Raw genomic sequence first — 288,358 nt, 5'->3', positions numbered from 1 at the left:
GACAGTGAAACTAAACATGACGTGACATCTACATATTGTTCATTAATATTTTTCAGTACTTATTTGTGTATTTGTTACAGTGTAAGGACACATTGTCAAAGAACTTAGAATATAGAGCAATTTTTTTACAATAACGTTATCATGGTTGTTGCTTGTACATGTACATTCTGATTAGTTTTCACTCCGTTTCCTGTGTTTTGCTTGAGTTCCCTTAGTTTCCCTGGTTGTTAATTAGTTCCTGCACCTGTTCTGTTTTACTTTGATTACTCTCTCTGTGTATTTAAGGCCACAGTTCTTTCAGTTTAGTGTTCAGTCTCATCAGTGTTCAAGTGTAGTAGCTTAGTTTGGTCACACTTTAGATTAGGGTCCAACTCTCACTATGAACTACTGTATTAACCACAACTTTGCCTAAATAAACTCCTAAATTCTGCTATTAATAGTTAGTAAGGTAGTTGTTTAGTTTAAGTATTGGATTGGATTAAGGGATGTAGAATATGGTCATGAAGAATAAGGCATTAATATGTGCTTTATAAGTACTAATAAACAGTCAATATCCTTGCACTGCAAAAAATGCTTTTCATACTTGGTATTTTTGTCTTGTTTCCAGTCCAAATATCCAAACATTCTTAAGTAAAGATGCATTTACTAAAGTAGCAAAATGCCATAAGACATTATGTCTTGTTTTCTGGGGATATAAATCGAAATTAAGTAAATTTTTGCTTAAAAGAAGCAAAATGATCTGCCAATGGGGTAAGAAATATAATCTTGTTCTCTTTTATCATATCGTGTTCGAGATCCACCTATGGGAAAGGCATCCGTACCTGACCTCTGCAGAAGCATCCAATTGCACCAAGTCTGGCTGGACAGACAGAAGCACGCAGCCAATGCCTGGTAAGGCCCCGCCCCCTTACCTGAGGGCATATAATGCCTGCAAGCGCTGCTATTCTCCAGTTGACATTCGCTTCTCGCGATCTCTGCACGTACACAGTTCGGCTGAATTTACACTGCTCACTTGCGTGTCTTCAGGAGGACATATCGCCTGATCAGCCTCAGCCAGACTTGACAGTCGTTTCTCAGCCTATCAGCTGTGTTCTGCATCTGGAGCCGCCCACGCTCTTATCGTTCTCACCTACTCCTCCCTCCACGACTGTCCGCCACGGATTTTTCCAAGTTCCTCGTCGATATGTCACTGTCTAAACCTGCCGCTTCTCCGGGGAACAGCCTATCACAGGCCTGCCCGGCCACTTGTGGTGCTCTCATCACCGCTAAGGACCTGCACTCGTTCTGTGTCGTCTGCTTGGGTCTCAAACACGCTCAAGAAGCCTTGGAGATCCCAGAGAATTCCAGTCATTGCCTTATGCTGCCCAGCTTTTACGACGCTGTCTTAAAGTTGCCATGACCCAGTGTGCTGAGCTCGGCCTTTCTGACTCGGATGGGGGACACGGTGACGACGACGCGCTACCGGGGTACAACCGGGGCGCTACCTCACTTATTTAGGCTGACCAGCCCAATCCTGCATTCCCCGAAGAGGACATCTTCGCGGGCAACCTCACGCTCGTCGACGAACCGGCCGAGGGTGACGCGGCCCTTCTTGGGGTCTCAGAGGACGAGGAGGCCATCCCGCCCTCTGGCGTTCCACAGGCATTCGCCCACGCCCCTTGCCTCAGTCCATCCTCCTGGAGGTGTGTGAGCGAGCGGCCGCTCGCCTCAACATTGTGTGGCCGGCTCCACAGAGCGGCACTGACCAGGAGAGGGACATTTGCGATGGGAAAGTTCTGGGACCCCCTCCCGGTCCAAGGAAACAACTCTTCCCCGTCTTTCCAGCGTGCGTGAAGCACATGAGGCACAACTGGAGCGACCCGCTCGACTGCAAGCACGGTCTCACGGGCCTTGAGGTTAAGGATATGGCGACCCTTGGCATGGGTGACCCCCCGCATCATGAAGGAAACACAAAATATCAGGAACTGAGCACTGATAAGATGTGAGACCACGCGCAGGAACCCCTGGGCTGCTCGCTCCCCCTAAACCGGTCTTGCCCAACAAGATGGACCGTTTTTCTGCCTCAGTTCACCAGGCCGCATACAAGTCATCGGCCTTGGCTGTCAGGGCCCTGAACGTCTCTTCCCTCCTCTCTGATTACCAGGCAGAGATTTTGGCAATAGCCGGAAAAAGGAACACCTTCTCTGCCCTTGTGGATGGAGATCCTCACGGTGAACGACCTCGTCCTCCGTAACGCTCGGCAGGCCGTCCAAGCCTGCGAGTGCTCTATGGCGTTCTCTGTGGAGGGAGAGCCTGCGCTCTGGCTTAACCTGTCGGGTCTTCCTGACAGTGAGAAGAGGCGCATCGCGGGCGTGTCGGTGGAGCCCAGCCGGGCTTTCTTCGGCCCCGTCGTCGCATTGATGCAACAACGGTATGATGACAAAAAGGAGGACGAGGCCTTCAAGTTATGCCTTCCTAGGAAGTCGGCCCCACGCCAGGCGCCCCCTGTGCGTTTGCCTAACCCACCTGCCATGGGATGACATTTCCATCAGGGCAAGGAAAGGCCCCGCAACAAACCCCCGCCCCACGGCAGAATAACCCACCGCCTGCTAAGCACTAGGGAAATTCGACTCCCGCCGCGCCTGTGGCTGAAAGACCATCTAACACTACCCCCACCGACTCGAAACGCAAGCTCTACAGAATCTCTTCTTGTTCCAGAACCCCTGTCCAAAATAAGCAGGGTTTCCCGCGGATGGGTCGGTTCCCCCCCTCTCGAGGCTGCCCAGCCCAATTATTTAGTGGAAGTTGTGTGTTCACTACCACGTTCAGGGGGGCTATTGTGAGAAAAAGTGCAAAAGCAGTGTCACCACACCGCACAGACTCTTTTCCCCTCACCCAAGTATTAAAGGCTTCGGCCCCAGTGTTTCCCCAACACAAAACACACAAAAAACAAAGAAACACATCAAAACTAACAAATCATATGAATTCGTTACGGAGAGAGGATCTCTCTCCGCAGAGAGAATTCATCTCCCTGCAGAGAGAGAAAATCTCTCTGAACCCCTGCATGCCGCCCCTAATTTGTCCATAAAGGGGCACCATTGCATCACAAATGAACCAGCTGGGCTTACAAAGCTCCGCTGCGACTTGGGTGGGAACAATCGCCAGTCACGAATGGGCGTGGCAAGATGTTTCGGCTCCCGAGTGGGTGATGCGTACAATAATGCAGGGTTACAAACTTCAGTTTGCTATGAAACCCCTGCATTTCAACGGCGTTCTCTCTTCACACACAGAGCGCCTCACACATTCTGAAAGAGGAAATATCCTCCCTCCTAAACAAGGGAGTGATTCAGTTGGTGCCCCCCAATCTGATGAATCAGGGATTTTATTCTCGTTATTTCCTGGTCTCAAAGAAGGATGGCTCTCTCCGTCCAATCTTGGACCTCTGGGTGTTGAACAAACATTTGAGGAAATACAATTTCAGAATGGCTCAATCGTCCACGCCATAAAACAGCACGACTGGTTCACATCGGTCGATCTGAAAGATGCTTTCTTAAAGGCACATGTTACGAATTCACAGTTCAGCCATTTGGACTCGCCCTGAGTCCTCGTTGTTTTTGTGTGTTTGCAAAGGTGGGTTTAGCACCCATGAGAATGTCAGGTCTGAGGATTCTGACATACATAGACGATTGGCTCATTATAGCCGATTCGAAGGAGAAAGTGTTGCAGGACACCTGCCGTGTGCTCGCGCACATCACATCTCTCGGGTTCAGGCTGAATGTGAGCAAGAGCAATTTTATACCCAGTCAGAATGTCATTTTCTTGGGCTTGGAGTTGAACTCAGTCTCCTTACGAGCGCGTCTCCCTCAAGAGCGCGTTCTCTATCTCAGTCGCAGTTCAGAGAGGGGGCGAAAATACAATATCGCACATGCCTCAGGCTGCAGGGTCTTATGGCTTCATCCATCCAGGTTGTGCCGCTGGGACTCCTGAGAATGAGAGCGTTCATGAAATGGGTGTTGTCACTACATTTCAGCCTGATACGCAATCTTTACCGCTCTGTGACAGTGACGCGCGCCTGCGCCACTGGAAGAGCATAGACTTTTATGCACAAGGAACCCCTCTGGGGACGGTTATGATGCGGAAAGTTGTGACGACGGATGCGTCCTTAACTGGCTGGGGTGCCACCCAGGAGGGCAGAACGGTGAACGGTCTGTGGCCGAGCAGACTACATTCAGCGCACATAATTTATTTAGAGCTTATTACCATCTGTAAAGCTCTGAATCATTTTCTGCCTCTTCTGCAGGGACATCATGTGCTTGTACGCTGCGACAATACCACAGCAGTGGCTTATATCAACCGTCAGGGCGGCGTACGCTCATCGAAACTTCAAGCTCTAGCTTACAAGCTCTTGGTGTGGAGCAGACGGGTTTTCCTGTCGTTGCGCGCGACTCATGTTTCGGGTATTCTGAACAAAGGCGCGGAACTTCTATCGTGGGGAAACCCAATCTACGGAGATTGGTGCCTTCACCCGCAGATAGTAGATATATTATGGATGAGATTCGGACAGGCAACCGTAGATCTATTCTTCTCTCTAAAGGACGTGGACGCGCCCCTCGGGGTAGATGCACTGGCCCACCCATGGCCCAGAGTGCTGCTGTATGCTTTTCCTCCCCTGTACCTGATCATTCCCACACTTGCCAGGGTGAGAGAGCAGGGCCTGTCTCTCATTCTGATAGCACCCAGGTGGCCCAAAGCACCGTGGCTGGTGGAGATAATCCCTCTGTTACATGCCGAGCCATGGCGCCTCCCCCTCACATGGACCTATTGTCTCAAGCGAACAGGGAAATTTTTCACCCACACCTGAACAGGGTAGCTCTCTTGGCCTGGCCCGAGAGAGGACGAACCTAAGCGCACTGGGGCTTTCACCGCATGTTATTGCTACTATACAGAATGCCAGGGCCGTTTCTACATGGTCCTTATATGGCTGTAAGTAGCAAGTGTTCGAAGGGTGGTGTGATGGGCGTGGTCTCACATCTTATCAGTGCTCAGTTCCTGATATTTTGTGTTTCCTTCAAGACCTCATGGAAAAAGGGAGGTCTTTTTCCACAATCAAGGTCTACCTGGCTGCGATTTCGGCCTGTCATGTGGGTTTTGAGGGCTCAGCAGGGCAGGCAGACCCCGAACACGAAATGATGAAAGAGAACAATAGGTTACAATCGTAACCCCGGTTCTCTGAAACATAGAGTGAAGAGATCCACCAGCTTTGCCCCGCTTGCCTTACGAGAAGCGAATATACTTAGTGGAGAATAGCAGCGCTTGCAGGCGTTATATGCCCTCAGGTAAGGGCGTGGGGCCTTACCGGGCATTGTCTATGCGCTTCTGTCTGTCTAGCCAGACTTGGTGCAATTGGATGCTTCTGCAGAGGTCAGGTATGGATGCCCTTCCCATAGGTGGATCCCTCCACTCGATGCTTCAGAGAACCGGGGTTACGATAGTAGCCTATTGTTTCTGTTTGAATTAACATTATTTTTCTTACCCCATTGGCAGAGAATTTAGCTTTTTTTAAGCAACAAATCACTTAATTTTTACTTATATCCCCAGAAAACAAGACATAATATCGTATGGTATTTTGCTACTTTAGTAAAGACATCTTTATTTAAGAATGTTTAGATATTTGCACTGCATTTTTGCAGTGTGTAATATGCATGCTAATAAGCAACTAGTTAATAGTGAGAATTGAACCCTAAACTAAAGTGTTACCCCGTAACGTGACAAATATTAATCTGCAAGAATTCTCCTCTGCTTTACACTTTGACAAAGAATATTTTTTAACACAGAAGAAAAACAGCTTATCAGGGGTTTTGCAAAAAATGCCAAACTACGTTTTTAATTCATGAGATCTTGTTTGTGTTTTCTATTGCATAGCAACAGACTGAGAGTATATCAGCATGAGAGATAATTAAGAATTCTAACTTGATGTGACAATAATTTGGTTTTGTTTACAATTTAGTTCTTTAAAATGCTTTGGTTTTACAAAGGGATCTCTCTCTCTCGGTGTGGATTCCCAAAACTGAGGGATAATATCTGAAATAAAGCTGTTTTTTTTATCATATAATACCTATCACCAATGATTATCTAAAGAATGGCAGTAACATTCCTGGATGTTTCAGTTCTTTACACAGTAATGAAAGCCACTTTGAGAAAGACACTTCCCCTCACACCTCCCTACAGGTTCTCCGGATAAGCTTCATGCTGATTATCTTGTCGGATCCTGTTCATGTGCTAGGCGGCTTGATGCCAGCGTAGTCAGACTAACCTGCTAACCTGCCCAACGACAGTACACACATGACCAATGGCGTGCGGGGGAGCTGCTCGCTATTAATTAAGTCAAATGGTCGAATGTCAAAGCGGCAAAGGTCAGCGCTAATCTCTGCGACCTGTCTCTACTGCTCCATGCCAGAGACTGTCTCATGGCTGACCGTATCGAAAGATACCAATTGCTTTATCTTTTGATTATGAGTCACCCTTTATTCTAACCCTACAGAATTGATTATTTACAAGGTGTAATCTCCAGGGGAATAGGAAAGAGCAGAGAATAAAAATGAGCTTTGTAAAATATGGCTGTTCAGAACAGCTTGTGATGTAATCCAGGGTAATGTCTAACCATAAAGTGCCTTGACGTTTCCCTTTTTGCGACACAGTTTTGTCACATTTTCATCATCATCTTTTAAAGGGATAGTTCACCCCCCCCCCCCCCCCCCCCCAAAAAAAAATCGTGCCATTTGCAAAAATAAAATATACAGACTTTCACATGCTCACGAGAAACTTTTGCGTGCGCACAAGATACTTTTCTCGTGAGCACGTGAAAGTCTGTATATTTTTATTTTTGCAAAGGTCCCTTTAGGGGCTCCGTACATCCTTATGTTCTTTCAAATGCGTTTGATTTTTATTTCTTCTAAGGTTCACAAAACTAATTAACTTCAATGGTGAAAAACTTCTGGTTTCCTGAAGAAGGAACGAGACGCTGCGTCGAGACGCTGTGGGAATGTCTCTGCGTTATTTGACTGCAAAGCACTTATGAAATCAGTCAAATGGCGTGACGGAACATCATGTGACGTCACCGTTCAGGAACCTATAAAGCATACCTGGAACAAACAGTCACTAGCTTCTGATAGGCTGAAGCAAGTCGCTTACAGGCATGTATTGCAGGGCGACGCAGCATCTCGTTCCCTCTTCAGGGAACCAGGGTTACAGTCGTAACCCGAGACGTTCCCCTTCAAGGGAACTCGAGCTGCGTACCCACGACGCCATAGTAACAAGTGCCTGTCTGTGTGAAATCTCTGAGCACACCAAGACGAAAGCACCTGCGCCCCTGGAGTGGAGCCGAGGTCAAGGTAAAAAAACCTCACTAATGTGTGCGGCGAGGCAACATCCTGCCACATCACAAACATATTGGAGGGGACTCCTGCCATACTCCTAGTCTCTTGGTCACAGTGCCACAAAACTTAAGTTCCCTCCACTTAAAGGGATGTGGTAAACAGCTAAGGTCAACATGTACACCTTTAGTGTGGAGGGGGATAGACCTGCGGAGAAACGCTCCTGCAGGAACTCCTGCTCTGCAACCACTGGGCAGATAACTGGGTCCGGCTAGTGCTCTCCGCACCAGGAAGTGAAAAATATCCACTTCAAGGTGTAGAGTTTCCTCGTGGAGGGAGCTCTGGAGTGGAGAATGGTCTCAACAAGCTTAGTTGAGAGACATGAACTTATGAGCTGGGCCCCCAGCTCTTATGAGGTCAAGCCCAAAGTTTCCACAATTCTGGGCGGGGGTGAAGGATCAACCCGATTGCCTGACAGAAAAGGTCCCCTCTGAGCGGAATCTCCAGAGGAGAGCCGTCGAGGAGAGAATCAAGGTCTGAGAACCTTACATGGGCCTGCCAAAACGGGGCTATTAAAGCTATGAAAGGCTGAATACAGTGTATTAATATAGACTTCAAATCAGAAGAGAATTTAACATTTAATTCTGTCAAAATTAAATGCAGACAATTGAATACATGGTCTGAATGACAGGCTGAATATTCTGAATATTCATATTATAAACTCAAACAAAAAGAACCATAGTCTAAATAATAGTATGCAAACACTAGTTTGCACACAATCATAAGAGAAAGAGAGAAAGGGAATTCCCGTCTGCTCAGTTCCCTGCATATATATACATTGCGGAACCATTATCTACACGTTGCCTCGGCAAACGCGAGATGAGCCACTAGATTCTTATTGCAGAGATGCAGACCCAAAAGATATGTAGACCCATAATCTACGCACTGCCTCGGCAAACGCGAGATCTGAGTCACTAGATTTTTATTGCAAACCCGTAATCTACGCGCTGCCTCGGCAAACACGAGATCCGAGCCAAAGGATCTTTATTGACTTTCTTCCCTCGAGAAGAAAGGCAACAGGAGCAGAGCTAAAACTCTCGATAGTGCATATTGGGACACATAGGGAATTTATTAATGAACACTGTCAGCCCCCTTTTACTAGAGCTGACCGTGCATGCTCCACTCCCAAACAAACAACACATTCGCATGTGTCCCCACTCGTAATGAAGGGAGGGCAGGGAGGAACACACAATCCAAAAAGCTGTTTGCTCGCCATTGTACTCCTGTCTAGATATATACTTTATGCTTGTGGACAAACAACAATAAATAGACAGAGACAACCTCACACAGAGCGCTTGCTGAAGACACAGAAGCTAGTGACTGATTGTTCCAGGTATGCTTTATAGTTCCCTGGTCGATGACACAATAACGCAGAGGCGTTCCCACAGCGTCTCGACGCAGCTCGAGTTCCCTTGAAAGGGAACTTGCATACACTTCCTGCTATAGATGGTAGGCTATTTCAGTGTCCTCAGTCGATTTTTAACAGTGGGCTATCAAAAATAAATCATTAATTTCTGTGATTAATATTTTGTTTAATGCATTAAAAATATTTTAAGCAATTAACGATTAAAGCCAGTGTCACACTAGACTTTGAGCATACAAAATTCCTTCCAACACTGCAACGGTTGCGATATGTCGTCATCATTTTTTAAAACATGAATTCAACATAACAAATAGTAATACACTCAAAATGTAAGAAAATATACAATCTACTTGACTTAACTGGAAAATTATCATTCTATTAATTCAGCCAAGAGGTCACGCCAGGATGTATCGATCTTCTACTGGTCACACATCTTCACGTGATGCGAATTCGCAGCTCAGAGTTCACTAAACTATATATATTAGGGGTGTTTCGAGATCTCGCACCACGAGATCTCGCGAGACTAAAATGTGGCGAGATTTCACCGAAGAGTGAAAAGCTGTCTCGCGATATCGCCATGATGGAGCGTGAGAGTGAAATAAGCATAAAATATTCCACCGCTACACTCACATTCGCCTCCACTCGTTTTGCTGTTTTTATAAAAACAATAAAAACCATTATAAACTAATGTAAAAGTCTGCTCTGCTCATTCAGCACGAGAAGCCGTCAGTGCAGTAAGAATCACAGTTCACTGAACCACATCAAGATATTAGGTCTGGGATTTCACCATGGCATGCCTCAATCCGAGGGACGGGATAAACGGTTGTTTTTCAAATTCCCTCTGCACGCAATACGATGGCGCTACAATCAAACAGAGCAACGAACGGTTGTGGCTGAGTGAGTCCCATGCGTTTTCCCACCAGCAGAGCTAGTTGATATATTAAACTTTTGCCGTATCCGGTTGGCAAAACTCCGAACATATCTTAATTTTTTAAGAATGACTTAAGTGCCGTTCTTTGTTCTTTTCTCAAAGAAAAGCTTAACTCCAAGTCCTCACTTCAAAAGACCGCTGTTCGCCAGCAGCAGCGGTCATCTTCTTTGTTTTCAAGTAGCAGGGAATTCACGTGAATTCCACTCTGCCGTCATTATGTTAAGCCCGCCAAATCTATACACGATGTGATTGGCCTGACTAGAGTTTGGTTTTTCCAGCTCGAAAGCCAACATTGCAACACTACACTGGCTGCAAAATACATTTTGCTGCCACTAGGGTGCGTCTAGATTTCTAGGCTACGCGATCACAAATTTAAAAGTGAAAGTAAAATATTGCATATTGTTTTCTTTCAAGGCATTTGATAATTCATACTCATTAAGTAGACCTAAAATGACATGCATTAGAAGATTATTAGTTAAATGTTAAAACATTTCAAAATGCACCTGCAGAAAATTTTTCCAGTCATGATTTTTGTCATGGAGGATTTCTGAAATAAATCTTGTCTCGTCTCGTTCTCGTGAACCCAATCTCGTGTCTCGTCTCGTCTCGTCTCGTAAGATCGGTCGTCTCTGACCAGACCGATTGGTGGCTGACTTGAAGCAGTGCATGCCGGTTAAAAACTTTGTCCGACTTGATACAGCGCCGACACCAGGTGACTGTGACATATACCATCAAAGTACCACGAGAGCGATTCGAGAGTAGCCGGAGAACTCAGCTAGCGCAGCTTCTCAAGAGCGGCTGCATGAGCTGTGACGACACAGCTGTTCCACGATTGGCCGGATTCACCACATGACAACGATCACGTGCGTTTTGTGTTTGTTCTCACACCTTAAGTTCCACTAAAGCTCACAAATCAGTTTTTTATAACAGTAAACACTCTTTTCATGTAGTCGCGATGTTATATTGTATCATGTTTATCAAAATAAAACTGATTAAAAAACATTGACTGCACTTCGTTGATAGTAGCTGTAGGCTTATGTTGAACTTTATTCTTGTTCAACCAGACGCTGTATGTAGCAGTACATAAAGTATTGAATGAAAACGTCTCTAAAACATCTGTGTATTTGGCAAATATTGCATTTATTTCACTTCAGCTGTGGTAAAGTATGCAAACACCACTTGAGCGGTCACTACGGGAGCTAGAAAGTGTCCGACTTCTCGTCTCTGTTTGCAGCTCCTCCCTGTCTGCACAGGGCAACTCTCGCCGATCGGTTACATTCAGCCGCAGCCAATGTGAAACACACCTTTAAATGTGAATTTTGTACAAACGGGGTGCTTCTCAATTCTTATTTGTGCATCCTCGTTTCCTTTCCTCGCATCGCAGCTCCACCCCCTGTAAAATACAAGGGAAGGCTGCAAGGAAAGAAAAGGAGGACAAAGGAATCGAAGGAAAAATATAAGTTCAAATTGATGACCGATGTGAAGGGGGAGGAGAATATACATGCGTCACGTTTAATCAATAAAGCTCTTCCCCAAAGGATAAACCTGTGTATCCTCGCTCATAACTCCTCAGAAAGCTTCCTCACTCCTCGATCCTCGCGATGCAGTTAGAGAATTGAGATGTCCTTCTAGATGGCTGAGCTTGATCGGATTCCGGGTCATAGGATGGAGGAGCGAGGAGACGAGGAGGGATATTGAGAAGCACCCATGGTCAGATGTTCTTGCCTCCACTAAAGCTCAAGATGTTCTGTGGATTATTTTTTAAATTATCCTGGAGAACATGATCATGCGATTTTGAACAAACTTGTCCATTCAGCTTGAGTACTACTGTAGTTGTACACCAAAACTTTAACACAAATTATTATGCTAATGCTAACTATATAATTATTAATGATAAAGAATATGTGATTTGAATTCTGCTTAAACTTTATATAACTGACAAAATAAAAGATTTCCAATGTTTTCACTGACCAACTTAGTTGTATTTTGTATTACCAAATTTAGATTGTAATGTTCTGTTTATTTAGTTCCTGTTCACATTACCTTAAACTTTTATCACTGGCTCCAAGTGACCAAACAGCAGTAATTGCTCTTGCCAGAACCGGCAACAAATCAACAAGCAACCAGCAGCTGCTTCCAGGTCAATAATTTCCATTCAGGTCTAAATGAGCTTTTTCTTAACTTATCAGTATTCCTGTCCACCCAACCCCTCCCCACATCCTACTGGGGTCGATTGGCCAGTCAATCTCATGGGAAATCTGCATGTAATTGAGGGTTATGTAACATTTGCAGGACACCAAGCCTTATTTGATTCAGGTCTTTTGGGGCTTTCTTTAAATGCCAGTGGATGGCAGGGGCAGACATATGATGGCAGCGAGCTGGAGACGGGCAGAGTTGTTTTGTTCAGCTGCTTCATCACAGTCAAGTGCTATACAGCTTTGGCATATTGACAGTAGGCTACTATATTATGCATCAATGTGGTAAAAGATTACATTGTAAACTCAATTTACATTTCAATTACACTGATAAATAAAGTAATAAGCCACGAGAGGCTGTGCATTACAGTGATTTTACAAGACAAGATTACAGCGAAAAGCAATGCAGAATTTGATTGTGATGTTTTCCAACGTCAAAATAGTTCACCCTAAGGGTGCGTCCCAATTCGCATACTATCCGTTCCACATAGTATTCGAAAATAGAATTAGTAAATCCCAAATCGTAGTATGTTGAAATGAGTGTTCCAAAGATACCCGGATGGTCTACTATTTCCGGTCAGAATCCGAACTGCAGATCGATGCGCACACTAACGGCTTATATTGCCCACAACCCATCGTGTGTTGGACGAGGATTCGTTTAGAACTACAAACACGAGTGAAAAGTGTTAAAAAACTACAGACATGGAGGACACGCAAGTCCGCCAGTTAGCGAGTTTTAGAGAAAGGAGTTTGAGTGATTAATTATCAGTATCTAACCTGACGAAAATGTATTTATTCAATGTTGTCTACGATTAGATACGTTTAGCCATTAACCTATAAATGCATAATTAAATTCAAATTGCAAACACATGAGGAGAGTCTCCGCATGAAACACCCACGACTGGTTGATGAACGTGCTATTATTTCTCTCCGAAACGTAGGAAATTAAATGAGATTGAATGGAGGATTTTAACTGTGACAAGATGATTGACAAGACAGTTTACGGTGACAGGATGCAAGCAACAGATCTGTCCGGTAAAGATGACGAAGTAATATGTCCCAAAGCTTGCCTACTCTTTTGCTACACACTCAAAAGTAGTACACTCTTCACAAAAAGAGTACATACTTTTAGGGCGTAGTATAAGTACGCGAATTGGGACGCAGCATTAGTCTTTTCATATACTTTAGTACATGCCTGAATCATTGTCAGTAATAAATAATTACCATTACAAATTTAATTCGTAACATTTTACAATAAGGTTCAGTTATGTTGGAAAATTTTGAAGTATTACATATTAGAGGTTTCCACTGAGATTCCCAGTAACATACTAATGAGTGCTAATGATCACCTGTTAAACATTTACAATGCCTTAATCATTTGGTTCTGTAAAGCTTTACAAATGAAATCCCTGTCCCAAGGTCTAATTCCAGCCTATACTGCACAGACCCCCACAGGGTCAGTTTAAATTGCAATTGCATAAAACTAACTATTAATAGCATATTTGTTGGGTAAATCCCCAAATGAAGATCACCAACATAGGCCTAATAAAAAGTGTCTTTAGAAGTCAATATAGTGTTGGTTTTATTTCCAAATCATTGAACAAAGCCCGGTAACACTTTCTATGAAGCCCATGCTTATAATAAATTAGCTCCATTTGTACTTAATTATAAATAAGTAAGTAGGCTACTACTATTCTATAAATAAAGAAAAGGAAAAAAAAAATCAAGTACTTTAAAAAAAAAGAGTTATTAAGACCTATTGCATTATACGAACAGTTATAGTTACATTTATATTATTTTTATAATAATAATACTTATGAATCATGCATTTGCTTTTTCAATGCGCATGCTCATACTCCATTATACACTGATTTATAAGTATTAATTAGACAGTTGATTTCTATCTCATCTGGTGTAAATAAGGTTTATAGCAGGTGTTAACAGTGATTAACAACCATTAATAATGAAGGACGGGGTGAAGTGGGGATGCTATAAACCATTCATGCTTATTTGATTAGAGAGAATAATTACCCCGACCTGCTTTTGTCAATCACTGTGTCACACCCTCCACCACACAACACACCACAGCAGACCAATCATTTACGACTCTACACGCACCCCACAGACACACCCACAGCCCACCCAAGCCCAGAACAGGGGCAAGTACTACCGACTTCACCCCAGGCTGTGTGCACGTCAAAACGGGAGCCAGCCCATGCTGGTCAGCAGGTAAAGTGTTTGCATTTGATCATCCATCAAAGGTCAGCAGTAAAGACATTGGTTAATAAAGTGAATACATATCGGATATTTCTGTTATTTAACATTTAATTAATGCTGGTTTGTGTAATATTCTGAGTTTGCATTTCACTGTTTTTATTCATTTTGAGGAATACTGAATTTGTTTTTGTGCAAGTCACCTTCATTTATATAGAGCTTCTAACAATACAGATTGTTTCAAAGCAGCTCTACAGAGATAACAGGAAATTAAAGTAACAGAGATTATTTTGGCTTTACGGCAGCTCTAGTATAAAGTTATTGTCTAGCTAAAGTTAGTTTTGATTGATTCACTTCCGTCACAACGTTCATTAGTAATTAAGTTAGGGGCCACTAACACGACACCGTTCTAACAGAAACAATCCGGCGGCTCATTTGCACAAAACAGTGCCTGGTGGCTCGAGAACGCAAACCATAAAATAGTTTCAAAGGTACAAGCCTTGAAAGATTTATAATTCAGAAATTTGTATCGCTTCCACGTAGCCACGTGAACCGGAATTATACTGACAACGTTTTATCTGTACAGAGGTAAAGGGAAGGAGGCCTTCACAAAGGAGAGACTAGTTGAAACATCAGGACTGCGTTGTCGTCGTGTCCAGGTGCAGGTCCTTCATCAGATCCTGATACGGCGGACTGCGGTAAACCTCGGGATAAACAGAGAGATTAATATTAGCGTAGACACCATCCTTCTTATGATGTAAAAAGTACATCAGGATTTATGGTAAATGTTCCCGGTTCCGGCTGACCTAATCTATGCAGCCTAAAATTGAATTTTAGAAGTCTATAATGTGTTATGTGTATGCTAGGTCAAAGAGATGTGTTTTTAGTCTAGATTTGAACTAACAGAGTGTGTCTGCTTCCAAGACAATGTTAGGAAGACTGTTCCAAAGTTTTGGTGCTAAATAGGAAAAGGATCTACCGCCAGCAGTCGATTTTGATATTCTAGGTATTATCAACTGGACGGAATTTTGAGATTGCAATAGACGTGACGGACTATAATACGTTCAGAGTTCGCTCAAGTACTGGGGAGCATTTAGTGCTTTGTAAGTAATCAGCAATATTTAAAAATGTATACAATGTTTAATAGGGAGCCAATGCAGTGTTGACAGAACCGGGCTAATATGGTCATACTTCCTGGTTCTGGTATAACTCTAGCTGCTGAGTTTTGGACCAGATGTAGTTTGTTTATTAAGCATGCAGGGCAACCAACAATAATACTATTACAATAATCTAGCCTTGAGGTCATGAACGCATGAACTAACTGTTCCGCATTTTTCATTGAGAGCATATGGCGTAATTTAGATATATTTTTAAGATGTAAAAATGTGGTTTTACAGATACTATACACGTGTCTGTCAAATGAAAGATTGGTATCAAAGAGCACATCCAGGTTCCTAACCGACGACGAAGACTTGACAGAGCAGCCATCAAGTGTTAGACAGTATTCTAGGTGAGTATGTGAGGAAGTTTTTTGTCCAATATTTAGAATCTCTGTTTTTTCATAATTAAGTAGTAGGAAATTACAAGTCATCCAGTTTTTTATATCAGCATGCATTCTGTTACCTTTGTGAATTGGTAAGTTTCGTCAGGGCGTGAAGAAATATAATGCTGAGTATCATGTGCATAACAGTGAAACCTAAAGCCATGCTTCCTAATGATATCTCCTAAGGGTAGCATGTACAGAGTAAACAGCAACGGTCCTAGTACTGAGCCTTGTGGTACGCCATACTGAACTTTTGATTGACAAGACATCTCTTCATTTACTGCTACAAAATGATAACAGTCAGATAAGTATGATTTAAACCATGCTAATGCAATTCCAATAGTGGCAACATAATTTTCAAGTCTATTTAAGAGAATGTTGTGGTCAATGGTATCAAATGCAGAACTAAGATCAAGTACACTAATAGAGAGATACAACCACGATCGGATGATAAGAGCACATCATTTGTGACTCTGATGAGAGCTGTCGCAGTACTATGGATGGTACGGTCTAAATCCTGACTGGAAATCCTTGCAGATACCATGTCTTTCTAAAAAAGGAACATAGTTGTGAGGATACTGCCTTTTATCTGTTCTTTTATCCTAGTATCTTTGACATAAAAAGTAGATTCGAGATCGGTTGACACAGCGCACACAATGACTCTAAACCAAAAACCTCAACATGGGGACTGGTGAGGGGGAAGTCAACAAATAGGAAAACAAAGTAACTTGCATCACTTATTGAAAAACTAACTCAGATAAAGTAATGTGTTACTTTACTAGTTACTTCAAAAAAGTAATCTGATTACATTACTCGTCTTGCATTACTTGTAATGCCCCCAACATGTCGGCATAATACTAAGACATCAAGGAAGGTCAAATATTGAAAATATCTTTACTACATAATTTCTCCAAATTAATGGACTCAATTATTATTCAGTTTGAAAAATTTGCATTTGGTTTCATGCTCTTCACACCCTGGAGTTATCGAGTGGGTACACATATTGAGCTAAGTGGGTCATTGGGAGTTTATTTTTATTATAGAAGATTTTTTAAGATTTTTTAAAAATATATTTATGAAGGTTGTAATGACCAAAACTAAGTGATATCCGGGTAAAGCATTACAAGGTCAGATTAAAATTGTTTTCTAACATTTTTACCACATCTTAATCATTTATTTTTGATTTTATTGTTATCCAAAAATGTCTTTTGGCTGTGATGTTACTGCACAACAGCTTTTTGCCACCAATAGTTTTTGTCAAACATAAGCCAGCGAAGAGTAGGGGTGTCACGATTCTCCAAATCAATTCGATTAAATTTTCGATTCTAAGGTCACGGTTCAATTCGATTGTCGATTTGTACTTTTTTTTGAAAGCAAAGGTTGCTATGCAAGTTTTAGACTAGACTTTTATGCAATAGAGCTCGGGATCGTTTTGTCACGTCGCAATGCATTGTGGGAATCACGGTACGGAAGTAGATGTACTCTATAGTAGGCAGTACATAATTACCTTGGTCAGTAGATAATATTAGGTTTAATTTAGGTTATTTTTAGGAATTTTGTTTCAGTATTGCTGTATTGTGAACTGCTGTAATCAGTTTCACGATTGACAGGGCAAATGCCTCATAAATCATATAAGTGGTGGTCTTTTTGCTTTGCTTTGTAGTCAACTCCATTAGCGCTAACGGCTAACTGATAACTGATATTTTTATCACATGGTCAATAGATTTTCAGCTACCAGAGTTAACTAGCTAGCTACATTTACATTGAATCTATTCATTTAGCAGTTAACTAAAGTTTCGCTTCGGAGCCAAGAGTATTTCTTCACTCCACAGTCATCTCTAACTTCGCTCTACGAGACAAGCTTCTCTCTCCGGTGTTGGTGTGACGGCGATCTGCAGCGAGCTCACAGTGCCTGCTGATCTGTGCAGTGATCTGCCAGTGTGTGTGTGTGTGTCTCCCTGTGCGCTTCAACATCGCAGAGTTTTTTTCTCCTCTCATAAAAGAGCTCGCACGCGGCACGTCTTTTTATAGACGGCTCGCCCGTGCATTTCTGGTTGCAGCGGACTGGTATCGGACTCTGATGGGCACGAGCGCTGTCTAGTGTGTTTGGGATTTGATCATGCTTGAACAGCGCTCGTGGATGACTCATGTTCTCTCTGGGAACGTGATCATCGCGTCATATATAGGTCGAGACTCGGTGAACTCGCAAGAGTGAGAGTCTCCTCATCCACCCCCCGATCTTCGGCTGGTGGACAGGGTGACCTGAGGGTGTTGGTCTGGAACAAGGCACCGACTCTGTGTCCGCGACCCCAGCCCCCCTCTTTAATGACGGTGCCCGCTAGCGAACTGATGATTCCACGAGTCTACCCTCGGGTGGCCCGTGTGTTTTCATTTGAAGCTACAGAGGATGATGCTGTGTCTGTAGCAGCATCACTAGGTGGGCTTGATTCTTCTGGAAATGACGACTCGTCACAGCTGCCACCCTCTGGTGTGCATACGTGTGTGCCTGAGTCTGATCCGGAGATGATGGCCATGCTTTCCCAAGACGATTGATTTTTGGGTGAGGCCGCCGACCCGCGTCCACGGCAAACCCCAATATCTTTCCTCCCGGACGTGCATGATGAGATCACGGGTCCGCTCGTTGGTCTCATCCGCCTTTCCTCCCCTCAGGGGCCGCTGCCCATGGGTACACTGGGGTCCCCCCAGTTGAACGCTCTGTTGCCATGCTACTGTGTCCTCAGAGTGCTTCCCGGCGCAATCCTAAGCACCCGTCCAAAGCCTGTAGTTCTTTTCGTCTACACTAATCTGTAGCGAAATCCTATAGTGCCACAGGACAGGCAGGCGCCTCACTGCATCCCATGACCGTTCTGCTGGTCTACCTGACCCAGATGCTCATGGACATGCAGGAGGGCGGGACTGACCCGAGGCTCTTCAGTGAGCTGCGCGCCTCCACTGACCTTGCTCTCCGAGCGACGAAAGTGGCCGTACGCTCTCGGAGTCAGGTGATGTTCACCATTCTGGGGCTGACCGGTCTGATGTGCACTATGTCGGGCGGACCCGTCTGCTTGACACCCCCATCTCCCAGGTCGGCCTCTTCGGCGGTGCGGTCGAGTGCTTCTGCCCAACAGTTCTCAACCGCCCGTGAGCAGATTGAGGTATATTCTACCCGATGGCCCCCCGTCCGCTCAGATCCCTCAGTCTGCCCACCGCCGAAGGCGCCCTCCCACGGTTCCAACCCCGCCCGTTCACCCGGGCCTGGCTCTGGAATACCGTAGGGGGGATGCCACAGCCCTCTCCAGCCCCGCCCCCCACTAAACGCCGGGTTAAGCGGCACTTTTGTGATGAGCTGCTCAGAGATGAGACTCAGTTCTTTCCAGGAGTTGGTAGCAGGGCCACTCCTTTCCCCGGTGGAGGGCTGGGGAAGAATCCTTATTCAGAAAGAGCTGACTCTCTCGTCTCTGAGCATACAGAGTTCTCGGACGACACAGAGCGCCGCCCACAAGCCTTGCTCTCCTCGTCAACCTCTGTCCCAGAGGCGGTTGACACGGCGTGCCGTCCACGGACCGCTTCGCCCCTCTCCCCCTCTGTCACCAGACCCCTGACAGAGCAGACCCCCGTGGAACGCTGGTCCTTCCCTGGCCTCCTCTGTCAGGGTGCGGTTATGACCTTACCCCCACACCGGGTCGCTATGCCGTCCACGTCTGGGCCAGTCATTCCGCTTTGCTGCACCACCGGGGGGACGTCTGTGGTTCTTGATGCCGCTGGCACAGTTGGGAGCCTGCCTAGAGCTTCCCTATCTGTTCCGCTGGGTCGCGCGAACCATCGGCTCGGCTATGCGATTCAGTTCGCACGGCCTCCTCCCCGCTTCAGGGGAGTCCGCTCCAATTGGTCGATGGCTATGCCCCCATCATGAGAGCGGAGGTTGCTACCCTACTGGCGAAGGGTGCGATTGAGACTGTCCCTCCAACCAAAATGAGGTCCGGATTTACAGCCCCTACCCACCAAGTCTGGTGGGTTTCGGCCAATCCTGGACCTACGCATCTGAACCGCTCCCTTCACAGGCTGCCGTTCAAGATGCTCCTGGACAAACGCATTTCTGGATGTTTGTGCGGCCTCAGGATTGGTTTGCAGTGATCCACCTGAAGGACGCCTACTTTTATGTCTCCGTTCTCCTTCGACTCAGACCATACCTACGGTTTGCTGTCAGGGCGCGCGCATATCAGTACGCTGTTCTCCCATTCGGGGTAGCCCTGTCTCCTCGTGCCTTCAAAAGGTTGTTGAGGCAGCCTTTGTTCCTCCATGGGTACACGGGGTTCGCATCCTGAACTATCTCGGTGACTGGCTGTCTTAAGCTCTCTCCTGAGACCAGGCTTGCGAATACAAGGACCCAGTGCTCCGGCACCTAGCTCGTCTGGGCCTTCGGGTCAACTGGGAAAGGTGTAAACTTTGCCCCGTGCAGAGGAGCTCTTTTCTCGGTATGGACTTGGTCGTCTTCTCCACTCAGCCATTGCTGACTTGCCTGAGACTATTAAGCGCAAGAGTGCGGTTCCACTGAAGTATTTTCAGAGGCTCCTGGGGCATATGGCATCTGCAGCCGCGGTACGCCGCTCACATTGGTTCATATGAGACCGCTTCAGCTTTGGCTTCGTGACCGAGTCCCGAGGTGGGCATGGCAACACGGCACCCTCCGAGTACCAGTTACTCCGACCTGCCGTCAGTACTCACTCCGTGGTCGAACCTCAGTTTTCTACGGGTCCGAGTGCCCCTGGAACGAGCTTCCCGGCATTTTGTTGTCTCAACAGATGCCTCCACGGGCTGGGGCGACATGCGCAATGGACATGCTGTCACACTCTCATGTTGAGCAGAAATGCTCCTGAAAAATTCAGTGAGATTTATCACACCAGGTGTTGAGCAAGGTTGCTCCTGAAGCTCAGTGATTCTCGCATGTAGTGTTGAGCAGTATGGCTTGTCTATTGCCTCGAGTTGCTGGCAGTACGCCTTGCCCTGCACCGCTTCCGGGCGTTTCTCAGGGGTAAACACGTACTAGTCCGATCAGACAATACCGCCACAGTAGCATACATCAACCGTCAAGGTGGTCTACGCTGGCGCCGTATGTCGCAACTCGCCCGCCACCTCCTCTTATGGAGTCAGAAGCATCTGAGGTCGCTTCGAGCCATTTTCATTCCGGAGTCCTGAACCGTGCAGCCAACGAGCTCTCACGGCTTCAGCCCCTCCCTGGAGAATGGCGACTCCATCCCCAGTCGGTTCAGCTGATTTGGGACCAGTTCGGGGACGCACAGATAGATCTGTTTGCCTCTCACGACTCGACCCATTGACACCTGTATTAATCCCTGACCGAGGGCACGCTCGGCACGGATGCACTGGGGCACAGCTGGCCGTGGGGCCGCAAATATGCGTTCCCCAAGTGAGCCTTCTTGCGCAGGTTTTGCGCAAAGTCAAGGAGGTCGAGGAGCAGGTCCTTCTGGTTGCGCCCTACTGGCTCACCCAGAGCTGGTTCTCCGAACTCATACTCCTCGCGACAGCACCTCCTTGACCCATTCCTCTGAGGAAGGACCTCCTTTCTCAGGGACGGGGCACCCTATGGCACCCTCGTCCCGATCTTTGGAACCTCCACGTGTGGCTCCTGGACGGGACGAGGCAGGTTTGAGTACCCTACCACCAGCGGTGGCGGCTACCATCACTTCCGCTAGAGCGTCGTCCACTAGACACGTCTATGCGTTGAAATGGAACCTCTTCGTCAACTGGTGCTCTTCTCACCGAGAAGACCCCCGGAGATGTTCGATTAGTGTCGTGCTTTCCTTCCTTCAAGATGGGTTGGAGCGAAGGCTGTCTCCCTCCACCCTGAAAGTCTATGTTGCCGCTATTGCCGCACACCATGACCCGGTCGAAGGTAAGTCTGTTGGGAAGCACGACCTGATCATCAGGTTCCTGAGAGGAGCGAGGAGACTGAATCCACCTCGCCCTCCTCTCGTTCCCTCTTGGGACCTCTCAGTGGTTCTAACTGCCCTGCAGAGTGCTCCCTATGAGCCTTTGCAATCAGTGGAGCTTAAGTTCCTGTCTATGAAGACAGCGCTCCTGGTTGCATTGGCCTCCATCAAGAGGATAGGGGACCTGCACGTATTCTCCGTTGACGAAGCTTGCCTGGAATTCGGGCCGGCTTACTCTCACGTGATCCTGAGACCCCGGCTCGGATATGTGCCCAAGGTTCTTACCACTCCCTTCCGGGACCAGGTGGTGAACCTGCAAGCGCTGCCCCTGGAGGAGGCAGACCCAGCCTTGGCACTGCTCTATCCAGTACGCGCTCTCCGCGCCTATGTAGACCGGACGCAGTGTTTCAGGACCTCAGACCAGCTCTTTGTCTGTTATGGTGGGAAGCTGAAGGGAAAGGCTCTCTCCAAGCAAAGGTTGTCTCACTGGATAGTGGACGCCATTGCTTTGGCATACCAGCAGCAAGGTCGACCGTGCCCCCTTGGTGTGACTGCCCACTCCACCCGGAGTGTGGCGTCCTCTTGGGCTCTAGCGCATGGCGCCTCGCTAACAGACATCTGCAGAGCTGCAGGCTGGGCGACACCTAACACATCTGCCAGATTCTACAATCTCCGAGTGGAGCCAGTGTCCTCTCATGTACTCGCTTCAACCAGCTAGTACTGGACCCGCTCAGGTGTCTTCGCTTGCTCGCCATTCCACTCCACGGACTGGATACGTGCGATTTCTCCTCAGGTGAGCTTCTCCGAAAGCCCTGAATTCCTCCAGCACTCCTGACGTCGGCGCCAGTGTCTATTGCCTGCGCGTCGGCTAGGTGCCTCCCGTGTGCATGGTCCCTCCTCTGAGCGACCCCACATGTGTATTTCCACTGTAAGCCTCTCTGAGCATGTGTCTTTCCCTTGGCAAGCCACCTTGCCACCCCTGGGGTTGAAATATTCCACCTGCGGCTGGACACCTCAGTGTTCTCCATAAGCATCCCTCCGGGTCATATGTGTATTCTCCAAGTCCACCCCCAACCAAGGGATCGCCTGAGCTCAGTCTTGGCTCCTCAGCGAAGAAACATATCTGCATGTTGCCGGCTTCCTCCTTTTATACCCACGAGGTGGGGCAGAGTTACGCTATGCAAATTCCGCAGACCCATGGCATTTCTTTGCCATTGGCTCGTTTTGTAATACTCGAAGTCGATAGGTGTTCTAAGCGAAACCCCATTCGTCGTCATCCGACATAACGTCTCCGTTCCCTACTCAGGGAACGAGGGTTACATACGTAACCGAGACGTTCTGCTGTTCAGATCAACGTTAAAGCAGTAAGTACGTTGCTGTGTTTTGGGAGCAAGCTGTTATACTGATGTAGCTGCTGTTAGCCAAATCAGCATATCAATTCTCGATTAGCAATGTCACCTCGTTTATTCAACTAGATTTTGGTGGATAGACTAGGTTAGTGTAATATTGACAAGCTATGGCATAATTTGTACCTTACATTTCTAGAAAGCATCAGCCAATAGACACACAAATGTAGTTGTAATTTCTAGCTATAGTCTCCTCTGTACTGGACCTTAAATGGTATTCTGTTGCTGAAGCTGTAGCTCTTTAGCTTAAATGTTAAAATGCTTTATTATTACTAATAGCTTACATATTATTCCATTGCTGGAGCTCTGTAGTTTAATTGTTATTATTACATGGGCTGGCTGAATACTAATGTTGAATGCGGTCTGTTATTTCTTGATAACAGACCACTGCTAAGTATAACACACCGTTGCAATGAAAAACAGAGTGTTGCCAAGGACACAGTTCTGTTCATTCTTGAGCAATACAATCGTTTTTAAATCAATAAACTCCTTTATTTATCCGGCGATCGGCCTGGTTACGCTATTACCTTATTCCAAACCGGCCTTTGCGTTTCCTCTAAAATGGCCGCCGTTACCCACAATGCACCGTTCCATGACGTCTATGCCCGAGCTCTATATAATATATGACCTTTGTTCGCAATGTACCACACACTACATTGTCAAATTTAAAATATTTAATACTCCTAAGGCGCTTGTAATTGACCCTTCGCTAAGCCACGCCCAAAAACCGCCACTGGCCAATCATGTCTTAGCAACCGTAACTAGGCGCGGGAGGTCTGGCAAGCTTTTCGAGCGAGGGAAACATGTCGAAGCGTTGTGCGTATGGATTGTGCAAATCTGATACCCGGTATCCTAAAAGTTTGGACAGGGGAGTGGAATTTTTTTCCTTCCCGAAAATCTAAAAGCCAAGGGGAGAAATGATGTGCGTGGATCCAGCAGTGTGGGAGACCCCATTCACAACTACATGTCCACAGGATTAACAAAAACACCTATTATTGCTTGGAAATAATGACGGTTCTTTGTTCATAATGCACATGTTTTAACGTAAAATAAGACGTTTAAAGACAAGACGGAGGCTCACTGACATACTTTAAAACATATTTCAGCATTTTGTTTATCGACGGCCTACTGTTGGCCCTGACTGAGTAACTTTAACCCAATCCGATCGCGGCTCTCCCGGTGTTAGTGTTATTCCACAAGATTTATGGATAAACTGTTTGATTTATAATTATTAGATTATTTTCATATTTCACTTACCCTGCTGTGCACGAACATAGCTGTTCCTCAATTTGTGGACAAATGAAGACTTTGGACGCCTCAGATGTAAAGTTATGCGCTGTCAAAGTGACGTCAAAATGAATGGGTGTTAATGGAATGCTAACAGCAGGTGAAGGTCTGCTACAATGGCGGCCCCCGGGAGTCTTCGGTTTCCGGCTGATGGATTACCCCCTTGGGCAGTATCGACAATTCCATTTTTTAATTCGAGGTTCGAGATTGTGACTTAATTTCGGTGACACCCCTAGCGAAGAGCTTGAGATAAAATATGAAACATGAAAATGTGGCATGACTTGACTTTTGCTGTCTATGCTTGAGGTTGAGGATCATACACGAACAACCATTCAGAAAATAAATAGCACTCCGAAAGCAAGCATCTTTTGGACACATTTTCATGACTTCTGCATTACTTCATACCGTCTACGGTATGTTTTTTACGGTTTCTTAGGGAATCTTGAGGTATTTTTCATATAATTTAAACTTTTAAACGTCCATAGTCAGTCTCTGCTCGTTCTAAGTGTAGCCTACTTGGTGCGACACCACAGAAATAGACATCAAAGAAACCGACGCAATGTTGTTTTTTTATGTTTTTCCTTGGTGAAATTTGAGAGATTATGTAATGTAATATTCGTTTCCAAATTTCCTCAATCAGTCTCTTCTCATGTTTGATGATTATTGGTTAATGCTTCACCTGTTATCGGAAATTTCCTACTTCCTAGTCCTAAAGTCACTCAGGTTTTGAAATTATCTACGACTTGATATTCTTTCATTCTAACATTGCATCCACCATGTTTTCTCACTGACCCAACTTCCTAAGAAAATCCCTAGTTTCCCCAATTGTAATTCTGACTTTGTGGTGGCGTTCATGTGCATTTAACTTGTAAATATGATCTTTCTGACATGACTTGATTGCACAGTACTTACATTACAAGCTGTACTTTGGTCCAATGAAATGTCAGTGTAGGCAGTTTTACCAAACGCAATGCCACGGAAATATGAACTACGTGGCAGACAAAATACTAGGGTTGCTCTGATCAAGATTTTTGCAGCTGATACCGATTACAGATTTTTTGTCATCACGATCGGCCATACCATTCCCGATCATTCAAGCTTTATATAAGTGATAATTAAGCTCTCTGTTTAATGTCAGTGTTTTTTTACCAGATAAGTAATAACGTATATTGTTTTAATTGAATCAAATAAATAAACACAACAAATATAATTTTACAATTAACATTTTAATAGGCCTTTAAAAAGTAAAATACTATCCATATTAAGATACTCTGGCTTATTAAAAAGCCTACAAGACTTAGTGTCAAACTGAACATAATTACAACCCATGAAGTGTAATTAAACATTGTCCTATATGAGACTGAGGACAAAAACAAATAGAAACACGGCAACTCCTAAATGAACAAAGTGAGTAGTCTGATACAAAAATGATCAGGAATATTATCCAGCAAGTGAGTATTTGTGTCCTTCCTTCCTGCATCGTACTAAAGTATGTAAGGTAGGATTCTCTTTATAAATTCAAGCTTTTCTGTATTTTGAGGAAAAAATACAGCTTTACTGAATAGTCGCTGAATAGTCACCATCAACATGCGTTAAACATTAAGCAGAAATCGAAATACAACATGAATTGCAGAAAAGTAATCAAATGTAAAAAATAAAAAAGTGCATAATCTTCACCAAAGTTATTTAGTTATATGAGCAATTAGAGACTGTTTGATTAACATGAATGCAAGGACGGCAGCAGTTTTATTAGCCTGCTTTCACTTTAACACCGAAAGCAGTGTTTATGTTTCACTTAAGACAGAAACGATAAGTGTATGTATTTGACCGTCCAATCCCAGTAAGTTAAGTACTCAATATGAGCAGCAGCTTTATGTGCGTGTGCTGACTGGACCCATCTCTCAAACAGCGCGCACATGTCCATTGAGCACTGTTTCGTTGCTTACTGCGTGTGAGCGGTTTCAAATCACTTGTTCTTAAATCGCAAGACTTAAAAACGCATTGTTTCTGGAGACCGCGTAATAATCCACACTGGTGATGACATGACTGTGGCGCTAAAGTCTGACGTCATTAATTTTCAATCAGTTGGTGAGATCGACCTATTTTAGTTACTCCCCATGGAGTCATAGAATGTGATTATCGGCCGATACCAATCTGCGGTCAATCGATCGGATACGTTTGGGGTTGGTGAGGAAAAGAATAAAGGGATAAAAATATGACGAATATGGATTCCTTTTGTTTTATCATTACAAAATCTCTGTAATGACTCGAGATTGTATAAATTGCTTGTATAAAACGGCTGCAGTGGCACTATGGTAAAATAAGAATGTTCAATAAAGTGTTACATTTATTATTACTAATTATAAAAATTCCTGTAAATAAATGTAAACTATTTTTCAAAGTAGTCCATTATCCTTTTGGGACTATCCATTATATAAATGCAAACAATACACCAGACTGGTTTCAGTGATAATCATTTTCCAGGAAAGGTGTTTTGTATGTTTTTTAATGACATTGTCTTAATCAAACACTCCATGAGTTGTTGATAATAGAATATAGTGTCTGAGTATGTGTGAGGTAAAGGAACCGCAGCCAGCCACTCTGGGCCAAAAGCAACATGATCCCGATGTAATGAGAATGTGTCAACATCCCGTCAGCCACGGTCCAGCACACACATAGACACACGTAAAAAATACACTCACCACCGTGTGTGTATCTCATGCTGGAGTGTACGTCCAATCAAGAGCTCATGTTTTGCATGATTTCATGCACAGTCCCCCTGTCAGGCAGGGATTCAACTGGAGTTGGCCTTCTCCGCTGCAAATCAAATGGCCTGTAAGACTGTTGACTGTTGACTGCTGAATGATGTGGAGATGTACTGCTGTGCTGTCATGCATGCTGAATGCCACTGTCTGATGCTGGCGGCGGCCTACCAGACACAATATCGAGATGAGAGATTTGCAAGATTATGGGGTCCTTTTTGTTTAAAAGCCACTCAGTTCAGCATTACTGGATCAGATATAATTCAAACATTTAAAATATGAGATCCGAATGTGTGAACTTCCATTTAATCGTGCGTTTTACATGCAAAAATACTAATCACGGCTACATCAAAATGTCCTGATGAGTATTTTTATACAATACAACTACATCTAGTTAACATTATATCAACCCAGAATGACTTGCACACATGCTTGAACCAGACCGGTCTTAGCAGATGCCACTCTGAGCACTCATAACTTGCAATAATTTGCATGAGAGAGTAGCTAATTAGCATATCTGTGAGGGGGAGGGGTGGAGTGAAAGAGTGCCGCTCCCTTCTGATTGCTTCCAATCTGACAGGATGGGCCAATCCCGTGATCCGCTGGTGCGTGGGTGTTTGTTTTGCATCTCGAGCCACTGGCAGGTTTAGCCGTCTTGGCTAACCCTTATACTGTACTGCATATTATTAAACTGCTGACACCATTTAAATTTTATCAGTTGTCTACTTTTAGTCCAGGATGCGCAAAACTGCACTATTGGAGGAGAATGCTGTAGCTGTGAATGCAGATACGATTTCCAGGCAATCCATTTTCTCTTGCAGCACAATAAACGCTGAAGTTGGAAAAAGAAGTTTTTAAAAATAGATACTGATACAATGTATATTCTCAGTTAAATATACCATGCCAAATCAAACCTCTGAAAGAAGTCAGGCGTTTAGGAACAGGGAGAATAAACATTCAGTATGTATCGCACTATTGATTCAAAAGATATATGTTTCCTTAAACGAGAGCGAGTGAATTATAGGAAACGCTCGCCATGACCAAAACCACTCAGGAGAGGCCTGTTTTCAAAGCACATTCAGCTGAGATTCATGGCTGGATGCATAATGTTGTAAGAGAGAAAAGGTTGTGAGTGAGAAGCTTTATGCTTCCTCGACAGATACTTATCCTTTAATTCAGCTTGCCACCGATTAGCCTGAAAAAGAGCGATTATTGATAGTAGAGGTGTATTTGATTTACTTAACTGATATATTGACCCTCTGCTGTAAAGAACAGGGTAAATACAGAAGTGTGAAACACAGCAGTAATGCACATTTGCTGAGGAATTGTAAATCTGAGGTTCTTATGTGTTATAGCCCGAATGCAAAAGAAATGTTTATTCAGATTCATTTAATGTTTCTTAGGGGTTTTCACAGTTGATATGATCATTTATGATTGTTGATTGCATTATTGGCTCAAGAATTTAAATACAAAATACAATGAATTAAAGTAAAATTAATAAATAATATTCAAATTATATTATAAAACATAAATATATGTATTCTTTATAATTGACTTTGGTATTGACAAATATTTCCCATTATATTAAGCAATGTCAAAATTGTCAAAATTAGCATATAGCATAACGCGAAAGCAGCAGATTTTAATATGATTTTCCTGTCAAGTAGCCAGAGAAACCACATATTCTGAGCATAATGGTAACGATGGCTACAGTAATAAAATCAATCCAAAGGAGTGGCTCTGAAATATGTGAACTACTGCTGGACAAACCAACAGAGGGCAGTATGTAGTTGCAAAATGGGGTCAATCACTTCTTTGCCTTTGTCTAAGCTAAAAGCAGGATGTGCTTCATTATCTGAAATGTGTTTTTCAATGTAGTGATATAACTGGACTCCATTTAAGAAATATGCTAACTTTGTACTCTGATGTTAGGTAATTTTATAATTTTCCTGTAAAATCTTTCCATTTTTTAAATGTGTTTTGAATGTGAGAAAAACAGAAATATTGCACAAGATTTAATAACATTTACATATGTTTGGTGGTGGTGGTGTGGCCTAAACGGGCCCTTTATAAAAATTATTTTGGTCACTATGCTCATTCTGCAATAATTGAAAATGATCAATTCATGTTGTACATCTTTGGATTAAATAAGCAAATTATATATATATCTTATGTTATATTATTTAGTTGATAAAACAGTCATGACGAATTGACATATATGGAAAATGGAAAATAATTTAGATCTTCAATTATAGAACATTTGCAAGGTTTTTCAGTTTCTAATATGTAGTAAGTTTCATTAAAATATGATCACAAAAACGTTTAATATGATATCTTTCTCATTTTTATTTCACGTCTCTCTCTACAGCGAAGGACTCTCACAGTGAACTGAAGGGTTTGTGAGAAGCAGTGAAGTCATGCATACAGATGGCAGTGCCGGTGTTGGTGGAAATGATGCTTCCTGAACTGTTGTAACAGCAGTCCCAGAGGACTGAGCCACAGTCCAATAAGATGTCATGAAGACTAGACCGAGATGAGTGCGCATCAGATCTCCTTCAATTAATCCACCATTAGATGCCTGAGATTCATGGCTCACTGCCTTTGCTTACTGCGTTCGAGCTCAAATCTAATTAGACGCTCTCTCTCTCTTTCTCTCTCGGCTTCTCTTTCGCCGTGTCCATCCCTCCTTAGATCGAAAGATAGACGGATCTTTCCTCACTGAGTGCTGTGGTTGGGTATTTTAGGTGTTCCTCCCTCTCTCTCTCTCTCTCTCTCTCTCTCTCTCTCTCTCTCTCTCTCTCTCTCAGTATCTTATCCTTACAGCCACATACTCACTCGCAGCCTGTCCCTCTCTCTCTCCCACTCTTGCTTTCCCTCCCACTCTCTCTGTAACTCCTTCACTCCTCTCATCCTCCTGTGACTTAGTTTGCTGTGCGCAACAACTGGCAGACCTCTCTCTTCTTCCCGGGCGAGGTGGCAAGCGTGTCCTCGGGCAGGCAGGGATTCGACTCCCTCAGGGGATCCTGCACGTTTGGGCACATGGTCTTATGGCGACGATGGATCCACGGCACAACAACCTGAAAGAACGGAGGCACGGCAGCCTCAGCCTTCGCCGTCACTGCCGGCTCAAGGCAGCGGAGGATTGGGCGGCTTTGTGCTCAGAGGGTGCCGCTCTATAGAGATCTCTAGGGTAAGCCTGCTTCAGTGGAGTAAGGATTTGTGGCTGTTTTTTTTTTTTCTACCACTACTTTGCCTTTTGTTCCTTTTGTGACTCGTCACAATATCGTGGGGGAAAGAAAGATTTGTTGCCATGGGTATTGTGTGAGCTGATAGTCACTGTGCTGCAGATTTGTGTAATCGCGCTACTATCGGGGCGGTGGATATTTTTCTGCTGGATTTGTCAACTGTGTTTGCCGTATTAACATATTCATGGGATTCCTGCTCCTTCAATTAAATGGCAATCACTGGCAGGCAGCAGGAGCCCTGTGTCAGTGAGCCTCTGTAATGATGTGTGAGTGGAATGAAGAGGAGCTTCACGAGAGAGAAAAAAAAGAAAATCTTTTTTGTCCCCTTCTGTCCACGTTTTGTGTTCTCTTTTCTTTCGTTTGTCCTCTTTGTCCACCTCACGTCATGTTTCGTTGTTTTGTTGTTCTCAAAATCCCCAAAATGGAGGGAAAAGTCACAAAAGGATTGGGACAGTCACTGTGACTTCTCGTTCGTGCACCTGCTGCAGGAAAACACTTCTGGAGACGAGAGTGAAGACTATGTATTTTTGCTATTTAATTGTGCCTGGCCAGAGGAAGATGTTTTACCATGGGAACCTGGCTGTATGCATGCTTTGGGGGCACAGGAGGGTGGTCTTTTAGCTTTGACAGGGCTGTCCAAACAAGATAAGAAGAGAGTTTGTTTTTTGACAAGCCCGGTGTGCTGAACCAGTGGTTTTGCTGCTGTCACAATGTCTCCAATGTGTTGTTTCTCTTCTACGTGTCTTGTTTTGTGTGAATTCTGAGCAAAATGTTGTAAGCATCAGTGGATGGGTGTGTCTGTGTGTTTCGAGCATGTTAGGATTGCCACGGTCCATGTTTATGCCATGATTTTGAATGTATTATGTTGTGTTGTTGGCTTTACACTCCAATTGTCATTGGAATCACCATTGTTCAGTACTCATTCTCTTAATATTCGCATTTAAATGCTTTCCCCCCCTAATGGTCTGTGATAAATGTTTCATGAAAGCTGTTGTAAACACATATACATCCTCAATGATACCCAGCACAGAGAATCTTTGGAATTTTTCTTTGTTCGTGTTAATTTGTGGTTCCACGTGAGTCAGAAGTGTGAATGAATGAAATCCACAAAGCTGGAAAAATACATGTTCTGATGTCCATCTTTTTCCACTTCCATTTGGGAGCTGCTGCATCCCTCGGAAAATGAAAGCCATAATAACAGTCATTGTTCCCCGTTTCTGACAGCCATCATTGCATTCCCTTTTTTCCCCCCAAACGATCTGTAATTTGCTTCCCGCTGCTAATGGATTTTCTGTATGACTCCTCTTTCTCTCTCTCTCTTGCTCCCTCCCTGAATGTGTGTGATGAGCATGTGAGACTTTGAAGGTGACAGTGTTTGACTGTTAATGTGGTGTGCAATAGCGATGTTAAACCTATGGTGGAGAATTTATCAAGCCTGTGCACGTATCAACTTTTGTTTAATTCCTACCTTTTTAACATCGTTCCCAGATTTGGCCTGGATGTTTGCGAGCGCTTCCTCCCCCAGAGGCCGGGCTGGACCGAGGACAGGACGTGAGGTCCGTGAGCACCCTCTCCCAGGTAAGACGATCCCTCTCACCATCTGTCTCTCCACATAACTAGTTAAACCCAGGAAGGGAAGCATTTTTTACATGCAATATCCTCCCTCTCCTGCTACAAATGCAAAGTGTGTTCATTTCTGTCTGCAGATGCAACCTTTGACGGGGGCCTTGGCTTGTGGTAAAGGGCATCTTCAATCAATTCCCCTAGAGAGAAAACTCTGCTTTGGCCTATGCCACTGTGGATGGCTGAAAGTCAGGCGAAGCCCCCTTTTTCTAAGGCTCTCTTCGGTGACGGGTATTCTTGGGTGGATAATACGGCTCTCGTTGTTATTGCTTAAGAATACGCGTAGTTGAGGAGAGTCATTGTCGACTGTCTTCGGGGAGATAACCTCCACTGGTCCCAAAAACCTTCTGGCTTTGCACTGTGGCCGTTTATGTAGCAACTAGACAGCTAATCATTTTCACTGTGGTTTGTTTGATTTCTGCAACAGGAGACAGACAGCTCCTGCTCTCAGTGTAGTGTCTCCACCTACATTGGCAAATCGCCGCTTTATGTGCTATCCAACGAGCGGCGTTTTGCATTTCACACAACTTGTTTATTTTTTATCCTCTGAGTGTGCGTGCGAGGGGAGGTTCATGGGGAACGCGTTTATTTTTCCTCTCTTCGGGGAGTGTTTTAGTGTACACATGCCTGCTTGCCTGCCTGATAGGAATGCATTTACTGTTCTTTATTGTTAGTCCTGAGCACCAGCGGGAGCTACGGACTGCATGGGGTGTTCACACAGATTGATTTTGAGATGGCATTAGTCGTACAGTTTTCGCCATTCAGCTGACAGCGAAGAGAGGCAAAATGTCCATGGAATCAGGCTCTCCTATAAAAGGGGGAGGGACTTCAAGTCTAATTTTACCAAAATACAGCTAAGTAGAAGCAGCAAAACAGATTACATGATCATGTCTGCTGGGCTCATAGCATCAGCTGGTTCTGATTGTTGTACAGTTTCTCAGGACAAAAACAGATCGAATATCTTTTTTCTCCTAGATAAAGACACACATACACAAAATGTTATTTTCCAAACCGCTAATTACTTTTTAATGATGCGCTCAAATGTCTGAGCTAGCTTGTGCTGGGGAAAGCCAATGAGGTCCATGGCATATAAAGATGGTCAGTGTTTGTTAAAGCAGTCATATCTATATCCCAGATCTTATCATAAAAATATGTTGTTTGTTTAATATTTAAACAAATAACTTTAATTTAACTGACTAAACTATTTTAATGGCTTGTTTTTAAAAACATAGATTAAACTAAAGGACTGGCAATTTTAGATCTTCTCTGCTCATAAAATTTTTATTTTATTTATGAATAATACTGTGTGGGTTAATATTTAATTGATGTTAGGAACTGTTAAGAAACACTTGTTTTTAAATGCATAGCTTGCTTCTTTCATTCTCTGCTGTATGAAGGCTTGGAAGACATAGAGGCAAAATGCAAATTGGCTGCTACTTTAGTTATATTAGCCACAGAGTTTGTGAAAATAACTAGAGGCTTATTAGAAATGCTCATGAAAATCCCCCAGCCCCAGAAACAAAACATATTACTTATATTATTATGTACTACTATGTACTATGTATCTACTGATGTATTACTAATATTATACATATCACAGGGTTGAAATGTGAATGAACTACTTGCATACTCAAGGTATATTATATTATATAATTTTATATTATTGTCATGATTGTAATGTCATTCTTTGTTACTGATGCACATTCAAGATTGTTTTCAGTGTATTTGCATTTTACACACAATTAACATTTATTTAGTGATTTTACTCAACATTGAATTCGCATTTATCATTAAGTCATGGCAAATGTTGTATCCAATGACAATAAGAAGCCCTAAATAAACTCTCTATAAAACAGTCCGGAACATTGTTATGAATTTGTCATGGTTAGAGTGAGTTTACTCTTCCTTCCCCCTGTTTCCTCTCTCTGTGTTAATAGCTTTCATACACCTGTATCCATGCAGGTGTTTTCCTCTTTATGATTACCTCTCCCACCCACAGAGCTAATTTCAGGCTTGAAAAAAAAAAAAAAACGCTAAATAACCCATGGAAATTTCACTAGTTTACTAAATAACGACTTTTTCTGGTGCTTTCTCTTTTTCTTGTGTAGACTGCCACATTAGTGGAGCTGTTTAAGTATTGTGTAGCAGGCAAGCATTTCAAATCCATTGGAACTTTTTATCATGATGCATTCCCATTTTATGCTGCTATAAACAACAGCCAGGTACCCTCTGTCTCACTATAATGACAGTTTAAAAAACTAATCTATCTTTGGGTGTTTGTGACACACACCTTTAGTGAGAAAACTGGATCAAGCACTCCATTTCACCAGCGTTTTGGGGAGAAAATTGTGCTTTGAGGACAAAAAAAAAAAAAAACCCTGTTAAAATGCAACTCTTTGATCAAAATGCATGTTACAACCTATCTATATTTTTATGAGATGTATTGCCCACTTGATACCTGTGCTGGTTTGCTTTAAAGAAATTGTTAGAAATAAGCTGACAGATACTTGAATGCCAAATGATACCCAGAATTCTGTGTAGACAAACGTGATCTAGACTAAACAGACATTAGCCCACACTCCAAAGACTCTGCATACTTGGCTGAGCTTGAAGCTGAGCTATCAGCTCACCCATATGATACAAGAATACTGTTCATGGGTGCATGTCCCTGCTGAAAAATCCAGCATTAACAATCAAGAATTCCATGTTGGTCCAGCCAGTTTTTTGAGTAAGAGCTGGTATATTGGTTGTCTAGCGGCTGTACCAGCATAGTCATGCTGTTCTCAAACAAAACTGAGCTGGTGTAGCTAGCCCACCAGCACTCCTGCTTCCCATATTGGGGGCCAGCAAACCAGCAACCCATGCTGGATCCAGCATGCAAAACATACCTAATGCTGGTGACCAGCAATGCTGGATTTTTCAGCAGGGGTGAGCGAGCGCTCCTTGTTTTTATCCCCTTTGAAGGCAGAAATGCTGAATACCTTAAAAACCTGGGTGGTGCCATCCCCAAACCTCTCTTTGGGAGACCCTTGGCTTTTAGTTATGTATCAGATGGGTTGACGGAACAGCTGTAGTTCTAAAGGGTCAAAAGTGGCAAAACTATCTGAAGTTGAAAGGGGATACTATCTTACAATTGTTTGCTCAAGGCTATTAGTGCAACAAATGTGTTGTGGCGACTGAAAGCCCTCAACGAGGCCATTGCAGGCCTCATGGTCAAGTGGCTGCACTTAAAACATTTGAATACTCTGAATGGGCCTTGAAATTGTGTTTCGACCATCTCTAGCTCTCTGTCTTCGCCTCGCTCGCTCTCCCTTCCCCCTCCCTCTTTGCTCTCGTATAAGCTCTGACCTTTTGATACATAATCATCTCCTGGGGGCTGCATGCAGAGCCTTTGTTTACTCCATCATCAGGACCACCTTCAGACAAGACCCCCCTTCCTCCCACAGCCCTCCTCTTCCCTCTCCATGCAGGTCATATCTTTAATTATTCTGTGATAATTAGTCCAGCAGGGCATTTTCATCTGCATTGATATATGTGCGGTTCAGGGTAGGACGCTCACTTTGTGAGTTTAAGAGCGCGCGGAGGTGATCGGTATGCATGCCATCTGCCCTCCAATTGGCTTCGACAATTTTGCTGAGGAATAAATGGAGGTCTATCGGCACAAAACAAAATAAGCAAATCAATTATCTGCACCGCTGCAGCTTTTTTACCGAGCACTACGCATTTCGCATGTAGCGTGGGCTCTCAGTGAGAAACAATCTGTCGGGTCCTAGCAAGATCAACTCAATAATGCAGCACAACAATCGCTTTTTGGAAGTTTATGCACTTATTTGCTAATTAAATAGCCATGCGTCCAGCCGTGGCAGCTGGTTTAACCATGTCGTGTCAGGGCAAATTGCAATTGAGACATCAGACAGAATCAACTGCTATTTCAGAGGTAGATTTGAGTACTCTGTGCCTGATAAGTCAAAGTATGAAATAAAACCGTCTTGGAGAGGCAGTTCAGTCAGCCAGTTTTGTTTCATCCATGGAAAGATTGACACCGACGGGAATTCCAGATCAACAGTTGCCAGTTTTGTGTGCTTAGAGCTGACACATTGACACACATAGCAGTGCATCTTTCTGTTAAACAAATGGCTCGTTGAGCCGCGGCTGACTCTGAGATCAAATAAAAGCTTGCCTTAATCCTTTCAAGGAGGACAAACTCTGTTTCTGTCAGCAAGACGAGCGACTGTTGTATTCGCTGCTAATCAACTTTCACACTTCAAGCTCACTTCAAGAGCTAAGCGTGGAGCATGCACCCGAGCCCATCCATCGCTCTGAAAACCACAAGAGCACGTGTGTTGCTATCACAACATTTTCAGGCTGGGGCCTGGCCAGCTGTTGCGGGTCCAGATGTGCACGCCTTGTTCTTTTCTCACCTGTGCTTTATCACTCTGACTGCCAGAGAAGAAAGTTTCACAGTTTGGTGTCGAACAGAACGCCACGGCTTGGCTTGTGCGTAGATCAGTTTTCATGATACATCTAACTCTCACAGGATTGGCCAGAACCCTGCAGAGAGAGTCTGTGCTGCTACAGCCATCTGGCATGCATTGGTCAGCAATGCCTCCCTGCCCTCTGTTTTGGCCTCTATCTCAATCCTGCCCAGAGTTGTTTAACAGATATTTACAGTCCGCTTGCCAATTGCTCATCTTCATCATTTCTTCCCCCTGTTCTATATAACAGGTTAGGACTGCTTTTTGCGCTTGGAAGACTCTATGTGGTTTGAATTAGATAGTTGATTTAGCTAATTTGTCATTTAGCTGACATTTCTTTCCACTGCGATGTACAGTGTGCTTAATACAGTCCCACTGGAGCAACCAGGGGTTAAGTGTTTCGCTTGAAGGTGCAATGGTGATTTTTCATGGAGTCCATGATATGATGCAGGATATGAACAGTAGTGTTTGCATTAAAAGCTTCAAATGTACTGTACAAGTACAAATAGTGAACCTTTTAGGTTAATTACTTTTCTCAGTAGTGAGGTGGTAGCATTGCTAGTTTTTAAATCATGTAGTTTGTCTGGCCAAATCATGTATTTCCTGTTAGATACATCAGTGGTAAAAAGTAGTACGAAGTACACAAATGTCCTTGAGTTTAAGTACAGGTATCCTACTAAATTATTAGTTAAGTAAAAGTACTTATTTAACAACAGAGCAATGATAAATAAGCACTTTTGTACTACTAAAATAACATATTTGAAGGAAACAAAAAAAATAGCGTTGTTCGTATATATTTCATTTGAGTCATTTGTATGAAATCATTTTTTGAGTCGATTCCTTTCAATGTATTGGCCAAACAGGTTGGCAAAATGAACTAAATCATTTCACAATTCAATCTGAATCCTTCGCACAGTTCAGTAACGCACTGAATCAGCAGCTTTATAAATGAGTAAATTTGCAGTGGTTAGGTTTACTTTTAAAGCAGCACAATGTCATTTTTCAACCTTCATAATATATTTCCAAGACCCTTGAGATGGTACATCGACTTACAATAGTTTGAATGACAAGTCTGCCATAACCTGACAGTGTCTGTATCGCTTTTACTGGCACTATGTAACTTCGGGTTTCGGGTAGTAACCTGAGCACAAAAAAAAACTAACAACTAAAAGGAAGAAGGCAAAGGTTTTGTCAGAGAAGACTAAAAGAAGAAAAAGGGAGAGTGACAAATTAAAAGTCCGGACGAGGATCAACATTGGAGGGAGACAAAGACAGTTTGAAGACGGTGAGAGTGCGTGCGCGCGCGCGACCGACCGACCGTCTCTCTCTCTCTCTCTCTCTCTCTCTCTCTCTCTCTCTCTCTCTCTCTCTCTCTCTCTCTCTCTCTCTCTCAGTAACATGCACTCTGTCACAAGCGCAGCAGTCAGTCATCTATAAAGTGTTTATAAATTTATAAATAAATCAGGGAGTCAGGGAGCTGACTACCGCGCGAAATGTAAAAGACTGAATAACATGGCCTGGCCATGTTACGGAATCTATCTGGTCCTCCATTTATCTTCATGAATCAAGTAATGCTAGTAGAGTAGCGAATTATCAATCTGGTAGCTAGTAACGATAAACACTAACATCCTAGTTTACGATGGTTATAATAAATAATCTTTCAGGATAACTATCCTAATGTCTGCAGGCTGATAGTCATGTTTGTTTATTTATTTTTCTGGTGAAAGTGTCTTGCCTCAGGCTATAATGCAAATCGATTTTCAAATTTGCAGATTCATCAATGGTAGCTTGATATTATAATATTGACGATGTATGGCTATTACCTACCACACAAACATTGGATTGAATTAGCATATCCGCTATGTAAAACAGTAACCAATCTACTATAATGACGCTGTCTTGTAAACGTGAGCTACGCGATCTTTTGACGTTTGAAAAAAAATAAAACCCATGAAATTATATTCATATGACATGCTGAAATATATGCCAATGTACCTGGGATGAAGACATTTCACACGCAATGGTGTCAGTCTGCCCAAGACGTGAGAACTCAAGACGGTATTGGCTTGTCAACAAATGTAAGTGTCCTGGTGTAACCATGACAGGTTTTACGACAGTAGTAGAAGACAATACTGTTTCCCAACTGTAGGGGGACCCCGAGAGCAAAAACCGCAAAAACGACATAGTGTTGCTTTAAAGACTATCAAGAGTACCAGTACAAACTTTAAAACCACATTGTTTCCATGTGCAGGAATCCCTGTCAGTTTAGCTTGGAAAATATTTCTGTAAATTAGTTAATTTGCTAGGTTTTTTATATATTTAAGTATCCTTCCCAACACTGAGATTTGACCATCCTACCTTTCAATTAGACTTGTAATACTTCTTTAAGACAGCTTTTTAACAAATAAGCAACACCATATGTTACGCGTCACACCAGTTCATTCATATTTCCATCGCAGCAGATATTTCATATCACTTCTAGACTTTATGGTGGAACGTATCATGCTGCTCCTTGTCACATATACTTAAGCTGTTGCTCCAGCACTTGCTGATGGAAACCTGCAAGACCTCCAGTGAGTACGGGGATGAAGTGGAGAGGACTGCAAGGGCTGACGCTTTTCTTGTTAAAGTAACCCAAAGGTCAGCCACAGCCCGATCCTTCCAATCCAGTTAGAGCTGCCGGCAAAGCTGTCCAACACCTTGCTTTTACTCAGTGCCCTGAAATCCTTGACTGGCAGTCAAAACAGCCCTGAGCAGAATCAGAGGTGTAGTTGACTGCCTCTCGTCTGCGCTTTGCAAACCATCCCTTCAAGTCGCCTCTAATCCTCTGCTAGCCCGGCTGGCCGTGGCACCTTTAATCCCGATGCTTTCTGACAGAATTGAGCCCAGGCCTGAAGTTTAGGCTTTGCTTGCTTGGGAGAAATAAGGTGATGGTGAGAAGCATTTCAGAGCTAAGCCAAAGTATGTATGCATCTGATGACAAACAGACACGGCATGGATCTGCCTTATGGCTGACGGTTAGTGAGCCTGAACCTGCTCTGTTATCACTCAACACGCTTTTCTCTGCAGTCTTCCATCAGTGTCAGATGGAGGAAAGCAGAGATGACAACAAATAGTAGCTTCTAACCTCTGATGTTTAAAGAGATACAGCTGGTTAAAAATAGTACTTTGCCAAAAAATGTTTTTACGTTTTCACATGAAAATATCTAAACTGGAGAAAAATCATGAAAAATTAAAAATCATTTTACTGGAAACTGTGTGAGATAATAAGATAGAGAATATATTTTTTTCTATTAATATATTATAGTTGTTATATGTATTCTTAAAAAAGAAAAAGATTGCCAATATGGAATGAAAAATAATCTACATTCAAGATATATTATCTGAAAACTTCAATTTACTTAAAGCAAAATAATGAAATATTATCTTGTTATATTTACAATGTACTACCATTCAAAAGGTTTATGTTTTTATTAATGTTTTTGTTCAGCATGGATGCATTAAATTAATCAAGGCACAGTAAAGACATTTATAATGTTCCAAAATATTTCCATTTCAAATAAATACTGTTCTTTTGAACATTCTATTCATCAAAGAATCTTGAAAAAATGTATCACGGTGTCTACATAAAAATATTAAGCAGCAATAACGGTTTTCTACATTGAGAAATGTTTCTTGAGCAGCAAATCAGTATTTAAATGATTTCTAAAGGATCATGTGACACTAAAGACTGGAGTGATGATGCTGAAAATTCAGCTTTGATATAACAGGAATAAATTGCTTTTTAAATTATTTTAAAATAGAAAACAGTTATTTTAAATTATGTTTAGTCATGACAACTCTCAGAGTGGATACCAGCATATATTGCCATAAGCTTGATTTTGGTGGACGAGATCTGCTACGCTGCGGCTGAGCAAATGCAGCTTAGTTAAAATAACAAACAAAAAGGACAGAAAACAGAAGTTTTCATAATCGCGCAGCAGGGAGATCGCAGGCTAGGGTATGAGATATTTGGTTATGTGGATTAGGAAATACTGATTGGCTGATGCCACAGCGTTGGAAAAACCAATCAGCACTCGGTTAGAGTTTCATGCCTGAACTATGTATATATATATTTAATCAATATGTATATTTAATCAAAAATACAGCTTTGGTAAGAATGAAAGACTTATTTCAAAAACAATTTAACTGAATTCAAACTTTTGAATGGAATTGTGGTTTTAATTAATTCAAATGTTCTTTTGTTGTTTTTTTGCAGTGTGATTTTTGCATAATCCACACATTTAAGATTTGAAATTGACCAGTTATATATAATCTTGGTTGTGATAGTTTGTGTCTTCTCAGGCCTCTATGTTTTCAAATGATGTTCTTTTTCATGTCTCAACCAAAGATGAGCTGCTGGATTCAGGCCTCAGTGGAACACTGAAGGGAAAATGAAAGACTGTAAATGTTTAATGCTCCACCAAAAACAGAGAATAGGAAGTTAATATAAAATGTCATGCATTTTGAACCTCGACGTTTCATTCGATCGGAATTTTCACAGACCTGTCATTTATATGAATTACTGTATCAATTAATTGAAATGACTGGGAAGCTGCGTGGTTCCTCCTGGAACAATATTGCAGTATATTTCTCTGTTGTTTCATCATATCAGAAATAGTTATGGTTTTCAATATTCTTTTTGTTCTGGTTGTCTGCCAAGTTCTACACAGGCAATGTTGCCAGACGGCAGGCATTTTCAATCCAGAATGCTAAGACCCACTGTGGTTGGCAGAGAAGAAAAACATTCAAAGCTTGACATTTGTTAACGCTTTGTCCTAATCCAAGGAAGACATAAATGTAGAACAAAGAAATTAAACAGAAATGAATAGGAATTTTCTAATTCCGCTGTAAAGAATGCAGAATGTTGAGTTTGCAGGTGGAGCAAAGGAAGAAAAATCTCCTAAAATCACAGCAACAAAAGTCCAAGCTGAAAACTAATGAAAGAGCTGTAATTTTCCATGCATGCTGCAAATAGGACATTTCCACGTTTTACTCTTTTGAGAAACATCAAATGTTTTTTGTGACAGACATTATTTACAGAGGTTTTCTGCAGATCCCAACAAGAAAAAATGAAAGGAAAAGGGGAAAAAAAGAGAAAGTGAGAAGAAAAGTCTGTTTTTCTCTTCTCTGGCGCTGCCACTGTCACAGGAGGTAGCCTGTTAAACGCAGGAAACTGTTTGGTGTGTTTCTCTGTCTCTGACTGCCACACAACGCTGTTTGTCGTTCCCTTTTGAACCGTTGCCTACCGGATCAAAGCATGCATGAAAGTGTGCAGGTTAGTTAAAACCAGAGATGTGTTGAACCACATTCCATATGTATGCGCGCACTCTCACACACACACACACACACACACACACACACACACACACACACACACACACACACACACACACACACACACACACACACACACACACACACACACACACACACACACACACACACACACACACACACACACACACACACACACACACACACTCAGAGCTCAGTCACTAAGGATAGCTCCACTCTCGATGATGAAGCAATGTGCTTGTGCTTGCAAATGAAAGGGACCTATTGATGCTGAAAAAATCCGCTATTTCTGAACCCCTGAAAAAATAGCTTAAATGTTATAATAATAGATCTTTTTATTGATAGACAGATTGATCGTCTGCTATTTGGCCATTTTGAGATTATCTGTAAAATGCTTGGCTGTTATTTGTGTCATGTAACACTTCCGAAATCCACTGACAGTCTTGCCAATGGATGAATAGACAGATAGATGTTTTGTGTTCAAAATGTTAATTTGCTATCAATGTATTTTACACTACAGTTCAAAAGTTTAGGGTCAGTAGGATTTTTTTAATGGTTTTTATTTTGCTCACCAAAGCTGCATTTATTTAATGAAAAATACAGTAAAAACAATTTGTTTAATATTGTGCAGTATTATTGCAATTTAAAATGCTGTATTCAATTTTATCATATTAATTTATTCAAAGCTGAATTTTGACAGCATCATTACTCCAGTATTCAGTCACATGGTCCTTCACATATTTGCTGCTCAAGAAACATTTATTATTATCAATTTTGAAAATCTTGTGCTGATATATCCGAAATATAAATATTTTGTAATATTATAAATGTCTTTACTGAAACTTTTTATTCTATGCTTGGTGAATAAAAAGTATTAATTTCTTTAAAAAAAAAATGACCCCAAAATTCTAAACAGTAGGCTAGTAATTAAAACAATTATATAAATGAGTTTCTAATGATTGTGTGTATTTTAAGTATATTTGTTTATATGCACACAAATATACATATGCAGTGCAATTTAATGTTAGCAAAAGAATTAGAATGCACACTTTAAAAAAATCTATATATTATATATTCAAAATTCACTAAATGTAGTTTAATGTCTTTGTTCGGTTACACTTTATTTTAAGGTGTCATTGTTAAACTGCAGTCTGTAGTTTTACCTCTTTGTTGCCCTCTCTGTTCGAAATCTGCAATTGCAGTTATTCGCAGAATTTTCAACTTTAGGTGGGTTGTTGCCGCGGCACAGCGCGGATGAATACAATGTTTTGAGGAGAATGTGCGGTTGTCAGTCACCACGCCGGTGTGGATACTGTTATTCTGAATCACAGATTCTACTTTTTGGAAGTATGACAAACATAAGAATTTTCACTGGAAAATGTCATCTGAACAAGTAAGTAACATCCAATTTTGTTCTGACCTACTAAGGGAAAAAAGCATTGCAGTAAATCGGGCTGATTAAATCTAACGATCGCTTACGTCAAACCGTGCACATTATACTTTGTTCTCAAATTGTTAATGTTAACAACATCAGCATTGCGTGACTACATTTAATGCCCTTACGATATTTATCCTTGTTTTCGCATGGGCCCGGTTGCAGTCTCTTTTTTACTGTAGCCACTCCGAAGACTTCTGCATTTTACAACGGGTGAATCTCCAGTTGTCACTGGTGATTGTCGTTTGGACCTTTCTGGATCTGCCATCAAATTGATAAGTTTAATTATATCAAGTGCTGTGAGAAAAGGCTATTTCTCCACCTCCAACATCCTCACACGCATTCTAGCTGAGACACCTTCTTTATGTGTACAGATGTGACGTAATGACGCAAAGTGCTCGAATATCCCGCAGAAATCCACCAGTAGCTACCACTGGAATTGAAAACATTATTACAAGCTTACCGTTTGGAATCGAGCTAAGGCAAGCACATAGTTTTGAACACTGGCTGGCTATGTACTTGCTCAAACATTTATTTTGGATAATTTTTAACCCAAAAAAGTTACGGACTGCAGCTTTAAGTACTGAGTAATATTAAGCAACTACATGTACTTACTATAGGGTTAGGGTAGGATTAGGTTCAGGGTTAGCTGTATGTATGCATAATTTACTGTTATTACTATGGTAAGTACATGTAACATATGTAACAATAAGTATAATAAAATAAAGTGTTACCCTTTGTTCTTTTATTGGTCACCCTAAACATTAGTAGGCAGGCCTGTATACCAGCCATCCAACAACTCATATCGGTCGACCACTAATTCATAGTTTGATGATGTAACAGCAGAAGTACTTTTTGTTCAGTACATAGAATGTATGATAACCTACGTAACCTCTTCAAAACTGTTTAAAGGCTGTTAAGTATACAGCCGGCTGTTTTGTTTTACAGCAGGGCAGTGAAATATCCCAGTGTACTGACAGCAGCTCCGTTCACAAACGACTAATCAAGCCGCCTTCCTTCGCTTTGAAAATGAAAGGACACTTATCTGATGTCAGGTTTGTTACTGCCCAAGGACTGAGATCATTTCTCTTTCAGCACACAAACGCTGCGTGACGAGAATCAATCAAACGCTGATTCACCAAATTGGCCAACACGGAGGAGAGGAAAAATTCACGGGAGCCAAGTGTGTCATCTGTTGCCAGAGTCTGTATATGCGTGATGACAATGCTGTGGATTCTGATCCATGATAGCCTATATGCTAGAACACCAGTCTGCTGTACCACTACAGCTGCTTATAATTATATTCTGACCCCTGCTGATTCTAGAGGATCCACAATACCTCTGATCAGTAAGTTGCCTCAGGCTTATCACTATCAGCTCTCAGCATGAGGAGGCTGCTGTCCCGAACATAAATATTAGATTTGGAAAAAAATATATAGGGCGAATATGAATCTAAGCAAAATCAAGTGCTGTTTGAGACCTTGTTTTTGTTTTTAAATATTATTTCTGTGTTATTTGTGTTGTAACATTTAAATGAAAGATTTGTAGGCCTACTGAAAATTACATTCAAAGAGCACTAAACTCTGCATTTGTGTTCTGATGCTGTGATAAATGAGTGGCAAAAAATAATCGTCTTGAGAGGATGACTAACATTGCGTTCAAGGATTAATGAGTGACAAAAATAATTGTCTTGCCATAAAGCAAAACATTTCGTTGAAGGCAACATGCTGCAAAAAACACTTGAGGTGCAAACACGCAGCACGCACACACACATACCCGGAGGCGCGCGAGCGCGCACACACACACCAGTGAGAAGCTCAGCTCAGCTCCAGTGTTGCAGATTTGAAAAATAAAGCTCCTCAACAGTCGGCAGGTGTTTGAACATCAAGCCCTGCTCTGCTCACGTTTGGCCTGCTGCGTTGGGTTGGAGAGAAACCCGCTTTGACTGCAAAGACGAGAGATGCAAGCAGGCATGAGGAATACACACTAGTGAATGGAAGGTGAAGTGACCTATTTCTACGTGTGATGGCAGAGGTGTCTACATAAAAACACGAAAACATTTCTTCTTGTCTTAAGGCAAGGGAACTCCAAGTCATCCTGTTCATTCTGAATGGACTCAGCAAAATAGTATGATGAAAAATACATCTACTGAAAATACGTTTTATAATAAAGAAGAAATCTGTAAATGGCTTTGTGTGATGCTTTAGCCTACTGTGCTCTGACATTGTTTAGACACATATTCAGCTAAAATGTGCACTGATTTAAATTGGGTGAAAAAAGATGTATTAGCATAAGGTGGATCATCATAGATAAATCCCAACTATTTTCAGTCAAAAAAATTCATTTTTGATTACCAGCATTTCCATTTCCATATTTGATTTTCTAGGCTGTTAAAGTTAAAGTCCGTGTTTAAACAATGCCTCAACTATAACAACATGAGAGTACTATACTTGAATATTGCATAATACCACAGCAGAGACATGGTAACTAGGAGTCATCAGACTTTAAACCTCATGGTTTACTGGGGAACGAAAGAGGGGTAGGGGGTGACGCATATTGGATAAGCCACTCCCCTTACTGTGATACTGGCTCAAAATATTTAACCCCTCATTGCACTCTGAGACAGGCTGAATTAAACTTCCGAACGCCAAGTTATTTCAGTGTTCTTACCCCATAATGTATTTTAAAATACATACCCAAGCCACACGAAGTAAAATTATATAAACTTGCAAATTATAACAATTTTCAGATTAGATCTGAAAAATGGCAATATCACAAAATAAAAGAGAGGAGTGTGAATCACACACAATTGTACAATTTAAAATGTAAACATGTCAGTATACTGGTCTGACTATATTTAAATATGTATGTAAGCTTCATGGTTATTAATTACATTAATATTCCTATTTAAATGAACAATTAATATAAAACAATATAAAAATGCATATGAATTCATAAAAAGTAATACAAATGTGTACATGAAAATATAAAAACTATGCCAATATAAAATGGATGAATTATTTTACACTGGATAGATAGATAGATAGATAGATAGATAGATAGATAGATAGATAGATAGATAGATAGATAGATAAAGCCTACTAAAATTTAATATTGTAGGACTATATATTTATTTAAATATTGAAAATGGGGGTTAATAAAATCGTCACCGTGTGCACGTGCAGCCGAGCTTTCCCTTCAATGTAAACTTTGACCCTTTAAAGTTCGTCTGTAGACGGAATAAACCATTTCGCCTAGAACTATTACCACTTCGCCCTGTTCGTGTCAATTAAAAAAAAAACAATCGGTTAAAAAGAGATAATAGTTGTGAGTACCGTTGGTTTAAGTATAGCACTTTATCATGTCTGCGTCAATACAAAAGGTTCACAGCTGCTGCTGATGTGAAATGTGTGCGGTGTCATAATGGACTAGTCGCGTGTTTTAAGCGCGCTCACTAAAGTTCTGAGCGCATGCTTAGCTAGATCTACTCGTGTCAAGCGCTCGGATTGGAGATCGGATCACATACTACAGATTGGACATAATGGCTACAATGTTGAGCAAAGAATTGCCGGATATCGAGGTAAAGAGACACGCAGAGTGTTAGGCTACTGAGCTTTGTATTTTTCGGTAAGACGTTTTTACACACTTTGCTAGCTGCATGGGCACGTGTCCATGTTTGAAAGTCAGGTAAGGTGATTTGTGTGGGAGACTGCGAGACACAACTTTGAAAGTTGCACTGTTTGTGCAAAACACAGGCACATCGAGGATGAATTATAATAAATAAAAACATTGCTCAATTGATTTTAATAAAATAATATGCACTTAGTATGCACTTATATTATAGCCTACTTGTTCAGCATGGATAATTTCAACCTAAAAATAAGGTGATTTCAAAGCAGCATATTGATGGTAATTGTGGTATTATTATTATAAATTATGATTTTGTTTATTGGTCTTTAATTTCTGCACTTAATTTGCAGTTCTAAGTTACATGGAAAAAGCTACAAGGATTTTCGTCTCCAGTCTTTAATACTTAAAATTGAAGGACAGTTATCCCCCTAAATGTTTATTAAAAGGTGGAGATGAAAAAAGGCTCAATTGATTTTCTTTTCTTTTTTCCTTTTTTTTTTTTTTTTATACATGGCCTTGTGTGCTGCTAGGAAGAGATTTCAGGACCTTGGACAGGGACCCACTCAGTATATGAGATCACAGTTAGCTGTTCAGCACTGAAGGAGCTGTAATTGCTTAATGAAAATGTACAGTTCCAATTTAAGGATCATTTCCTCCAGTGTACAGCCACATAGTTTACGTTTCTTCTGATATGCAATGCACTTTAGAGACAACCAGCCTTTTGATTTGTGAGCGGTGCATGATGGCCTACATTGTATATGACTAGGATTATTTTTCCAAAGCAAGTTTACAGACATTAACATGTCAGGTGCTTTTCATTCCTTTCTTTTTATATAAGAAACGACTATTAAAACATGTTTTGTTTCTATCAAGTGCACTTAAGCAAGCAGGCTGCTAATTTAGTGGTTAAATTAGTCTAGAAAAACAGAGGCATTAAATGTTCTTTTTTTTATAAAAAGACTTCATGTCCCTGAATTAAAACCAATTAACTTAATCAAAACTTAATTGAATGTTTTAATTTTGTGCCTCTTAAAATGGTGGAGTATTTTAATTTAGGCCCGACAGACCCTTACTTAACGTCAGTGCCTCTGGGTGCATCTCAATCAGCTCCTAGCTTCGAGCTCATGAATCAGTATATCATGTACACAAATCCTTGCTCTGGTAAAGACCCTGGCTCAATACACATTGGGACAGGTATTACTCAATTTCCGGCGACATGACTACGTACAACGTCAACATAAAATGTTGTAGAATATCATCGCTGGTATTAATCAAACACAGACAGGACCTATCCTTTTAAAATTATTTTTTATGCTTTTTAAACACACTGTTCTGTTACATATCCTTAGAACATTTCAGCCAAATATCAATTATAAATGTTAACTAGATGCGTTTTCTACCTGTCTAGTGATGTGTGTTTAGGCTGACACATAATACGAAAACAGTTTGTCTTTTCATATTTTCTATCATGTGTCATATTTATTGAATTGACTCTTCGTGATTCAGAGATGTGACATTTACGGTAAGGGAGCAGCGAGCATCGATGATCACTGGTTTTTGCGGTGCATTGTGGGATTTTTCAGGGAGCGAACGTTCCAGTGCACTGAAAGTATTTTACGATTGAACCAGCCCTTAAAGTGGCAGACTCTGATCAGTGGCCTGACTACTGAACTAGGGAGCTGATTGAGACGCACCCTCTGTATTTCCAATATTAGTTCCAGCTGTCCGTAGCATTTGCCGTGTTTGATCTAGCATTAGCACATCTGATTTACATGAATCCTATCTGTTAGCGGTGAGCCTAAGAGAGCGTCTTGGTATGCACAGCACACGCCGGATGACATCTCTGCTCAGGTGAGATAAAGCTTTCTCTTTTAAGTTGAGCAGATATGGGCATTGACTTTCATAGAGAAAATAGAACTGTTACTGACGACTCTCATTAGCATTTCTATTCATGAGTGTTATGACTATGGCAACGTGACCTTGGCGTGCAGAGTGCACTTAAAACGGGCACTAAACGACTCCTGTCTGCCACTGAAAATACCTCACTAAATGTCATAATAATGGCTGTCCATGGGGCAATTAAATTGGCCATTCATTTTGGCAGTGCTGTCAGACGTCTCATTTTAATATCCTGCTTTTCCGAGAGCGCTAAACGTGTGCCTTTGTGTGTGCTCACGGATTCATTAAAAATCCTCCGGGATGGCCATCAGTGTTCGTTAAAAAACAGATTAATGTGGCCGCTTACACAAAGGGCTACGGCTTTTAATGGAAGGCCCCGAACCACGACAATGACCACTTCCTGATAACGAGTCAAGTACCATGATAGAAAATTGTCGACTTAAAAGCCAAAATTGCAATATGAACGTTATGAAAGCCCCATTAGCTGACAGACATCCATATCATGGATGTCAAAGTCAGATGCTGTAGTACCTGCTGGAGCTTTTATCCGCGCCTTAAAAAAGAAGTCTTGGGAAAATTTGGAAATATTTATAATCCAGTAATAGTCTGCGATTGTCACACGGTGGTTTCCTCAGGAACAGACTGAAGATTCCGATTATGCATACAACCCAAATAATATATAATAATATACAATAATTGCTATAATAATAGCAATCTGGAACAAGATTAACACATAAACACAACAGAGATCAGACAAGGACTGATAGAAAGGGTGCATCTTAAATAGCAAACAGAAACGAGATAATTAGTCATACACAGCCTGGACAAATGAACTTAATGATATTAACCATAGAAACAAAGGAGTGGCGGGAAAAGAACAAAGGAAAACAGGAACCAATCAAAACACAAACTGAAAGTCCAAACATGCACTGACACATGACAGCGATTAGATGGGGTGCTTACCAAGACGTTGACCTCATGAAAAATGCTACTGATGCAAATGCTTATATAAATGGTTACATAGAGGGTTAAATCGTAGTTGATCCTAGTTGATCCGGGATCCGTACGGACCGGCCCCCATGATTCAGCAGATTAATTGCAAAGTTTAACCATCATAGATTGAAAATTTATAATTTGCACATGTTTTGTCTTGCCAATTCACACATTCAAATACATTTAAAGGGATAGTTCACCCCAGAATGAACATTTTGTCATTACTTATTGACACTAAAGTTGCTCCAAACCTGTATGATTTGTTTTCTTCTGTTGAACACAAAAGAAGATATTTTAAAGAATGTTACCAGAGCAGTTAACAGTAGCCATTGACCTCCATTGTAGGAAATAATATAATATGAGGGTGAAGAACAACATGAGGTTTTTGGGTGAACTATTCCTTTAATGGGGTCATATGATACAATTTCTTGTTTTCCTTTTTCTTTAGTGTGTTATGTAGCTGTTTGTGCATGTATAAGATCTGCAGAGTTACAAAGCTCAAAGTCTCAAACCCAAAGAGATATTCTTTGTAAAAGTTAACGCTCAGCCACGCCTTCCTAAAACACTTAATTCAAACATGCCCCCACAAATCTACATCTAAGTCATTATAGTCAGTAATTATGTCCCCAATGAAATAAAACCTTACCAATCTGATATGTTCTGGTCCTGTTGTGCTAGCAAAGTTGATCAATCAGCTTGGACATCTGCATTTTCCGGATCAGATTCGGGCTCGAATTGATAAGGTAATACCCGACTTTATCACCTGTCATTATTGCTTTGGGAGCTGATGTTCCAAATATGGTAAGGGAGTTTGACATTTCCATCACACACTTAAGGTATTCGGGCCAATCACAATCCACTGAATCGACTGGCCAATCAGAGCACACCGCGCTTTTCAGAACAATGAGCTTTGTGAAAATCTACGCGTTTCAGATAGGCGGGGCATAGAATGAATAACTATAATGTACGTTATGTGTAAAATAATGACTTTTTTTAACCTAAAACCGTGTAGACACATTGCATTAAACCAAATACACAAAATAATTTTCTTTTTAGAACTGTCATATGACCCCTTTAAACCATTGCAGCACAAGAAGAGGCAATAGAGAACTCAATTCACTACTCGTGCTGCACAGCCGCACACAAAGAGAGGGGGTTTCAGATACTGCATGAACACATAATTGATTCCTCTTTCGCATATTCTTGTGCTTGAAAGGACACATACACACAATATTATGTTACAATACCCCTCTCGGCAAGCATTCTCGTGAACACAGTCGGCTATATAAGTGAATGTAAATAGTTGTGAAAGTAATTGGATGTGTATCATTATATTGGAACCTTGCATTCTGTCTTAAAGTGACAGCAGCCTATAAATACCGTCTATGTCATAAAAGTTAATCAAACAATAAAACACAGTTTTAACAAAGATGAATCTATTTAATTTAGACAGTAAACACTTTAGTGTTATTATTATATAACACTAAAGGCCTAATTATTATATTTATGTGCTCTATCTGATTTATTTGTAACTGTGTTAGTGTCATGGCGTGGGTTCCCTTTCAGTCGATAACGTCGGACGTAGTCGACGCGACTGAAATGGGATCACGCTAGGGAGCCTATCATCTTCGAGTACTATTGAACGAGCCAATGTAATTGGCGTGCGTGATTCGCATCACACACTCCGCCCCCGCGGCGCGGGTATAAATACGGAAGTGGATGCACGCACTAGTTGCCTTTCGCTTCGGAGCCGATCGTTTGATGTCTCTGAGAGTGCTGTTGTCTACAACGAGCGAGTGTGTCGGTGTTCTTCAGGAAGACTCTCCCAGTGCTGGTGTTCTACAGCGCGAGTGCAGCGGTGATCGCGAGCTTTGAGCTCTCAACTGCTGTTTTAACAGCAACAAATTTCTAAATGTTTGTGTGTGTTGATGGCTGGTTAGAGGGCGGAAAAGTGAGTGCTTCACTGTTTCAGTTCTCTGTTCAGTGTTGCCGCGGTCATTCCCCTGTGTGCTCCGGCACTGGTGACGGTCCTATTTTCTGAAAGAGCAACACGGGTGCGTTTGCGTCTTTTTCAAGATGTCATTCCGCCCGTGCGTTTCTGGGTGCGGTCGTTCCCTGTCTCTCTCTGATGGTCACAACTGTTGTGTCACGTGTTTGGCTTACAGCACGCTGAGACAGCTTTTGTGGACAGCTCATGTTTTCACTGTGGGAACATGACTGTCGCAGTGTTGAGGGCGAGACTCGCCTTCGTTCGCGGAGAGCGAGTCCCCATTACCATGCCCCACCCTCGGGTGCTGTGTGGGATGGGTGACCGGAGGATAGTGTTGGATGTCCCGCCCGGTAACCATTCCCTGTGGGCTCCTCACTCCTCCCTTCCACTGCAACCACTGGAGCCTCCTGTGTTGTCTGCTGGTCCATCTGTAATGGGTGGGCCAGCGGTTTCACTCGGGGCTCCCCTGGAGGACAGGACGCCGATTGCAGCATCGGAGGGTGAGCTGACTTCTAGAGATGATGACTCGGCTGCATTGTCTCCCTCCGGGAGTTCAATGTTGCCCGAGCCGGATCCAGAATTATCAGCTATGCTGTAACGGGCCGCCGAGGCTGCCGGGCTCGAGTGGAACCTCCACCGTGTCCCGTTCAGTCTCGGTTGGAATCTGGAGTTTGGTATCTTGGGGCGGGCCGCGCTGGTTCTCAGCTCGCCGCCCCAGTGCCTTTCTTTCCCGAAATGCATGGAGAGCTTATCAGGTGGTGAACAGCATCTTTCTCTGCCAGAAACTGCCTGAATAGCTTTTCCCCCTCATTACCCTTGATGGAGGAACGGTGAAGGGTTGCGAGGTGTCCCTCCATTGGAGCGGTCTGTCGACACAGGTGCACCTGTGTCCGGCAGCCGCTGCCTTTTGGGGGGATCCTCGTCTCCCCCCTAAGGCCTGTGAGTTTCGTCCGTTCCGACGGGCAGAGCTTACAAAGCCTGTGGGCAAGCCCCTTCCTCTTGCGTGCCATGGCGTTGCTGCAGGCTAGGGCACCCATGGCATGCACGAGGGTAATCCAGACCGTGCGCTCATAGGTGAGCACCGCACTGCATCCGACCTCACCCTCCGGGGTACGGGTGTCGTAGCGTGCGTGATCGGTCTGGCGATGTCCACCTTGGTGGTCCAGTAGCGCCTTCGTTGGCTCAGCCTGGTTGGTATGGCGGATGCGGACAAGGTTCGGTTCCTGGTCTCCCCAATTTCCCAGGTTGGGCTGGTCGGCGACGCGGTGGAGAACTGCATCAAACAGTTCTCTGCCGCTCAAGCGCAGACGGAGGTCATCCGGCACATCCTGCCCCGGTGGCCAGCTGCTGCCTCCACCCGCCGCCGGTGGCAGCTCCTCCGCCTGCTCGTCGCCGTGGGCGTTCTCCGGCCGCCGCTCCTGCTGGCCCTCCGCAGTAGCCTCCACCCAGGCCTCAGCAGGGAGCCGGCCGCAGTAGAGACGCCCAGCCCGCTCCAGGCGCTGCCAAGCCAGGTGGCAAGCGACAGCGAAAGCATTCCGGAGCGGGCCGCCCAGGAATGGATGAGATACTCTTGGAGTGGCACGATCACTCCCTCCCCCCGGGTGAGGGCCGGGTGGAGCCTTTGTTTGTGTGTGTGTCTGTTCCGCCGCTGGCTCCCTAAAAAAAAAAAAAAAAAGAAAAGCGGAGCAAGCGGTACCCACACTTCAAAGAGAGAGCAATTTCATCTGTTCCTGGGTCCCAAGAGGGCCAGTCTGGCGGGTGTGACCCTGTATAGCCTTACACCCCTCAGCTCCCCCTTGGTCGCCAGCAGGCAGCTTGGTGCGTTCGAGGACCCGGTCATCCGCCTTCTCACGCGCCCCCTGCCGCTTCTGGAGACAGGTAAGTGTTGCACAGCACACTAACACCACTCTCTCTACTTTGCTGCCCCACCTCAGGCTCGGCTACCCCGCTCAAGTCAGTGATAGTCATCACATTAGGTGTTGAGCAGACGTGCTCCTGAAAATTCAGTGATATTCATCACACCGAGTGTTGAGCAGTGCTCCTGACTTGTGCGTGCTTATCTTATCCTGCTGGCGAAGGATTTGATATAGCCGCTCCTCCAGCCGGTACGAAGGCCAGTTGTAAACTCGTTCTTCGTGCTACTAGGTGGTGGGTCGTGACCATCTTGGCCCAAGATTGGTCTGCAGCTTTGACCTGAAAGACATGTGCTTCAGATCTCTACCTCCCGCACCGCAGGCCATCCTGTGTGTTGCGTCTAAGGGTGGAGTATCGGTACAGTGTCCTTCCCCTCGAGTGCCCCAGAGCCCGTTGGGTCTTCAGGTCAACTGGAAGAGAGTAATCTCGCCCACGGGCTGAGTATCTCTTTTCTAGTTTTGGAGAGGTACTCGGTCCAACATGTCTCTCCAATGAGAATGTGTTCAGCTGGTGTTGAAGTGAGAAAGGGTCCCACTGAAAGAACTTTCAGAGGCTCCTGGGGTATATGGTAGTCGCAGCCTTTGGCTCCCTCCATATGTGACCGCTTCAGCGCTAGCTTCACGATCGAGTCCCGAGGTGACCGTGGCAGAGCAGCTCACCCTGTGTGACTATAGTTCATCCCGGTCTGCTGCCAAACCCTCTTCAACAGAGCGGCCATGTACAAAGGGCGTGTTTTAACGGGGGCCTGGGCGACCCCCGACTACACGGGCATTCGTGCCTCGAGTTGTTAGACATTGCGACCGTTGCGCAAGCTTCCCCTGCATGTCACAAACTCACCCGTCACCTCCTCCTTGGAGTCAGACGCTTCTGAGGGCGCCTTATTCCACTCCTCCCGCTTACTCAATCGTGCCGCCATCGAGCCTCACGACAGTTATAGCCAGGGCAAGTGGAGACTCCATCCCCTGGGTCCGGCTGGGTCATGACCATTCCGGGGCCGCTCAGTTGCCCCCCCGGTTTTATTTTTCCGCCAGTGTTTGGGTAAACCGAGCGGACTACCCTTGGACAAACACTGGGACTCAGCGGCCCCAGGGGCCCGCAGAAATGCGTTTAACCCCAGTGAGCCTTCTAAAAGTGACTGCGACTCATGGTCGCCTTGCGCCTGCAAGTCAGTGAAATCATCACTCTTCATGTTGAGTAGAATTGCTCCTGAAACTCAGTGAAGTTCATCGCACTCAGGTGTTGAGCAGCAATGCTCCTGTAGCTCAGTGAGTCCATCACAGGTAGCTCAGTGAATTCATCACACGCAGTGCTGAGCAGAAATGCTCCTGGTGCTCAGTGAAGTTCCTCGCACTCAAGTGTTGAGCAGAAATGCTCCTGAAGCTCAGTGAGTTTATCACACTCAGGTGTTGAGCAGTAATGCTCCTGAAGCTCAGTGAACTTGTCACACTCAAGTGCTGAGCAGAAATGCTCCTGTCGCTCAGTGAGGTTCTTCGTACTCAGGTGTTGAGCAGAAATGCTCCTGAAGCTCGGTGAGTTTATCACACTCAGGTGTTGAGCAGGAATGCTCCTGAAGCTCAGTGAACTTGTCACACCCAAGTGCTGAGCAGAAAATGCTCCTGAAGCCCAGTGATCTTCACATGTTGTGTTGAGCAATGCTCCTGTCTTTTGCGCCCGTCACTTGCACCTACGTGCCATGTCAGGAGAGGAACAGGTCTTCATAGTTGCCCCTTATTGGCCCAACTAGACCTGGTTCCCTTCAACAGCCTTCCTGACTTCCCCTGGAAACTCTTTCGGGGACGGGGCACGATGGCACACGCGTTCTTCCCCCGGAGATTCCGGGCGGTCTTACATCTGAACGCGGAGGTTCAGGTGGCTATCACAAGAACATGTGATAGTTACCATCACTTCTGCGAGCACCCCCTAGAATTGGGTAGCGTGCTTACGCCTTTAGAAGTGGAACCTAGTCGTTGAGTGCGTCTTCTCTCCAGAGGAGATCCTGAAAGCTTTCGATCACTTCAGTGCTCTCTTTCCTGCAAAATGGGTTGCAGTAGGCTGTTTTCCTTCACCCTCAAAATGATGTTGCCTCGGTGTTTAAACGACGCTCATCGTGTTGCAGAAGTATGCAGAAGCACGTTCTGGTCGTCAGGTTCCTGAGGAGCAAGGTCTTGTAAATCCTTGTGTCCCTCTTTATCCTCTTGGGCCTTGTCCCTGGTGCGACTGCACTGCAGAGACCGCCCCTGAGCCACTGCAGGCAGTGAGTTAAAAATTCTGTTATATCAGTTCTCCTGCTCGCGTGGTCTCTACTAGAGGGTAGGGACTTGCTCACTTTCGGTCAACGTATTGTGCCTGGAGTCTGGGCCGGCTAACTCTCACAAGCTGAGACCCCGGCTCGGATTGTGCCCAAGGTTCCTACCTCTCCCGTAATAGGAGCAGGTGGTGAGCCTGCAAGCGCTGCCCTGGAGGAGGCAGATCCAGCCCTGGCTTCTCTGTCCGTTCGCTTGGATGTGTACAGAATGCAAGTCATAGACCTCAGACCAGCTCTTCAAGTATCTGTTGGAATTCAGCAGAGAGGGAAGGCTGTTTCCATGCGAAGTTGCACTTAGTGCTTGCCTTCATTTCGGCAAAGATCCGAGATGCAACATGTCCACTTAGGTGTTGAGCTCCTCTATGATGAGTGTAAAGTGCTCCGCCTGGGCGTTGACGATATACTTTGCTAAACAGATTCTAGAGTTGGGGGCTGGACGACACCTAGTTGAACCGCTGCTTCCCGTGGGCTCCCTTCTCATGAAGCCAGTTTCACCGTGAGCCCGGTTCAAGTGTCGGCTTGCTGCGCCATTCCCCTCCTATGGACTGGATACGTGCGCCTTTCTACTCCAGTTGAGTTCCCTTAAAATTGAACCCTGTTGAGTTCCTCCACACCCCTCCGACGTCGGACGTGCGGAACGTCTGGTGTTAGGCCTACCACTCGTAAGCAGTGTGGAACCTGTGTTAGGCTGGGTCCATATGTTGCGGTCCCTTCGGTGACCCCATATGTGTATTCTTCCACGATACGGCTCCCTGCGGTGAGCCCGTGTCTTCCCTCGGCAGAGTCTCTCTGCCGTCACTGTCCGGTGTGTCTCCCCCCGTCTTAGGCTGGAGCCACCCCAGTGACATTCCATATGTTAGACTGCCCGGTTTCCGCCCAGTTCATATGTGTATTCTCCACATTTCCTCCCTCGGGTTGGATGTGGCTTCCGCAGCGTCCCTTCCTTCCAACGTACGGGGAACGCTTTCCCAGTGGTCCTGTAGGAACAGCAGTGACTTCCCTGGCCTAAGCCCTGTCCTTCCCCGCCTTAAGTTTGCGGGGGCATCAGGAGGCTTTGGTTTAGGCACTGGAAGGTGGCAGCGTTAGTGGCGTGTTCAATGGTTGATCCCATTTCAGTCGCGTCGACTACGTCCGACGTTATCGACTGAAAGGGAACGTCCTGGTTGCGTATGCAACCCACCGTTCCCTGAAGGAGGGAACGGAGGACGTAGTCCCCTTGCCACTACCGCTGGACCACCGCTGACCCCGGGTTACTCTCGGCTCCTCAGCGAAAAGCAACTAGTGCGTGCATCCACTTCCGTATTTATACCCGCGTCGCGGGGGCGGAGTGTGTGATGCGAATCACGCACGCCAATTACATTGGCTCGTTCAATAGTACTCGAAGATGATAGGCTCCCTAGCGTGATCCCATTTCAGTCGCGTCGACTACGTCCTCCGTTCCCTCCTTCAGGGAACGGTGGGTTGCATACGCAACCAGGACGTTTTGTGTCTTGTTCCTTGTTCTTGTCTGTCACGTGACTCCTGTCATGTGATCCTGCCATGTGTCTTGTCATTTGTTAATTGTCTGATCATTGTTCACAGGTGTTCCTTGTCTTGTAATTAGTCAGTGTATTTAAGCCCTCATGTTTGCCCTGTGTCTTTGTTGTGGATTGTATGTTTCTCATCTTGTATATTGCTATCATTGTTCTTGTTTTGTTACAGGCCTTGCCCTGCCTTTGTTTTGTGTTTGATTAATGTTTAAAATTAAAGTTTGCGTTTGGGTCCCCACCAGCTCGCCTCCAGTGAATTGTTTTGAAACAGTTAGATTGTATTTATTCATGCTTGTTGTAATTAGTGTATTTGTTCTTATTTTATTTTACTAACTGTACACATGTCTTTAACAATGATTGAACTTTATTAGTTAGGCTTGTAGTTTTTGCTGTGACAATGGTCCGGTCCGTGACTCAACATTAAAACCGTGAGTTTTGCGATCTGTTGAATAGGACACATGCAGTGAGATTGCACAAGGGAAGTACACCATTCTTTCTCTGTGAACAAAACAAAAGATTTTTAATCATTTTATGATGTATGTTTTATACATTTTTAGCAGAATCGTAGAATTTTGTAGATCTGAAGATACCAGAATTCAACAAAATAAAAACATTTAGTTTTTAAATTAAACATTTTTATGCTGTTGCATAAAAAATGTAAGTGTTTTAAAGGACATTGGTGAGCCAGCAACCCTTCAGCTTGGGTTATCATACTGTCATCCACTCAGCTGGTTCATGACCCTAAGTCAATGATTATCCTAGGCACTAGTGAGCGGTATTAAGAAATCTGTTCACAAACACCCTGTTCAGACCCTTTGGTCGGCATGGTTGGCCTCTTCTCTGGAATGCAGGATTTTGAAATTGTTCCACCCTGATACCTTTCCCTTAGTTTGAAATGATAAACATTAATAGATAGATTTTCTCAGTTTGGTCGTAGTATAGTCCAAGACTGTCTCTTAAGAACTAGTCTAACTAGCACTTAGCCAACCAGTCTTATATTTCAGACCAATATTTCTGACTGTAGTTATAATGACTAACTTGTAAGGCTAGTCTAATCAGTCACCTTTATTTATATAGTGCTCTTTACAATACAGATTGTTTCAAAGCAGCTTTACAGAGATAACAGGAAAATAATGTTGTAATAATGTTGTTAAATATAAAATTAATCAGTTTATGCAACCGTTTGGGCACAGTTCACACAAAAAAAAAAATTCTGTCGTTATTTTTGCACCCTCATGTTGTTCCAAACCGGTATGACTTTTTTTCCCCTCAGTGGAACACAAAATAAGTTTTTTTCTGTCCATATAACAATAGTCAATGTGGTCCAGTGTTGTATTGGACCCCATTGACTTTCATTTGTATGGACAAAAACATTCTTTAGTATTTCTTTAATGAATGTTTAATACCTTTTTAATCAAAATAATGTGAAGCATGTGTGAACATGGTTGGTTAAAAGAATATTAGCAGGCCTCCCATAGATGCCTAGCCAATGATCAGCCGTGCTTTTCTGCGTGAATAAACCCCCTTTTCAGTCTTTACATTTTCTGAAAATTGAATAGAAGCTTCAGGAGACCTTAAGCTGAGCAAGATGATGTTGATGCCAAATTATCTGTATTACTCTCTATAATTATGTTACAGGACTAAATGATATTCTGGGCTTGTGCTGAACATTGCTGGGCTGCTGGAGCGCTGTGGCTTCATTGCAGCTATGGAGTATCAATTCCTGTATTGATTTCAGGAAAAAGACTAGGCAAGAATCTCTGTAGATTGTGTTTAACTATTCCGCCTTAGGGAGGGAGGGGTTTGTGTTATGAAAGATAAAGTGTGCTTTGGAAAGGGGTCAAGTTGCCTACATTGAGATCATTGCATAAATGCTTTTAGTCATGAATTTGCCCCTTTCTGGATCTGGATGATGTTTCATTAGTATTAATTGTAGTGGAGAACACACAACCTCATTTAGACAGAGACAAAAGCTTACTTTTAGTGGACTCTATGTTCTGGGTTGCTGTGATTTATAATTTTAACATTTAAAAGTGCCATTTAAAGGTTCAACATTGAAACTCACATTGGGGATCAAAATCTAATTTAAAACTTAAGGTTTTAGTGCTTTAAAAAATGTAAAACAAAGAAATGTTATTAAATAAAAATTAATAAAATAAGATATATTTAAGATTTCTAGGTCAAACAATAAAAAGCAAATTTGTGACCATGCAAATCTTTGAACAGATGGTCATATATATGATGGGTGTAAAAAAATAAATCTGCATTGTTTTTATATTTTATAAAAAAAAATAGCAAAAATTTTACCTTTCATTGAAGTAAAATAATTGAAAGTGGGGGAAATCACATTATGAAGTAGGCTAAATGTTTTTCTCCAAAACACGTTGGGAACAAATTATTTGCCCCCTTTTATTAAATACTTTTTGCAACCTCCTTTTTCCAAGATAACAGCTCTGAGTCTTCTCCTATAATGCCTGATGAGTTTGGAGAACATCTGACAAGAGATCAGAGACCATTCCTCTATACAGAATCTCTCCAGATCCTTCAGATTGCCAGATCCATGTTGGTGTTTCTTCTCTTCAGTTCAGCCCACTCATTTTCTATAGGGTTCAGGTCTGGGGACTGGGATGGCCATTGCAGATGCTTGGTTTTGTGCTCAGTGACCCATTTTTGTTTTGATTTTGATGTTTGTATTTGGATCACTGTCCTGTTTGAAGATAAAAGATAGCATTAAAGAGACAGTATTTCATTTTATCCTTCTATGAACCAAAAGCATCTTAAGTGTTTGCTGCCAAAAAAGCTAATTTTTGTTTTGTTTTATCTGACTAAAGAAACCTGTCCCATTTGAAGTTCCAGTAGTGTCAGTTACTTTTCAAACGTTCTATGGACAGATGAAACAAAACAACAACAAAAAATAGCTTTTTGGCAGCAAACACTTAATATGGGTTTGGTTCATACAGGGATAAAAAAGTACCCCATGTGTAAAATGAAATACTCTGCAGTTCTCTTGGAAAAAGGAGGTTGCAAAACATATTTAATAAAAGGGGGCACATAATTGTTCCCAATGTGTTTTGGAGAAAAACTTCAATAAAAGATTAGATTTTAGCATTTAAAAAAAATTAAATATCAAAATGATAAAAAAGATTAATTTTTTACAGCCATCTTTTATCATATTTACCATGGGGGGTAAATAATTTCAAAATAAAAATAATTATTACTAATAACTAATTACTAAATTACTAATAATTATAAATACTTTACTAATTTTAAGTGGACTTAAATGGCATATATATATATATATTATATATATACATACAAGTATATGTATATGTATATATATATATATATATATATATATATATATATATATATATATATATATATATATATATATATATATATATGACTGAAATCAGATGACTTGATCATATTGATCAATAATTTGATCATATTCACTGTTCTTTTTCTGGATAGGGAGCAGATTTTGCTTGCTTTGGCAGGAAAAAGCCAGTATTGATTTGTTGTCTCAGTGGATCTCTATGACCAGCAGAGAGTGATAAAGCCAGTCTCCAGAGCTCTCCCTGTGGAAATGAAACACAGCACATCACATGTAGCTCAAAATGCATTCTCTCTCTAGCCAAAGCCTGTCTAGAAAGCCATGTATTAATGAAATGTATACACTTGCTCTTCAGTATGCGATTCTGCTGTGATTTCATTCTGTTGAATTTCTCTGCTTTTTTTTTCAACTCGATGCTGTGGTATTTTGATAGGAGATGCCTACCTCACAGATGAAACTCGAACCTTGCTGACATTTTAAAACAGGCTTTATTTCAAGCGACAAAGCGATATAGCCTCTTGTGAACTGAGTTCAATCTCATGAAGGCTTACTGTGTATATGGTAAAAGAAACCCATGAAATCTCACAATTACCTTACAACCTTTACAAGTGAATACACAAAAAGCAATAACTACGCATAGTAACCCTCATTTTGGTCATAAACGTGGAGCCACACTTTCATTTCCATCTTTGTTCCACTAAAAGCCTATTTGGCATGAAATAGACTGATTTCCATCTAGAGCTTGTTTAACTGTCACAGAGGGACTTTAGAAGAGATATTGATCTCTTCTTATATAGATCTTTTCTTCTTATAGATGTGTTTCCCCTTACACAATATTGATCTAATTGGTAAAGGTGCACCATGTTTTTCATTGCTTTCAAGAAACAGCCGTCACTCCAAAAACATTGCCATTCTAAACATACAAGGCATATTTCTGTACTTGCCTTTATTAAGTGTTCTTCATTTATCATTAAAACGTGTTTGTTTATGCCTTTCGGCTCTGTCTGGACTGTGTGCCACTTTGAGGTTGCCGTCCATTTTCAAATATGTTCATCTGCGACTGGTCAAACATGGCTTAACTCGCACATTATTACTTCTGCTTCTCAGACTGAGCCTATTACAGCAAATAAACAGTAGCTTGACTGACTCAGTTATCAGCAGTCCCAGCAAGGGAACAATACTGTGCAATCCTCATGTTTTTGTCATGTCTCTGAAATGAATGAAAACAAAGAATTTCCTTTAAGCAATACTATTTAAGATTATAAATTCCAACTAGTTCAAGCTGTGCTAAAAATAGCCAAAAATTGCTAACAAAGTCCCTTTCAAGGAAAGTTTGTTCACTTGGCGGCTATATTTGCAACACCTCTAGGCAGCTATTTTGGGCATCCAAGACCAAGTCCTGTCTATTTGAATAGGGTAATCCTGGAATCTCAAAAACTGCTTGCCGAGCTAACTATTAAATAACATATAATTTCAAATCAGCAACAACATCTGACATTATCTGACATCATAAATGTCATTTTCATCATACTGTTAAAAAAGCGTATTTTTCAGACTAGATGAGCCAATGCGCATGTTCAAACCTAAGCACGAATCTCAGGTTTCTATGGGAACTGGCTTCTAGAGGCAGCTGCGGCGGGATGCATTCCGCCATATGCGTTGCAGTTTCATAAAATAATGTTAACTTAAGTCAATATAAGTTAGCAATTCATCATCCAGCACTGGTGTTTTGTCGTGTGTATATCCAATTTATGCTCTATGCTTGCCATAGTTGTTACCCTATGTTTTGAGGTTAGAAAAAAAAATGTAGGAATACTTTCATGATCTATCATTGCTGTCATTTTCAAGTACTTGGGTGCCTTTGCTCATCCCTACTTGTAGAATAAAATTATAATAAAAAAATTAAAATATTAAAGTTTCCTGCAAGACCTACCTTTCCAGCTTAGTGCTCTTTACCTCCAAAAAAACAACAACAAAGAATGATTTACACATGCTACATATTAATAGTGTTATCAATAATCTTCAAAAATGCTTCTAAGAGTAAATGGAAACAACCTGGAAGGACTGTTTCCTCCCTCTCACTATATTTGTTGTCAAACATGTTTCTTCACAAGTCATTCGGAAAGTTTTGTTGCGTAAAATGGCAAAAACAACATTGAAATTTGTTTAGGGGATGAATGGTGCATGACTGTAAACTGAATTAATTGGACAAATATTCACACAGATAACGCACAGTCACCACAGCATCCAAATGTCATGTCAGGAATTTCTGTCAGTGTCCTCTTTTTGGGTGAAGGTTTTTCTGACACCTGGCTTACGGGCTAGAATGCCAAAGTAGCTTATTTCAATTTGCTCCTGGCCTGCTGTTTTGGCCTTTGTCAGATAGTGTTTTTAGCACAGTGAAATGACTGTGGACATGGTATTCTTTTACACTACGGCATGAAATTTGTATTAGTGTGATGGTAATGGTTGCTTTTCCCTCACTTGTTCTCCTCTCTCTCAGTAAACTTCCTGTTAATTGTGTTCCATTAAAAGATCCCACACTGGTGCCTGCCTTCAGCTTCTCGAGTGTGGTGGGGTGATTTGACTGGCAGGCGTGAAGGTGCCGTGCGGTGCGTATTTGAAATGAAGGTTGCTCCTGAATCAAATGATGATGGTCCCCATCATGGCTCTCATTTCACACTTTACTGTTTTAGTCGGACCCCGCTTTATTGGCCCCGCTGCACTGGCGTTCTAATCAGTGTTGTCACAGACGGCTTTGAAGGACCTTGGCTTGAATGTGCTTTGTAGTTCATATCAATGATTTAAAATGCTGTCATGTTTGTGGAACACAACTGCATGATTGTCTTTGCTTTTTCTTTATTCATGCTGTAAAACTAGTCATATTATTCAGTGTTGGAGAATGTTTCTTTAATATGTAATTTGTTCCAAAATTGAGTTACTCTGGGGGGGAAAAAAATGTCTCGGTTACTAATGTAACCCTCGTTCCCTGAAGGAGGGAACGGGAAACATAACGTTGCCGTCATGACGTAATTGGGATCGCCTTGAGAGACCAATCTACTTTGAGAGTATTAAATCGAGCCAATGCACATTGGCATGCGATAATTGCATCAGCTGCTCTGCTTGCTGCGCGAGCATATAATGAGCAGCAGGTGTGTCGCATATTGTTTTACGTTGGGGAGCCGAGACGTGTTCGGCCGTACAGCGATGGTCAGCAACCTGCCCGAAGGGAGGTAACATGTGGAGAATACAGATATGGACTGGCCAGATGGGGCAATGCAACATATGGAATGTCACTGGTAGGGTTGGGTACCGAAACGCGGTGCCAATAGGGAACCGGTTCTGACGTAAACGGTAGTAACCAGACTGAATAAGAACGAAAGTTTCGGTGCCTGATTTCGGTGCCTGACTCTCTGTGTCATGAGACGCACACACGCAAGCTCTCTCGCTCTCTCCCTCTCCGCCGTGCGCGCACTATACGGTTTGGAGCACAGTCTGTTCAGTCTCGCATGCGCGCTCTTGCTCGCTCGCTCTAGATTCCGGGAGATTTTAACTAATTTGCGGGCATCAGGGAGCCGTTATCAATATGCGGGAGACTCCCAGAACGTCTGCTGATAGCGAGGGGATAAATGAAGATGCCGAAGACAAAACGCTCCAAGGTTTGGCTGCATTTCACGTGTAAAATTACGCGTCAGAATGCCCTCTGGGTGTGCCGATTGTCTGAAGCCCATATAGAATCACGCCAATCCATTGGCTGATGGCGCGGGCACCGCCTCGTCATATTATATTAGCGCGTGCCTCCTCTGCTCCTCAGATTTCTCTGCCGAAAAAGGAAGCTTGTCGGCAGCGCGAGGAGCTTGGCAGCGAACGCAGCGTCTCGTTCCCTATTCAGAGAACATACAGTAACCAGAGACGTTCTCTTTCATAGGTTCACTCAAAGCTGCGTAGCTAAGACGCAGTGGGAACGAAATACCAAACTCGCCAAGCTAAGCGCTGCGTAATTTGTACAATGACCAGATAACATACATGACTGGTTCAAGCAGACAAAACATGGGAACCTGGAGCCATGTCGAGATTAGATTACCCTGGTAGTAATCTCTATTAATCTCCAGTATTAGTACATTGTTTGATACAATATTGTTTTATTTGATATTATGTAAATGTGAATTTTTATTTTATATTGGTCTATTTATTATTACCATATGTTACTTGTATTTATATTGTTTAAAGATTTAAGTTAATATTATCTCCAGTTTGGCCCTGTAAATAAAAGGGTATTATTTTTTGACAAAGTGTGTGCGGTTTCGTTTTCTTAAGTACCGTTTCAAGAACCGTTCAAGCACCGAAACCGTTTTAAAAATACAGAGTGGGTACTGGTATCGGATAAAACCCAACCGATACCCAACCCTAGTCACTGGGGTGGCTCCAGCCTGAGAAGGGGGAGCTACACCAGACAGTGACGGCAGGGTGGACTCTACCAAGGGAAAGACACGGGCTCACCGCAGGGAGTTGGTCGTGGAAGAATATGCATATGGGATCGCCGCAGGGATCACCATATATGGAACCCAGCCTAGCACAAGTTACACAAGCCTACGAGCACTAGGCCTGGCGTTGGACGCTCCGCAATATCCAGCTATCGAAGGGGTGCGGAGGAACTCTACAGGGTTCGCCTGGGTGGGGAACTCAACTGGAGCGAAAAAGCGCACATATCCGCTCCATGTGGAGGGGAGTGGCGCAGCAAGCCGACACTAGAGCGGGAACTTTGGTAGCGAGCACACAGGAAGAAACCAGCTCAACGCGTAGGCTATAAAACCTAGCGAACGTGTAAGGTGTCGCCCAGGCCGCAGCATTACAGATATCTGTCAGCGAGGCGCCGTGTGCCAGCGCCCAAGAAGAAGCGCCACTCCTAGTGGAGTGGGCTCTCAACCCGGGTGGGCAAGGCACGCCTTGGCCTTCGTAAGCCAAGGCGATGGCATCCACTATCCAGTGGGCCATCCCCTGCTTGGAGACAGCCTTTCCCTTCTGCTAGCATCCTTAACAGACGAAGAGCTGATCTGAGGTCCTGAGGCTTTGCGTTCTGTCCACGTAAAGGCGAAGACAGAGAAAAGCCAGGGCTGGGTCTGCCTCCACCGAAGGTAGCGCTTGTAGGTTCCTTGGGCACGTATCCAGGCTGGGTTCTCAGGATCACGTGAGAGTTAGCCGGGCCGAATTCTAGCCACGATTCGTTGACCGAAAATGCATGCAGATCCCCTAACCCTCTTGATGGAGGCCAATGCAACCAGGAGTACTGTTTTACAGTACAGACAGAATTTTAACTCAGCTGATTGAAAAGGCTCAAAGGGTGGTCTCTGAAGAGCTGAAAGGACCAGAGACAATCCCACGAGGGTACAGAGAGTGGGCGAGGCGGATATAGTCTCCTCGCCCCCCTCAGGAATCTGACGATCAGGTCTTGCTTTCCCAACGACTTGTCTTCAACTGCATCGTGATGTGCGGCGATAGCAGCTACATACACTTTAAGGGGGGAGGGAGACAGCCTTCACTCCAACCCATCTTGCAGGAAGGAAAGCACAGCTCTGATCGAGCGAGTTCGGGTGTTCTCCTTGTGAGAAGAACACCAGTCAACACATAGAGGCGCCTCGTAGAGGGGGCTCTAGCGGAAGTGATGGTGTCAACTACCGCTGGGGGTAGGTCACCTAGAACCTCTGCGTCCTGTCCAGGGACCAGACATGGAGTTTCCAGAGGTCTGGACGCAGGTGCCATAGGGTGCCCCCGTCTCTGAGAGAGCAGGTCCTCCCTCAGAGTAATGGGCCAAGGAGGGGACTGTCGCGAAGAACACCAGTTCCGGGAGGGCTGTCGCGAAGAGCCCCAGTTCCGGGAACCAGGTCTGGTTGGGTCAATACGGCGCAACTAACAAGACCTGCTCCTCATCCTCCCTGACCTTGCACAAGGTCTGTGCAGGTAGGCTCACTAGGGGAAAAGAATACTTGCGTAGGCCCCGGGGCCAGCTGTGTGCCAGAGCATCCGTGCCGAGGGTCCCCTCAGTCAGAAAATAGAACTGGCAGTGAAACGCGTCCGGGGCAGCAAACAGATCTACCTGTGCGGTCCTGAAGTGCCTGAAAATCAGCTGGACCACCTGGGGATGGAGTCGCCATTCTCCCGGAAGCAACTGCTGCCATGAGAGGTGGTCGTGTGCACGGTTGAGCAGGCCCGGAATATAAACGGCACGAAGCGACCTCAGATGCTTCTGACTCCAAAGGAGGAAATGGCGGGCGAGTTGTCACATGCGGCGGGAGCGTAGACCACCCTGGCGGTTGATGTACGCAACGGTCGCAGTGCTGTCCGTATGGACCAGTACATGCTTGCCTAGTAGCGGCGTTTTGAAGCGGCCCAATGCAAGATGTACTGCTAACAACTCGAGGCAGTTGATGTGCAAGTGCAGTTGAGGCCCCATCCACAGAACTGAAGCTGCATGCCCGTTGTACATGGCCCCCCAGCCTGTGGCATAGGCATCCGTGGAGTGCCTGGACACTTGTTCTAGAGAACACCTGCCCGCAGGAACGAACGGCCCGACCACAAGCTGAGAGTTTGGCGACAGTAGGGGGTTACTTGGAATAGGCCCGTGCCACTCTGCCACACCCATCTCGGGACTTGGTCTTGGAGCCAGTGTTGGAGCGGCCTCATATGAAGTAATCCAAGCATACCGTGGCTGCAGATGCTATATGCCCCAAGAGCCTCTGAAAAGTTTCAGTGGTGCCGTTGTTCTGCGTCTGCACACCACTACAAGGATTAGCCAGGGGGCTCTTCTGGACCACTAGGGTGGACATCATTTGGCTGAGGGCCAGCGCTGTGACTTTAAAGACGGTCAGTCACCAGGCGCAGCTCAACCCCGACTCAGAACTGCCCTTATGCATTATGACTGTTTTGGCCTTCCATAATTCTTTTTTCTTTTTTTTTTCTGGTTTGCTGTCACATGCAGGGAAGAGGTGGACTGCAGTAGCACTGCCGCCCCAGCATTTAGGGTAGTGAGAAAGAAAACTTTCTGCAGCTTTTGGCACGTTTGGCTTGCCATATTGGCACCAAAATGCTTCCATACTGCAAAAAGTTTTTCACACACATCTGGGAAGGCACGGGGGCGGGGCAAGGTGATTACGCGTCGCAGTGCACCCCCAGTGTAACCCGGGAAAGCAGCTTGACGGCACATGGCACGCTGATCACTTAAACCTTAATAAGAAAGGCAAGACGAACAACGAGCCGACGTGGTCATGCTCTCAGAGAGAACATAAACGACCCACGAGCACAGTTTCAGCACACTTAAACCCAGGCCTGTGAAACAGTGATCGTGGCCGTCACATGAGGATAGGCAACGACCGCATCCTGAAACACACGGCTTGAATAACGTCTTGAAAAAGACGCAGTGTCGAACTGTGTATGCTCTTTCAGGAAAAACTGCTCTATCTGGTGCTAAAGCACCCAGGGATGACCGTGGCTACACAAACAGGGTGATAGTGCAAGCCTGATGTGAGCACTCACAATCTCATTGAAGGCGCAACATTCTGAGCTGTGAAAACAGCTGTTTTTCCAGCTCTCTGTGAGATCGTGTCCAGCGATGTCTGCGCTGTAACACCAACGCCAGCTTTGAAGAGGCGTTCTCCTGAAGAGCAGACTCGTTTTCTTCTTTTGAAGTTTAACACTGTCAGAAGGTTGTAGAGCAGGAACCGTAGAACCGCTCGGCTCTGAAGTGAAAGACAATATGCGACGCACCTGCTGCTCGTTATATGCTCGCGCTGCAAGCAGAGCAGCTGATTCAATTATCGCATGCCAATGTGCATTGGCTTGTTTTAATAATCTCAAAGTAGATTAGACTCTCAAGGCGATCCCAATTACGTTGTCACGTCGACGTTACGTCGAATGTGAGTGACTGATAGGGAACATTTAAAATGTTTTAAAGAGTAACGTATTAAGTTACTTTTCCATTACATCTAACTGAATGAGAGTGGAGTTGCTTTGGAGATGTTCAGCTTGCAGGTATTTTTGAATACTGGAAGTGCTTTTTTTGCAATGTTTATCCCCAAAAATCATTTGCATGCCATGATTTATAGGGTATATCAGGTATATAAAAAAAATGGCTTAACTCTATTTACACAGAACTCACATGGAACAATGTACAAATGTTGCTATCTAAGGACAACTTTTATTCCAACGTCAGTAGGGGGAAAAATGAATGGCCACTTTCATTTGTGAAAAATAACTGGGCTATTATGGTGTAAATTACAAGTTAATTTACTAATAATATTCTGATCAATAATCGGTAACACTTTATTTTACGGTGTCCCTCATACACATTTTACATGTGCAGTAGTTTCTATAGTAATAACAGTAAATTATGCATAGTTACATGCAACTAACCCTAAACCAAACCTTAACCCTAACCCTAATTAGATAGTAAGTACATATAGTTAATTACTATTACTTAGTTCTTAATTGTATAATTGCACTGCAACAAGGACACCTTAAAATAAAATGTAACCCAATAATCTGATGAAAATGATGATCTGATTATTTAACATGCATCAATTGTAATAGCATAATTAATAACATAGAATGGTGCAATATTAATTGCATTCTAGAGACAGTAATTTAGAGCAGGGGTTCCCAAAGTAGGGGTCGCGACCCCCCAGGGGGTCGTGAGACAGCAAGGGGGGGTCGCGAGATGATTTCCAGAAGTGTAATTGACAGAATTACTAAAAAATATTTTGCTACCTAAAAGTTAAAGATTTTTAATAAAACTCAAGAGATGGTGGATGTGTGGAATTTCATGATTTATGAGTGTGGAATTTCATGATTTATGAGTGACGTTAGTCTAGTAGAATTTTCAAAAAAATATTTTGCTACCTAAAGGTTAAAGATTTTTTTGTGTCCTGTTTTCTAATGTCCGGACTCCTTTATTAACGGAGTAGGCCTATATAAACAGACGTTTCAATATATTTGTATGAAATGCATTTTCTGAGAATTTATATGACAAGTTTTTACTGCAAATGTCAAAATGCGCGCTCTTTGGTCCATCAGTGCTTGAGTCACCATATATCGGAAAAACATTTGGAATGGGTCAGACATAATTCTTACCACTTATTAAGTTTTGTTTTAAGTAAATTTCGTTTTGTATAAATTGTATCTTCATTTTGATCAATGTTTTCATCAACAAAATGACTGGATTAATAAATAAAAAGCAAAGTAGACAATATAATTAGGACACGGAGGCGCCGGCGCGTGAACTGGAGCGCGCCTCATAAATGAACCGAAAACTGACAGAAAACACTAGTTTATTAATAAACAATTCAAATGTTTAATGCACAATCCTTACTTTGGCCGGTTCTTTGTGGCAAGCTGTATGCGTGCGTTGAGATGCGGAATAGGCAATATAAAAATGCTGTCATTATAAAAGGTTTCTAGTGTCAATGTATTGCTTGTTTTTCTGTTTACATTTCATGTCACGTCAGAGCGACCAAAGCGTCAACAAGCTTCAATACGCTTCCCCGTACTTTTTGACAAGCGTCCTCGACAGGGTGGCCAGAGCTTCTTTGGCGCTCAAGTCGGCGGCGGTGTGAACGTACAGTTATGCTTCTTGCACGGACTTTTGAACTGGTGTCAAGGCGCAATGAATGAAATGAACAAATGGTAATTAAATAGAACCCCTAGGTGAAATGAACGAGGGAGAGGATCACAACATGTGAATTCATCCACTCCCGAAATACCCCTCCCCCCCCGTTCCAACATCTATGCACCCATCTCATTAGGTGATGTTGATATTTAATATAAAATAATATAATGGTTGTTTTGACTGTTGTGTTATTTCGTGTTGTAAGTATGCCTATTAGTGCGTGTGCACAGTTTCACGCAATGTTTGTATACTTTAACCACTTCCGAGGATACAGGCGTCGCGAATCACTCGCACCTTTATTTTGTGGGTCGTGGGCTGAAAAGTTTGGGAACCCCTGACTTAGAGTGTGTAGAACCATTACAGCAGTCATATGTTTACTTTAGCCTAAAGTTTATTTGTTCTGCATTCATTGATTTTTTTTTACACATCATACCATAATGATCTTGCATTGATTGGTCCTTTGAACTTATAATGATTTTATTTATATATAACTTTACTTCAGAGTATCCTTGCCTTGAACCCACGGGTGAAGACTTACGCAAATCTCCATTCCACTGCCTCTAAGAAGAATGAGAAGAAGCACTGGAAGAGAAACCCAGAGAGGAGCTGTGATGTGAGTATTGTTAAAATAAACAAATTAATGAAAAGACAAACTCTTCACATGGGCTGGTTGAAATAACTCACTTTTCCAAAAATCACATATACTGCTGCCTTTGAGTTTTACATTAAATATAAACAGCCAATGGGAAGAAAAGCCCTTGTCATGGCATTCCGAACTTGCATGTCTTTCATTGTTTGTGAAATGTTTACATGCTGATGTTTGTCAATGCGTTATGGTTATAAAGTACTTCTGAAAATTAGAGGTTAAAGAAAAACAACTATAAGCCATCGATATGTTAGGGCAGGTTCTCTGAATCTCCTGGAAGCTGTAGCCCTCATATTCTCTTCTGTGAGCAAACCTCGTCCCAGTTTACCTATGATAATGAGTACTCTGTGATGTAGTTTATGGTGTGGTGATTCATTGATTATGTCGGTGATGGCTGTGATGATATTACTCTGATGAGCAGTAATAGGGCCGAAGATTATAATTTTATAATTAGTTCCAGCAGCCTAGTTTGTCCAATTATTGTAGCGAATCAAATTTTGACTCTTTTTGCCCTTTTGCTTACAATTTGTCAGTGAGTAATTCTTTAGCACTCATCAGAAAACTGCAGCAAAAGCCTAAAGGGGACATTATAAAAATGCATCATAAGCAGATGCCCCCCTCCCCCCAAATCCCCTAAGTGGATTAAAAATTCCAAATTTCCTCTCAATTATTATCATATCCTGTGAGTCCTGTGAGTCGAGGCTCATAAGCATATTCAAATGTTCATTTTAAATGCCTTTTCACCATGTGGCGACTGTGTTGATGAAATACCAAATCTTGTTTCCAGAGCTTGCATATTAATTAGCTGTTAAATTATACTACCAATTCCCAGCACTAAGCATTTTGTCTAATTAATAATAATAAAGCCCCCAAGATGTTGGATTAGACTAATCCTTTGCAGGGGAAAATGCTACACATAATTTCAAGAGAAAATGTCAATGGTTATCCCAGACCCAACAATGCCTCAGTGTAATTGGAAATGTAATTATGTTTCATTTTACCACACATATGAGTTTTAATACCACACAGAAGCTTTGAGATTAGTCTCCTGTGACACAGGGTTGACCAAGGTCAAGTATTTTTGCATTTGGAATGACAACACAAAAAAAACACATTTGCTGACAACAGATACTTCTCATTCTTCGTCATACTAATATGATGATATGGTTGTTTGATCTGTTGACTAGATTAGACATCTAAGAGGAGACCGTTGCATGTATCTTTCCATATTATTTCCATATTTGAGAGGAACAGTTTATGTTTTTCTCTACGTATTTTTTTTTTGTCTTCTATGTCCATCCTCTCTACTGTTATTTTTCATTGAACATTTTATATTTTAATCTTTCTAATGATGGTTTGAAAATTCCATGTTTCTTTACTAATAGTTTGTTATTTTGTGAATTCTTGCTGGCTATTGATGGGTGATATACTGTTTTTATATCAAGGTAAATATTATCAATATTGTTATCGATAACAGTATGTCTATTAAATCGACAGTTATGATACTTGATCTGAAAAACTGCAAAAAGTACTTCAAGATTGCTCTATTGCTGACATGCAGTTGTATTATGGGCTGTTAACATATGTTATGCTCATGATGGAGCAGTGTCGGATCGATCGTGAAGGGAGTGAAAACATGCTTCAACTTTCAAAAAACACACGCCTCTATTCCAGCAAAACGACACAACTATGCCTATCCACACCTCTCAAATATTCTGATATCAAGTCAAAATTATATATAGTTAGATGTTTGAACGTGGTGAGGTTATTCTGTGTAATCTTTTGAGTGGTATCAATAACACCAGCAAATCCATCTCGTGGCAATCAAGGCATCAGATTGAGGCACCGTTTGAAAAATGTAAAATGTGCAATGTATAACAGACTGTATTCTGGATTTATCTCTTCTGAATCTGTAACTTGGCAGAGGTTTTTGCAACACAAGGTTGCCAGTGGAAGAAACGAATCCAGTGGAGGTTGAGGTTCATAAAAGAACTATATTAGAATATTAGATGGCTCACTGGATTGGTTTTTTATTCACCAACCATCTGTGTTATAATAAAACGTAGTAACTCTCTCTCATGGCATATATTAACTTAGTCTGTGAAATCGGGTTAGCCTCAATCTCAATCGTGTTGTGATTTTATTTTCTTGGCGCCTCAGCCGTATATATGTGCGGGGGAATTTTCTGGCTGCTCATCCCTTTGAATTTCATTAAATAGCTTAAGTCAGTTGTCACAATGGTTTCTGTGAAACTGTATTAGCTTATGGAATAAAGAAAACAGCTTAAGCAGCTTGAACTTTGCTTCCAAAAAAGGGAGGGGTGGGGGAATCCTCTTTAATGTTTCACTGATAATGTCAGCCATGTCATGTTATAGTGTTAAATGGCACCAATTAATCCTTCCGTTTTAAAGTAGAAACTCATAAATCTTTAAAAGCAGGATAATCTCTGAACAGTACTCAACGGCATAATCCTACAGTGTGGTCATATTTAAATCTACAGCATACAGAATCTTTGTGATTTAAGCATTCTCATATTTCTCCGCTTGTAACAGCAGTGGTCAATATAATCAGTATATTTGTCATATTTTATAAATAATTAATAATTCAGGGTGCAAATTACAAGGAGATTTTGGTCTGGCCCTCTATTTAATGAAGTCATATCGAGTCAAAACAAAAGGTTAATCTTAAAACACTAGACAGTTTTAATTATTCATATTTTATTAGAGACATTTCAGAGTCAGAATGCTTATTTTAAACTGCCACAAAACAGATAGAAGCTTGGCGCTTTCTCAAAACAGTATATATGTTATTATGGTAACACTTTATAATAAAGTTTCATTTGTTAAAATTAGTTGACTACATTATTTAACATGAACTAGCCACGAATACTGATTGCTGTTGTTGTAGATTATTGCTGCTCCTGCTGCTGCAAATCAAGTACAGGAACTTGCCACTGCCAATACAAACACCGATACGCTGCTGTAGCATGCAAGACATACTGCTGCTGCAGAAATAGCATATATAAAATTACCCGGAGCATATTTATACAGGTGGAACTGGGGAAGATGGAGGGTTTCAAAGGAACTCTGAAATTGCACTGCAAACTCCTATAGCAAACTCTAACAAGCTAATTAAGTGTTGAGCAGCAAGCTCATTGGCTGCAGATGCGACATGAACCAATCAGCTTGTGCCATGTAGTAAACGATGTAAATATCAATTGCGCCATCTAGGGCCCTATCATACAACCAGCGCAATGCAGCGCCAGGCGCGATGCAAGTGTTTTTTGCTAGTTTCAGCCTGACGCAGTTATCATTTTCACGTCCTGTTGCGCCACGTTGTTTAAATAGCAAATGCATTTGCACCCATTTGTGCGCCCATGGGCGTGCTTGTCTGAAAAAGAGTGTTCAAGCGCATTGATGGCGTGTTGCTATTTTGAGGCAAATGAAATAGACTGTGCAATTATAATTTTTTTGTTATTTAAAGAGCGCGTTAGTAATGTGCGCCTATAGGCGGGTCCACAACGTGCATACATTCTGCTTATTAACCCTCTGGGGACGGATTGGGCGGTACCGCCCAAAATTACATACTTTGGCAAATGTGTAATTATCTTAAACACTATTAATGCTAGAGAGGTGCTGTTTTTTTTACCGTCTTCCTCAGATTCGGCTGAAAACAGTGATAACAAACTTACCCGGCTTGTATACACACTTCCTTGTTGCGCAATACGACTTCGTCAAAGGCCAATGAAATCGATGTTGTTTGGCAGATTCACGAGCAACAACCAATGGAAAAATTGCCGATGGAGGAATATTTTTCTTACCGAATCAGAGGAAGGTTACCATGACGTATTCTAGCAAATCGGAGGACTCTGTAGCCTTGCAAGGGGTGGTACTATATACTATTACGCAAACAGCTTCTCGTGGCAGAGACAACAGAAAGGGAACGGACGCGCCCAGTATAAACAAGGCTTTACGGAGCGAGAGCGCACAGAGATATGAGAGAGAGACAGAATAATTATAATAAATATATACACATACAATTATAGCATTATTTATTGTTTTAGCACTTTTATGATGGCAAGCAGTAAACGATTTACGGTGGAACAAGCTCTGGAAGAATTACTGGAGAGTGACGAGGAGAAAGCATTGCTTAGAAAATTCTAAGCATTCCTAAGAGAAGCGCCTGGGACTATTTGTAAATAAAGTTAAATTTTTCATTGTTCTTTACACATTTTATTTAACAATTACACATGTCTGTCAAGCAAAGGCTTTGACAAATATATTTTTTGTTCAAAAACTGTTCACTATTGTTGTGTGATGTGTGATTTACAGATAAATAAATGCCAAAAATCAAATTTCCGTTTTTGAAATTCTCTAGTTTATGGTACATTTTCACTCATACTTCCTTTATAAACATATTACATATGTGCTTATGTTAGCTTAGGGTCTTCTGAATCCATAGATACCAAACACATAGTGTTCTATCTCCATTACATATAGTTTATAAGCCCAAATGTAAAAATAGAGAAAACGGACCAAAAAGAGCTTAGTCCCCAGAGGGTTAAACACACAGTGACTCGCAGCAGCACACAAACATGCCAAATATTAAAAACGAAAGGATTACAATGTAAAAGATTATTATTGTGTACATAAAGATATGGTGGAATCCGGCTTGTCCCGTAGATGGTCTTCTTGCATGCTTTAACCTAGGAGAAGTGTTCGGTCTTTCTACTATCAAATTCCGTCATATAAATAGTGAATCCGCCATGGCGCGAGCGCAATTGGTATTTAAAGGGAATGGGAGATGAGACTCTGATTGGTTTATTGCATGTAAAGCCCAAAACACACCCATTACTCATTAAGAGAATAGAGACCCTTTTAGACCAGGCACGCCAACCATTTTTCCCGTCATTAAACTAGTTACTAAACTGGATTCGGACACGCCCTAAGTGCACTTGCACCATGCGCTTTAGACCATGCGATTAGATCGTTAAAATAGGGCCCCTAGAGTTTCATGACAGAACTTGGTATTTTACCCAAAAATAAAAATCTCATTTTCTCACCCTCATATAGTTCCAAGTTTCAAAACGGTATGATTTTCTTTCTTCTGTGGAACATAGAAGATATTTTGAGAGAGTGCTTTTTTTCCCCAATGATCTCAAGCTGTTTTCTTTAAAATATCCAAATACCTTCTATTGTGTTCTACAGAAAAAAGTAAGTCATACAGATTTTGTAATGATGAAGATTTTAATTTATGGTCACCTAAACAAAGAGTAAAACAATCATAAATCGTTTCAATATTTATTGCATGAAATGTGTTTATTCGCAGATGTCCCTCATTCAATGGTAGCTATGAAATTAGCCTTAGCATTGCAAAAGTGCTCTTGAAAAGTACATAGTAAAGTTACTTTAATAATGTCAACCTCAATGTAATAAATTCACTGTATATTTGACACACTGACATAAATGTAGAAGTTTTTGTGTTCAGAACGCTTTGTCCCAACTCCCAACAATGTCTGTGTGTTTTTCACTCCCACAGTCTTGTGTGAATTTGGAGAACAACTTCGATGACATCAAGCACACGACTTTGAGCGAGCGTGGGGCACTTCGGGAAGCGCTGAGGTAAGCAGGTCTCCATGGCAACAGTCACAGTCAATGCATAGAGAAGTTTCGGGTGGGCAGCCGAAGGAACGTGTGTGCATGTGTGTGCCATTTCACGGGGTGAGGACGAGTATAGCGTCGTAAGTCATTCTTCATTATTGAGGGAATAGAGGAGTGTACATGCAGCACTTGGCTCTGCTTTTCTCAGGGATTAATTTGTCGGAGGAAAGCCTCCCTCTGGGATCTGCCTTGACTCGTCAACCCTGCAGTAGATGCTAAGGCTCAGTGCACAGTGAAAAATGTAAATGTTTAATTTTTTAGTTGAAAATGCTTTTGGGGATCCCAAGACAACATCCGAATACTTGATCATGAGGACCTCTGGTGTAGCTTTCAGTTTGCTGTCTTAAGCCTTATAAATAATCTTGATCTAAAATATATTAAGTATGACATTATTTTTTGCACCCATGTTAACAGGTTGCAGCAATATAGCATGTAGCATGCTGTGTAGCAGAAGTGTCATGCTGCAAGTAGTGTTTAGGCACTGAGCCTATTTTTTGCTCTAGAGATCTGTTTGTCAATATAAAGAATGAACTATTCATTCATGATTTTAAAACGGACATATTTTGGGTTTGTTCTGAATAAATTGCAGTGATTGAGTTATATATAATTTACAATTTTTGCCTTGGGTTTCATTCTGTGTAAATTAATTACTGTGTAATTAAGCCGTAATAAATTATGGCTGATATTAAAGGAAAGATATAAAGGAAACACTGAATGTGGCAACCCATATCACTTTATTTTCTGCATAGAGCCTATGTCTGAGTGATATAACGAATATTTACAATTCAGATTCAGATTCAACTTTATTGTCATTGTGCAGAGTAAAAGTACAGAGCCAATGAAACACAGTTAGCATCTGACCAGAAGTGCAAACAGTAAATATATATAAATTAATAAATCTAAACATAAATATAAAATAACATATTATAGGAGAGCAATATATAGGATACAGGTGCAGAGAGCAGCTCAATGCTGTTGTCTAAAAAAACTATAACTAGTGCAATATATTACATAATGCAGTACAAGGTGCAAATGTTAAGTATAAACACAGAAATGAAATGAAATGAAATGGTTCATTAATCATTTCATGGTTTTTACTGTGGTTTAGTAATGTAATGAATTTTCTTTGAATCTTTAATTGAAAAACACCTTTTTTAAACCACTTCACAGCACATACAAAAATATTGGGATCTTCTGTTTATGTAATATTTTAAAGTGTATATTTTAAATTTAGATATACACTACACTTCTAAAGTTTGGTGTCTAACATTTTTGATAAGTCTCTAATACTCACCAAGGCTGCATTTATTTGTTTAAAAATAAAGTAAAACCAGTTATATTATTGCATATGTAAAATAAAGCTTAAAATACAGAATGTAAAATAACGTCTCAGGTTACGTATGTAACCCTGGTTCCCTGATAGGGAACGAGACGCTGCGTTTGAGACGCGATGGGAACGCTCTGCGTGATTACGTCGTGAAGCACGTGTAAAATCAGTCCAATGGAAGCCCACTACGACATAGGTGACGTCATAGACCAGGAAACTATATAGCAGCCCTGAAATCAGACCGCGACAGCTTCTGAAAAACCTGAAGCAAGTCGATCAGGGCATGCAGGAAGTATGGCAGGCAAACGCAGCGTCTCGTTCCCTATCAGGGAACCAGGGTTACATACGTAACCTGAGACGTTCCCTTTCAAGGGAACTCGAGCTGCGTTTGAGACGCAATGGGAACCCCATACCCACTACGCCATAGTGACAAATGCCCGTTCTGTGTGAAGTCCTGCGCACACTAAGAAGCAAGCAACCTCGCCCCAGGAGTGGAGAGGTCAAGGTCATAAAACCTGACAAATGTATGCGGAGAGGACCATCCTGCCGCATTACACACGTCAAGAAGGGAAACTCACGAAATTAAAGCCATAGAGGCCGCCATACTCCGAGTAGAATGGGCCCGCACAGCCATAGGTGAAGGCTGTCCCGCCGCTTCATAAGCCAATGAGTAGCCTCGACTATCCATTTACTCATCACCTGTTTAGATGCAGGGCATCCTCTCTTGAGTGACCCAAAACAAACAAACAATTGCTCAGATTTACGCCACAGAGAAGCTCGGTGAATGTAGGCATCTAAAGCCCGGACTGGACATAACAGGTTAAGCTGTTCCTGATCTGGGGTATTAAAGGGAGGAGGATAAAAGGCCGGCCGCACTATTGGGCCCCCAACATTTAGTGGGACCTTAGGAATATAACCCGGTCTAGGGTAGAGGAATGCTTTCACCATACTAGGTGCAAATTCCAGACATGAAGGAGCAACCGACAGAGCATGTAAATCACCAATTCTCTTGATAGACGAAATAGCAAGGAGAAATATAATATTTAGAGTGAGGAATTTTTCTGAAACCTCCTCGATGGGCTCGAAGGGAGCCAAGGCCAGACGCTCAAGTACAATGGCCAAATCCAAGCCGGTGCTCTAGATTGCAGTGCAGGCCTGAGCCTCAATGTACCACGGAGAAAACAAATAATAAGAGGATCTCTCCCAAGAGAAGAAGCCCCGAGAGGGGTGATAAGCAGATATAGCCGCTACGAACACCTTTAAGGTGGAGGGAGATAATCCAGCAGAGAAACGGTCTTGAGGAAATCGAGAACTGTACCAACCGGGCAGTTAACAAGATTTAAAAAACGTTCTCCACGCCATGTAGAGAACAGTTTCCATTTCAATGTACATAGTTTTCTCGTGGAAGGAGCTCTGGATTGAAGGACGGTCTCAACGACCTCAGTCGAGAGACCGGATTCTATGAGCTGGGCCCCCTCAGAGGCCAAGCCCACCGTTTCCACAACTCCGTTTAACCCTTTTCTATTATGTGCAGGACCCATAGAGAAATATTTGGCAGAAGTTTCCACGCTGCCAGAAATTCCGATAAGGGAACCAGTCTCTCGAGACTGGCCTCTGGATTTGATTGAACAATCATTTCGGCGCCCTGAAGCGGGTAACCGGCAGGGAACAACCGAACTGACCGTTCTACAACCCTCCTCAGAGGATTGCACGGGGACGCTGACACCTCGGCGCCCTGAAGCGGCGAACCGGCAGGGAACAACCGAACTGGCAGCGCTGCGACCCTCCTCAGAGAGTCGCACCCCAGCAGAACTCCCGGGAGCATTGATAATGGGGGGAATGTGTACAGGTGCAGCCTCGGCCACACCTGCACCATAGCGTCCAGTCCGAGAGGAGCTGGATATGTGAGGGAAAACCATAGCGAAAAGATCGACCTGAGCTTGACCAAAGATTTCCCATAGGAGCTCCACCACCACGGGGTGAAGTCTCCATTCCCCGGGCCTCAGCCCCTGCCTCAACAGGATATCTGCTCTGATTTACGAGATCGTCAGTGTGTTGTCCGGACCCTCCGCCGAGCGACCACTCATGATCACTTCCGACTTGTGAGGGAAGCATCCGTCGATAGCATAATGCGTCGACAAGAAACCCCCAACACTGGGCCTGGGCGAGGAACCAAGGTTCTTCCACATGACCGAGGCACGTAGGCATCGCCGCGTGACCTTGATCATGTGAAAACGGATTTCCCCTCGGAGAAACCCCTTGGTCCTGAGCCACCACTGCAGGGGTCTCATGTACAGAAGGCCAAAAGTAATTACGTTGAACGCAGCTGACATGAGACCCACAGTCTGAAACTGTTTCACAGTGAGTGACTGGCCTAGATAAACCCATATTACACCTAGAAAAGTGTCACGGTGCATGGTGTGGAATAAATCCGTGGATTCAAGTGCAGAGTAAGAAGTATTTAATAAAGACAAAAACATAAAATAAACAAAAGAAAACTACAACGTACAAACTTAATCCAGAACAAACAAGGCAGGGCAGGAACAGAATTCAACACGACGAATAAACGTAACAAATACAACGAACGAGCACAGGACAGCAAACACAGGAAGACTAAATAGGGAGGCAAACAAAGGAGGGTAACGAGACAGACAGGTGGAGCAATTAAACCAATAATCAGATAACAAGGGGGAGGGATTAAACAATGACAAGAGCACATGGCTCAAAATAACAAAACACCCATGTGCATAACAAGACAGGACAGACATGTGACATAACCCCCTCCCTACGGAGCGGCTACCAGACGCTCCATCCGACCCGGGTGGTACAGGAGGGTCAGGCCAGGGGGGAAACAGGAGAGACACACCAGGGCAAAACACACAACACAAGAGTTCAGGAGGGAGGTGGAATGGTGGAGGATCAGGGGGAGGGATGGGGGGCCAGGTCCATGAAAGGGAACAGAAACAGGGGGTGATGGTTTAGCCGGGGGCCAGGGCGAAGCAGACAGTCCATCGGGCGGCCAGGGCGAAGCAGACAGTCCATCGGGCGGCCAGGGCGAAGCAGACGACCAGTCGGGCGGCCACGGCGAAGCAGACGACCCATCGGGCGGCCACGGCGAAGCAGACGACCAATCGGGCGGCCAGGGCGAAGCAGTCGACCCCTCGGGCGGCCAGGGCGGTGAAGATCCCTCGGGTGGCCAGGGCGGTGAAGACCCCCCGGGCGGCCAGGGCGGTGAAGACCCCTCGGGCGGCCAGGGCGGTGAAGACCCCTCGGGCGGCCAGGGCGGTGAAGACCCCTCGGGCGGCCAGGGCGGTGAAGACCCCTCGGGCGGCCAGGGCGGTGACGACCAGGGCGAGGGCGACCATGGCACAGGAACAGCAACAGACACCGGCTCATGAACAGACCCCGGCTCATGCACTGGAACAGGCACTGGCTTTGGAACAGACATTGGCTCCGGCTCTGGAACAGACACTGGCTCTGCCTCCGGCTCTGGAACAGACACCGGCTCAGGAACAGACAACAAAACTGTAACAGCCACAAGAACAGACACAAACACAGAAACAAACACTGGCTCTGGCGCTGGAACAGGCACTGGCTCTGGAACAGACAATGGCTCCAGCTCTGGAACGGGCACTGGCTCGGCCTCCGGCTCTGGAACGGGCACTGGCTCGGCCTCCGGCTCTGGAACGGGCACTGGCTCGGCCTCCGGCTCTGGAACGGGCACTGGCTCGGCCTCCTGCTCTGGAACGGGCACTGGCTCGGCCTCCGGCTCAGGAACGGGCACTGGCTCGGCCTCCGGCTCAGGAACGGGCACTGGCTCGGCCTCCGGCGCTCAGGAACGGGCACTGGCTCTGCCTCCGGCTCAGGAACGGGCACTGGCTCTGCCTCCGGCTCTGCCTCCGGCTCAGGAACGGGCACTGGCTCTGCCTCCGGCTCAGGAACGGGCACTGGCTCTGCCTCCGGCTCTGGAACAGCAGACACAGGCATGTCCAGGATCCGAGCCAGACGCTCCAGATAGTCCGTAACTGCCTTGGCGGCCACACAAATGGGCATTTCCGGATCTATTTCAGACTGGGCAGACTGGACGTGCTCAGTCTCAGACTGGGCAGACTGGACGTGCTCAGTCTCACGCTGGGCAGACGGGGCGTGAACAGTCTCTCGCTGGGCAGACGGGGCATGAACAGTCTCTCGCTGGGCAGACGTGACGTGAACAGTCTCTCGCTGGGCAGACGTGACGTGAACAGTCTCTCGCTGGGCAGACGGGACGTGAACAGTCTCTCGCTGGGCAGACGGGACGTGAACAGTCTCTCGCTGGGCAGACGGGACGTGAACAGTCTCTCGCTGGGCAGACGGGACGTGAACAATCTCTGACTGGGCAGACGGGACGTGAACAGTCTCTGACTGGGCAGACCTGACTGGGCAGACGGGACGTGAACAGTCTCTGACTGGGCAGACGGGACGTGAACAGTCTCCGAATGGACAGGCGCAGGTCTCCTCCTCCTCCTCCGTCCCTTCTGACGGATATGCGCAGACTGGCTAAAACCATCGACAGGGCTGGCTAAAACCATCGACGGAGTACCAACACTGGACGGATCCAGTGACGATGATTCTCTTCCCGAAGAGACCAGTGGAGAAGACTCTGCTGCCCTCCTCTCCTCATTCCTTTGAGCGCAGAGGGAGAAATATTTTAAAAGAGAAATCCCATTCTCCCTTTCTGCAAGTTCGCTCCGCTGAATCCACATAATGGCTCGTTCGTTCTGTCACGGTGCGTGGTGTGGAATAAATCCGTGGATTCAAGTGCAGAGTAAGAAGTATTTAATAAAGACAAAAACATAAAATAAACAAAAGAAAACTACAACGTACAAACTTAATCCAGAACAAACAAGGCAGGGCAGGAACAGAACTCAACACGACGAATACACGTAACAAATACAACGAACGAGCACAGGACAGCAAACACAGGAAGACTAAATAGGGAGGCAAACAAAGGAGGGTAACGAGACAGACAGGTGGAGCAATTAAACCAATAATCAGATAACAAGGGGGAGGGATTAAACAATGACAAGAGCACATGGCTCAAAATAACAAAACACCCATGTGCATAACAAGACAGGACAGACATGTGACAAAAAGTGGTCCTCTGAGCTGAGAGGATCACACTCTTCTGGCGTTGAGTGGCAACCCCAACATCTTTAAATGAGACAGAACGACATCTCGATGCCGAACTGCCATATGCTCAAATTGAGCTAGGATCAACCAATCGTCGATATAATACAATACGCGAATGCCCTGGAATCTCAAAGGAGCCAGAGCTGCATCCACACATTTTGTAAAGGTGCGGGGTGATAAACCTAGGCCAAATGGAAGAACCCGATACTGGTATGCTTCGCCCCCATTTTTAAAGCGAACCTCAGGAACTTCCTGTGATGAATAGATACTTGGAAGTACGCGTCCTTCAAGTCTATTGTGACAAACAAGTCCTCGGACTGAATCTGTGATACAATCTGTTTGAGTGTAAGCACTTCCTGCTCCATAACCAGAGCCTGCTGTGAGTCCACTACCGTAGGGAGGACCCCCTGAAATCTGGGCGGACAAGAACCGCTGTAACCCTTTTCTATTATGTGCAGGACCCATAGAGAAATATTTGGCAGAAGTTTCCACGCTGCCAGAAATTCAGATAAAGGGAACCAGTCTCTCGAGACTGGCCTCTGGATTTGCTTGAACAATCATTTCGGTGCCCTGAAGCGGCGAACCGGCAGGGAACAACCGAACCGACCGTTCTACAACCCTCCTCGGAGGATTGCACAGGGACGCTGACACCTCGGCGCCCTGAAGCGGCGAACGGCAGGGAACACCCGAACTGGCAGCGCTGCAACCCTCCTCAGAGAGTCACACCCCAGTGGGAGCCGAGGAGAAACGATTTCTCAAAACCGTCCCTCCTTTTATTTTTTCGACAGGACTTCTTGTCTAAGCTTTATTAGAGATGACGACAGTCCTCTTTTTATTTAGATCTTGCCTACCTCTAACAGCTTAGTTCCTACGACCCTCCTCGGAGGATCGTAGGAAAAAGCAGGCACCTCGGCACCCTGATACGGCGAACCAGCAGGGAGACCGAACTGACTGCTCTACGACCCTCCTCGGAGGATCGTATGGGGACGCTGACACCTCGGTGCCCTGAACGGCGAACCGGCAGGGAACAACCGAACTGGCAGCGCTGCGACCCTCCTCAGAGAGTCGCACCCCAGAGGGCGCAGAGGAGAAACGATTTCTCAAAACCGTCCCTACCCCGGAGGGGACCACCCTTAGAAGCCTGATAGCCTCAGCATCAGGTCTTCTTCTTTGCACTCTATGCCAGTTTAAGGAACATAGATTGGTGAGGAAGAAACCTCTGGAACGCCGCTGAAAGGTTTAGTTTTCTTGAAAGCGGAGCGTCCAAAAGAACAGACATTTTTCTTTTTCTTTTTCTTTATTTTTATATCAGAACAACGTATACATATAAACATATATATATATATATATATATATATATATATATATTCTCGAATATATTCTCGAATAGAGTCGATGCTGACATCCTCACATTCATCTATGTCCTTAAATACTTTACCCACCAGTACTGCCTCATAAAATTTATTTATTATTAAAGATGGCTGGTGGGTAACGTCGGGGTTAAAAATGATGACGCCGACTCGGGAGAGAGAAAGCTCGCAAGCGTCTCTATAATCCAAGGCACTGTCATACCATGATACTTAATACCCATAACATTACTCTAGTTAAGACGTTTGGGTATTAAACATATAAAATAGAAACCGGTTTATTCCATGATCTCAACACCTCAGTGTGAAGATAGGGAAAAACCAGTAGTCCCCGACGAGGAGGCTGAGATACAGAGTTTTCCTGTTTTTTTAGATACATTTCATCTAATAAACTCTTTTTATTTTCACTCTCATAATGTTCAGCTGTCCAGTAAATATTTAACTAGCAACAGCATTAGAAAAACCTCCTTTAAAAAGCTCATCTTTACTCAACAGAGTTATGAGCTGCCCATTTATTGAAAAATCAAACATCTGCCTTTTTCTTAATACTTTTATTTGTTTTGTTCACTTTTTCTTAACAAAACACTAACGATACCAATTCCTCGGAACTGGAAATCACAGCACACTGGATCTGCAAGTGAAAGCTGAGATAGGGCGGAGCCCGTCCCAACCCACGCTGTCAGATCCGTTTGCGAACCCCAAAATGCGAGTCGCCGCCGTGTCTAGGCAACAGCGGGACCCGCGCGGGTAGTGCGAACCGAACCGAACCATTCTCCTCAAAGAACGATCGGCGAGAGCGGAGCGTCTTCATAGATAGACTCATACAATGCACACAATCAGCCCCCTCGAGGAGTGACTGGGCATGCTCCACTCGCAAACAAGCAACACAAAGCTGATGTGTGTCCCCACCCGTAATATAACGAGGGCAGGGAACAACACACCGTCTATAATCTTGCTTGCTCGCCATAATAATGATAGATTGGCCTTGACAGACAACAATAAATAGACAAGGACAGATATACAGAGAGCGCTTGCTGAAGGTACAGAAGCTGTCGCGGTCTGATTTCAGGGCTGCTATATAGTTTCCTGGTCTATGACGTCACCTATGTCGTAGTGGACTGATTTTACACGTGCTTCACGACGTAATCACGCAGAGCGTTCCCATCGCGTCTCAAACGCAGCTCGAGTTCCCTTGAAAGGGAACTGTTTTTTTATTTGAATGTAATTTATTCCTGTAATGGCAAAGCTGAATTTTCAGCAGTCATTACTCCAGTTACAACATTACAACATTTCTTCTTATTAAATAATGTTGAAAACATTATTAAAACTGCTTAATATTTTTTGTATAAACCATGATAAATTTTCTTTCAAGGATTCTTTGATAAATATAATTTTTCAAAAGCATTTAATTTAAATGTAACTGTTTTTTTTGCAACTATTTATTTTACTGTCACCTGTGATGCAATTCAATGCATCCTTACTGAATAAATGTATTAATTTCTTAATTTCATCTTACTGATCATAAACTTTTGAACAGTAGAGTTAGTGTATTTTGATAGAGCCCCCAATAGAGCCACAGTTCGATTAGATGTGAAACACGAGTCTGCTGTTGAAGTTATGCTGATGTAACACTTATGTACTGGTTATTTGTGTGGTGTAAAACAGGACTTAGTTCAGAAACATTTAGTTGTTTTTAGCAAAATGAAAGTGCTAAAAGCAGTGTGTTGACTTTAGATGAGCCTTTCTCAGTCAAACAAAGGATACTAGCACTGCCGACACAACCGTTAAAGACAGTCAGATCCTTTACCTTGTATCAGTTCTAATCACATCTGTTTTTTGGACATCTGTCTTCCCAACATAATGACCTATTCAAAACTATACTGAAATAGCACCACGTAATAACTTAATTTGAATAATATGTCGTAATTCTGTATGCCATCGAATATGCATGAGCACGGCATTACATCTGCTGATCACGAATAAAAAACAAGACACGAACAAAAAAACGACAGCGGAAACCCAGAGTTGGGAGAAGAAAGAGAGCTAGAGTGAAATTGGAGACATTAATACACACTTTTGTCCTGCAGAAGTTTGATTTTAATCCTTCTGTAAACGAGACACCCCTGCAGTGACTGTCTGCAGATTTGATGAAAGATTTAGGTTTTATAACTGCTAATAATGCTGGACATGAAAGTCTGAGCGGCGTGCACTGTTCTGGTGCTCATCACAGGAGGCAGCTGGCTTATTTGGCCTGTTTGTTGGGCGCGGAGGAAGCCCCAGGTCTGGATCCCTAGTGTCATGAAACAGCCAGGAAGTTGACTCCTCATTAAGGACCACAGATTTTTTCACGTAGTGAGGCGAAAGTTACTGAAATAGTACTTTCATACCTCAATTCTTATCAAAGATGCTGCATTTTAGCTCAAATAACTATATTTTGATGAGTTATCTTCATGCCAGTGAAACTCCAAGACCTCGCAGCATGAATTCAGTTTCATTTCAGAATAAATCAGATAATGACTAAGGAAAATCATGATGTTTCATCCAGAGGTATTTCTTGATGATTATGTGGTAAGACAGTTTAGTTTTCATATTGAATTGTTTATAGGGCCTACTTTGATATGGCAAGACATTTCTATTAAAACTCTAGTTTTAAAAAGCTAGTGCCTGGCACGTTCCTGACATATTCAATTAATGGAGATAGGTGGATCAATGGATATTTATTTAGTTCTAACTTAAATGCTTAAATAATCATACAAATTTATTTTATTAATTCTTATTTGACTCGCATGAGGCAGTTGTTTTCTAGGGAATCAAACACAGACTTAACCATGACTAACTACACTACACGTAGTCTTACGTCGACTGAATGGGGATCGCGTCAGAGAGCCAATGTTCTTCGAGTACTATTGAACGAGCCAATGGAATTGGAGTGCGTGATTCGCATCACACACTCCGCCCCCGTGGCTCGGGTATAAATACGGAAGTGGATGAACGCACTAGTTGCCTTTCGCTTCGGAGCCGATCGTTTGATATCTCTGAAGAGTGCTCTCAACTGCTGTTTTAACAGCAACAAATTCGACAAAATGTTTGTGTGTGTTGACGGCTGGTTAGAGCGCGGAAAAGTGAGTGCTTCACTGTTTCAGTTCACTGTTAAGTGTTGCCGTGGTCATTCCGGCACTGTGATGGGTCCTATTTCCTGAAAGAGCAACACAGGTGCGTTTGCGTCTTTTTCAAGATGTCATTCCACCTGTGCGTTTCTGGATGCGGTCGTTCCCTTTTCCTCTCTGACGGTCACAATTGTTGCACCACATGTTTGTGCTATATATTTATGTGTATATGTATATATATATATATATATATATATATATATATATATATATATTAGGGTAAAAATATCGATTCATCAATGCATTGCAATTATTTGTTTCTCAATTCAATATCGATTCATCAAATCCTATTAATCGATTCAGCCAACCGGCCAGTGGCGGCGCTGTGGGCAACACTCTAGTAAGAGCGTTCAGCGTTGTACAAGACGCACTTTAAACAGCAAGATCGCGGCAGCAGCTGCACTCCGTTCAAGCCTGCACCACCAACCAGGGACATCGTTAGGCCTATTTTAGGTGGGCTGAAGCTACCCAAAAAAATTGTTCCTAAGCCCCCTAAATGATAATAAGAACAACAATAAGTCTTCGGGAGTCTCCCGCATATTGATAGCGGCTCCCTGATGTCCGCAAATTAGTTCAAATCTCCCGAAATCTAGAGCTCGCGAGCTCCAAACCGCGTAGCGCGTGCACGACAGAGAGGAAATGCAAATGTGCAAATGTGCGCGCGTGTGCCTCACGAAGCACATTTTTTTTATGAGTATTCACATTTTGGGTTTCTGTTTACATTTCTTTTATAACTTGAATGTATAGGAAGAAAGAAATATACTTTCTATTACAGTTACATTCACTTTAGAGGTGTTAATAAAGCACCTGTTTGTTACAGTTGGGGTTTGTATTCAACACATGTACAATACTGTGCAGTTTGTTCTGCTAAATAAACCATGACAGGAAACATGCTGGGTTCAATTTGTTCTTAAACATTGGTAATACTGCACACATTATTTAAAAATATACTCAGGTGCTTAATTACTTGTGTATTTACTAATTATTGAATCGATATCGAGGCTAATAAATCAATATCGAATAGAATCGAAATCGAATCGAATCGAAGCCTCAAGAATCGAAATCGAATGGAATTGTGAAATTCCTAACAATACCAGGCCCTAATATATACAGGTCCTTCTAAAAAAATTAGCATATTGTGATAAAGTTCATTATTTTCCATAATGTAATGATAACAATTAAACTTTCATATATTTTAGATTCATTGCACACCAACTGAAATATTTCAGGTCTTTTATTGTTTTAATACTGATGATTTTGGCATACAACTCATGAAAACGTCTACGGTTACGTATGTAACCCTCGTTCCCTGAGTAGGGAACGGAGACGTTACGTCGGATGACGACGAATGGGGTTTCGCTTAGAAAGCCTATCAACTTCGAGTATTACAAAACGAGCCAATGGCAAAGAAATGCCATGGGTCTGCGGAATTTGCATGGCGTAACTCCGCCCCACCTCGTGGGTATAAAAGGAGGAAGCCGGCAGCAAGCAGATATGTTTCTTCGCTGAGGAGCCAAGACTGAGCTCAGGCGATCCCCGCGGTACAGCGGAAAGTGGCAGGCAGACGTAACGTCTCCGTTCCCTACTCAGGGAACGAGGGTTACATACGTAACCGTAGACGTTCCCTTTCGTTGTCACTCCGAGTTACGTCGGATGACGACGAATGGGGTTACCAGTCTAATCACGCCACCTTCTCAGCTGTCTTCCAGTGCCCTGCGTAAATCGAGATCCCTGTCAGCCTGGACAAAGGACTCCATATAACACAGGAATACCAAGGTACACTGGGAAGCATATCCCAAGCTAGGGGAAGTATGCAATTAATGCCAGCCCGGAGGGGGGGGACTTAGAGAATACACATATGACCCGAAGGAAGCATATGGGAAACACTGGGGTGTCCAGCCGCAGGTGGAATATTTCAACCCCAGGGGTGGCAAGGTGGCTTGCCAAGGGAAAGACACACGCTCAGAGAGGCTACAGTGGAAATACACATGTGGGGGTCGCTCAGAGGAGGGACCATGCACACGGGAGGCACCTAGCCGACGCACAGGCAATAGACACTGGCGCCGACGTCAGGAGTGCTGGAGGAGCTCAGGGCTTTCGGAGAAGCTCACCTGAGAAAAATATCGCACGTATCCAGTCCGTGGAGTGGAATGGCGAGCAAGCGAAGACACCTGAGCGGGTCCGGTACTAGCTGGTTGAAGCGAGTACACGAGAGGACACAGGCTCCACTCGGAGATTATAGAATCTGGCGAATGTGTTAGGTGTCGCCCAGCCTGCAGCTCTGCAGATGTCTGTTAGCGAGGCGCCATGCGCTAGAGCCCAAGAGGACGCCACACTCCGGGTGGAGTGGGCAGTCACACCAAGGGGGCACGGTCGACCTTGCTGCTGGTAAGCCAAGGCAATGGTGTCCACTATCCAGTGAGACAACCTTTGCTTGGAGAGAGCCTTTCCCTTCAGCTTCCCACCATAACAGACAAAGAGCTGGTCTGAGGTCCTGAAACACTGCGTTCTGTCTACATAGGCGCGGAGAGCGCGTACTGGACAGAGCAGTGCCAAGGCTGGGTCTGCCTCCTCCGAGGGCAGCGCTTGCAGGTTCACCACCTGGTCCCGGAAGGGAGTGGTAGGAACCTTGGGCACATATCCAGGCCGGGGTCTCAGGATCACGTGAGAGTAAGCCGGCCCAAATTCCAGGCACGCTTCGTCAACGGAGAATGCGTGCAGGTCCCCAACCCTCTTGATGGAGGCCAGTGCAACCAGGAGCGCTGTCTTCATAGACAGGAACTTAAGCTCAACTGATTGCAGGGGCTCAAAGGGAGCACTCTTCAGGGCAGTTAGAACCACTGAGAGGTCCCAAGAGGGAACGAGAGGAGGACGAGGAGGATTCAGTCTCCTCGCTCCTCTCAGGAACCTGATGATCAGGTCGTGCTTCCCCACCGACTTACCTTCGATGAGGTCATGATGTGCGGCAATGGCGGCAACATAGACCTTCAGGGTGGAGGGAGACAGCCTTCGCTCCAGCCCCTGTTGAAGGAAGGAAAGCAAAACACTGATCGAGCATCTCCGGGGGTCTTCTCGGAGAGAAGAGCACCAGTTGACGAAGAGGTTCCACTTCAACGCATAGACGTGTCTCGTGGACGACGCTCTAGCGGAAGTGATGGTAGCCACCACCGCTGGTGGTAGGGTACTCAAACCTGCCTCGTCCCATCCAGGAGCCACACGTGGAGGTTCCAAAGATCGGGACGAGGGTGCCATAGGGTGCCCCGTCCCTGAGAAAGAAGGTTCTTCCTCAGAGGGATCGGCCAGGGAGGTGCTGTCGCGAGGAGTACTAGTTCGGGGAACCAGGTCCGGTTGGGCCAGTAAGGGGCAACCAGAATGACCTGCTCCTCGTCCTCCCTGACCTTGCGCAAAGTGTGCGCAAGAAGGCTCACTGGGGGAAACGCATACTTGCGGCCCTGCGGCCAGCTGTGCGCCAGAGCATCCGTGCCGAGCGTGCCCTCGGTCAGGGAATAGAACTGGGCGCAATGGGTCGAGTCGTGAGAGGCAAACAGATCTATCTGCGCGTCCCCGAACTGGTCCCAAATCAGCTGAACCGACTGGGGATGGAGTCGCCATTCTCCAGGGAGGGGCTGAAGCCGTGAGAGCTCGTCGGCTGCACAGTTCAGCGCTCCGGGAATGAAGATGGCTCGAAGCGACCTCAGATGCTTCTGACTCCATAGGAGGAGGTGGCGAGCGAGTTGTGACATACGGCGGGAGCGTAGACCACCTTGATGGTTGATGTACGCTACAGTGGCGGTATTGTCTGAGCGGACTAGTACGTGTTGACCCCTGAGCAACGCCCGGAAGCGGTGCAGGGCAAGGCGTACTGCCAACAACTCGAGGCAATTGACATGCCACAGCCGCTGGGGTCCTGTCCAGGAGCCCGCAGCAGCATGTCCATTGCACATGGCGCCCCAGCCCGTGGTGGAGGCATCTGTTGAGACAACAACATGCCGGGAAGCTCGAGCCAGGGGGACACCGGCCCTGAGAAAATCGAGGTTCGACCACGGGGTGAAGAACTGACGGCAGGTCGGAGTAACTGGTACTCGGAACGTGCCGTGTTGCCATGCCCACCTCGGGACTCGGTCGCGAAGCCAAAGCTGAAGCGGTCTCATATGAAGCATATGAGCGGCGTGACCGCGGCTGCAGATGCCATATGCCCCAGGAGCCTCTGAAAAAGTTTCAGTGGAACCGCACTCTTGCCCTCGAATTGTCTTAGGCAAGTCAGCAGTGACTGCGCGCGCTCGCTCGTAAGCTGCGCGGACATGGCGACCGAGTCGATGTCCATACCGAGAAAAGAGATCCTCTGCACGGGGCAAAGTTTGCTCTTCTCCCAGTTGACCCGAAGGCCCAGACGGGCTAGGTGCCGGAGCACTAGGTCCCTGTGTTCGCAAACCTGATCTCGAGAGTGAGCTAGGATCAGCCAGTCGTCGATATAACTCAGGATGCGAACCCCTTGCTCTCGAAGGGGAACAAGGGCCGCCTCGACGACCTTCGTGAAGATGCGAGGAGACAGGGCTAGCCCGAAAGGGAGAACCGCGTACTGGTATGCCTGCCCCTCGAAAGCAAACCGGAGGAACGGTCTGTGTCGAGGAAGAATGGAGACATGAAAGTAGGCGTCCTTCAGGTCGATCGCTGCAAACCAATCCTGGGGCCGTATGCATTCGAAAACGCGTTTGGCGGTGAGCATCTTGAACGGCATCCGGTGAAGGGAGCGGTTCAGCACGCGCAAGTCCAGGATTGGCCGTAACCCACCGGTTTTCTTGGGGACAATGAAGTAGGGGCTGTAGAAGCCGGACCTCATCTCGGCTGGAGGGACAGTCTCGATTGCACCCTTCGCCAGCAGGGTGGCAATCTCTGCTCTCATGATAGGGGCATTGCCACCGACCAAAGTGGAGCGGACTCCCCTGAAGCGGGGAGGAGACCGTGCGAACTGAATCGCATAGCCGAGCCTGACGGTACGCGCGATCCAGTGGGACAGACGGGGAAGCTCTAGCCAGGCTCCCAGGAACTGAACCAACGGGATCATGCGAGCCACAGGCGTCCCCCCGGAGGGGCAGCGAGGCGGAGTAACTGGCCCAGAAGTGGACGGCATAGCGGCCCGGAGAGGGGGCACAGTTAGCAACCGCACCCTGGCAGAGGGGGCCAGGGGAGGACCAGGCTGGTCGTCCCGCGGGGGCCTGCTCTGCCAGGGGTCTGGCGACAGAGGGGGACAGGGGCGAAGCGGTCCGTGGACGGCACGCCGTGTCAACCGCCTCTGGGACAGAGGGGGGCGAGGAGAGCACGGCTTGTGGGCGGCGCTCTGTGTCGCCCGAGAACTCTGTGAGCTCAGGGAAGAGGGGATTGTTTCTGTCTTTAACCACATTAGGGTGCTGCCCACCCGTGGGTGAGCAGCGGGGAGTGGAGAACAAAAGATTCTCCCCCGGCCCTCCACCGGGGGAAGGAGTGGTCCTGCTACCACCTCCTGAGAAACAATCATCATCCCTGAGCAGCCCGTCTCAGGAGCGCCGCTTGGCCCGGCGTTTAGCGGGGGGCGGGGCAGGAGAGGGCTGTGGCGCCTTCTTACGGCTTCCTCCGCGACCGGCCCTGGGTGGAGGCTGCTGCGTGGTCCGGGCGGGAGGGGCGGGAGCCGCAGGAGGGCGCCCTCGGCGGGAAACAGGTCGAGGCGTCTGCCCGGCCGGCAAGGTGGAGGCAGCAGCGGGCCGGCGGGGCAGAATGTGTTTGATGGCCTCGGTCTGTTTCTGGGCAGTTGAAAACTGTTGGGCAAAGTCTTCAACTGCACCGCCGAAGAGGCCGGCCTGGGACAAGGGGGCGTTAAGCAGACGGGTCCGCTCAGCGTCCCGCATGTCAGCCAGGTTCAGCCACAGATGTCGCTCCTGGACCACAGCTGTGGACATCACCAAACCCAGGGAGCGCGCGGTAACCTTCGTCGCCCGGAGAGCAAGGTCGGTCGCGGCGCGCAGCTCATCAAAGAGCCCTGGGTTTGTCCTACCCTCGTGCATGTCTCTGAGCATCTGGGCCTGGTAGACCTGCAGAGTGGCCATAGCATGCAGTGAAGCAGCCGCCTGTCCCGCCGCTCTGTAAGACTTCGCCACCAGGGTCGACGAAAATCTACAGGCTTTGGATGGGTGCTTAGGCTCGCCCCGAGAAGAAGCACTCTGAGGACATAGTTGCATGGCAACAGAGCGTTCAACCGGGGGAAGCCCAGTGTACCCACGGGCAGCTGCCTCATCGAGGGGAGGAAAGGCGGATGAGACCAGCGAGCGGTCCCGAGAAGACAGGGGGGTCTTCCAGGACTTCGAGATCTCATCATGCACATCCGGGAAGAAAGGTATTGGGGTTTGCCGAGGACGAGGGTCGGCGGCCTTACCCAAAAACCAATCGTCCAGCCGCGAGCGCTCAGGACAGGGTGGAGGCCTCCACTCAAGTCCGATGCTCGCGGCTGCCCGGGAAAGCATGGCCGTCATCTCCGGATCAGACTCGAGCACAGCCGTATGCACACCGGAAGGTGGCAGCTGTGACGAGCCCTCACTTCCAGAAGAGTCAAACCCGCCTAGTGATGCTGCAACAGACATGGCATCTTCCTCTGTAGCTTCAACTGAAGCCCGCGGGCCACCAGAAGGTAGACCCGCGGGAATCAGCAGTTCACTAGCGGGCACCGTCATTGAAGAGGGGGGCTGGGGTCGCGGACACATAGTCGGCGCCTTGTTCCAGACCGTAACCCTCAGATCACCCTGGCCACCAGCCGCAGGACGGGGGGTGGATGAGGGGACTCTCACTCTTGCGAGTTCACGGAGTCTCGACCGTAATGACGCGATGGTCATGTTCCCACAGAGAGAACATGAGTCATCCACGAGCGCTGCTCTAGCATGATCAATGCCCAAACATACTATGCAACGCTCGTGCCCATCAGAGTCCGATACCAATCTGCCGCAACCAGAAGTACACGGGCGAGACATCTTTAAAAAGACGTGCCACGTGTAAGCTCTTTTAGTGAGAGAAAACTCAAGTGTTGAAGCACCCGGGGAGAAACGCACCGACTGGCAGACCACTGCAACAGATCAGCAGGAAGCACGCTCTCGCCGTAGATCGCCGTCACACCAACACTCGAGGTACTCGTTTGTAAAGCTGACAATTCAGAGATGGCTTGTGGAGAGAAGAATACACTTGGCTCCGAAGCGAAAACATATCTGCTTGCTGCCGGCTTCCTCCTTTTATACCCACGAGGTGGGGCGGAGTTACGCCATGCAAATTCCGCAGACCCATGGCATTTCTTTGCCATTGGCTCGTTTTGTAATACTCGAAGTTGATAGGCTTTCTAAGCGAAACCCCATTCGTCGTCATCCGACGTAACTCGGAGTGACAACGAAAGGGAACCCAAAATTCCTATCTCAAAAAATTAGCATATTTCATACGACCAATAAAAAAAGTGTTTTTAATACAAAAAAAGTCAACCTTCAAATAATTATGTTCAGTTATGCTATCAATACTTGGTCGGGAATCCTTTTGCAGAAATGACTGCTTCAATGCGGCGTGGCATGGAGGCAATCAGCCTGTGGCACTGCTGAGGTGTTATGGAGGCCCAGGATGCTTCGATAGCGGCCTTAAGCTCATCCAGAGTGTTGGGTCTTGCGTCTCTCAACTTTCTCTTCACAATATCCCAAAGATTCTCTATTGGGTTCAGGTCAGGAGAGTTGGCAGGCCAATTGAGCACAGTAATACCATAGTCATTAAACCATTTACCAGTGGTTTTGGCACTGTGAGCAGGTGCCAGGTCGTGCTGAAAAATGAAATCTTCATCTCCATAAAGCTTTTCAGCAGATGGAAGCATGAAGTGCTCCAAAATCTCCTGATAGCTAGCTGCATTGACCCTGCCCTTGTTTAAACACAGTGGACCAACACCAGCAGCTGACATGGCACCCCAGACCATCACTGACTGTGGGTACTTGACACTGGACTTCAGGCATTTTGGCATTTCCTTCTCCCCAGTCTTCCTCCAGACTCTGGCACCTTGATTTCCCAATGACATGCAAAATTTGCTTTCATCCGAAAAAAGTACTTTGGACCACTGAGCAACAGTCCAGTGCTGCTTCTCTGTAGCCCAGGTCAGGCGCTTCTGCCGCTGTTTCTGGTTCAAAAGTGGCTTGACCTGGGGAATGCGGCACCTGTAGCCCATTTCCTGCACACGCCTGTCCACGGTGGCTCTGGATGTTTCTACTCCAGACTCAGTCCACTGGTTCCGCAGGTCCCCCAAGGTCTGGAATCGGTCCTTCTCCACAATCTTCCTCAGGGTCCGGTCACCTCTTCTCGTTGTGCAGCGTTTTTTGCCACACTTTTTCCTTCCCACAGACTTCCCACTGAGGTGCCTTGATACAGCACTCTGGGAACAGCCTATTTGTTCAGAAATTTCTTTCTGTGTCTTACCCTCTTGCTTGAGGGTATCAATGATGGCCTTCTGGACAGCAGTCAGGTCGGCAGTCTTACCCATGAATGCGGTTTTGAGTAATGAAACAGGCTGGGAGTTTTTAAAAGCCTCAGGAATCTTTTGCAGGTGTTAAGAGTTAATTAGTTGATTCAGATGATTAGGTTAATAGCTCGTTTAGAGACTCTTTTCATGATATGCAAATCTTTTGAGATAGGAATTTTGGATTTTCATGAGCTGTATGCCAAAATCATCAGTATTAAAACAATAAAAGACCTGAAATATTTCAGTTGGTGTGCTTGTTGACATTACAACCATTGCGTAAGCTTCCCTTGCATGTCGTAAGTCACCCGTCACCTCCTCCTTGGAGTCAGAAGCCTCTGAGGACGCTTCTTTCCACTATTTTCCTAGCCTACTCAATCGTGCCGCCAATGAGCCTCACGACAGTTGTGAACAGGGTGAGTGGAGACTCCATCTCCTGGCGGTCCAGCTGGGTCAAAACCACTCTGGGGCCGCACAGTTATTCTGTTGCCTCTCCGGATTCGTCCCCTTGCCAGTTGCGTAGATTCGGTCCGAGCAGACAACCCTTGGACAGACACTGGCTCTCAGCTGCCCCCGGGGGCCAGCAGAAATGCATTCCCCAGTGAGCCTTCTAAAAAGCGATTATGCGATTCATTGTCACCTGGTGCCTGTTCAAGTTCAGTGATTTCATCACACTCACGTGTTGAGCAGAAATGCTCCTGTAGCTCAGTGAATTTTATTACACTCAGGTGTTGAGCAGAAATGCTCCTGAACCTCAGTGAAGTTCATCGCACCCAGGTGTTGAGCAAAAATGCTCCTGAAGCTCAGTGATTTCATCACACTCAAGTGTTGAGCAGGAATGCTCCTGTAGCTCAGTGATCTTCACGCGTAGTGTTGAGCAGTGCTCCTGTCTTTTTTGCTCCTGTCGCTTGCACCTATTGTGCCAGGTCAGGAGGGAGTCAAGTCAAGTCAAGTCATCCTCATTTATATAGCGCTTTTAACAATGTAGATTGTTTCAAAGCAGCTTTTCAGAGATAAACAAAAAAATTAAGGTAACAGAGATTGGTTTGGTTTTATAGTGGTTCTTGAAAAATGTTTTTTTCCAGCTAAAGTTAGTTTTGATTGATTCACTTCCGTCTAAATGATCATTTGTTATTAAATTGGGGGCCGCTAAGACGACACCGTTCTCTCTAAACAGACTTTAAACGTGAACCTGTGATAGACGCTGATGGCGTTCACACGCGCATTAAGAATTGATTCTATAGTTATGTGCGTTTGAATATATGTGCGCAGGTTTGTAATTCCTTACAAACCATGCCTAAACAAACTACTTGTCTTGTCTATAAATTTTGATGCAGAATTTTATTTTATCTTATCACTTTGGGTAGGTACGCGAACCGAAAAATTCCACAACGCTTTATCTGTAGAGTGGTATAGGGATCCTCCATAGGGAGAGGCTAGTTGGCACTTCAGCACTGCATTGTCATCAGGTCCAGGCGAAAGTCCTTCGTCAGATCTGGAAACGGCCTGGATCCGGCAGGCTGCGGGAAAACCTCGGGATAAACAAAGACACTAAAATTAGCGTAGACGCCATTCTTCTTATGATCTAACGAGTACATCAGGATTTAAGGGAAGTGTTCCCAGTTCCGGCTGACCTAATCTAAGCAGCCTAATATTGAATTATAGAAGTCTATAGAGTGTTATGTGAATGCTAGGTCAAAGAGATGTGTTTTTAGTCTAGCTTTGAACTGACAGACTGTGTCTGCTTCCCGGAGAATATTAGGAAGATTGTTCCAAAGTTTTGGTGCTAAATAGGAAAAGGATCTACCGCCAGCAGTCAATTTAGATATTCTAGGTGAACTTTGAGATCGCAATAGACGTGAAGGACTATAATGCGTTAAGAGCTCGCTCAAGTACTGGGGAGCTAAACCATTTAGTGCTTTGTAAGTAATCAGCAATATTTTAAAATTTACACGATGTTTAATAGGGAGCCAATGCAGTGATGACAGAACCGGGCTAATATGGTCGTACTTTCTGGTTCTGGTAAGAACTCTAGCGGCTGCGTTTTGAACTAGCTGTAGTTTGTTTATTAAGCGTGCAGGGCAACCACCCAGTAGAGCATTACAATAATCTAGCCTTGATGTCATGAACGCATGAACTAGTTGTTCCGCATTTGTCAATGAGAGCATATGACGTAATTTAGATATATTTTTAAGATGGAAAAATGCGGTTTTACAGACACTAGACACGTGACTTTCAAATGAAAGATTGGTATCAAAGAGCACACCCAGGTTCCTAACTGACGACGAAGACTTAACAGAGCAGCCATCAAGTGTTAGACGGTATTCTAGGTTATTACGTGTGGAAGTTTTTTGTCCAATAATTAGAATCTCTGTTTTTTCAGAATTTAGTAGTAGGAAATTAGTAGTCATCCAATTTTTGATATCAACTATGCATTCCGATAATTTTGTGAATTGGTGAGTTTCGTTAGGTTTGGAAGAAATATAGAGCTGAGTATCATCAGCATAACAGTGAAAGCTAATTCCATGTTTCCTAATGATATCTACTAAAGGTAGCATGTACAGAGTGAACAGCAGCGGTCCTAGTACTGAGCCTTGTGGTACGCCATACTGAACTTGTGATCGATAAGACATCTCTTCATTTACTGCTACAAACTGATAGCGGTCAGATAAATATGATTTAAACCATGCTAATGCAATTCCACTAATGCCAACATAGTTTTCTAGTCTATTTAAGAGAATGTTGTGGTCAATGGTGTCAAATGCAGCACTAAGATCAAGTAACACTAATAGAGAGATACAACCACGATCGGATGATAAGAGCAAATCATTTGTGACTAGTGGTGGGGGAAAAAATCGATTCTGTTCAGTATCGCGATATTTTGCGCACGCAATTATATCGATACAGTAGCGCAAAGTATTGCGATATTTAATTATAAAATTATCTGTTTTACTTTCCGGTTTTCTCAGAGTTTACTCTGATCATTTACATTTGCGTATTACATCCACAAGGTGGTGCTTGTTGCGGTGCTTTGTTGTCATACATTCGACAGCAAATTCAAATGAAAATGGCTTCAGTATTACGGTTGTACACGACGCTCCGCATCTTTCAAATCGAAAGTGTGGGTAAATTTCGGTTTTATGATTATTCTCAGGTTTATGTTACTCTATTATGTCTGCTTTATGTTACTCTATTGTATTTAAATAATTTTAAGTTATGTGCTGGGAGCTCAGTGAGTTTTGTTTGTTTCATATTAAATATTACCTGCTCGGTCTTGTCTGTCAGCGCGTTGTCATTGTCCTCTATTTTTCACTGCTTGAGAACATGGGTTGAAATCGCCCTCTAAACCCTCATTCACTAAGTTAGGCCTATTCCCTAAGTTAACGTTAGTCCACTAATACTGTTCACTTGAAGGAGTGAATGAAAACGAGTAAGCGACAGGCGTTGAGCGTACATAAGCTGTACATTCGTTAATGCAGTGCAATGTGGGACAGAGACGCGATCTGACACGCGTCCCATTTTCTCACAAATCTCTACGTTTATTTAAATAATTCAAGATTGCTCTTATGAGAACACTCGACAAAACTGACATTTTGGCATAATTTGTGTGTGTTATGGTTTGTTCAAGCCCGAAAGAGAACTTGATACTGACGCGCGTCTTTTCTGTGGGTCGTGTGTGTGTGTGTGTGTGTGTGTGTGTAATACAGGCAGGATTTAACGGATACTGCGTAATTGCGTTAAACATTTTTAACGCTTTAAACTTTTTTTTAGTTTTTGTTGCGGTGCCGCGGTGGGCAAGTGATGAAACCAGTGTTGCAATGTGTCCCGAATGTTCAAGAAGAAGTTTTTCAGTTTTTGCACTTCAGTTAATGTGTAGAAGATAATGTTTACAGAATTAAATGTGACATTTAAAGTGAGGTGAGCGGTCTTATTTTCCTAATTTTTTGTAATGCCTTTGAATAATATGGGGGACGTGAATCGCAATATCGCAGAATCGAATCGCAATACTTCCAGTATCGCAATATATTGAGAATCGCAATAATATTGAAACATGGCCCAAATATCGCAATACTATCGAATCGTCACATTTTTGCCAATTCCCACCCCTATTTGTGACTCTAATGAGAGCTGTCTCAGTGCTATGGTGCGGTCTAAATCCTGACTGGAAATCCTCGCAGATACCATTTCTTTCAAGAAAGGAACAGAGTTGTGAGGATACTGCCTTTTCTAGTATCTTTGACAGAAAAGGTAGATTTGAGATCGGCCTGTAATTGACTAATTCTGTAGGATCAAGTTGCGTTTTTTTAACAAGCGGTTTAAACATAGCCAGCTTAAAAGTTTTTGGTACGTATCCTAGAGACAAAGACGAATTAATGATGTTAAGAAGAGGATCTATGACTTCTGGAAGCATCTCTTTCAGTAGTTTAGTCGGTATAGGGTCTAACATACATGTTGTCGATTTAGATGAATTAACGAGTTTGCAAAATTCTTCCTCTCCTATGGCAACAAATGAATCAAATTTTACCTCAGGGAGACTATAATGCACTCCCTGATGCGATGCTGTAGTAGACGGTTGCATAGTTATAATTTTGTCCCTAATATTATCAATCTTATAAGTGAAGAAGTTCATAAAGTCATTACTGCTGTGTTTCTTGGAAACTTCTGGGCTTGAAGCTTTCTTTTTTGTTAGTGTAGCCACTTTTTCAAATAAATACCTTGGATTATGTGTATTTTCTTTTAATAGGGTTGAAAAATAAGCAGATCTAGCAGCTTTTACAGCCTCTCTGTAAGCAATCGAGCTCTCCTTCCATGAAATCCGAAATACCTCTAGTTTTGTTTTCTTCCAGTTGCGCTCCATTTTTCTGGCTGCTCTCTTAAGGGCCCGGGTGTGCTCGTTGTACCACGGCGTTGGACTATTTTCTTTAATCTTCTTTAAGCGCAATGGAGCAACTGTGTCTAAAGTGCTGGAAAGGAGAGAGTTAAAAGTTTCATTTGCAATATCAAGTTCTTCTAAGCTATCTGGGATGCTGAGACGATGAAACTGATTAGGAAGATTATTGATAAAGCAATCTTTAGTGGCAGAAGTGATAGGTCTAACATACTTGTAACACGGAGTTGGCTTTGCAGCCTTGGCTAAATGTAATTTACATGAGACTAATTTACAGGAGCAGGTCTTGATATTTGCCCCTTATTGGCCCAACCAGACTTAGCTCCCCTCGACGGCCTTCCTGACTTCCCCTGAACATATTTTCAGGGACGGGGCACGATGGCACCCGCGTTCTGACCCCTGGAGATTTCGGGCCGGTCCTACACTAGACACAGAGGTTCAGGTGACTATCACAGGAATATGTGGTAGTTACCATCACTTCTGCGAGCACCCCCTGAAAAGAGGTAGTGTGCTTACGCTTAATAGAAGTAGAACCTACTTGTTGGTGAGTCTTCTCTCCGTGAGGAGATCCTGAGAGCGTTCGGTCATTTCAGTGCTCTCTTTCCTGCAAGATGGGTTGGAGTAGGCTGTTTTCCTCCACCCTCAAAATGATGTTGCCTCTTTTTCCATTAAACGCACATCATGATGCAGAAGCATGGAAAGCACGTCCTGATCGTCAGGTTCCTGAGGGAGCAAAGGTGAAATCCTTCTGCCCCTCTTTATCCTCTTGGGCCTTATCTCTGGTGCAGCTGCACTGCAGAGACCGCAGAGAGGGAAGGCAGTTTCCAAGCGAGGTTGGCCCACTGAATGATGTCTGCCTTCATCTTAATGAAAATTCCGAGATGTACCTTTCCAATTACGTGGTGAGCTCCTCTAAATGAGTGTGTGCCACCCTCCTAGGTGTTGACAAGGTGCTTCGCTGACAGATATTCTAGAGTTGGGGGCTGGCCGACACCCTTACTTGAACCGCTGCTTCCCGTGGTCTCCCTTTTCATGAAGCCAGTTTCACCTTGAGCCCGGTTTAAAGTGTCGACTTGCTGCGCCGTTCCCCTCCTATGGATTGGATACGTGCACCATTTCTACTCCAGTGAGTTTCCCTTTCCGAACCCTGTTGAGTTTTTCCGTTCCCCTCTGACATCAGACGTGGCGGAACGTCTGGTGTTAGGCCTACCACTCGTAAGCAGTGTGGAACCTGTGTTAGGCTGGGTCCATATGTTGCGATCCCTACGGTGATCCCAAATCTGTATTCTTCCACGGGACGGCCCCCTATGGCGAGCCTGTGTCTTCCCTCGGCAGAGTCTCTCCTGTCACTGTCAGCTGAGTCTCCCCCCTTCTTCGGCTGGAGCCACCCCAGTGACTTCCATATGTTGTACTGCCCGGTCTTCGCCCAGTTCATTTGTGTATTCTCCACTTTTCCCTTCGGGTATTTTTGGCTTCCGCAGCGTCCCTTCCTTCCATGTCAGGAATCGCTTTCCCAGTGGTCCTGTGGAACAGCAGTGACTTTTCCGGCCTAAGCCCTGTCCTTCCCCGCCTGAAAAGAGCAGGGGCAACAGGAGGCTTTTGTCTAGGCACTTTAAAAGGTTGGTCCCCATTCAGTCGTCGTAAGACTACGTTCTCCGTTCCCTCCTTCAGGGAACAGTGGGTTGCATACGCATCCAGGACGTTTTGTTGATATGACTACATGTAGTTAAAGATACACATTATGTGTTTTGTCAGAGATATTTTATAAAAATTACTGAAATACACCACCATTTCAAAAGTTGGTAAAGACTTGGGGTTGGTAAGTTTTTTGTAAGATTTTGAAGGAAGTCTCTTCTTACCAAGGCTGCATTTATTTGATTAAAAATATAATAAAAACTAATATTGTGAAATATTATGGTAATTTAAAATAACAGCTGCTAATGTAACGGCAATGGCATTCAGGCGGTCTATGATGCATGCGTGACATTAACTGTTAATACATGACAGATCATTTTTTTTATGTTTTGTGTATTTAATTGTTTTTTATGCAACTTTTTTTTAGATAAGTAATTTTTTAAATAAGTAAATATTTTATGGTTATGTGCCATTTTAATTGGATCTGTATAACATTTAATGCCAAAAGCAACCCTTCTCTTTCTTAAACCCTTCTCTCTTTTTAAAGGATTTAAAATGATAAATGAAAATTTGTTAAATGATTAAATGATCCATTAAGCCATCCTCTTTATTGTTGCTTAGTGATTTTTTACGTTCTTTGACTACGGCAGTTAACTGTTTACTTCCAGTGGCCGTTGCCATTCCATCATCAGCTGTTGCCTAAAGCCCCTATTATCAATGTTGAAAACGGTTACTTTATACGTTTTTAGAAACTATGACACTTTTTAAGGATTCTATTATGAATAGAATGTTCAAAAGAGTAGCATTCATTTTAAACAACTTTTAAACCTTATTGTCAGTTTTGATCAATTTAATACATACTTGCTAAATAAAAGTATTAGAGCCAGATTTACTATACGTGGCAAATTAACGTGAAGGCACAATTGTCATAAGTCTAGTCTGTGTTTCTGTCTTGTTTCATGTTTAGCAGTTCCCCGTTATGTTTATTAGTCTTCCCAGGTATTTCTTATTTGTTATCTTGTTTATCTTGTTTGCCCTTGTATTTAGGCCTGTGTGTCTAGTTCAGTCTTTGTCAGTCCTTAATGTTGTATGCTGGTTCTGAGTTTGAGTTTGTATAAATAAAGAAATGCAAATGGATCCTACTTCCTCGTCTACTTCAACCACCCGTGACAACAATCCCATAAAAGTGCCAATGGGAGTGGAAAGTTCTGCGCGTGATCTACTGATGACTCGCAAACTAAAGAACACAGATGCAGCCAGATAATTTCCATAATGACCAACGCAATCTACCAAGAGCAGCGCAAATTAGTGTCTGGTTTAAAACATGCTTTTTTTGGCCAGTAAATAATGGTGCAAATACCAGTAAATTGACGAGCGCAAAACTTAGTAAATAACTTTTGCTACGTCCCAATTCACATCCTAAATAGTATTCAAAATTAGAATTAGTGTGTCCCAAATCGTAGCATTTTGGTATATTGAAGTATTCCAAAGATACCTGGATGATATTCTTTTTACGGTACAGATCCGTGGCCACTCTAATATTGCCCACAACTCATTGTATGCTGGACAAGGATTCAGTTAGAACTACGAACACAATTAAAACGTAAATGGAATAAAACGTAAAAAATAAATAAATACAAAAATGCCGGATGTACGAGACCGGCGGTTAAGTAGAGAGGTTTAGATAAAGGGGTTTGAATGATTAATAATCAGTATCTTACATGACAAAAATATATTTATGCAATGTTATCAAAATTATATTTCATTTGCAATAGAATTTTGGACTTTTATAAAGATATGTTTGGTCATTAACCTTTAAAGGCATCATTATGCAAACACATGAGGAGAGTCTCCGCATGAAAGACCCACGACATTAAATTGAATGTGGACTATTTTAACTGTGACAAGATGATTGACAGGGTAGTTAATATGGTGACAGGATGCACGTAACTAAGCGACAGAGCGGTCCGTTAGACATAATTATGACGTAGTAATATGTCCCAAAACTTGCCTATTATTCTGCTACACATTCAAAAGTATGTACTTTTTCTTCACAAAACAGTACATACTTTTAGGGAATAGTATAAGTAGGTGAATTGGGATGCAGCACTTGCATGATTCATTTAAATATTCTCCACTCATACATTTTGTGTCCGAAAGGAAAACTCCTACAAATGCATATGCAATAAGGTCAGTAGTTTTTTAACGCCGAAAGTGGGTTTTTGCTGGCACAAACTGTTAGCAAATCTGGCCCTCAAAATCGTACTGACCCCATACTTTTGAACGGTATACTGTAAGAATTGTTTTATTTAAGTTATTATTAAAATTATCTTTATTAATGAAATTACATTAGACACGTATTTATTATTGAAATTATCTCATCATTTGTCAATGGAATTGCATTTCTTTTCATTAATATTTATTCCTTAAAATAACTTTTAAGTTTTGTTAGGGAAATGGAACAGAATCACTAAATTCTTAACGATTTCCATCCCTAGTTACAGTATAAGAGTTTTTACTAGACTTGTACTAATGGTCTGAAAGGTGAATTTGGCTTTATATGATATATTCCTGCACGAAAGCGAGGATCTCAAAGCCGACAGCTGCCTTTAGTGTCTGTTGTCAAACCAATTTCACAGATGTTAGATGAATCAAGTCAAGTAACATGTTGTGTTGTTAAAATGATGAGCTCTAATGAGGAATAACTCCTCTTATTATTCTCTGCTCCACCACACCCCTGACAGAAGCCCTTTTCCTCTCCCTGTATATTCTTTGACACAGGAGCCACAGTATATAAAGGTGGATTGATCATTAAAACTGTTCTCTCATCCCTGCTGTCCCTCTACCTAGTCTGAAAGGAGGCCCCTTTGATTTAGAGCCAGGCTTAATTGGTCGTATCTAAAATGGGTTTAAGTAATTAAGATGACAGAGCCGGTCTGCGAGAGGACACTTTCCTCATGTCCTCTCCGAGAGGTCTGGCACCTCTCTAGGGTCCTCATTATGATTCTGTCCCCACAAGTTACATGTCCTCACAAGTGAGGATTTTGAGGGGTATCTCTCCAAGTTGACCTCCCACACACACGATAAATTCATCATCTCTACAGAAGAGCGTTTGGGATTAAGTTGGAAGTAGTGGGAGGCAGGAGGTGATTTGACAGTGTTCGCTAATGCCCACGTTGGTTTTTAAATGAGCTAACATTGTATCATGTTTTGTTGCACTGAGTAATACATGAGCTAGTGTGCTAGAGAGAGACCACAATGAAAACCTGGGTTTTAACATCTAATTTAATCCTCAATTTACAATACCTCAAAACTAATGTTATTCATATTAATTAAATCCAAATTAATAAGAACTATTTTAGATTCTGCACTTTTAGGTCACTAATCAAGTAAATTTGTGGCATTGCTCATGTATAGATGGATGTTCTTCTAAGATGATCTTTGGATAATTCTTAAATCATACGGGCGGAATCAGGTCTTCATCAGGTTTTAAAGGGGTCATAACATTATTTTAATATGTTCCTTGAGGTTCACTTATCATTTTAATAAAGTTCAGTCATGACAGCTCTGTGGATAGGTTGTAAAACATTGTATTAATGTAAATGGATTATGGAATGTAAATAGGTTTGGTTTTGGCGAACTACACCTGCTGGTGCTGCTGCTACTTGAGCTTTGGTTGCTGCTACTACTGTAGACCAAGTACCTCTTGAATCTGCTAAATGCTCAGAAGATAAAATAAAAAAAATGCTGCTGTTACTGCTAGAGAGAGGGAGACCCTAATCCTAACCTCCAACCTGCCCCAATGTAGCAGGTGGTGCTGGGGTAGGTGGAGGGCTTGAAAAATAATTTTCATTACGAACAGAGATAGTGTATTCGTGTGGATGTGTCATGGTTATATAGGGAAATGGCACTGAATATGGAAAATTGATAGAGAACCTTACATTGAACAAACCAATCAGAACGTGAATATGAGTTCAGAATTACAATATGAGTTTTATGACTGAACTTTTAATTTTTTTGCACACACACACAAAAAAAAAACATATGTGGAAAAATTTTTTCATCCTTATTCTGAGACTGTCTGAAGTAATCAATTTTTAAGGGCCGTCAATATTGTCAACGTCAATATTAAATCAAAATTTTATTTTTTATGGAATATTATTTATTGAAAATAATTTATGTGATCATCATTATTTATAATGAGGAGGACGTTTTGAGTTATGAAACTTGTTTTAATGGTACAAAGACCTCTTATATGTCAAAAGATTGAGGAAACTGTCATGAAACTGTCAGAATCATACTAAATTAGAAAATAGTTTAATAGAAGTATTTTCATTAGTGGTCCCGTGGACTATATTTTATCTGGGAAATTTTATAGGATCAGTGGTGCAACAAGAGCTCACTTGTTGTTGTTGTTGTTGTTGTTGTTGTTGTTGTTGTTGTTGTTGTTGTTGTTGTTGTTGTTATGAAATTTGCTGTGCTCTGTTGATTTACAGTTTATTCCACAATTGAAATGAGTGAGACATATATGTGTGTGTGTGCTGCTGAATGAATCGGTTGTCAGTGCATTTCGCTGTTCAAAATAACAAACTAAAGCTCATCGACTGCCCATAACATAAGTAACTACTAGAGCCCGACCGATATATCGGCGGGCCGATAGTATCGGCCGATTTTAGGCATTTTCCTAACTATCGGTATCGGCATTTATAATGGCCGATAAATGAATATTTTAAAAAATGCGGTGTGGTGATTCATGTAAGGGTGCGCTGCCAATAAAGCACCTAAAAGCTGTCACAAGAACTGGCAAAAGTAATGATTGTGAATACAACAAATATAGCAAGGAGACATTTTAATTGTTTATTAATAAACTAGTGTTTTCAGTCAGTGTCAGCCAAAGATGAAGTTGACGATGCTGACTCGCGATCTTCAGTGAACGCGCGAAAGAGAGAAATGCACATTTCATACGATTACATGAGTCTGTCTGTCTTTCGTTTTGAATTGTTCTGTTTAAAAGAAGACATTTCAATATAGATATATTTCAATTCTCAGGTCTATACGCTGAGTTTCGGTTCATGAGACGAGCTCCAGTTCACCCGCAGGCGCCTCCGTGTCGAGATTGTCTATCGTCTGCTATATTTACTTCTTATAAATTAAATGCAGGCAAATGGTTGATGAAACATTGATTAAAATTAAGATACAATTAATACAAAACGAAATTCACTTTGAAACGAAAGGTTTTGTGCTTTCTGTTTGATGTCTATGTGAAAGTTTCAAAGCATATTTTAGTGCCGCTTTCAGAGCGCTCACGTCCGTAGTGCTGAACTGTCGCGTCTGTAACATTGTTTTTTCCTCATAAATGCGAACACGAAAAATAAAATAAAATAAAATAAAATGAATATTTTATGTAGCCTGTGGAGACTGAGAGCCAACCCTTCTTCATCCGGTGGGTAGTAGCCTACTTGTGATTTGCGCAGTGTAATTCACAGAATTGATTTCTATGCTACAAGCCTCTGTCACGTATTGTGTGAGCTTGTGACTATTGCAAGTGCGCAGCTGAGAAGTCCTGATTATATTGTCTGCTATATTTAGGCCTACTTCTTATTTATTAAGGCAATTGGTTGATGAAACATTGATTAAAATGCGTGGCGCGAGCGATCTCCGACAGTAAACTGATTCTGCTTTGTCTCGGGTAAACGGCTGTTGCGACGCGATCAATAACGGCCATGTAGACACCGTGTTAAAGCTCATTCTGCCTGATAACGCTACGTTACAACATCAAGCAATATTCCAAAAATTTATATAATTATAACACTTTATATAGGGCCATTTTGCATTAAGAGTAGCCTAGTTTCACGTTTAGTACATTTTGCTTACTAATTATTTAAAATAGTATAAAAGTACTGTACATGTAATTAAAAACGTTTTCATTATGATATTATTAATTTTACTTTAGTAAAAAGATCATAGTTCTTCCTCCACTGGTAGAGATTAGAGGAATTAAGAGTAAAAATAGAAGATAATAAGGTTTTGTCAGTGACACTTTTTATTTATTTATTGATACAAGTTATGACTAAATTAAAAGACAAAGTCGTTAGTGAAGATTATGCAACAGTATTTAGAATATAATAGAATATAATATAATATAACATGCAATGCAAACTAGTTTGGTTACAGCTCAGCTGTATAATTCTCATTCTATCATTCCCCCTGCCTCCATTACATATCTGTCACACAAGTGTATGATTACCACATTTGAGTGATCATTGCAAAACTTGTTTATAAAATATATTTATTCTGTTTATAGCTCATGTGTAAAGTACCCATCAAAAGTTTGTACACACCAATAGGAAAGTGTCCAAACTTTTGACTGGTATACTGTACTATAATACACAAATAATATTGCTACTGTATTATAATATACACATAAATAATATCGGCCGATATATATCGGTATCGGGCTTTTTTTACTCTCTAATATCGGTATCGGCATCGGCCCCCAAAAATCCATATCGGTCGGGCTCTAGTAACTACACTGAACTGGTATAAAATGGATCTAAATTAAATCAATAATAATGTTCATTATCTAAATAAGTGGGTTTGTCCAATGCCTTAAATAGAAATTGTCAACTGCTCAGTTTAATTGCCTTCTGTTCAGTGAGTTTATTATTTTTTTAACCTTAAAAAAATGTATTCACCACTGTATTTATTTATTTATATTTTTTCCACAAGTATATGCAATAACTAGCACTTAATTATGGTTTTATTTTATGAGTTAATTAGGATGTCTTTAATTTAAAATTAAAAACTGACATTTCTGACAACTACACTGTCTCGGTCAGAGATATCTGAAATAAAAACAGTCCCTTGTCATTTCTATGTATATTGTATATTCCTTCCAGCTGTGCTAAGTGCAGACAACTCTACTTAATCAGGTTCATTAGGATTATTGATGGGGTTCTCTGATAATTAACAGCAAGAGATTCCCAAGTGCACTTCACTCTACATGAGCGGATGCCTTGAACATATATTTCCTCAACATCAGTCAGATATGACCTCTGTCAAATGAAATGAGTGTACAACGCTTTGACACTGTAGTGACATGAGGTATTACCACTGACACAGTGCTGGAGCGGAGTGCGTATTCCAGAGGTCATGTTTAGTCTGACCTCCCATTGTGGCTCATTTACCAGCTGGTGCTAAGACCAGGCAACACACGCAAATAAATAATGGAACAAGGTGCTGAATTTAAGAGTGCAGGGGTCAGAGCTTATCACTTCTGCTGCGTTCACATAACAGAAAACATTTCAATTTCCAATTAAAAAAATATGAATGTGCCTCCAGCGCAGCACTGTGTGCAATGCTAAGGATGTATGTACTGCAAATAAGCCAAGAAAACGGAATTGTGACATTATTAGACACAAGCAAATATTTAGAGGCATAAATGTTGTGAGATAATGTCATAACTGCTATAATTGAGAATCCCAGCGGCCTCCATTCTTAAACAAGGGAAAACTCCCAGTAGCAACAACACGCAGCATATCTATCAGAGATTTCAGTCGCTGCCCACAGGGAGAGCTGACTCCGTTAATGATCATACTGGAATTATTCTGCCCTTGAAAGCGAACTTCAAATGCATATTTATTTGACTGAATTACATTTAAGGCCTAAGCTTTTCATTTCTCAAGCAGTACAGCATTGACTCTATGTTTGCCCTTGAAGTCCCTTGCTACAGAATACGATAAAATTTATTGCTTTAAGTTTATTCCATGCTTTCTTTATTAAGTATGATTTTGTGAGACATGAGACTTTGGAAATGTGCTTTTCTGTCTTGTAAATATAGTTGGGAGCCGAGAAAAAACAACAACATTTGAATGACGTTCCAGGGCAGCAACACCACTGAACAGATTATTTTTAGAGAATCCAAAATTCAGTGCAACCAGTGTTATTTCTAAAAAATAAAATAAAAAACTCTAAGAACAGATTATATTACAAGAGTCAAAAGCAGCTAGTTTAGTTAAATTCTTAAATTAATGAATCTAATGAGTCAACCATTTTTTAGTAAATTAAAAATGAATAGTTCAGCCACGAATTAGTGTTCTGATTGGTTGTTTCAATGTAACTTCCACAGAAAATAAATTTTACATATCCATTATTACTTTCCTTCATAAGTAGTAAATAATTGTAAATAACAAGTATGCAAATAATTTATTCTAGCCCTCTGTCTACTTGACTTGACTTGACCTAGATTTGTTATGGGGGGTCTCCCTCTCTCTACCACCTGCTGCATGTTTCAATTGATTTTATGTTCTGAGTATTTATCAGAAGCAAGTCGTACTTGCTCTGCAGCAGCCATAGCTTAAGTAGCAGCAGCGTAGCAGATCTAGTCCGTCAAGACCAAACTTATGTACATTCCATTTAAATAAAATGTTTTAGAAACTATCCCGAGAGTTGTCATGACTGAAATATAGAAAACGGATGAGACTTAAATCAGTGTAGTTACTGACTGGTTGGTTCATATGACAAAATTGAGTGTTGTCAGTAGTACAGAATTTTATTAAAACAATATATACGAAATTAGCACATTTTTATTTTATATTGTTATTTAATATGTAGTTAAGACCAATTATTAGATCGGATTTTTTTCACTTTTAAAAATACTGCATTTCTTTTTGTTCTTGTAAGGTATACATATTTGGAAAAATAATGGTGAATGCAAGCATGAGCTGGAATCAGTAAAAGGAATCTTTTCAAAATTCTTAACAATTCCCATCACTTCGCTTAATCCACATTGATTGTCCGCAGATTTTAGCCAGAATTTTGATGTGATCCTTTTATTATGGATGCATGCAGCCCCTCAATTTCCCAATGACATTTGTCCGAATGTGTTTGCTCTCAATCAGTCAGGAATGCTAAAAAAAAGTGGCAGGTTACTATGAGTCAAAACATTTTAAAAGATGTATGTGAAACTGACCAAAAATCAGGTAACTGAACTCTGATTATCGCACACTTGTTGTATGTCTTGTCAAAACCATGATATTTCAGCTTTAGGTTTCAACTGGAATTTCACGCTCACAGGGACCTAGTCGAGCCTTACCTATATCCAGAGCCGTTCCGCTCGTTTGCTCTGATGGAATGTGCTGCATGCATTTTGTTCCGCGTTGAATATTTAATTGGCTTATCCCATGTATAATTTAAAGCAGGCATGTTGTTGTCTACCAAAATGGAGTTCCCTGGTCATTATGAAGTCAGCAGTATTTATAAGAGGTATCAGTCTTCACCACAGTCAGTGCAGAGACATGTCTAAGATAAAACAAGCATCAGCCATTTGTTTCTCAGCTCTCCTTTTCGAACCACACAAAGGGCAAACCATTATCTACGGCTGCACACCATCAGCAGTGCCAGTAGCTTATTTGACTTGAGTTTTTTTTTTGCTTTACCCTTTTTGTGTTTGTCTGTATAAATCTTTTTTTTTTTATAACTCTGAAGATTTCAAAATAAAAAAATTATTGTTTTTCTTAGATGCCTGAAATGTGCAGATGCTCCTTGTCAGAAAAGCTGCCCCACCAATTTGGATATCAAGTCTTTCATCACCAGCATTTCCAACAAGGTAACACTTATTACAGTGCTTGAACTTGCTCACTCAGCAGTTACGCCGAACAGAGTTTATTGATGTTGGCTTAAGTGATAATCTTATAATCCTTTGCGTATTATATTTCTCAGTTAGTTAAGCATAAGCACTTACATGGCTTTAGTCGGCCAGGTAAAATCTCCAAAGCGCTGCTTGAGTCCATGTTTATCATTGGCTCTATTGTGTGTCTTCTAGAACTACTATGGTGCTGCCAAGGCAATACTGTCCGATAACCCTCTGGGTTTGACCTGTGGCATGGTGTGTCCCACCTCTGATCTGTGTGTGGGGGGCTGTAACCTCTATGCCTCTGAGGAAGGTCCTATCAATATTGGTGGGCTGCAGCAGTTTGCTACTGAGGTAAGGAGCTCTTCTAGTGCAACAGCTAAAACTACTGATTTTTTACTGAAGTCAAAGGTCTCTTGTGGACTATAGGGGTGCAAATAATGTTCAGATAATCGTTCAACTGAATTCAAAGCTAAAAAAGTAAGGCAGAAAAAATATTGTCTGGAAGTCCAAATCTTATTTTTTAGACTTTAATGGTGATTTAATGTAATTATTCCTTCAGTGCTATCCTCTTTTCTTTCTGCTGTCTTGTACTAAGTCTTGTACTTTCACTTCCTCACTCACATCCCTATAACAATCGCCAGGCTCTTTTTAGTTCCTTTGAGAAAAGTCAGTGGAAAAGTCTTTTTCTCTGATGGAATGGACTTTTTCTTCAAAGGTATAAATCAAGAACAAGCTCCGGGAGAAAGAGAAAGTTAGCCTTTGCTCTCTTGTTTTTTCTTTAGTTCTTAATCTTTTTGAGGAAAAGTAGAACACAAGGACTTTAGAATTGAGTTTTTTTTTTATGTTGCCTGCCTAGTATCCCACTACTTTGCACTGTCCTGTTTATTTAGCTTATATGGGCTTATTTGTTGGTAAATTCTTATTGTATTTATTGTCTCTGCTATGATTGACTTATGACTTAGCTGGGTCATTATACAAACTGGTTTTAAACATTCTATTAGACAAATAATGCATTTTAGTATACACCTATTTCAATGCATGTTATTGAATATGCCAATGTTAATGTATTTGGTCTTGGCGGACTAGATCTATGCTGCTGTTGATTATTGCTGCTCTTGCAGGTGCAGTGCAAGTATAGACTTGCTACTGCTAATAGATACACATGCTGCTGTGAGCCTGAAAGCTATGATGCTGCTGCATAAATAGACATAATTCCCTTAGCAGATCTAAGCAGGTGGAGTTAGGAGAGATGGAGGGTTTCAGAGGAATTTTGTTAGCGCACTGCAAGACTAGCTTATATCAAACAATGAACCAGACTATTTAAATGTTGAGCAGGCAATCTCATTGGCTGTACGATCTGCAGAGGCTTGTGCCATGCGGTAATGATGTGATTGCTTGCAGATTGTATGTAAAGTACCTATCATCCTGCGCCCTCCAGAGTTTCATGATATCAATCAAAATTTGGGGGTCTGTAAGATTTGTTTTTAATGTTTTTTAAAGAAGTCACTTATGCTCACCAAAGCTGCATTTTATATGATCAAAAATACAGCAAAACCAGTAATATTGTTAAATATTATTAACATTTAAAAACAGTTTTATATGTTAATATATTTTAAAGTGTAATTTATTAATGGGGATTAATTTCAATAGCCATTACTCCAGTCTTTAGTATCACAGGATCCTTCAGAAATATATATTTTTTACTGCTCAAGTAACATTTCTTTTTAATTATTATAAATGTTAAAAGCAGTGCTGCTTTCGTGCTGCTTAATATTTTTTGTGGAAACCATGACATTTTTTTCAGAATTCTGTGATAAATAGAAAGTTACAAAAAAAACATTTATTTGTAATAGTGTTTATTTGTAACATTATAAAGGTATTTACTGTGACTTTTTATCAATTAAAGCCATCCTTACTGATTTTTATTTATTTATTAATTTCTTAAAATCTTCCTGACCCCAAACTTTTAACGATTGCTTTGTCATGATCTCTGGGCCGTGTTGGTTGCAGAAGAGATGAAACAGGATCTAAGTGCAGCAGTCTTTATTTAGAAATAAACTCAAATCTTCACAAAACAGAATCTCAGGAACAGGGACAAAATCAGGAACAGAACGACCAATGTTTAGACCAATGACATAGAAATAGACAGCAAACAAGAGGGTCGAATTAACTAAACACACCTGAACAGAACTAAACCAATCAGTAACCATGGAGACATACAGGCAGGAAGGAAGACTGAACTAATTAACAACCTAGAAAAACCAACCTAGCAACACAGACAAATAAACTTAAAGCATGACAGCTGCATCCGAAACCGCATACTTCCCTACTATATAGAAGGCCAAAAACAGTATGTGACAAAAGAAGTATGTCCAAATTCACATACACATACAAGAGTAGGCAAAAAGTACCCGGATGACCTCAGGGCTCAACGCTAAGGTTTTTTTTTCTACAGGCCTGGGGCCTCATTTATATCCATTGCCTACACACAAAACAGGCCCTTAAAGAGGCGTGCACCACTTCTGACGCATAAGTTTGGCGACACCGATGGTGAGCTGGAGTTAAATGTCTTTTTGGTCACTTTTAGACAGAAAATCTAAAGAAAATTATACATATACAGAAAGATAATGAAAATATAATTTCACTCACCAAGCCTATCACTTGAAGCAAATATCCATCCCTTCTTAAATGTCTGCACCAGCGAGCGCGTTGGGCCAATTAGTGAAACTGGCGCATATCTAACGGCAAATGAAGTCAAACCGTAAATCTTCATTATGAGTCCTAATCATAAATACAGTGCATGTTCACAATAACAGTTTCTGTTAAGCTTCAGCAGGACGAGGACACAGAATCGTTCTTTGTTTAAGTAGTTCAAAGTTACTATTAGAATGTTATTACCTTGACAAACTGTACATCATTAAAAAGATATAAGACTCAAATTTCAGTATTTGACAACTATTTTATTCTTAGAAACTTAAAGTGACAGTTATGTCTTAATTTGTGTCAGTAGTTATTTAATAAAAAAATTGGCCGATACCTTTAAGATGAATAATGAGCGTCTGCCGCTCCCATTCAGAAAAAAAAACGCCTGTGAGGTCGTCATGAAAGCGCTTGACAAAACAACGTCCCTCGGGGCTTTTAGCTCAAAAATGTGCAGATTTGGGGAAATATTGATAGATTTCATAGGTTTATGTCAGATCTCTATAGAGATGAATAATATTTATTGAAATTATACCCAAATGTGCCAATGTAATCATTACGAGCGCTGGATACTCAGATGTACTGTGTTTTCAATCCATAGGCCGTGTGTCAACCAAAGCGTTTTTAGCTGGCTGAAAACACTAGGCGCTCTGCTGAAAACGCCTAGCTGTGGGCGCTTGAGAGCGTTTTGGCAGCGCTGCGATTTTTCAGTTGAGACGATTCGTTGCTATGATACAGAATATCCGCAGCACAGTTTACTTGTAACTGATTTCGTAGATAATTTGTTTCATACTAAAAAGTTATTTTTCATCCATTTTGTTCAGTTAGCTCTGCTGGTTGACGTCGTTGTACAGAAAGAATGCTGTGACAGTTAGTCGTGTGGTATTTGTCCCGCCCCTGTTTTCCGGCTGTGTAAAAAGTGACAGTGATGAGCGCAGCATTTTTACCAAAGTTGAACATTTTTCAACTCTCGGCGACCAGTAAAAAATGCCGGGCGCTCAGCGCTTGAGCGTTAAATACACGCTCAGCGCCTCGTCACGCTCATGGCGTTTAAAAAACGCAGCGCTCCCATTTAAAACAATTGGAATTATACGCCAGCTGCGTGAAAAAACACTTTGGTGGACACACGGCCATACTGGCAGCCTGAGGGCGCCCTGTGCACATTTAGTCCATATATGGCACACATGAAGAAGAGCCAGATCATGTGACATCCCAGGAACTCCCTGACATAAACAAAGCTTCCAGAGATCGCTGTAACATGTAGATAAAGATGTTTTGGAGACAATAAACATAATTGCTACGATATATGATTTATCTGTGTTCTTCGAGCCATGTCAGGTACTTTTATAATAATAAATTATATTTATAATGTAGGCTAATGCTAATCGATGTAACGTTAGACTTTATCATTGTGCAGAATACTATAAAATAATATATTTTCTGTCTGATTTTTTTTTATCCGAAGCCAAATCAGATCACAGAAGGTTATTTAAAACACTCGACTTGCGGTATAAAGTAAATTTGGAGCAAAAACATGCTTTAATTTCACAAATTCTCTTGTATTGATGGTGTGCAAAGCTAACATGCTACATAGCTGTTATTTTTATGAAAAATTTAAAATAGGAATGCTTAATGAAATGTTTATTTTTTCAAGAAGGGCATTTGATACAGTTTCAAATGTGAAGTAAGAACTTTGAAAAAGAAATTAGGGACTGAAACAGCGTGAATAGCCAGTCGTTAGTAATTATAATGAAGACAAAAGAAATTTTTTTCATTATGACAATAATTCATTCTAAATTTACAATAAACTGCCAAGTGTCAGCTTTCAAATGAGACCATACTTGTGCTTTTAGTGCAAAGGGTTCATGAACTGTATCTGTTTTAGTTTGAGTATGCCATTTCTGGGGATTTTTCAAAAGTGGGGTTGCAGCCTAACATGTTAAATAAATAAAAGAATGATTTAAACTATGTTTTACTTCTGATATAAACATTTAGATTAAATATGCCATTCTCATTAATGGAGTTAAACACTTAAACTTCATGAAATCATTACTGAGAGGTTACAACATTTTTTATATTCAATAAATAGAAATATTTGTTGTGGATGCAATGCTTTTGAACACTTTCCCTCTGGCATGCTGTATTTTAACGTTTTAACTACTGAGATAATTGCTTATCATGATAATAGCAGATTGTCTGAGAAAATAGTTCCCTTTCAAGGGAACTTCGAGCTGCGTCAAACGCTGCGGGAACGCCCCTGCGTTGTGCGTCATGAAGCACGTATGGAATCAGCCCAATGGAGAGATGAAACGTCATAGGCGGGTGACGTCATCGACCAGGAAACTATAAAGCACCCCAAAAACACAAGCGCATTAGCTTCTGTGCTTTCAGTCGCGCTACATGTGAATCTGTCCCTGTGTGATATTGTCTGTCTTACATACCCTGCACCACACAAACAATTTATCCCTATATATATATATATTGAGAGATTATGGCGGACGAACAGCAGTTTAGAAAGTGTGTTCCTCCCTGCTCGCGTTATTTAACGAGCGGGGATACACATGATCTTTGTGTTGTTTGTTTGGGAGTTCAGCATGCCCAGTTTGCTCTCGAGGGAGCAGACTGTGAGCATTGCGAGCGTTTGCCGTTAAGGACGCTCCGCTCCCGCCGGTCGCTCTTTGAGGAGAGCGGTTCGGTGCGCGCTCCCCGCGGTTCGGGTCCCGCTTCTGCCGAGGCAGAGCGGCGGCGCTTATCGTGGGGATCGCAGATGGATCTCACAGCGGGGTTTGAGACGGGCTCTGCCTTATCTCTCCCTTCACCTGTGAGATCCAGTGCCTCAGTCCCGGGTTCGGAAGCACGCGCTGCGGTTTCTTCCGCTCGGGCTGAGGCACCAAGGCTATCCAGTTCTGAGGAACTTGATGTTGTTAGTGTTGAGGGAGATGTGGAGGATTCGCCACCCCACACTCCTGAGAGTGATGAGCTTATGGAGGTGTTAACAAGAGCTGTTGAAAAACTTAATATTGAATGGCCAGTGACTAGACAGGAGTCTGTTTCTAAATCAAAGTTGGATGAGAGATTTTTGCCGTCACGTGTGCAGCCTCCACGCCGGTGCCTGCCGTTTTTCCATGATCTCCACACCGAGGTGTCGAAATCATGGAGAAAACCGGTGTCATATAGAGTGTTTAGTCCCCAGACTTCAACATACGCTAATATTATGGGAGCCAAGGCTCATGGTTATGGTGCGTTGCCTCGTGTGGAAGAGACGCTTGCGAGCCATCTCTCCCCCGAAGCAGCATCATCTTTTAAGGCACCGGCATTACCCACCAAGCCTTTAAGAAACACTTCGGCTTTGGTGGGTAAAGCATATTCGGCAGCAGGTCAGGCTGCGTCATGTCTGCATACTATGTCAATCTTGCAGGCATACCAGGCTGATCTGCTAAGGGACATGAGTGAGAGTGAGGAGGTCAGTACTGACGTAGTTCGCGAACTGCGTCAGGCTGCTGATTTATCCCTGCGTGCCACCAGAGAATCGGCCAAATTAATGGGTACTCTCCCAGGCGGGGGGCACGATACTTCACCCCCGCCCAGAATTGTGGAAACTGTGGGCTTGGCCTCTGAGGGGGCCCAGCTCATAGACTCCGGTCTCTCAACCGAGGTTGTTGAGACCATTCTTAACTCCAGAGCTCCATCCACGAGGAAGCTTTATGCCTTGAAGTGGAAACTTTTCACTTCTTGGTGTGGAGAACACCTGCAGGACCCAGTTAACTGCCCAGTGGGTGCAGTGCTGGAATTCCTGCAGGAGCGCTTCTCCACAGGGTTATCCCCCTCCACACTAAAGGTGTATGTGGCGGCACTAGCTGCTTACCACGTCCCTTTCAGTGGAGTTTCTCTTGGGAGACACCCGCTTATAACTCGTTTCCTCCGTGGCACTTTGAGGCTGAGGCCAGCAGTTCGTACGAGGGTGCCGACTTGGGATCTGGCCATTGTATTAGAAGGTCTTTCCCTAGCTCCTTTTGAACCTATCGAAGAAGTTCCCGAGAAGTTTCTCACTTTTAAGACTATCTTTTTGCTTGCTATCTCTTCACTAAAAAGAATCGGAGATTTGCAGGCTCTGTCGGTTTCACCCTCGTGCCTGGAATTTGCACCTGGCATGGTTAAAGCTTTTCTGCATCCTAGACCAGGTTACGTTCCTAAGGTTCCTACTAATATTGTTAGACCTACGGTTCTGCAGGCTTTCTGTCCTCCTCCATTTATGTCATCGGACCAGGAGAAACTTAATTCACTCTGCCCTGTTAGGGCATTAGACGCTTATGTCCACAGAGCTGCCCTGTGGAGGAAATCAGAACAACTTTTTGTATGTTTCGGGCCACCCAGGAAAGGGTGTCCGGCGTCTAAACAGAGAATGAGCAAGTGGGTGGTTGAGGCTATCTCACTTGCTTATGAGTCGGCTGGCCAGCCTTCACCTTTGGTTGTCCGAGCTCACTCTACCAGGAGTATGGCTGCTTCTAAAGCTCTTTTGTCGGGGGTTTCCCTGAGTGATGTTTGTGATGCGGCTGGATGGTCTTCACCGCATACTTTTATTAAGTTCTATGACCTAGACTTAAGCTCTACCCCTGGGGCACAGGTGCTCTCGTCCTCTGTGCGCTAGTCTCACATGACGGTCATTTGGTCCTATGGCGACGTGGGTATTCGCGTTCCCGCAGCGTTTGACGCAGCTCGAAGTTCCCTTGAAAGGGAACGTCTCGGTTACGTATGTAACCCTAGTTCCCTGATAGGGAACGAGACGCTGCGTCGCTCCGCCATACTCCCGGCACTCCCGTTAGCGCTTCCTTCAAGCCTATCAGAAGCTAATGCGCTTGTGTTTTTGGGGTGCTTTATAGTTTCCTGGTCGATGACGTCACCCGCCTATGACGTTTCATCTCTCCATTGGGCTGATTCCATACGTGCTTCATGACGCACAACGCAGGGGCGTTCCCGCAGCGTTTGACGCAGCGTCTCGTTCCCTATCAGGGAACTAGGGTTACATACGTAACCGAGACGTTTTGTGCAAATAATGCACAACAAGGTCTATCCGTTTCCATTAAAAATATAAATCAATTAAAAATACTATTTGGCCAGTGGAAAAGATTGAGAAAAACTTTCTCTGAAATGTATTTTACACCATTTAATTTATTTTTTCAAAAACAAGGCAAGGATAAGCTACTAAATTATTTGTATTAATGTAATGCGACGGCACTTTCGTATGTCATATTTTCCTAATGTCTTGTATCACGTGGATGAATAATCGTATGCAAATGATATGCAGACTAGGATATGCATAGTAAAACTAGGCGTTGTAAGCTCCATATGGTTATTTCGGGGGGAGACAAATGTGTTACGCTGACTGGGATTTATAAAGTGAATTTTGCGCAGGTTCTGGCGTACGGTTTTATAAGTCTGAATATTTTTTTTGCATACAGCATTTTTGCTTTTTGGGCGCATACACTTTTAGTAAGGATCCTACGCACAGTTTTATAAATGAGACCCCAGGTTAGGCCAGTGGTTAAAATTTTTACTTCCCCTGTCAAAATTTTCACTGGCCCCACCACATAAAAGTAATAAATACATAAAATAAAATAGCCCTAGTTATTGTTTAAGTTGTTTGTGATCCATGTAACCTTAATAAACAATATGACGCCAAAAACTACTAGCCTAACTCATATAAATGTTAAATATTGTTAAAATCAGTAATACAATAGGAACAAATAATCAAGCTACGAGCAATACCACAAATAAATACAACAGAACAAACATTTACAAATGAAATAAACAGTTCTTTTCAGGTTTTTCATGTAGGTCTAAACTAGATATTCAGGTTTTTCTGTAATTTATCCGTTATTGTGTGTATGAGATATTCAGGTACAGAAATCAACTGTAAAATATCACTGCATAGTCTTCACTGTATAAATATAGATGAACCATTATCCAGAGCAGTGAGCAATTTTTTCTGTCTTTTATTTGATGAACGTGTAGAAACAGGAGGACTGCTGTCACTATTCAAAATAAGTACCTACTCAAGAGAGTACGCGACTTCGTACGCAGCCTGTGTTTGTCTTTGGACTTTTGTGTCACTTCCTGTCTCATGTGCCGTAGTTGAGGTATTGTAGTTTTTCACCTTGATTGTATCCACTGGTGTTTCGTGTGTCCCTTGTTAGCCTCCTGTGTATATATATATAGTGTATATATTTTATCAGCCATATGTTTTGGCCTGTTGCTGTATGGTTAGGATTTCACTCGTGGTTCTTAGTTCTCTGGTTTCTTGGAATAGTTTATTATTTTAGTAGAGAAAATATGACGATAACAGGGTTAAAGCATAAAATTGTGAGACAATTTTTTTTTTAACTACATTACTAAAATAAAATAAAAAATGGATTATACTGTACTGTATATTGTGTTCTCATCAAAATGTGAATATATTTGCTAATGCAGCAAGAAAAAAGTAATGCAGACAGGCCAATTAAGCATCTTTTTTGTTAGATAAATATAAATAATTTGAATACAATTTATTCTATTTGTATACTAAAATAAATGAACCAATTTTTTCTCCCATATGGTTAATGCTTGCATTCTTTCCCACAAAAGTTATGTCCACATATGTAAGCCTTTCTGTAGAATGACCCAGTCTTATCTTCTCTTCAACTGACCTCAGCAAATCCCTCCATTTTCACATCCCCCCTCTTTGAAAAAAATCATCCATGAGAGGTCCAGAGAGTCCTGCAGGAGAAGGCCAACCGAACCATCCTGTCAGCTGCTCCTCTGTCACCTCTTACCGTAGAGATGACAGCTTCTCTCTTCTCAAATGTGAAAGGCCAGGGTTGTTTATCAGCCTGTTGATTAGATAAGCCCAAGACAGGGCCATCAGCGACCGTTCGCCTTCCCTCGTCTACTCAGTGCGAGCTCGCCGACATACACAGACCAGCGCCTGCATTAGCGGAAAGCAGGAACTGTACAGTACATCACATACAGTAAATCACATTATATGCCCAGGGCGGCTTCTGGTAAAGAGTCAGTTGAGATGAGATGGTGCAAACTGGGCCTGAAAGGCTTTCTGGAGCTAAATAAGAGAGAAAAGGGAATAAGGTAATCACGGCATAATGTTATTTCATTGGGCTCGAGTGGATCCGTGCTTTTACTGTAAAAAACTCTAGGGAGATCAACTTTGAACTGTAATTTCCAGACTGATTAGAGTTGACAGTGCCTGGGAAATAGGATTTATGTGTACATGTGTATTTTGCTCCAGAAGGAGAAAGAGCCAGAATAAAGGTGAGGTTTGTTTGAGCAGTTTCCTGTGCTCTCCTCAGGTGTTCAGCAATATGGGCATCCCTCAGATCAGGAATCCAGAGCTTCCCCCGGCGAAGGAAATGCCAGAGAGCTACCACACAAGGATCGCTCTCATTGGCTGCGGCCCTGCCAGCATCAGCTGCGCCTCCTTCCTTGCTCGGCTAGGCTACGACGACATCACCATCTTCGAGAAACAGAAATACATCGGTGGCCTCAGGTAAAGTGAATGCTTCTGAATTTCCATCCGCTAAACTAAAGATTATGAGGCACTACTACAAATATGAAGTTATGGATACTCTTAACTACATTCTGAAAAGATCATGCTGGTCTTAGCTGGTGGAGAACTGCAGTCTTGCAGAAAAAAAAAAAAAACATAATCAATGTCCTGTCATAGTTATCTTGTATGTAGAAACAGCTGTCTAGGTTTTTGTGTACAAAAATACAGTAGTTTATTTAATTGTCAATCAAATAAACAAGCACAAAAATAAACAAGTAGATTTAGATCAACCTATTGAACCTATTGAACTAAGGATAGGGAAACCGGTTGTACATACACCACAGCTGTAATTAAATGTAATAGTTTTGTTTATAATTAATTTTATTTATTTGTTTGTTATTACTCATTTTTATTCATCTTGTTTCTAAATATGAGATATTTGCACTTGCATTCAAAAGTTTGGGGTCAGACAGATTTAAAAGAAATTAATAGATTTATTCAGTAAGAATTAAAATAATCAAAAGTGACAGTAAAACTATTTTCATTTCAAATAAATGCTGTTCTTTTGAATGTTCTATTGATCATATAATCCTGAAAAATATAATATTTTCTTCAAACATATAAAGCAGCAGAATTGTTTTCAACATCGATAGTTATAAGAAATGTCCCCTGAGCAGCAAATCAGCATATTAGTATGATTTCTGAAGGATCACCGAAAATTCAACACTGCCATCACTGGAATATATTAGATTTTCTACTTTTTTAAAGTTCAAAAATTAAAAATCATTTTTTTTTATTTGTAATAATATTTCACAATATTGCTGTTTTGCTGTATTTTTGATCAAATAAATGCAGTCTTGGTGAGCATATGGTGAGCACCAACATTGTTTAACAGTAGTGTATATCAACATACAATACCGGCAGGGCTTGACATTAAAGGGTAACTAAACACTAAAACAACTTTTTTTAGTTAATTATCTGTAAGAATGGAGCTTCATAAATGCTGTACATTGATTCGAGTACATTTTTTGACATTTTGGTATAAAGTATTTTAATTTTCAAATATATGGTGTAAAAACGTCCGAGTGCTGCCCTCTTCAGGTTAAACGGAAAGCTCCTGCAGTAGGGGTACTCTCTGACGTAGAATACTCTCTGACGTCACTCTGTCACGCCGTTGGTGCGAGCTCACCACGCCCTTGGCAGCCCCTGGTATAAAAGCATCTGGTTCCTCAAAACTACTGTAGCGAGTCAGGAGTTGGAATTACAAGTATTGAAAACGATCAGGATAGATACTGTATATATTAGCATCTAGTTAGCATAGAATTTATATAGTTATTTAGATTATTTCGTGTTGCCTAGGTAGTTAATCTCGCCTATCGCTCCAGTGTGCAACCTGCATTTTACGTGGGATTGCTTCTCCAACGCAACAGGGGCGGAGCCAGACGATGTAAACATTCGGGGCTTAGCCCAAACCTAGGGGCGGTCCAGGCAGGGGCATACTCCCTTGGAGATTTTTTCCCCATTTACGTCAGCTAAATGCACTATTTTTCAGGTTGTTTGAGATATTAGAAAGCCTAAAAATCTATACACTACCTGGGAAAATTATGATAGTTAGGCCTACTCAGTAAAAAAAAAAAAATCACAGAGTAGAGCCTACAACCTATTTTGTATGTAATTGTTCTCCAGCTGTAGTGAATCCAAAACACCAAAAATGTTAAGGATGACTCATTTTCACCCCTGGCAACTAAAAAGAGGCAACCATTATCTGACTATTTTTAAGTTTGCCTAAATAGGTAAAACACAGTGGTATCTGGTGGCGTGAAAAACTTATATAGCAGCCCTTTTAGACTGGGGCCAAAACGCCACCATAACTCGCTGAGAATAATTTAAGTCTCATGTGTGCAATAAAAGTTCCAAAGACCTGTGTCTTATTATTAAATATGTATACTTTTTGTTCAGAATTGCTGCATTAAATATTGATGATATTGTGCAATATGTTACAGTAAATTAATGATGCGTTGCCCAAAAAGCTTACATATAAAATTGTGGACAGTGATATTCATTTAATTAGCAATACTCTGCTGCTACCATTTATTCATTATCACTGTTCACCATAACAATTCCTTTAATTATGTAAATACTAATATGTTTATTACATTATTACAGGCGCATCTCAAAAAAATGTAATATTGTGGAAAAGGTCATTGTGCTGCACCACCAGAACAAAACTGACAGATTGAATTCTCAGGAAACCTTTGCAGGTGTTTTGAGTTGATTAGCTGATTAGAGATCTTGTCAGGTCGTATAAAAAATTCTTTGTTCTAAAATTCTAAAACATTTTGAGATAGGCGTACTGGAGTTTTGATTTCCATGAGCTGTAAGCCCATCATCATGATTAAAACAATAAAAGGCTTGAAATATTTAACTTTTTATGTAATGAATCTAGAATATATTAAAGATTTACTTTTTAAATTAAAGTATGGGGGGAAAAATAACTTATTGACGATATTGATGCATCTGTACTTGGAATTGTTGTCATCACTTAACTCAAGTGTTAGGCCTACAACAGCAGATTCACATGTAACACTTGTCCGCGGTTCGTCTGACGCTGCTTCTGAATCTCTCTCCGGCCGGTGAGGTTTACTGTTAGTGTTCCGTATAAAAAAACTTTATGATGTCCATAATAACTTCAGCCGGTTAGCCAGTAAGCTCGCTACGACGCCGGTTTAAACATACAACAGCCCGCAAGCGGCCAACCCCTGATGACAACGGCGAAGAAGATTAATTTATATTCTTCTTCGTTAGTTTTTATTGGCAGTTGGCAAACAAGCTGAGTGATGCGCGATGCATTACCGTCCGCCACCACGCACATTGTTTAATTTTTTGCCGCTCCATCAGAAATTCTGAGAGGAAATTAAACAAAGTTATTTTAAAAAACCTAAAAGATTCGGGGCTTTTGACAAACCATTCGTGGCTTAAGCCCAATTAGGCACCCCCCCGCTCCGCCCCTGCAACGCAATGGAGGTGGAAATGGGCTTCTCCACACAGCTCGCGCTGCCAAACGCTGCTTTTCTTGCATGAACTCCACCACCGCAGCGGCGTCATGATGTGAGTGAGCATATATTTTTAATCACAATTTATGTTCCTTCTTATTAGGCTAAAGTTAATCCTCTGGTGTCGACAAACGCGCCGGCACGATTTGCTGATTATTTTTTCACATAGCAGCAAAATATAATGAACGTAATAGTAATAATAATCCTGGAAAATAATACCTCAAAATGACTGAATATAAGAATAATCGGATGCCGATCGCGATGCGGGAGTCAAGACCGCAGTTTGAGCTGGTGTCCACACTCCACACAGACAATTCACCCTCCTCCACTTCAGGTGAAGGTGGGGGAGAAAAGTTCTCGACTTCAAATGGCCGCTCTGTTGCAAAGCTACTTGCGTCACTCCATTTTAGCTAGTTTGATAGCAGCTGTCACTGCGGGTCTCAGGTGCACGCCCCACCCCCCCACTCAGCCCCGCCCTCGGTTCGCCGCCTCTATCTCCGCTGGGCTCTGCCCACTTTTCCAGCATTTTTCAAATATTGCCAGTGGGTGGAGTCAGGCTTTGACCAGGGGTTTAGTAACCCTTTAACTTTTTTGCTCACTAGCCAATGTGGCTAGTGGTTTTCCAAAGTTACTTGCCAGACAGCATTTTTACTAGCCACATTTGTGTTGTTGTGAAATTACCTGATTAAAGTTGACTATGGTGTGCTAAAATTTACTTGAACAAGATTTACAACCCTTTTAAATCAAGACTACATAAATGTATAACAATACAGGTCATTATCATTAGCTCTGATAAGGTTGTGTGAAAAGCTCCTTTTTTAAAATAAAACCATGAATTAAGATAAAGACATAAAGTAGCTTCTTATTGCATAATAAAAGTGGTGCATGGATGTAGAAGATTAATAAAAGAGATAAAAAACTAAACTGAAAAAAACATTATCATTAGGAACACTATCTGTTTAAATATCAGAATCAGACTCAGAATTACTTTATTGAGCCCCGATGGGAAATTCTTTGTTACAAGTTGCAATGGAAAGTAGGTCAGTCTCGAAACCTCACGAAAAATACATTCCATGGTTCGGACAAAGTTAAAATTTGAGGGGAACGTTCCTCTCATCATAAAGACCACATTTCAGTTTGTGTAATTTTTGTCCTCAGGCCCTAATAATGACTACTGGTAAGGTTGACAAGAAATGGATAGAAATATGCAATGTAAATGTAAACACTCCTTAACAACAAGAGCAGTAAATAATAGAGTAGAAAAAAACATCTCTGCATCAATGAGCAACAATGAGCGAAGAAGAACAAATTATTTTTGTCTCAACAATTCAAATTCTGAAAAAAATACTGGAATGTGAGAGTGATTGTGGCGAGCAGGACGAGGCCGAGGGACGTGAGAGAACGGCACGAGGCTGGCGGCATGATTAATGATGAACGCACGAGTCTCGTATCTCTCACGGAGAAGCGGAAGCATAATTGGAGGAGCGACGACTGTGAAGAGCGAGAGAGGACAGGCCTGAATTTTATTTGATGTTTTGTTTTATTGTGTGTGGTGGCAGTCGACCGTGAGGGACTGCCGTCTTTACTTTCGTTTTTGTATTTGTTTTAGATTGTCATTAAAATGTATTTGATTGTTCGCCGGTTCCCGCCTCCTTCTTCCCATAACATATGAACTGCGTTACACTGGTGAAGAAGGAGATGCCTTTTGAAAAAACTACAATTATTCAACCCGCCAAAGTGGCTAGTTGGAGTGACTGTGTTACCTGCCACGGGCAAAATCAACCGGCTTTTGGCGGGTTGGCGGGTGTTAATGTAAAGCTCTGAATACCGGACATTATTATTATTATATTTATAAATAACCTGTCTTTTCTTTTTGCGTGTGTGTTTTTTGGTAATATAATGGTTCTCCTGGAGCTTTAATGTGGGGAACACGCACTTGAGTGCAGAGAGATCACATGTGTGGTTTGAACAGGTGCCTTTTTCTCCTAAAGGTTATTTACTGAAGAAGTCTGAATTATACACCACCTTGTAATCCCCATTATTACTATTTTATTCACGCCTGATAGGGACTGAGATGCTGCCGAGCTTGTCATATTCGCCATACCTCTCACATGCATCATGGGGTGTTTATGCGGACATCGATTTGCACAGTGTCAAAGCAACTGGACATTATTCATTTTCAATGAGAGTTGGCACAAACATGATATAGAAAGACTGCTGTCAATGAGACAAAGTAAAACAGAGCTTAGTACACTGATCGATCAGAGCATCCTTAGTGACTAATCAATACAATGCAACAAAGAAACAATTGTAAATATTAAAATATGTTTTGTGTGTCTTCCTGTTTTTGTTCACAGCACTGCTGAAATTCCTCAGTTCCGTTTACCCTACGAGGTGGTGCAGTTTGAGATTGATCTGATGAAGGATCTTGGTGTAAAGGTACCAGTGGATGACATGGCAGGATTTCAAATCCTTCCAACCCATCAACAGCCAAATGTCACTGACATTAATAAACGTGCAGGGAAAAAAGCAAGCTAACAAAACACAATTAAAAGCCACATTAGTGAGGCAAGTAGTAAAGACATCCATCTATCCATTGACTGAGAGCTGTGATGGTAAGAAATGGCAATCAATAGTCCTCATCCAGATCACCTGACCATGATTAATTTGATTTTAGTCTTGAGAGAGCTGGAGAGAGAGGGAGGGTGAGGGAAAGGGAAAGGGTTTCTCAAACTCAATGAAGGTTGGTTAAGGTTAGGTAAGGAGTACACTGACTCCCATGAGCTGACTTTTACATCAACACTTTATTCATTTTCAGCAAAGAAATTCTATCTTCATTGCCTCAATCATTTTAGAGCGTCTGATGAGGATTTCACCATATTCCTCTATATACAAAACTTTAAATTCTTCAGTTCCCATGCCCCTAAACAGACTTATAATCAAATACTACCCAAGAAATAACTCCCAAGTTCACAACCCACAAGTCATCTTTACAATTGAGCACTGAAATATACTAATATTACTATTAACTGCATAAGCTTAACAATATAAGCATAAGCTTAACAATTATGCTAAATTATTGTGTATTTGATTTAGGGATGCATGACAAGTCACTACCATATCAATTGATATTGGATATACCAAACCGATCTCACGGCAATTTGTACGTATTTTACGAGGTGGCTAATTCGTACGAATTCATACGACCTCAGTCTTATATATCGTATAAATTCATACGAATGACCTACCCCTGACCCTGCCCCTAAACCTAGCCATCACTGGGGTTTAGACAAATCGTACGAATGAGGTCGTACAAATAAAATATGTTAAAATGTTAAAATAAAAACAGTTATTTTAAACTAATACAGTTTCACAATATTACTGTTTTTACTGTATTTTCTGATCAAATAAATGCAGCCTTTGTGAAAATTAGACTTCTTTCAAAAACATTACAAAAATCTTACCGACCTCAAACTTTTTTAGTGTTTCGGACAATATTGTAAATTTAATTGTGCTGCTCATTTTTAGCTTTTACATGTAAATTACCTTTACCTACCTAATGCTCAAAATGAATATCCATTTTTTTTTTCATTTAGTTTAAATAATTGCACATGAAACTATTGACTGTTGACTTATTAGAATGGAAAATTATGTATTACTATATTCCTTTAACTTGCATAGCTTACAGTATATGACAACCAAGAACAAAACTGTCCATGTTGGCATCTGTCTTAATTTAACTGGCTTCTACCAAGTTACAGATGAATATGCTGTACAATACTGTACAATATAATTGGACGCACAGCCTTTGATGTCAACAACATAATATAGGGAAGTGTTATATCCGGTTCAATCAACCCAAGTGGATAAACCTGTATATTTTGCTTACCTAACTATACATGATTATATTGTTAGCTACGTTTTAGTTTTTGCATTCAGCTTTATTTTCCTCTGTAGTCTGTGACGCTTTAAAAATAGACCTGAGATCCACAGCTTGTGAACCATGGTTCTATTTGTCATTTGTACCCCAACACATAGCGGCCCTTGTGACCATAGAATCCCTCTGTTTGCACTAATGTATCATAACTTTACTGGTCTGTATACTGCTGTCACAAATGTTGCGGGATGATTGATGTAATTATGTCCCGGAATTCACAGCTGCGTAGAATAATTGACGCTAACATCCTCTTTATGTGAATAGTACAGACAGATGGAGACAGCTGAGACAGATGCATTTTTTTCCCCCCCGACAGGTTGTTCTTGATAAGGGGCTGGGGCAGAACGGGATGACTCTGACCTCGCTGAAGGAGGAGGGCTTCCAAGTGATCTTCGTTGGCATTGGTCAGTCCTTCTCTAGAGTTACTTTTGCCTCTTTTGTGTGTGCTTTTTCCTTTATTTTAACATCATTTGTCATGTGCTTGCTGACACCCTGTGTTGATTAACTAATTATTTTCTGCATAAAAAATGTGTGATCTCCTTCAATGGAGGCCACTGAGGGAAGTTAAACTCATTTCCCCCTCTCAAGGGACACCCATAACCCCTATCCTCATTTCCCTTGACATCTAACTCGCTTGTCTGTGTAATGCTCCCCGTTTCATTGTCTCTTTTTTCTGTCTGTCTTCTGTGTGTTGTGTTGTGTTCTGTCTTTCTTTCAGTCTCCCCATCTGTTATGTGTCCTTCACTCTGTCTTTCCCTCTGAACACACACACCACATCTGCCTTCCTTGTTAAATGGCACATTAATTTTTCCATCCAGACTTGATGTCCGTATTGAACCTTAAAGAGATCATTAAAAAATTAGAGAACTGGTTCAGAGTTTACCAAAAATATTTAATTACTTACCTTCACGTTGTCAAAACAGTGTAAGTTTGAGTTTCTTTCAACAGTTGAACACGCATTAAATGGAAATGTATTTATTTTCAAAGTTTTTTATAGATCTTATTGTGAACTATTCATGAATAAAACCTCATTTTGACAACTTGATCTTCCTGTGACACATCTCACTCCTCTCTGGTGACACACAGTATGCAGGACATCATTTCATCAATTGAAACCCTGCCCCTTTCTTGCAATCTACTGTAATCTTGCATTTATATCTGCCTACATCCAATCAAGTTGATTGAACCAAGTCCCTACTTAATTTTTTTTCCTTTTGATTATTCATTTCACTTAAATGTGAACACACACACACACATTTTGCCTTCTATTTTTATTAAAGTAATGAAATATTGTGTGTATTGGTGTGTTGATTTGAGAAATTCAAACATTCCTTAAGGGTGACAGTGTACTTTGTGCTTCTTTCTTCTCCTTATAATTAAAAGGAATACGTATCATTTATTATGTTTGAATAAGCGCTACTTTTTGGTAGCTTAGCTTCATTGTTATTGAGACGGGCAAGTCTCAGAACTGCTCTGGGATTTCTTTTTCTCATAAAGCAACAGCAATAAGCTGGAAATCATAAAGGAAATGATTACATTTGCGCCTCTGTGATATTTTTTCACCACTTCTCTCATGTTGTCTCTAAAGTCAGCCTCTACAGTGATTGACATGCAAATGTGTACCTTTGCCTTTGAGAGAGAGAAATGGTTGAAAAACACAGATAAGGATGTTTCTTTTTGGCCTGTAAAAATAACCGTCATGTTCCACGCACCGTTTTTTTTAATTTTTTTAGTCCTTTTATCATGTGATTGCTATGTCGTATGCTTTCCGTCTCAGCAATGGCTTAAAAATTTCCGCAGTAACATTATTTTCGCAGTAAAATTTTTGGACCGTCGCCTTGAAAATATTGTTTTCTGTGTAAACCCATCACAAAATTAAGCCCGGAATGCTTTAAGGTTAGCACCAGTCATGTGGGTTTATCTGAAGCAGTGAAAAAGATGAATGCAGCATCTAAACTAGACCATATGGGTAGGCAGATTGGTCTAGATGTTCGGTTATAATGAATATGACTCTGAGGAGGTCTTACTAAGGTCAGTGTGTATATCATATTGTCACATTAGTGGAGTTTCTTACAAAAGCTTCTGAAATGCAAGAGTTTCCTAATAAATGTAATATTTCTTAGATTATAAAAAATGTTGTAGAGGGGTTTTAATCTTTAAAGACTCAGGAACCCCCTCATCCAGACTGTCAGCCAACCCTCAAAATAAAAAGACTGATTTTCTCAGTAACACTTTATAATTACTTAATTGTACCTAACAATACTAGCTTACGTAATGCTTAAAAGAGAAGTATTTTTACAGCTAGAAATAAGTTCATAGTTAGAAATGCTATGTAACAATGCTATATTTCTTTGGGTACATATATTCTCTGTTTGACTTCCTGGAGTGCCTTCGGGAAAACTCTGGATTTAAAGCAATCACTGTCTGTGAATGATAAAACTGTATTTTTAACTGCTTTGCATCATTTTACATGTGGTATTCAAGCTGTTGAAGAAAGTGGTCCAAGAACTACTTTTCAACTATAGTTGAACTGCAGATAGTATATTGGAGATCAATTTGTTGTGCTTTACATTTATAGCAGTACCCCCAAAAAATGAGTTGGTTACTTTTTAGTGTAGTATATTACTTCTCAGTGGCTGTTAGTCACTGCCAGTTCAAACTACAACACACACTTCGATTTATGTGCTTGCACTGATCCAAGAACAGTACAATCCAAATCATTACTTAAAAACTCAAAGCTTTTTTTCATCGGTCATTCTGTTAGTAGAGTTAGAAGAAGATCAATAAAAAAAAAAAAAAACACTGAACAGAACAGAATTTCTTTCAAAATCCTAACTTATTTACAGGTTTAAATTAGTTTTGAATCCCAAATATATCTAATTTAAACCTGGAAATAAACAAAGATTGGGGAGTTTGAAAAAATACTAACAAATCAATTATGACTTCAAATGAAGCAGAAATATTTTAAATATTTCAGTTTTATGGTCACTAATCAAATAACCAAATTTTTGTGTGAACTTTATAAACTTTGTACTGACGTTTTGTTTTTCAAATGAAGATGCTCATTGCATCATTCTCAAATAATGCTGGTGAAGATTAATGTAGGTGTTATCAGATTTGAATAGAGATCCATGAGATTTAGGTAAAAACACTTTCAGGGAACTGTGCACGGTTTCATTTATAGAACCATGTCTTCTTCTGTACTAACTTTTGGTATACAACCATTACCAGTCTGTTTATCACAATATTTCTCTTCAGCTACTGCTTGCAGTTTCCTAATGCCTTACAGTCATACAGGAACAGACTATTTAATTTCTGCATTGATTTGATCTAAAAAGTATAAAATGCTGCTACGAAACAACTGTTCTTAGCAAAAATACATTTTTAGACATCTTTTAGCTGCACAACTTTGTGTATTTAACCGTTATCCTTGTGTTACCTTGTATGAAGCACCGATGTTGTTCAGAACAGACTTTAAATAGCCTATAATGATTGCAGTGAAGTACAGGCAACAGTATGTTTGTACCTTGACCATCTGTTAACTTACAGTTACCTCCTGCAGTTTGTACATGCTAATCTGTTCTTTGATGCTTCGTTGTACAAAGTTTTCGTCTGATGCTTGAAGGCATAGAATGGCTTTTCCTTCCCATCACACACGAGGCCTTGGTGTTCATCGCTCAAACTGTGATGATGGGCATAATGAGATAGAGATTGATAGCCTCCATCATGCAGTACATCCTTGGGGTGAGTGTCAGCTTAATAGACAGATTTGAAATGACAGGGGGTTAAGTATCCCTTAGATCCATTTCTGTTTGCCCTTTGTCTTATCGACATATTTCTTAAGGAAGCCATCTGCCGTTCCTCTAGTTCATTATTTAACCTTACATGTCTGAGGAGGACATAATTCCAAACAAACTCTATTAGATCATTGATTTAAAGGCAGTTGCTGAAGTGTGATTATGCTCAATAGTTACAGTCACTCGTTATTGTTTGTTGTCACACTTTTGATATAAACTGAACAAATCGTGACTTTGCTGAGTTTTTTAACATTGGTCGTTTGCCCTACTACAATATGCCAGATGCTCTATGAATATTAGTGCTCAGGGTTTTTGTGTAAAAAAAAAATTTTTGTATAGTATGTAAGAGTACTAATATAATATATAATGTATTACTTTAATGGACTGGTATGAGAATCTGGGATAGGCTCAAGCATCCTGGCAACCCACAGTGGACAAATGGTTTGGAGAATAGATGGATGGAATTAATATAACTGTAATATGCGGAAGAGTGTTGCTATTGTGTGACAATATTGTATCAATATAGGTAGCACTCCAAAGTTACTACCGAATCAAAACTAGTTAGCACATCATTTATAATTGAAAGGGTTTAACCCTTTCACACGTACAATCACACCGGTGTGATCAGTCTAGGCTGGTCCCTGGAGCGTATGATCACACCGGTGTGATTAGAACGGTCAGTGCATCACGTGATCAACTGCTAAATTCAAATGTGCTTTCGCTCGTTGGTTTCTGCTGCCGGAGACCAGAAGACCAAAGGCAATTCCACAAAGCATAGTGGAGTAGAACTAAAGAGGAGCTGACGGGAACCAGCGAAGGCGGGGCCGACAGGCTGGCTGGCTTTGGGTGGGATATCTGGAGACAGAGGAAACTTAAAGCTGGGCGGAACCAGTGGAGACACCGGAGACTTAAAGCTGGGCGGGACCAGTGGGGATGGGAGAACCTAGGAAACACCCTCTTCCAATTCCTCAAAATAACATGCAAAGGCCAGCTGCATACTCCATTTCCTCAAACTCCACGAGCAGTCCCATGGCAATGCACGGTGTTGCCGGCTCACGCACCTGGTCAGACTTTCTGTGGGGCTCAGGCTCCAGGGCGATGGTTGGCTTAGTCCTCTTGTCTGGCTTGTTCATCACGGCAGTCTCAGGCTCTCCGTCTGCGGTGGGCTCTGGCATTTGCTCCATGCATGGCATGGGAGGCGGCTGGCTTGGCTTTGAGTCCAGAGTTGGGCTGATGATGTCCTCCGCTGAGAAAATGGTGTAAGCCGATCTGTTGTTCAGCAGCACCCACTTCACAATCTCGAGGACCATAGGCATGCCTTACACTGTTCATTTAGGCTTGTTTGAAAAAATACACTCAGGTCAGGGAAGGTAGTGAGGAATGCCAGGTCTAGAATAGCACTGGTGCGGTCCTCGATATTATTACCTTGCACTAAACAGAGCATCTCTATGACCTGTAAACCATTTGTATAATACTCAATTTGAGGGTCCAGTATTGGACCAAAGTGTCACAAAGTGGCTGTAGAAATGCGCACGAAGACTAGGGATCAAACAAAAACATTCTTTATTAAATCCACAACAGAAAAACTTGCAGGGGAAAACATAAACACATATGAACAAATGAACAAAATTAACCAAGGGCCTAAATACAAGGGGTAATAATCAGAACAGGTGAGGGATTAATTAGCAACCAAGGAAACTAATTATGAACACAGGCAACCGAAAAAGGAGCAAACAGTGAAAACGAAACCAGAACACTACATAAAAGAAAATAGTTACAGAGAGCAGGTAATAACCATGCATTTTTAATTCTGATAATAGCTCATTTTGTCGAGTTAAAGGTGACGTGAAAGTAGGTAGATTATGATAAATTCGATTTAAAGCAAATAATCTGCAGAAATTAAATTTAGACATGTTTAGAATAGACAATTTAGGCCACCGAATTTTATGCGTAATTTATGCAACTATATATATATATATATATATATATATATATATATATATATATATATATATATATATATATATATATATATATATATATATGTATAAAAGTTGCATTCAGAATCTACTTGGCTTAAATTTTAAATTTTTTGAATGCACAATACATCCAATGTTGTTATATGTATTTTTAATAAAGCATTAAAACAAACGCAAACCTAATAGTGGTGCAAGTTAGGGGAAATACTTTGTAAGGATGAATATAACTGCAGACTTACTTATAAGTTTATTTTTAGCAGTGCTTCAGCAACAAGTCTTTGTCACTCATTGCCTCCAAATGTATTCATCTTAACACACACTATTAATTTTTGTCTTTTTTCATGCTGCACAGGTCTTCCACAAGCAAACAGGGACAAGATCTTTGAAGACTTGACCATAGAACAGGGATTTTACACATCAAAGGATTTCCTTCCTTTGGTTGCAAAGGCCAGTAAAATAGGTAACAAATATTTTTTTTTACATGAAAATTATGTGAAATTACTGTATACTTTCCTGTTTTCTCTTTTAACAATAGTACACTTAAATTTGTAAGCCCGACTCAATCGGCCCAAACGAGGCATCCGATAAGTTGGTGAAGGTCTCTGCGCGTTACCCTTTCCCCGTGGCAAAGTGATTTGATTAAATGAAATACATTTTCTCATGTATTAACTTGTTATTTCATCTGACTCCATAAATGTTTTTAAAGGGGTCATATAATGGTACATGCACTTTTACAAGTTGATTGTACTGAAATGTGTGTTGCCAGTGCCTGTACTGCAAAGGCCACACTTTTCACCTGCCTCAAATTGAGCTGTTCGATTTTGTGACGTCACTAGATCGGACGCCCCTCCCACGATTGTTAATTGACAGCAGCGTTTCAACACAGACCCGCCCTGAGCGAGCTGTCATCGTAGTCCGCCATTGTTAATACACTGGAGCAGAATGGCGTCTAAGCGATTGTGGTGTTCTGTTCTTGGCTGTAATAAGGAACACAGCAGTCATTTTGGTGTTCCTAAACTCGAACCGCTGAAGACACAGTGGCTGAGTTTTATTTTTGAAGGGAATATTCTTAACGATCTACGTAAATGCATTTATGTTTGCGCTAATCATTTCTCACCAGACTGCTTTCTAAACGAGGGTCAGTGTAAATCTGGTTTTGCTAAGAAGCTGGTCCTGAAAACAGAATCGGTACCAATTTGTGTTTGTGTTCCTGTTGCACCTCCAGAAGAAGTGAGTGTAACGTTTTATTAACCTTTAAATATTAATCTTTGCAAATCGCTTGCACGCTTCACGATGAATGCGACTAATGTTTACACTCAGGGTATATTACGGCATGTTTTCGATGTAAAATTACGACGTTCTCAATATAATTCATAATCCCACGTTTATAATGAACAACGCGTTATGGTTAATTTGTTATTAAAAACTGTGTACGCAGGTGTACATTACGTGACATTACGTTAACCAACCAATCAGAAACGTCCTGTTCGAGCCTTAATTGTCGAACTTATTCTGGGCCGTCATCTTGTTCCCGGTCCGACTCGGTTCGAATTGGTATGGTTGCACAGATGTGTCCTCAGAGACTCCCGCTTACATTCTTGTTCCAAAATATACCCTCAACTGTTGTCAAGGCAATACTCCACGAGACCTTAGTACCAATCACACTGAGACATTTCAAATGATATCAAACATGTGTTATATCGTATGATAATTATTGTGTCAAAACCAAAATGGCCCACAGAACAGAGGGGCGGAGTGAGCAAAGCTCATTATCATTTAAAGGCATAATAAATGGAAATGGCGTGCTGAAAACAGAGCTGTTTTTGACCAGGTAAAATTAGGGTTTTCTTATAATACTAATGAGAATTTTTAATAAAAGTAGATTACAAAGTTTTCATTTAGACCCTAAAGATTCATATTAACTTGTACAAAAATGGCATTATATGACCCCTTAATGATATCTGTGCATTATTAAGTGTGAGAATATTTGACTATTCTTTTTAACTCTTTACTGAAAACAATGTCAGAGTCGATTAGAATAAAATCAAATGTTTACAATTTATTATGTCAGGTAAATGTATCACGCCAATTCCATAATCAGTTCAAAGATAATAGATACAAACATCAAATGCTCTGAAATAAAGAGAGAAGATGCAATACCTTGACATTATAAAATACATGATGCAAAGTGTTTTGCTTGCACTTCGCAAACATGTAAACATGAGTTCACAGTGGGAATTCAAATTAATCCCCATCCCAGACTTACTGGGGGCAGAAGTTGATTTACATGGAACCATTCGCTAACAATGGGAATTTGATCTGAGTTTACACCTTCTGAGAGCAGGAGACCTTTTGCCTGGAAGACACACCCTCCATTGTGTGCGAATTATCTCTAAACTCTTAAATACCTTATTACCTTTTGGTTTACTACTTTGCGAATGAGACCTTTGTACCAATCGCACTGAGACATTTCAAATGATATCAAACATGTGTTATACCGTATGATAATTATTCACATTAACCCATATAGATTTTTGGGTGAATTTCAGGTGATCTCAGCATGATAGTACAAGAGACAAATTCAAATGTTAATTTCCTTTGTTTTCTCAGAGAGTTGCCCTATCTTCCAGTTCTTCCAGTTTCTCCAGTCTTACACCTTACTGGGAGAAAAGAAATGTGTTTATTACAAGACTCTCCTGAATAATTTTCATTTGTGGGATTCAGTGGTCAAACTGTTAATGTCATCTTATATTTGTATTGGTTAAGTCTCTGCACCGAATTTTACTTAAAATTTGTGTTATTTGTTGTGTCTTTTTCTTTGGCACGTGTTTTTTTGCAGGCATGTGTAATTGCCGTTCGCAGCTGCCAAAGCTACATGGGAATGTGATAGTCCTAGGCGCAGGAGACACGGCGTTTGACTGCGCCACCTCTGCTCTCCGCTGTGGAGCTCGACGAGTCTTTGTGGTCTTTAGAAAGGGCTTTACCAACATTCGCGCTGTTCCAGAAGAGGTAAAAAAAAAAAATCAGTTCAGCAGCACCTGCAGCCAGTGATAAATTTCTATTGAAGGAACATCTGTATACCCCACGTCCTTAAGAAGACATTTTCTCTTTTTGTCTTCTTAAATTACATTTTGTGTGGATTTTGACATGTTCTTTTATTGGGGTGGGGGGTGGGTTGGGGTGGGGGTTGGGGGGGTCTAGAATTTGGGCATACTCTCTCTCCATCTCTACTGCTGACTGAGATGACAAGTAAATAGATAGACTGACAGTTTACTGGGTACCTCTACAAAAAGAGATATTCTGTCTTTGTTTGAAATTATTATTCGCTTGTATTTTTATTACTTGTATTATTTTTTTATTATTATTTTGCTTAATTTATTTTGGTGCTGCTCGTGGACAGAAATAGTTCTATTAGATCACAGTTCACCTTCAAAATTATCTTGTGCTGCGCCTGACAGACTGTTGCATAAAACCCTAAAATAACAAAAAATATTCCTAAATGGATATGATGTATTCAAGGGATTTTCACTTAAAAAAATGAGTGAATTTATATTCATTATCCAGATTTCTCCTAGAACTCAATTGAGAACATAGCCCAGTTTCGAAAGGCATTGTCTCATTATTACTGATATTTTGCAGAATTCTATCTGTAATGTGGAATAGTTACATTAAATATCAATCATTTCAAATGGAACCATATCAAAGTTAACACCGCTAGCTGTAGATTACAGAACAGACAGTCAGACTAAAAACGATAAAAGTCAGCGGAGAAAAATTGAATGGTCTTACTTAATGGAATAAGCTGACAGTAAAAAGATTCAGAGTTAAATATCTTTGAGAACTGAACTGAAATCTAGTGTAAAATCTGGAATGGTGAAACATGTGAAACCATGGCTGGATAGCACACAGTCTATGTTAAAGACACCTTGTCTTTATTAATTTATGGAAGGCTAAAGTTTTTTTTAAACAGTTATCACATTACACGAAAAAACAATGTTCAGGTACAAACAACTAAAATTAAATGCAATAAATGTATGTTCAGAATGGTTATACCTTAAAATATAAAACTGAATATACATCATGCTGTATTCTGTGGGTTCAGATGCAATATCGTCTTTCAATTAATTCTAAACAGTTTATGAATAGCATTTTAATTAAAGTCTCACCTTTCTCCAGGTTATATTGTATACAATGTATATGTATATACTGTACCTGGTGTCTAGGTTAGGTAGTGTCAAACACAATAGGCTAGAGGATGGGGTATTTTTTATTGGTATTACCATTGGAAAGACTTTCCGATCTCAGGTAAAAAGCAGAGTTGAAAAAGAAAAAAGAAAAGAGAAAAAGTGAGAGAAGGTGACCATGTTGGGCTGTTACAATGGGCAGCACTTTATATAATAAGATTTATTTTTCTGTGGAGCTTTTTAACAAAGTAATTAAGACATATTCTTTTCTCAATGACAACTGTTGCAATGCTGCCATGGCAACAGTGTCAAGAAAGTTAAACTTAGAAATGTGTAACTACAGAAACTATTAGCTCATCCTTTGCTGTGCGAACGTTCAAATAGGGGTGTGCTAAAGCACCGTGGCTGTAAATTATAATGGAGGAATTTTAGTTTACTTCTTCTCTCAGCTCATGTACATTAAAGGAATTTAGCAGATGCTTTTATCTAGAATGACTTATAAAAAGTGTTTTAGCTTGACGTATGGTACCAGTGTGATCAACAGATGGTAGGCATGCAGTTTAGAATATTATCAGCTTGGGAAACAATTATTTGTGTACACATACAAATGCTTACTGGTACAAATAAAGCTTATATAGATACAATAAAACCTAGTGCAAATAAACAAGCAAATAATCAGTTTGCAGTGGAGTGAATTGCAGAATGGGGGTGACGGGGGGTTGACTTGCGCGCAATGGACAAATGAAACCTTTGGAACTGTTCTCTTTTAAGGAAAGGGCTGACTCTGGATATTTAGCAGGAGGAATATGTGTGGCTTGTCTGTGGTTGGTTTATGTGGTGCAAATGACAGGTTGTTGTCCAGTGTGACATCAGGGTTCATGGCTTTCTGTGTAGGTGAGAGTTGTTTATTGAAATGAACAAGGTCTTGTCAAGGGTAGTTTTGCACAGAAGCTTGTTTTTGATAAAAAATTACTTCAGAAGACAGCTGTTCATCTAGGTAGAAATGTTTGCCAGACATGAGTTGTTTTGTGAGGTACTTGGTTATCAGAGGGTGGCAAAGTGAGAAATAATTGAATATCAGCTCAATAAGAATGAGAGATAAAGACAGGAGAGGTGATGTTAACTATAAAACATTTGGATTACAGAAGTGAGAACAGAATTGGTCTGAGTACTAAACCCTGTGGAACTCCAATGGGTGTTTAGATGAAGTATATCCTTTCCATTATATCTTGTAGGTTATTTTCTGAAGGTATGATGAAAACAATGTGAGTGCAGACATTGTAATTCAATCACTGTGATTAGGGCTGTTTTTGTTGAGTGTGCCATTTTAAAACTAATTTTCATCAATGAAGTTGTTCTTGCAGGTGTAGCCTGAGATACACCTGAACAGAGCACACTCCATGTGGTTCTACGGTGGTTTCGCTACAGTGTTTGATTTAATTCATTGTATTTTTTCCCTCTACTGTTCATTATCCTATCATAACAGACTTGTCACAAATTTTTTAGTCACTACCCATCAGTTGAGAACGTCTCGGGTAATGAATATAACCCTTGTTCCTTGAGAAGGGAACGAGACACTGCGTCGTTGACAAACGACTCTTTGGGGGCGCTCCCTTAGCGTGCCTCTCTGAAGTATGAATGGAACTATTCCAAACCTGATTGGTGTTGCGTCATGACGAAACATGTGATGGCATAACCGGATGTATAAAAGTGATGCCGGCGCACACACACACATTAGCCTAGCGATGAAGCAAGCCGCTCTCAGGCATTGAGGGGCGTGGCAGGACGATGCACTGTCTCATTCCCTTCTCAGGGAACAAGGGTTATAGTCATAACCCGAGACGTTCCCTTTCGAGGGAACTCGAACTGCATCGTTGACAAACGACTCTTTGGGGAATGAATGCCCACTAGGCCACGCACCGAAAAAAGGCCTGCTCTAGAGTGAAACTGATCTCAGGCACTCAGTTAGGACGAGAGCACATGTGCGCCAGGCGTACTAGGGAGGTGCAAACTGTAAAATCTGACAAAGGTGTGCGGGGTAGCCCAACCGGCTGCCTCACAGATCTCCTGGAGGGGCACTCCCGATAGGAGGGCCCTAGAGGACGCCATGCCTCTAGTAGAATGCGCCCTAACGGCCAAAGGTGAAGGCAGACTGCGCACCTTGTAGGCTGAGGCAATTGCCTGAACAATCCAATTACTAATAGTTTGTTTGGATGCAGAGAGCCCTTTCTTAGGTGACCCAAAACACACCAACAGTTAGTTCGACCTCCTCCAAGAAGATTACCTCTCAAGGTAAATACTCAAAGCTCTGACAGGGCAGAGCAAATGGAGCCTCTCTTCTTCTGCCGACACATGAGGTGGAGGATGAAATGCCTGCAGGACAGTAGACCGTGCCACGTTGGAATGCACCTTAGGCACATAACCAGGCCTAGGATGCAAGATAGCCTTATCGCCACCAGGGGCAAACTCCAAGCAAGCTGGTGTCACTGCCAGGGCTTGGAGATCTCCCACCCTCTTGAAGGAGGTAATAGCCAATAGAAAAGCCATCTTGAACGTCAGGTCCTTGAGCGAAGCCGACTGAAGGGGCTCGAAGGGGGCCAGGGATAACCCTAGGAGAACCACTGCCAGGTCCCAGGCAGGAACCCTGGACCTGGTTGCCGGTCTCATCCTTCACGTACCACGGAGAAAACGAATGACCAGCTGGTGCCTCCCCAAAGGCCCATCACTCAGTGGTGCATGGAAAGCCGCAATGGCAGCCACGTACACTTTAAGTGTGGAAGGGGAGAGACCCGCAGATAAACGATTTTGAAGAAACTCCAGAACTGAAGCCACTGGGCAGTTAACTGTATCTAACTCATGTTCTCTACACCAAGTGGAAAACACATTCCACTTGAGGCCATATAATCTCCTAGTGGATGGAGCCCTAGAGCTAAGTATGGTCTCAACCACCCCAGCTGATAGTCCAGCATCTAGGTACTGAACCCCCTCAGGGGCCAGACCCACAACTTCCACAGCTCCGGGTGAGGTTGGAATATTGTGCCTTCCGCTTGAGACAACAGATCCCTCCTCAGAGGAATCTGCCAGGGTGGACCTATCAGGCGTGATATTATGTCTGAAAACCAAACTCGGGCTGGCCACATTGGGGCAACCGGAAGTAGACTGATGCCCTCCTAACGGACCCTCTCCAGGACTCCCGGAAGCATAGCGATCGGGGGAAAAGAGTACAGGTGTAGCCTCGGCCAGGCCTGTACCATGGCATCCAACCCCAGTGGGGCTGGATGTGTGAGGGAGAACCAAAGTGTGCAGCGGGACGTCTCTCGAGACCCAAACAGATCCACTTCCATTGGTCCAAACCTCTCCCATATCAACTTCACCACCTCTGGATGAAGTCTCCAATCCCCTGGCCTCAGCCCCTGCCTCGACAGGGTGTCTGCTCCCTGATTCTGAAACCCCGGAACGTACATTGCCCTGATTGACAGTAGTATCCCTTGGGACCATAAGATAATCTGATGCGCCAATCTGGATAGAGGGCACAATCTGAGTCCCCCTTGTCGGTTCAGATAAGCTACCACTGGTGCATTTTCTGATCGTGCTAGGACATGGTAACCCTTGATGTCTGGGAGGAAGCTCCTCAGAGCCCTGAGCACAGCCAACATCTCTAGGCAATTTATGTGCTAAGAACGATGGTGGTCCTGCCACAGACCCCTGGCAAAGCAGCCGTCCATGACCACACCCCAGCTAGTGAGGGAGGCATCTGTCGAAACAGACTTTTGGCGACATGATACTCCTAACACTGGCCCTTGGGACAGGAACCAAGGTTTCTTCCATATTAGTAGGGAACGAAGGCATCAGCGCCTTACCCTGATCATACGGAATGGATTCCCCATGGGGGAAAACCCCTTGGCTTTCAGCCACCACTGAAGGGGCCTTATGTGAGGAAGGCCCAAAGGTATAATGTTGGATGCCACTGCCATGAGGCCCAGCAGTCTTTGAAATTGCTTTACAGTGAAGGCCTGGACTAGCTTTAACCCGGAGACCATCGCCAGAATGGACTCAATACGCGTGGGAGACATTTGTGCCCGCATTGTAACCGAATTCCACACCACCCCCAGAAACGTTGTGCTCTGGGATGGTTCCAACACGCTTTTCTTTGTGTTGAGTCTCAACCCCTATCTCTGAATGTGGCAAAGGACGACATCTCGATGCCGAACTGCCATATCTCGAGACTGGTCCAGAATGAGCCAGTCGTCGATATAATTCAGTATACGGATGCCCTGAAGTCTCAATGGAGCTAGTGCTACATCCATGCATTTGGTGAACGTGCCGGGAGAGAGTGCTAGGCTTAATGGAAGAACCCGATATTGGTAAGCTTCGCCCCCGAAAGCGAACCTCAGGAACCTCCTGTGACATGGAAGGATGGAGACATGGAAGTAGGCGTCTATTAGATCTATCGTGACAAACCTGTCCTCGGATCTGATTTGATTCCCAATGATGGGAATAGTGAGCATCTTGAACCTGAACCTCCTCAGAGAACGGTTCAAATGTCTTAGATCTAAAATCGGCCTCAGCCCTACATCCTTTTTTGGAACTTTAAAGTACCGGCTGTAAAACCCAGACTCCCTGTCTGAAAGTGGAACACGTTCTATGGCCTCCTTTATCAGCAGAGATTGCACTTCTTGTTCCATCACCTGAGCCTGCTCTGGGACCACTGCAGTCTGCACCATCCCAGAAAACTTGATCAAACTGCAGTCTGTATCCTAATTTTTAGTATACACAGGACCCATGCAGATATGTTGGGAAGATGATACCATGCCTCTACAAAATCTACTAATGGAACCAGCCTCTCGAGGCTGACCAATCTTGCCCCGCCCTACTCGATTTGGGTTAGATTATATGGCTTTACGCAGTTCCGTAATATCCTGAGGTGTTGGTCCCTCGCCTTCATCCAAATCTTTCGGGAGGTCGGCCTGGTATGCCTGCAAGATAGCCATCGAGTGCAGACATGAACCAGCCCGACCAGCCGCCATATAAGCCCTGACAACCAATGCAGAGGTATCTCTGCATGGTTTGCTTTGGAGCACCGGGGCTTTAAGAGAAGATGCCGCTTCAGGAGAAAGGTAACCAGCGAGTGCCTCTTCCACCTTCGGTATCTTCCCATATCCCATATCTCTTGCCCCCAAAACATTACTATAATCCACCATTGAAGGATTAGATTTTTCCCATGATTTAGACAACTCTTTATGTAAATCAGGGAAAAAAGGTAAGCCCGGCGCTGAGGTTGTGATCTGTGCTGCAGGAAACGCTCATCTAACTTGCTCTTATTTTGAGCTTCCTGCACATCATGTGGCCAGCTGATGTTGAGTCTCAATGAGCTCATCATAAGCGTGAACGTTAACCGGCGAGTCTGGTTCACGATCATCTGTCTCGATGCTGAGCACATCCACTTCCTCGGAAGCAGACAGCTCAAGCATCGGGCCCTGATCACGGGCAGAAGAAGCCGCAGCACGGGCTTCTGCACCATGAACAGGAGCCTCAGGATCTTCAGACGAAGAATGAGAAAGTGCCGCAGCAGTCTCATTCTCGTCTGCAAGATCCCTTTGCGAACCCCACGATCTCAATCGCCGCACCACCTCAACAGACGCGGGGCCGGAACCGTGGGGAGCGTGAGCCTGGTCATGTTCATCGAATACAGCCAGACGGGAGCGCAGCACTCTCATATGAAGTGCTTCACAATCGCCGCAAACAGCCCCCTCAAGAGCTGCCCAGGCGTGCTGCGCTCCCAAACAGTTTACACATAGCTGATGCGTGTCCCCACCTGTGATAAAACGAGGGCAGGGGTGCACACATTTTCTCAACTGTTCACCCGCCATTTTTCTGCTCTATATATATATATATATATATATATTTTTTTTTATATATATATATATATATATATATATATATATATATAATATATATATATTTGAGGTGTAACGATACATGTATTCGTATTGAACCGTTCGGTACGAGGCTTTCGGTTCGGTATTCGGTACGCATTCGAACGAACCGAACGATTCGTTGAACCATTTTTCCTGCTGACCAAAATCCACCATCACAACATTGCGCAACATCAAATGACAAACGTAATGAAAGCGGAACGAAACTGCGCTACACATTATTTGTACTTCACGGATCGTTTATCAGTTCGGACCATCAACATCAGTGCAGCGCAAGCCGATCTTGATCAAGCGACACTGTTACACAGCACTGAGAGATCTGGTAAACAAAGCATTTGATTTCGCCATTGAAGTAATAACATCGCTGCGAGATCTAGTGAGAAGCATTAAAATTTCTCCGTTATTAACGGATCAAACAGCGTTGACATGGAAACCAGGAGAAACATTGTTCCATGAATGAACTAGTTATAGGTTTTAAGTCCACAGATCAGCAACATTCACCATGGATTTACTGTAGTAACACTCACTGTAACCATGGAAGTTTTGCAGAAATAGTAAAATGCTTTCAAGTACATACATCACACATCTTTTTCCAGCACTTCAAAACTCAAATATTATCATATATCTATATGTTATTTTTAATGTGATGACCAAACATTATTTGTTCATCCTTCAAAGATTACCCCTATTTATAAAACTAAACGTTTCAAGATGTAGGAAAACTCACACTTATTTAAAAATAATTTTTCTTTTAATAAATAGGAAATTTGTCTGGCATTTTTCTTGTTGCTGTATTGTATCGAACTGAACCGAACCGTGACACCACTGTATCGTATCGAACCGAACCGTGAATTTTGTGAACCGTTACACCCCTATTATATATATATATATATATATATATATATATATATATGACTCTTGACTGACAAACAACACCAAATAGAACAGTACCCAACAGAGAGCGCTTGCTGAAGAGCGAAAGCTAATGTTTGTGTGTGCCGGCGTCACTTTTATACATCCGGTTATGCCGTCACATGTTACGTAATGACGCAACACCAATCAGGATTGGAATAGTTGCATTCATACTTCAGAGACGCACGCTAAGGGAGCGTCCCCAAAGAGTCATTTGTAAACGACACAGTTCGAGTTCCCTTGAAAGGGAAACACTGCTATTCACTGCTGAGGAAGCCATATATCTATGGCTACAAGCCAATGTGAAGATGACCTGAAGTTGGGGAAGGTCAGGTGAAGGTGGAGGTGATGAATAGGAGTGTTAAGATGAAGAAAATCAGGTTCGAAGAGGGGGTCGAAAGTGCATGTGGAAGGGTTTTCCATTGGAGGTTTGGGTATCCAAAACGTAAATGGCACAGTACATTAAAATTGGTAATGCTGTCTGTAAGCAGGCTTAGGAAGATGTTCAGGTCTTCTGTGAAGTTTTCTAGGAGTCCTGGTTATAGCCAATACTTCAATTTCACTGTCATGACCACATTCTAAAGATGAATGCGTAAAGTTCTCTTCACTCTGTTTTAAAGCATTTCCATGTTAGCAATTAGGATTACATGCTTCTCATTCGATTTCTGTTTTTTTAAGATGGAGGTGGCCAAAGAGGAAAAGTGTGAGTTCCTGCCATTTCTGTCTCCTTGTGAGGTAATCAAGAAAGATGGGCATGTCGTAGGCCTGCGGTTCTGCCGCACAGAGCAGCTGGATGATGGCACCTGGATTGTGGATGAGGAGCAAATTGTCCATCTGAAAGCAGACTTCATCATCAGCGCCTTTGGCTCCATACTGAACGATCCAGCAGGTGAGCTTCAGAAAGTACAATTGCTGTAGTTGGTTTTAATGAGCTTACATTTATATGGGTTTATTATTGTTTTCAACTCATTTTTGAAGATAAATATGTTGTATGTAGTAAGAAACAATAGTTTATTTGTTTACCACACAATATAGTTTGAAGGTACCCAAATGAACGATTCCATTCATATTATTTTGTGCTGCACACTGGGCCAGTTAGAAACAGTTTCTCATGTAGTTTAAAAGAGCACATGTTGGTGTACCTGTGTTCCATGTGAAAGATTTCCCCAGCGAGCCATCACAAAATCCAGACTGTTCTCTCGTCAATAAGCATTCAGCACCGCCCCACTTATCTTTCCTTAGCAGATTTTAGTAGCCACAGTGTGATAACCATCACTTTGATGGAGCGGCAGGAGATGATAAGACCCTCAAAACGAGAGCCTTGTTTCATTATGGGAATCCTTTATCAATCCACCATCGCAAATACAACCTTATTTCAATAGATTAAACAAAAACATTTACCACACATTCACATATCATGTCTGGATCACAAATGTTTGACTATATTTTTGACTATATATTTAATTTTCTATATTTTTTCATAAGGTCTTACATTTATTATTACCTATTTTATTTGTATTTTACCTATTTGATTTGTATTCTATTTATTTTATACTTATTATATCATTGTTTCTTTTTAACATTGTTGTTTCTATAGTTTAAAATTAAATAACATGTATATATATATATATATATATATATATATATATATATATATAACATAATTTGAGCAAAAAGTTTAATTGAAAAATGACCATAAATTTCAGAATGTCTTAGTATCTGGTTTGTTCCCCTTTTGCTTTACTGATCCAAAAACTTAAAATGGAGGCAATAACATCTGATCAATACAAAGAGACAAATTATCAGTGTCACAAATTTTATTATTTGATGAGTGATCTATTCTTAGTGCAGAATCTTAAGCATTTAATGTTCATTTGCTCTATATATTTTTTAAGATCCTAAAACTGTTTATTTCCAGGTTTAAATTGGTAATCCCAGATGTGGCCTCAGACTTTTGTACCCCGCTGTGTATCATTGTGTTTATTTGTCGGCACACATTCATCCAGCTATTTTTCACCTCCTCATGTTTTTTTTCTTTACTTAGCGTTTTGTTGTCCCACTGTTGTTGCTCTCTGGCGAACCTGTCATCCATCCTAAACACTGTAATGTCTCTGAGCGGAGAGTCGTTTCATCACCGGCTCGAAGCTCAGAGATAGCGAGCTTATAAATGCCACTCACTCCCTGCACCTTGCCCAAGATATGAATTACTTATCCACTTCAATGGCCGGTGGAGCCGACAGAAGAGGTTTGCGTTGCAGCGTTAGAGAAAAGCTGAGATGGCAAGAAATTCACCCCCTGCAATCTTGGGCGGGCAAGCTGGTCTGTGATTAGGTCACCACTGGCCAGCGGGATGAGCAGGTGACTGGGTACTTTTTCCACCGTGGACCCCATGAAACATGACGTTGTTTGTATTCAGGCCTCTAGGTCTCAGAGCAATGCAGTTTTGAGACATACAATTATGTAGTTTGCCAAAAAACTAAATCCTGTCATAATTGTTTTCCCTTATTTGTTACAAACCTTTATACTGTTGTGGAACTCAAAAGGTGTTTTTTTTGTGTGTTAATTTAAATGAAATAAAATACAAATATTTTATGAAAAAAATTAACTTAGACAAGCGAAAATTGGAAATGTTGTCTTTGCAACTAACATAAAACAAGTTTAAGTCCAAGTACTAAAATTACTAAAACTAAAACAGAAATAAATTAAAGCTAAATAGAAATATAAAAAGCATATTTTAAACTTACTCAAAATCTAAACTAAAAATATTAAAATAAAAGCTCAATCAAAATATTAACAAATGGTATATAAATATTACTAAAACAACACTGGCACATTCTGAAATTTCAGTCATTATTCATTTATTATTTTTCCCCTCCGGTGAACTGTTAACTCAACTCAGGTTGTTGCATATGAGACCGCCTTGTGCAATGGTCACGCAATGTTGGGCTCCTGGACAGGACCTCAACTGCAGTGGAACATCAACTGCCTCGAGTTGCTGGCGATATTGCTGGCCCTGCGAAGGTTTTGACCATTGATCCAGGACAAGCATATGTTGGTCTGGACAGACTACACTGACAGTGGCAGTCTGAAGTCGCTGCGGGCCCCTCACATCCCAGGCGAACTCAATAGCGCAGCAGACTTTCTCTCACAACAAATGGTCCAGCTGATTTGGAGTAAATTCAGTGAAGCTCAGGTCTGTCCACTTTCCAGGAACCTTTGCCTGATGTGGAATTCCCTGACCAAGGCCCCCTCTGCATGGACGAGCTGGCACACAGCTGCGCAAATATGCGTTTCCCGCAGTGAGCCTGCAGACATTGTGCAAAGTCAGGGAGGACGGAGAACAGGTCTTGTTGGTTGCACCTTATTGGCCCTCGCAAACTTGGTTTTCGGAGCTCATGCTCTTTACAAAAGTTGTTCCTTAGTGAATCCCCTGAGGATGGACCTCCTTTTTCATGGACAGGGCACAATTTGACAACAACACCCACCCTCTTAAACATCTACATTTGGGCCTTGAACGGGACGTGGTAGACCTGGCATATCACCAGCGGTGATAGATACTATCACTCAAACCAGAGCCAGGATTGCCGGGCTACGAGGCGACTATATAGTCTGTATAGTCTGTAGTCTGTTCACAAACTGGTGTTCTTCCAGAGGGGAAGACCCACAGAGATTCGCACTTTGGTCAGTACTTTCCTTCCTACCCTTCTACCTTGCAAGTGTATGTGACCGCCGTACAGGCACAACATGAGTCAGATTTTCTCAGATGCGCCAGGAAGTTGAATCCTTCTAACCCATGCCTTATTCCTTCATTGGATCTCTTACTGGTCTTACCTCCCCTAGGCAGGGTGCCTTAGTGCCACCAGTTAATGTGCTTGTAGAAGTTCCTCCCTCTTCAGGTAGGACCTACCGCAGAGACTTCTCTCAATGTGTGGTACTTCCCGGTAGATAAGTCCATGTAATGAATTTTCCACATGTTAATGGTGCTGCCCCTTCCAGCGCTCCACGTAAGCCACCTGAAGATGGGACAGGGCTTTATGACGAGAAGGTCGATCACTGATGTTCCTTTTGACCTACTTAGTGAGACTATTGAATAACACTCGGAAATCATGCCTTTTCCAAGCAGAAAGGAGCGCTACGGAGACCACATCCTACCCGTAGGGTGGTGTCATGTGGAAGTCTCACATATGGACCGGCCATTAGGGAAGTGCTGGAAGGTCTCTGCGGTAGCTCCGGCCTAGTTAGCGGGGAGTCAATACTGGCAGAGGGGGCTCTGCCAAGGGAAAGACAGGGGCTCGCCGACAGGGAAGACGGAAGTACTGTGGAAGAATACCCATATGGGATTGCTGTAGGGATCACAGCATATGGGCACCTAGCCTAGCACCGGGATCAACCACTGGTGTTCTTATGAGTGTTAGGCCTGGTGTCAGTTTCCACGTCTGTCTGCTGCAGAGTACAGGAGGAACCCCAACAGGGTTCGCTAGCTAGGGGACTCACCTGAGTAGCGAGTTAGGTGCTCGTATCCGGTCTTTAGGAGGGGAATGTTGCAGCATGCAAGACATTGAATGGGTCCTCTGTTTACTGGTTACTTGAGGCAAGTACACGGGAGGACACTGGCTCTACACAAAGATTTTAAAATCTGGCAAACGTGTTGGGTGTTGCCTAGCCCGCAGCTCTACATATATCAGCCAGCGAGGCGCCGTGTGCCAGCGCCCAGGAGGAAGCAACACTCCTGTTAGAGTGAGCCATCACCCCCAGGGGGCACGACTCGCCCTGGGTTTGGTACCCCAAGATGATGGCATCCACCATCCAGTGGGCCAACCTCTGCTTAGATACAGCCTTTGCCTTCTGCTGTCCTCCATAACAGACAAAGAGCTGCTCTGAGGTCCTGGAGCTCTCCGTTCAGTTCACATATAGACGCAAAGTGCGAACGGGACAAAGTAAAGCAAGGGCTGAGTCTGCCTCCTCCAAGGGCAGCACTTGCAGGTTCACCACCTTGTCCCTGAAAGAAGTGGTGGGAACCATGAGCACGTATCCGGGCCTGGGTTGTCAGGATAACGTGAGAGTTGGCCGGTCTGAATTCCAGGCACGATTTGTAGACCGAGAATGCCTGCAGGTCCCCTACTCTCTTAACAGAAGCCAGCGCAGCCAGGAGTGCCGTTTTCAACAAGATATTAACCCTCTGGGGCTGCACTATTTGGGGAAAAAAAATCTAATTGTTCTAGTTAATATTGTGATTTTAAAATTCACCCCCCAAAAAAAAAAAATATATATATATATATATATTAGGGCTGTCAGTTAAACGCGTTATTAACGGCGTTAACGCAAACCCATTTTAACGGCGTTAATTTTTTATCGCGCGATTAACGGTCTTTTTGGCCTAGCAAACTTTGTAGTTTTTTTTTCACATGCTTTTGCAATAGGACGCGGCATGGACGTTTTGAAAGTGCAAGCGGATCTAGCTAGACCGGAAACAAAACAACAGGCACGCCGCACACACTTGTTTGGGCTTGCGAGCCCGGATGCGCGAGCGCGAATCTCTCTGCTCGCGCGTGGAATATAATGTGCCGAGCACGAATCTCTCTGCTCGAGTCGCGCGCTCTCAGATACACGCTCTTGTAAGAATTTTCTCTGGGCTCGCTCAGACAATATGTGCCTGCACTTAAAACGTGTTCAGTGCAATCGCGTATCTCTCCTCTTCCCCAGCTAACAATTTTAGGTTATAAGAACGTTTTCATAACGTTCCCATTAAGTTATAAAAACGTTATTTCTGAATGTTATAGGAACGTTCAAAACGTCCAGTTTTGAGTGGATGACGAGCGCGAGACACCGAAATGGATGCCAATAAGATTCTGAATGGAACGTTTACTTTTAAAAAGTTGCCAAATGGTTCCATTGACGAGACCAAAGTGATCTGTGTGTTTTGTCGTTGTGAACTGAGCTATCATCATCGCAGCACGTCCAGTCTGAAATACCACTTGATGATGGCCAAACACACACACACACACACACACACACACACACACACACACACACAGCTGATGCGAATTCTCCGCCCCCTCGTCAATATCAGGACCTCGTCAGTATTTCTTTCACCCTTTTATTGATGGACAGTGTTACATTGTGTGAGAGATTATTTGCTCCAAGTAAGAATGTTTTAGTGTGAAATTGAACACAATATATGCCAATGTTGTTTTCAATAAAAAACATTTGCACAAAGCAAGCCGATCCACTTTTCCATGTTGATAAGAGCATTAAAATGAGAAAAAATAATGGGACAAAAAGAAATCAAGAGACATTTAGAATAGATAAAAATGTGCGATTAAATGCGATTAATCGCGAGTTAACTATGACATTAATGCGATTAATCGCGATTAAATATTTTAATCGTTTGACAGCACTAATATATATATATATATATATATATATATAAATAAATGAAGACTTCATATGCAAAAGCCTCTAAGTCCGTCTAACGTTTTATATATATATATATAGAACACCAACTTTGTTGTGCCTTGTAGGCAAATACTTGTAGGGCTGTATAAAATAATAATAACATTAATAATAATTTTTACTTTACAAAAAACTTGTATTTTTTGGGTGGTGAGAAAGGCAGATGGCCTATAACTATAAATAATTAAAAAGGAAAACTTCAGTACACTACACTAGAGAAAAATATATATGGATTATCTTATGTTAACTTCAAAGAACTGAGACTTGCTACTGCCAATACATTCACATTGCTGTGAGCATGTAACATACATGAAATGAACCCCCCAACAATGCAGGAGTCAAGACATGGTAAAAGTGTAGAACCCTCCCCCACACAATCATATTTTTGTCATGTTTCACATAATATTTTTTAGCAATAACAATAAATGAAAGTGAGCATAAAACGGAAGTTACAATTGTATTTTCTTCCCTATTGTGACATTATGCGAGTGAAAAATGTATAGTGGGACTTGTCCATCAGGAATTGATTGGATGGGTGTGGTTTGCTATTGCTTTGATGTCATGTGAATAACAGGTTGTCCCTCGTGCCAGTAAACACATCATCAGAGAAGAGAAGATATATTGCTTTAAGAGGGAGGGAACGCTATTTTTGATTGAAGATTACCAGGGTACATTAATATTAATATAAGTACAAAAATAAGAATTGTCAATGCGGTTTTTCTGGTGACTTTAATTCATATGTGTGAATTAACCCCCCCCCCCCCCCCCTCCCTTTCGTCCATCCCAAGTGGCTTTGTGTCCTCTAAGCTGTTGCATTTCTTTATGTCAGCGTCTCTCCTGCCTATGTTTCACACAGCATTCCATCTTCTAATGGAGCTTAGCAATGAGCAGTTGTATGAGAAGTTTCTCTGGAGAGTACTACTGGATTCTGGAGGCCATTTCATTTAAAGGGAAGATCTCAGGAGTCTCTTAGATTTGTCACACTCCACAGCCCGCGCGTGTGTGGATGAGACAAAGAGGGGGGTGGGGGAGGATGGAAACAAACAGGAGGGTGTGAGGATGTTGTTGTTTTTTTTCTGAAAGTGATGAGGCCGGCAGTCTTCATGATCACTGGAGCGTCAGGCGAGGAGAGCTGACGGAGGGACTAGGGGATTGGTCTTGAAAAAAAAGAAAAGGGAAAATATACTCAACAATAAGAGCCACAGCAAAGCATCAACAGGGCCGTCAGGCTTACAAATTCCTCTGCTTGTCTCATGCAGGAATCCAGAGGGACTGTCATTTCTTCCTCCATCAAAGACATGTCTTCATTTTTCAGCTTAAACAATATCCAGCACTCACTAAGTGAACAGTTATGTGTCCTGAGTGGCACCAAAAAGTATTTGGACACTCATAGCGCCCAAATAATCAAAATCAAAGTTTTGTGGCTTTGAATCAACGTCTACTAGCTTTGAAAAGATGGATATGCTTGCATGCAGAGTTCCTTTCTGGGAAATAGACCAAAGTATCGATGACTCATCCTGCACAGATTTTTGTCCAATCAAATAATTTTTAGAATGAGAATGTCCCTCCCCCTAATATAGTGCAACCTTTTTCAGTGGCCTTGGTTCCGGAAATATTTTTCCCATTAGTTTTGCCCGTCAGGATTTTAAAATTAGTCTTTAATAAAGCATTGAACCAAACCAACCAGCTACAAGGTGAATCACAACATGACAAAGTTTGATTTTAAGAAAGAAAGTAATTTAAATACAAACAAAAACACAAAGGTACAAGACAGCCCAGTCAACATTTCCATGTGGTAACCATTTGGGTTTTTGATTGGCTGTCTCTTGGGCCCTCCATGGGCAACCCAAATGGGGCCTTAAAAAAATGCCCATCAGCTCCACATAGGCCCCAAATATGTTAGCGGATAGGGGCCATATTGCGTCCGTAGTGTGCTCTAAGTGGGGCCCAGTTAGATGTTCATTAAATGGGCCCACTTGGGTCCCAAATGGGTGCTAATAGGGGCTTTCACACTGGGTAGTTCTAGTAACTCAGTTTTAGGAACTAGACACTAGGATAGTTCCCCGACAACTAACTCCACCGCCCCCTGGGCCATTTTCCTGGTTGCATTCACACCGGAAGTAGAAACTCTAAAGCGACCGAGAGAGGAGTCTTTAAGTGCGGCATTTACAAATGTCATAAACCGGTGGATGGAGGATGGAGGATGCCGTGATCGGAGCTGCATTTTTGTGTGTTGTGGGTTTCGTGACCGAGATGGAATGTAAACACATAATTTATGTGATTGAAAGAGCAAAAAGTGGGGCTAAGAGACGAAGGAGCAGATTTACTAAACCGGGCGAATTAGTGTGAGAGCGCAATTCTAAAACAGCGCAGATGGGAGAGGAACGTTTTGTGTGTGATCTATTGACGTAAAAGAGGGTTTGGGGTTTTTGGCCAATCAGTGTACACTTACATCACCTGTAGTTCCTATCCACCTTATTCCTACGCCCCATGACGCTTTACGCCAATTATGAGTGTAACTTCCGTTAAGCTGTAAACAATCAGTGAAAGTCTCGCTCTATGAACGCAATAATATATATATTTTTTTTAATTGTCACAGTGAGATTGACATTATTCTACTCACCCTTCAACCATCGAACATTAAAATGACATTTAAAAGTGTAAAAGCATCAAAAAGGTACTTTCAACAGACCATGAATAACCCCAAAAGCGCGATTCATTCCACAACAATAACGGACGGGTTAAATATTACTGTAGTAATATATATCTGTATTACGTAACATACGTTTCCTTAATCAAAAATGTTCATTAACTTCAGCATTGCGTGATACTATTTCAATGTGTTTTCCATCATTTTGACAGATAATAAATAATATTTACCTGTGAAAACAAAGCTGGAAAGAGATGTGGGGATTTAAGGAGAAAATTTGAGATTCCTAGTGCCTTCCAGTGAATCATTAAAGGGATAGTTCACTTTGAAATTAATTTTTGTATGTTTTAGCTTACCTCAAGGGCATCCACGATGTAGGTGTCTTTGTTTCCGCAGTAGTTTCAATTTTGATATTTTTAGGTCGAACCGCCACCTCAAAGAGTATGCACAGAGAAGTCCAAATTAATCATGATTTAATGACTCGTAAATGTAAGTACACATTGATGGCCTAAGACACGAAACGAGCGGTTTGTGTGAGAAAACGAACAGTATTTATATCGTTTTTACCTCTTGTAACCACAGCCACATCCAAGTGATCTGAGGGTCACGGGCGCTTCGGTCTGCGAAAGCGCCGGAAGTGATCTCTCGCGCGTGTACGTCACTGTGAAGATGTAAACATATTTATTCATATCGAAATCGTCTTCCATTGCGATTTCCTGTATATCTAAATAAGGTTTACATCTTCACAGTGAAAGGTAACACTTCCGAAATCTCTGTGTAAACAATGAGTGACCTACACGCACGAGAGATCACTTCCGGCGCTTTCCTGCGCTTGCGCTCGCGCTCGTTTATATAAAACCGCTCGTTTATATAAAAAAAACAATATAAAACTGATTTAAAGTTGTTGATTGTGTATATAAACAATATATTTCAAGTTTATTGTAAAAATATGCATATATGTACACTAATATTTAAGTAGTTTTAGAGCGTAGGTAGACTGACTCTATTACTGTACATCATTCACAGTGCTTCTGTGAGGTGGGTGGGCACTAAAGTGTTCTTTTGACGCAATTTGTTGCAATTCTCCGATTGGAGGAACTTTCTCTGCAGACTCATGGATAATGTGGTTTTTCACCAGGATTTCTGCTGTTAAAAATAAGCTTAAAACTCACAGCTTACAGTAGGTTTGTCTTTAAAGGTTTTTAAAATACCATTCAAATTCCCCTGTGGAGAAAATTAATAGGATTTTTTACTTCCGAAACTCAACTGTTGCACTCTACTACCTACAGCTGACTAGCGAATAGCAAATCATGGATCATGCATGCATACAACTAGCCTTTTGACTATTTTTTTAAAAAAAGAAGGAATTATCAATATGAAATATGTCAACAAATAAATAAAATGCATTTGATATAAAATATTAGAACAAATGGCATTTATTTGAAAGACAACAGTTAATTTTTAAAAATGTTAGCAAAACATTTCAAAAAGAAGTTTGCTATGTTTTTTTTAAATGATTAAATTAAGACAAAGTATAATGACAGTTTATTGTTGTTAAACATAACTGAGTGGAACTTGGCACATGTGAACTACAGTACATGTTTACTCTGCAAGGTCACCTGTGTGACTGTGAAGAAAAATAACTACATACATCCATTAAAAAGACCTTGGATGTGTCGGAAAGCTGAAATGCATTGAACATAGGTTGGAAAGCAACAGCACATCGTTTGAATGCTGTGTTTGTGTAACATTCAGTCTACCAAAGTGCTGTCATCTGCTTCTTTTGTGAAGGCAGAAAAAAGATACATCCTTTGTTGCCTATGATATATATAAATGTCTATAAATGTTCTTGCTGAATGAAAGTAATGATTACTTTCAAATATAATAAAATCCCATTGACTAAACTTTTGAACGGTTGAGAATTTATTTATTTATTTTAAATACCTAGTGTGCCTTTCCTTGTCATTGTATATGAAAATGAATAGTTTACAACTCTCTAACCACTCTGGTCTTTGCAACATTGTGTGCTGGAACAGTGAAGAAGGCCCTGGAACCAGTTGAGCTGAACGGATGGGGGACACCTAAGGTGAACTGCGAAACCATGCAGACCAGCGAACCCTGGGTGTTTGCCGGCGGAGACATCGCCGGCTTGGCCAACACCACCGTGGAGTCTGTCAATGATGGCAAACAAGCTTCCTGGCACATCCACAAGTACATCCAGGTGGGCTCTCCACTCAATAAGCCAATCCATCTCATTCTGCATTTGGACGTCTTACACAACATACTTAGTGTTTGGCCACAGTTGTGTAGCTCTGAGAGCCTGCTTCACATTATGTGTCAGTGCCAGCAATTTACAATATTAGCGTAGCACTCAAAGTTTTACGCTCACTGTTTTTATAGCGAGGGCATTATTCCATGGGGACTTTTTTTTCTCAGAGTGCTTTTTGGCTTCAACACTCAAACAGTAGAAGTGTCTTCCTTCGTTTTCCTAGAAGAAGACTATTTTCTGCGATTTTGCACACAGACCTAAGTAGCAGCATAAAGAGAAGGTTCATGCAGAGGTTAATCGCTAATGTAACAGTGGCCAGAGGAAGTCACGTTGAAGTGTTTGTTCGGCAAATCCCCTCCCCCCCTCCAAAACCATTCTGTAATTTTGGACTACAGAGAATGAGCTGTTCAAATATTTGATAATGGGTTCAGTGGTTCAAGATCACGTAAATCATTGGAAGATGAGATCACATTTTGTTGTGGGTGTTGTGTTTAAATTTTGGTTTTAGGGCTTTGTATATGGATCTTCAGTGGAATGAGATGTTCTCTCGCCCAGTGTACTTGTTTTTCTGGGTTTTTAGCTTGCAAAAAATGTGTGTTTTTTTCTTTTTGCTAGTAGGTAATACCGGTGGCAGTTGTAACACAATAAATTTCCTGTCACAAACAAACTAGAGTGATGACACTCAGTACAGGCTCAGCCAGTCTCTCTGCCTTAGTGACAACTTGTGAGAAATTGTCAACAACAACAAAGAATGTGGTGTGAAAGTTGAAATTGTTATTAATAATAAAAAATATATATTATTATATATTACTATTATTATTAATAATAATAAATGTGTGTTATTGAATGCAGTAACCGGCTGAAGCCTTATTTTGACTCATTGCTGTGTATATAAACAGAAGCATGCATTTCAATTCAAATATAATTGTAATTTAGAATATTCCTTTAAACACATACATTCTAAAATAACCATATAAATGCGAAAACTGTTCAGTATTATTACTAATTATTAAAGATGTGCTATTATTCCCTTGGGATGTTTATTTCGTTTTTTATGTACAGTAACCATGTGTTATTTTTTGTGTGTGACAAGCACAAAAAGTAATGGTTTAAATGTGTGTTTTCTCTCTGCAGTCCATTCATGGTAACACAGTAAGCACCACTCCTAAACTGCCCTTGTTCCACTGCGAGATCGATACAGTGGACATCAGCGTGGAGATGTGCGGGATTAAGTTTCCTAACCCGTTTGGGCTGGCCAGCGCTCCACCCACAACCAGTGCAGCCATGATCCGCAGGGCCTTCGAGCAGGGCTGGGGCTTTGCCCTCACCAAGACCTTTGGCCTGGACAAGGTACATTTACAGAACACAGAAAATCAACATGGAGAATGCCATAGGCTCCACATTCACTTGTGGTAGGATTTGGGTGGTATGTTTGTGTGGGAAGCGCACACTGCATTGCAAAGTATCAGCGGAGCAGAGTCTTTTGTACAACATCATAGAAACTGAAACCTTGGCAAAAATCCCTGAAAGGTCATAAGCATATGAAAGCACCAGCACTGGGCACTGCTAACAATAATGCAAGTCTTTCCAGCTTGTGAAACAGCTCAATGACACACACTCATACACATATGCCTACACTAACACCAGCCATAATGAGCCACATTCTGGTGGCTTAAAAAGAAAAAACACTGGAAAACCAACAACCTTCCCATTAGGCAGCCTTGCATCTGCCTTGTTAGCAGTGTAACATTTGTTCTTGACAGGAGGTAAAAAAAAAAAAATGAATCAAGCATGAGTTGTTTATTGAACTCTGGCAGAAAATCTTTTGGTTTTAATTTACTTTCTAATTCAAGTGATGGGAAAATTAATCGGTAACATCTGTTTGTTCTGGGCTTACTGGCAGTCCTTGATTAGTGGAACTAGAAATGGAAATAGAATTAAAAAAGAAAGAAGAAGAGAGGCAGAGTACAGGGTTTGAGTCCTATCGGACGTCACCATGGCAACGACGAGGTGTCTGGACCGCTCTTCAAAGCATACATTTTACAAAGAATTTCAGAAAGCAAATGATAATGATAATTCGTTACATTTTATATAGCTCTTTTTTCGGCACTCAAAGCGTTTTACATATGGAAGTGGGAATGTCCTCAACCACCACTAATGTGCTGCATCTACCTGGATGATATGACTGCAGCCATATTGTTCCAGAATGCCCACCACACACCAGTTTATTGGTGGACAGGAGACTGAAAGTGCGTCCCAATTAATATACTTATGCACTACTCTGTGTTTTTTAGTATAAATAGTGCAAGTAGTGTGTTCACACTGACAATTCGTAATAGAATAAGTACACTTTAAATGAACGAAGATGCACTTAATTAACCTGAAAAAATGAAGTGTGGAATGTTGGGTACTTCATGTATTCAACTGTCACAGCTTTAATTACGTAACGGAAGGGGAGGGGCTATCAGACTCTGACGTTGAATGACAAAATAACTATTTAAAATTCATACATTACACGGATATACAGTAAATAAGTACATGGTGTATAGTGTGTCATTTGGGACTAAACTAGAGTGATGAAGCCAATCAGTATATATGGGGATTATTAGGAGGCCATGATGATGGACAGAGGCCAATGGACAAATTTGTTACACCCCTTCTCTTTTTCAAAGGACATGGAATTTTTAATTACCACAGAGAGTCAGGAATTCAGTTTAAACGTCTCATCCGAAGGACGTACTTTTTTTGACAGTGTGGTGTCCAAATCACTACTGGGGCATTAGGACCCACACGGACCACAGGGTGAGCACCCCCTGCTGGCTTCACTTGCACCTCTTCCAGCAGTTTTCCCAGGAGGTCTCCCATGATTTGCCATTTATGATTTTAAATTCTCTGAACAAAGCAAATAAAATTGAATGATTTTTAAAAAAAGTATTACGTTGGGTTGAATACCGTAAAGTTAATACAGATTTAATATTTCATTCTATAGTATCTACCCTTCGCGTTATTGCAATCTGTGAACTTTTTTCTTAGAGAATCAATAAACAAATAGACATAAAAGCATAGGTGGATTGTCATGAACAATAACTAATAAATAATTCTATATTGTTCAGAATTCACCCACTATTGGCTGGTATATCAAATGTACTGATCATTTTTGCCATGCTACTCTAAATTGAAACTCTTCCCAGTCTGTTATAAAATCAGTACTTATGTTCTTCCTGGAATATGATCATTCTAGTTCAGCTGTTTTTCTGCAGAAGACTTAGAGTCATGTTACATCTAACACACCTCACTGGATACTGCGCCCATGTCAACAGCGAACCCTAGCTAATAATTCTTGGAATCTTACACTGCTGCGGCGAGATGAGGCCATATTTCAGTAAATAGAACTCATATTGCTTTCCACGTGTTGGAATGACTGCACAGAAACACTCTCTCTCTCTTTCATTCTCTCTCGCAGTCAGTATAAAGAAAACTCCTCAGTGTCAACATGTTCTCTGTGTCTCCGCTCAGTGCTGTCATTAGAACATAGGGGACTTTTTATAAAATCCTGTTCTCCTGAGCCACTCTAAGATGCGACGTCCGTCGAGGGCGCGCTGCATCAATAGCATCCGGACAACCCAGCCATTGTCACGATAGATATGAAAATAGCCGCCTGTGTATATGTGCGCCGAATACCTAATTTACCTAGTGCTAACAGGAACACTGAGCAAGTAGGCAACACTTTCATTAATTATAATTAATGAGATGCATTGCATATGTAAATGTTTTATTTTTTCCCTTCTGTCTCAAGATGTGAGTTCCTTTGGGAATTGTCACCACAGTGACTTGGAATGAGCCTCAGGAATGGCTTTGCCATGGCAGTTAGTGGCACTTCTGTGTTATTCCTCGTCTCTGATGATCTAAGAGTCCAGTGGTCCTCAGATCCATACAAGAAGGTCACATTGTCTGATCGTAGCCATCAAATGGCAAATGAGACTTGTAGAGCTGATGGGTGCTGGGATCTCTGATGTATCAGAACCTTCAGGCCCAATTAGCCTTATAAGTCATTTCTGTGTGAGAAACTTCGCTCAGTGTCATGCTCTTCCTCCATGGTGCCATAGCAGTCAGGCAGCCACGAAGTGGCATGTCAGAGCGCCGGAGGGCTAAGGGGCCATATCAGTCAGCGCTACGCTAATTGTACATGAGAAAGAATGATGGCTGCTATTGTTCTTTTATGCGAGGTTGATTGCCTATTACTCGTGTTCTTGAGCTCACATGAGCGGTATCCTGAGCCGTCGGATCAGCTGGTTGGAGATGATGTTAATGCCGGCTGATTTTTTGATGGAGTTCATTATGCCCCTGCAGAGTCATGATGAATTTTAAAGTTAGCGAGAAAGGAGGTGAGCCAGATTTCCGTGTGTGGAAAAATACATCTCCCACTCGCTGACACATTCATCATAACACTGTCTGGGCTGCTCCTGACAAAGCTCCGCAGCTATACCCACTTTCCCCACTACTGATTTAGCCGGTTGGTTATGGATCGGAGTGCAGAGACAGAACTTGCTCGCTTCCTGCATGAGATATAAGCCCATCCCCTGCTGTTTGAAACACATTCAATCATTGTCGTAGCTCAGACAGGAGCTTATCATACCTAAGCTTTAAAACACACCACTCCAGGCTACGAGACTTAATATCTGCAGCATAAAACTGGGATGGCAGAGCAGATGAGATCCACATCTCCTAATTAGCCTCTAATTACATAGTGCTTTGTCCAATTAAGTTAGCGTTTATAACGGTGGGTGTGAGCACATTGTGTTCTTTTTAGTCTGGTTTGATCCTCTTGGCAGATATTCTCATGTAAGTTTTCATAAAACTCAGTGGAATGTACTGTGTGTATACAGTATATTCTCACAATCAGTGTTTGATATTGACAACCGTATTTATCAACTGGTTTGACCAAAACATATTCCATTCACCGATGATGAATACTAATAAGAGTAATTACTAAAAGGTTTGACTTAAAAGCTGTGTTCATACAGTCAGTGTTTGGAATTGACAACCGTATTTACTAACCGGTTTCACCCTCAAAAGCTACATTCTTACAGGGGATTGACAATCATATTTACTAACAGGTTTTACTCCCAAAATCTACTTTCATGCAGTGTTCGGGATTGACAACCGTATTTATCAACAGGTTTTAGTCCCCCCCAGCCAAAATCTACCTTAATGCAGTGTTTGGGATTGACAATCGTATTTACTAAGTTTTGACTCTTTAATAGTCCTTTTCATACAACAGTTTACAAGAGTGTCTTGAATACTGCCTGTATGAGCAAATAACCAAAATGAAGCTACTCTTCTATTCTAACAATACCCATAGATGGCAACTTTGATCAAATCAGAAGGTCTGAACACAATTGACACAATGTCGTTTAATATGCTTAATGCTCCCATAATTTTTACTTGGAGCCCTAAAACCAGCGAACAATACCAGTCTGGCCAGGCCATGAGCCAAGACCTGCAAACCGTCTTAATCTAGTTGAAACTATTTTTCTTTCAGCAGGGAAACTACACAATATCCCTATTTTCTGCTATCTTTCTGAACCTGAGAGTGTTTGGCAGCCCTAACATTAGTGACTGACAGCAAAGAACAACCCACAACTCAATAACAAGACGAACACCTAGTTGTCCACTGCGGTTCCATTTATACAGCAGATATATAGCTTGATCTCAAAATTTGTACATTTTTTTTAGACTGTCAGTATGTTTACATAATGCAGTTATCAGTCTCTTTCATAACCAAACTTTGTATAAACATAACAATATATAGCACTCCAACCAGGACTGACAATCATTTTCTGTTGATTTGTGAACATGGATATTATGACATATGGCTATTATTGAGGTCAGGTACTGAGACTGACATTGGATGATGGGTTGATGGTGCCTAGCTTACCAATTTCTCTCAAAGGTGTTTAGTAGGGTTCAACTGTGGGCTTTGAGCAGGTTTGTCCTTTTTTTTTTCACGCCAGAGTCAATAAAATATTTCTTTATGGCATGGCTGTGACCAAACAGAAAGCTCACATTTCCCTAGAATTGTATGGTGCACTCTTTAAGAGTTATACTCTCCTATACTTAGTAGAGTCTGAATAGAATAGAGTATTCCCAACGCATTGAAAAACGTTCTTGACAGGCTGTAACCCCTACAGGAGCTCCAGGTATTCTTGCACTGTTAGGTTTGAAAGTCTTTGCTCTCTCTTCCTCTTCCTCTCTGCTAAGGCCCTTAAAAAACACAGGCAGCCTACTCAGTCCCTCACGTCCATGTGGGCCAGCCGAAGCAGGCAGGAAATCAATGGTGGCTGGGGACAGACGGCTGCCGTCCCGCAATTAATGCCAATTTGTTATGTGCACGTATCTCTGCAGGGAGACATGGTGTGGGCGGAACTTTCCCGCACTGATTCAGGCACCTTGCGTACACAACTCCAGAGAAAGAGCTAGATAAAGAGTCTGTTCCCAGAGGTGAATTTAGATGGCTTTACATTGGTAAATGTCTGCATGAATATGAATGATTGCAATGAATTATTCAGATGTTTTAGCATGTTTTGCGCTGTTATTAACATACACTGAACCATTTTCAAAGGATTGTAAGTTGCTGCTTGGTTGATGATGGAGATGTTTAAAACTTAAAATATATATTATTTCAGGGCATGCATTCCCCGGGATCTGAACCCATGATCTTGCTGTTTGAGCCACAGGAATGCCTAAATATTGAATAGCATAACATATCTATCGAATTTGCAAACAAAAGATGAGCTTCTCCATTTGAAAATGTACACGTGCTCCTAAGGTGGCACTTATGCAAGTTCAAATCGGGCTTGTGTCATTTCCCCTTCCCACCCCCTTATTTTACCTATTGTTTCCTGCCATTTCTTTGAATGTCACTATCTAAAGGCAAAAAGCCCATTAATAAAAAATCCTTCACACTAGTCTGTGATATTTGTTGGTGAAAACAAAAATCGCATGACATAAAACAAAGGGTTGAAAGTAGCTGTAGGGTTTTTTTGTTTCATTCGTTAATGCAGTACATGTATATCAATAAGCATTGTCCTCCTTAACATACTGCTGTTGTGTCCTTGAGTCTGCTCGTTAATTCACTATCGCCTCAGGCGTGCTGTATGATAGCTGTTCATCCTATAACGTGTGTTTCAGATGCTGGAACGGCGTTCAACAGTGCTGAATGGGTGTAACAGTGCCAAGGCCTTCATTAATTGACATATAGCATGGAAAGTAAAAGATTTTCTTAAAAACTTCAAACTGAGATGGCAGGTGTGTGCAAGAGCAAAACCTGCGTAGGGATGTTAACATGTTGCGGTTAATTTTAATGTTTGTTAAATGCAGGTGTCGTGTGTGGGAAGTTTGAGTTTCATGACAGAAGAGAAAGCTTCGTAGTGACTTCTTAATCAGTGTGTGTGAAGAGTGGGAGTTTTAAGCCATAACTTTTCATTCCATACTTTGTGGCAAAGATATTTTTATAAGATGTAAATCACGTGCACTCACCTTTTTTAGGTCTAAGAGTTAAGAGAGTTCATTTTTCTCTACAGCGCTTGAAGCTCTGACTTATTAACAGATAAAAAAAAAAAGCACTACGGTTTTTTCCAAAGAGAAATAAAAGAAGAATGTTATAAATTCATGTTTAATTGTTAAAAAAAAAAAAGAAATAATACATTTGAAGCTTGAAAGGTTTTCACTTTATTGCTTAAAGGGAAAAAAATTAAAGTTCTGTCAGTGTTTACTCTCCCTAATGTCATTTCTAACTTGTGTGATTTCCTTTCTTCCGTGTAACACTAAAGGTTTGAATGATAGTTTTGTGTGCGGAACAGACTGAAATTTAATTCACTAAGAATTCTACCTTGAAAATCTTCTTGACAGTCGTAGTCACCATTCACTTTCATTGTACGGGGTTCAGCTATGAGGTTTATCTGTGAATTCTGCGTGCCAACTTTAATTATTGGCTAACAGATGAAACTGAAAGAATGACTCCTGATAGTATTTGTAGCATCAGTAAGAAATGGCTGAAAATTATAAACAAATCAGTACAGTTTTGCCCACATTTTCCTGCTAAAGTGTTTATGAATCTTTGGCTGTATTGGACTTTAATGTATAATCAGAACAACTGTATCATGTCCAGCTATTATTGCTAGTTTTCTTTGTAATTTTTAAAAAAAAAATGATTATTATTAAAGGTGCTATATGTAGCTTTTCTTCTAAAATGAATCCTTTTTTTATTGCCTGTGTGTGAAGGGGTTGTAATCACACATTACAATGATCCACTTGTCGGGTTTTGTTTTTACCTCTGAAGGCAAGTATTCCTATTTCTATGTAAAGGCTCCGGGTCGGATTTACCGCGAAATCCATCGGATGTGTCGTGCAAGCGCGCTCCCGAGCCTCTCTCCTTTTTATATACAGTCTATGCAATGGCACTGCAACTAACTAAATGGAGTCTGATAACACCAGAAAACGACCTGCCTCCAGCACAACACAGACTCCAACACAAACTCCACATAAATATAAAAAACAAAAAAAAGTTTAATCCGCTGAAGCTCGTCAGTCAAAACGTGAATCGGATCAAATTTGGACGAAAACACGGATCAACATCGGCAGAGCACTTAAATTATGGAGAGACCTCCGCTTTGTTTTAGGTTTAGGTATATATTTAGGTATAAAAACAGACCCGGAGTTGGCTTTCATCCCTATTGTGATGCTTTCTCCGTTTGTTGAAAATCTCAGTGTGGCCGGTACCATGAGCGCTCGCTCTTGAGTTCGAGCACGCACACGAGCGCTCTTGTAAAAATTGGTTGCAATCTGAAACATCACCGCTAGAGGCCGCTAAAAACTACACATAGCCCCTTTAAATGTATTTGAGTGAAAATGTATATGGTATAATATTTTATTTAACATTTATTTGTATGTATAACATTTATTATCTAAATTATTAATGTAAATATAAAATATATATTAATTTTTTTTTATTTTTTTTTAAATCAGTTGTATCGAACAAAGCAGCTTGAACATTCAGCTAAATAATTCCTAAAAAGAAAGAAGCTATGCTTTTCTAAAGACATGAGGGTAGGTAAAAGACGACATAATTTTCATTTTTGGGTGAAGTATTACTCTAATAATAATTATTTGCACAAATATTTATATATCCTTAGTGAGGTCAAGAGCTAAGTCTACAAAACATCTTTGCACTGCTTTTCTCTGCTAAGTGTTGGTTTTATATAGGCCTTTGAAAATATTTCAGACAAGCAGTATTCATAATTTTCTTAGAGGCTTTTAATGACTGAGATCTTTGCTTGTTGTTGTACCTTCTCATCATTGTGTCCTTAGTGCTGTTCAATGACTTCCTCATTAATGACACTCAGTTATACCATTGAAATCTGCTCTGAAACGTGTACTGAGTGTATATCTTTTCATTAGCGAGATGTGACACGCCATCTGTGATGTACAGAAACCTACTGCCTGTACACCTTGCACAAAGCAATTCATATTCGTGGAACCTCATGTTATTTTCTGGTAGTATATGAAGCAAAACCAATGTAGTGCTTCTTGTATATGCACAATATAACATTTATAGATTTGTGTAACAGTACGTAAGATGAGGGTCTGATATCATCAGTAAATATCAAGAATTTGAGTGTGGCCATCTATGTTTTTCAGCTTTAGTAACAGCTCCTTTGAATCCAGAAGGCGGCGTGGCATCTATACGTGTCGATGTGAAGTTTCACAGGGACTTTTATCCTCACCAAACAAGCTCAGATTCCCTTCACTATACAGAACTGAAAGACCAGACTGCTGAACTCAGTGAAAAGCAGAGAGGAAACGCTCTGTAAAATGTGAATGTATCAATTAGTAAAGTGGCCATGACTGCTGAAAGTTTTGAAACATGGTGATTTAAGGCCACATGCAGCCAATATACTGCATATGGATTTTTCCAATAGAAAAAGGTATAGACTTAAGGCCCGTTCACACCAAGCACGATAACGATAAAGATATAATTCTAAAAATCGTTCTCCATATTAAAGAATAACAGAGTTCACACCACAACTATAACGATAAAGATATGAGGAACGATATCGTTGGGATCACTTTCAGAATGATTTTTTTCCAGCTGTCGAACGATAAAACACTGACAGCCAATCAGAATCCATTCTAATTTAAAGGTCTCGCGCATTTAAAATGGCAGATGACATTGCAGAGAAGTTAATCGTCGAGGTACAAAAAAATCATCCACTGTTTGACAAGTCAACCCCCCTTTTCAAGGATACGTTAAAAAAGATGGATATATGGAAAGCAATCGGTCGTATCCTGGGAATAAACGGTGAGAAGTATAAACGATGAGATATATTATGCAGTTTAGCATAGTGTAACAAAATTACCTCAGGTAGGCTATCCAGCGCTAGTTTTAACAACATGCTGAAGTTGCAGTGAAAAAGGCGTTGTATACAGGTGTTGACGAGGCGATGTTTTTATTCGATCATTGACTTCGTCAGCTAAATTCACTGTTAGATTAGATCAATTACACTAGACTTGCTAGATTCACTGTTTAGATGCGCTCGGGACATAACGTTAGCATGTTGGCTGAGGACATCTGCTGGCAAAGACATGTAAAGGCAATAAGAACAGCAAAAACATATTCAATGACATGTTGTAAACAAAAATTATAATAAAATGTAGGCCTAATCTATAACATCAGTCAATATCATTAAAGCTATTGTAGTACGTTTTTCTTAATGAAACTGTTGTTGATTCATTCGAAAATATGAATAAAATTTTTCTTTAAAAGACGACAACTCTCTAATCAGAGTGACGGATTCTCCCAACTCCTCTCGTCTTTTAAGTATATCATGTACCCAAAGGCGCCTGTTTTTCTTATGATATTTTTTTGTAACGTAAAGCAGCAGCAGGTCATCCATTTTCGCTACTTTGAAACCGCAGCGCGGGCGCGCGCGTGCTTAGAAAAAAAAGACCGTTATCGGTCGTTGGTGTGGACGCATATATAGTTATCTTTATCGTTATCTTTATAGTTATCGTGCTGGGTGTGAACGGGCCTTTAAAAGTAAAAGTCATTTTTTTAGACTTTTCAGAACATCCACGCTACATGAATGGTTAGATTTATGAAAACCTTCTTCGAATAACCACAAAAAAGTAAATAACATAGGCAAAAAGTAAATTGAAAGCTTTATTTTGCCCCAATCATTGACATTAAAGCAACACTATGTCGTTTTTGCGGTTTTTGCTCTCGGGGTCCCTCCTACAGTTGGGAAACAGTATTGTCTTCTACTACTGTGTAAAATCTGTCATGGTTACACCAGGGGATACACGTGTGCATTTGTTGACAAGTTGATACTGTCTTGAGTTCTCGCAGGCAGACTGCCAGCGTTGCGTGTGAAACGCGCGCGCACTCTCACCGTCTTCAAACTGTCTTGCTCTCCCTCCAATAGTGATCTTCGTCCAGTCTTTTAATTTGTCACTCTCCCTTTTTCTTCTTTTAGTCTCCTCTGACAAAATCTTTGTCTTCTTCCTTTTAGTAGTTGCTTCGGTCATGACAACAACATACAGACGGATATCAAACGCTAGTTGGGCTCTCACGTCAGAATTTGAGGAAGTGGGTGGTGGTGGGGGAAGTGACGTATGCCGTAAAGCGGTCGAATTTTGTCGTTTTTTTTGTGCTCGGGTTACTACCCGAAACCCGAAGTTACATAGTGCCAGTAAAAGCGATACAGACACTGTCAGGCTACAGCACACTTGTCATTCAACCTATTGTAAGTCGATGTACCATCTCAAGGGTCTTGGAAATATATAATGAAGGTTGAAAAACGACATAGTGTTGCTTTAAGGTCTGAAAACATGCACTGTGCTAGCAGGAAAAGCAGTTATGTACATCATTTCCATCAAGGCCATTTAGCTGTTTTGCTATACATGCAGTCAACAACCACGGTCTCCAACAAGTACTTCCAAGAATTCGCTTACATAAACCTGTAGCCAGTGGTTGTGTAAAGTGAATTTGTTTTGCAATCTCCAGTCACGGTCACTCGTTCCTTCATCATGCGGGCCCTATAGTGCAAACGCAAGGACACAGCAAGATAGCAGCGGGAACAGATTCCGTACCCTCTCTCGCAGCTCGTTCTGTCAACAAAATGACGGCTATAGTCATAGAGATAATTGTGGCCGAACTCTTTCCTGTGTCAGCTTAAAACATAGCTGAACTGTTTAAATGACAGACGGACTAATATTTAACCGGAGATTGTCTCTGAGGAGAGCGTGAAAGAGGTAGTGGGGGTTAGCAGCTCGTCGGGACAGCGTAACCATGGCGTCTGTAATTACCCTGGATGTGCCTCCGGGCCAGCCTATCAGAGGGCTTCCTCCGACGCTCGAGTGTGGCGCATGGCATGACATTTGATCACTCTCTTATCATGCGTGTTCCTTTTGGGAGAGGTGCTGGCTTAAAAGGGGAGATTACTGGGCTGTGCTGGTGTGATAAACCCCCTCAGTTTGCTGAACGCCACACACGAGGCCACGACTAACCACTGACCTCATCTCATGCTAAAGAAGTGTGTGAAGTCAACCCAGGCTAATGCTTGGCAGGTTAACGCATGCTAATGGGCTCAGAGAACCAGAGATTATTTACTTACCACTGGATATTCTTCACACACATTACCTTAAAGAGAGTACTCACGCTGAAAGTGTAAATGTAGTTGGAAATGCGGGTAATGTGAGTATATGTACTTGGTAATCTCAGTGTTTTCTACTCTCTCATTATCTCAAATACCTCCAGACAATTTGTCCATGTCTCCTTCATTCGCAATAACGATTACGCTGAGTTTCTAACCTAAGAAACGTATACCATTCTGTGGAGACACTCTTGGCATTAGCATTGAAGGCAGATGTTGTGTTGAAGCAGAAGCAAAACCAAAGGCAACAAAATCACTGGCAGGTTTAACGCTCTCACGTTTGGAGGCGTTTCATGAAGGCGTTGGTGATCAGAAGATGCTCTAGTTTCACTAAAAATCACATGTGGTTCATTGTAATAATAGTTTTTCTCTTGCTTTCTTTCAAAAATAAAACTCACATATGCCTGCTGTACTCTAAATACGGTAACAGATTGTGCTCTTGTTATTTTTAGTAGCTCAAATGGAGACAGATTTTTTTTAATTAATTTTCTATTTTGTAGGTAAAAAAAACAAATAAATTTACACCCAGTCAATTACAGGGGTCAACAGAAAATTTACAGGGGGAAAAAAGATTTTATTATTTTATTGAATTGAAATATATTTAGTTATTAACATTCACATGCAAGTTTGAAGTATTCTAGCTGGCGTGAATTTAATATTTAGTATATCCAGCTGGCGATTGTTATTTTAGAATGTACCTTCTTATTATTCACATGTCGACATGTCAAGCTTGTCACGTGACACACCGATGCCACAATAGACGTATGACTGATATACCGTATGACTGATGTATCTTTTTTATTTCACTTTTCCTTTTGATTCGAAATTTTCTCTGACTAAATCGTAAAATATCTGATATCCCGTAAGTAAATGTATTTTGTTGTTTAACTCTTTCTCCGCCATTGACATAATTTTTCCGGCCCTCTGTGTTTTAACTGTTATACGGTAGGGGGCGTTATGACACATCTTCTGAAAGAGTAGAGCACGGACAAAAAAGTAGCAGAAACAAGAGCTAAAAGCATTGCTATGGAAGCTTGTTTCCGACATGGAATAAAACCAATTAAAAGATAATTGCGACTTTTTATCTCACAATTCTGACTTTTTTTCTCACAATTGCGAGTTTACATCTCTAAATTCTGACTTTTTCTCAGAAAAAAACGGACAATTACGAGTTATAAAGTCAGAATTGCGAGATGTAAAATCGCAATTGTGAGTTATAAAGTCAGAATTGTGTGATAAAAATGTGCAATTACATTTTACTTTTACATTTTTTGTTCAGTGGCAGAAACAAGCTTCATTGCTTATGCACATTTCTGACGAAAAAACGAGTTTTTGCTTTTTTTTTTACGAAGCTTACTTTCAAGTATTGATAAAAAAAAATGCATGATGGTAGAAATTTTTGTTCTGATATTCATACAAAAAAAAACTAACACCACCATGTTAGTTTGCGCTGCAATGCTGAAAATCAAAGAGCATACCAAATTCTGTGACCATCAAATTTGTGACCATATCTGCAAGGACAGCTTCCACACGTGTATATTACAAACTGCACGTGAGATGTACAAACTATCTATGAGATCACAACAACAGCAAACCACAAAGTTTGTTTGTGTATTGGAGAGGTTTATACATCTTACATGAATGAGTAGAAATAAAGTCAACTTTATACAATTTTTTTAAAATATTTTTTAATAATGTTATAAAATAATGTAAAAATATTATCTAATAATTAAATATAAGCTTTAGTAACAAGAATAAAGACCATTATTTAATTCAATTTCAAATTCAAAAAATTCTTAATAATATCATGTTTAATATTTATAACACTGTGGGTCATTATACACAAAAAATATATAGCTCCCTTTTATATTTTTCTCTTTTTTTATAAAGCACCTTGAAAAGCCACCTTTAAGGGTGCTACACTATATAAAAATATTATAAGTCTATTATACTGGTGTTATTATTATCATGATATTTGAGGGTCATGAGCATCGAAGTAGTTGAGTAGTTAAAACGTTTTTATTTTCTTTGGTCATGGTCGTGTTATCTTGCCTCTGGTGCCCCCTCAAAAATAAAAATAAAAATAAGATAATAATGCATGACGCCCCTAGTTATCTTAATTGTTTAAAATTGTGTGTCTCCTAATTAACACATGCAAATGAATCCTAATTGCTCTTACTAATGGGCCATGCTCTTATTAGTTCATTTATCATAGTTTTCTCTTAATGGTGAAAAAAGGCTGAAATGTGTTTGATTGATGCTTGTATCATGAATATATAGCAAGCATTTGTGGAGTCTGATATTATGATGGAGAAAGTACAGATGTGTGAGTAAAGGTTTCAAAGGAAAAATGCATTCATGCTCCAAGTTTGGTCATTTTAAGCCTAGCGGATGCAGTTTGTGTGCTCTCTCACTGCTAATTGCAGTTTAGTGAGCAGTGACAAAGTTTCTCTCTCTTGCAGGATTTGGTGACCAATGTGTCACCTCGAATCGTGCGTGGGACCACCTCAGGCCACCTTTACGGTCCTGGCCTGGGCTCATTCCTCAACATCGAGCTCATTAGTGAAAAAACAGCCGCCTACTGGTGCAAGAGCGTGGCTGAACTCAAAGCTGACTTCCCCAAAAATGTGAGTTCACTTTCAGCTCAGCGTTTGACTTCTCTTCTCTTTATCTCTTATTTCTCTTTCTCCTTTACTCTTATTCCTGCAGAGTTTTTTTTTTTTTCATAATGTGATTCATTACTTTGTTTCTCACTTTGTGAGTCTGGGGAGCCTGTCAGTGTTTTATCAACAGCCATAATTCTCTATAATAGAGGTGCCATCTTTTTCCCTCGTTTTCAGTCCCTCAGTAACTCGAGTCGCTTTTGCTCTGTGCATGTTAACTGCTTCACTAGTAATTGTGTAATAGAATCTCACTAATAGAAGATTTTCCAAGGCCTTCATTCTCTTCTTCTCCCTCCTCTGTTGCTCCGCAGGCACATGACAATAGCTTTTTGTAGTGTTCTTTTCATCGCAATCAGCCATCTCTTTTCTCTCTAATCATTTGCAATGAGACAGCCCGTTTGAGCACAAAATAACTTCCTCAACTTTCGTTGTCTGCCTGCTTCACTCAAGGGTGAGATTAATTTTGAATTACAGGGTGTAATTATGAGGCACAATGTCACTTTTCACACTAACCCCATGAATCCCTCCTTCACACAGATGTGTCTGTTTTTTTGTTGTTGTTTTTTTCAGACTGGCTTTTACCTCACTGTCTACATAGGAAGCTATCTTCTTAGCCAACATCCAATCCTAAATTGAACTTTGAATTAGTGCTTTTTTTTAGAGTTTGAAGTTAGCATGTTGTTGAAGTCAGCATTTTGTAGCATGTTACAGCGGAATAACCTAGTAAACAAAAATGGGTAGCACATAATTATATTTGGTAAAATAATTAGTTTTAGTTAGGCTACATACTTTTTGGTATTGAATGAAATTTCATTTAAACTGTGTGATTGATTGATTTGCCGACATTTACTGCAGTTATGAGATTCAGACTTTCAAAAAGCACTCACATCCTTGTAGTTACAACTTAATTTGCATTACAACTCAGAATTGTCCGCAACATTAATATGCGGAAACGCTTAAAACAGAGGCAGAGACTTGCGCAGTAAAATGTAGTTATTATATTTCTGTTCAATAACTCTTAACTGACTATTGTTAATGTTTTAATAATTCAAGATTAATCTGAAAATAAATGAGGGACATGCAATACAATTAAATGTATGTAGCTAGCACAAAGTTATATAACTAACGTCTAATGTCTGACTAAATTAGCATGTTGCTAGGCTAACGACATTTACTCTGGTAAACATTGCTACAATACTTTCACAAATATTGTACTGCACAGGTTTCACCTTAAGGAGTTATACCTTATCTAACCCTAAAAAAAATAATTGTTATTTGGTATAATCTAATAAAGTAAGGTTTATTCAGTCATAATAAAATATTTGTGACAATTGTCAAACCAGTTAATTTGGAAGGAGCCACATGAAGCAGTCTTTTACAGTGTGATTAAATTATTCAGTTGCATTTACACTTAACTATACTTTGTAAATGAAATGTACATTTATTTATGGTCAACACTACTCTCACTTCACCTTGTCCGTCATCTTGGATTTGTGTTTTCACTACTCGCCACAGTGCTTCCCAAGATTGCCTTCTCCAGAAAGGATATATTAGAATCTGACCAAAAAAAGGCATCTTAGGAGGAACCAATATTAAAATGTCTACATTTAGCTATGCTCCCTTAAAATACTTCCACTGTAGGCGGCACACTAGGTTTTGAAAAAGAGCATCTTTCTCTCCCTGTCACACATCTAGCAAGATAAACATAATATGCACACTGAATTGTTAAGTAAGACTCTCATTGATAATGCTCATTGATTTTGGGCAGATTTCAGCTATTCAACATGCCCATTATCTCCATTTACTATTTACAATTTCCATTTTCCCCCAACGCTCCTCGCCACCACGTCATGACCCGCCTGGGCCAGCACCGAACACACTCTAGGGGAATGTTGAAGTGTGTGTTCAGCGGAGCTCATCACAGCGTGTGACTGGTTCGTGGTCAGGGGTGATGGGCGAATGCCGCTGGATGAAATGAATACTAAGAATAGCATAATGAATAACAAAACCACTGCAATAATTTCAAATTATACTGGCTCACATATTTCAGCCCCACAAACACACTCTCTGTGAGCCCGCGAGGCTCACGAGATTCCTGTAACTGAAAAACAGATGTGGCTCGTAGAAAAAGATATGACCCCGCCCCCTTCTCTTTTTTTAATTTCCTCACATCATTGCGTGATTGACAGTTTCCAGAGCAATGGGGGTCCCTAGAGGGTCAGTGTTGCCAGTGTTGGCGGACGGGCTCGGTTACCTCAGCACAGTGTTATTAAAGCGATAACAGGGTGATTCCTGTGCTTCTCAGAGACGCAGCCTGTCTTGCTCACTTTCTCACTCTTTCGTTTTTTTCCTGTCTGATTAGAAAGGAGTAGAGAATGGAAGCTTATTTCTGCCACCAGAATAAAAAAATTAAAAAGGTAATTGCGAGTTTTTATCTTTCAATTCTTTACTTTTTTTTTCAATTCTTGAGTTTATGTAGTATTTCACAATTCGGAATCTTTTTTTAAATCTTTGAATTGCAAGATATAAACTCAGAATTGCGAGTTGAGAAGAAAAGTCTGAACTGTGAGATATAAATTAGCAAAAAGTAAGCATTGTGATAAAGTCAGTTACCTGTTTTTTTGTTTTGTTTTGTATTTTCACATGAAGTCAGAACTGTAATATGTAAACTCAGAATTCCAAGGAAAAATCAAAATTTCAAGATGTAAACACTGAATTCTGAGAATTTTTTTAAAGAACTATGAGATGTAAACTTGCCATTATGATTATATGATTTTATATTAACTCAATTGTGAGAAAAAAGTCAGAATTGTGAGATAAAAAGTCTTGATCTCAAACAAATGACTTTAGTGGCAAAAACAAGCTTCCATAGTAGAACAATTCCCTGCATGTACATTCACAGATTTATTCCATCTCAAGCTCGAGTTTCTGCTAAATGCAAGACAGCAAAAAGAGCAGACTTGATGTAATATTATAGATATATATGTATAGACGGAGACACAGCCCTCAGTTATCCTCCTGACACCAATAAAACTTTGATGCTGCTTTTCTAGCCTTGGTCAGTATGTGCGGTTGAGCGGAGCTCCCAGGGGTAAGCGAATGAGAGGAGGTGGGGTTAAAGCTGCTGCAGGTCCCCCAGGTCCCAGCGAGATCCAGGATAGATGGACTCATAAACTTCAACACATGCTTTGGCCGCCAAGCATTCCTCCCAGCACCCTCTGTGCCAATTTGTTTCCCTTAAAAGCGCCCGGCGAGGAGGAGACACGTGGCGTATATCTCTCCGCTTTATGGTGCGATTACAGTGTCTCCGCATACAGAGAGAGTAATACAGCTAAATCCTGCCTTGCCACAGAGGAGCTGAATAATGCCGTCAGCGTGATGTTTTTATTGTTTTAATAATACGTGCATGCCACTGGGCATCTGCAAATGCACTGAATTATAAAGCAGCACAGTTTAAGGCAGGGTAATAGCTTTAGCTTTGAGCTGGGCTGTTAAAAAATGAAATAAATAAATGCGGATTAGAAAAACTGGCGGATTTTGTGCAAGCGCGTCAGGTGAAATCACACTTCATCAGTCATTTTCATTCTCCCTAAGGTTTTTCATTCTCACACTCTTTTCTTCTCTGTCTAGATTGTCATTGCCAGTATTATGTGCGGTTACAACCAAGCTGACTGGACTGAGCTGGCAAAGATGGCTGAGGTAAGCCGTCATTCTCTTTGCGTGTGTTTGTCAAGTTTGCTCTGTTTGCTCCTTATACATCTCCCAACTTCTGAGAGTAATCAGGCTTATTGGAAGCATGAAAAGTAAATGTAACATGAATCCGTGAAATTAGTTAATGTTCTGAAGATCTTGTTCCTCAAGATATCCATTCCATTTACATGTTTGAAAATCTGTTAATGTGAATTTTCTGTGAAGTCTGATTTTTTTTGCTCAGCATATCACAAAAAGAAGCATTTGTTTATCACATGCTTTCTCAACACAGTGACAAACACAGTCGCATCCATATTCATAGTGTAAAGCCTCATTGGTTCTGTGGAAAGAGGCTTTTACATTAAATTTGCATTAGATACTGTATCATTGGATTTCAGCCTTTCGGGTGACAGAAGCCAACTGTGCTCACAAACTGTGAATAAGAAGTTGTAAAACTTTATAAAATGTATGTTTGCCATAGCTGGAACAAACCTGCTTCCTCTATCATAACCATACTGACCTTGACAGAGTAAGTGTGCTTTTCTTCATCTAGTGGCTAAACAAAGGCTTGACTTAAAGACATAGACATCAAATATGAACATTTGTCATCATTTACTCAGCTCATCTTGGCATTTCTTCCTTCTGTGAAACAGAAACATCCAGAGCCACTGTGGACAGCCGTGTGCAGGAAATGGGCTACAGATTCCGCATTCCCCAGGTCAAGCCACTTTTGAACCAGAAACAGCGCCAGAAGCGGCTGACCTGGGCACTTGAAGTAGCACTGGACTGTTGCTCAGTGGTCCAAAGTACTTTTTTCGGATGAAAGCAAATTTTGCATGTCATTCGGAAATCAAGGTGCCAGAGTCTGGAGGAAGACTGGGTTTCTGCCGCTGTTTCTGGTTCAAAAGTGGCTTGACCTGGGGAATGCGGCAACTGTAGCCCATTTCCTGCACACGCCTATGTAAGGTGGCTCTGGATGTTTCTACTCCAGACTCAGTCCACTGCTTCCGCAGGTCCCCCAAGGTCTGGAATCGGTCCTTATCCACAATCTTCCTCAGGGTCCGGTCACCTCTTCTCGTTGTGCAGCGTTTTTTGCCACACTTTTTCCTTCCCACAGACTTCCCACTGAGGTGCCTTGATACAGCACTCTGGGAACAGCCTATTTGTTCAGAAATTTCTTTCTGTGTCTTACCCTGTGTCTTACCTTACACTGTCGATCACAACATACTTCTTGACAGGCTGGAAAACTGGGTCGGGTTTTCTGGGATTGTCCTAAAATTGTTCAGGTCATACTTGGTAGGGAGAGGTTATTATGTGAGTATAGGAGACAATAAGTCTGAGTGGACATCCATGACATGCAGAGTCCCTCAAGGCTCTATTCTTGCGCCACTCCTATTCAACCTGTACATGCTTCCAATGAGCCAAATAATGAAAAATAACCAAATCGCTTACCACAGCTATGCAGACGATACACAGCTCTACTTAGCCCTATCGCCTAACGATTACAGCCCCATTAACTCTATGTTCCAATGCATTGATGAAGTAAACAATTGGATGTGCCAAAACTTTCTTCAGTTAAACAAAGACAAAACTGAAGTCATTGCGTTTGGAAACAAAGATGAAGTTCTCAAGGTGAACGCATACCTTCAGTCTAGGGGTCAAACAACTAAAAATCAAGTCAGGAATCTTGGTGTGTCTCTGGAGTCAGACCTTAGTTTCAGTAGTCATGTCAAAGCAATAACTAAATCAGCATACTATCACCTGAAAAATATTGCAAGAATTAGATGTTTTGTTTCCAGTCAAGACTTAGAGAAACTTGTGCATGCTTTCAGTCAATACTTAGAGAAACTTGTGCATGCTTTCATCGCCATCAGGGTGGATTATTGTAATGGACTCCTCACTGGCCTTCCCAAAAAGAGCATAAGACAGTTGCAGCTCTTACAGAATGCTGCTGCTAGGATTCTGAGCAGAACCAGAAAATATGAACACATCACACCAGTCCTCAGGGCTTTACACTGGCTGCCAGTTACATTTAGGGTTGATTTTAAAGTATTATTACTGGTATATAAATCATTCAATGACCTAGGACCTCAATACATTGCAGATATGCTCACTGAATATAAACCCAACAGATCACTCAGATCATTAGGATCACATCAGCTAGAAATACCAAGGGTTCATTCTAAGCATGGTGAGTCTGCTTTTAGCTACTATGCCAGCAGCAGCTGGAACCAGCTTCCAGAAGAGATCAGATGTGCTCCTACAGTAGTCACATTCAAATCCAGACTCAAAACACATCTGTTTAACTGTGCATTTAATGAATGAGCACTGTGCCACTGTTCGTCCGACTGTTTGTACTGTATTCTATTTTATGTTTTTAATTATTCTGATTTCTTTTGATTATTTCTGTATTTTATCTTTTACTCTAAACTGTTTTAATCTGATTTCTTTTGATTATTTTAATTTCTTCTATGTAAAGCACTTTGAATGTCCATTGTGTATGAAATGCCTTGCCTTGCCTTGCCTTACCCTCTTGCTTGAGGGTGTCAATGATGGCCTTCTGGACAGTCTTACCCATGATTGCGGTTTTGAGTAATGAAACAGGCTGGGAGTTTTTAAAAGCCTCAGGAATCTTTTGCAGGTGTTTAGAGTTAATTAGTTGATTCAGATGATTAGGTTAATAGCTAGTTTAGAGACCCTTTTCATGATATGCTAATTTTTTGAGATAGGAATTTTGGGTTTTCATGAGCTGTATGCCAAAATCATCAGTATTAAAACAATAAAAGACCTGAAATATTTCAGTTGGTGTCCAATGAATCTGAAATATATGAAAGTTTAATTTTTATCATTACATTATGGAAAATAATGAACTTTATCACAATATGCTAATTTTTTGAGTAGGACCTGTATATTTTTAAATATATATTAAAATCTAATATATTCCTGTGATGTCAAAGCTGAATTTTCAGCATTGAAACTTAGAAAGTTAGAAAATAGAGAGTTCAAAGGAACAGCATTTATGTGAAATAGAATATTTTCTGAACAATGTAAAAGTTTTTACTGTTATGGCTTTTTATTCAAAGAACTGGTTCATAAGTGAGGCATTCGTTTTGGCAACGAGACGATACCGGCTGTGCTGTATACACTGGTCGCACTGTGCATCCTTGACTCACTTAATAGAATCGGTTCGTTAGAGTCTTTTGCCTTTTAAGAAGAAAGATGTTTGTACCATTTTATTTTGCAGAATTCTTTATTTTTTTAACATGACATTCAAGACAGATCATAATACTATGTGTAAATAGGGCCAACTTGTGGGTTGTTTTGTAATGTGTATTATATCACAGGCATGTTGAGGAGGAAGAAGATTGTCATAATGATACAACAGTAGAGAATAACTTACATGATTGTACATTATAACTTCCCACTAAACTCCCTCACAAACATCTTCCTTATTCGTCTTGAAGCTCACCGTCACGCCAACCTCCTCTTTGCATGAGCCAAATCTTCTCCTGGGTTTTTCCTCAATGTAAACGCACATGTGTGAGGGATCGTTGAGCGCATTTGTATGTGTGTGTGAGAGGGCGTCGAGGAGTTAAACTGGAAGGTACGAGAGCGTACAACACCTCAATTAGAGCAGCAGCAGCAGTAAATGTTAGTGATGGCAGGGTCCTGTCCGTTTACATACAGAAGGAAACAGCTCCAGCGAGGACACACACATACATCGGCTGCAATAATACCAGTCTGCAGGAACCCTCAAGTGTGACTATATATATATATATATATATACTAGAGCCCGACCGATATGGATTTTTGGGGGCCGATGCGATACCGATATTAGGGAGTAAAAAAGCCCGATACCGATATATCGGCCGATATTATTTATGTGTATATTATAATACAGTAGCAATATTATTTATGTGTATTATAGTACAGTATACCAGTCAAAAGTTTGGACACTTTCCTATTGGTGTGTACAAACTTTTGATGGGTACTTTACACAGTAGCTATAAACAGAATAAATATATTTTATAAACACGTTTTGCAATGATCACTCAAATGTGGTAATCAAACACTTGTGTGACACAGATATGTAATGGAGGCAGGGGGAATGATAGAATGAGAATTATACAGCTGAGCTGTAACCAAACTAGTTTGCATTGCATGTTATATTATATTATATTATATTCTAAATACTGTTGCATAATCTTCACTAACGACGACTTTGTCTTTTAATTTAGTCATAACTTGTATCAATAAATATATAAAAAGTGTCACTGACAAAACCTTATTATCTTCTATTTTTACTCTTAATTCCTCTAATCTCTACCAGTGGAGGAAGAACTCAGATCTTTTTACTAAAGTAAACTGAATAATATCATAATGAAAACGTTTTTAATTACATATGTACAGTACTTTTATACTACTTTAAATAATTAGTAAGCAAAATGTACTAAACGTGAAACTAGGCTACTCTTAATGCAAAATGGCCCTATATAGTGTTATAATTATATACATTTTTGGAATATTGCTTGATGTTGTAACGTAGCGTTATCAGGCAGAATGAGCTTTAACACGGTGTCTACACCGGACGCGGCCGTTACTGCTCGCGTCGCAACAGCTGTTTACCCTAGACAAAGCAGAATCAGTTTACTGTCGGAGATCGCTCGCGCCACGCATTTTAATCAATGTTTCATCAACCAATTGCCTTAATAAATAAGAAGAAGGCCTAAATATAGCAGACAATATAATCAGGACTTCTCAGCTGCGTGCTTGCAATAGTCACAAGCTCACACAATACGTGACAGAGGCTTGTAGCAGAGAAATCAATTCTGTGAATTACACTGCGCAAATCACAAGTAGGCTACTACCCACCGGATGAAGAAGGGTTGGCTCTCAGTCTCCACAAGCTACATAAAATATTCATTTTATTTTATTTTATTTCATTTTTCGTGTTTGCATTTATGAGGAAAAAACAATGTTACAGACGCGACAGTTCAGCACTACGGACGTGAGCGCTCTGAAAGCGGCACTAATGCTTTGAAACTTTCACATAGACATCAAACAGAAAGCACAAAACCTTTCGTTTCAAAGTGAATTTCGTTTTGTATTAATTGTATCTTAATTTTAATCAATGTTTCATCAGCCATTTGCCTGGATTTAATTTATAAGAAGTAAATTTAGCAGACGATAGATAATCTCGACACGGAGGCGCCTGCGGGTGAACTGGAGCTCGTCTCATGAACCGAAACTCAGCGTATAGACCTGAGAATTGAAATATATCTATATTGAAATGTCTAATGTCTCTTTTAAACAGAACAATTCAAAACGAAAGACAGACAGACTCATGTAATCGTATGAATATGTGCATTTCTCTCTGGCGCGCGCTCACTGAAGATCGCGAGTCAGCATCGTCAACTTCATCTTTGGCTGACACTGACTGAAAACACTTGTTTATTAATAAACAATTAAAATGTCTCCTTGCTATATTTGTTGTATTCATAATCATTATTTTGGCCAGTTCTTGTGACAGCTTTTAGGTGCTTTATTGGCAGCGCCACCCTTACATGAATCACCGTACCCGCATTTTTTAAAATATTCATTTATCGGCCATTATAAATGCCGATACCGATAGTTAGGAAAATGCCTAAAATCGGCCGATAATATCGGCCCGCCGATATATCGGTCGGGCTCTAATATATACAGTATAATCTTACTGACCCTAAACTTTTGAACGGTAGTGTACATCCCTTACTACATCAGATACTTTGTGTCATTGGACCATCAGTACTGACCCCTTGTGACTCGATTACGTATGTAAACCTCGTTCCCTGAAGGAGGGAACGGAGACGTAGTCGACATGTCAACTGATTGGGATCACACTTAGGGAGCCTGTCATCTTCGAGTAATGTTAAAACAAGCCAATGCACATTGGCATGCGAGATCTGCATCTCACACTCCGCCCCCGCGGCGCGGGTATAAATACGGAAGTGGATGCACGCACCAGTTGTTTTTCGCTGAGGAGCTGAGCGGAGCCGTATAAATACGGAAGTGGATGCACGCACCAGTTGTTTTTCGCTGAGGAGCTGAGCGGAGCCCTGAGTCAGCGGTGGTCCAGCAATAGTGGCGACAGGACTAGGTCTCCGTTCCCTCCTTCAGGGAACGAGGGTTACATACGTAACCGAGACGTTTCCTTTCAGTCGCTCACGTTCAACGTAGTCGAAATGTCGACTGATTGGGATCCCAATTAAAACACCACTAGTGCTGCCACCTTCCAGTGCCTAGATAAAAACCTCCTGATCCTCCAATATTATTGAGGCAGAGATGGAACAGAGCTTAGGCCAGGGAAGTCACTGCTGTTCCACAAGACCCGCTCAGTTTGACTTGGATAACACTTGGGAAAGTGTGCCCTTTCGATGGAAGGAGGGACGCTGCGGAAACCACATCCAGCCGGCAGGGAGGTAACATTTGATACACATATAGACACGGGGTGGATTAACGGGCAGTACAACATATAGAATGTCACTGGGGTGGCTCCAGCCTATAACAGGGGGGAGACTCAACCAGCCAGCGACAGCAGAGCGGGCTCTGCCAAGGGAGCCGTACCGTACCAGAAAACACATATGGGACCACCGTAGGGATCACAAAATGTGGACTGGTTCCACCACAGGTTCCACCAGTGCATACGAGTGAAAGACCTTGCTTCGGACGGTCCGCCACGTCCGTTGCCGAAGGGTATGGAGGAACTCAACAGGGTACGACTAATAAGGGGAACTCTACTGGAGCAAGAATTGCGCACGTATCCAGTCCATAGGAGGGGAATGGCGCGGCCAGCCGACACTTCAAACCAGGCTTACAGTGAAACCGACTTCATGTGAAGGGAGCCCACGGGAAGCAACGGTTCGACACATAGGCTAGTTCTTTAGCGAAAGTGATAGGTGTCGCCCAGTCCCCCAACTCTATTTAACATCTGTTCAGTGAGGCACTCTGTGTCAACGCCTAGGAGGGACCAATACTCTCACTTAAGAGGAGCTCACCACCCAGGTGGGCACGTGCATCTTGGGAAAACTTTCTCACCAAGATGAAGGCCACATGTAAACCACATGTAGTGGGTTAACCTCTGCTTGGAAACAGCCTTCCCTTCTGCTGGTCTCCGTAAAAGACAAGAGCTGGTCTGAGGTCCGGGCTTTGCATTCTGAGCACGTATAGCCGCAATGGAGCAGAGGGACAGAGAAAAGCCAGAGCTGGGTCTGCCTCCTCTGGGGCAGCGCTTGCAGGCTAACCACCTGGTCCCATAGGAGAGGTAGGAACCTTGGGTACATATCCAGGCCAGGGTCTCAGATTTCATGAAAGTTGCCGGCCCGAATTCCAGGCACGAATTGTTGATCGAAAATGCGTGCAAGTCCCTACCCTCTAGATAGAGACCAAGCAAGCAGGAGAACTGTTTCTCTAAAAACATGATTTTTAACTCACTGCCTGCAGGGCTCAAGGGGAGGTTTCTGCTGTGCAGTAGCACCAGAGATAAGTCCCAAGAGGGTAAAGAGCGGATTCAGTCTCCTTGCTCGCCTAAGGAACCTGACGATCAAGTCGTGATTCCATTGGATTTGTATACCCTGCATCATGATGTGTGTCAATACAGAGGCAACAACATTTTGAGGTGGAGGAGACAGCCCTCACTCCAACCCATTAGCAGGAAAGTAGCACTGAAGTGACAAAACACTTTCGGGATCTCCTCACGGAGAGAAGAGTCAATTCATTGAAAAGGTTCCACTTCTAATGGGGAGCGTGCAACATTTTGAGAGGGTGCTCTCGCAGAAGTGATGGTCTCTACGGCATAAAAATTCTTGCGGTAGTAACCAGAACCTCCGCATCCCGTTCTTTGAAGGAGTCATGAAGGGCTGTCGAGACAAGTCTTCCTGACTTAAGCACAGTTATGTGCAAGAAGGCTCACTGGGGAACGCATTTCTGTGGGGGATGTCCATTCAGACAGGAGAAAAGAACAACTGGCGGAGGGACGAGTCCGGAGGGGCAACAGATGTAACTGTGCGGCCCCAAAGTGGTCCCAAACAGCTGGACCGCCTGGGGACGGAGACTCCAATCTCTCTGGCCATAGGCTGTCGTGACGCTCGTCAGCAACACGATTGAGCAGACTGGAAGAAATAAGTGGAATGAAGCGACCTCAGAAGCTTCTATCTCCGAGGAGGAGGTGGTGGGCGAGTTGTGACATGCGAGGGAAGCGTAGCGCATCAGTTGCAATGTTGGAACTCGAGGCAATGGATGCCAATGCAGTCGGAAGGCCGCCCAGACCTCCGTTACTGCATGCCCTTTGTATGTGGCCCCTCAGCTGATATTGATGGACACTCGTTCTAGGGACCGTTGGCCCGGAGAAACAAAAGGTCTGTTACAGACTGAGGGTTTGCCGGAAGGCCAGGGTGTTTTCACATGGAGCGGGCCGCTCTGCCACAGCCAACTCGGGACTTGGCCGTAAAGTCAGTGCTGAAGCGGTCTTCATATGGAGGAAGCCAAGCGGCTGCATCTACCATATGCCCCAGGAGCCTCTGAAGAGTTTCACTGGGACCCTTTCTCACTTATATACAGCACTAACCATCCACACATTATTTTTCAGAGATGCGGTGGATCGAATCCATCTCCAAACTAGAAACGAGATCCTCAGCCCGTGGAGGAGTTTACTCTTTCCCCGTTGACCTGAGGACCCAACTGGCTATGAGCACTTGAAGGGTAGGACTTTGTACTGATACTTCATACCTTTCGAACGCACAAACACAGGATGGCCTGTATTGCGTAAGGATAGAAATCGGAAGTACATGTCTCTCAGGTCGAACGCTGCAGACCAATCTTGGTTACGGAGCATTTGGAAATGCATCCGCTGGGGCAGGATGTGCTTGGGCAGCAGAAAACTGTTGGGCGCAGTTCTCCACCACGTCGCCGAACAGCCCAACCTGGGAAATCGGGGAGTCCAGGAATCGAACCTTGTCCTTATCCGCCATATCAACCAGGCTGAGCCAAATATGACGCTCCTGGACCACCAGGGTGGACATCGCTAGACTGATCGCACAAGCCGCAACGCTTGTGTCCCGGAGGGCCATGGGATGCAAAGAGGAAGCGGCTTGCCCACAGGCTTTGTAAACTCTGGAACGGACGAGAACTCACAGGCCTGAGAGGGGAGACAAGGATCCCCCATCCAAGAGGCAGCGACCGCCAGACACAGGTGTGCCGCGACAGACCGCTCCACTGGAGGGATAGCTTCGTAACCTTTCACCGCTCGTCCGTCAAGGGTAGTGAGGGGGGAGAATCTATCTAGGCAGTGTCTGGCAGTAAATGGTGCCATCCACGACCTAGTAAGCTCTCCATGCACTTCAGGAAAGAATGGCACTGGGACGGCGGGCTGAGAACAAGTACGGCCTGCCCCGAGAAACCAATCATCCAACCAAGACTGAGCGGGACACGGTGGAGGATTCCACCCGAGCCCGACAGCCTCGGCTGCCCTTTTCAGCATAGCTGACATTTCTGAATCTGGTCCGGGCAATGTTACACTCCCAGAGGGAGATAACGCAGCTGAGTCATCATCTCCAGAGGCCAGCTCACCCTCCGATGCTGCAATCGGCATCCTGTCCTTTAGGGGGGTCCCGAATGAAACGGCTGGTCGGTTTATTAGAGGAACCAGCATGCTCAACGGGGGACTCCACCGGATGCGGTGTGATGGAGAAGTGAGGAGCCCACATGGAATGGTTACCGGGCAGGTATTCCATCCTCCAATCACCCATCCCACACGGCACCCTAGGGTGGGGCATGGTAATGGGGACTCCACCTTCGCGGACGAAGGCGAGTCTCAATCTCAACACAGCGACAGTCATATTCCCGCAATGGGAACATGAACCAAACACGTGATGCAACAATTGTAACCGTCAGAGGGGGACAGGGAACGACCGCATCCAGAAACGCATGGGTGGAATGACATCTTTAAAAGTTGTTCTTTCAGGAAATTAAAAACTCTCACCAATGCCGGAGCACACAGGGGAATGATCGCTGCAACACTGACAGGGAGGGTGCAGCCTGTACCTGTGAAGCACTCACTTTCTTACCCCTCAACCGGCCATCAGACAAACAAACACAAACACAGAACGGTGATTCTGTTAAAACAGCAGTTGAGAGCTTAGAAGGCTTGTGACCACCACTGTACTCGCGCTGTAGAACCAGCAGCACTGGGAGAGACTTCCTGAAGAAGGGCCGATGCATTCGCTCATTGTAATATAACAACACTCTTTAGAGACATCGGCATGAAGACCGATCGGCTCCGAAGCAAAAGACAACTGGTGCGTCCATCCACTTCCATATTTATACCCGCGCCACGGGTATGCAGATATCTCACGCCAATGTGCATTGACTCGTTTTAACAGTCCTGACAGCGTGATCCCAATCAGTCGACATGTCAAGTACGTCGAACGTGAGCAACTGAAAGGGAACTGATCTTAATACCAGGAGTAAACAATGTATTTTGCTCTGATTTCCACTGAACTTGGGCTGTTTGGAATTAGGATCAGGATTTTGATGTTTCATGCTTGCCTTTACTAAACACACTGTGCTTTAATGTAACTTTCAAAGACAGCCTTTTTCTGTGGCGACGAAGACTAACTTTAGCTGAGAGAAGAGTCCAAGAAATTTCTTAATGCTGGTCTTTAATTCATTCATTAAAGAAGTCCACTGTGTTAAAGGGCCCAACAGAATTGTCTATCAAAGGTTTCTTGATGTAGCTATGAGCTGGATTGGGCCGGGCAGCACGGCTTTGACCACAGTGGAGTGGTTAGTTCTTGTCAAAGTTAGTGTCAGGTCTGATCAGTGTTTGTGTTGAGGCCTCTGGCTGTCTAATGGAGCGTATCCAGACATCCTCCACTCACTCTGTCTCACTCTCTCACACACACACACACACACACACACACACACACACACACACACACACACACACACACACACACACACACACACACACACACACACACACACACACACACACACATACATGTTTTGTTTGTGTGACAAAACATGTATTTTTCATGTATTTGTACATGTATTTTACATGTATTTTTCAGAGTCTTGCAGGTAAGCCACAGCTTAAAGCCTGGTCCATATGTAGGACTGAAATTACCTGAGCTTACAAATGTAAACCTACTATAGATGCAAGTACTTATCTTCGTCTCGACGAGCGCAACAGTTGGCTTTTGTTTCTCGTTTAAGTGGGGAGCTTTGATGTGATGTACTTTTGACTATTGCTTGATAATAGAAATAAGCTTTGAAGTTTTCTGTTGTATGTGGTACACAAAAGTTATTTCTCATTATACACATGCTCTTGTTTCTGCCCATGGCATTGTTAGGATTCACAAATAGAATTACTTGAAATCTGTCCAAGGATGCAATCTTTCCCACTAAGTCGCAGGTGGAAAATGCAGAAAGGGGCCATTGAATGTTACGGTGTATTGTGTGTAAATATCATCTGTCCTTGGTTGTGAATCTCCTTGTTGAGTCCGCCAGCCTCTGAAAACACAGAACTGCACAAGAACTGTTCATCAGGGGCTTTATAAATTTGGTTTCTGTGGACATGCAGCTGCATACAAATCTAAGATCAGCACGAGCAAGCACGGCAAGCATCAGCTGGAGTGGCGAAGAGCTCAGGAGCGGTGGAAATGCATTCTTTGATTAATCACTCACTCTTCACCATCTGGCAGTCTGACGAACGGATCTCGGACTGACGGGAGAATCTGAATCTGACTGAGAGGGCGACTCACATTCCCAACCTTCCACGCATGCATGTTGCCAGCTGTAAAGTTTGACGGAGGAGGAATAAGAATAGTCTAGGGTTGTTTTTTCATGGTTTGGGTTAGCTTTTTTCCTTCAGGGGAGTTATAACACATTCACACATATATAAATGTATACTCTATGTGTGTTTTGTGTGCACATATGCACACACTGCATTAATTGCATTAAATTGTTCAAAAGGGACAGTATTGATCATCAACTGTGTATTCATCAAAGAATTCTGAAAAAAATGTATCGCTGTTTCCACAAAAAATAAAACTATTAAACAACTGTATTCAACATTGATAATAAGTAAAGTTATTGAACACCAAATCAGCATATTAGAATAATTTCTGAAGGATCATGAAAATTCAACATTTAAAAAACTTACCCCAAAGCTTTGCAATCACAATAATAGTATTGTTTAAAATATAAAAAACTTAAATTGTAATATTTCATAATATTAGTTTTGACTGTACTTTTCGATTTTTCCAGCCTTACTGAGAAGACTTTCAGAAACATTAATAAATTCTCAAATGTTTGAATATTAGTATGTATGTATACTGTGTATATACAAGAATCTACAGTTATTGACCGCAAACGTATACTTTTTTTTTTTACTCGTATTATTAAACAAAATTCAATTCAATTCAAATTTATTTGTATAACGCTTTTCACAATACATATTGTTTCAAAGCAGCTTTACAGAAAGTGCATTTTAGAACTGTACATAGAAAAATACAGTTAGTTAATCATGTATTAATTTAGGGCATAACATATCGCCGGCTCTTCACAGGCGTCGAGTCGTCTCTTCACAGGCGTTTAGTCATCTCATTGCAGGTGTTGGGGCATCTGAAGTCTCCGTGAGAGGCTGGATACAAACTGGAGCTGACGAACTCTATTTATAACAGCAGAAAAGCAGATGGGAAATAATTAGCATAGCTGCTGTTCATAATATTAATGCATAATAAGAGATGCGTCTTTAATCTAGTTTTAAACTAGGACAGCGAGTCTGAGCCTCGAACAATATCAGGAAGGCTATTCCAAAGTTTAGGAGCTAAATGTCAGAACGTCCTCCCTCCTTTAGTGGACTTAGATATCCTAGGAATGACCAGAAGCCTCGAATTTAATGATCTTAAAGAATGCGATGGATTGTATGGCGATAGAAGGTCCATTAAATAGACAGGAGCTAAACCATTTAGGGCTTTATAGGTCAGTAGTAATGCTTTGTAATTGATACGGAACTTAATAGGTAACCAGTGTAGAGATGATAAAATCATATTTTTAGCGACAATATAGCGACAATATTCGCTCAACATCAGTACTGACTCCAGTTATGTTCATGTGGATGCAGGAAGGAAACAGCCACTGAAAAATGTCAGCATTGACTGGAAACCCTTTCCAGAGAAGTGTGTTATTGCAGTACGGACCAACATCATATTAATCTCCATCGTTTGTGGAATGAAATGTTCACAAAGCAGATATCCTCATATTTTTGGCCATATAATATAATTATGCAGCTTATATCAGCACACCTTTAGTAGATTTGCAGAATACTGTCTCCTGCCTGTCTTGTCTGTCATTTTGTGTCTCTCAAACCCAGCCAAATCGCTCGCTTGCTCTCACTTACTATTCCTCTCTCTCTCTCTCTCTCTCTCTCTCTCTCTCTCTCTCTCTCTCTCTCTCTCTCTCTCTCTCTCTCTCTCTCTCTCTCTCTCTCTCTCTCTCTCTCTCTCTTTTTCCTCTCCTCTCTAATGGCTGTCAGGCTTTCGGAAAGCCAAGGCTGTGTGTCTGAAGCAGCAGGTTTGTAGGGTGTGTAGAGGAGAAATAGTTCTGGCTCTCCCCATTTCAGTGCGGTTCAGAACGGCCGCCAGAGCGTAATTGCCTGTTGAATGCTTCCCACTTCCAGCACCCTCGCTCACTCACCCACACCCCATCCACCTGTGCTGCCTTTTTTCTGCTTCCCTTTTTATAAAACGACTCTGTGGCAGCTTTGACATGTCAAAGAGTTATTCTAGGTCTATTTTAAGAACACCATTTTATGCATTTTGAATGCTGGGAAGTGCTCAAGGCGTTTTATTTTTTATTTTTTGTTATAGATTTGTCTCTTTTTCTTTGTGCAGCTTCTAGGAGGCTCCTGCTGTTTTACATACAGCTGGCCCAAAAAGTATTTGGACACTTTATATAGTATAGTATATATATTAAAAATGTTTTTATGATCATTTTATTTTTGTTAAGGAAGTGCCCAGATGCTTTTTACGTCTTTATTTTGATTAATAGATATATTTTATCATTTTAAAATGGAAGAAAAAAACTTTTTTTTGTACATGTAATTTGGTTTGTTAACAAAAGGCATTCATACACTGTATGTCATTTGTGACCTTATTATTGAAAGGTCTGGTAAAACATGTATAATGTGTCTTGATTGATCGGATTCCACTTACATTTACACTTGGCCACATAAATGCAAAATGGATATAAATTCCATCTCCTGAGCTATCTCTTCACACAATATGGCAGTTAGTGTTTGGGTTTTGTGATTGCTGCATCCATGTTTCTCATCCACGATTGCATGAGTCTCATCGTGTAAGTGTCTTAACCCACCTCCCAGCTTGTTTGAGTGGTCGGATTGCTATCAGTCCCAAATGCATCTTGGAAGGGCATTTACAACTGGGCTGTGTCAAAAATCGCATACTCTCTTGAGTTGGTACTTATTTTGAAATCAATGTTCTATATAGTATGAAAGTGTGTACTATGATTGTAATTCGGATGTATTACAGTACATTCACCATGCTTTCATTACCATGTGACCAGCATCAGTTATGTCGCTTCATGAATCCTCTCCCGTGGCCTCATGGGATAGTAAAGTGTCCATCTGTAGAAATCCATGAAGCAATCTTGTTTCCTTTGCATGAAATTGTGTCATATTTCGGCTTTGGTCAAATTAAATTTTGCAGTGCAATGATTCTTATACTTATTTCATTGGTGTTTTCCTTGATTCTTCTGTGCTCAACAGGACTCTGGTGCAGATGCTCTGGAGCTGAACCTGTCCTGTCCTCATGGCATGGGAGAGAGAGGTATGGGACTGGCCTGTGGACAGGTATGATTACACATAGCATAGCACCTCATTTCAGAAACAAAATTCTGTTTTTATTAACTTATGTTGTTCCAAACCTGTGTGATTTGCCTTCCTCTGGAAAACACATTTGTGACCCCGGATCACAAAACCAGTCACAAGTAGCACGGGTATATTTGTGGCAAGTCAATAATACATTGTATGAGTCAAAATGATAGATTTTTCTTTCATGCCAAAAATCATTAGGATATTAAGTAAAGAACATGTTCCATGAAGATATTTTGTAAATGTATGTGTGAATTCAGCACAAACGCAAACATAAATGTAAAACTTTAAAGACGATATTCTCAATGTTTCGATATTTTGGCTCCCTCAGATTCCAGATGTTCAAATAGTTTTACCTCGGCCAAATATTGTCCTATATCCTAACAAACCATACATCAATGGAAAGCTTATTTATCCAGCTTTCAGATTATGTATAAATATGGATTTCAAAAAAATTGCCTTTGTGACTGGTTTTGTGGTCCAGGGTCACATTTATAGACTAAATTATATCTTTGTGTGACTGAAACAGACAGAAATTCAAGTCCTTATTCTCTTAATATCTTAATATTTTACCCGTATTAGATCTCTTTCATGAGAAAAATAGGAGTGTCCTGTTTGTGAATGCACCCATTAAAATCAGATCTTTAAAATTAATCAGTTTATATGCTTATGATTTGGGCTGCATGATTTGGGATACTAATAATTATTATTATCATTATTAATAAACAATATTAAACTAAATAAGAAATATTGCTATTGTAATATTTTACTCTAAAATAAGAAATCTATTATTTAAGAAAAATTATGTCATTAACTGTAACTGTAAAATGCTATTTATGATATTAATATTAATATACCAAGCAGCACACACACACACACACACACACACACATATATATATATATATATATATATATATATATGCACAGTGTGTGTGTATGTGTGTATATATATATATATATATATATATATATATCAAATTTAAATCACAGCCTTTGCGATTTGAGGATCGCACTGTATCGCAATATTATTTTCTTATGATTGATAGTCCTGCGACTCCTGCCCTAGTAGATTAGGTTCATAAAATTGGCCTGCATTATTAGCCCATGACTCGAAATGATAACGTTCTTCCACTGTAAAAAAAAATAATAATTTTCAAAGATGTAAATAAAACAAAGATGATTGGAGTTCGTTTTACAAGAAAATACAATTTTAGACTTTCTACTTCAAAATTTCATTTTTTTTTTTCAGTGTTACTTGGCTTTTCTTTTGCAATTATTTGTGAAATTTACAAACAATTTCCGAGTGAAATTTTTCAATGTAAATCCTACACCTTGGTAAATGGGGGTCAGTGAATAACAAATTTAAATTTGTTCCTCACCAAAATCGTTTGACTTGGTATACAGCAGAAGATTCATAGGAACCACTTTTATTACTTTTATTTTCCCACTCATTAGAACTGCATGAACATGAAAAACTTTTGTGTTCTAAGCAAGCGTGAAAAGTCATATTCAGTAAAGACAACGCTGGGAATTTATTCAGAGCTTTTATCACCTCTCCTGCGAAAACAGTGGCGAGGTGACAGGAAATCACAGGCAGACGGGAAGATGAATCTGGAAATGGCACGAGTTGGACTCAAACTCAGGTGACCTGCAGAAGAGCCACTTTGCATTGGTGATGGAGCATGTGTGCACCACATCTCCACTCCCAAGCTGTGTGTTTTTCAGCGGGGAGATCCTATAAGCCTCACAAGAAATTTAAATGCAGAAGAAATGGACAGAGGGGGTCATATGGAGGCATCTAATGGCACCTTATTCCTCTCCATCTCCCTTCAGCTTCGTTATGGTTGTGAGGAGAGCAAGAACTGTTTCCACCCTAAAACAGGACACAAAGCCATTGTGCTCCTGCAGAGGCTCTAAACTAGCCCTGCGCTACCTCTCACACACACACACACACACACATATATGAAGCTAATCACAGCCTGCTGCCTCCTGGCAGCTAACCTCTGTGTGAACTAACGCAAGGCAATATCATTTAATCACACTATTTGCCACACGCTCTCTCTCTCTTTCGTGCACTCTCTATTGCTGGCTTTTTCCGTCTGTCTGTCTCTCTCTGTCTTTGCTTCCTATTTATTTTTCCCTGTCTTGATCACCCCCATCTGTATGTTTCTGTCTCTCCTGCTTCTGCTGTGTGGAACAGGAGGAGGTCTCGTTGATTGTATGAGAATAAGTAGGAAATTGTGCACCGGTACAAAAATGTATGATTGCAGCCCCATACTGTTGGGTATTTAATCAGGGAGCATGGCCCTCTCTTTGAACCCTGGAGCGTACGGCACACTGGGCTAATGCAGCTCTATCTGGACACAGCACTGTCGGAGGGGAAACTAATTTACATTTTACAAAGACAGAAATCAACTCGCAAAGATGTAAATATGCTAATGCTAAACAGTTTCTCTCTCCGAGCGCGGATGCTGGAGAACTTCAGGAATCTGAAGCGACGCATTGTTTCGGTTAAGGCATAGCTGGATTTCTCTTTTTATCTGAACTACGTATTGTACTAGAGTCTGTTTATGATTTATGGCAAATGTTTGTGCTACAGCTTTGAGTTAATGTGGTCATCAGGTGTTTATCACTGATTCTTCAGACAGAGGACAAAATATATTCAAATTTACCTGTTATTAGTTTTAAAAATGGTAACATTTCCACTGTGTGATTAATCAGAGATGATCACTAGAATGTTCTAACACGGATGTACCATTTTATTTTAATTGTATTATATTTGATCAAAATTATGATAAAATATCAAAAAATACATTATGACTCACACCCTCTAAAACCATGTGTCCTCACTTAATGCTTTATATATTATATTATATTAATTTTATCTTTTAATAAAGTTACTTCATTCTGACAGAAGAGTTTAATGTAAAAGATTACTAATTTAATAATATATATTTTTATACCTACTATGAAGTCAACAAGGATAGATAGATAGATAGATAGATAGATAGATAGATAGATAGATAGATAGATAGATAGATAGATAGATAGATAGATAGATAGATAGATAGATAGATAGATAGATAAAGTGATAGATAGAAAAAGTGATAGATAGAGTGTTGGTCAGAATTATTTGCCCCCTTGGTAAATATGATCAAAGATGGCTGTAAAAAACAAATCTGCATTGTTTATCCTTTTGATATTTTATTTAAAAAAGTACCCCATGTGTAAAACGAAAATATTCTGCTGTATCTTTAATGCTGTGGGCCTAACTTTCTGCCAGAGGTCCTGGACATCTTGTTCAGATACATGGCATCATGGATTCGATCAAATACCAACAGATAAAAAATCAAAACCTGACAACCTCTGCTAGAAATCTTATAACGGGCCATGTTTGGATCTTCCAACAGGACAGTGATCCAAAAACAAACATCAAAATCAAAACAAAAATGGGTCACTGAGCACAAAACCAAGCATCTGCAATGGCCATCCCAGTCGCCAGACCTGAACCCTATAGAAAATGAGTGGGCTGAACTGAAGAGAAGAATCACCAACATGGATCTGAGAATCTGAAGGATCTGGAGAGATTCTGTATAGAGGAACGGTCTCTGATCTCTTGTCAGGTGTTCTCCAAACTCATCAGGCATTATAGGAGAAGACTCAGAGCTGTTATCTTGGAAAAAAGAGGCTGCAAAAAGTATTTAATAAAAAGGGGTAAATAATGGTTCCCAATGTGTTTTGGAGAAAAACATTTATTTCATAATTTGATTTTCCCCCCACTTTCAATTCTTTTACTTCAATGAAAGGCTAGATTTTTGCTAATTTTTTTAATAAAATATCAAAATGATTAATAATGCAGATTTATTTTTTTACAGCCATCTTTGATCATATTTACCAAGGGGGCACATAATTCTGACCAGCACTGTAGATAGATAGATAGATAGATAGATAGATAGATAGATAGATAGATAGATAGATAGATAGATAGATAGATAGATAGATAGATAGATAGATAGATGAAAACATCCTGTAGTTTCAATTCATTCAAGAGGTGAATACTTGACTTGTCAATATTTATAATATATAATTGTTACTTTTTTGTCTCTAACGGTGTTAAAAATGTTGAATTTATAGGCAAGGCAAAAACACATTTTTATGAATCCAAAATAATTATTTTGATACACATACTTTCATTTCTTTAGTTTTGTAGCAGTGCTCAAGAATCAGTGATATGACAATCACCATAGCTGAAGGAGCTGTCAGTGGTGCTGAAAACAGTCATACAATCTGCAGGACAAAGTACTTTCCCTTCATGCTTAATTCATATTTATAGATCCACCTTACATGTGATATTGTCTCTGGTGGACAACATATAGCGCCTGTGCCTTACTTTACACTGCCTGTGCTGTGTTTCAGATGTGTCCGAGTCCTGGGCTTCATATATTACCTCTGCAACATATTCATTGATCTTCCACTGCAACTTCAGTCGTACCATGTGTGTTTGCCCATGTTTTAGAGTCGGGTGTGTGTGTGTGCGCAGTGAGTGATCCCAGGCTAGGATTCAATGCCCTCACCGTGAGATTGATGTGTCTCATAAGTGTCCCGAGCCTCACCGGGACTAGTTCTTCCCGGATTTCGAGGAAAAGGGTTTCAAAAACGTCTAGCCAGAGGTGCCTCTCTTCCTGCATTCAAAGCACCAGCGAAGCGCGAGCCCTGAGCTCGGAGCCTTGAAAGCCAAGCTTACAAACACTTGTCAGCCAGAGGCCTTTAATAAGCTGTCATAGGCCTACCCAGCGCCGCTGAGCACCCCTCTGCGAGGACATTAAGTTCTTACAAGCAGCATCTGTTTCAGGGCCAGGCACCTGCCTCTGGCCCTAGCGCTCCGCTAATGCTTTTCTACCTTCCCTTGACCATGCTCCCTGCTGTTAGCCACTATGTTTTAGCCCTGCCACCAGTGACCTATGCACAGATGGACACGCACACACACTTGTTCTCACAGACATCTGCTGGCCAGCCTCCATTATGCTTCTGGAAATCTTAATGTGCTCTCAATCTCCTCTGCGAGCCCGAAGGTGCTGTTTTTTCTCTTCGCTTAAGCATTTCATACCTCAGGGCACTCTGGTCTCTGGCGCTGCCATCCCTGATCACCCTGTCTCTGCACAGTTCTCTTTTCCCTCTCTTTTTGGGTTTTTCTGTCCTCTCTCTGTGGACCGTAGAACATTCTGGTTGCTACCTTCTGACAAGATTTAGTGTGTGTGTGTGTGTGTGTGTGTGTGTGTGTGTGTGTGTGTGTGTGTGTGTGTGTGTGTGTGTGTGTGCTTGCATGTATGTGTGTGTGTGTGGTTTGCCAGCCTTGTTATAAATGCTTGCTGCCCACATCCCTCCCACGGCCCATACTGGTGGCTATTTTCCTCCAATGCACCACATATCATCCCCTCATGTTCCTCGGCACAAAAAGAAACTTGTTCAGATTATGCCTGCACAATATATCGAAATAAAATGGCTATCGTGATATGGCTTAGTGCAGACTGCGATTTGATTAAATAAATATATGCACTACTGACAGTTATGGTGTTATTATTGAGAGATACCAGGGTCTGTGGTTCAACCATTGGAGAAAGCATAACAGCCAACCTGGATCACGCAAGCCTTGATAACCAATCACATTACAGCCTTGCCGTTCATTTCTTTTTAGAGTTGTGCGACAGTCAATCACTGTTTGCGGATACCATCGAAAGGAATGAGAAACGCCGTAAACTGGATGCTACCTGACGCAAAATTGTATGTGATTTCTCACAGCATTTTTGGAGTAAATTCTAAAAATAGATCAATCCAAAATGTATGTTTAATGGAAAACATGTTGAAGATTAGCCAATAGGCTGTCGATTCATTAAATGATAAGCTGTTTTCCCACTAAAGCAGTTTATTCAGTGTAGTGAAGCCTCTCTCCATTGGCATCCATTCAAAAAATAAAAACAGCTTCTGGTCTCTTTCCCTGTGTACTGAAGCGTTACTTTTTTTTTTTTTTTGCAAACCTTGGAGAACTGCCTAAAAGCAGCTTTGCTACTGACTCTAGATTGGCATTGCTCATCCAAAGCATGCATCCATTTGCAATCTGACAAAATAAAAGTTTGATGGTTTAACATTTGAAATAACTTGGAATTAAGATGTAAATATTAGTAATATTTAGTTAGTAATTGTAATTGTAATTTTACAGTTGTACTTTACAATAAAATTATTTTTATTGAACCCTCGATTTTTTATTTTAAAAATAAAAATTCATGTTCTTCATATCGCAATATATATATATATATATATATATATATATATATATATATATATATATATATATATATATATATATATATATTATTTAAAAAGTAAAAGGTGTGGTAAAACTAATTTTTTCGAAGGCTTGATTGTGTTTGTGGGGTGCACTGTAACATGTGTTCATGCTTCGTTTTTAAAAAAATTGCATTATTTTTCATATATTTTACCTTTATTCTACACTGCTCTGTCTCTCCTTGTAAAAACGGTCTGATGGTTTCTGGGTTCTATGAAGCCAGTCCCTCAAAAATATGCAATGGGCTCAGATTGGTTAGCTAGCCCAGTGTGTTGTGATTCGCTAACCGCCTAGTGCACGTTTTTCGGAAACGTCACGCCCCTTACCTTTGTCATTACTTTACCTACGTTTGTGCTTTTGTGTATTATAAACAATGGCGTCAATCGGACCCAGAGAATGTTAGTGAAGATGATCGAGCAGAAACTGTTCAAGAACAGCTGTTAAACGACGTTTCAGAAAGGTTTGTTTTTTGTTATTGTTTCTGTCTCATTACTTTTTAGATACGCTGTAATTAAATTTTACTAATTATTATAGTATTACAAAAAATAAGCTTCATATTCATAAACAAGAATTTCATATAATCGTTCTAACAAATTATACTAACGTTACAGTCCTCAAAGGGATTTTTTTAAGAAAAGACTGCGGATCTATAGTGATCGTTACTTACTGTATGGCACCATTACTTTTGTATTCTTTGAACGATTGTAGCCAAATATCTGTCGCCAGAACTATTAACCCAAAACGAACACTAAACATTGGCTTTAATGCAGTAAGTTAGCCAAATCAAACACAGAACCATGTTTAGCGTGCCTGTAGATAAACAAGCATGTAGATAAACAATACATAAAAGCTCTAATCAAAGAATAATTTACACTAATTCCAAGTTCGCTGTTGAGATTAAAAAAAAGTTTATAACGTTAGGTGTTTGTCGGATAACGTGAAGTATGAATGAGCATTTAACAACCTGGTTTGCAGAGCCAAACAGCGTTGTCATTTGTTTACTTCCTTGATGCAACGTACAATTAACAATACGAACTATTGCAGGAAAACATATCGACGAAAAATAAATCATACTTAAAGGTTGTGACCCGTAAACAACAGCTTCTGTTTTTAAAGTTGAAGCTGCTCCATCTTTCAGGACAAGCCGTTGTGCGAATCCTGCATTGAACTCGTAAAGATTGTGGAAGCTTTCCTCCATAAAATGTGCAGCACAGAGAGCGAGATTTGGGTAATAATTATGAGGGACTGAGTTAAAAATAAATTTTAACCATTGATCCCTAACTCCCCCGTCCTTAGGAAGGCTGAACAAAGTGGACCTGGAATCCGGATGAAAATAACAGTGTTTCGACGACATTGCGGCAACAGCCTACTATACCACAACTTTTCTCCACAGCAATATAAAATCGCCTCGCCCCCTTATTTAGTATTCTCGGAGGAGGGGTTTATTGGGGTTGGTGATGTCAGCAACCCTGGAGGAATGTCGTGAAGTCCCTACCGGCCGTTTGCTTGAGTCCTTAGAAATTGATTTCTTTAAAAGCAAATATCTCCGTTTGCTTTGAACTTTGAGCGTTGTAACTTTGGAGATGTTGTTTATGCTCAAACAGCAACATTACACACTAGCTAAAGTTAGAAAAGTGAAATCGTGTTTTACCACCCCTTTAAATATCCCATTGTGAGTTTTTTTCCAATTTCATTCAAGCGGTGTTCGTTTCTCATGCCATGTCAGCGTCCACCATCGGCTTGTCGTGTTCAGGCCCTAAAATCTTGAGTAAGAAACTATAGCTGGAGGGTAAGATCCACAATCAAGTTTCTTGCACAGAGGCTGCGTTTCAATCAAACTTGATGGGCTACAACAAGTTAGACAATAGGGCTTTTCCTCAAAAGCGCCTCATTTATATCTCTTTGTTTGCTGCTTTGTGCTCATCTCTTTCCTTTCACTCATTCTGACACTTTTCCACCAAAAAAAGGAAAGAAAAAAAACATAAGAAAGAGATGTTTTATGGGCCCACACATGCTATGAACAAACACGCTCATATTCAGAGGAAAACAGAAATGCCCCGAAGCATCGCATTTCCAACAGATGTCTGAGGAGCCCGGAGCCTGGTACGACAGAGGCACATCACATTTCCATTTGGCACATCTCAGCCGTATCTCTGAGTTATGACAGTTTGCTCTACTCTCAAGATGCGCACCATTCAAATCTCATTCATTATGAATGCCGGTGATTTGGAGGACTGACATCACGTTGCTCTCTAGAACCACAGCACCAACAGAGGAGGAGATGCGGCTACACTATAAAACACACTTTATTCTGCTCCAGATGTTGCCGGAGATGGGTTATTTTCGTTTGTTTAAAAGTCCTGAGGGACTCGAGATGAATTCGATTCAATGTTTTATTTCTGTATTTCTCATTATTTTAACAAGTGACTAAAATGCAGGACATTTTAGCTTAATTTGACTTGTTGCACTTAAAAGTCTTGTCGCAAAAAGGAGAACCAGTGTTCAAATTACAAGCGGTTTAGAGGAGGCCAAGACCCCTATTTTCATTCATAATCACACCTAGTTATCTCTACAATCAGGGTGGGAGGTGGCAACCCAACTGCACCTCGAAGTGTCATATAAATTAGTTTTTTAAAGCAGGTCGTAACCTCCAAAACGTCGGATTGAATTTGATTAAAAATAACATCAAAAATAACGTCAATGACAATGGCAAGGTGCAGTGCTATATATCTATAGCTGATATATTTAGTATAGTAGGGGGAAAACTGATCCTGGTTACATTTTTATTTCTGTGGTGAAATTGAAGAAACAAATGCATTATATACACTACCAGTTCATTAGCAGGCTTGGTAAGATTTAAAAATAAAAATTAAAAATAAATGTAATAATTTTTTACAGCAAGGATGCATTAAATTGATCAAAAGTGACAGTAAAGACATTTATAATGATGCAAAATAAAAATATTTTAAGTAAATGCTGTTCTTTTGAACTTTCTTTTCAAAGGATCCTAAAAAATGTATTAAAGTTTGCTCAAAATTACTATGCAGCACAATATCAGATAATCAAGATAATAATAAGAAATGTTTCTTGAGCAGTAAATCAGCATATTAGAAAGATTTCTGAAGGATCATGTGACACTGAAGACTGGAGTAATGATGCTGAAAAGTCAGCTTTACATCACCGGAATAAATTACATTATAAAAATATATGAAAATAGAAATCAGTTATTTTAAATTATAAGAATATCCCACAATATTACTGTTTTTACCGTATTTTTAAACAAATAAATACACAATTTTGGTGAGCATAAGAGATTTATTTCAAAAAGTAAAAAAAAACTGACTGACTTTAAACTTTTGAATGATGGTGTGCATACTGGATATAAAAGAATGGAAGAATTTTTTTTTTCAAACAAACATACAAAATCACGGCTAGAGACACATTTGTGTAACTGGACTTGACTGCAATCCTATCAGAAAGGTGCACATGCAATAAACTTTGTTTTAATCTAAATATTATATTTTATTTTTGTATTATATATTATTTTTGTTGCTTCCTGATTTCAAGGACATGAGAGACCTTAGCTGTTCTGAGAGAAGGCTGGGGGAAGGGAGTGGGAAAAGGCAGCCGCATAAGTAAAAAAGCAACATGAAGGCAGCGATGTGTTTCAGACGACATGCTCAGACACAACAGCGTTTTCCTCTCTGGCCACATCTGAGAGAGTTCATGAGGGGATCGCTAAACCATTTGGAGTCCTTAGTGTGTGTGTGTGTGTGTGTGTGTGTGTGTGTGTGTGTGTGTGTGTGTGTGTGTGTGTGTGTGTGTGTGTGTGTGTGTGTGTGTGTGTGTGTGTGTGTGTGTGTGTGTGTGTGTGTGTGGGCGAGCAGCAGAAAGAGAGAGGCTGAATGTGAGTGAGGGAAAAAAAGAGAGATTGAGAGAAAACACATTTTTGAACATTGCCTCTGTGCTCTGTGGCCAGTGTTCGGGGAATATTTAGGGCAGTCTTGCTGTTTTAAAATGGGCCAGCAGATGAATGTGAATGAATGAGATATGCACCTCAAACGTTCCAGTTTGTGCTCTTTGTCGTTTTGGGTTTGACAAGTCTCTGAGTCCCTGAATTAACAGTAGGAAGTTCCTGAATGTCCAGAATGAATGTCAAAACAAGTCTTAAATAGCATTTTCTTTCAGTGATCTACAGAAACCTGTAATGAAATTTGACTCTTCATCCCTATCACTCTAGGACACTGAGCTGGTGAGGAACATTTGTCGCTGGGTCAGAAGGGCCACCACCATCCCCTTCTTCGCCAAGCTCACACCAAACGTCACCAACATTGTTGACATCGCCAGAGCTGCATATGAGGGTATGAGCAGCCTCACCTACACACACTATATATATATATATATATATATATATATATATATATATATATATATATATATATATACACTACTGATCAAGCGTTTGGGGTCTGACTTTTTTTAAGAAATCTTTTATGCTCACCTAAGCTATAGTTATTTGATCAAAAATACAGTAAAAACAGTAATATTGTGTAATTACAGTTTAAAATAACGTTTCTATTTGAATATATTTTAAAATTAGTCATTTAAAATATTTTTTTTTTGTGATGGCTTCAGTGTCACATGATCCTTCAGAAATCATTATATGCTGATTTGATACTCAAGAAACATTTCTTATTATTATCAATGTTGAAAACGGTTGTATTTTCTATGATTTTTTCAGGATTCTTTGATGAAAGTTCTAAAGAGCAGCATTTATTTCAAATAGAAGTATTTACTAATACTTTTGATCATCCATCCTTGCTGAATAATTTTTATTATTTTTTTTGATTTGGGATGCAGCGATATGAAAATTTCGGCCGATACTGATAACCGAAAATAACCCTTTTTATTTGAAAGCCGATAACCGATATATTGGCCGATAAATCTAAATCCAATGTTTTTTTATCATTTTTAAGAGCCTAATTAAAAAAAAACAGTAACCATTAAAAGCCATGACTCAAGCACACAATTATAATGTTCTAATTATAATTTTATGTAGCCTATATGACAGACTTTGCTGCACTTAAACTTAGTTTCCTTAAATAATCCATTATTTATCGGCTTTAATATATCGACCAAATTATCTTACCGAGCAGATAACGATAACATTAAAAATGAATATATTGTGCATCCCTAATTTTAATGTATAGCCATAAAATCTGAAAAAAAAAACATCTATTTGTAATACAACTCTTTTGTAACATTATACAGTGCATGTATTTACTGTCACTTTTGAGCAATTTAATGCACCCTTGCTGAATAAGTGTTAATTTCTTTGAAAAACAAATCACTGACCCGAAAACTTTGAACAGTAGTGTACATTTAACAAGTCAAGTCACCTTCATTTATAAAGCACTTTATACAATACAGATTGTAGTAAATTCAGTGTTGATTCAGTTTTGTTGTAGAGATCAACAATTATTAAATTAGTTAATTTCATCTATAAAGCAGTTCTGCAAAAAAATATGTAGTAGTCCAGCTCAGTTCAGTTCCCTTTCAGCCGCTCACGTTCGACGTAACGTCGACGTGACGACGTAATTGAGTTCACTTCAGGGAGCCCTATCAACTTCGAGTGTCTACAGAACGAACCAATGAGTGAAAAGCGTCACGCACTCCGCCTCGCAGCGCGGGTATAAACAGGAAGCAGGCACATGCACTCATTGTCTTTCGCTTCGGAGCCAAGCTTTCGTTTCGACTCTGAGTTTCTGCTGACTGCTGCAACGTTGAAAGGACTCTACTATAAAGAAGAAAACTCTGTTCCAGTGCTGGTGTGACGGCGCGATCAGCTGTGGCCGTGAGCATTACAACTCACAACTGCTGTTTTCACAGCATTACTTGTGTTTGGGCATTTAGGACGCTGAGGCAGCTTTTGTGAATGGTTCATGTTCCCATTGCGGGAATATGACTATGACAGCGCTGAGATTGAGATTTGCTTACCTCAAGGGAGGTGGAGTCCCCTCGCCTATGCCCCGATCTAGTGTCTATCTTGGACCTCAGAATAGACCTACTTCAGCGCATGGTCAGGGTGATCTGAGGATCACCGTAAGGGCTTCCCCGCCGAGGCAATCTCTGTGGGTCCCTCACGCCTCACAAGCGCTGCCGCCGTTGGAGCCTTCAAAGGAACGCGCTGGTCCTTCGCATGGACGACCAGCCGTGTCCTTTGGGGCTCCGCCTGTTGACCAGATGTCAATCACAGCATCGGAGGGGGAGCTCCAGTCCTCTCGAGATGAAGATTTGGCTGCATTACCCCCTTCGGGGAGTGTATCCAGAATAGGCGTCTATGCTTTCCCGGGCCGCCGAGAAGGTGGGCTTGCGTGGAACCCTCCACCACGTCCCAAACCTTCCCAGTTGGACGATTGGTATCTCGAGGCGGGCCGTGCTGGTTTTCAGCGCCCCGCCCCAGGACCAATCTTTCCAGAAGTGCACGTGCAGCTAACTAGGACGGTGCCGTATAGTGCCAGAAGCCGTCCTAGATGCCTCCGGGAGCTCCGTGTAGCAACTGACCTCACTCTCCAAGCGACGAAAGAAACTGCACGTTCAGTCGGTCAGGCGATGTCCACCTTGGTGGTCCTAAAGCGCCACCTTTGGCTCAACCTGGCGGACATGAGGGACACCGGTAAATATCGGTACCTGGATGCCCCTCTCTCCCAGGTTGTGTTATTCGGCGATGCGGTCGAGAGCTTCGCCCAACAGTTCTCGGCCGCCAAAAAGCAGACGGAGGCCCCCCCGGCCGCAGACCCAACGTCCGCTCGTCACCAAGGTCGACCTCCTGCGGGGTCCTTCGCTCCCGCGAAGCCTCAGCAGCAGCCACCATGCAGGCCTCAGCGTGGAGCAGGCCGCAGGAAGTCGACCACGCCCATCCAGGCGCTGCCAAACCAGGAGGCAAGCGGAGGTGCAAACGACCCTGAGACGGGTGACCCAGAGGTGGATCAAGTTGCTCTTCAGGAGATAGTGAACGCACCACTCCTTCCCCGGTGGAGGGCCGGGCGGAGAATCTTTTGTTTCCTTTTCTTTCTGTTCGCCCACAATTTCAACAAAAGAGCAATTTCTGAAACCTCTGGGTCCCAAACGCACTGACGCCTCTGCACGATCACTCTGCCCTTCGACGGAAGCAGGTACGCGTTGCACCACACACTCAGACCCCACTCCGGGCCGCTATGTCGTCCGCTATGCCTCCACGCTGCCCCACCCCGGGTATGTCTGTGGTGCCATTGTTCCCGCTTGCTCTGTATCTGGGAGCCTGACTAGCGCTTCCCAGCCCGTCTTGCTGGCTCATCCATACTATCAGACTCGGCTATGCGATTCAGTTCGCCCCGCGTCCCCCTGTGTTCAAGGGCATTCTGTTCACCCGTGTTCTGGCAGACAGTCCTACTGGTGAAGGACGCAATCGAGCCGGTCCCTTCAGCCAATATGAAGACAAGCTTCTACAGCCCGTAGTTCATTGTACCCAATAAAGGCGATGGGTTACGGCCAATCTTGGACCTGTGTGTTCTGAACCGGTCCCTTCACAGGCTGCCGTTCAAGATGCTTACGCAGAAACGCATTTTCAAATGCATCCGTTCCCAAGATTGGTTTGCAGCGATCGACCTGAAGGACACTTAGATTCATGTCTCGATTCTCCCCCAACAGAGACCGTTTTTTCGCTTTGCATTTGAGGGACGGGCATATCAATACAAAGTGATACCCTACGGGCTGGCCCTGTCACTTCATGTTTTCACGAAAGTCGCGGAGGTGGCCATTGTTCCCATGTGCGAGCATGGTGTTCGTATTCTCAACTACCTCGACGACTGGCTTATTCTCGCCCAGTCGAGAGAGCAGTTGTGCGAACACAGGGACATGGTGCTTAGTCACCTTAGTCACCTAGGGCTTCAGATCAACTGGGAAAAGAGCAAACTCACCCCCGGGCAGAGCATCTCTTTCCTCGGTATGGAGTTGGACTCGAACAACATGACAGTCAGTGTTGAACTGCGTGAGCACGCTCAGACGCAGAACAGCGGCACCACTGAAACTGTTTCAGAGGCTCCTGGGGCATATGGCATCTGCAGCCATAGTAACGCTGCTCGGATTGCTTCATATGAGGCCGCTCCAACACTGGCTCCACGATTGAGTCCCGAGATGGGCATGGCAGAGCGGCTCGTGCCGGGTCCAAGTGGCCCCGCACTGTCGCCAAACTCTCAGCTTGTAGTCGGATCCTTCGTTCCTGCGGGCAGGTGTCCCCCAGAACAAGTGTCCAGGCACTCTGTGGTCACCACGGATGCCTCTGCCACCGGCTGGGGGGCCACGTATAATGGGCATGCAGCTTCAGGTCTGTGGACGGGGCCTCAACTGCACTGGCACATCAACTGCCTCTAGTTGTTAGCAGTACATCTTGCACTGGGCTGCTTCAAAACGCCGCTACTAGGCAAGCATGTACTGGTCCGTACAGACAGCATCCGTTACGTATATCAACCGTCAGGGTGGTCTACGCTCCCGGCGCATGTCACAACTCGCCCGCCATCTCCTCCTTTGGAGTCAGAAGCATCTGAGGTCGCTTCGTACCATTTATGTTCCGGGCCTGCTCAACCGTGCAGCTGACGAGCTCTCACGGCAGCGGGTGCTACCGGGAGAATGGCGACTCCATCCCCAGGTGGTCCAGCTGATTTTCAGGCGCTTCAGGACCGCACAGGTAAATCTGTTTGCCGCCCCGGACACGTCTCACTGCCAGTTGTTCTATTCCATGACCAAGGGGACCCTCGGAACGGATGCTCTGGCACACAGCTGGCCCCCTGGCCTACGCAAGTATGCGTTTCCCCCAGTGAGCCTTCTTGCACAGACCTTGTGCAAGGTCAGGGAGGACGAGGAGCAGGTCTTGTTAGTTGCGCCGTATTGGCCCAACCGGACCTGGTTCCCGGAACTAGTGCTCCTCGCGACAGCCCCTCCCTGGCCCATTCCTCTGAGCGAGGACTGGCTCTCTCAGAGACGGGGCACCCTATAGCACCTGCGTCCAGACCTCTGGAAACTCCTTTTCTGGTCCCTGGACGGGACGCGGAGGTTCTAGATGATCTACCCCCATTGCTAGTTGACACCATCACTTCCGCTAGAGCCCCCTCAACGAGCTGCCTCTATGTGTTGAAGTGGAACCTGTTCATTGACTGGTGTTCTCACAAGGAGAACCCCCAAACTTGCTTGATCAGAGCTGTGCTTTCCTTCCTGCAAGATGGGTTGGAGTGAAGGCTGTCTCCCTCCACCCTTAAAGTGTATGTTGCCGCTATCTCCGCACATCACGATGCAGTTGAGGGTAACCGTGCGTTCACACCGGACGCGAATAGCGCATCAAATTCGCGTCTACCGCGTCTAGTTTGACGCTTGACCACTTTGTGTTAATTCGCGTGTCAAGAGAGAAACTGACGCGCATAAAAACAATAGTTTGAAGCGAAATTTACGCGCGTCACGCTCGAATCGAAACCCGTTGGCGGCCATCTTTTTTATGTTGATCGAGCATTCATCGGAGAGTCACCCCTCTGTATTTGCTCTGGAGAGCAGAACGGCGGCGTAGGGGTAATCGTCGCCGTATTTGTGTCCATCAGACCCTTCGAAGGCGAACCCAGTGTGGCGAGTTTCACCATTGGCTCGCTCCAGGAGCTGTGCCTGGATGACGGCGGCTTTCAGCGGTACTTCCGCCTGTCCCGCGCCCAGCTTGATGACCTGTTGTCCCGCATCGGAGCGAGGAGCACCCTCGCCCTCATCCACCTAATCTGTCATTTATTTTTGTTTTGATGATAAATGGAGCCAGCCTCCAAAAGTGATTAATCTGTCCTGTGATTTTTCTCTCTCTCTCGAACAACACTGTCCAGACACGAACTTATGCAGTATGTTGGTTGTCTTTACATTAATATTATTTCATATATCTAGATATGGAATAAATAGCATTCAATACAAAATGAATATGTCTCATATATTGAAATCAAGTTTTATGTGATAAAATATTTGCTTTGTTGTGCATTAGAACCAGTCATATTACAAAATAATTTATTGAAGCCTCCAGATACTTCACCACATGACAGCAGCATGCAGCTAGGCTCCGGATTGGTTAACGCGGCGCGAATTGACGCAGAAGTTCAGATTTTTCAACTCGGGCGGCAGACGCGAATTCGCGTCAAACGCGTGAATGCACAAATAGCACTAACTAAATCATTTGCGCGTAACGCGCTTAACGCGCCAGCCGCTTAATTCGCGCCATTCGCGCGAACTTGGCGCGCGAATGAGGCGAATTCGCGTCTACCACGCCGCGCTCTACGCCTCATTCGCGCCGCAGGAATTTTTTACGCGCGTTACGCGTCTTTGCATTGACTTAACATTGAAATCACTCGCGCCTGACGCGCTATTCGCGTCCGGTGTGAACGCACCATTAGTCGTCGGGAAAGCACGATCTGATTGTGAAAGGGGCGAGGAGACTAAATCCTCCTCGCCCGCTCTCTATACCCTCTTGGGATATGTCTCTGGTCCTTTCGGCTCTTCAGAGACCACCCTTTGAGCCTCTGCAATCAGCTGAGTTAAAAATGCTGTCCTGGAAAAAAAGTACTCCTGGTTGCATTGGCCTCCATCAAGAGGGTAGGGGATCTGCATGCATTTTCAGGTGCTGAGTCGTGCCTGGAATTCGGCCCGGCTAACTCTCACGTGATCCTGAGACCCCGGCCCGGATACGTGCCCAAGGTTTCCACCACTCCCTTCCGGGACCAGGTGGTGAACTTGCAAGCACTGCCTTCGGAGGAGGCAGACCCAGCCCTGGCTTTTCCCTGTCCCGTCCGCGCTCTGTGCCTGTACATGGACAGAACGCAAAGCCTCAGGACCTCAGATCAGCTCTTCGTCTGTTACGGAGGCCAGCAGAAGGGAAAGGCTATCTCCAAGCAGAGGATGGCCCACTGGAAAGTAGATGCCATCGCCTTGGCTTAGAAAAGCCCAAGGCGTGCCTTGCCCGCCCGGGTTGAGAGCCCACTCCACTAGGGGTGTCGCTTCTTCTTGCGCGCTGGCACACGGCGCCTCGCTGACAGATATCTGTAGAGCTGCAGGCTGGGTGACACCTAACACGTTCACTAGGTTTTATAGCCAACGTGTTGACCCGGTTTCTTCCTGTGTGCTCGCTTCAACCAGCCGGTAACACCGAAGTTCCGGCTCTAGTGTCGGCTTGCTGCACCACTCCCCTCCACATGGAGCTGATACGTGCGCTTTCTGCTCTAGTCAAGTTCCCCACTCAGGCGAACCCTCTAGAGTTCCTCCGCACCCCTTCGGCAGTCGGACGTTGTGGAGTGTCCAACGCCAGGCCTAGTGCTCGTATGCTTGTGTAACTTGTGCTAGGCTGGGTTCCATATGTTGTGATCCCTGCGGTTATCCCATGTGCATATTCTTCCACGATCAGCTCCCTGCGGTGAGCCTGTGTCTTTCCCTTGGCCGAGTCCGCTCTGCCGTCACTGTCTTTTGTTGCCTCCCCCTTCTCAGGCTGGAGCCACCCTATTGACATTCCATATATTCCACTGCCCCTCTGGCCAGTCCATATGCGTATTCTCCACATGTTACCTCCCTTCGGTCAGGATGTTGCTTCCGCAGCGTCCCTCTCCCCTGGAAAGGCACGCTTTCCCAGTGTTATCCAAAGAGTTCCACTGTGTGGGGTATAACGGAACAGTAGTTCGAACTCCCTCTACGCAGACCTTCTGCCCCAGCCAGTTGGGGGTCTGAGAGTTTTGCGTAGAGCACTGTGGCAGCAACCGTGGCGTTTTCCATGGGATCCCAATCATAGTTCGAATTACAGGGGGTACTGGGGGGTACTATACCCCCCAATGAAGACCCAGTACCTCCCAAAGGGAAATAAACATCAGTTTTGGGGGGGTCAGATCATTTTTCTGATATTGTGAAAAAATATAATTAGAGTTACAATAGGCTACAAGTCAACTCCTATTTTCACTGTAGGAACATTTTAATGTAAAGCGATTTCAGACACCCCTATTGTGGACCGTACCATTTTTAACCACCGTGGCTAGAAGCGACGGAGATAGAGGACTGTTTGCTGCTGACGTGCATGGATAAATGTAAGTTGCTAGCTGACGTCTAGCTTGTTAATTTTACAACCTTCATTTATTAACGTGTTTTGTTCTTTCATAGCTCATGTCACGTCTTCATACATTGAATTACCGGCTACTTAACTGCTACTTACCCACTGAGGCTAGTTAAGTGGACCTTAGTTACCAAGGTTAGTTAGCAAGGTTAGGCAGCAAGATAATTCTCAATTTAAATCAAGCTTTACATTGTGGTGAGGTAAAATCAGGGGCGGATCTACAAACAACATTGTTAGTGTATTAGAGGCGTGGGCGCGATCGAACTGTGTGTGTGTGTGTGTGTGTGTGTGTGAGAGAGAGAGAGAGAGAGAGAGAGAGAGACGCGGGCGCGATCGAACTGTGTTTATGTGTGTGTGTTTGTGTGTGTGTGTGTGTGTGAGAGAGAGAGAGAGAGAGAGAGAGAGAGAGAGAGAGAGAGAGAGAGGCGCGGCCGCGATCGAACTGTGTGTGTGTGTGAGAGAGAGAGAGAGAGAGAGAGAGAGAGAGAGGCGCGGGCGCGATCGAACTGTGTGTGTGTGTGTGTGTCGTATGACTAAATCTGTTCATATTTCCTCAAAACTCACTAGAAGACATCATTTGAGGGGTCTTTTTTAAAAAAAAATCTCCTGGGGTGCAAACCCCCAAGAATTGCTTTTTCACAAAGTACAATTTAATTATAGACTACACAGACTGTTGATAGTGATTACACAGAGAAAGGGTCCACAATTCACAAATGAAGACCCACACCATCCAAAAACCCAGCTACATCTCTGATTTGACTCCCACTCCGTGTAATGTAGTGTAGAGAACAAAACACATTCAATGAAAACCGTAGCATTTTAAATTATGAATAATGTCCATGGCCCCCCTCCTGAAACCTCATGCCACCCCTTTGCCACCCCAGGTGGTAGTATGGTTTTTCATAGTATGCTCCTTAATCACATTAAAGATTGTGTTGATTTGACACTGACTACCATCGACTACAATGGAAAATTGGTTTCTGTTTATACAGTATATGAGAGGGTTGGGTCTTACCTCCAGGTCTTATGAAATCTAAAAATAAACCAAATCAATATTTTATGAAATAGGCAATAGGCTTCTTGAAAAGGTATTACTTTTACTAGTAATTAGAATGGTATTTCAGTGCACTTAACTTCTAACTTTTGGGAGTTGATCAAAACAGTTCTCTTTTGGATATATAATAACAATGAGATATTCTGTAGCCTACTGATTATCAGTTTGTCGCATGTTTAGACCTTGTATGTGTGTTGCACAACACATGTTGCACTTGGCGATCGCGGTGGGGATTGATATGGTAGTGGACCATGATGGTCCTAGAAGAAGTGAAGGGCCAGTACCCCCCGATTATGGTGGGGTAATTCGCACTCTGATCCCAATTACGTCGTCACGTCGACGTTACGTCCCGTCGCCACGGATGCTGACCATCACTGTACGGTCGTCACAATATCTGCTGCTCAGCGAAAAACAATGAGTGCGTGCGCCTGCTTCCTGTTTATACCCGTGCTGTGGGGCGGGGCGCCTGATGCTTTTTACACACGCCAACGTTCATTGGCTCATTCTGTAGAAACTCGAAGTTGATAAGGCTCCCTGAAGTGATCCCAATTACGTTGTCACGTCAACGTTACATCTCCCGTTCCCTCCTTCAGGGAATGGGGTAACATTAGTAACCGAGACATTCTCATACAACAGCATCAGTACAGTCAGATCAATAATATTGTTGAATATTAAGTGAAAAATTTACTTAATAAATTATCGCAAATTTCCTAATCAGTCATTTTCAAATTGCATTTTCATAATCATGCGTTATAATTAGGACATGCATAAATATTCTACTTTATTTTAAAATAGATGTTTATAGAATGTACAACGGTGGTTTCTGTGTGTACAGAGCTAAGTGGTAATCAGCATATTCTGAGACGAAGACTATCGGACTATAACATATCCCTGATATTCACTTCTGCTTACTCATGCCGTTACTTACACTGCAATTAAAGTCATTTAAACTGATCATTCATTCTCATTCTTGTCCTTTACAATAGAAGACAAGAGGATGAAGGGTACATTGTACAATGTAGGCCAGTAACCTTTTTAAATAAATAAAAATTCTGTGTATTGATTTACGTTCAATTTGTTCTTTTATAAAGCTTGATTTGTTCCTGTGTAACATGGGATAACATCTATACAAATTAGCATCAAAATCTAATCATCCTTGCATTTATAAATGAGGCCCTGGTGAGGTGATGCTGATCTTTTTGACAGGGTTACCAGGAGCAGTGTATTCATATATTGCTACATTACTGAAACAGCTTCTTTAACACAGTGTGGCTGATTCAGGCTTTTGTAAGAACCTCTGTGGTTGTTTGTAGGCGGGGCAGATGGAGTCACAGCCACCAACACCGTATCTGGACTGATGGCTCTCAAAGCCGACGCCACGCCCTGGCCTGGGATTGGCAGAGGCGCGAGAACTACATATGGTGGCGTTTCTGGTAAGAGAGTGTGTGTGGGGTGTTGGCTGCAGAGATGTCTGGGCTTGCTCTGGTCAGGTCCTGCCTGCACAGACAGATGGACTAGATCAGGTGTTAAAGTACTGGGCATGCTCTCTGCTCTCTAGAAATGGATCTACAGTGTGGGAGGCTTATAGTAAAAATGACATGAATTCAGCGTGAAGTACACTGCAATAAAATTATTTTGTTAATGAGTATTTTTAGCTTATTTTGCCAGTAAAAATATGTATTTTTTAAATATCTTTAAAACAAGGTAGATTTACTTGAGAAGCATAATTACATATTATTCAATCAATTACATATTTATCATTTAAATATTAAATAATATTATTTTAAATGATGATAATAATATATTATATACATTACTGGTAAATAGTTTTTTCTTGTTTTAAGCATAAATTCATCTAAATTTGGTGAAAATTAAACAATTTACCACTGGGTAAGGAAAATAAATTTAATTTAAGATTCAAATGAATGTTTTAATTCGAAAACATTTTTTAAATTGAATGTCAATCAGGAATTTGTTTTTCAAATAAAAATATCTTACTTAAATATCCATAAAATAGATTTATTTGAGAAGCAACATTCAATTAATCCTATCATAATAAATAATTAAATTAATGTTCATACATTATTGGTAAATAGTTTATTTTTCTTGTTTTAAGTATAAATCAAACTAAAATTAGTGAGGCTTAAAAAATAATAGAAAATAGAAAAAACATGTTTTAATATCTTAACACAAGTAAATTGATCTTTTAAGGATGTTTAAATATTTTTACTGATAAACAAGATAACAATTTTTTTTTTTTTTTTGCAATTGTTTAATATTATTGCATCACTGCAAATGTGTGTACACTAAAGTCAAGGTTATACAAACAATGTATGCATTCACAAATTGATTTTATTAGTGTTCGGAAAGAACATTAAGGTCAGTATCATCTGTGCACTTATTACCACTAATAAAGACGATCTCTGTGGTCACACATATAAAACAACATTTAAAAGATTAAATGGCAGATGATTCACACACAGTATGTGTTTTATAGTTTCAGCTGTGTAGAGTTCAGTGTGTTTAATCTTCACGTCAGCACACCTCTCCCTTCTCCCCTCAGCTGAGCTGCCACAATGTCTGCAGAGGCAAGGACAGGGTCAGAAACACGGCCTGCATTAAAAATTAATACTCATACTATTGAGGCTCTATTTTATGCAAGCAAAACTGACTGGCTGTCATATTTTTCACTTTTAAAGTCTTATGGTCCTCACCGTGCAGCTATCCCATGGGACCCAGCCTTGCAGCAATGGTCTAAGACGCTGCCCGAGACCAACCTATTGATCAGCGGGGCCCTAAAGGGCCCATGCGGCCCCACATATTTTATCTACTCCCAGTACAGTAGCTCTCCTCATACTTTTTGTTTCAGAAGCCCATATACAGAGCACATAAAAGCATGTGCAGAAAATCCAGGGGCACATGAATGTTCCAGCTCTCGGTGGAACTGGCTTGATTCTCTAATGTATTCAGTAATTTAATGTTTAACTCGGCAGCAGTGGCCAGGTTTAAGGTGCTTTAATTTATGTGGCGAGTGGTTGAAAATCAATCTTTTCTGACATGTTTTTTTTTCTCTCACAACTTTTAAATCCGTTTTTATGCGATATTTTTGCATTTGCCACTAATGTTTGGTATAGAGACAGAGGGGGTACTTTTAAATGTAAATTTTAGACTAATTATAACCATTAGTTGATTAATAAATATTTGTTTAGTGCTGTTAGTTTCCCACCCACAATTGTTTTTATTCTGGTTCAGATCAGTGGTTTTCCATTGATTCAATAATCAAAAGGTTTCATCAAAAGGTTTCCAAAAGGTTTTCCAAGGTACCAAACAAAACTAAAACAGTTTCATTAATTACTCATGCTCATGTCGTTCCAATCCCGTAAGACCTTTGTTCATTTTCGAAACACAAATAGAGATCTTTTTAATGAAATCTGAAAGCTTTCTATTTCTCCATTGACAGCCTACACAACTACGACTTTCGATCCCCAGAAAGGTAGTAAAAACATCATTAAAGTAATCCATGTGACTCCAGTGGTTTGACCTCAATTTTATGAACCTACACGAGTGCTTTGTTTGCGCAAAAGGAAAAACATTATTTTCCACTTTATTCATTCGCTTCACACAACAATGTCTGCTCTGGCGTCAAAACAACACACATGCCATGTGGTGCTCTTGTGAACGCATTGGAGATTTTTGTAAATAAAGTGAAAAATTATGTTTTTGGAGTGTCAGTGGAGGAACCGAAAGCTCTCAGATTTCATTAAAAAGATCTTAATGTGTGTTCCGGGTGATTAATGACAGAATTAACATTTTTGAGTGAACTATCCCTTTAATTTTGTGGCACGGTTCTATTATGGTGTGAACAATAAGAGCTTTCCTTTCATATTTTTCTGACTTCAAACATTTTTTAAGTTAGTGAACAAATCTAATAATATGGCACTGGGTCAAGACGAGAAGGAGATGACAACATTTCACCAGATTCAGAATCAGAAACATATTAAAGGGAAAATGCTGTCATTATTTATTTAACCTCATGTTTTTCCAAAGCCAAGATTACTGTCCCTCCATTGACAGTCCATTACACTTTCAAGCTGCTCAATCGTACATGCAAGAACAAAGCAAACTGGTTCTTGTGCGTTAAGCAAGCACTTTTGAGCTCCTATTCACCATATTTGATGAGCTCTATCAATGTGGATTGTTAAGTTTTCATATGTGAATAAAAGCCAAAATTAAATTAGCAGTTTAGCATATAAACCGAGAGAAAATCGCTAATTTGTTTTATGATCTCTTTTTATTCTCTTTTAAATTTTAGATGCATCAACGGTTTGGTGTAAAGGTCTTTTAAGTCTCTCACACTTCAATAAAAATAACTTTATTTGTGTTTTGAAGATGAACAAAAGTCTGAATGATGGCAGAATTTTCATATTTGGTTGAAAAATCCCTTTAAAAATCTGTTGTCAATGACATAAAGAAACTTGAATGACTTTATTCAGTTCTCCTCCTACTGTTTCTTAAAAAGTTTGACTGCCATTGTGTTTTTTTATATACATTATACATGTGTTGCTGTCATAGTAACATTATATAGTCTGTGATGGTAGTCTGTGTACAATGCTTCAGATGAAGCTATATTTATGATTATATGTAATGTATCTGACAATACGGGGTACAGATCCAGGAAGCGCAGTTCCGGTAATTGCTGACCTCTAGTCTAGATCATATGGTCACTTTATTTTTCCTCTATGTTGTGCCTCCCACTGTGATTTCATTTAGCTGGCAGCGTGCTCTTCATTTGATGTGTGTTTTAATGATTGGTCATGCCGACCGGCTAGTCTACTGTCACAGATATTGCATCTCTTTCATTGTGCATGGAAACCATGTTCCCCAGACGCCCTGGCAGCATCGGCAGGCGTAATTAACAGAGAGCTGCACCGTCATCCCCGTCTCTTATTTGCTTTTGTTATCTGGCTGGGTGTTTTTGAGGCACAACATATTCGGATGAAGATAGAAATCGTAGAGGATGCTAAGACCCCACGCTCTGTCTCGCGCTGTGTTTGGAATTATTAATCAGAGAGTCTGGCACTGAGAGCGGACGCCTCGCACTAACAGATGCCACCGATGGCCTCACTGAGCTGTCAATCACCTCAGCACGGGACCAGACTGAGGATGGCACTCTTCCGGAGCTGTGTTCGCTCACGTTGGAAGCTGTGATAGGACACTGCTTAGAGTAATGAGGTATTGATAAAAGATATAGAGCGCTACCGAGTCCAGGATAGTCTCTGTTCTAAGCACAGACTGCGCTCTCCATAAAGCACAAGTGTGATACTGCTGACACTAGCAGCATACAGAAAAGAAAAGGCCTAGGACATGTAGGTTCCTAACAGAAGCCTCAGTAACCATGGGTATTTTCACAGAGCTAGCGTGTAATAAGTGTTGAGAAATTTTGCAAAGCATGTATGGGTAGTGTATCAATTCCAAATTTAAAGAAAAGTTAATTTTTCACATTTAATTGTACTTGGTACACTTCACAAATATGGTACTAGTGGTGCCCATAACCTCATGTTTGCGTGACCAGCTTGAACCCGAGCAGGGGATCTGACTAGGGAAATCTTTCATCCTCGCGCAAACTGCACGCTAGAGTACAGATAGCTATGGAAATTAGTAGATTTTGATATATACTCTTTCCTTTTGAAGTCACTATGATATTTGATTGTATAGTGTATGAAACTTGAATATAGTTTATAATCTGACCACTCTCAGGTCAAGTTTGTCTTCAGCATGGTTATGATTAGGGCTTGACATTAACTTTTTTGCTCACCAGCCACACTGGCTAGTGGTTTTCTAAAGTTACAAGCCACTCCGCATTTTCACTGGCCACAATTTTTGCATCGATACCATGGGGAAAAACTGCCATATAGATATTTTTAATATTATCATAATTGGCAGCAGGTATATTAGACTGCTGTCACGCACGGTTCCATTATAATGTTACACATGGGTTCTCTTACGAGAGTATCTCTCGTACTGCGTAATATCTTACGCTATGGGGAAAACCTCTTTTCCACGAGATATTGAAGCCAAAAATTATCCTTAATTTTTAATCAATGTAAAACGCTTTGCGACAGCATGCAGACATAGGCAAGGCAGCTTGCGTGCCTATTGGCTGACCTGTGGCAAAAGCAGCAGCCTATCGACAGAGGCCCTGCGAGACATGACACCCAATGGGGCACTTCGCGCCCATATACGTCACGTCCCGCCAGAATAGGCGTGGCCTTGGCCTATAAATACAGATCGATTGGCTGATACAAACTGATTTTCATCTCTTCAGCGAAGCATCTGCATCGCTGGATCCGGAGTGAGAAGCCGCGCCGTCTGAGGAAAAGCATACAGCGGGACGAGCCTTGAGTCTGAAGTCGCTGGCATCGCCGCCTTTAGCCGCCGTACCTGCTACGCTTTCCGGCGTCATATCCTTTTCCATTCAAGTGTGTGTGTGTGTTCGCGGCTGCGACACACACTTTTTTCACTGTTTCTCTCCCTCCTGAAAGAGCTGCGTCTTTCTCAAGATGCATAGGTCCTGCGGCTCTTGTCGAGCCACACTCGGTGAAGAGGATTGCCATGTCATCTGCGTTTCCTGCCTGGGTGAGGATCATGCGGCTCTCGCTCTCGTCGACGGCGGATGCCATCACTGTGAGCTACTGCCTATGGTGACTCTTAGGACTCGCCTGGCATCTTTCTCAGATCCTGCACTTCAACCCGCTGCAGCGCAGCGCCGTAAAAAGCGCCGTGCACAGCGCGGCCCCGAGCCTTCTCCTGCCCGCCAAAGCTCGCCGGTTCGCCCGCCAGCTTCGCCGGCATCGCTCGAGTCCCTCACCGACGGACAGCGGCCGCCGTCCGCCGTAGCTTCCGCCATCGAGGTTGACGAAACAGCCGAGGTCTGCTCTATCCTGGCATCAGATAGTGAGGATTGGGCGAGCTCTGTGGACCTCCCCCCTGCTATCCGCGAGCCTGCTGGGAAACGGGCCGGCATCGAGTCAGAGCTGATGCGTCTGCTCTCTCAAGCCGTCGGCAACCTCGGCCTCGACTGGGAGGCGCCCGCGCAGCCCGCGCACAACTGACTGGACGGATGCTTCCTCAAAAAGGACCATGCGCCGTCACAATCCAGACCCGCCCCTTTTCTTCCTGAACTTCACGAAGAAGTCGCAAGGTCCTGGAACGCCCCCCTCTCGGCCAGGGTGCGTACCTCTGCCTCTGCTGCATTCTCCACTGTGGACGGTGCGAAAGACAGAGGATACCTTTCTCTTCCCCCAGTGGAAGCAGCGGTAGCTTCCCATCTCTGCCCGCCCTCTGCTGGACGGCGAGCTCAGATAACGCTACCATCTAAAGCCTGCCGAGTCACGTCATCCATGCACGGTCGCGCAAACACCGCTGCCGGGCAAGCCGCGTCAGCACTACACACAATGGCCATCCTGCAGATCTTCCAGGCCGACCTTCTCCGAAAAATGGACGAGGAAGGCGCTGAATCAATCAGCGTTGCGGATTTACGGAGCGCTACAGACCTGGCTCTATGCGGTACAAAATCAGCTGCACAGGCCATTGGGCGGAACACGGCCTCTCTCACCGTGGCTGAGAGACATCTGTGGTTGACGTTGTCTGAAATGACTGAAGCGGAGCGCGTTGAAAACAACGGTGTTCAAATCTCGCTGCGGCCGGGTTTTCACCAAAACATTTCGCTCGTCCAGTTCCATGCAATGTGACTGTTCCAGTGTATTTAGCAGTCAACAAGCCGGTTCATTTGCCCGTTTGCCTGCACACAAAAGCCGTTTTTACGGCTACCCAGATAAATCCAATAAAGAGTGTATTTTCTGGTGTTCCGGCCACGGCCGATGGTGTTATGAGTGTTGTAAGAATGCCTACGTCCCAGTGCCCATTCCCACACGCAGACACAGCCCGCCACAGCGCAGGGCTAGCACAAATAAAATCGACTCAGGTCGATTGTGCAAACAATGTAGTGAATGTGCCCACAACACAGTGCCCACAAACACTACACAATGCGTGTCCCTCGGTTTCTGTAAAAACGAAACCGACACACATTCAGTCAGCATAAGCCGACGGTGTTATAAGTGCAGTGAATGTGCCCGCTGTCCCGCGCCCACATTCCCTCACAGACACGCTCATCCCCACGGGGTTTGTCCCGCTCGCTTTCTCTCCACAACCGGTCATAGAGAATTTGAGCGCGACCAGGCTGCCCGCCGTGATCGGCGCGCCTCCCTCCTCGCACGTTGTAAACACAGTGTTTATGTCTCAGCACACCGGAGCTCTGCAACCGCTGCAATGCCGCGGCCAGAGCCCGGATTTCATTCTACCCCTAGCTATTCACGCAGATGCGTGGGCAAAGCTGCCCGGGGTATCAGAGTGGGTGTTGAACACTATAAAGAGAGGCTATTCGCTACAGTTCGCTTGACGTCCCCGCCGTTACACGGCGCGAGTCGAAACCTCGGTGAACAACGAAGTATCTCATCTACTTCGGGCCGAAATAGCGAAACTGCTGAGGAAAGGGGCCATAGAACCTTTATCTCAGGCTCAGAGCGAAGGGGGGCTATACAGCAGATATTTTCTGGTACCGAAGAAAGACGGGGGTCTCAGACCCATTCTAGATCTGTGACAGCTGAACAGAGTGCTTATGAAGCGCCAGTTCAGAATGCTGACAACCAGGAAAATCCTCGTGCAAGTGCGCCAAGGAGACTGGTTTATGTCAATAGATCTGAAGGACGCCTATTTCCAAATACAAATAGTGTCACGTCACAAGCGATTCTTGAGATTCGCCTTCGAGGGCCAGGCTTATCAATACACAGTCCTACCGTTCGGCCTGTCTTTGGCACCCCGTACATTTACGAAGTGCATGGACGCAGCTCTCGCACCCCTGAGACTTCGGGGCATGCGAGTGTTGAACTACTTGGACGATTGGCTGATCCTAGCTCGATCACATTCAGAGCTCATAGAACACAGGACCACATTGCTCGAGCATCTCGAGAATCTGGGTCTCAAAGTCAATTGGGCGAAAAGTTCGCTGTTTCCCAGCCATAAAATCTCTTTTCTGGGAACAGTGCTGGACTCGCTGTCTATGACAGCATGTCTATCGCCAGAGCGAGAACTGGACATTCAGCGCGCCGCGAAATCCTTCCGCCGCGGCTCTATAGTCCCGCTCAAAAGGTTTCAGAAGATGCTGGGCCTTATGGCTTCGGCATCGTCAGTGCTCCAGCTGGGCTTGCTTCGCATACGCCCGCTGCAGTTATGGCTGAAAGTGCGAGTTCCACCCCGGGCATGGACCTCTGGTCTGTTTCGCCTCAGGGTCGACATGAAATAGGCCTCGGCTCTGGAACCTTGGAAGATAGCCGACTGGTATCAGTCAGGCGTGAGTCTGGGGACTCCCTCGAGTGTGACGGTGGTGCCCACGGACGCCTCCATCTCGGGATGGGGAGCGCTGCTCGAGGGCAGACCGTTCTTCGGCCAGTGGACAGAACGGGAGAAGCTCCTGCACATAAACTGTCTAGAAATGCTAGCAGTAGACAACGCGCTACGGCGCTTTTATCCCCAGATAAAAGGCCGCCATGTCTTAGTCCGGTCGGACAACATGTCAGTGGTGGCATACATAAATCACCAGGGTGACGTCAGGTCCCGAAACCTTTACAGGCTGACGGAACGCCTCCTGGTCTGGGCTCAGCACAACCTGCTTTCACTAAAAGCAGTGCATGTGCCTGGTCGCCTGAATCTGGGACCAGACCGTCTGTCCAGAAACAATGTCCCAGCAGGGGAGTGGTCGCTGCACCTGCAGACGATCCAACTGCTGTGGGACACATTCGGCAGAATGCAGGTGGACCTGTTCGCGTCCCAAGAAAACGCTCACTGTCCGAACTTTTTCTCCAAGAGCAGGGATGCGCTGGCCCACGTATGGCCCCGCTGCCCCCTCTATGCTTTTCCCCCCGTCTCGCTCCTGCCTCAGGTGCTAGAACGGATCAGGGAAAACGTATGCCCAGTGCTTCTCGTGGCTCCGCTCTGGACAAACCAGAACTGGTTCCCAGTCTTGATGCGGCTCACCAGCACTGCCCCGTGGCCGATACCGGTGAGGAGAGACCTCCTCTCTCAGGCAAAGGGCTCGATTTGGCATCCTCACCCGGATTTATGGTCCCTACATGCATGGGCCATCAACGGGTACTCGCTAACCTCCCAGAGGGAGTGTTAAATACAATCACGCAGGCTAGAGCCCCGTCTACTAGACGGCTCTATTCCTCGAAGTGGTCAGTATTCTCTGCCTGGTGTCAAGCTCAGGGCTTTTCACCCGCAGACTCCAGGGTTACGGAAGTGCTCTCCTTCCTTCAGGAGCTGCTGGATAAGGGCAGGACCCCATCCACGCTCAAAGTGTACGTGGCGGCCATAGCGGCGTTTGCAAAACCGACGTCTGGCCAGTCACTGGGGAAAAACGACCTGGTCGTGCGATTCTTCAGGGGAGCTCGGAGGCTGAATCCTCCCAGACCCCCCTCAGTCCCTGTTTGGGACCTTTCTACGGTTTTGGAAGCCATGAAAGGTGCCCCATTCAAGCCAATCCATTTGTCAGACATGAAACATCTGTCTCTCAAAACGGTATTCCTTATGGCTCTCGCTTCAGTGAAGCGTATAGGGGACTTGCAAGCGCTTTCAGTAAGCGCGTCATGCATGGAGTTTGGGCCTTATGACTCGAAAGTCATACTCAAACCAAGGCACGGGTACGTGCCCATTTCTCTCAGGACACCGTTCAGGGCCCAGTTTATATCCCTGTGCGCCCTCCCGGCTCGTGATGAGGAGGAGGATGCGAGTCTCCTCTGCCCTGTCAGGGCACTGAGAGCTTATGTGTCCCGCTCGTCGGTCTTCAGACAGACAGAGCAGCTCTTCGTTTTTTTTGGCGGACACTCCAAGGGACTGGCCGCATCAAAACAGAGCCTATCCAGATGGATAGTTGATGCCATAGTGCTGGCTTACACTTCTAAGGGGCTGCAGTGTCCTTTGGGTGTCAGAGCGCACTCCACGAGAGGTATGGCCTCATCGTGGGCGGGATCTAGCGGGATCTCCTTGCAAGCTATCTGTATGGTGGCAGGCTGGGCCTCGCCGTCTACATTTATAAGGTTTTATAACCTAGAGGTTCCCGCCTTACAGGCTAAGCTGCTGTCGGTTTAGAATTCAGTATTATCTGTCCCGCTGCGCCGGCGCAGAATACTGAGTCATTGCTTGCACTGATCGAGAGAACAGCTCCATGGGTGCTGAATAACCCGTACTGTTACCCAGTTCAGGCTGAACAAGTTCACCCTGTCTGTGTGGAACACTGTTAACATAACTAGCTCCTGTAGGATGCTATTTCATGGGGAATGATGCTTGCAGCCTCTCTTCCCCGACTCTCTGTGAGTCTATGGTGATTATGCACTATATGGGCCCCGGGCTACTGCCCTTGGGACTTTAGTGTCGGATCCCAGTACGCACGGCGTGTTGCATTGTGTTCCCCATAGCGTAAGATATTACGCAGTACGAGAGATACTCTCGTAAGAGAACGTACTCGGTTACTAACGTAACCTCGGTTCTCTCAAGAGAGGGAACGAGTACTGCGTATCTTGCCGTGCATACTGCAGCTTGGTTCGCTTCAGCGATGAAAAACAGTTTGTATCAGCCTATCGATCTGTATTTATAGGCCAAGGCCACGCCTATTCTGGCGGGACGTGACGTATATGGGCGCGAAGTGCCCCATTGGGTGTCATGTCTCGCAGGGCCTCTGTCGATAGGCTGCTGCTTTGCCACAGGTCAGCCAATAGGCACGCAAGCTGCCTTGCGTATGTCTGCATGCTGTCGCAAAGCGTTTTACATTGATTAAAATTTAAGGATAATTTTTGGCTTCAATATCTCGTGGAAAAGAGGTTTTCCCCATAGCGTAAGATATTATGCAGTACTCGTTCCCTCTCTAGAGAGAACCGAGGTTACGTTAGTAACCGAGTACGTTTTCTTTCCCAACTGTTTGTATTCACTTAGAACATAACTGACTGTGATTACATGAATACTCACCAAGACTGGCATGTTGACATTATTTTGTGTGTATTTGACTGTTTAAGCGCAATAAGCAGCAAAAAAGAACGCAATTTAGTACTAAGAGGCGGCTTTATGTGCGCGCACTTTGGGTGTGAGCACAAAATCTGTGGAACAAATGAAACAAGTGTGTGGGAGGCGGGTTTGTGTGTCAACTCTCTGTCAGAGAGATGAGAGAGCGAGAAAGCGCAGCTGGTATTATGTATCTATTCAGCAGAAAATTAGCATTGGAAGTATTTCAGAAATTTCAGTATTGAATTTATGTATCGAAAAATATATATTTTTGACTACCCTACATTGCACTTATTATTTCAGGTGACTTTTTTAAAGACTACAAGTGAAAAATGTATATATTTTAAATATATATATATATTAGTGCTGTGCGTTAAACGCGTTATTAACGGCGTTAACGCAAACACATTTTAACGGCGTCAATTTTTTTATCGCGAGATTAACGCTCTTTTTGGCCTAGCAAACTTTGTATTTTTTTCACATGCTGTTGCAACAACTAGTAACGTTAGAAAAACTACAACATCACACCGGCTAGACCGGAAACAAAACAACAGGCATGCCGCACGTACTTGTTTGGGCTTGCGCGCCGGCCAAAGAGTAGTAGGCTAACGTTACGTTTTGAGTGGATGGCGCGAGCGCGAGACGCCGTTCTAGAGACCTGCACTCTCAACGCAATAGAGTGCGGCGCGGGACTTGATTTGATGGCCGAGTGCGAGGGCGGGCTCGAGCGGTAATGCACTCACTCTGTGTGCGGATACGGGAGAATAAAACGATTCGCGGGACTCCCGCAAACTAGAAATATCTATGAATAAAACATAAAAACTAATACATTTTTATTCATATGTTGCAAAAAAGCAACAAGAACAACTAAAACAAAATAGAAACGATTTACAGGCCAGAGTTTCTTTTTATAACATGTTTGCAGCGTTGAGGGATGTAGCCAATCACAGACATATGTGTTGATTTCTTGAACGCAATGGCCAATCAGAAGCATTTAAAATAGACTCCCCTCACCACTCAAAACAGACTTTTTGTTCGGTGCTGAATTCTGTATGCTGGCAAATCCTCAAATTATAACAAACAAACTGTATATATTATGAAAGATGCATTGTGCAGTCAGGTTCATTGATAATAACAGATGTGTGAGATTGCGATGAACTGATGTCAGCTTTTTAGGAATTATTAAGGGAGCGCACTTTGCGCGCATTGAGTCATGCCAAACCATGCACTCAGTAGCCTGCTTGCTTTTATGTTATAACAGTGGTTTGTGTGTTAATGCTTTAATAACAAATAATTTATAAGGAGCATTTATGCTGATGTGTATGGTGGCGACACGTAGGCGAAAGTATTTGGAGGTAGCCTACAAAAAAAGAGTCTATTTGCGGGCGGGAGCGGGACAAAAATGTTGCGGGCGGGAGAAAGTAACATAGAAAGTAGTTGAGAACGTCAGTTATAACGACCCACGTATTAAAAAAATGGACGGGTTTAAATCGGGCTCGGGCTCATAATTACAGTTTATGTGTCGGGCCGGGCTCGGACACAATGCGCACGGGCTCGGGTCGGGCTTTATTTTTTGGGCCCGATCTAAGCTCTACAATGGATGACTTCAGACAGAAGCACATGGATACCACAGCTAAGAACAATCTTACTGCTGATCCACTTTTCCATGTTGATAAGAGCATTAAAATTAGAAAAAATAATGAGACAAATAGAAATCAAGGGACATTTAGAATAGATAAAAATTTGCGATTAATCGCGAGTTAACTATGGCATTGATGCGATTAAATATTTTAATCGTTTGACAGCACTAATCTATATATATTGGCGGGTGTTGATTTCAAGCCCTGGATACGATTATAAAAATTATAATCGTGTGAATTTGTTTATAGTTTAAGTAAAACTCACAGGAAAATTAGATTTTACTTGTTAGTTCAGTAAGACAAAAATGCAATTTAGAGTATAAATTTATGCCATGATGACCATTGAAATTGTACTTGAAGGTTTAAATAAAATTTCGCCGGCAACTTCACCGCAGGTACTGGTGACAAACAGGCGTGAGCGACCCTGTTTGACAAGGACATGTTGGGGTTGTCAGAGCAACAGGAACTGTCAGCGCGGCTGGCGTGAAAAACAAGAACAAAGCGCAGGGAAGGACAGAGCCAGTGCCACAATAACATCACAACAATATCACAGGACTGAAGCTTTTCTTGAGTGGAAGTGTGCTGCCTGACAACATTATCGGTGTCGGCTGCCATAGGATGACAAGTGCTTTGATGGCTCTCAACCTCTGTTGCACAAGTCGTGTCCATATTAATGTGATTGTGACATCACTCAAAGTACAATAGCCCATCGCCGAATGAGCTGTAGCATTTGGAACCAGATGTCTGGGACATTATTACCTCGAAACATATTTGACTCGCACTGACATTAAGGAATGATGTGTTCAGATTTCCAGCCTCTCAACTTAAGCTGGAGTGAGGCGAACCCCCATCTCTAAATCACACCCAAATGGCTTTCGTTGCGAGCCGAGTAATGTCTTTCTTATGATATTAGGTTGTCAGAACAGAGCAGAGATGACAAATTCTACCTGACGTGTCATCCATTCAGTCAACAGGTGGAAGAGCAGAAAAAAAAGTGAGGGCGGCAGGAAATGCCAGAGGCTTTGGAAAGCGCCCATATGTACATAATTAACCATGCGGCACGGGGATGCAAAAAAATATGTGCCATGATTGAATTTATCTACCCAATCTGGGAATAGTGTGGGTGATGAGGATCGTTTAGCACGCCAGAATGGGGCTAAAAAAGAAAGCTGTCTCGAGCCATCAAACAGTGCAAGTGGAGTTCTGAGCCGCGCCGACGAAATGAATGTGGACAAACGTACGGCTGTGATCAATGAATGGGAACCTGCTGGGAAAATGAGGTTAAATGTAATGTGATAAACACTTCCATCTGTCTGGCTGACCAGAAAGCCGCTCGGCTTTCATTAGGGGATCCTGCCATCCTCAGAGATGAAGACAGAAAGGCACGGGGAGGGGAGGGTTGTGCTGCTGCATAGGTAAACTCAGACACCTGTAGACACAGTCGTACTGATCCAAAATCTCACAAAAAGGGTTTTTGGTTAAATGCCTGAAAAAGGTTTGTGGTTAAAGCAAGCTCAAAATATTTTCTATGACATGAAATACACCAGTAATCCCATATATTTTTTTTGACTACAGAGGTTGTCAGGGACATTAAATGTCATCATCTTGAACAGGTGAACTCATCTACTCACTAATCTTCACTGACCCTAAGGGACATTGTGATAGATTTTACCTGCAATCTCGTTTTTTTCCTTCTTCTTCTTCTTCTTCTTCTTCTTCTTCTTCTTCTTCTTCTTCTTCTTCTTCTTCTTCTTCTTCTTCTTCTTCTTCTTCTTCTTCTTCTTCTTCTTCTTCTTCTTCTTCTTCTTCCCCATCCCCATGTCCCCTTTGGGGTTCCTTAGTAATCCACTTTTACAGCCTTGTTGTGTTTATACTCAAGCTTGTGCAAAATATTCTAACTGGGTATGTTAACACAACAACCATGTACTAAAAAATAATAATTTTAGCTGCATTCTGGGATCATAGAGATTTGAATAGAATTTGACTAAAACGAGGTGTATTAGAAGGCAGCGTAATAATTAAGACAATTACCTTCTGAACAGCCTTCGCATTATAGGAGTGCGCTTATGATTTGAAATTACAGTCTTAAAATGCTGCCTACATAGGAAATTCACTAGGTTTTGAAACAGAGCAAGAATTTGTCTATTGTTTACGTTTTTAATAAATAGGATGTTTGTTTGAAGCAATACTGATATGTAAATTAATTCACAAATTTGGGGTCAGTAAGATTTTATTCTCACCAAAGCTGCATTTAAAATAACTGTTTTGTCAAATTTGAAAGTTCATATTTTTTATTCCTTTGATGGCAAAGCTGAATTCACATGGTCACGTGATCTTTCAGAAATCATTCTAATTTCTTTAATGTAAATTTATATCACTTTTATGTGTCCTTGCTAAATAAAAATGTGAATTTCTTTCAAAATAATGATCTCAATGACCCTGACCTTTTGAATGTGAATGTATGAGACGTGCTCTGATCACATGTTGAATTTGTAATATGTTTGAACTGATTTTATATAATTACTGTTTTACAATTAAAAATGTTTTTCTGTCCTGAATTTGGATAGGCAATGCAATTCGCCCCATAGCTCTGCGCGCGGTGTCAGCTATAGCAAGAGCACTTCCTGGCTTCCCAATCTTGGCTACCGGTGGCATTGACTCTGCAGAGTCTGGATTACAGTTTCTTCATACTGGAGCATCTGTCCTGCAGGTAACCACTTACATTCATCACCAACTACCATCAACTCCACCAGTGATTGTAAGACTGGAGCCTACAATCTTTTATTTATCAGACTTTAAAGCACTAAGCTATACCGTGCCTCAGCCTGATAATGTCCTCATTTGTAGAACCATAGCTTGGGTAAAAACACATTATTTTTGTTTTATATGATATGCACACTTAATGCCTGAGTTTAAACATGTGCATTAATTAGTCTGTTCTAATCAATCCTTAATAAGGAGTCTAGAAATGGCTACGCTCACACAGAGCTGCTACAGCCGAGGAGCAACAACAATCTCAAAGCAAATTGCAATTTACAACATGGCTCTGAACAAGTTGTTAGTGCAAATAAACACATTATCTCAACATGATGCCACAGCCTCCGAAATCTCTTTTTAAATAAATAAATCAAAACACTCATTATGTGCTGAAATAACGTTTCACAAGTGCCTGGGAGTTCTGGGGGGGAAAAGACTGGAATTAAAACATTTTAATCACACCCACATGTAATAGCAGAGTGCTGGCTCGTAGTAATAGGAGTTGTAACTAGCCAAGTCCTCACTACACTACAGTTGAATCGGTGTCACCAGCGGGTTACAGGAACACATCATTGCTCCATTACCTGCATGGATTAGATTAGTCCAGTGAGCTTCCCTGGTGAACAACGTTAAATTCTCTTAGACTCAAGAGGCTCTGCATATATTTCTCCATGGTACTCATGATGATCAAGCTTTTTCTCATTCTTTTTATTTTTATAAAATACCCAGTTCACAATTTGATGATATTTGAAGATATATGTCATATATATGTAATGTTCCAATGTGGCATGAATAATTAATGTAAGTTACTACTTCTGTTTTTACTCTGTCTTTTGTTTTTATACATAATTTGCTCTGGTGTTGTCAGTTTTGGTGTTCTGTTTGAGTTATATGTTGTGTTGATAACTTGGAGTGCATCTCTTCCCATAATGCTGTTGTTTTGAGTGTTACCATCATTGTGTTTTGTGTGTGCAATGCACAAGTATTGATAGAATAATTGTAGTTCATCTATAAATTAGGGCTGTCAATCGATTAAAATTTTTAATCTAATTAATTACATACTCTGTAATTAATTAATCTAAATTAATCGCATACACAATCTTACAATGTTTACATGGTACAATTTCTGGTAAGCTACGTTTTTATTATTATTGCTTGACACAAATTTCACAATTTCAATGTAATTTAATTATTGTGATTTGATGCAATATTGACTCATTTGGATAAATATTAGGAAGGCTACACAAGATAGGCAATCATTTATCTCAAGAAAAAAAAAATCTCACCCAATGCTGTAAAAATACAGAGAGCCATATCAGCTGGTAGTATTTAAGGTTAAAAATAGCTCAAATTAAATATAATGCGTGTTTATTACAAATAACAACTTTGATATAAGTAAAAATATAATCCATACGTAATATACTAGTAGGCTACATAAATTTTGAAAAATACTCTCTATAGCTCTTTTTTTATAGCCAACTATAACATGCTATATGGTCATGAAATGGCTTTCCTGAGGTAACTTAGGGCTAAATGTTATGTGACATAATTGTTCTCCAGCTGTTTTATTGACCTCTTTTCGCGGTTGAAAAACACTGATTGATCGAGGAATATACATTTCGGTAAGTTTTAGGCTGCCCTACTGTATCTTTCAACATTGGTCATTCGTGTTTATTTACTATTAGCTAGAGATGATCGGTTCACGTGCCGCTATAGGGATCTGTCATTTCACATTTACAAGCGCCAAAACGGTATTGTTTGATTTTCGTAATAAAATTAACAGAATCTGAGAGCTGAGATTTTTTTAATATCATAAGTAGCCTAACGTGCTCTGTCTTGTCTGTTTCCGTGTCCTCTCTTTGTTGCGCGATTTTTCTGTGCCTGAGAAAATGGTTGTGTGACGTGAGAGCGCGTGAAAAGTTACAACACACACACACAAGCGCGCTTTCTCTCAGACACACTCACCGACTCACGCACACACTCCTGGATGCTTTGGATTGATGTGGTACTTTAGAGTTTGACGAACTCCGTTTGTTATAAGTAAATGTTCCAAACAATGATCCAAGCAGCGCGTTCTTGTCTCCCTCTTTCTTTTTACACGAATTCTAGAACGGCTCCGCAAAGGTCAAAACGGAATGGATTAATCTGCGTTATTTTTTTTAACACGTTATTTCTTCTCAGATTAATTAATCGAAATTAACGCGTTATTTTGACAGCCCTACTATAAATATATTACTATAAACATAAATATATACAATATAACTGAGGTAATTATCTATAAGGATCTCATAAACATTGCTGCAATTCAATTTGTTGTGGCACTGTTCATACTTTATCAATAATATTAAAGTATATTCAACCTACTAAAGATGCAGCAAAAATCCAGATTCAGAAGTAATGCAATTTATAATTTATTCAGTAATGTTTTTAATATGGCTATTTGAGGAGCACTTCAACATGTCTTCCAGGGTGACTCCAGAAGATGAATGCTAAGGTTTATCTGCCTATTAACAACTGAAGAGAGTTGCTCTATGAACATTGCTTTCATCTGAAAGCCATTTTTTATCTAATTTATCACAAAGCCACTTTAGTGTTTTTTCATCATTCAAAATAAAAAAGTAAATTAATAAAAAATGAGAAAATCAAAAAGCATGTGGCCTAAAAACAGCATATTAGTGTCTTTAAAAGCCCCGTAAAGTGTAGTTTGTTGCATTTTTGTCTGAATAGCAAGAGTGTACACTACTGTTAAAAAATTGGGGTCAGTAAGATTTTCTTTTAAAGAAATTAATAATTTTGTTCAGCAAGGAGGCATTAAATTAACAGTAAAGTGACAATAAGTACATGTACATTGATTTCTATTTCAAATAAATGCTGTTCTGTTGAAGTTTCAATTCATCAGAGGATACTGAAAAAATGCATGGTTTCCTCACAAATATGAAGCAGTACAACTGTTTTCAACATTATTAATAATAAAAAAAATGTTTCTTTAGCAGCAAATCATCATATTAGAATGATTTCTGAAGAATCGTGTGACACTGAAGACTGGAGAAATGATGCTGAAAATTCAGCTTTACCGTCAAAGGAATAAATGACATTTTAAAATATATAAAAAATATTAGTTTAAACAGTAATATTATTGCTGTTTTTACTGTACTTATAATCAAATACAATTTAATCAAACGTTTGAACAGTACTGTACATATAAACATTCACATACATATATATGAAAGGAAATAGAGAACATGGAATGGGTAGATAGAAATAACAGAAAAGAAAATGCAAACAAGAAGAGAAGAGAAACAAAACTTGTCAGGTTGTCAGGTTTTCAGTTTGTTATGGTATGTAGGGGAAACACCATAAAGACATTTCAACATTAAAATGATCTTGAAATCAACACAAGTAACAGTAAAGAGATTTAATCACTTGAGTAATGTGATTCCTCAGTCTAATAAGAGTCAGCGTTCATACAGCTGCTTTCTGAACTCTTTGTAAGTGTTTGTTGGAGCTTTAATATGGGCCAGCCAAAACACTATTGCAATGCTGAAGTTTTGATGTGACAAAAGCGTGAATGAGATTCTCACTGTCAATAGGGGAAAGAGATGTTGTGATAGTGCTGTGAAAGTGATAATATGCTGTTTTACAAATATTGCTGTCACGATTTCTATTTTTTTTTAAACTTTTGAGACAATTAGTGTAGATATGGCATAGCACAGTAAAAACTATATTTACGTTTAAAGAGTCTTTAGATTTAGAGAGGGCTTATCTTCACTTATAATTTTTAAAGTATCTTTCTGTATGCAGTCCAGCAGTATGTTAATTGTTTTGTGGGCATCATGGTGCAAGTAAAAAAATAAAATAAAAGTTGTAATCATCTGCATACTGATGAAGGATATTGATTCATTACACCAGCTAATGGGTGCATATAATGTTTAAATAATAAAGGACTTATAACTGAGCCATGGGGAACACCACAAAATATCTGAAGGTGTCTGTGCACCCAGTGCAACATAGTTTTCCCTGTCACTTTAATAAGATAGTCTAGGACTGAAACTGATAGGTTGGTCAATCAAGCACAATCTTATGAGTGAAAGTTTTAAAGATGCACGGAGATCTTAAAGATCTAGGATTGACAGATAGAACTTATTACTTGCAGATCTGTTAAAAGCAATTTTAGGTCCATGGTAAGGCCAGACTGGAATGTCTCATTAGGATTATTAATGTTGAGAGAGTTATTGAGCAGTAATAATACTATGTTTTCAAGAAATGGAAGATTGGAGGAGAATCACTTTGCTTCACCAGAGGCCTAACAATTGCTGTCTTTAAATTTTGTGGAAAAATCCTTGCTGGAGGAACTGATTAACAATGTTCAGGATGTCCAGTAATTAGGAGTTTAAAACAGTGTTTAGCAAGTTAGCGTGTAATGGGTAAAAAAAAAAGGAAAGAAAAAAGAAAAGACCCTTAAAGAATTAATAATTGATGTGACCTGGTTAGTATTAGTTTATTTAGACTGATGAGTGGAAAAATGGAAATTTTACTTTTTAGAACAGGAGATGGAGAGTTAGAAACCACTCCAAAAGGACTAGTGCCAGCTGTGGTTTGTCTGATGGCCTTGGATTTTATCGGTAAAGAACGATGCAAAGCACTTTTCTTTTGGGAAACGATATTTGAGGTGAGGGGTTAAACAGCCTCTCTATGGTGGAGATGAATCTTGGATAGTCTCTGTCTGTTTAACTTGAGACTGTCTGGCAGACTTTATCTCATTATTGAAGAGGTCATATCATGGGGAATAAAAATTTCCTTGATCTTTTGATAGAGAGAAAAATGGATTTTGAACTTTCAAAATTAAACGACTCATTCTTCCACAACTTCTTGATGTCAGACAGACATATACACTACAGTTAAAACATTTGGGGTCAGCTAGAATTTCTAATGTTTTTGAAAGGAATTTCGTATGTATGTCAAGGGTATTCTAAAATACAGTCACAACAGTAATATTGTAAAATATTTTGACAAAGCTGATTTTTCAGCATCATTACTCCAGTCTACAGTGTCACATGATCCTTCATAAATCATTCTAATATCATGGTTTTATGCTTAAGAAAGATTTCTTATTATTACAACAGGTGTGCTGCTTAATATTTTTGTGGAAAACATTATTGAAAAAATTCAGGATTCTCTGATGAATAGAAAGTTCAAAAAGTTCAATGTTCAGAAACAGTGAACAGAATAGGTGATATTATTCTTAAACAGTAGAATTAAATAGAGTTTGAGCTGTTTCTGACTGTGTATTGCTCAAAGATTTGGCCATTTTTTGAATGTGAACGTGAATGAGATTTCAGAGCTTCAGCAGAGAGGAAGATTATCAGTAAATAACTTAAATTAAATGAAACTCCGTCCTATTGCTCTGAAACCACACAATCAGCTTTCTTTCTATAATGGTGCATTGAGCCATTGAATACACTCTGCTTTTAAGAAGACACACACTAAAAGATTATGTAGATAGTGTAATCACTGGTGTTTCACTAAGTCTTGGCCCTGGGGTCTGTTTATCTTTGCATATTTAACAGGTGTGCAGTGCTGTGCAGAACCAGGACTTCACAGTGATTGAAGACTACTGTTTAGGCCTGAAGGCGCTGCTGTATCTAAAAAGCATAGAGGAACTGCATGATTGGGATGGCCAGTCTCCTCCCACCATACGCCACCAGAAGGGCAAACCCGTCCCCCGCGTGGAGGAGCTCGTCGGAAAGGTGAGGATCTCTGTGGCTGGTCGCCTAGGGCTCGTTTTAGAAAACAAAACTCTTTTTCTGGTTAACCTTTAGTGATTTGTGTTGCAATTAAACAGGCAAAATCCGCCTGGTGTGGAGATAATGCTTTATTTAGTCATGAAGGATGTTTAAGGTTGTGGGTGTTAGTAACATAGCCATGAGGGTGATGCTAAAAGGATTGAGTGTAATTTACTTTCTTCTGCTTGGCTTGAAAGAAGCCCCAGGCTTCCTCGGGCCAGTTAGTGACCCCGTGACCGTTTGACCAGTGGTGGCCCTCAGCTATGCTGTGGTGTCAAATGTGGTGTGAAACTCATCTACTTTTGCACAAATTTAACAAATACTTCTGTGATCGATATCAACGAAAAGAGTTTTTATTTTATTTTGGGCTTTAGTTGTGAATTACATTACACACAGAGAGCACAACAATGTGAGGGTGTTGAAATGATAGATAATCAAAGCTGGTGTGTTTTTGACTGGAATTACCATATATTTATTTTTAATATCAATAAATTATTCGAATTGTGATTATGTTTGCCTCTCTCTCTTGGTCTCAGCCAAACTCAGCCCTCCATTGAAATTTCATAGTTGCACAAAAAGATATTTTCCCCATCACTACACCGTAGTCACTCAGCATAAAAACGAAAGCACACAAACATATGCAAATGTTTCTCTCTCCATAAACAGCTTTGTGCTTCTGTTAAAAGTGATGGAGGGGGGAAAACACTGTGAACTGATAAGTGCTATTCTTCGACTACGACATGGTTTTAAAAAAACATGAGGGGCGAAATATCTCTCGTTCCAACAGGGTGTCTGTAGAGCTCTGTCCAGAAACAAGCACACAGTTTTGGGAGATAAGGAGTGGGAGTTGGGAGTATTCAAAAACATTGAAAGATCGTGATTTTGTCAATATATGCAAATATTTTTGCAAAAACAATTTTTAAATCATTATTTTTTGTCTTGTTGTCCAATAAAAATGTTTCAACATTCTTAAAGATAAGGATGATAAACCTTGTAATTGTGCAAAATAGACGACGTAGCTAAAAGATATGATCTATTACATAGTTTATGCAAAGTATTATATTATATTATATATTTTTTTAAAGATTCTTTATTTATTCTGATCTAATATATATACAGTACAAAAAAATGTTTTGTTTGTTTTGGCAGTTTTGCTTATTAAGTGTATTTATCTTTTTTTAATGATGTTTAGATATTCTTAGCTGAATTTATAACCCAAGTACTGAGACAACATGATATGGAAATATTCTACTCATTTCTTATGAATTGGTGTGTATGTGTGTTTTGTGTGATTTATAGTCATTTTTGTGAGGTACTTCTGTCTTTTTTATGGTCCAAATCATGCTCGTCACACAAGTTCTGGTTTGCTTTAGAGAGTTGTTACACGTTTCATTTCAAGGAACTCTGTATTCCTTAAGAAAAAAACAGCATGTAACGCAGATTCCACACAATCGCTCGGCTATCTGAATGTTTGCTGTTGTTCAGAAAAGGAGTGAGGACACTAGCAAAAGGTTTCCATTATCTGTGCACCCTAATGAGAGGAGACACAAAAAGAGATGTGTGGTCTTGACTAATACTTTATTTCTTTCTGTGCCAAACAAGAGCAAATTCACTGCCTGAAGCCAATTAAAGTGCAGAGATCAATGCCCACCATGATACCAGCATTGAGCTCCTTACATTAAAATGAGCGTGGGGGATTAATGTTTTGTTATTTTATTCTGTATTATTTAGTGCCATTACATAAGAGGATCCTGTAAATTGAAAACGCTCTATTGGATAATAAAAAAAGCCAAACTTTAAATAATGAAGTTACATACATAAGATACTTGTTTGGTGTTTAAAAAAATTGCTGAGTTTTGTAAGAACTTTTACCCTCATCATCTATGAAGTGTCAAACTTATAAAGCCTAACATGTGAAATAATAGTCAGGAAAAAATAAAAATGAAATGGAACAGTTTATTGAACATTTAGACAAAATATTTTAAAAAAAAGTTTGCATATGTGTTGTTTGTTGAGTATCATATTTGATTGATCAGGCTTTTATGGCTCATAAATTGTGATGTAGGAGAATATGGAGCCTAAAATTTGGAGCAGTTTCTGATATTTATATGGCCAAAAACAAAGATCTGATAGCTTGTAATGTCAATCAGTGAGATCATTATAACAGTATGTATAGTAGAGTACTTGCATAAAACTTTTATAAAAATGATTTGTCACTCTATATTTCCCAGTATGTTTTGGTAAGATGATATTTAAATGCTTAGTTTTATTATCAAAGTTTTTTAGTTTAATTGTAGGGGGGCAAAAGATATAATGCAAAGCAATACAATGATGATGGAAAAAAATTAAGTAAACTCAAGTTGCTTCAGTCCAGTAATTGTTTATCACTTATTCTACATTTACTTTTCACAGCAAAAAAGGCGTGTCCCACGACCTGAAGGGGGACGTTTTTACAATTGTACTAAAAAGACTTTTAATTATACTAAAAATAACTTTTACTAAAAAAGTTAACTATCAATCAGAAAAAAGAAGGCATTGTGTGCAACGGATTCTTCAGCAAAGTTTTGATCATATTGATCATTTAGAGGCCTTAGAAATTTACATATCAGATATGATACAGTAGGATTTATAAGTGTAAGCATTAGGGAGTCACATCTAGACAACAATAACTGATGTCCTACTGAAATATGCTTTTCTGTTGCATAAGCCTGTTTAGCTCTTAGAGTGTGATTAGCAGCCATTACAAGGCAAGGATAAAGCTTAACGCTTCTCTCGCCGAATCCTTCGGCAATCGGTGTAATGCTACAGAACATAGGAGGCCGGGCTTCCATTCTAATTCTCGTATAATTTAAATCACTCAGCCCACACTGACATAATGTGCGCTCCTTCCTCCACTGCACTCTTGATTTAGAATCCAGAGGGGAGATGGGAGAATTGACAAGCCCTGTGTTTTGGAAAGCTCTGCATCTAATTAGCAGAGGCTTTCTGGTTGCCCGGGACATGAGATTTGGCAGTGCGTGTAGCTCCTCTCATTAAAACAGCACTCCTCGTGGAGTGGACCAGCAAAAAAAAAAAAAAAACTCCATCTCAATAGAAAGAAAGAAAAAGGAAAGATTCCTTTTCCTCCAAGACGTTTGAATAACTGTTATTTAGTGTGCTCGCTTTTATATGCAAGTATTCAACCTGTCTGTTTTGCAGACGCCCAAAGCAAATGGCATTTTCTTTTTATTTCAGTGTTTCTTTGTAAAAGGAAAAACATTCTTTGTGAAAACTACTATCATTATATTTCCTTTTCATTGTTAAGTGTAATGCTTTGTAGACTCTCCATTGAATCCTTTGAATGATCTAAGAGTGAATTAGCATAAAGCAGATACGCCGTGCCTCGTCGCTAAACAGAAAACACAGAGAAAGAGAGAGTGAGAGAGGAAGATCTCATCTAATAGGACTGAATGGGTTGCTGTGAGTCGGGCAGACTGCAGTTTGTGTGTCTGGAAGACATGAAGTTATAATAGGCGTAGGGGATTTCTGCTGGTTTCCATTTAAATACCCACTACTTACTCACAAGACTGCCGGAGGCAAAATGGTGGTCAGTTACTTTGTGTGTGGTTTTGGTGAGATTTGAGAAGGACGTGTAAGCCAGTGAGGCGTGATCGAGTGTTGCTGGTTCCGTTTCATGGCACCTGTGTCTGTGCGGGCTGTGTATTAGAATAGATGTTTGTCCTGTTAAAAGTTCTTGTATCGTTTTGGAACAGCAGATTTGCTTTTTGTTTTTAGGCTAAAAAGAAAACTGAAATTGAGTATTTTATATAGTGTCATTGAAGAAATGGTGTTTACAGCTGAATGTACAGCGGCTGTGGCATGTTGATTAGTAGCTACAGAAAAGAATTTCAACTCAAGTTTGTAAAAGCATATGAAAAACACTTTGACAGAAATACTCTTTGTAAATCTGTGGGGCAATTTTTTATACGTTTAACTAATGGACTTCCAACATGAGCTCAAATTTAGCCAATAAGCAAACATTGTTAAACGGCTATTCAATGTTAACCGCCAAGCCTTAAATCAAACAAGACCACCATTTTTGTTTTTTAGCTCCATGCTTCATACTTTTCCGATTCAGTCAGATTGAGTCAATTCATGAATATTAATGAATACTTTTCATGTCTGATGACCTTTAAATGGCCGATATCAAATGAAAACAAATAAAAGTAAATTTAGGCATCACAACATTCTAATTTTTACAGCATAAAAAATGGATATTTCTTTTGAGACGATTTAACTTTTTTTTAACAAAAATTGTAAAAAAAAAAAAAAAAACATTTTTTATTTAGCGATTTTAATAGGTTAATTTAAAAAAAAACTTTAGGATTTAAATGGGTCATATGATGCTATTTTAAAAGTTGATTATTTTGTTTAAAGGGACATTGTGTAGGAATTTCTCCCATCTATTTTGCATTCAAACGAATTGTGCTCTCCAGCGCCTCTCTTTTTCAAATGCGTGTTGCATCTACGGTAACTGTTATGTACCAAAAAGCTATGACAGGATGTCTTCTAATAGCACTTTGTCGAGTTTTCCTTCGGGTGAACAGGTTTGTTATTTCAAACAAACTGCAACTTGACACAACGAACAAACAAATGTTACAGTATGAGTAATAACAGTGCAATGCAGCCTTTTAAACTTGCCGGGGCAGTGACAAGCGCTTCTCACTGCTCTGCTCTGCACTGCTCCTCTGTTTCTGCTGCTTTCAGTTACGTGACTCTCTGGTATTATAGTTTTTCAAGATGACGGAACGACTTGGAAGCCTCCGTGGACCTACCCGTCACATGTATATAAAGATAATAAATTCTTCGTTTACGAGGATAAGTCAGATAATTGGCAGAGGTATTTGTACACCATTGAGGACATATTTGTGAATAAAAATATTGATTTTAGATAATAAAATACCTAAAAATCTACACATAGTCCCTTTAATGGGTGCAATAGAATAGGTTAACATGCTTTAATGTTCAAAAAACATTTTGTTCACAAACTGTACAGTACAGTATTGTAGTACCTCTATTCCCAGTCTGTCTGAAACGTGCTGATTTCTACAAATCCCCTCCTTCCGAAAAGCTCAGAGTGCTCTGATTGGCTGACCCAGTGTGTTGTGATTGGCCAAGCGTGTGTTGAAAATGTAAAGCCCGTTATTATAATTGTGAGCTTCAGCTTCCAAGGTTTTTGCAATTGTAAACACACAGTTAATGTCGTCGGTTTTACCGTATCAGTTTGAGCCGAGTCAGACTCTGAAAATGTGGATGGTCAAGCCAATCGATCGGAACCTAGCCTAGAAATCTAGACGCACCCTAGTGGCAACAAAAATTATTTTGCAGCAAAGTGGTCTAGCAACTCTCCGTTGGGATTCTAGCTGGAAAAACCAAACTCTGGTCAGGCCAATCACATCGTGTATAGAGTTGGTGGGCGGGCTTAACATAATGACGGCAGAGTTGTGACGGTTCCGCGTGATTTCCATAGGTGATTTCCCTCTGCTACATGAAAACAAAGAAGCAGTGTTGCCAACTTAGCGCCTTTGTCGCTATTTTTAGCGACTTTTCAGACCCCTTTAGCGACATTTTTTTTAAAAAACGACTAGCGACAAATCTAGCGACTTTTCAGACAAACCTCAGTAACCTCCAGATGTTGCCAGTACTGTCCTGCGAGCGCGAGGTCTTGCTTTCTCCCTGCCGTCACTCTCTCTAACTGCGTTTTCCTTGTTCAGTGAATGGCTGAGACGAGCAGCAGCACATTCATGTGTTGAGAGCGCGCCAGTTTTTTTTTTTTTTCACGGACTTGTCACTTATCTGCTTCTCTTTTGTTTTAATTTTTAAAGAGTTTTGTTTGACCATTTTAATTTCCTTTCTTTTCTTGTGCCTATTTTGTAATACTATCACAGAGCTTTCACCCAGTTCCCGAACTCTCTCAATTCTGATAATTTTAACCATAAAAAAATTTAGTCATTCTCTATATAGTTAATGAGAACAGCTTTATTGGACATTTGGCTATATTATATTATATTAAAATACAGAATGTGAGCATGAATTTAGAGAGAAAACACATTAGGCAGGCATGCGATGACGGCTTAACGTACGACGTGATAACGTCCTTAATATGCTAATTAGCGTATGACGTCGTCTAGCGACATTAAGCGACTTTTAGGAAAGGCGTTAGCTACTTTCCTTTGGAAATAGTTGGCAACAGTGCAGAGAAGATGCTGCTGGCGAACAGCGGTCTTTCGAATCGGCTTTGGCCGCGACTCTGGATGACTTGGAGTTAAAAGAGCGTCACTTAAGTCATTCTTAAAAAAGGAAGATGTGTTCGGAGTTTTGACGACCGGATACGGCAAAAGTTTAGTATATCAACTAGCTCCGCTGGTGGAAAAACGCATGGGACTCACTCAGCCACAGCCGTTCGTTGCTCTGGTTGGTTGTAGGGGTGTCCTATTGCGTGCAGAGGGAATTTGAAAGACAACCGTTTATCCCGCCCCTCGGATTGAAGTATGCCAATTGTGAGTTCCCAGACCTAACATCTTGATGTAGGTCTGGCTTGCCAGGCTAATCGGAACCAACTTTGCAAACACGACTTGAACAGAACATTTCACTGTGGTAAGTAGTCTTTGTATATAGCTGGTGTTGTACCACGATGCGATCGACAACACTACAATTCACTGTAGCCTCGCTTTCTTTATAGAGCATCACAGTCCCGCCCACAGCCTGAGAGAGCTTAGGTGGCGGAAGTAAATTTCCCATTCATTTCTCCCATTGACGTTTTGGAAAAATCCGTATCTAAAGAGTTTTAGAGCATGTCTGAGGATAACCAGCTACGACTGAACTCATAAGCATACAACATATCATTTCGAGTGAAAAAACGAAGAGAAAATCCAAAAAAAGTCAGAGGTACAAGACTGTGCACATATTTTCATTTCCGAGCGAAGGAACTACTCATCCCATAAACCACCGCGCCTCACTGAAGTCGACTGAAACCACAACCGCGAAAGAGCCTTGTTTTGAGCGACTTCCAAATCTGACGACGGCCACGCAAACTTTTTCCTCCAATAAATTTTATTTACCCCTTTATAGTGAATGTGCAGTTAATAGCTGCTCTTTCAGTAGTAATCGTGTAAATAAAAGCGAGTCGCTGCTCCCCAGTGTCCATTCCTGTGTGTGTGTGTGTGTGTGTGTGTGTGTGTGTGTGTGTGTGTGTGTGTGTGTGTGTGTGTGTGTGTGTGTGTGTGTGTGTGTGTGTGTGTGTGTGTGTGTGTGTGTGTGTGTGAGAGAGAGAGAGTCGCTGCTCCCCAGCGTCCATTCCTCCTTGTGTGTTCAGTGTGTAGTTTGTTTGTTTATTTCAAAGCCCTTTATGACACAAGACACTCTGCTGACAGGACAGGTTGAGGTCCATGCTCATTTTATTCATGAAGTTATAGTTCGTTCATCCTTAATTTTAATAACATTTAATGTATTTTCTTAATATCCACAACGAGTGAAAATTAAAAAGTGATGGTCAGCAAACCAGAAAGTACACCACGCCACCGGTCTGATGCATGGACCGGTGCATGGTCTGCTCTTGGACCACCATCATATTCAGTTTATTAACTTGACATGAATTATTACACAAATGTTTTGGAAATGCATGAAGAGGTATGCCTAGGCTAAATATCGCTTTGACAGTGGCATCATAAAATGCTTGATATGACCAAGGGGATAATCCATCAGCCGGAAACTGAAGCCTCGCGGGAGCCGCCATTGTAGCAGAACTTCACCTGCTGTTAGCATTCCATTGACTCCCATTCATTTTGGCGTCACTTTGACAGCGAATAACTTTACATCTGTGGCGTCCAAAGACTTCATTTGTCCATTATTTATTTCTAAAAAAACATGACAATGTATAAAAGGCTCCATTACTTTGTATCTTACGTTATGGCCCCGTAGAAGCCGTTTTTGTAAAAATAGGCTAACGATTGCGTCATAACCAAGCGACTTTCTGTCGCACAATAGAGACATTACCGTGTAGACAGGAGGAGAAGCTCGCAGGCAATCTTTTATTGTCTATGAGGCAATCGGGGGGACGTAGAGGCATAAAGTCAAGGGAGAAGCCCATAGATAGAGAGTCCATAAAAGCAACGGGACAAAATATTTCAACAACGTTTTTGAGGAATTAGGTGATTCAGATTTGTCTTGGCACAGCTACTAGAAGATTTACAACTGTCAGACAGTCGTCACGCTCAGTTTCAGCCTGCGCAGTCGCTCAGGCATCAGGCAGGAAGTGCAATAATCGGGCTTCAGTCTTCTCCGTTGAAATCAATGGGGTCGCTGTGTCCATTTCTTTTACTGTCTATGGCAGGGGTAGGCAAGTTCGGTCCTAGAGAGCCGCTGTCCTGCAGAATTTAGTTCCAACCCTAATCAAACACACCTGAACAAGCTAATCAATGTCTTCAGGATTACTAAGGCTATAGGCAGGTGAGGATTTTTTTCAGTGTTGGAGCCAAACTCTGCAGGACAGCGTCTCTTGGACCGAACTTGCCTACCCCCGGTCTATGGATATGACTCATACCATATGAAGGCTACAGTAGCCTCGCTAAAGTGAACGATAATGCTAACTAACGTTACTAACCTCCCTGCAAAACTAACCACAACTTTGTTGGTCTTGTCCCTCATGCTGACCCTTACAAAACCCACAAGCTGACCCTTGGACACGCTACACTCAACTACAGGACCCGATTTTAAGTAGTTTTCACCCCTTTGAACACTTTTGTTTCCTCCTTGAAAAAAGCCATCATGGCAGCCAAGAAGATCATGATTGCACTGATAAGTGTACCATGCAAAAACGCAACACAGGTTTTTAAAAAGATTTTTTTTTATTAATGATCTTCTGTCTTCACGGACCTTCGCGGGGTTACGCGACAAGGTTAGTGCCCCATGAACTTTTGGCGTTTATATGAACATATACAATCGCTTAGTACAGCCGTAGCTGGTTTTAAGTCTATCATGTATGTTTACATTTTTATGGCTTATACCCCAACTGTCAATGGAGAAATTGTATTGAATACTTACTTACGGCAACGGCTGTGGGCGGGACTGTGATGCTCTATTTGCTAAGGCCTTTGGGCGGGCATTATGCTAATATTTTACATTCTGACATAGACATTGGAGAATGTAATATCTGGACTTCAATTGAAGCATTTTAGGCAGGTCTGGATCAGTGTTCCCAGTTAGATGGAATAAATCACTTTGTGGGAGACTATGTAGACTTTGTATAGATTGTATACATCCACAAACAGATACATTACACACTAAACATTAAAAAGCATCATATGACCCCTTTAAAGGAAATCTAAAAGTAAAAATAGGGTATATGCACATGCACAATTAAAAAACCTGTTTCGGCTGAAACAGATAAATGTAAAAAACTCTTTAATATCGGCCGATAATCAATATGGTACCTATATGTTGCACTTTTAATGTAATAATATTTCATATGTGGATTAGTGGTGATCATTCAAGTTCAGCTTATGTTCGTAATCTCCCCCATCATTTCCTGTCCGTTCTTGACTATCACTGTCAAAAAAAGACCTAAAATAATATATAAAAAATCATATTTTTATGGCACATCCTTAGTCTGTTTATTTGAATAGTAAACTGTCTCCACGTTAAAAATAAAGTAGCATTCAAAGTTGCCATGTAATCAAAGTCTCACAAGCGAGCCAGTCGTCTCTCTGTTTATTTTGACTAATGCACTGTTAATGACAAATCTCTGTCTAGCCTGTGTGTTTTTGCGTGCATGAGAATAGGTCTGTGTGTGTAGTCAGTGTGTGTACGTTTATCTCCCCAGCCGCCGATGGGTTCCTCAGACTGTCTGCTGCAGGGCTGGAGCGCTTGATTCATTAGACTGTCAGCCTGTGCCTGAGAGAGTAGTGCTTTTATGCAGGATTAGAACAGGGCCACCAGTGTTAGCTCTACAGGGAAATAAATACATGGAGGATGAGCCTCCCTCCCACCGTAAGCTGGCCATTAGTCCTGCAGTCAACACCGCCACCGTAGATTTGTTTCTCTGATTCATCTGATAGGTCCTGCTTTACCAAAGGCCTTCGCTCTCTTCTCGGGCAGCTACTTAAAAAAAAAAAAACGAAAAACAAGAGACTTGTGAGAAGTTTGACGCGGGCGGCTAATAATTGATCCTTTCCTGTCGTGTTTTGATTCTTTTGCTTTGCAGCGGAGACACTTCCATCTGGCCATGGTGGAAATGAAGGGTTGTGGATGACAGCTTTGTGGAGATTGTGTGACTGGGAAAAATAGACCAATTTAAATGTCCTCTCGTTGGGACGAATGGATTTGTGGCAGGCGTGGTAAGGAATACTTGTTGCGGGAAAGGTGTAATAGGTTATTGTTAAAATGCTTGAATAACGAAGCGTTCTTTTACAGAGAGGTCATGAAGAGAGATGCAAAACGAAACTGTCATTTCGACAATTCAATGTTTGCTCGAACGTTTCAAATGATAAATATGATAATTAGCCCCCCCAAAAGAAACTCCATGAAAGAGCATTTATAAAACTGAAAATATCAGTTATTGGAAGCGGTGTCCATCAGCAACCCATAGGTCCATTTCCCTCAAATTACCATTCATTACCATTTTAGTGTCAAACCATTAGTTTGACCAGCTAATCCTTGCAATTACCGGTAGTATTATACGATTTCCTAACAATTCATTGCAGATTCTCTTTATGGCTCCATTAAAAGGATGGCTAATTTTGTGGCAAACTTGATTTCTCGTCAGTGGAGCCGGCGTTTCCTGTCGAATGGCCTTTGTAGAAACGAAGCCTCAAGGCACTTTTATGGCCACCTCTCAGGCTCGGTGCATCGGTATGAGAGTGTGACTGTGAATACGAATCGCCTCTTTAGCCCTGCTGCTCTCGAGGGTCAGGCATGTGTGCAAGACTCAGAGGCAAGGATAGCACTACAACCACTTTTGTTCTAAATGGATGTGGGAAGTGATAGCAAAGATGTTTTAGCACACTTTCGATTAGATTGGTGTAAAAAGCTGTGGATTATTTAAATATGGATATGAATTCACATGACGTCCATCTCAATATTGTCTTGGTATAATTTTCGAATAACTTTAATTAAAACCTCATTAGCATACATTATAGAATGCTGAACAGATCAGTAGTTCATGTACATCTATAGACAAATATAGAATTGAACAAATCGAAGTTTAATGATCTTTCAAACTACCTGAAAGTACATTAGCTACTGATCTCTCAAATATTTAAAAACTTACTTTGATTAAATTGAACTTATTTCAACTGTCATCCTTCTCTCCAAAAGAGTCTGCCTAGCTTTGGACCATACTTACAGGTGAAGACTCAAGCCTTGGCAAAGTACAAGAAAAGCCTAAAAGACGCCAGTGGCAATGTGATCATTGACACCAGTGATGCTAGAGTTAACATCCCCAAAACACACGTCCCCAGTGTGAAAGTAAGTATCATATCACCATTTGGTATTTGCTTGAAAAAACTGTTAATGTATTCACAGAAATATTAAGCAGCTCAAATGTTTTCAACATCGATAATACTAATAAATGTTTCTCAAGCATGTTAGCATATTTGATTTCTGAAGGATCATGTGACACTGAAAACTGGAGTAATGATGCTGAAAATTCAGCTTTACCATCACAGGAATAATTTACATTTTACAATATATGATAATAGAAAACAGTTATTTTAAATTTACAAAAAAAAATTCACAGTATTACTGTGATTTAGGGCTGCACAATATATAGAAATAATAGAAATATCGTAAATGAACATATCACAATATGCATATCGCAACGACTTGCGATATCTGCATGATTTTAATAGGTTACTTCAAAAAGTTGTGAAACATCAACGTTTTCAGTTGAATTGACTAGGCACGCGACTGTTACTTACGTGCAGGGTTTCCGCGGGGCATTAAAAGTCATTAAATGGATTTTGTGAAAATTAAGGCCTAAATGGCATTAAAAAGCATTACATTTTAATCCTACAGGCATTCAAAATGTAGATAGTTTTAATTATCAATTTATTTGAATATAGCCTTCATAATGAATCATTTTTATTTGCTGTCGCAAAATATGTACGTTAGTGTGATAAACACACGGAACCAGTTTGGTAATTGCTTCCGACCGGGGCAAAATTGGCATGATACGGAGGTGACGTGGGCATTTTGTACAGCGGTGGACAGGAATAAAACTAGACCAGAAAAATGGGAAAGTGCAAATTCCAGTAGAAGTGGCTGGAAGACAACAATTTAGGTCATGGTTGCAGCCCGTTGGTGGTCAAAATGATGAAGGATTTTGCACCGTTTGTAAAAAGTATTTAAGTTGGGTAGCTTCAATATAAACAATATTAAATATTTAATGCAAAACGCAGCATCTTTTGGGTAGCGTAACATTATATGATCCCGCTCTTATTCATGCAAATGCTTTTAAACCATTCAAGAGCGACAAGACAAAAGAGACCGCGCTGTCTGTGAATATCCTAACCAAGCGTGCCACACAAGCCCTGAAAAGTGAAGCCAAAACGTCTCGATCGCCCCCCGGTGACCGGTCCTAGTATAGCTCATAAACCCCGCCTCCCCATGTTATTCAACGGGATGTGAGACCAACTAAACAATTAAATTACACTTCACATATCTTTTATCCAAAGATAGAATCTGTCATTTACTGGAGTTTTTATCACGATGATGTAATTTCAAGTGTTTGTTTTTAAAATAAGTTTGTTTTTAGTTAGTTATTTGATGCTATAAAAACGGCGCTGTGACGTCATGATTGACAGCTGTGATTGACAGGTTCTCTGAGCGAAGTAGTCACTGAAGCACCAACTGACTTTTTTTCGGGATCTTTGGAGGACTGATGAGATTGGAGCTTTAAATTTAATATCTAAATTTCTATAATTAATTATTTCACACCGACATAATGGGTTGTTCTGCAGCAGAGGCGTATGCTTGCGTTTGATTCAGCGAGAGTGGGGGCGGGGCATTGATTTCACGGCTTTAGCTTCCTGCACACTACTGCGCATGTCTGGTCCCGAAATCGCAACTGCGCAGACTCAAGTCCCAATTGAATATTTTTCTTCAATATCGTGCAGCCCTACTGTTTTTACTATATTTTTTGATCAAATAAACACATCCTTGGTGAGCATGAGGGACTTTTTTTTTTTTTAACCGACCCATAACTTCTGAACGGTAGTGTTAATTAGCTTCGGTAGTGTTAATTAGTTTTATTTTTTATTTTGTAATTGTTGTCATAAGTACATGGGACTGCTGCATCATATCCCGCTGTTTTTCGGTATCTTACGCTGTGAGTGTCACATTATTTAAGACGTCATGTTTAAATAAAAAAATAAAAATAAATGATGTACAGGTCAGGGGGTATGATTAATTGCATTCTTTTTTTCAATCACATTCTTTTTTAATAATTAATCGCCCTACATTAACAGCTGATTTGACAGCTCTAATACGTACAATCCTGTCATTATTTACTCAACCTCATGGTATTCCAAACATGTCAATCATAAAGAAGATATTTTGAATAATGCTGGGAACCAAACAGTTTTGGTTCCCATAGACTTCCAGCAGCCTGTCCTCCTGTAATCTGATGCTGTCTTTTGTAGCACACGCAGTGATGCTGCTCATAACATTCGAAGGCTTTATTCCTCGAGGTGATTATGCTGTGAGGGATCTCTAGGAGGAAATGGAGATCACAAACTACCAGTCAGACATCAAAACCAATCCGCTCCTTCCAGCGCAAATTTAATTAAGCTAACTTAAGAACGGAATGCTGCCTTTCAAACTGCTTCTTTGAGACGCTACGGCTGTTTATCTTGCCATTTTAATCCCTGCCTCTCCTCCCTGTAAAGGATGTGATTGCCAGGGCGCTGAAGCATATTGGCACCTATCAGGAGCTGGACAACACAGAACAAGTGCAGGCCCTCATCGATCCAGAGATGTGCATCAACTGTGGCAAATGCTACATGACCTGCAATGACTCGGGCTACCAGGTACAGACGCACAGATCAGATAATTACACATTATGGCACATGCTATTTACGGGAAAACAGTATTACTACTGGATTTCATTTGCTGAAATATGGTAAACTAGCAAATGTTTTCAGATTAAATGTTGTCTTTGGAGTTCACTCGATTGGAGAGTTCATTCACCCCCGTTGGCCCCGCATTTGGAAAACATAAAGAGTCTGAAATGAATAAAGCCAGTGCGCAATGAAGGAGCCCAGCTAGTTCCCTTTAAGAACGGCACTGTTGTGCTCGTTGCTGTCATTGCTGTTGCTTTTTTTACCTCCATGAAAAGCTCTCCCAAGAGTGGGGAAATCCTCCTATGGAGAGTCGATAATTGCTCTAATGTAATAGCTTTTTTTTCCCTCCCCTTCCTCTTCTTTTGCAGGCTATTAAGTTTGACCCTGAGACCCATCTTCCTGTAATCATGGACAGCTGCACCGGCTGCACTCTCTGCCTGAGCGTGTGCCCCATCATCGACTGCATCAAAATGGTTACCAGGACAACGCCGTACGTGCCCAAGAGGGGTCTGCCTGTTAATCCCATTTGCTAAAGCACACTGTCGCTCCACCTGACCGGAGAGAAAGAAAACCAAAAAGCGACATCTCATTCAAAGCATCGATTCCACTTATAATTGCTGTGTGAAAAATTACCTTTATTATGAAAACGAATAATTAGCCAGCAGAAATAATTGCTTTATATTCCCAAGCCGGTTATGCTAGAATAATTGTGCTGGCACAAAAGAGTTGCATTATTTCGAAACAACACAGTGCATTTTTTTGTCCCTTTCCCATAAGATACAACAATCAAAAATGAAAGGGGGGGGATTGACTGAGAAAGATGGTTAAGTGCTTTTGTTATCTCTGATATAAATGACAATAAATGAATACCAAAGTAAGAACATTAATAATTGACAGTATTGAAGTCTCTTTTTCACAATACAAATTTTGAAACTCTGGAAAATGAATTATGTGACTGCTAATTGTGATTAATAATAATGAAACATCTAATAATTATTTGTAAAGCAGATTTGCTGTTTAATATTTGTTAGTAATTAAATCACAAGACGTATTTGTGTATAAATAGATTTCTAACGATCATCAAATTATCTCCAAAAACATGCCTTTTAAATAATTTTCAAGTGTGAGCCATAATTAATTTGAATAAAGTTTAAACAGCTTCATTTGCAGTCTGTCAGATTGTTTAGGCTTCTTGAAGAGCAGCTTTAGGTTTAAACACAGACCGAACAAATCGTTCTAATGATGTTTAGAACGGTTCCTCTAATGTCCCAATTGATTTGTTTTGTAAAACAAAGCATTCATTGGAGCTGATACAAACCGTCTGAAAGGTTTATGCTCAGTCTCTGTTGTGTTAATATGATCTTCCTATAATTGTTACATCTGCGAACAAGCATCCGATTGGGTGCAGTGGACAAGGCTGTAGACGGAGTTAATTAAAATGCTATCGTTTTCATCTCCGAGATGCAGACAGCTCCTTCTCTGAGTGGTTTGGCGTTTGAAATGCAGGAAAGCGCTGCTTTTGAAAAACAGCAGCCAGACATGTCAGAGTTATTTCATCATTTGTTATTGCCGCACAATAACAAGGGATTAGAAAGAAAAGCGGGTATCCATAAATCTAAAGTTTGCACTGGAGCTCCATTAATTTGGCTGAGACTTAACTTGCTTTGTAAAAATGTTTGCCTTTGAAAAATTAGCAACCATGCCAAGCACGATGAGAAGGTTCAGCAAATTTACTGAAGTCCCTTAAGCGCAGTCATTATTAGCTGCCAGAACAGCATTTGAAACGGATACTTTTTAAAGAGCTTTAAGTTATTTGCACTGCTCTTGCATTTAATTGCCTAAAATTAAATTGTTCTTTTTTTAATATAGGGACAAAATCCTTTATATACGCACAGAACCAGGTCGATAACAAGTCAAAGTGATAGTTTTTTCAGTAAGTTGTGCTGGAGAAGCAGCAGCTCTTCCCCTGCCTGTCAATCATACATCATTGTGCATCAACCTACTTCCTCCCTCTGATTGCAATTAAGAAATGATGTGTCTGGACCATGGCCAGGCGTGCCAGGTTAAATTATTCATAAATGTTAATAAGACAAGCGAGAGCATTCCCTCTTTTCCTCCTCCTGCTCCCCTTCCTGAGTGCCGTATTAGAAAAATAATATTGACCTTTCCGTCGTAACGCCCACATGTGACACAGGGAAGCTGCGGCTCCATCATAATGTCCATGTCTTTTCGAAAGGCACGTGGAGACGGGCTCTTCCTCTGACATACAGAACTGAGCTGGATGTATTCAATGCTCAGTTAGGTTGACAAAAAGCAAAGAAACATGTTCTGCAATCAATAAATGTTTATTAAAGAACAATGATGTGGTCATAATTGACAAAATCGCAGGGCTTCCTAATAGCACATAAGAGTATTCTTAAGGGGGTAATTCACCCAAAAATCATTATTTACTCAAACTCATGTTATTCTAAACCTGTGGAACACAAAAAAAGATATTTTGAATAATGCTGGGAACCAAACAGTTTTGGTTCCCATAGACTTCCATTGTATGAAAACCCCCTCACATTTCTTATCTTCTTTTGTTCCTTGGAAAAAAAAGAGAAATCATACAAGTTTAAAATGACATGAATGTGACTATTACAGTATTTATAATAAAGTTGCTTTCTTTAATAATTTCTTTAATAATGTTGCTTTTAATTTTTCAGTTTTAATTTTAATTTTAGTTTAAAGGGTTAGTTCACCCAAACAATGAATATTCTGTCATCATTTACTCGTCCTCATCTCGTTCCAAACCCGTAAGACTTTCGTTCATCTTCGAAACACAAATTAAGATATTTTTAATGAAATCTGAGCATTTTCTGTCCCTCCATTGACCATCTACTCAACTACCACTACCAGTCTTCAAAAAGTCCATAAAGAGATCGCAATACTAATCCACATAAATTGAGACATGATCGCTTTGTATGATGAATAGATTGAATTTAGGCTTTTATTCACACATAATGGTTAGGAATGGCATGAGGTTGTAAATGATGACAGAATTTTCATTTTTGGGTGAACTATCCCTTTAAGTTTTTGTAATTTTGTTTTTATTAAATTTTTAAAATATATATTTCTAAATAGCTTTATATTTATAGCTATAGCGCTATATATTTTTTTTTTTGGGGGGGGGGTGAACTATCCCTTTATGTCAGAAAATGATATTTTCCATGAAAAAGAACACTTCTATGTGACTCTTTAAACTTTCCTTTTTAATAAAGTTGTTTTAACATAAAATAACAATAATTTTGTTTTATGTAAAAAAATTGTATCAAAGATAATTGTACTTCTCAAAGTCTGATTATTCCTGAATTAGAGAAAATGACAGAAATCTTGATTTATTTACGCACAAAAAAATATTTTAATAATACTCTAATAATAATACTCTAATAATACTTCGTTTTTTCTGGTGTTAACAATGAATATCCATTTTCTTCTTAATATATAATTTTTACATAAAACATTTTATTTTTTCCCACAAAGTAACTTTTTCATATAAAGACCTTTTTTTTTTTATCCTACGCTAGGCCTTGTAAAAAGTAGAAATTTCATAAGCTAACCAGTAGAGGGTACCATGCTATGAACGTTACACATAAAAGCTAATACTGCTCTAAAATGCCTGCACTAGGGTTCACCTCAGTGACCCCACAACATCTTATTATCAGACCCAGTGGAGATCAGCAGAACATCATCTACCTAAAGGGTAATTTATGTGATGTTGTTCTGAGGCAATCCTCCAGCATTGCTCTGATATACAAGTACTACTAACTTCGCTTTTCACTTTGACTGCAATAGAATGAACATGTTTTCCTCTTATTCCCATGACGGCCCTATTGTCTACGGGTTTGACCTGTCCCTTGACAAATCTAATTTGACTGTTGCTACCTGCAAAGTTGTATGTGGATGTGACAATAATCATTAATGCTATTAGCATGGAGCGAATCACAGCCACTGGGGAGTGTTGTATAGACTCGTGACCTCTGACCTGGGCTAATTGGCTTTGGCAGGAGGCTGGCAGAGAGCCTTTCATTTCCCTCCACTGTGAAAGACTGAAGAGGTGAGAGAGAGACAACAGCAGCACCGAGCCACGGCCGCCGATGAATGTGTTCTTCACTGCAGGCCAGGAATGCACAGAGAAAAAAACATATGAAACAAAGGCCATCATTGGATATTTACTTTGCTTTTTCACTTAGAATTGTCTTGTTTTTAAAAAGCAGTTGTTAATTTTTACAACTGTGGTATACAAAAAATATATATTTTAAATGAGTATATCATATAATTTTGTTTTAAACCGCCATGAGGGTGAATAAATTATTTTTAAAAAATGTATTTTATTTTTATATTTTAGGTTTTCATTTTATATTTTCATTATATTTTAAAAATAATTTTTAAACAATTATAATAACATTAGTATTTTAGAAATATTTTATATAGCTTTAATTAATTAAAAAACAAATCTATATTTTAGTACTGGAAACATTTAAATGTTGCCTTGACAACTAACTGAAATAAGTTTCATCCTTTCATCCATCCATCCATCTTCTTCCGCTTTTTCCATAAAACAACAGCACCGAGCCATGGCTGCCAATGATTAAATACTTTAATTAATTTCCTATAATTATTGTCTTTGTGTTTTTTAATAAGAATTTAAAAGGTTTATTTTTAGCTGCAATATGTAACTTTAAAAAAAGGTTTATTTTAAATGAGTTTATCACATGCAACGTTTTGAATTGTTTGTGTAGATTTAAATACCTATCAATTCTCACAGTGGGGAAGGTATATTTAAAAACGAGAAAACGGCAGGATGGTACACGGCACGCACACAAACAATCCTATCCAGGATGCAACAATGACCCTTGTCAGTGTTTTCAATACTGTGGCTCCCTCCTAGTCATAAAGATATAAAGTCTTGTTTGCTGCTTTAATTCAATTGGACTGGTGGAGGTAGGATGTCTCTGGAACACTGGCCAATGCTAATCTCATTTGGTCAGCCATTACGCCGGAGCTCAGTCCTGGCCTGCTCTCTCCACGAATGCACCTTCCTGCCAAGCCTTGGCACACCCCCGTGAAAAACACTGCGAGCCATGGCTTCATACCTTCAGAGCTCTCATTTTTCTTCCCCGGTGGTGAGAACTGCGCTGCAGGTCATTCCTCAACGGAGGAGAGGAGTTAACCTGTCTGATGAAGACACCTAAAGCTGCAGGCTGCCAGTGAAGTGTCTCTCCCCCCCGTCCTGACCCACGGGCCGGCTGGTCCAGCTGCGTGTACTGTAGGCCTTCTCCACAGGTCTCCCTGCACAGATGAAATCAGATGTTAAATGATGCTCCCCTGACAAATGCAATGGTAGATGGTAATGGGGGTGATTACTTTAAAAGCGGATACAATGGTCTCTAAACTACAGCCTATCAGCAGCGGCGGCGGCCGGGGCAAAGAAGCGAGCGAGCAGGCTTTCGTGCTTCCCTTTGAGCCTGGATTTCAGCAGATCAATTGGATTTTTGAGTTGGCCAACGGAGATACGATCCGATGGCAATCCTCCCTCACCATCGATCTCTACTTTTACAATGGCTATGAAATAGCTTTTACAGCATTGTCAAAATGAGCCCCGAAATGAGGGATAGGGAGTATCATCGGTTGATCAGGTTAAAGTTGATTTTCTTTAGCAGTCAGCCACGGCACCGAGCTATAGCGCTAAAAGTTTATTGTCAAAAGTAAGTAGGTCTTTAATCAAATCTGCATCGATTCATGGAGTTCTCTCCTTATTATTTTTATCATCAAACGTAAATGAAGCCTACACGGAGGAGGAGGAGAAGCAAAACTTGGTTTGTGTGATATAGTGAGTGACACACAAAAGCCCAGTGCAGTGCACGACTTGAAGTTATTTTAACGCTCTCCCCTTCTTGAGAATCAGTGAGTCGAAATTATGTTCAATTTTCCATCTCGAGCATTATTGAAGTGCAAACAATCCCAGTTCAATTTTCAAGTATTCACGCCAATAACCCCCCTGCCCGTTCCTCCACAGTTTTGCAGCAGCTTGTTCATTTTAAACCCTGTAAAACTGAGAAGTTGAAGACAAAACAGGACTATGCATGTAATTCTCTTTATGTATGTTTATGGATGATTGGTTATAGATATTTTTTGTCCACTGACTGATTGTAAGATTGATTAATTAATTAATTTACCCATTCATTCCTAATATTTTATTTCAGAATATCAGATTTTTACCAATAGTGGAAAACATTCTTTAATATCACACAAAGACTTTCTGGACCGGACTAGACATATTCAGGTTGCTGTACTGGGATGGACCATGTAAACCGAACCACAAAATTTCATCAACACAAGTGGCAGCAATGTTCATTTATAAATTAAACATCAACTTTATGTAAACTGTTATGGTTATAAGTCTTAAATGACTTCATCAAAACCATATTTTCAGACTTTGATTGTACTATTATTGCTATTTCCAAAACTCATTACTCCAGTCTTCAGTGTCACACAATCCTTCAGAAATCATTATAATATGCTGATTTGCTGCTCAAAAAAACATATCCTATCATTTGAAATAGATATATTTTGTAACAAGATCTTTACTGTCACTTTTGAGAAAAATATTTCTCTGTACCTAAACTTGTGAATGGTAGTCTAAATATTAATAATAAAAATGATATTGTCAGTAATCTGTCTTGTAAACTTTTGTATAAATGTAGATGTAAATAATGCCTCTGATATTTCATGTGTACACAGGTTGGACGTCATCGACAATGCAGATTAATGACAAAACATGTTATTGTTTTCAAAGAGCATACTGCAAATCACATTAATTGAATATCACAATTCTTACATAATCTTAAAAAATCTCTTAACATTTGAATGTATAAACACGAGACTCTTTAAACGTAAAAGTCTGTCACACACACTTTATTTGTAGTTGAAAAACTGTCCAGTCGAGTTTTTCCTTAAAATATATGAATGGAGAAAACATTGCTTCCTTAGTTTTCCGATTAGTAAACACTGAACACTGAATAAATACTTCTAAGAACATTTGACTTTTGGTTGATGGCAAATCACCCATATGGCTAGTTACTGTTATTTCAGCTGTTAGTTTGTGGAACATGACAGATGTTCTGGTTATTCTCTTCAGCGTAACAATCCTTTCACAAGAACCAATTCCAGTACCGAAAAGTACCAAAAGTAAGATGATTTACAATGCCTGCTGTTCTGTGTACACAGCAAAACAATACTATTCACTGGCTGAATATAAGCTGAAGTCACTTAGAATGAATAATACTCATGCAAAGCATTTCTCCTTTTCTTCAAGCATCAGTGTAGGTGGCCTGAGATGTCTGTATATCATTTCTCAAAGACCAAATCTGACAAACCTTCTCATAAATTAGTTTGAAAGTTATCCAAAGTTCAGCCTGCCCTACAAAGGCAGGCAGCTGGCGAATCAAGCCGGTCGGTCTTTGTTTCGATAAGCATAAAACACTGCTTTGTCTCTGTGGTATAATACAAGGATCTGAATAGTGAAATTGAACACATTCACACTGAGCTCTCGTCCATTGTGAATGCTCTGCATCTTACAGCCAATCTCTTCTTAAGTCATTATAAATAAATTCAAGAGACCATCATGTAATTTGCATATAGATAAAAGCCCATTTGATTTGGGAAATCATTACCTCATTCCATGATCTAGGACGGTCTATACGTAAATCTAAGAATAAACATCCTGCACACACTTTGCCCACTCCTTCTTTTTACATCTCTACGGCAGCGTGGGTAAAAAGATGTATTTTGGAGGCCAGACGTTCACATTTCTGTCGAGCCCCTGAGCTAAGATGTGAATCTCCTGCAGGTGATACCGACAGTGTTTCGTACTCGCTGACAGAGCTGTTCTGTCATAAACCAACTGTGCTGCTGACATATAGGCCTAAAACATCAGTGTTCACCTCGATGTCTAGACGCAGCAGAACATCTTTGTCAGTCCTCGAACAACATTCCATTCAACCAATCAGATTTGAGGGTCAAGTTTACCGTTGACGTCAAGTTTAGGCTTACAGCCAGGGTTAGGTGCTTATCAGTGTTATTCAACTGACATTTCCCTCTGATTTTAGGGATAAGTTAGGGGTAGGGTTAGGTTTAGGGATAGGGTTAGGATAACATTTTTGGACAGGAATGTTGTTCTAGGATCAACAAAATATGTCTAACTCTGCAGGATCAGGATGTGCTGTCTAAACCATATGCATGCTGTATGTAGCCTATAGAACAACATCCTAACAACAACTATTCTAAAAGAGTTCACCCAAAATTTTTTAATTCTGTCACCATTTAGTTTTTACTTTCTTTCTTTTGTAGAACACAAAGGGATTTTTTTAATGTTTGCTAAGCAAACTTCGCTTTCTTCCATGCAACTGTGATAAATGCAGGACAGAAGCTTTTGTAAAAGCATGACTTTTGCGCTATTCATTTTTCTGAAGCTACACGATCGCATTACGTGAACTCGAAAACCATCACTTCAATTCACAAACAAATAATTTAGACTAGTTTTGTGAAACAGATAAAGCGATTCAAAAGAATGATTCTATGAAGAATAAAAACGGAAAAGCAGGGCAGTGGCATGCAAAAATGTGTTCTTCAAATTCATTCTGTTACACAAAGCTAGACATTAGTTATATCACATGAGTTTTAGTTTTTTTTTTTCAACTTCCCAGCTAACAAAAATATAATTTTCAATGTTTTCTGAACATTCAAAACGTCGATTTATCTGACGCTTTTATCCAAAGCGACTTACAATTGCTATATATGTCAGAGGTCGCACACCTCTGGAGCAATTAGGGGTTAAGTGTCTTGCTCAGGGACGCACATGTGTGTCATAGTGGATTCGAACCCGGGTCTCTCACACCACAGGCATGTGTCTCATCCACTGCGCCATCACCAATTTTTAATGAAAAATACTTTTTTTTACGGACACTGTAACGGGATATGACGCATCTTTTTATAAACATCAACATATAAAAAATAGTAAATTAAATAAAACTATAGAATTTACTCCACTTTACTGCAAAATGTGCATTCTTTTAATTCAGCCAAGAGGCCGTGGTTTATCAATCTTCTAATTGGTCACACGTCTTTACAAATTTGAAGCTCATAATTCTTAAACTTTGGAACGCGCCGAAATATGAAATTTCTTCGAATGAGCTTCTGTTTCATGTCTCCAGCATTCGTATGGAAGTCAACGGAACAAAAAGTGTAGTGTAACAGCCCCTGTCATAACAGTGATATTGAAAACAGTGGCCAAAATATTTTTTTAAAATATTCACAATTTGTGTCTCATTGAAGAAAGCCAAACAGGTTTAGAACAATGTGAAATTTGACAGAATGTTCCTTCTTGAGTGAACAATCCCATTAAGAGCAGGAGCTGTAGGTTTTCTTCAAGGTTACTCTGCATTCTGAACTTCACAGCTGGTATATGCCCCAATTCACATTAGAAGATACAAACCTTGGAGAAAGAGCATGATTGTCAAACTGACACACATTACAGGAAGTGATTAAAGGAAAATAGAGTAATATATGGAGATCGGTTGGAGATATATTTAATATATGGAGAACCATGGAGTCTGTTGACATTTGGGTCATAATTACGCTATGCTAATTAAATCTGCTGAGTGTCAGAGAGCTGTTTAATAATTCAAACCCAGTGCAACCTCTAATACCAATGCCAATTTCCCAAAGTAAAGACAGTGGAATGATCATGCTTGTCTCACCTAAATATTTAATCTCCTTGGGAAATCATTTTGACCTACAAAGACTGAGGAAGGGCAAAACAATGACACTATTTCTGTACTTACAGTGGAGAAACGGCTCTGAACCAGACTGGGCATGTGATATGCGTTCTGTCACAGTACATCTGAAGACTAATATTTAGCACTGCGTGAAGTCTCAATATAGCCTTCCACAATTATATCAGTTGTTGAAGGAAAACAGATCAATTGGCAAGCCAAATAATGCTAGGAGTTTGTTCTGCCTTGTTGGTCTTTGAACTGACCTGTATTGGGCTCTACAGCTTGTTTTCTAAGAGAATATTGTTCATGGCAGTCTTTTTCTCAGAGCGGAGAGAAACAGCAGTTCTTTTCTCCAGGCATGAACACTATTAAAGGCTACGTGGAGAGCTACAGATGGCCTTGCAACAACACAATGAGCAGAGTGGGCTTGAATTGCTCAGGGGAGCTTTGACATCCAGAATATTCGCAACACAATAACAAGATCCCAAAGCTTTAGGAAAAAGTCTGAGCTGCAGAGCAGGCTGGTTAGGTTCAAATTAGCACATTCAAAGGAGAACTTTTTTTTTTTTTTACTTAAAAATAAATATAAATTAGCAAATGTTCCAATATGGTTTGGAGCAGAAGTTGCTACCGTGGTGGCCAAAAATATTGACACCTTTGCACTTTAACAAGTATAACTTTTTTAAAAAAGTCTTCAGCCTCCGATATTTTAATAGTACAAAATTTTCACTTTTTCATTTTGAAGGCTTTTGAACTATAGTAGCTAAATGAAAGCAAACGCCAAAATATCGGGTGCTTATTATGGGCCACTTCAATTCAGGTCAGCAATTTGTCTAAACCAGTGGTTCTCAACCACAGAGCGGACCTGTTTAAATGCATTTTCATTTATTACTCATTACAAAATATTAATTAAACTCAAAATTAAATTGCTAATCAAAATCAAGTTGTAAACTGAAATCATATTTCCCCAACTCTGTGGCTTGGTTTCACAGACAGATATTAGATTAAGCCAGGATTAGACCTTAGTTCAATTAGGCATTTAAAGCCCTATTCGCACAGGATTAGTATTACGTGGTGACCACTAGGTTGTCTGTGATCTTAATCCCGTGCGAATCGGCCATGTCTGTAATTTGTAAAGTTAAAGTCCCCCCGCAAATGACCTACAATATTTCGCCTAACATCAAGGTCCTGTGATAATATTAGTCCCGTGCGAATTGGCATCTCTGTGTTTTGGCAGGGTCGTTTATAAATTTCGGTGCGCTTTTTTTATCCAGCTTTCACGAAGAATGGAGGCTGCGTTGGAGTGTTTTGATAGTATTTTGGGTGCTGGGTCATATTGCTATACACCATACAACTATACAATTTGCAGACAGATAAAGCTGAAAATTTCTAAATCACACGAGGTCCCCAGATAATAGGCCTACTAATCCAGTGCCAATAGGGCTAATGTAGCTTTTATAAATGTGCCTCGAAAAAACATTACTTGTGTGCATCTTGAGACAAAACAATGGCACCAACATAGTGCAAGTTGCTTTCAATTAAAACATCTCGTACATATATTTTAGTCTGGGACTACCTTGTGAAACTGAGGGTAAAACTACTGTTGTTATTGAAGAACAAAATTAATCCTGCTTAATTTAATACATCAAACCTAGTTTGAAAACAAGCAGCTTTGTCATAATTACATCAAAAACACCAGAACTTGGTTTGAGCAGAGTAAAAAAAGGTTAAGAAACCAGACAGACACGCATAAGTTACTTTTCTAGTTTTGGCTCAATGTTTTTCAAGGCCAATGACATTTGCCAAAAACAGCCTTATCACATTGTGCTACATTACAAAATATTCAATTTTATGATGCTAAGCACCCTATACCCTAGAGTCAACACAACTCCATAACACTGAATCTCCATGTTCAACTGTAGAAAAAGCATTGTACTCTGAAAGCTTTTTCTATAAAAAAAGATGCCATGCTATCAAAAAAGAAACACTCTCCCAGAAGGATTCTGGCACTGCATTACATTACTGTTTATACCAGTTCACAAAAACAGCGCAAGCTGCAATTTTTGTACCTTGCACCTTAGCTTAAATCGGTGCCAGATGATTGTCCTTTCTCAAGCAGAGAACCAATTGCTTAAGTCCACAATCAGACACATGTTGAAAGGCTGGATACTGCAGTCTGCAAGCAACTTTTTTCCCGTTTAACTACATGCAAAAACACGGGTATCAATTTGAAACCAAAACACCCTTTTCTCAGAGATTATGGGCACACTGATATGCAGTTTAATTATGCAAAGTCAAAAGTGGACAGAGAGATTAGAAGATAAGCATGAGAAAATAGAGAATGACAGGAGACACACGACAACAGGTTGGCAAAGTTATTAAATGAAGTCGAAGATTACAGTTTTAACGTTTTACTTCCAGGGTGTATTGACTATCAGTATTTTTATTATGAGGCAATCTAGAATTTTTTTTTTTTTCAACCGTAGACAGAGTGCATCAGAGAAAATGAGCAAAGTGAGATACACAGGAAAGTAGAGGAAGAGAAAGAGACAGCAGAGAGGCAGAGGTGAATGTAGAGCGAGAAGAGTTTATTCAGCATGCTACAGGATAAAAGCACTACACCACACCACTGGGACCGTTAAGCACAAGCTTGGTAGAAAAATTAACTTTTAATTGTGCCGCATCTATACCGGACTTTACATTCCTAAAGATGTAAAAACTCAATTCATGTAGAAAATGTACAGAACGCCCCCCTCCCCTTTCCACAACCTAAACCACAAAAAAAAAAAACGGCATTTTTCCATAGAATTAGTGAGCGACTCTCACACAATTACAATCACAGACAATTAAGGATCATTTGTATGAGTGATGCCTGCTGGAAAGTCTGATTTTTTTTTTCTCCATTAATAAAAATATTCCAGAGGTTGAATAAAACCATGTGTAGAATAAAGTAAGACTAAAGGCACATTTACTTTGGTCCCAACAGTCCCTACATTAATGTGACATCACAACATCAAACATGGTCAATCTGACACATGCAACTGCTGAGATCCATCAGCACATGCTCTGATTTTCTTCTAAAAATGGGTAACAGAATTCACTGAAGCAAAAGTGAGTGAGAAATATCAAAGCAGGTACTATACATCACACACTATGCTCCTCACTGTCATTGTTTTGTTTACCACAGGTTTCAATCACAAAAAGTACCTTGGGTGCCTGATCAAAGAAAAAGGGAGGAAAAACTACAAATGCACAAGATAATTTACAACTTGGGAGTATATTCAATCAAATTAAATTAGGTACAATTCAACAGACCATAAAAAATTTAGCTTTTACCTTTGAATCAAAGCAAGCCGACTAGCTTTCAGAGCTAGAAAATTGTTTAACAAAAACAAAATGACGGTGTGGACACAAGAGCTGAATAAACTCACTTTCAAAAACCTTCAAACCAACAAAGCAAGGTGAATGTAAAGGGGAAAAAAAATCACCACGCATAAAGTACGTCTATAATCTGTAACGACAGGAGCAAAAAGATGACGCTATTTTGCTAAGTAAGGCACATTTTTGTCAATCCATCCTAAAATAGAATAACAGCTGGCCAAACAAACAATAGCAGGAGCAGATACAGAGCGAGTGTTCCTTTAACAGGCCATTCTCATTGAAGTTTTTGATATGGTGTTAAGGAATGACTAGAAAATTGAATTCAACTTGAGGCTCCTGGGGAGGGGCGAAAGGAAAGGTGACATAGCACCAGGGAATCCTTAGATGGTGGACTTTGAGAAGGACACCCTCAGGCGGTGACCACGGCCCATGTCGTAGTTGTGAAGGTCGATGAGAGCCTGAATAGCCTCCTCCACCGTGGACATCTGCAGCAGAGCCATTTTGCGATCTCTAGAAGGAAAAAAACAAGCATGGCGGTCAAAGCGATGACTATGCATGAACAGCTGAGAAATGAAATGCAGAGGGTTCTTACTGGAAAAACTTAAACGCTTTCACTGTACCGCCGGAGTTTGAGAAGAGCAGTCGTAAATCCTCCTCTGTCACATTATCACTGGAGGGGAAACAAGCAGTTATTAGCATTTCCTCAGAGTAAATGGTAAAATGTTATTATGATGCATGAACCAATAAAAAGGAAAACAAATTTTCCTTAGTAGCCAAATTTTAATCTCAGACTTGAACTGAAAAACACTGCAAGGGATTAATTGAAAAAGATGGTCAGCAGTTGGCCAGAGATTTATGATGCCAGAACTATACACAACATGTATTAATAAAATGACAAAACCTACAGAAAAATCACCACTCCCATTCATTAGGACTGTACAAGTCTGCAAAGCCGCTTTACCGGCAGTAGTTCTTATGATTATCAGTAATAGGAAGACAGTTCTCCTGCATACTCACGGTATATTAGAGAGATGAAGTGTAGCTGAAGGGGGGAAGATGTTCTGGAAGTTCTTAGACCCAGGCTTCTTGAAGCGATGCAGTGGAGAGCTGGTGAAGTCCTTGGTCAGGCCCTGATCATCTAAACCCTCCCTAGGCAGCTGTACTGTCTGGTGCTTGGAGAGGGTCACACGGATGATCTTGCCATACATCTTCTGCCCGTTCAGATGGCTCATGGCTAGATCACGAAGACATGGATGTGCGCCATGAAATAAGCACATTACATGGTGTTAATCACGAAAAAACTGCGCATCAGCTTACCTAACTGGGCTTGGTTTCCATCAGACATCTGGATTAGAGCACTGTCCTTCTTATTGTACAGGATCTTCACGCGCTGCACATCACCGTAGACGCCTTCGGTGAAGCGACAGGCAGATGGAAGAGGGAGGAGGAGAGGAGTGAACCAGGAAGGACAAGTTAGTGCTTCAGAAGCTCCGGTTCTGACATGAAAGGTGAAGATGATGGTACAAATCTTCCAAATTATCTACACCAAAGAGTCCAAAACAGTTTTTCTAACAGACACAACACATTTTGATACGCCCTCCAAAAACAAGCTCATGTGATATGGCAAAGTTAAAATCAAAAGCCTACATGCAAAATAATCAACCATGCATTAATATAAGCTGTACATGAAGAGAGACAGATAGAGCAAGATAGAGATAGAGGCTTCGAAAGCCAAGGATAAAAAAAATAATTAAAAAAATACTATTTCATTAGAAATTTGGCATAATAAAACTAAAATTAAACTGGAAAACTAGGAAACTGTTGATAGACTAGTGCCAGATTATTAACTAACCCTTCAATGATAAATGAAAGAGAAAAAACAACTGAAATGAAATTAACAATAGATAAACAAAAAGAGGTAGATTGCTAACGATAACATACCGAAGAGGGTAAACAGACTTTGGGGCGTAACCATCTTTAGAAGGAGAGAAGAGCAAGCAGCGTAAGACAGGAAGAGAGAAGAGTCGAGGTAGAGCGGAGATGAACAGATCATCCATAACGGAGGGTGGTTTCCCGTAGAATGGTGAGGTGGTCATGGAGCATGGGTCAAGGCAGTTAATTGGGACAAGTCGGTCCGAGGAGGAACATTTGTTTTGGTTCAGGCACAAAGCATGAATGGGTGGAGGGCGGGGAGACAGGATTGCAGGAGAGAAAGGGCCAACCAATCACAGAGGAGTAAGAAGAGGAGAGGGAAAAGGAGGGGTTGGAAGCAGCGTGGGATAAAAGGGGAAAAAAACAAAAGGAAAATAAGTTGGAGGGGGGGGGGGACAAAAATAATATACAGGTCAGTACATAGGAAATGCAGGAGTTTGGTCAGAAAATGGCAGGGTTCTCTTTTTTCTTTTGCTTCCCCTAACTATGTTTAACAGTGCCAAACGCAGTCACCCGAGACCGGACGTGGGCAGGGCACATTTACTCAAGCTAACTGCTGCACAGAAACGCTGAGAGGAGGACAAAGCATGCAGAGCAAGTGGAAGGCTTTGGTATGAGAAAGCATTAAGAAACAATAACCAAACAAAACAGTAGCCTATGGCTGTAAAGGGGGAGGGGCCATGCAGCGGGTAGGCATGAAAACCACCTTGCAGAGTTATGGCATTAATAGAGAGCACGTCATGTCGAAAACTCCACAAACCCACAAGTGTTTGGGAAAACAAAAACCATGATGGGGAAATTACTGAGACACTTCAAAAAAGACAGAAATCATAGTGAGAGAGAGAGAGTGTGAGAGAAATGAGAGAGGCGGGTGGGGCTACCACATTTCATACCAACTTTGAATAGCTTAGAGAGAGGCAGTGGAGCATCAGGAGAGGAAGAGAGAGATACAGCTTAGAGAGAAAAGACAGTTAGATATTACTTCCAGACAGAGCGCTCGTGAAAAGGTGCGAGAGAGAGAGAGAGAGAGAGAGAGAGAGAGAGAGAGGAGATAAAGAGAGAGGAGAGACAGTGATCAAAATTTGCACAGAGGAGAGACTGCAGAGACCCTCCATTTTGACGAAAATCTTACTGAGAATGCTTTCAGTATATTTCTGCAAATATAAATTTCACAATAGAGAACAAAGAGCTGCAGGTTTCAATTCATTTACTACTCTCTATCAATTCTCTACTAACTGCAAATATACTGAAATAACATTTAACATAATATATGAAATGCATTGAGGATGGAAATGAGACACAGGTCAATCTGAATTCATGTCATGAATAGTCACCTGCTTATTGTTTATTGTGTGTGACTGAACACATCATTCTGAATCCACTGCACATTAGAAAAGTGACTGAAATGACTTTGAAATCAGCTTCAAAACATCCAGCAAGAGAGCAAAGTCAACATGGGAATGTGATTACAGTGTTTTTGTGATAAAGGATGCCCTGAAAATTTATTTATTAGGACTGGGTATTGGTTCTGATATTTTTTCATAAGGTGCACTGTGACAAACACACTACAGGCCTAACTTAACATGTGCCTTGTTTATAGGATACTTGACAAATGAAAGCAATTACATATGTTATACATGTTAAACAGACCTTATGCACCTGAGAAACAAGCACATGGCCATCTTTAAAAGTATGTGTTTGGACTTGTATTTGTGAGGTAGCGCTGTATATTTATATGGCATCGCTGTCAGAGAGTAATTATCTGGTGAAGTGGATATACAATGATCATGATAACTTTCGTTAACTCTACAATAAGTGAAGTTTGAATCCGATGTCATAAGTGTCAGTAGATTTTAAAATGAGCAGTTCATCAATAAATCAGTAAGATCTTACCAGAAGACAGAACACAACGAGAACAGCGCTGAAATGGAGCAGGGCTACATAAGGTCTATATGTGCACTAACTTGGATGGGTTAAATCCAGAGGACATGGAATTTGTCACGTCACTTTCTTTCAGACTAGATGGAATCATAGTCGGAAGCTAAAAGAGTCGTGCCTATCATGCACTAGGATTTGTCTGTGAAATCTGTCTGCCCAAAGTCTGCAGACTGGCACTAATTTTCCACAAATAACATCAATGCGTCTAGGCTGTAAATCGGGCTAAAAATCTAGGCAAAGTTTGCGTAGTGTGCTCCAGTCTTAATGGTATCATGTCTCTCAGAAGAATTAGATTAAACTGCTCTATTAATAGGGGTTATTTTCATTATCATTATTGTTTTCTAATAGTTTTGGTTGCATTGACTTTCAATAGATAGACAAATTAAAAGAGCAGGGCTCTAAACTAGACAGCTCGGCCCAAAAGACAGAGCAGCACGAGCTAGAGTGAATGCGTTCGCTTACCGACAGGTCCTGATCAAGACTGCGACGCAACCACTAAACAGTGCTGTGAGATCCAGTGAGAAGCGTTCAAGTTCTGCGCAGAGTTCTCCTATACAAACCACTAATGTCTAGGGCTGGGCAAAACAATAGATTTTACAATTAATCGTTTTTTAAACTGTGGTCGATTGAAAATCGATTTTTAAAGGCCACAAATCTATTTTTATTTTTTTCATATTTATTTATCTATCACCCAAAAACCAGTATTAGTTTTCCTACACTGTTCATAGGTTTGCAGCCTCCATGTTACAGCCAATACTGTGAGATTTTATGTTTGTTTTATCTTAAACATAAAATAACCTGATACTGTTTGAGCAATGCATGCGACTGTTCTGACTTGTCTAATTCTCAGCATTCATTTTTCATCTTTCATCAAGCATTTGAAATATAGAATTGGGCTCTGTTTTAATGTGCCCCAAGTGTATCTAAAATAAAAAGAGTTTAATTTACAGGTTTGTGGCTCTTAATTTCCTTTTATTAATAAACCACTTGTAAACTTATGTTCACTGCTCTTTTTTATAAATATAGGATTTGTATTAAATCTATATTCATTGAGACAAATCTAAAATCGAATTTAGAATCGAAAACTTGCGAATGGAAATCGAATCGGAACATCTGAATCGATAGCCAGCCCTACTAATGTCTCTGTGATTTAAACTAGTTTAAAGCCAGATAAAACAGCGCTTACTTCAACAACACTGATGTGGAAAACAGGAGATACAATGTACCACAACGATCCAATGAGAAAGCTTTTCAACCTACAAATGACCAACATTTACTATAGTAACACTAACTGTAAACATGGTATTAAGGCATAAATATGGGATAATCATGCCAAATTTTAATATAATAATATTATTATGTAGACATGTATTAAAGTAGTAATGGAATATAATTTTTTTTGTTATTAAGATATAACAATTGTTTGCATTTGTATTTATACTAAATTTGTTTATGAAATATAAAAACCATAGTTACTTTTTGCATGGTAGTGAGGTGCTATGCATGGTTTTACCTGTGGTTATCATGATCTACAAATGTATGATACCGTAGAAGACCAATTTTGATCAGAGTTCTAACTCTGAATATTTAGATTTTACCCTATAAAAAAAAGGATACACTTTTTACAGATGTTAATGTTTTTTGCTGATGAAAATTAATTTACACCTGTATCTCAAGCTACTGTCAACTAAGATTACTGTAAAATGTGCAGAGTGACGCTGGTGCCACCATCTGTAGAACTTGGTGGCACCTGTGCTACTGCTCACAATTGTTAGTCTAGATCCCTGAGAGAGAATATTAAACATGTCTTCATTTGTGTTCTGAAAAGTAACAAAAGTCTTATGGGTTTGAAATGGCAAGATGGTGAGAAAATGGTGAAACTTTCAATTTTTTTAGGTAAACTATCACTTTCATTTCCACATTTGTATATTTCATAATATTTTGGGCCTTTACAGATTAATGAAAGTGAGTATAATGCAACATTAAGTAGCAAGATTTGGAATGATGAGTATATTAAAACACCAAAAGCACAAATGTGTGAGGGTAGCAGTAGATGTTTCACATTTTTTCTCTTAGGCACTGAAAATAAGCATGCATTGAAAGCATCTTGGGGTTTTGAAGAACTGATATCGGATCTTTCAATTTTTATAAAACAAGATTAATATGAAAGATCTGTATTTTCACCCAGCCCTAGTACTTACCGGAAAAATATCTTCAAATTAAACAACTTTGAAAATGTTTATGACATCACCAAGAACTCCCTCTTTTTTAATGTTGTTATCTTGCAACACAGCAACGTTTCAAGTATGTCAACACTGCTCTGCTGCTAAATGTCATGAAGGTGATGTTGAGGCCCCTTAAACTAAAAATGATCAATGATCTAAAACAGATGAGGACTGAACATATACAACCTGAGACATACAGTGTACTGGTGACCTGACTGACACACTGAGAAGACTGTGAACAAAAAGAGTAGGGATATGTTTGTGTGAGGGTGTTTTGTGGAGGTGTACTGACCTCATCATTGAGGTTGCTGACCAGGAGCACTCCGCCAGGTGTCGAATGTCCGGACAGCGCCACCCTCCCTGCAGCTGCCGCTGCCGCCGCTGCTGCACTCAGAGGGCTGATGGCCCCTACAGAGAGAAAGAAGAAGAGAGGAGGGACCGTGTCAGACCAGATAACCAAGAAGAGCCAACGGCTCAGCATCTCAGCCAGATCTGCCCTGTGGTCATGCATTCTAACTGTCTGCACCCAACGCACCAAGCACATCCAGTTACCCAGCCAACACCACACACCTCGGGCAAACCCACATTCCCGAGTCAATGTCTGCCGCCAAGCAGATCGCTATCTGAACCGTTTTCACACAGACTGGCGCTCTGGAGCAATATCCGAAAACGAAATTGCTTTTTGGCCCCCTTCCGCTTGCTGTAGTTAGCCGCTCGATAGGCCGTACTCTGCTTTAGCTAAAGGGAACTTGTGTTTGGCAGTTTGGATTGCCAGTCTGTCTGAAATGCGGGCCCCTAATTAGTGTGTGTCAATCTATTACGTGAGGCCCATAATGCAGAATGGAAGGGCTTATTGTTGCAGCTTCAGATTTATGCTTTGACAAATAGCGACACTGTTTATGAATACTGCATGTCAAGTCAGGACAAATGGTTGGGGTGGTTTCAACATGAAAGCCCTGCCAATTCTGACAGCACTGGAAAAGTCCCTGTCCTTCAGAGGGAAGAGCGCATTCAAGTAGGGTTAGAAAATCAAAAGGATAAAGGAAAGTAAATGGAAGCATAGGTACCTAGAGAAGATGGAAACCCTCCACCACTAGAGTAGGAAGTTACCATTCCAGAGGGAGTACCTAAGGAGAACGTGTACAGTCAAAGTCTTACGGGATCAAACACAGACTGGGGGCCGTGGAAGCGGCATAAACGTAAAGCAACGTGTTTGAATGGCACATCAATTAGACGGGATTGCATTTCAGGCACCATTGACCCATTTTCCACAAAGAACTAGAAAACTCATGATTCACAATAGAGGGGAAGCATTCACACCTCTACCCTGCTCTGAAACTAAAGCTATGCAGACAGGAGATGATGATGCATGTCAGAGAATGACAGGGTAGATGGGTCTTAAAGGTGTGATTGAGCAATGTTTGCGTTAAAGGCACACATGAGAGCCGTTTCTAACATACCGAGCAGGGAGGTTGAATCTTTGCTGAGATTGGCAGCCAGAGACGGGTCCACAGGTGGTTGGCCATCTCCTGCGGGCAGCTCGGGACGGGTATAATCCCGGCTTTTGTCGTTGTTGTATTTTACGTTCAGGTTGACCAGCTTGGAGAAGTCAATGCGCAAAGTGCAGCAGGAGTTGTATATGTTCTGGCCATCCAAAGACTTAAATGAAAGAGAGATGGAGGATGAGAGAGAGACAGTGCACCACGTTTGTTATTCTATGACAAGGGTGAAAAGGGATAAGAATAATTACATCCAGCGCATAATGTAGGGCTCTGGCTAAAAGTAATAAAAACGCTCCTCTACAAGTAATGACAACTGCAGCCATTTCATCACATAAATGAAAGAAAGGTACTAAACTAACATATGACTGGATCATAATTTGCCTGTGGCCATAACCATTACATTAAAAATCTCATAACAGTGCTTTGGCACATCATTACACATTTATGGAGTTTGCGGTGGTTTCAATCCTCCTCTTCGTCCACTCACCAGTTTGGCCTGCTGGGCATTTACGGGGTCACTGAACTGCAGAAGAGCCTGGAACTGATTATTTTTGGTGAATGTGATTATCTTCATGACGGTTCCAAACTTGGAGAAGATCTAAGAGAGATCAGGGCAAAGTCCTGTTAACTCAGAGGCATGAGAGTGTAAAAATAAATTTGGCTTGTTTTTTTTAACTGCAGTTTAATCCAGATGGATGCCTGCTGTGGGCAGTGACCTGTTGGAGGACGTCCAGAGTAACTGGGTAGAACATGTTGTCGATGATTATTCGCAGTACTGGGCTGGGGGCAGGTGTTAACACAGTCTCACCAGCCGTGTCCGAGCTTGGAGAGCCGCCCTCCTGGACCGCTGACACCGCCTGAAGCACGGCCTGAGCTCGCTTCAGAAGGAAAGCAAGGGAACAGATTAGGGCAGGAGCAATGCCAGTTACACACTTCTGTTGCTGCCATATTTTAGTTATGAAACATTAAAATGAGGAGGAGTGTGTTTTCTAACCTGGTTGAGCGCACTGTCAGTCTTGAGCTCTTTGTGGTTGGAGTACTGAATGAACACTGGGACATTACGCACTTGAGGTGTAACAGCTGTGTAGTAGTTCACCATGGTAACGGCTGCTTCCTCTGTTCCCAGCTCCAAAAATGCCTAATTGTGGGAAAGTGTTCAAAATGAAGAAACAGGCATTTTGCTCAAATGGCTGAGCAAAAACTTTGTTCATTAAATGGCTTGCTAGAAGCTGCTTTTAATTTGAATCACAAAACTGAATTTCAGAAGATCTCTCAACAGGGATGGGTTTAATGTTCCTCACCACCATCACATACCTGATTTTTGCCTTTAAGCATCAGGATATTAGTGACCTTTCCAAAAGGCAATCCCAGGGCGATGACCTCCGTCTCAGAAACCTCATTGGGGAGTTTCCGAATATGAATGACTCTAGACGGTGGGCTATCCATGCTGTCCTCCACCCTCAGTTTCTTACTGTCACCTCCATTAGCTGTCAAAAAAATCAGAAATACAACTGCACTCCAAAAGCTGGCTTTTAATTGGTTTTATCAGGTTTATATGACATATGAACTATATATTATTTGCCAATAACTGGGAAAATTATCGAAAATACAGAGAGTGTATGAGCTTGTTTTATTCGAGATCATCTGCTGTAAGCAACAATATGGTATTTTGTAGTGATCGACCGATGTATCGGTTTACCGATATTTTTCCCGATATTTAAGCATTTTCCCATAATCGGGAATCGGTTTTGTAATATCGGATTCGCCCGATAAACGGCGCCATCTTGTGGCCATTTTGAGAATTCCGCCATTGCCGCCCGTGTCTGAGGAGATCAGTCAACAACAATAGAGCCCGACCGATATGGATTTTTGGGGGCCGATACCGATAAAAAAAAGCCTGATGTGTACAGTAGCAATATTATTTATGTGTATTATAGTACAGTACCAGTCAAAAGTTTGGACACACTTTCCTTTTGATGGGTACTGTATATAGAATACAAAGTATTTAAACAGAATAAATATATAAACGTTTTCCAATGATCACTCAAATGTGGTGATCAAACACTTGTTTGACAAAGATATGTAATGGAGGCAGGGGGAATGATAGAATGAGAATGATACATATGAGCTGTAACCAAACTAGTTTGCATTGCATGTTATATTATATTATATTCTAAATACTGTTGCATAATCTTCACTAACGACTTTGTCTTTTAATTTAGGCACGTTATATAAAACAACTTGTATCAATAAATATATCAAAAGTGTCACTGACATTATCTTCTATTTTTATTCTTAATTCCTCTAATCTCTACAAGTGGAGGAATAACTCAGATCTTTTTACTAAAGTAAAATTTATAATATCCAGAGCCGGCCCGAGCCTTTTGGGGGCCCTAAGCAGAATTTGATTTTGGGGCCCCCTCCCACTACGCAGAGTCACCTGTGCTTGACGACTATTGGCACAAATACCACGCAATAATGATACATTATAAATTAATACAGCGAGCTTATGTCTTATTAATACAAAATAAATACTTAATAAAAAATAGATAGCCTACTTAAATAAAAAAGTTTTAACTTTTACTTTACTCTTTTACTAACTCTCTGAAACTTCTTAAAACAAACTGTCTCAAAACATATCATATAAAGTATTTGCTAAAATAATGACAAAACTGAGAAATCAGAAACATAATAAGAGCAAGGGTTCAACAATGACAATTATTGTTGAAAACTGTAAAAATATTATTATTTCTCAACTGTCTCAATACAGTGTAACTTTCCTCAAAATCTTTTTTTTTTTTTTTTTTTTGATTATTATTGTAACAGACTTTGTTGGATTGTACATGACAGAATCCAACAAAGCCTGTTACTATAATACCGGTAATGATGTACTGGCGCTCGTTGTATATGTGTGTATGCAATGTATTTTTCCCCTCGGGTCTTGCCGTAGATAGGAATGGGTCAATTGCTGCACAAAACACACCGTAAATAATCATGCATAAATGATCCCCTCCTCTGTCATTTTTGTCTTTCTATTTTCGGCACCAGAGGGATACGTCCTTTTTGTGACATGGTTTAACATTACCGTGACTATGCACAGTTGCGCAAGAATTGTCTATGCACGCGCGAGGTGTCCAGATTATGCGCATGACTTAAACGCTGGCAAACCCAGCAGCCGTTGTAGGCTGGTATATTGATCATGAAATCAGAATTTACTTGTCTTTAATTATTCATTCATATTAATTCATTCATTTATGTCACTTGTTTAAGTCATCTAAAAAATTATTTTTTCGATTTTTCGACTCGATTGGGGGGCCCCCTGGTGGCCAAGGGGCCCCAAGCAGCCGCTTAGTTCGCTTATGCCTCGGGCCGGCCCTGATAATATCATAATGAAAACGTTTTTAAATACATAATGTACTGACTTTTATACTATTTTAAATAAGTAGTAAGCAAAATGTACCTACTAAATGTGAAACTAGGCTACTCTTAATGCAAAATGGCCCTATATATCCACCTTATTCTGCTCTAAACAATGGGCGCCGCCATGACGACGACTCCGGTTGCCTACTTCCGGTTCGTACTGTATTAGCAATGAGAGAATGAGTTCAGGCTCTACATGTGCTGTTGTAGGTTGTTTTAACAATTCAAAGAAGATAAAAAAAACTTTTTAGAAACTTGGTGCTTTGAGCATAAGATAAAAAGGAGAGAATGCCTATGTCCGGTTCGTATCAGCTACATTCAATACCAGAGAGAAGACGCTTTTGGTTAGCTGCGCTAAAACCGAAGCATCCAACGAAAAAGGTGTAATACGTTACCAGTCGGGATGGGCATTTCAAGCAAAAAAAATATTCGAAGATCGCTGGGTATTATGCAATTAATATTCGAGAATCGCACCCCTCCATCACATCACGCACACATGCATGTAAAGGCTATAGGCTACACACCAGAGCACGTGAGCAAAGCGGAGCAGTGTGACATTTAAATATAGGTTAAACAAAAAAAAACTAAACATACGTTTTATATTTAAGTTTCACAATATAATGTTTTTTATTTATTTATTTCATCTATGTTGATTATATGAAAAGGGAACCGCATAAGATGAGTCAGATATGATCATAAGATGCCCAATATATCGGAAAACATTTGGAATGGCTCAGACATGATTTTGACCACTTATCAAGTTTTGTTTTGTTGAAAGCCTTTCTTTAAAGTGAATTTCGTTTAGTATAAATTGTATCTTCATTTTTATCAATGTTTTATCAACAAATTGCCTGGAATAATAAATAAGAAGCACAAATAGTAGATATACAGGACACGGAGGCGCAGGCGCGTGAACTGGAGCGCGTCTTATTAATTAACGAAACTCAGCGTATAAGTTACTTGCCTCACATACATGATAAGTATATCTATAGAAAGCTTGAAATGTGTACTTTTAAACAAAATAACTAAAAACGAGCAGAAACGGGCTGCTCTCTGCTTATGTAGGCTATAGGTTAATCCGAATGAAGTGTGCATTTCTCTAGGCGCGTTCACTACTGCGAAGATGGCGAGTCAGTATCATCAAATTTATCTTTGCAGTTCACACCTACAGAAAACACTAATTATTAATAAACAATTTGAAATTTTTATTACTTTTGCCGGGGTTTTTTTGTGGCAAGCTTATGCGTTCGTTGAGATGCAGAATAGGCAATATATTACGAAAACGCTCATTATGGTTTACCATTCTCTCCTATATAGTATACATAACTTCCAACCCAACTTCAGTCGTGCACGGGCAGGGGCAGCCCTACTTATTTCACATATTTTCTATCCAGCACATCACTGCGACGTTCTGAGCAAGAGGCGCTTAATCTTCATAAAGCTTGGAACCTGAAAAGGACAACCGGCTTCCTGTTCAAACCCGCTATGAATCATGGGTAAATTCGCTAACCAGGAAAAAGGTGGATAAAGTTTTATAATAATATAAATTATTGGAATATTGCTTGATGTTGTAACGTAGCGTTATAGGCAGAATGAGCTTTAACACGGTAAGCACCCGTTACAGAGCAGAATGGGCCATCTGTTTACTGTAGGAGATTTGTCGCTCGCGCCACACATTTTAATCAATCTTTAATCAATCGATTACCTGGATTTAATAAATAATTAATAAAGTAAATATAGCAGACAATATAATCAGGACTTCTCAGCTGCGCGCTTGCAATAGTCACAAGCTCACACAATACGTGACAGAGGCGGGCAGCAGAGAAATCAATTCAGTGAATTACACTGCGCAAATCAAAAGTAATAGTCTACTACCCACTGGATGAAGAAGGGTTGGCTCTCAACAGAACATAAAATATTCATTTTATTTTATTTTATTTTTCGTGTTCGCATTTATGAGGAAAAAACGGACGTGACAAGCTCCGCAAGCGGCACTAAAGTGCTTTAAAACCTTCACATAGACCTCGAACAGAAAGCACAAAGCCTTTCATTAAAGTCAATTTAGTTTTGTATTAATTATATCTTAATTTTTAATCAATGTTTCATCCACCAAATGCCCAGGATCTAATAAATAAGAAGTAAATATAACAGACAATAGATAATCTCGAAACGGAGGCGCCGGCGAGTGAACTGCAACTCGTCTCATAAATGAACCGAAACTCAGCATATAGACCTGAGAAATATATTATATATTGAAATGTCTACTTTTAAACAGAACAAATCAAAACGAAAGACAAACTGCTCTCTTCTTATGTAGGCCTAATCCTTCTGAAATGTACATTTCTCTCTGGCGCGTTCAAAGATCGCGAGTCCGCATCCTCAACTTCATCTTTGCAGCCCACAATGACTAAAAACATGTGTTATTAATAAACAATTAAAATGTCTCCTTGCTATATTTGATGTATTCATATCATTGCTTTTGCCATTTCAAATTTGACAGCTTTTAGGTGCTTTATTGGCAGCGCCACCCTTACATGAATCACCGCACGCCGCATTTTTTTAAATATTCATTTATCGGCCATTATAAATGCCGATACCGATAGTTATGAAAATGCATAATATCGACTGATATATCGGTCGGGCTCTAAACAACAACTCTGTGCACAGGTAAAGTATGTTCTACTTGCTTTGCTTTAATTATTCAACTTTATTTAACATAACAGACATGCAGAAATGAGATTTGAGACATAAATGCCTGATATAGTTTATTTATGCAGCTTGGTTCTAAAAAATTGAGACGAACTCATGGAGTCACGTAGCGTAATCCGTCATGTCCTGCCCAAATAAAGACATAACTTTACATGAATTAAATAAAACAGACATGAATGAGTGCATGTTGAAAATAAAATCACTGAATTGAATTCTCTATCTGTTGTATTTGCTCACCATTAGTCTCGAAAAAAAAGTTTGTTCATATTGCTGAGCACTCACTGGGTTGATGATCAAGAATGCTCAAGCACGGCCACTGAATGAAACTTTTGACAAGATTATCTTGTTTAAACACCCTAGATTATAGTATCATAAAGCAATTATTTCGCTAATACACATCTAAATATACCACTTTGTGGAAATTAATTATTTATTATCTGCACGTGCAATCGCGGTTGAGTATAGCCTAAGTTATAGTTCTGTGTAAATGCATAGATAAACAGCACTTTGTCAAAGTATTTCATGATCTAGACCGACAAAAATATTATTAATAATTAATAACATACTAGTTGGAAAATGCAATGATGTATATGCTGTTTTGTTTGTTACTTTGTTGTTGTTAATATACCTGATGTTATATTCCAGCTAATAAAATGCAGTGAATTAATATTACCCAGTGAATTATTCCTCACTCTTAGTTTAAACCTATTAAACGGCACATAAACCTTCTAAAACTGTTTAAAATGAATTACATTTCTGCAAAGGTGATATGACTCCCCTGTCAATTATTTTCTCCATATGAAAACATAAGACTTTTAACATTTATTTTGCCTATTGTTAACATTGGTGCTGCTGATGCTTATAAATGATATGTATAATTTAGATATAAATTATATAATGTAATAATATAAATTAGGGCTGCAACTAACGATTATTTTGATAATCGATTAATCGGACGATTATTTTTTCGATTAATCGATTAATCGGATAGAAATTAAATTAGATTTTTTTTTTATTATAACTAAATAAAACCGTAAATCAGGGTATTTATGTGTAAAAGTGTACTTTAAAAAGTGCAAAAGCCACACATTGAGTTTTACTAATATCAATATTTGCATTGTTTTTAATGATAATTGGTGATGGCAAGTTGACAAACATGATTATTGTTAAAAAAATGATATCCAACATATTATGTTTTAACACAATTTTTGTTAAAACAAATTTACACAGACATGTTGTTCAGATGTGAATATCTGAACTAAAAACAAACTAAAAACATCTAAAATATATAATTCATTTAATTTTTATTTAAAATTAATTATATATAAGGAATATAAGGATAAAGAATATAATATATATTATATATAACATATAAAAGAATAATATAAGGATAAATTGATTAAATAAATATAGAAAGACTGAAAACAATTGTGTGAATGTAGAGCCGCAATAGATCGCGTTTGAAAAACAATTAAAACTTAGTAGACAAATGCTATAAAAAGAGAACGGAATGGAGGTAACGTTACCCAGCAAGCTAACAGGCTTGAGTAAAGGACAGGAGAAATTATGCATTAGTGCACAAGCATTCGCTGAAAACCACTGAGTACAGTGACTAAAAAACAATATTTTACTGCTGCTGTTATTAACTGCCTGTGTATTTAATGCTTCACTTTGTAAACACCGTTTTAATTTAACCTATTTCTGCGGTAGCGCTATTTTAATCCATCACTTACGTTACTAGCGAACTGATTGCACAACCTGATGCTCGAGACAAAATACAGACATCCCGGAAGTCCCGGGAGTCTCCCGCATATTGATTGCGGCTCCCTGATGCCCGCGAATTAGTTCAAACTCACGAAATCTAGAGCGCGCAAGCAAGAGCGCGCATGCGAGACAGATGAGACTGCTCCAAACCATGTAGCGCGCGCGCTCGGCAGAGCGCCTGAGGGAGAGAGACCTTGCGTGTGTGTGCGTACCAGTAAACGCTCCCCGTGACGTAAGCAGACCAACTAATCGATAATGACATTCGTTGACAACGATTTTCATAATCGATTATAATCGATTTTATCGATTAGTTGTTGCAGCCCTAATATAAATGTTTTTATTGTAATTTGATTAGTTTACCATTTATGAAAACAAATAAACATTTTTCCCCCCAATATGCTAGAATAATTTGTGTGCTTTTTTTTTTTTACCTCATCAAAGCTTTTATTTTTAAACAAAGACACTTAGTATCAGTGCACTTTATTTTTTGGACTCAGACCCCTCTATTTATTTGTGTATAAATACTGTATAAAGCTTTTTTTTGTATGCAAGGAGGGAGTGATTGTTATAAATGAAATGGTTTGTTCAGTTAATTTGTGTTGTAATAATTGTGTCAAAAACAGAAGTAGCCTATAACAGTAAATAAATATCGGTTCTGCATATCGGTTATCGGGCACATAAACATGCAAATAATCTGTATCGGTAATAAAAAATCAATATCGGTCGATCACTAGTATTTTCCATATCTGTTTGCATTTCATTAATAAGTGAAAATGTGGTAAAAAGGTGACATCTGTAAACCACTTAAAGTCCATTCACACAGGATTTGTTCTTGTATTCTGCTTGCACTCCTTAAAATTGTTGACCTATGTATGTGTCAGGTGAAAGTTATTGGCCATTTTACTATCCCTTGCTGTTTTTCAGCATCTCACACCATGAGCATATTGTTTTGAACAGCATGTAAAGAGAAAAGTAGTTTTAGAAGTACATTGCATCTCACGTTAATCTTAAGTTCTTGTGTTAATTTCTTTGCGTTTCATCTAATTATTTATAATAGGACACATCATACATAAATGCCCTGTTCTGTCTGAGTTTTCACATACAAACACTCACTATAGTTGGCTAGTGAAATAACAATGCTCCGATGTTTTCTGAGTTGAGACTATTCTGATGTACAGTATGTAGGGCTCTATGAAATCGTTTTTTTTTTTTTCAAATTCCTTATTATTTATATCCAAATTCCATTTATTATGTATCAATTTTTCTGGCTTCCGTCTTTTTCCATTTAATTTTTTTTGGTAATCAAAAAGCATGTGTAATTAATTAAAATCACAAAACCTATACAATTTAACATCAATTTATTATAGGGTCCTATGAAATAAGTATAATTTTTTTCTCAAATTATGTTTTATTTTTACCAAATTCAAGTTTTCTGGATTCCATTTTGATGGTTTAATTAAATTTGAATAGGCTAACCTAAAAGTAGCCTATAGCCTATCTCTAATTAAAGGTGGGGTATGTGATTTGGAAAACGACCGGCAGATTTTGAAAATACACAATTCAAATGGTCCTACCTTCTTTCCTCCAACGCTGGCCCTGACTCCACACATTTGAAGAACAAGGCGCGCAATCATGCACGAGCGAAAACTGCTCATTACTGCTAATTATGGAACCGGCTTTACTGACGAGATGCACATGCGTCATGAGCTTTGAGTATGCGCACGAAGGGTGTGGTATGACCGTTCGATTGACGAACTTACTGTCCAATGATTATAGATGGTCTTGGAAATGATTGGAGTTTTTCGAGTTCTTCCCGTTCCACAGATGATTAAATAGCTTAATTTTCATTTCAGTGCTTCTAACTCAGTGGCTGTAAGTGGGTTAGGAATAGGACTTCAAGTTATTTTGAAAAAATTGACAAAAAAGAGAATCACATACCTCACCTTTAAATTCATAAAAACAAATAAATGTATAAAAAAACAAAACAATTCTATGAAATTTCTGAAATGTTTGTGTTTTTCTTATCATTGTTCTTTAGACAAAACTTAATTCAAAATTCTTGTAAAGAATGTTCTTAAAAATTATTTGTAAATAAATTCTTAAAGTTAGGATAACTGTCAACTTGCCGTATATCCCCAAAGGGTAAGATTTTTAATAAATGTATTGTTTGATATATTAAATAATACAAGAAGATAAAACATGCAACTTTTAATAAATACTCTATAGTACACTACTGTAATTAACTTAGATCTTTTTTTTTCAACCCATCAACATTCGGAATTGGCCACTTCTGAAACGCCCTCTGCTGCTCTTTCCCAAGCACACCGCTTACATTGGGCCATGATACAGTTATCCAACCTCCCAAGAGCCGCGTTTTTACTGTCGGGACCATATTGCGAGTGTGCTAGTGCGTGCCAGAGCCAGTCACGTTTCCACTGTCACTTCCGGGGCTCGATCGTTGGCTCCTCAGGGCCAACAGCAAGGGGTTTTTGGCCCGTCGAATACATTAGTCCAAAGCTAACCTCAACATTCAAGACATTTTAAACAATTTTCAGCTCAAAACAAGTTTGAAATAACTTCCATTTGAGATCTGATTGGGATTCTGATCAAGTAGAAAAAACACAGCACTTTGTTAGCCCTGGCTCGCACTGGCCCGGTAATAGAATAGCAACTAAGAAGAATTTTTATCTTGAGCTAATTTCCTCAACAAGAAGGGGGGGGAATGGTTTCCACTTCTCAGAAAATCCAGATCATGTGACCGGTAATGGTGGTTAATGTCATTAAACGAATAATCTCACGCACTTATCATTCAAATTAAAGCAACTTCTCTTAAGATTTCTGCCAATCCGGCCCCAGCTTCTAAGATTTTAAATGACTGCCTCTGGAATGGTAACACTACAGAATTATTTTTTAATCAAGTGAGTGGTATTAAGTAATGGCCACACCAGTAGAAAGAGTTTAAACATTTTTTTTTAAAAGTGCAATTTTCAGTTATCAGCCGATCAAGATGGAATCTGCCTATTTATTTCACATTTCCTGTGCTGATATTACAAACAAAAACTACCAGTGGAATTCTGCAGAATGGATTTAGATGCCATTTGTTTATAAAATACTCTAATAATAAATCATTACATTTTGTTGCTGTGTGTATATTTTACAAAACCTTGCCAGGTATATGTAAATATTTTATAAAAGCATTAAGCCCCATGAAGCCATGGTTTACACTAATTTTAGAACAGATTAGGGGGTGTGTCAGTCATTCTAAAATAACTGTAAACCAAGGCTTTTTTGAGCTTAGCCGATGTCCATTTATTTCTCTTACCAGTGACCGAAGAGTTTGGACTGTTGTACAGACTGCCAGACAGCAATTCATCTGAGCTTCTCTAGAAAGACACAGATGCACACCGCAAATTCAGTAAAGTTAAATCATTAAAATGTATTATTAACTCATATAACTGTTATTTGTATCTATTGTTCACATTAGAGATCAACCCAAGATAATATGGGCCTCTGCGGGTTTACTCTCTCAGATTTGTTTTGATAAATTCAGTAAACTTAAGTGAAGACAAGAAAGGCACAGACCACTTACCTTCACACCAACTGCAACATCGTTTGCAATGCTGAAAGGAGAAAACAGAAAAAGTACGATAAATTTGGGCCGTTTGATCGGTTACAGTTTCACTATGTTAAATCAAATGCACATCATTTCACAACTGAACAAGATAATGTCATTGGTAGAGTCATTTCTCAATTGCAACTATTACAGTAACAGTACAACATAAAACAATTTAATGCAGACAGTAGTATTGGCCGCAGTTTGTTATAATAAGACTAATAAAGCACACAGAAAAAATAATTGTGCGTAATATTCATTAACGACAAATTTATATTCAGCTCGCCGATGGAGCGAGTGCCCGTTACATTCAAACAAAGGGAATCGGACGCGCCCGCACGCGCAACAGCAGTATCGTTACCGTTAGCCGTGGAGCTAAACTACATGTCCCTGTTGATCATATAACACGAGATATTTTATAGACTGATATTAAATGACTTAGAATGTTGTTATTTGATTTTCTGTGCATACATATTGCATATATTTAGCGATCAAATATGACCTGCGGAGCTAACGCGCTTTTGTTATCATTAGCCGATGTTGGCTGATGCATCACCAGTCTGCGTAAGCGGCCTTGTCAGGACGCAAAATATTGCGACTAACCTCGCTTCAAAATTATGTAAAGGTACTCTCAAGATGGCATATTTCACATAATCTGTAAACAACGCTGTCTTACCCGTCCATTGCAGGGAAAACGTTCTTCACGGTGTGATACTGATCTCAGAAGCAGAGAGCCTTCGACACAAGCTCTGAACTAACGTTAGTATGCAAAATGGAGAAGAGTCTGTTATTCACGGAATCACCCGAGCACAGCCGAGACACCTCCGAACCGACGAGCAGACGCAGTCACACCGATCTGGATTACATTAAAAGTTCATCATCAAAACGACAAAAAAATGCAAAATATTCATTATAGTTATTTGCAGCACAGACCGCATTAATCATTCATCATTATGAAAAACCTGGACATTCGATATATAATTATTAAAATTGTTATTTCCATCCAGACTTTAACATATGGAAATTTAATTAAAAATGTTGTCATGGACATTTAATTAGTGAATGTACATTTATCTGGTTCTGCTCTGAAAGCCTTTTGCTGTTGTTTCAGAGAGACTATGTTTTGGTATGAGGGCTAATATTAATAAAACAGTTTAGGCTATCAGCAAAACTTGCGTAGGCCTAGTTGGGTTGGGGAATACTGTGTCATAAAATTCCGCGCTCTTTGTGAAAAAATAATTTTCATTTTCTTTCAACATAAAATTATGTTTGAAACTTAACCGGATGGCGTAGAAACTGGAATGACTAGTTCGTAGCTGGGTCGACAGACATATTATGCAGCCTATTTTTATGTCCCCAACATTTTATTTTAGTACCCTAGATAAATAATTAAACTCACTTAAATTATGTAAGTTTATATATATATATATATATATATATATATATATATAAAAACTTACATAATTTAAGTATATATATATATATAAGCATATAATCTTCTATAAATTATATAAATTATAAATAGTCTATAAATTATATATAACATAAAAAGAAAATAAATATATATTTTTCAAAATGAATCGCTACTTTTTCAAAAATGAATCACTAATTTTTCAAATTAAATCGATACTTTCTTCAAAATGAATCGATATAATAATAATAGATACTTTTCTCATATTGAATCGATACTTTTCTTAAAAAGAATCACTACTTTTTCAAAATGAATCACTACTTTTTCCAAAAATAATAGCTAATATTTCAAAAAATGAATCGCTACTTTTTCAAAAAATAATTGCCATTTTTTCAAAAAATGAATCGCTACTTTTAAAAAAAATAATTGCCATTTTTCATCATTTTCATCATTCGTTGGGCATCAGAGCTCTTGTTAGGAATCACAATGTCTCTTTGGGCATCAAAGCTCCTGTTAGGAATCACAATGTCTCTTTGGTTGTCGACGGCTTTTGAAACCGTTCATGGAACATATGGCCAGCGCTCCTAACCCCAGTCCCACTATACTATAACTACACAGATGCAATCGATCTAACTAGCTATCTTCGTTGCCGGACAAACCCTAACGGTCTCAAGCAACACAAAGCGTCCCCGTTTCCTTCCCGAGCGCGACAAGCCAGACACGTTCCTCTGTTCTCTTCTCTCACTTTCCTTAAATGTCCTCACTCCAGGTGAGATCAATTATCCCTGCCTTCAGGCCATCAACGAAATGTGCTCCAGACAGGTTCAGATGGACCAACAGAAAAACAAATCCCCACCATTCATCACACTATCCCCTCCCCTCGGGAAGGCAGGACTCGTCCTCGAGTCACATCAAATTATAATCTTTAGACCAAGCTGGTGGTCTCCGAGACCGAGCTGGCTGAATCCTTTGTGGACATAGCTCTGGAAGGAAACCTCCCACTTCCATCCTCTGGTCCCCACTCTCTTGCTGCATCTAACCTAGACCAGTGTCCACCGGAGCAGGATGTAAATTTCCACTGGAAAGACCACCTTCCACTGAAGACTTTGATAGAGGATTTCTTTCGATGCTAGACCCAGCAGTCTTCTCCCTTGTCTGGACAGCCTCTGGAGCAGCAGGTTGATGATACCCTCATACGAAATCATGTTCTTTTTACGGCTTTGGACCTCCAGGTGTCGATCAACAATCCGGTCCACAGGGGTACTTTGATTATCCTGCCCCATAGATTCTGAAACAGAACACGCAACATAAGGTTTCAGTCGATTGAAATGCACAACACTCTCAGAACCCCCCTCTGATAGCTGTACTCTATACAGCACATCCGACAGCCTTTCCAAGATTTTGAATGGCCCCTTAAATCGTCTCTGCAACTTAGGGAACACACCCCGTTTACAAGCTTTGTTTTGAATCCAAACTAATTCACCAACTACATAGTAGTGGAAATTTGCTCGAAAATCAGCACATGTCTTATGCCGCTGAGAAGCTTGACTCTGATGCCTTTTTACCGCTTCTACTACTGTAGATAAACTAAAACTGCTATTCCAGTCACATATTCATTTACTGACTGAAATTTCTGCATATTATCCACCCCCAACATAATATCCACTGGAAGGACCATCTCCTGCCCGAATTACGGTGTAAACCCAGTGCTTGCCTGCACACTGCTACGATAGGCCATCATCACATATGGCAGCAATCTATCCCAGTTCATCTGGTTTTCATCCACAAACAATGACAGCATTGATAATAAAGTGCGATTAAACCGTTCTATTAGCCCATCAGACTGAGGACGATACGGAGAAGTACGAGACTTATTTATTTGCAGCAATCTACATAACTCCTAAAACAGGCCAGACTCAAAGTTTCTCCCTTGATCAGAATGCAAACTCCGAGGCACTCCATACCGGCACACCCCCTCCTCTACCAACACTCTAGCAATGGACTGAGCCTCTTGATTAGGAAGGGGGAATGCTTCGGTCCATTTAGAAAAATAGTCACCGATAATTAGAATATCCTTATTCTTATTTAGAGTCTCTGGTAATGGGCCCAGTATATCAACAGCCACACGTTCATGTGGGCGGGATACCACAGACATCTGAAGAGGGGCACAAGGGGCCCTTCCATGAGCCTTTCGAGATGCGCAATCATGACACTCCCTACACCATTTTTTAACATCCCCAAACCACCCAGGCCAATAAAAACGATCCTTCACCTTAGCTTGTAACTTGTGTATCCCTAAATGCCCCCCAGTGGATGTATTATGCAGCATGGACAACACACCTGGAACCAGACTTCTTGGTAAAACCACCTGTACTGCAGAAGCAGCATCAGAATTTGCTGGAGGTATCCTCACCAATCGCTGATTTTGGATCTGCAATTGGTCCCACACTGCCGGTTGTAGAGTGGTGATGATCAGGCGTCCGGTTGTTGAGTGGTGAGGTGATGAGCGCCGAGTGGTGAAGTAATCCAGTGAAAACGAAGACAGGAACAGGACACGAACTGAAACTCCGATAGGACCAGCACCAACACACACGAGAGACATCACACAACGATCTGACAAGGAGAGGAGAATGTGGTGAGATTAAGTAGGCGAGTGAATGGGCTGCAGCTGGTGAGTAGATTACGCTCAGCTGAAGCGCTGATCAGTGAATGGAGTGGCAACGCCCATTCCCACACACCCACACATGTAACAACAGAAACAGGAGACAAAAAGGAAACAGTGAATTTATAAACCGTGACAGTACCCCTCCTCCTAGGAACGCCTCTTGGCGTTCCCAGACTCCCTTACCTGTCGATTGTACTCATCAATAAGGGAGTGATCCAGGATGTCTCTAGCAGGTACCCAACTTCTCTCCTCCAGACCGTAACCTTCCCAGTTCACCAAGTACTGGAATCCACGTCCCCTCCGCCTAGAGTCCAGAATACGATTTACCGAATAGGTGGGTTCCCCTTCTACGAGTCGCGGCGGGGGAGGAACCGGGACTGGCGGGTTAATGCGAGCATGAAATAAGGGCTTAATTTTGGATACATGAAAGACGGAATGAATCCTCCTGTACACTGGAGGCAAGTTGAGGCGGACTGCCAACGGACTAATGATTTTGGCGACAGTAAACGGGCCAATGAATTTGGGAGCAAGTTTATTAGAAACGGAGCGGAGAGTAATGTTTTTAGTGGAAAGCCACACCTTTTGACCAACGACGTATACGGGAGGCTTTGACCGGTGGCGATCGGCCTTAGCCTTGGTGCGCGCCCCCACCTGGAGTAGAGTCTCCCGGGCTCTAGTCCAAGTGTGGTGACATCTCTGGACGAAGGCGTGAGCGGAGGGAACCGCAACCTCAGATTCCAGACTGGCAAAAATTGGTGGCTGGTACCCTACACTACACTCAAACGGAGACAGACCCGTGGATGACACTGGTAGCGTGTTGTGGGAGTACTCCACCATGGACAGTTGTTGGCTCCATGAGGAAGGATTCTTGGAAACCAAACATCGCAACACCCTTTCCAAATCCTGGTTGGCTCTCTCGGTTTGACCATTGCTCTGGGGATGGAACCCTGAGGACAGACTAACAGTCGCTCCCAGTAACCTACAAACCTCTCGCCAAAATTTGGACACAAACTGGGGTCCCCTGTCGGAGACCACATCCGTCGGGAGGCCATGTATACGAAAGACGTGATCTACGACTGTCAACGCTGTCTCCTTAGCTGAGGGTAATTTGGGTAAGGGAAGAAAGTGAGCTGCCTTTGAGAACCGGTCCACCACAGTTAAAACAACCGTGTTACCCTGGCAGGGTGGGAGGGCGGTAATAAAATCTAGAGCGATATGGGACCAGGGTCTCGAAGGGACAGGCAGCGGTTGAAGTAACCCATCTGGGGGTCGATTGGAGGTCTTACCAGTGGCACAAACCGAGCAAGCCAAAACAAAACTGTGAATATCACGAGCCATAAGTGGCCACCAGAACCGTTGCTTGACTAAAAAATTGGTGCGGTTAACTCCTGGATGACAAGCCACGTTGGAACAATGACCCCACTGAATAACGTCAGACCGCAATCCCTCCGGCACAAATAAACGATTCGGTGGGCACCCGGGCGGAGGCGTTACCCCTTCTAAGGCCGTTATGACCTTCGATTCGACCTCCCATACAAGTGTGGAGACAACTAGAGTCTCAGGCAAAATACACTCGGGAGTAGACGGGCGTTCGGAACGGTCAAAAATGAGTGACAAAGAATCGGGTTTGATGTTCTTAGAACCCGGGCGGTACGAGAGAGTAAAATCAAAACGTCCGAAAAAAAGTGCCCATCGAGCCTGCCTGGAGTTCAATCTTTTAGCGGTTCTAATATATTCCAAATTCTTATGGTCGGTCCAGACGATAAAAGGTACCCCCGACCCTTCTAACCAGTGACGCCATTCCTCCAACGCTAACTTGACTGCCAACAACTCTCTGTTACCAATGTCTTAATTGCGTTCGGCAGGGGATAACCGATGAGACAAAAACGCGCACGGATGAACCCTGTCGTCTGTGGGCCAAACAAAGCGGGCCTTCAGTTTGGCAAACGCTGCTTCAGCAGCGTCTGACCACCTGAACGTAGTTCTGGGGGAGGTCAAGGCGGTCAGAGGCGTGGCTAGTTGGCTGAAATTGCAAATAAAACGCCGGTAAAAATTGGCAAATCCCAGAAACCTCTGTAGGGCCTTACGAGTATCTGGACTTGGCCAATCCACCACAGCCTTAACCTTCTCAGGATCCATGCGAATTCCCTCAGTCGACACGATGTATCCTAGGAACGGAACAGACTGTGCATGAAAAACGCATTTCTCCGCCTTGACAAAAAGCCCATTCTTTAGCAACCTTTGAAGCACTCGTCGGACGTGCTGAACGTGTTCCTGGAGAGAAGATGAAAATATCAATATGTCATCCAGGTAAACATATATGAACTGGTCAACCATATCTCGCAGCACGTCAATGACAAGTGCCTGGAAGACTGCTGGGGAGTTGAACAGCCCGAAAGGCATGACCAAGTATTCAAAGTGCCCCCTGGGGGTGTTAAACGCAGTCTTTCATTCATCCCCCTTCCTAATGCGAACCAAATGATAAGCGTTACGCAAATGCAATTTAGTGAAGATAGACGCTCCCTGCAACCTCTCGAAAGCTGAAGACATCAACGGCAAAGGATAAGTATTCTTTACCGTGATGCTGTTCAACCCTCGGTAGTCAATACAAGGTTGCAGAGACCCGTCTTTTTTCCCCACGAAAAAAGAACCCCGCCCCCGCTGGAGAAGAGGAATGGCGGATGAACCCTGATGCTAGAGAATCAGAAATATATTTCTCCATAGCCTCCCTCTCTGGAACAGAAAGTGAATATAACTTGCCCTTAGGCGGAGACTTACCTGACAGTAAATCTATGGCACAGTCATAGGGACGATGCGGAGGGAGAGAAGCAGCACGAGACTTACTGAACACTTCCTTCAGGCGTAGGTACTCCGCGGGCACGTTAGATAAGTCCACTGCCTCCTCCTGAAACGTAGAGACAGCAACAGACGAACAGGCAGAGACAAGACAAGACTCATGACATTTATTACTCCACTCCACCACTGATCTCTGCTGCCAGTCAATTTTGGGGTTGTGTATGATGAGCCAGGGGTGTCCAAGAACAATGGGTGTGAGTGGAGAGTCCAGTATGTAAAATGAAAGAGTCTCAGCGTGGTTGCCTGACGTGATAAGTGTGACTGGTTCGGTGATGAGAGCGATGGTGGGAAGATCTTGACCGTTGAGTGCATGAACAGCTATCCTACTGGTGAGGGGTAAAAGGGGAATATGAAATCTTCGAGCAAATGAATGGTCCATGAAGTTACCCTCTGCCCCAGAGTCCACCAGTGCGTGACAGTCGTGATTGTGGCCTGACCATCTTAGTCTTACCGGGAGGAGCGTAGATGTAGATAAGGTCTTTTCAGCGGAGATCCCACCCGACAGTAGCCTCATACTTACTGTCGGGCTTGGCCTTTTACTGGGCAGTTGTAGGCGAATTGTCCTGCTGCTCCGCAGTAAAGGCAGAGTCCTTGGGATCTCCGCCTTTCCTTCTCCTCCCGGGAAAGCCGAGCTCGCCCGACCTGTATGGGCTCGTGATCGTAGACGGGGCTGACCGCGTCCCCGCCGCTGGACCGCTGACTCTCGGCCCCTCCCAAGCTCCGGCTAGACAGTGTTCTGCGTTCTACCCTGGTCAGTCTCGCGTCCACTCGAAGGGCTAGATCAATGAGTTCATTTAGTGAGGTGGGTAGGTCCAGGGCGTAGATCTCCCTTTGAACGCGGTCAGCCAGCCCATGCAGGAACATGTCCCACTGCGCCTCCTCGTTCCAGTGACACTCTGCCGCCAGGGTTCTGAACTCGATAGAGTAATCCGATACCGACTTCTCATCTTGTTTGAGTTCCGCAAGCATCCGAGCCGCTTCTCTCCCGGCGACCGCTCTGTCGAAAACTCTTCTCATTTCGGCGGCGAGTGTTTGGAACGAGGCGCAGCATGGATCTTGGTTATCCCACACCGCCGTTCCCCAGAGTGCAGCTATCCCAGTCTGTAGAGTTAGCACAAAAGCCACTTTGGTTCTTTCCTGAAGAAAAGTCCGGGGCTGTAGAGAAAAGTGCATGAAGCAACGAGTGAGAAATGCTCTACAAAAGTTAAGCTCACCATCATAGGTCTGAGGAACTGGTAGGCGGGGCTCTGACTGGGGCGCATCTTCAGGTGGGATGTGAGGAACGGCCGGTGTGGGTGGCGCAGTGGGAACTCGTAGCAGTTGTACTTGCTGGGTGAGCTGGGACACCTGCGTCACCAACGCTT

General features: G+C 41.5%; 2 protein-coding genes across 3 annotated transcripts; one reads left to right on the top strand and one right to left on the bottom strand.

Annotated features, from left to right (window-relative positions):
- The first annotated feature begins 46,601 nt into the window (after positions 1 to 46,601).
- dpydb (dihydropyrimidine dehydrogenase b) lies at positions 46,602 to 249,548 on the top strand. Its single transcript, XM_077225503.1, has 23 exons — positions 46,602 to 46,756; positions 70,934 to 71,044; positions 76,616 to 76,698; positions 112,310 to 112,397; positions 112,614 to 112,775; positions 122,465 to 122,661; positions 128,072 to 128,153; positions 129,968 to 130,055; positions 135,780 to 135,887; positions 138,267 to 138,436; positions 147,138 to 147,348; positions 157,599 to 157,783; positions 158,966 to 159,181; positions 173,007 to 173,171; positions 176,838 to 176,906; positions 191,722 to 191,805; positions 202,412 to 202,532; positions 212,687 to 212,806; positions 227,692 to 227,834; positions 233,449 to 233,628; positions 245,017 to 245,166; positions 247,587 to 247,727; positions 248,129 to 249,548. The coding sequence occupies exons 1-23, from the start codon at positions 46,718 to 46,720 to the stop codon at positions 248,291 to 248,293; spliced, it is 3,078 nt and encodes a 1,025-aa protein (XP_077081618.1). The 5' UTR covers positions 46,602 to 46,717; the 3' UTR covers positions 248,294 to 249,548.
- Positions 249,549 to 260,145: 10,597 nt separating this feature from the next.
- ptbp2b (polypyrimidine tract binding protein 2b) lies at positions 260,146 to 280,873 on the bottom strand. Of its 2 annotated transcripts, XM_077225494.1 has the most exons (15): positions 280,739 to 280,857; positions 280,039 to 280,069; positions 279,772 to 279,832; positions 269,871 to 270,043; positions 269,551 to 269,694; positions 269,273 to 269,434; positions 269,044 to 269,154; positions 268,515 to 268,713; positions 268,122 to 268,181; positions 267,347 to 267,462; positions 262,901 to 262,934; positions 262,277 to 262,369; positions 261,977 to 262,193; positions 261,552 to 261,629; positions 260,146 to 261,469 (listed from the first exon to the last, which is right to left on the bottom strand). In XM_077225494.1, exons 1-15 carry the CDS (start codon positions 280,744 to 280,746, stop codon positions 261,340 to 261,342), a joined length of 1,617 nt encoding a protein of 538 aa, XP_077081609.1. In that variant the 5' UTR covers positions 280,747 to 280,857; the 3' UTR covers positions 260,146 to 261,339. The 2 variants fall into 2 exon arrangements, with proteins under 2 accessions (XP_077081609.1, XP_077081616.1); XM_077225501.1 differs by lacking the exon at positions 268,122 to 268,181 and having other exon boundaries at positions 280,739 to 280,873.
- Positions 280,874 to 288,358: the final 7,485 nt, after the last annotated feature.

Source organism: Siphateles boraxobius, unplaced genomic scaffold (genome assembly GCF_051911475.1).
Source record: "Siphateles boraxobius isolate OS27281-9 unplaced genomic scaffold, OSU_SipBor_1 1, whole genome shotgun sequence".
NCBI classification, from domain to species: Eukaryota; Metazoa; Chordata; class Actinopteri; order Cypriniformes; family Leuciscidae; genus Siphateles; species Siphateles boraxobius.
This window is presented reverse-complemented; position numbering and strand designations above follow the sequence as displayed.

What these genes read in the sequence shown, in the direction of transcription:
- dpydb (XM_077225503.1), top strand. Translation starts at nt 46,718, where the DNA reads ATGGCTACAATGTTGAGCAAAGAATTGCCGGATATCGAG. An exon ending in AAGAATTGCCGGATATCGAG is followed by an intron (nt 46,757 to 70,933) that starts GTAAAGAGACAC and finishes ACTTTACTTCAG; the next exon opens with AGTATCCTTGCCTTGAACCC. An exon ending in TGAAGGATCTTGGTGTAAAG is followed by an intron (nt 128,154 to 129,967) that starts GTACCAGTGGAT and finishes CCCCCCCGACAG; the next exon opens with GTTGTTCTTGATAAGGGGCT.
- ptbp2b (XM_077225494.1), bottom strand. An exon ending in AGGGTTTCCATCTTCTCTAG is followed by an intron (nt 267,463 to 268,121) that starts GTACCTATGCTT and finishes TTCTCTCTGTAG; the next exon opens with GGGCCATCAGCCCTCTGAGT. An exon ending in CTTCATCTCTCTAATATACC is followed by an intron (nt 261,630 to 261,976) that starts GTGAGTATGCAG and finishes TTTCCCCTCCAG; the next exon opens with TGATAATGTGACAGAGGAGG.